The sequence below is a fragment of the Patella vulgata genome, chromosome 1, assembly GCF_932274485.2.
Source record: "Patella vulgata chromosome 1, xgPatVulg1.2, whole genome shotgun sequence".
In the NCBI taxonomy this organism is placed as follows: Eukaryota; Metazoa; Mollusca; class Gastropoda; family Patellidae; genus Patella; species Patella vulgata.
The window spans coordinates 33545726-33834083 of NC_065879.2; the positions used below are offsets into that span (position 1 = coordinate 33545726).

A 288358-nucleotide genomic window follows, 5' to 3' on the forward strand; every position below is an offset into this window, starting at 1 on the left:
AAAAACGGAAACCATTGAATGTAAATCAGTTTATATACATTCATATTACAGTATTATATGCGTTGCGGCCCACTTTTGTCAATTTCTAGGTCCCAAATGTTAGCGATTTAGCTCCTTTAAATCCAAGATTTCGGGGGCGTACAGCGGACAGCCCCTAACTCCAGGGATGTGCAACTTAACATTCCCATTCTGATCATCGGTCATGATGGTGCCCCCGTTAGGCATAGTGCCAATTTTGTCCGCGAGTTTAGGAGCAACGGTCAGCTAGCTTCCCTACTATTGGTATAGCCCAAGTCCTTCTTTTACACAATAGTCATTACTATTTCCGGGGAGAGAACTCTGTAAAATTTTCCTAGGGCTTAATTTCTGTAGGCTATTAAAATAGTTAGAAAATGGAAGAAAACCCATTCCCTGCTTTAAGAATTAGTGATTTTTCTATTTTAAATACTGCAAATGGGAGAAGCGAATGCTCTAAATGTGGGAGATCCAGAAAATTCTACTGCTATACTTGTTTTGTGCCAGTGCAAAGCTTGATTAACCACATTCCTAAAGTGAAAGTAGGTTGATCTTTAGTCCGCACAATTACTAGATCTTGGCCGATCTGGAAAATATCTTGTTAGGGTTAGGTTTACAATTTACATGTCAAACGTACAAATTGAAGAAGTAAAAACGGTGGATTGTCCATACTGATGTCGTCGCCCCGTTAGTTGTTGACAGATTATAATGAATGTAACTCACTCAGTCACTGTATGAATACCACTACACTAGACACCAGCGTTAATTCGTTTTTCGTATGAGCACGTACTGTTGTTAGCCTACTAATATAATCAGCCTACTCAATAAAATGGAAATAATGTGTATTTTAGTTTATTTCAAAAAAGTTGTCATGGGAAAAGTAGTTCAGCTCTGAGCGTAGGTCTCCTTACACTCGCCGGGTACAGGGCGCGTGTATAGCTACAATTATTATGTATCGTTTAACACAGTTCAACGCTACAATTGATAAAGTCTAAGACTCCTTACGTAAGTTTAAATAGGTTCAAACGCACAATTGTCAACACATATCATTACAGTTTGAAATAAGTAATTCTATCACAAATAGTGAAGACCACTAAAATAGTTACCGAACAGTTTTTCTTTGTGGTAATGCGTTCTACATTTCCAAAGCAATGTTTCTTATAATGTAAAAGCCGCCATGCTGGCCAGTTGAAATAAGTTCGGTAGTCGAGAAATTTCGCGTAGCAGTTAGGTTTCATATCATATAATTATGCGGTAAGGCTTCATTCAATAGGAATTGGTTTATCAATGTTAAGCTATGTGCAGTACAGTTTTGGGTCAGTTTATATGTAAATTAAGGGAGCTATAGGCCAGTAACCTTTTTGTAGTCATTTGACTAAAAAACTTGCGCAAAGGAACTCCGTAGGACGAGCCACTTCTGTGGCTGGAGTAAGGCGGAAGACATCAGTAGTGGAATCATTTCTAGGCGAGTGTTATGAGCTGAACTATTGGATAAGCCCTTGGGCCTCTGAGTCTGAGCCCCATTTGCCCAAGCAGATCAACATAGGTTACCAAAACCGTTTGAACCGTGAAGCGTTGATAATGTCATACACAATTTTAATTTTAACAGGAATTTTTATTTGAAGTCATCAAAACTGGAAAAAAAACCTTAATCTGAAATGATCATTCTGTGGATTGCATATATTCTCGTAGTTGTCCTTGACGGTGCCTACTTGAGACAAAGATTACCTTGTAGTTTCTGAATTGCTGTACATTTTTTTTTACACTTCTATAAATTGGATGAGTTGTCTTCTAACTTTGTATGCATTGTCTTATTATATTGGGATGAATTGTCTTTGGCATGGGCTGTCAGGTATTCGGTGTGATCCGGGTTGCTTACATTTATTTATGAGGAAAATTTAGGATGTTACAAGAGAAACATTTAATTTGTTGGAATATTTTTTTGTGTGGTCATTTTTGAACTAGTGTTGGGGAAAGAGTTTTACAATTGTTTATTACACAATTTTGAAGTAAATCAAAATTTATGATTTATAAAGTAGATGGCTCAGACAGTAAACACTTTCTTTAATATCTATTGTACAATAAATATTCCCCATCCATGTAAAAACAGCATGATTTCTTATATTTTTAATGTAAAAATTGGAACATGATAATTAATACATCTGTATTTCCAGCTACCAATAAAGATTGACATTATAAAGCATCCAAGTGAATGTGATGGTAAAAGTACTTCACCTCATGCAGCAGTATTGGCTCCAGATGATGTCACATTATATGAATATCCCTGTATTCCTGATTATAATCCACAGACAGTTAGTTCTCTCTATTATTACATAAAAATTACCAGCGGTTGTGCCAGGCAAGATACCCCACTTAAAAAAAACGATTTATCAGACAATCAGAACCTTAATCCAGGAACTTATGGTCTGAAGTGTGTGAATATCAAAAGAGATTGTGTTATTTTGGATATAAAGATATATTTTAAGTTTCATCAAAATCGGATAAAAATTGTGACTTCTGGTCCACAACCTTGGTATTACATATTTACTCTATTTGCATACAAGGAGCGGCCATTTTGTCAGGCAGTCTCGGTCTAATTTTACGAAATGAGAACTCAACTGTCATTAGGATGTAATGGTGATATGTTTAAACGTTTTTTAAAATCGGCTAACAATTGTGACATCTAGAGGGTCTACAAGCTAAAAACATGATTTTTTGTACAATCAGGGGCCATAATCCAGGAAGTTACGGTCCAATATGTGCAAAGATGTTTGGATTATGATCATACATTTCAAGTTTCATCAAAATCGGATGAAAATTGTGACTTCTAGAGTGTCCAAAACTTTGGTATTACATACTTTCTACACTATTTGCGTACAAGGTGTGGCCATTTTGTCCAGCAATTTGGGTCAAATTTTTACAAAATTCGAACTCAACCATTATTAGGGTCAAACGGTGATATATTCAAATGTTTTTTTTATGCCCAATTTGAAATGTGGTCATATATTGTCGTCGCCCCATGTCCATCTGGACGGCGGTCCGGTGGATGCTCTAGAGGCTAAAGTTAATATCCAAATGACTTTAAATTTATACACAGTGTTTAAGGTCATGAGATGAGGCCTATTGATTTTCAGGGATTTCCGATAATTACCGCCAGAGTTATGGACGCTCTACAGGCTAAAGTTAATATCCGACTGACTTTAAATTTATACACAGTGTTTAAGGTCATGAGACGAAGAAGCCTATTGATGTTCAACGATTTAAGATAATTACTGCCAGTGGTATGGCCCTTGATCACTTTGAAATATCTTGTTGGCGCCCCAGAGACTAAAGTCAATCATTTATACACAGTGTCTAAGGTCATGAGATGAAGAAGCCTATTGATTTTCAACAATTTCCGATAATTACTGCCAGAGTTGTGGCCTTTGCCCTCTGTCAATTTTCAACAATTTCCAATGATATAACGGAAATTGATATTATATGTTTTGTATGCTAAACGTTAGAATAGGGCAGAACTAGAAGCCAAGTGGGTTGTTACTTGTAATCAGATTTTAGTGTATTGTAAATGTTTTCATTTCTGACAAAAAAAATATATGCGTCAACCCTTGTTGATACCCCGGCCGACTTAACTGTTGTGGGCGTATGTTTTGTTGCCTGGCAAGCAATCTTTTAAATCAGATAAAAAATTTGACCTCTAGAGGGAACACAAGCTAAATACGCGATTTTTCGTACAATCAAGGGCCATAATTCAGGAAGTTACGATTCAAAATGCGCCAATATCAAAAGAAACGAAGAACTTTGGGTTATAAACATGTATTTCAAGTTTCTTTTTTTTAATCGGATAAGAATTGAGACCTCTAGAGGGACCAGAAGCTAAAAACACGATTTTTCGTACAAACAGGGGTCATAATTCAGGAAGTTAAGATCTGATGTGCGCAAATATCGAAAGCAACCAAGATCGTTGGGTTATAAAAATGCATTTCAAATTTCATCTAAATCATGTGAAAGTTGTGACCGATAAGTGTGTCCACAAGCTAAAAACGTGATTTTTCGAACAATCGGGGACCTTAATCTATGAAGTTTGGTCCGATACATACCAAGATCTTTAAAGTTTTGTCAAAATTGGATAAAAATTGTGACCTGTAGAGTGGCCACAAACAAATGTGGGCGTATAAAAATGACAAAAATGGCTGAAGTATTGTATTGACAAAACACTAAAATCAGTTCATTTACTTGACCGTACGATGATCATTTTTGTACATGATATTTCATGAATGAATGCAAAAGAAACTGACTTAAACAAGATCTTGGTTTTGATGTATTAAATCAAGCAGGTTATACAATAGTACGGTATATTAGAATACTGTTAATTTTTTATTTCAAAGAAGTATCTCCTTTAATTTTATATGCCTACAGAAAACTTTATAGTGATATTTTGTTCCCATGTGTGCTACTTCATCTTTTAGCATGAAAACGGGTTACTAGTTTAGATCATTCAGTCTTTTATAATCCTTGTAGTCTTGATTTAAATTTCTAAAATAGTAGACTTTTATCTTCTCTCGATCGGTAGCCTATTGCATGATTTCCCAGTCGTACCAAACTGGACATTGGTATTGGATATTATGGGATACTTTCATTGTTCAGATACTGTCATTCACTCCTATGCCATGACACTAATTTAGTAACAAAATAGACTTGTATTACCACAGAGTTTAATTATCATCAAAGGGAGATAATTATGGTTGTCAGACTTCAGGATTATCCCTTTAAGCATAATTTTAAGTCGCATGGCAAATTTTGTTTTATTGTGCTTTCAATGAGCTTCATTTACAATTTGGTTGACAAACAAAATCAATTTTTGATCATTTAGTAAATAACTAGCATATTGAATTGTATAAATGACTTGTAATAACATCAGACTTGAAGTATTTCTGCGTTTTTCTTTCAGACTATTCTAATATTTCCTGGACCGTCTGCAGTGTCGTTAAATAGTTTGGTCTTAAATAGAGACATAGACTTGCCAGAAATATCTGTAGTAACTGATAGTTGTGATTCAAAGTTAGAGCCTAATATAGATTCTGCAAATGATGGTAAATCACAAACTGACAAAGACAAATTCCCTGAGACTATTAATAGTGAGCAAAGTACTGATGTAAAGTATGATGGCCATATTAAATCCACTGAGAACTTGGTGAAAATCGGCACTAAAAGATGCCATGAAAGTCATGAAACATCTGAAGGCCACAAATCACAACTAGAAGAAAGTAGTGTAAAACAATCTAGATCACTTCATACACCAAAATTTGATAAAGTCATTTTCATAGATTCAACATGGAATCAAACATCAACTATAGCAAATGATGAAAGATTAAAAGGTTAGTTTCAGTTTCCAAGATTCTTGCTATTGCCTATCTATATCATAATTTAAAATTCCACACACGAAAACCTAATCAAGTCTTTAAGTAATAACATAATTAGCTTGATGTAAATATGAAACCATTCTTGGGGAACATTCGTTTAAATAGGCTCTGATTTTGGCGTACAGTTAGAAAATTATTACTGTCTGTTCCAGGTGATACCACGACTCGAGAATTGCTTGCCATTTCTTCAATTTTTATTTGAAATGGCTAAAACTTTGTTAAGTACCTGGATTGGTCATCCCATTGCTTTCTGTCTTAGAATTAAGTTCAGACCAAGCTATATAGCTTTTCTCCCTTGAAAAATCGTGGTTTGTTGACATCTTGGTACTGAAAACAGTCATGTTTGGCCTAGTTATCTGGAAGAGACTAAGCAGACAAGGGGTGCTGGGTTGGCTTTAAAGTCGTTTCGCCCTACTTGGATGTGTAGGTGGTTGTTTAAAAGAAATTCACTTACATACATGTACTAGCCATTACCGTGTAGTTTGTGGATGGTCTCTAACTGGTCAGGTCAAATTTATCTAATTTTGGTAAACAGTTTTAAACGGTCCTTAATTTGCTTTCCGGTTTTGTAGAGCCCTGTGCACAGAATTTATGTGTATATTTAGAATGTAGGCAATCTTTTCTTTAAAACTGAACAACTCCAAAGCTGTTTTAGGTGGTACAGATTTGAGCTAATCTAGCCTAGCTTTGGTCTAAATATTAGATAACTCTTGTCAGGGATACTCCATCACTTCAAATGTCTGGCAATTATATAGCTCTGTCAGGGGTACCCCACCACTAGAAATGTCTGTCAGAGTGTTTTTATACGCCCACATTTTCATAGGGACGTATATTGTCGTCCCCCCTGTCCGTCCGTCCACAATTGTTTGTGAACAGTCTACAGGTCACAATTTTTATCCAATTTCAATGAAACTTGAAATATAGGTTTATCACCCTAAGATCTTGGTTCCTTTCGATATTGGCATGTATCGGACCGTAACTTTATGGATTATGGCTCCTGATGTACGAAAAATCACGTTTTTGGCTTGTGAACACTGTAGAGGTCACAATTTGGTTTTAACTTGAAATGTATGCTTATAACCCAAAGATCTCGGTTCCTTTCGATATTCGTGCATATCAGAACATAACTTCCTGAATTATGGCCCCTGATTTTACGAAAAATCGCGTTTTTAGCTTGTGGACCCTATAGAGGTCATAATTTTTATCCGATTTAAAAAAACGTATTATTATATCACCGTTACACCCTAAGGACGACCGAGTTTGAATTTTGTGAAAATCGGCCCAAAACTGACAGACAAAATGGCCGCCCTTCATTCTCAAATAGCGTAAAAATATGGTATATCAAGGTTGTGGACCCTATAGAGGTCACAATTTTTATCCGATTTTGTTGAAACTTGAAATGTAAGTTTATAACCCAAAGATCTCGGTTCCTTTCGATAATTTTTATCCAATTTAAAGGGGAAGACCAACGATTTTCAATAAGGTTTCCATAAATAATAAATATATATTTAGAAATAATCCCTCCTATAACATATCCCAAAAATAATTTGTAAGCGAGAAATTAATTTTTATTAATACCGGAAGTAACGTAGTTGGTTCGACACGCTCACTGGTCACTATAGTAAACATACAAATTTGGAGTAAGTTTAGCGCTGTATTTTGTGATCGTTTTGCCGTTTGGCAGAAAATCTGATGAAAGGTAATCTTTATTAGGATATTAAGAACAAGAACTTACGGTGTTTTGAAGGTATAATATACAACGCGTTTGTGTAAATTAAGTTTCTAAACTGGACACTGTGACACAATTTAAGCCACATGGCTAATTGTTTACATCACGTGATAGCTGGCAAGTGACAGATATTAACCGAACACAAATTGGCGACCTATTCGGCTAGCGACCTATTCGACCGATCCAGCTGGCAACCTGATTGTACGAAAAATCGCGTTATTAGCTTGTGGACCCTATAGAGGTCATAATTTTTATCCGATTTAAAAAAACGTATTATTATATCACTGTTACACCCTAAGGACGACTAAGTTCGAATTTCGTGAAAATCGGCCCAAAACTGACAGACAAAATGGCCACCCCTTGTTCTCAAATTGCGTAAAAATATGGTATATCAAGGTTGTGGACCCTATAGAGGTCACAATTTTTATCCGATTTTGTTGATACTTGAAATGTAAGTTTATTTGGTTCCTTTCGATATTTGCGCATATCAAATTGTAATTTCCTGAATTATGGCCCTCGATTGTAGGAAAAATCACTTTTGTTTTAGCTTGTTTTCTATCCATCTCTCGAAAATATGGGCGTATCCTGCCTGGCAGCCGCTGGTTGTAATACCTGAAGATGTACGGTACACTGCTGTACGAAATTCATTCGGTACACTTTTGAGCTAATCTAGCCTAGTTGAGGGTCATGGCATTTAGGGCGTGGAATACCACACCCACCACCAGAAACCCAGCAGACTTACATTCTGATGATACTAGATATACATACATTGATACCATATAGGAGAAAATTGGTACACTTTTAAGCTAGGTTGACCCCCTGGGCTCCCGGTCAATGGATAAAGTTGGAGATTATTTTGTGATATCTGCCTGAATATATATTTGCATACAATTCATTTATTTCTCAGCAAAGGACAAAGTTAAAAATTGTTTTATGATACCATCATGGTCGTATATCAACAAACTATTAGTTAAAGGAAGTTAGTAAATAGTTTTAGTGAAGGGTAGCGAATAACAATCTTTAGAACAAATATAGTTTCTTTTTTTTGTAATCGCGTCACTTCCTGTAATACTGGAAATTTTGGATTTAATGGCGATAAAATGTCTATTAAACTATAAATAAATGTGTCGTGGGCAATAAAAATCGAAGTATCATTTATTCTTTTATCGACATAAAAACTTGAAAATTGATTACACAAAATTGCCTATTTCCTTGAAATGTCAAAAATGAATTATGGATTTTCATTTGCTCTATATGCCTTTGAAAATAGTTATGTCTCAGCCTCAGGCCCGTAGCTTACATCTTGCTCTGCCCATTTAAAAGGGCAGCTAAATTTTAACCAACAAAATTGTTCCGAAAAGGTAAAAAAAATGCACGTTTTCTCAGAATACTGTTAATTCTGAGTCAGTTGGATAGTAATTACCCAGTTTATACACAAAAGCTATATCTAGGACGGAAGATAATTTAAGTAAATTTATGTTTGATATGTATTGATAGCTGATCAGTACATACATGTTATCATGAAGTTTCAAGCAAAATTCCCAAACTTTGCTCTCAAACAGAGCTATAAAGTCTAAAAAACAAACTTCTGAATCATTTTACATAATACATTTATTCAAATTTAAATAAGACCATGCCTTTAACACCAAACTACTTATTTCGGAGAGTTTGCATGGTTCTGACATGTGCCGACTTTTCAAAATAGCTTTAATCTTTATGTCACTCCAAGTGATCGAATAAGCATTTTTCTGCAAAATAAGCAAGGCATAAACAGAAAAAAACATTTTAATCCGAACAAAAGCAATATTGTTTAACATTAGCTTCACAGTGTGAAACCCAAATAAGTATTACTGTTACGAAACAAACGGGCAAATTCTCCTTCACTAAACATTTCTAACCGAATGCACCCAATTTGTAAAATACCTGTCTACCCAAATGTGATATGCAAGTGTTCCATTTAACGCAGTCCTAGTCGTAATGTGTATGTTATGAGAAAGAGACAATGTCGAAATATGTGAAATTTGCAAGGGTATACTGGATTTTATCAGACTTCTTCTAGTGGTTTAGGCTAAGGGAAGAAATCAAAGGGGTGAAAATTCCAGGTATGTCACAAAGTTTTAGCCATTTTAATTAAAAAATGAAGAAATGACAAGCAATTTTCGAGTCGGAGTATCACCTGGAACAGACAGTAAATGGTATTAGTTGTAGCTGACAAAATGTCAGAAATCATTGAAGTTCTACCAGAAATTTAGTACTTTGTGCCACCAGTACCAGACTACCAGTATGAAGAAAACACAAAAGAAAAACAATCTATTTTTACAAATAGAAACATGATTAGAGCACAGTTGTCAGGTCGAAGACTCATAATTACTGTCAAAATGACACATTTAGTTTGAACTGAAAAGCATGGTTGCAACTTATCAATAAATGGTAAGGCCTGTGGAGCTGACAATCATATCAAAGTTGATTATTTCAATTGAGTAACACAAAATATTTTTTTGGGTGGATATGTGATTGAAAGAACTTATATATTTGATCAGATGTGAATACAAACAGAATGTAAATACATGTAAGTATCGTCTGATTATATAGTAGTTGAAGGGAATAAGTATTTTGTAATACATGTTGAATAAATTGACATTTTTTATTAAATATATATTAGATTACTATCATTAATTTCTAACCATGTAATGTGTTTTTCTCCTGCAGATATAACAAGAGTGGAGCTAAAATCTCGGAAAACTAAGTTCTGGAGGAATCATGATGGAAATCCTGAAGAATATTTATCCACTATAGAAGCTTTGTATTATTTTGTGTGTGATTATCATAACCTATGTTTGTCCTCAGTGTATGATGGACAGTATGATAATCTATTGTTTTTCTTTTGTTTCATGTATGATAAAATACGCCAGTCAAATCATGGTGGAAACCATCTTAAAGCTTATAAAAAAAGACAGAAAACTAGTTGATGGACCATTTCTTTTTTCCTGTTACAAAATTTGAAATTTGGTTTTAAAAAATACTAAAGTTAAAGTTATTGGAGTGAATAAATTTTGGTTTTTATTGATAGATATGGTGTATATGTTTTTATTTTAATCATTCCATTTTAATTTTATGACTTTGTGTCGCAAATAATTTTGAGAAATAACTGAAAAAGTTGACAGTTGGATTTTTTAAAAAGTAATTAGAAGAAATAATGGAAATGAAATGAAGGGAATATTATGAATTCTATTTTTGTTTTTTATTAAAATAAAATGGGGTTTAGTGTGCTACTTTTCTGCTCCAACCAGACTAATGAAGATGGGTATACATCATACAGTGTGGGAGAAGTTTTGCCCAGACAGCAATTGAATTCCAAATGTCAATGGTTCTTTTATGTGCACGTCAATGTGTATGCAGAACCTCGATTTAATTTTTTATATTCAAACAACTAGATGCTGTTTCTTGTCAGGCAACGGGATGGAACCCTGGACCTCCTGGGTAGCGAGCTAATGCCTTACTGAGCCACTGCGGCTCCTGTTTTATTAGACGCTAGACACTAGTTCAATAAACAATATTTAAAAGTTACCAGTACTATTTTTTTCCAAATAGAAATCAGACTTGTAATTGTTTCCCCTGAATTCTGATTTTATGATAGACAAATATTTTGGGAGGGAGTGGGGATTGGAATTTTTGTTGACTTTTTGGTATATGATCGAAGAAGAGTGTTTGAATTTATCTGCCACTAGTGCCAGGTGAAGCAGATGTTATATAGGTTATGACTTGTGCAATTAGAGAGGGAGCTGGAACAAAAATCTGGAAATATTTAGAATATTATAATATAAACAATTTAAACTGAATAGACAGAAAATGAAAGGAAAACCACCCTTAAAAATCGGTGTTTTAGTTTGTAGTATGTTATGCAGAACGCATGAAGACAAAAAAATTGGAAAAAAGAGAAAATGGTAGACTTGCTGTGTGGGCCTGATGCTTATCTACCAAGACTTTTAACAGTGACAACAGAATCAAACAAATCCGCTGTCAATGTACTTTTACCCCTGGAAAAAACATATGTATATTTTCTGCAGGTTTAGGTGAATATTCAGGTTTTTTGGGGCTAACCGATCATGAAGTAAACACATGAATTAGGGAAAAAACACCTACTAAAATGAAGTCACAGCCTACAGATTCTTTTTATTTTTTTCCATTTACGGAGGGTTAATGTGAGTTGGGTACGTGGTGCTCATGGGAAAACTGGTTCATGGAGCTTTAATATGGCTATTGCTTCCAATACCAATTATAATAATATGTCCATTGGCAGGGGGTAATTTGCCCATAAAAACATCAAAATTGATTAAATGATCAACATAATTTGCAAAATTAGCTTTATTTATATAATGTAAAATCCCTATAATTTATTAATTAGATCTAACTAAGTAAGTCACTGCGTAGTAGTACGAGTATGACAATAGTCAGTGGTACCGAAACAGCGTTCGTGTGTCTATATAGAAGTAGTAAGGCGAGCGTGGTATTTCGCCCCTGCCAATTTTGCGTGCTCGAATCCTCAGACCGGCCCGCTCCATGGACATACTAAAGTGTTATTTTTACTCTATGGACATACAGTATACACGTAATAATGTCTATGCCCAGCTCCCGTTGTTTAAGATCACGTGATCACTATGAATATCCGGTTTCTTGGTACATGCGCATTGATTAATCGTTACTGAATGTCAGTGTTCGAGAGAAAAAAAACTGGACTTTTGCAGGTTATGCAAATAATGACAGTTTTATTTTAGATTGTGAATTGTGCACGCAGCATGCTTCGTGTTACGCCAATTATTAAACAGAGGGTACCGCTGTCCTTGTTAGAAATATCTGTTAAAAGTTGTTTCCCATTGACATCGGTAAGTCCTCAATGTCAAGTAACACATGGCTTCCAAAAACCGAAAGTAGATCGGAAATATTGCACTCGTAGCGATAGTAAAATACCAACTGGCCCAAGTTTACAAGATTTTATTAATGGCAATGCTGCTATAAATAACATAAAAATAAATGATTGTTTGCAAGATGACGACTACACCAATAATCATCAACAGATACAAAGTGACGTAGATATAAAGTATTTTGATGGAAGAGGAAGAAAAGTTTATATTGAAACTTATGGATGCCAAATGAATGTCAATGACACTGAAATAGCCCTGTCTGTTCTTTTAAACAATAATTTTAAAAGAGCAGAATCAATAGGTGAAGCGGATGTTATATTGGTTATGACTTGTGCAATTAGAGAGGGGGCTGAAACAAAAATCTGGAAACGTTTAGAATATTATAAACAATTTAAACTGAATAGACAGAAAATGAAAGGAAAACCACCCTTAAAAATCGGTGTTTTAGGTTGTATGGCAGAACGCTTGAAGACAAAAATTTTGGAAAAAGAGAAAATGGTGGACTTGCTTTGTGGGCCTGATGCTTATAGAGATCTACCAAGACTTTTAACAGTAACAACAGAATCAAACCAATCCGCTGCCAATGTACTTTTATCCCTGGAAGAAACATATGCAGATATTTCCCCAGTGCGCCTAAATACTGACTCGAACTCCGCTTTTGTTTCCATTATGAGAGGATGTGACAATATGTGTACATATTGTATAGTGCCATTTACGAGAGGTAGAGAGCGCAGTCGCCCTTTATCGTCTATTAGAGATGAAGTTAAAGCTTTAGCTGAACAAGGCGTGAAGGAAGTGACGTTATTAGGTCAAAATGTCAATAGCTATAGAGATGTGTCTGCAATAAACTATAATGCAGGGGGTAGAACTAATTTAAGTGTCGGCTTTGATACAGTATACAAATCAAAACACGGAGGGTTGCGATTTGCTGATCTTTTAGATAAAGTGTCTAGTGACAATCCTGAAATGCGAATAAGGTTCACGTCGCCCCATCCAAAAGATTTTCCCGATGAAGTATTGTATTTAATTCGAGATAGACCAAACATTTGTCGTCAAATTCATTTGCCGGCACAAAGTGGTAACAGTGGAATATTAGAAAAAATGAGGCGTGGTTACACTAGGGAGGCTTATCTTGAATTAGTTTCACATATTAGAGATATTATTCCTGATGTGTCTTTATCAAGTGATTTTATAGCTGGGTTTTGTGGTGAAACAGAAGAAGCCCATAAAGATACTTTGTCTCTTATGGAAATTGTTCAATACCGGTTCTGCTACTGTTTTCCATACAGTATGAGAGAGAAAACGCGAGCTTTTCATAGACTGATGGATGATGTCCCAAAAGAAGTGAAAATACAGAGAACAAATGAATTGGTTAAAACTTTTAGAAATATACTTTTAAAGCTTCACAAAGCTTCTATTGGGGAAGAACATTTAGTGTTAGTAGAAGGCTTTAGCAAACGATCAACCGAATACCTAGCTGGTAGAAGTGATGGAAATACTAAAGTTATTTTTCCAAATATAAAGCTTCCAAGCTATGGTGAACTAAAACCAATTCTACCTGGAGATTATGTTGTTGTAAAGATTACGTCTTGTACATCTCAGGTTTTAATAGGAAGCCCTTTGTTCTATTCATCTTATCATGACCTTAACTTGGCCAAAAATACAACAGTCAATGTTTAATTTTAAAATTAGAAAGTTTGAAACCTCATTTTGTAAACATAGTTTATAGTAAAAACCCAGCATACTCTATTGATTGATGTGGATGAATAAAGATAAGTATAAATACTCTAGGACCCATGAGGGGGGGTTGGATGGCTTAGTGGTTAGCACGTGCGCGCTGTATCATTAAGTCTGTCATTGAGTTGACTGGCGTGGTTTCGAATCCCCGGTTGTATGTGACAAGGATTAGGGTCGCCTGTCCAACCTCGTGGGTTTTCTCCGGGTCCTCCGGTTTCCTCCCACTGCTAAAGACCCCTACGCGCAAGCGAATTATTGAAATAAAATTAAACCATATGTTAGTCCCGAAATGACCTTGTTTGTGTCGAGTGGACGTTAAACCCTATTTCTCTCTCTCGCTCCCTAGATAACCTGGCCCTGAGTTCACAAATTATTCTCCGACATAAGTTAAGAATTTACTCAAAATTGTTTGCCTTTTTTTTAACTAAAATGTAGCCCTTTATAGAACTTTTGTTGTTTTAATGTATCAATTTGCAAATACATCAATAAGGAACTATGTGCAATGTTTTGTATTTTATGGATCAAAAATGTTTCTGATAAACAGTGATTGAAAGTTGAGTAAATTCTTAACTTAAGTCTGAGAATGCTATGTGAACTCTCAGTCCAGATCCTGAGTTTGATCCCAGTATTAGCTAAGAAACTTCCTCGCTTTTAGTTTCCCCTTGTTAGTGGTGCAGGACAGAGTGAGCAATTGTAATTTTTGTACCTTAGTGTGCACGTTAACATGTTATCAAACCTTTGGGAGTTTTTTTTTTCATACCATCAGAATGACAGTGTTTGGTATCTGGCAACCCATCTTTTGTTACCCAGTCTGTAAGTTTTATAGACCGATATTAGAAAAGAAGAAATATAAAAATAATAAGTGTCTCTGAAAAGGAATCAAATTTTACATGTACATGTAGTTCTAAACCACTCTTACACCAGATATAGTGGGTCAGAGGCATTAAGTTTGTAAGAATATGTAATTGTACAGCTAAAAAGGTAGACAAAAAAGCCATTTTGTTACCCAATCACAATTGTGACAAAAGATGGCCAAATTATATATCTATATGACTGGGGAAAACTAGAAACCAATCAAATTATATTTGATAATTACATGTACTTCATGGGTTGTAAGTTACAACTTGTAACCCTTGATCAGTTTTTAATGTCTCGCAAATGCCCCCATAATATTGGGGGGTTGGATGGCCGAATGGTTAGCACGTGCGTGCTGTATCGTAAGGCCTGTCATTGAGTCAACTGGCATGGTTTCAAATCCCCAGTTGTACGTGACAAGGAGTAGGGTCGCCTGTCCAACCTCGTGTGTTTTTTCCGGGTCCTCCAGTTTCCTCCCACTGCTAAAGACCCCTACGCGCAAGTGAATTATTGAAATAAAATTAAACCATATGTAAGTCCCGAAATGACCTAGTTTGTGTCGAGTGGACGTTCAACCCCATTTCTCTCTCTCTCTCGCCACCATAATCTAAAATAGCATAAAGATCAGATAGCCTTTGTTCTACTTGATCACTTCAAAAAATCTTGTTGACTGTCCAGAGGATTTAGCTGCTTTGGGTGTATGTTTCGTTGCCTGGCAACCTATCTTTATTTAAAGTAGCTAAGTCTCTAACTCAATATCATCCAAAATCTTCAACATTGAAAACAGGATTTATTTGCCAAATTAAATCAACATTCGTGTTGTGATCTTTACCGGAAAAAGATGGGCTTTTGATATCCAATATTTAAGACAAAATAAACATTTTACCATTGGTACACGAATCGTGTACCATAATGCGCTTCAGCCCCAGTTGTATCAAGAGACTCGAGGGACGAGGCTAGACACATTGCACCAAATCAAACGGCGTATGTAGACTGGAATAACCAGACGCTAGAAATTTGCACTCGCTTGAGACTGCTGGCTTTTTTCGCCGAATGTAACTGATTTGAAATTGGAGTAGAAACGGAAACCATTGAATGTAAGTCAGTTTATATACATTCATACTACAGTATTATATGTGCTGCGACCTACTTTTGTCAATTTCTAGGTCCCAAATGTTAGCGATTTAGCTCCTTTAAGAGATAGATTGTTTACTGCATTTAATATCAAATTATCTAAAGTAGAATCAAATCCTAATCATTTAAAACATAAATGTAGAGTTTGCAAATCATGTTGCCAGGTAACTTAATTGATTAAAGGAGACAGAGTGATTAAAAGATTATGTAAAGGAGCTTGCAGTGAATAAAAGATTTTAATATTGCAGGCATTAATATTCTTATAAGGTTCGATGTACTCTTTACTGATTGGCAATCAAGAATTTGGGGGCTGGTTATGGGATTAGTAAACGTTTTTCCCCAGTAGATTAAGAATATAATCTGATATAGAGAAATATGTATAATTTCCATAATGTTACTAGCTTGCCATTAGCCACACCCAGCTTCAAAATAATTCATGGACCACACCCACCGTCATGAATTGTGACGTCCTGAAAATTTGATTATTCTCTAAAAAATTGTTTGGACTATATTTACAGACAAATAAATAGACAGGCGGGAGTGGTCGCAATTTGACTTTCGTCAAACTGTCTGCATTCTGGCACACATATCGCCATAAATTATAGTGATTCATATTCATTTTCCATATGGCCATGCTGTCTTTCTATTTATAACTAATTCTGAGCAGGAAGAAATTTTGGGCAACACCCAACGGTGCCTGAAATATTATTACAGTTTTGAACACCAGTCAATGATGTATTCTTAGTGCTCATCTTTGGTCATTGTCGTAGAAGCCTGCAATTTATATATTTCGCAAAGCCGATCGAGCAGTGTGAATGGTTTCTAAATATGTAGGGTGACATAGGATCCAAAGGCCAATTCTTTAATGACACTGTGCCCGACTGTTTGATCTACGACGCAGTGTGTGCAGGCTTGGATTTAATAAGACCCAAGTAAGCGCCCCTGATAGTAGACACGAGAGAATGAAATTATCGATTTTAATCGTTCTCTGTTGACGATCATCAGCATTCAACGACCTTCATTCTATGCCCCCTTTTCCGAAAATCTTGCAAACTCGATAGAGTCTGTAGTTTTTATATATAATTACGCCGACATTTTCATGGGGACATATATTTTCATGTGGTCGCCCCTGTCCGTCCTCAGTTTGTTTGTGGACACTACACAGGTCACAATTTTTATCCGATTTTGACGAAACTTGAAATATAGTTTATATCCCACAGATCTCGGTTCCTTTCGATATTGGCATTATAGCCCCTGATTGTACGAAAAATCACGTTTTTAGCTTGTGGACACTCTAGAGGTCACAATTTCGATCCGATTTTGATCAAACGTAAAATGTACGTTTATTACCCAAAGATCTCAGCTCCTTTCGATATTCGCGCATATTGGACCATAACTTCTTGGATTATGGCCCCTGATTGTACGAAAAATCGCGTTTTTAGCTTGTGGATCTTGTAGAGGCCACAATTTTTATCTGATTTTAAAAAAAAGTCCAATTATATCACCGTTACACCATAGTGATAGGTGAGTTCGAATTTCGTAAAAATCGGACCAAAACTGTCAGACAAAATGGCCGCCGCTCGTACGCAAATAATGTAAAAAAAATATGGTATATCGAGGTTGTGGACTCTCTAGAGGTCACAATTTTGATCCGATTTTGCTGAATTATAGCTCTGTATTTTTGCGAAAATCACGGTTTTAGCTTGTGGTCCGTCTAGAGGTCACAATTTTGATCCGATTTAAAAAAAAAAACACTTTTGGAGATATCACGGTTGCAGCCTAATGATCGTTAAGTTCAAATTTATTGAAAATCGGACCAAAATGGCTGCCCCTCGTAGACACATAGTGCAAATATATGGTAGAGGCCACAATTTCGACCCGATTCTGACGAAACTTTAAATTTATGTTTATATCACAAATATCTTGGTCCATGTCGATAATCGCGTATCCGAACGTAACTTCCTAGATTATGACGCCTGATTGTTCGAAAAATCGCATTTTTAGCTTGTGGGCCCACTAGAAGTCACACAATTTGTATAAAAATTTTAAAAACGTTTAAATATATCGCCGTCACACAACAATTATCTGTTCAAATTTCGTAAAAATCTGCTAGCCGAAATGGTCGCTTCTTGTAAGCAAATAGTGTAAAGTATGTAATACCAAGGTTGTGGACCTGCTATCTTTATACCCCAAAGATCTCAACCCCTTTCGATATTCGCTCATTTACGACCATAACTTCTTGGATTATGGCCCCCGATTGTACGAAAAATCGCGTTATTTTTAGCTTGTTCTCTATCCATCTCTTGCAAAATGTGGGCGTATCTTGCTTGGCAACCGCTGGTTCATCAATGCGTTTAAAAGAAGTACATTGTATTTGATCTTTTAACAAAACATGTAATGTTGTATTCGATTACTTGAATTTATATCCATAATATTATGTATAGGGAAATGTACGTGGTGGTTAATCAATAATATGTTTTCACAACAAAACCGTATAATTTTATGGGATATAATATAGTATGCAGTAAGTATGAGTCGGGACCCACAGCTCGCATCGATTTTGCTCGATTTGATGAAGTACTGCCCATAAAGATACCATTCCGAAATCTTTGCTAATGGATCTACTCTATACAGACCCTGTCGAGTTAAAAACAAATTAATAAAAGATAGATTGCAAATATTGCCTTTTACACAGATTGATTGAAGATAAGCTAGCGAAAATTATCAAAATGGGCTAATGGCATTTGAAGGGGGTGTTCATCTCTGTGTCAAGCGAACGCACAGCATAAGGTTAGGTAGTTTAGATGTCATTAGTTGGTGTAACAGATGAAGCTGTTTGGTAAATAGGTGATGATGTTTGTAATGGCATCACTAACGATGTACTCATTTGTATCCCTGTAGGGACTAGTAAATCTGACACAGTCCATGATTGTTCCAATTGCTCAGATGAGGATGCAAGTTCGTGTAGATCAGTCCATGCAGAATTCACTGATATAAATGGAGTAGTTTGCACATCAGTCACGGATATCGTTAGTGATAATAACAACTCTGGTGTTGATGATGTCATTGAACTCATTGACAACGAAGGCGACAGAAATGGTAAAGACGAGGATGGAATTTCTTGTAGATTAGTTAATGCTGATGTCACTGATATAGACGGAGGAATTTGCACACCCGTCTTGGATATCGTCAGTGATAATAACAATTCTGATTGTTCCAATCCTAGTGATTGTGGTGTTGCTAATGCCGATGAAATCATTGGTAACGAATGTGACCCAAATAGTTCAGAAGACGGATTTAGTATCTGTAGATCAGTTAATGCTACTGTACTTAATAAAGATGTGACTATTGACACATCAGCAGTGGATGATAGCAGCGTTAATGTTTCTGGCACGGTTAATGTTTCAAGCACTGTTTGGCTTGACGAAATCCACTGTGTGTCAGATGCTGCTGTTGCTGATGATTGTATGTCTGGGGAAGCAGTATGTCTAACTGACCCAGTAGATGCCTGTAAGTGAGATATAAATGAAAGTGATGTTGAAGACTGTGGGTCGGGTGTGGTTGGCGTCGTTGGGTGTATATCACCAGAAAAGACTGTCGATATTCCAGATGTTGACTGTTTAGCACTGTCAAATGAGTATGTGGATGTTTCTAAGTCAGAAAATGCTGATGTCATTGTCATTGTGGATACCAGTGATATGTCAAAAGATAATTCTGATATCGATGCCGTAGGTGTTTCGATCAAAGAAGAATCTAATGCTGTTACGTCAGATAGTGCTGTATCTGTGGACGACGGAAAAGATGTTAGTTCTGTTGTAGATATCAGTGATACGGTCATTTGCAGTTCTTCGGTGCTTACTGATGATTTAATTGTCTGTTCCTTAGATTCTATCACGATTTCAGTATATGACAGAGTTGTCGTTGTGAAAGAGGAAATATTGAATCCCACTGAATCTAGAAACGATACAGATTCTTTCTCCACAGAATTCGTCGTCTTAGATAATGAAGACGTTTCTTCTAGTACAGAAGATTGCTTTGATACTACAGACATAACTGTTGCGGTAATCACGGCTACAATTATGATACTAAAAATAATCAGAATTGTCAGGTATTTGCAACATTTTTTTCTTCGTTTTCGGACTCTTCTCATTTCTTGAACATTTTCTTCATTTTCCTCAAATGTTGGTTTCCGTACCACAGACTCATTTGTTGGTCCACGTTTGAAAGATGCTTTCAATTCCAATGATTCAAACTGTTCACTTAGTCTGTACTTGATCTTAAATAAAAGAAGGAAATAACAGCTACATAGGAATCTACAATGTCTATAAACTGTATAAAATCGCGTTGAGATACATAGTTTTGTGTCTTATACTACCCTTTCCTTTATCAATTTCCAATTACATGTATACATTATTTTTTCTGTTAGAGCCGCGGTAGCTTAGTAAGTAAGGTACTGGCTCGCTAATCTAAAGATCCCTGGTTCAATCTCGGATTTGAGCGAGAGAATTCCTCGAGATTTTCCGGCATGGTTTTCTCTTATAGGTGGTGAAGGATTGAGGGCCTGGCAAAGGACAGTGTCTTATAATTTAAACCGAGATCCCCGTGTTTCATTGACGTGCACGTAAAAGACCCCTGACCGTTGGAACTCCGTTGCTGTTTGGGCCAAATGTCCTAGATTTCATTTATTCATTGATTGTTTTCTCATGGGCAAATTCTATAGCAATTCAAATTAATAACGTCTTATTTTATGGTGCTGCATTTTACTGACGAATGCACAGGTATATTACACTCCTGTGGGATTCCTTATTTGAAAATTCAAACATGACTATAGAATCTGTCTTTTTCCTTGAAGTCAATTTCTTTTTATGTTTTGGAAAATCAACACAATTTATACTTAGATTAAATATTTACCGTGTCAACGCCTTGCTTGAGCAGGTTCGGGGGTTTTTTTTACCGTTATTTCCTCGTAAACTATATTGGAAATAACAACTAATTCCATGCTTTGAAAATTTAATACTTAATTGAGTTTCAGATGAGCGATTATATAAACTTAATCATAAATAATTTACATAGCGATATTAATATAGCTGTCAGTTTTGATGTTTTTTTGTCTATGTTGATATGTTTTATCTTAAGATAAAGATGTTGAGAAATTCCGGATAGTGTTGTCCTGACAGTGTGTTGACACTGTTAGCTAAAAAATCTAAAACTAAAATTAGTAAAAGTAAACAAAGCGAAATTCCTTGAATATTTCGAAATAAAGATGTGACCGAAACAATACATCAACCCAAGTTGGCCTAAATCTTTAATGGTTGTGGTTTCTAAGCGCCCACTGACTCTTGTGTTAATGATTAGCCTACCTAAAGTTAGATAAGATTATCTTTATATTTTAGTGATTGAACTGAATATTATACACAGGATGCAATTCTATGGAATAAACTTACTATTTTTTTTAAGCGAAACAAAGATAAGAGAATCCCATGGTCGAAAAGTGACTCAAAATGAAATAGTATTTGTATTCCATAGTACTGTGATACTGTATAATCTTACATTTCTCAGATCTCTGTGGTAGTTATCATAAGTTGGTTCATCGAAGAATGTCATCCACTTGGCAGATTGGTTTAATTCATCTTCACTCGTTGATCTGTGTTCACACTGAAACACAACAAATCATCAATGAATCAAAAAAATCCGAAGGAAAATTTATTAGCGCATATCATCCAGAGAATGATCTTCTAAACGTAATACTACTAGGAGATCACGGCTTCGATCTTGGCGTTGGCCGGGAGTTTAGATGTACAACGGGAATGGAGCTGACAAGGGGCAGCGTTTATTTGTACCGAAGAGACGAAAAGCAGAGATCAAGTGTATAGCCAACTGCATACCGTATGTCCATCTATTCTATATAATCTCGGTTGGTGCAGAAAAGTAGTACGCTAAACTCCAATTAATTTTCACTGCCCGAACATTTTCTATGGGCACCTCTGGGAAGTAACAACTTTTGTTATATATATATATTATCCCAGACAAGAACCGTTGAACATAATATTATTAATACATGTAGTGCAAAAGCTAATTAAAAATGTTATTAGATTGCAACAGTTTCCCCATTCTGTGTCATACTAAAGATGGATTAAATTAAATAATCAAAACCGAGAAAAAGTCATACTTACCATATTGATCAGCCTACTTTCTTTATATAAATGCCGGGAATCGACGAAATAATAGTTCATATAAACTTTTTGTTGTTATGGTTATCATTTTATGAGGATATTATTTACCCGAGTATAGCTAATATACGCTCAATAAACTTCCGTAATCTGAACAAACTCATATTGAAATCATGAGGAAAAACAGTGTAGATTGTTATCAGGCACTGATATTATTAGCTGGTTTAGATAAATATTTAATCCGCGATTATATGTCCCGCACACGACTTTTTGCCGCCTTTACAGTCAAATAATGAGGTTTATTAATCATTAACCCATACAGTGGTAGATTCAATGTATACAAAATCCGTAATGGTATTCATCTAAGTTCGTCGGTGATGGTTGTCTACAGTAGCGCATATCTGATCAACGTAACGTTGCGGCTAATTTACAGTTCACTTCAGACCAAATAGTATTCGTCGGTAGTTTAAAATGACAAATAGATCCTAAGGAAGAATTCTGTTCAAATTCTTCAAAATCAAATTTCAGAGTTATCTCCCTACTTACGTTGAAGCTTATCAATGTTGGGATGTTTCGCCAGGGTATATGGAAGAATGTTATATTACGATCGCGCTTTGTAGAGATTTTTCTCCGGTATTATTTGGGGGATCACGGTGGCTAAGTGGGTAAGACGCTGGCTCGTAGACAGGAGGTCGGGTATTCGATCCCTGCATTGGCCGAGAAGGTTCATCCAGATTTTCCGGCGTGGTTCCCCCTTGTCAGTGATGCAGGACGGAGGGCCTGACAAGGACAGCTGTCTAGACCCGTGTACACATTGGCGTGCACGTAAAAGACTTCTTGACAGTTGGCATTCGATATAAGAGTTGGCCGCAGTGCCGCTGTCCAGGCAAAATTTCCTTCATAGCACACTGTATGGGGGTTGGATGGCCGAATGGTTAGCACGTGCGTGCTGTATCATAAAGCCTGTCATTGAGTCAACTGGCGTGGTTTCGAATCCCCGGTTGTACGTGACAAGGAGTAGGGTCGCCTGTCCAACCTCGTGGGTTTTCTCCGGGTCCTCCGGTTTCCTCCCACTGCTAAAGACCCCTACGCGGAAGCGAATTATTGAAATAAAAAGAATAAACCGTATGTTAGTCCCGAAATGACCTAGTTTGTGTCGAGTGGACGTTAAACCCCATTTCTCTCTCTCTCTCTCACAAACTGTATGGCGTATGTCCGTCTTCATTCGCCCAGTTCGGAGCAGAACAGTAGGACGTGTAACCCTAATTCATTTCATTTCTTTTCCGGTATTATTTTCACTTTTAAAACACATGTCAACGCGATACAGAGCAAGGTTTGTGGCGAAATCTTTTAAACCATGGAGGGATTGTCCATTATGTAATCTTATGAACTCGAAACTCACTTAGATTGTTCACTTGAGCAGAGTGGAGCATAACGAAGAACCCTATTGATTTAAAAGGACATTATGGAAGATTAGATAAAGAGTTGGCAGTTCTCATTATAATAGTTAAAACTCGATAATGTAAATGAAATATGCTGAAAATTTCATTCAAATTGCTCCTCTCTCAATCGAGATATTAGCGATTGAATTTTAGACCTAGCCTCGATCATCATTACGAAAGTCTGTACGAGAAAAAACAACGTCTCGATTATCCATTTTGCGATTATTGAAAGAGCGTTGAACAGCAGATCGGATTCAAATCCAATGAAAATCGGACACATAAGATTCATTTCATTTAAAGGCATTTAATTCAGGTAAATTGCTCATTAACTAGAAGGTATCGCACTCGATTCCGACCTTGGGCGAGAAAGTGCCTCAACTGGGTGAGATAAATAGGACATTAAAACCTATTTCATTTCATTTCATTTCATTCCGTTCAAGTTACATACGATGCCAATCTGTTTCACAGAGATCTTTTAATAACTCTGTGACAGATGACTGTTTCGACACGGGGGGGGGGGGTGGCTGAATGGTTAGCGTGCGCGCGCTGTATCATAAAGTCTGTCATTGAGTCGACTGGCGTGGTTTCGAATCCCCGGTTGTACGTGGCAAGGAGTGGGGTCGACTGTCCAACCTCGTGGGTTTTCTCCGGATCCTCCGGTTTCCTCCCACCATATGTTAGTCCCGAAATGACCTAGTTAACCCCATTTCTCTCTCTCTGTTTCGACACGTGACGTCACATCAGGCGGCGTCAATCATTGGTTCAATAGCGCGTGCATTGTTTACATAAGACGTTACTGATTCGGGCTAAATGGTGAATTTTACTTATTTTAACACCCATTTACACTAAATAGAAAATGATTTTTACCCACAAATAATTCAAACGTCTTTATTTATTTTTTCTAATAAATGAAAAAAATGTTTTAGAATTTAATTTGACGGAAGAAAAAAGATAATATTTGGGACTCATTAAGTCGCATCGATGTCATCCTTATCAGTGATTGTAGCGGCATAGCAAAAATTCACTGCTGATCAGTGTGATACGATGCCTCGGCTAGTATGGCGCTGGCTCACAAAATAGGAGTTTTAGTGTTCGACCCTGGTGTTGGCTGACATATTTTTATGGGATTTTTCAGCCAGTATTTAGAGCCTGGGACAGTACTGACAACGAATTTAGAGCTAGACATATGAATTTGATGCTGGCGGGCGTATTATGGGGGCTGGCAATCCTCCGTTTGAGTTTAAAACATGATCTATATGGGATTCTCTTATTGACGCATTAGGCTTATTTCGCAATTCTGGCCATCGTCCGTCCATCTGTCCGACGTAAACAGTTTATATTTTCGCATGTTATGGTAGATTAAGTGTTGGGAACTTAGATTTATTCGCACCCCATTCTCGGTGTAAAAATTTTAAGCTTTCAAAAATGTTATTTTAAGGAACCACTGGATCTTCATATCTGCTCCGACAATTTTAATGATATCTGTGTCCTAACAGGATATAATATTAAATTAATATGCTTATTCTTCTTATTACTGTTAAATACCCCATATTTCTCTCACCGAAATTGTAAAATGTTTGAACCAGCAAACAACAATAATTACACAAGATTTATATAAAAGAGTTTGCCGTTCTTGGTATAATAGTTCAAAAATAGATAATGTGAAATTAATTTATTTAAACTTTTAACGGTTTTAAGTTTTGACAAGATTTGGGTAGATTGTTTATTTTTACATTAAATTATTAAATGGCGACCGATCCTTAAATCCGTTTAAATCCCCGCCATCCGATGCTCTAAAGAGTTATTAATTATAGGCTTTTCATGTGAATAAATGTCTAAATAATAGTTTATACAAGTATAATTTAAAGGAGCTAAATCGGTAATATTTGGGACCTAGAAATTGACACAAATGGGTCGCAACGCATATAGTAATGTAATACGAATGTATAAAAACTGCTTTACATTCAATCGTTTCTGTTTTTACTGTAATTTCTAATCAGTTATGTTCGGCGAAATTCCCCCAGAAGTCTCAATTGAATGGCAATCGTTGGCGTCTGGTTATTCCAGTCTATACCGAGGGTATTTATTGCGCATGCTCTCCAGATAAGAATATAGCGTCACCATTTGACATGACTTATGGTATATGTCTAGCGGCGTTCTTGGAGTCCTTTGTTCTAAATGGCACTGAAACGCATTGTGGTACACGATTCGACATTGAAAACACGAATTATTTGTAATTTCAAAGACAAATAATTCGTCTTTTCAATGTCGAAGATTTTTGATGATATTGTGTTAGACGATTTAGCTCGTACATAATGCATCCTTAATATATTCTTTGAATGGCATTTAGTAATTGGAACATAATCAAAAACACACTTTTATGGATAACAATTACTATGGTTTTTTTCCTTAATATACATTAAAATTATATATACACTGAATAACAAAAAATGCAGTTTTTGCCATTCAAAAATGTTTCCTTTTCTCCATTATTGTTTTGACAAATGATAAAACTAATATGGCTACCTCGGTGCCACGAAACAAAAAATGGCTAGCGTAATGTTTTTGTATTTATGTGTTATCATAGTTTTGGAGAGTCTCAAGCGCTAGATGGAGTTCACGTATTTGTCATTTTTTGTTTTTGTGGAATTAGGGTTTGTTTGCCTTTTATATCGATGGTACGATATTGTACTCTACCTTAAAAAACCGTTGTACAAGAAACAATGGAAAGATTCGTTCACATGCATAGGAATTTATCGATAAAAGATCCACACCAAAATAAATCTGACCTTAAAACAAATGGAAGAGATTTCATACACACAAAGAGGATTGCACCCTACGTAGCGCTTTTTCAAGTACTTTCCAGTTAAACACACACCCAATAGATTCATATTTATACAAAAGCCGAAGGTGTTATTGATTCTGTTGGTGTCGTATACATTGATGGTGCTTGCATCTCGAATATTGTGGATGTTAAAATTGATGTCGACGCTTTTTGTATCTGGGAGAATGATGGTGTTACTGATATTGATGTCGTTCCTTGTATTCCTGGTGACATAGATACCATAGGTGAGTAAATGGTTTCTCGTGTAACAGAAGAGGAGGCTGTCATTGATGGTGTGGCCATGTGCATCTGAGAGGATGATGGTGTTGATGATGCCGTTCCTTGCACTTCTGTAACAGAAGAAGAGACCGCCATTGGTGAAGAAGCTGTTTGTATTTGAGAAGATGAAGAGGTTATTAACGGTGATGCCATTCCTTGCCCTTCAGATGACATATCTGTCCCTGATGACCATGCGGTTTCTTGTGCTACAAAAGACGCTACCAATGATGACGGGGCCATTTGCATCTTTGAGAATAAAGGGGTGGTGGATGCTAGTAGGGTTTCTTGTAGTCGTGATGCCATAGTCGTCATTGATGATGACAAGATGTCGTGTGCTACTTTAGAAGAAACTGCCATATTTGATGACACTATTTGCATCTGATAAGATGCTGATGTAGTGTCTTGTACTTCAGATGATGTAGATGTGATAGATGATAAGATTGGTTCTTGCGATACACTAGCAGAGGCTGTCGTTGATGACGATACCATTTGCATCTGTGAGGATGACGGTGTGATTGACGCAGGCGTGGTTTCTTGTACTCCAGATGATGTAGATTTCATTGAAGACGACATGGTTTCTAGTGAGGAAACTACCATTGATGATAAGGTCAATGGCATTGAAGATGGTGCCGATGTTGTTGATGCTGAGGCGGTTGCCTGTAATCCTGATGGAATGGATGCCAGTAAAGACGGCATGGTTCCTTGAGCTAAACTAGTAATAGTAGATGCTGTCTTTTGCATTTGAGGAGATGAGGTTGTGATTGTGATTGATGTTCCTGTAGTTTCTTGTAGTCCTATTGTAATAAGTGTCAATGAAGCTATTTGCATCTCAGAGGATAATGGTGTTAATGATAATGATGCCGTTCCTTCTGTTGCTGATGACATATGCGTCATTGATGGGTAAATGGTTTCCTGTGTAACAGAAGCGGGGGTTGTCATTGATGACGAAGCTATTTTCATCTGAGAGGATGATGGTGTTACCATGGATGTCGAAACTGTTTGCAACTGAGAGGCCGATGGTGTGATTGGTGCTGGTGTTGTTTCTTGTAGTCGTGTTAGCATAAGTCTCATTGAAGACGACTTGGTTTCTTGTGCTACACTAACAAAATCTGTCATTGATGTCGAGGCGATTTGCATCTGTGCTACAGAAGACGCTAGCATCTTTGAGAATGAAGGGGTGGTGGATGCTAGTAGGGTTTCTTGTAGACGTGATGCCATAGTCGTCATTGATGATGACAAGATGTCCTGTGCTACTTTAGAAGAAACTGCCATATTTGATGACACTATTTGCATCTGATAAGATGCTGATGCAGTGTCTTGTACTTCAGATGATGTAGATGTGATAGATGACAAGATGGGTTCTTGCGATACACTAGTAGAGGCTGTCGTTGATGACGATACCATTTGCATCTGAGAGGATGACGGTGTGATTGACGCAGACGTGGTTTCTTGTACTCCTGGTGATGTAGATTTCATTGAAGACGACATGGTTTCTAGTGAAGAAACTACAATTGATGATAAGGTCAATGGCATTGAAGATGGTGCCGATGTTGTTGATGCTGAGGCGGTTGCCTGTAATCCTGATGGCATGGATGCCATTGAAGACGGCATGGTTCCTCGAGCTACACTAGTACTAGTAGATGCTGTCTTTTGCATTTGAGGAGATGAGGTTGTGATTGTGATTGATGCTCCTGTAGTTTCCTGTAGTCCCATTGGAATAAGTGTCAATGAAGCTATTTGCATCTCAGGGGATAATGGTGTTAATGATAATGATGCCGTTCCTTCTGTTGCTGATGGCATATGCGACATTGATGGGGAAATGCTTTCGTGTGTAACAGCAGCGGGGGTTGTCATTGATGACGAAGCTATTTGCATCTGAGAGGATGCTAGTGTTGTTTCTTGTAGTCCTGTTAGCTTAAGTGTCATTGAAGGCGACTTGATTTCTTGTGCTACACTAGCAAAATCTGTCATTGGTGTCGAGGCAATTTGCATCTGAGACGAACGGATGATAGATGCATATGCGGTTTGTTGTATTCCTGATGACACAACTGTCATTGAAGACGACACCTGGTCTTGTGATACAATAGAATACGTTGCCATTGATGACTTGACCTTTTGCTTTGGAGGGAATGACGGTGTGATTGATGTGTGTGCTGTTTCTTTTAGTCTTGATGACGGGGCCATTTGCATTGATGCTGATACTGTTTCGTGCAATCCTGATGTAGGTGTTGAAGACGAAATGGTTTCTTGTGCTACACTAGAAGAAACTGGCATTGATGACGATGTTATTTGCATTTGAGAGGGTGTCGATGGGCTTTCTGGTGTTACACTCGAAGCTGTAATTTGTGAATCGGCTCTTTGCATTGTAGAATATAGATGATTTGTTGAGGTTGGTGTGGTTTGTTGTACTCCTGTTGACACGGGTGTCATTGATGCCGACATGCTCTGTTGTTCTACAGACGAAAAGGCTACTGATGTTACACTAGGAGAAGCTGTACTTTGTGAATCGGCCCTTTGCATTGCAGAAGGTGGATGATTTGTTGAGGCTGGTGTGGTTTGTTGTACTCCTGTTGACAGGAGTGCCATTGATACCGACATGCTCTGTTGTTCTACAGAAGAAATAGCTACAGTTGATGACGAGGTCATTGACATCTCAGATATTGAAGGAGTGATTGATGGAGATACGACTCCTTTTACCATTGATGGCGTAATCATCATTGATGATGGTATGCTTTTTGGGGCTACACTAGAATAAATTACTACTGATGACGACATTGTTTCCATCTGAGTAGAAGGGACTGAAGAAGCTGGTGTGGTTCCTTGTTTTTCAGATGACATAGATGTCATTGAAGACGACATGGTTTCTTGTGCTAAACTAGAGGAAGCAGACATTGATGGCGAGGCTATTTGTAATTGAGAGGATAGCGATGTGATTGATACTGATGTGTTTCTTTGTACTTCAGATGACATATATACCACTGAAGACGACACGGTTTCTTGGGTTGCACTATAAGAACCCGCCGTTGGTGATGGGATTTCCATCTGAGAAGATGGTGCGATTTGTTGTGACGTGGGAATTGTAATTGGCCCTATAGTTTGTGGCGTGTGAAGTTCAGTTGAGCCTGTACTTGGCGATGTAGGAACAAAAGTTGAGCCTTTATATTTTGAGTTAGTAAATGTTTTTGGTCCTGTACTTGGTGATGTAGGGGCAAATTTGGTTGATCCTGTACCTGGTGATGTAAAAATTCTATGAATAGAGGATGTGGATTCTGTAATTCCTCGCGTACTGGAGGAATTCATTGATCCTGTATTTGGTGACGTGGGACTGAAAGTTGTTGATTCTGTAGTTGGTGATGTAGGGACTGTAGCTGATCCGGTATTTAAAAATGTATTACCCGTTCTAGTTAGTTTACTTGTTGATGTAGACATGGAGACTGATCCCATTTTTGGTGTGGATACAGAGCTTGATCCTTCATTCAGATGATTGGTAATTGTAGTTAATCCTTTAATTTGTGATGAAAAATTCGGCGACATAGAACTTGGAATTGTATTTGATATATATGATGAAGCTGATGGTTTCGATGATGCTTGATGCTCTGATGATGGAGAAGCTGGTTTCGCCAAAACATTTGTAACAATGGCTGTTGTCGCGGCGACACCAATAATGAGTGCAAGTATTACTATAAGTAAACAAATATACAGGTACAGCCTCTTCTTTCTTTTCCTGTGACTTTTCTTTGCGTTTTGTGTCCCATTGTAGTTCGCGTTTATAGGGTTATGAACAGCAGCAAATAGACTTGGCGTTATTGGGTCGTCATATGTGAAGGGACGGGGGCGAGATACAACGCTATTACCGAAGTGGGGTGAATCTGCTGGCCCATACTGGTTACTCTGCCTGGATTTAATCTAAACAAAGAGAAACAAAATGTATATTTTACAACTAACGGTAGCGTTTACATTAGTAGTTTATATCATAAAATACAGAATTGATTGTATCGCGAACACATTAATCACTTAAAAGTCTACAATCGCGTTAGTCCGAGTGGTGTCGGAGCAGCTAACCACCAAACATTTTCTATACATGTACATAATATTACCAAGGTTGTGGACACTCTAGAGGTCACAATTTTTATCCGATTTTGATGAAACTTACAATGTATGTTTATAACCGTAACTTCTTGGATTATGGCCCCCTGATTGTACACAAACTCACATTTTTAGCTTGTGAGCCCTCTAGAGGTCACAATTTTTATTGATTGTAAAAACCGTTATGGCTGAGTACAAACTCAAAGTTCAAAAGGCAGCACCCCTTTACGCAAATAATGTAAAAGCATATCATACCCAGGGCGACCTTCGAATGTAAACTGTGGTCGCGACTACAGTCTGAACCAGCACGCGAACGCAAATGGCCCGAACAATTGGCTATTCAATATGGCGGCGCCCATTGCAGTTGTTTCTCCTGCTATATGTTCTGCTATTTACTCATTTCTAAAACTACATTTTTGACAATCGAGATGCTTTTAAAACATTTTCTTACAACTCTGACTCCATCCGGGTTAACTGGTAACATGGATCATTTCACAAAGTTTTTTGTCGTGGGCCTATATATATTCGAATGAGAAGATCTTAATCTGTCAAATTCATCAAGAAAACTTGAATAAAAATCAAAGTTGTTAATATCTATACCCTAACCCCCATTCTCTAACTACCGGGTGTTACCATGGAGCCTGAAATACGGTCCATGGTGTAAACAACGCATTGGCAATCGGCCAGGGGTTCAACTAAATGTTCGACTAAAGTTCGGAAATCCATGCGACCGAAGGTCACCCTGTTGTGGACCATCTAGAAGTCACAATTTATTTCCGATTTGCGCTGATCGGGCCGTAACTTTCTGGATTATGGACCGTGATTGTACGAAAAATCACGTTTTTAACGTTTTTAGATATATCACCGTTCCTGTAAAAGTGTGTAATACCGAGGTTGTAACAATTTTTATCGATTTCGATGAAACTTAAAACAAGTGTTTGATGAGTTCAAGTTTGGTGCGCATCGGACCTTTCGTTCTAGGGTCATGCTAAATGCTTTTTTACTCAAATTGTAAAATATGAATGAAGTTTTTTGGACCTCCTAGAGGCGACAATTTTTGTCCAATTCATAAGATAAAAATTAAACTGTGTGTGGAGGATCAAAAGTTCTTGAATGAGTTTCACTTTGGTACGCATGAGACCTTCCATTGTAGAGCTTTAGCCCCTGCAATAGAATGTTAGAAAAAATCTATCCCGTCGTGTTTTAATTAGGAAATCTATCATAGATACAACGGAAATGAGATGGAATGAAATATTCGACTGTCTTCATAGCTCGGTTGGTGCGTACTGGAGCAGTAAGGCGTTCAACTCCATTTCATTTCCGGGTAAAATTTCCCAAAGACTGTGGAGGTGACCATAGAAAATAAAATTAACCATGTTCTAGCCCTTTCTTTTCTTGTCATAAGTTATTCTTGATAATATAATTACGCTCAATGACAAAACTATTTTATACGCCCACATCTTCATGTGGACGTATACTGTCTGCCCGTACATACGTCCACAATTTGTTTGTCGACACTCTAAAGGTCACAATTCTTATCCGATTTTGATGAAACTTGAAATATAGGTTGATCTCCAAAAGATCTTGGTTCCTTTTGATAGTGCCATGTATCGGATCGAAACTTCATGGATTATGACCCCTGGTTGTATGAAAAATCACATATTTAGCTTGTGGACACTCTGGGGATCACAATTTCCATCTAATTTTGATGAAACTTACAATGCATGTTTATATTCCAAAGAACTTGGTTCTTTGCGATATTTGCACAAATCGGACCGTAACTTCCTGAAATATAGTCCCTGAGTGTACGAAAAAATCACGTTTTTAGCTTGTGGTCCCTCTAGAGGTCACAATTATTGTCCGATTTCAAAACCCGTTCGAATATTTCACCGTTACACCGTAATGAGGGTTGAGTTTGAATTTTGTGAAAATTGGACCAAATCTGTCTTACAAAAAGGCCGCCCTCGTACACAAATAGTGTTAAAAAAATATGGTATATCAAGGCTCTAGAGGTCACAATTTTGATCCGATTTTAATGAAACTTAAAATACATGTTTATATGATCTTAGTTTCTTTCGATATTCACGCATCTCGGATCGTAACTTCCTGAATTATGGCCCTGGATTGTACGAAAAATCGCGTGTTTAGATTGTGGTCCCTGTAGAGGTAACAATTTTTATCCGATTTCAAACATCGTTTGAATATATCATCGTTACACCCTAATGATGGTTGAGTTCAAATTTCGTGAAAATCGGACCAACACTGCCGGACGAAATGGCCGCCACTCGTACGCAAATAATGTAAATATATGGTATACCAAGGTTCTGGACCCTCTAGAGGCCACATTTTGTATCCGATTTTGATGAAACTTGAAATATATGATTATAACCCAAGATCTTGGTTCCTTTCGATATTCGCTCATATCGGATCGTAACTTCCTTATTATGGCCCCTGATTGTACGAAAAGTCGCGTTTTTAGCTTGTGGTACCTCTAAAGTGCACAATTTATATCCAATTTAAAAACATGTTTGACTATATCACCGTCACACCCAAATGAACTGCGTGAAAATCGGACTAAAACTGCCGGACACTCTAGAGATCACAATTTTGATCCGATTTTAATGAAACTTAAAATACATGTTTATATCTCAAAGATCTTGGTTCCTGTTGATAATCGCGCATATCCGAACGTAACTTCCTGGATTATAGCCCCTGATTGTTCGAAACATCACATTTTTAGCTTGTGAACACGCTTGAAGTCACAATTTGTATTCAATTAAAAAAAACCGCTTAAATATATCACCGTTACACATCAATGAAGGTTGAATTTAAATTTCGTAAACATATGAACCAAACTGCTGGACAAAATGGCTGCTCCTTGTACGTAAATAGTGTAAAAATATGTAATACTAAGGTTGTAGACCCTCTAGAAGTCACAATTTTTATCCGATTTTGATGGAACTTGAAATGCTTGATTATAATCCAAAGATTGTGGTTCCTGTCGATATCGGACCTTAACTTCCTAGATTATGGCCCCTGATTGTACGAAAAATCATGTTTTTAGCTTTGGACCCTCTAGCTAGAAGTCACAATTTTTATCAGATTTTGATGAAACTTAACATATATCTTTATATCCCAAATAACTTAATGGGTTATGGCCCCTGATTTTACGGAAAATAGCTTTTATTTTAATTCTTGTTCTCTATCCATCTCTTGCAAAAAGTGGGCGTATCTTGCTTGGCAGCCGCTGATTATAATTATAATGATATTCGTTCAAATGGATTTCTTCAAATTTACTTACACTTCTAAGATCAGATTTATAATTCTCATACGCAGGTTCATTGAAAAAATTCACCCATTGTGGAGTTTCGTTCAATTCTAGGGGTAAATCCTGATCTCTGTTACTCCCGCGTCCTGGAAACATATTCCTGGTCTAATAAAATAATTAATGGAAGGAAACCAATGCGCCAATGAACATATCCCAATGAACAAGTCTGATAGTTTCAACGTTTGTAATTTAATAACTAAAACCCGTCTTGCGTTTCTACTTATAGTGCCATAAAAATAGATACAGCGTCACTAACGTCGGTGATACTGACAACGAAAAAATGCTATTTAAAAACCGTTAATATTTGATATGGTCTAGTGTAATAAATGACCAAGACCAAGATCTGTGATTTATCAGTACACTGTCAGTCGATAGTGTTAAAGCGAGTTCTTACTGACTGACAAAAACGGGCAATGTTTATTTTTTGCCAAAAGTATCACAAAGAGTGACGGACAATGAAAGCTATTTTTAGAATCCATATTCTACACATCATATTGATAATATAAAATACTTTATAAAATGTTGACAAATAAAGGATAATTCAGATTTCGGCAAAGCGACGTAATACTTACAAGAACAATTATGTGATTCTCTTTTCGCCATTGAGTACGATGCACTCACAAACAAGACACTGGGTAGTAAATAAATTTGGATAAATATTAATAGGGATATTTCAAAGTAAACATTGCTTCCAATGTGAAATGTATGCGGCCATCTCGGATCATCAATTTTCAGGCCCTACTAATATCACCCAAAGTATTAGAAAAATAGGTCGACAAAGAAGGGTGGGTTATAGATATGTATAGTTTCCACACAAAACTTTAAATGATTTCATAAAATATTGACAAAATTATGGATATCTGAGAGATTTGAGAATTTATATCGTTTACTTAAAATCCAGTAAATTTGAAACGTTAAACGGATCGATGTACTGAAATATGGAGAATCGGTATTTTATTGAGGGATAGAAAGATTGGACAAATGGGGGTCCCAACATGCAACCGTATGGTCAACATATAAGCTCACTAACATGCTCTGTTTGTCCGTTGATACACTTGCATTTACCCAACTCACGTGGTAAATCTTGGAACTATTAAAAGTATGGGAACATGAGCACTCCACTCCCTTACCTCCCCATAAGTTTTACATTGTGACAGAGATTGATTGAGAATGAGTCTGTGTGAGTAGGCTACGGTACCTCTAAAGAAGTTTTCGTGTAATTTGTGGTCCCGGTTTCTGATTTGGGGACCTTTTTGGGTCTTGAATTTGCATCGTTTTCGGTAAGATTGCGCAATTTGTCTTTGTTTCTAATCGTTCCTTTGTTGGTATGTGCATTGGGCGTAAAATCTTGTCACATTAGAAACAAATTCTTCAGTATTCCAATCTAAACCCACAAATCTCAGATTTATATAGTCCACTATGATCACCCAGTTCCCTATTAAGGTGTATCTATTAAAATGACACAGAACAAAAATGGTTATATTTTGTATTTTATTAGTATTTTTTATAAAAATGTTTAATTTTGTTTATTGGTAAATTTAAAATATTTTTTTTCTATTTATACATATATACATAATTCGTTTAATATTTAAAAATGTGTATAAAAAGTATTTAACATTTTGTAATACGTATAATAATATCTTTGTCTTTATATTTACACTTAAATTGTAAAATGTTTGAACCAGCAAACAGCAATAATAACATAAGAAATAATTAATATACATTAAAAATTATACACGCTGTACATATCTACACTGATAAAAAATAATATGCAATTTTTGTCATTCAAAATTATAATGTTCTCTTCTCTACCTTGAGGAAGAGACATTCGTGACATAATAGTTATTTTGACAAACGATAAAACAATAATTCGGCAACGAAACACATGTTTCTATGTGTTATCATAGTAGTGGAGAGTGTCAAGCACGAGGCAGAGCCTCTTTTCTCTTTTTCGAAACGCCAGACGCTTAGGTTTGTTCCCCTGTCGGCGTACACATATTAAACAATGGTCATTTTTTGTATTTACGGATTTTGAGTTTAATTGCCCTTTAAATCGATGGTACCATATTTTACCCAACCCGTAAAACCCTTGGGGTTGTACAAGGAAAAATAGAAAGATTCGTACACTCAAACATACAAAGAACTTTACCGCTAAAACTTCCGCACTGAAATAGGTCCAATTTACTTACAAAGAAAGGAAGAGATATCACACACACAAAGATGATTGCACTTTCTGTTCGATTACTTTCTAGACCAAACATACACTATAATACCCAAAATGTTCATAGTTATACAGTTGAGGACATAGATTCCGCTGAAGTCACAGAAGAAGAAATTGTTTCTATGGTGTCGTAGACATTGAAGATGCCATTACTGACGAGGCCGTTTGCGTCTGAGAGAAGGAAGGTGTGATTGATGCAGATGTATCTGCTTGTGCTTCTGATGAAGACATGCTTCCTTGTACAACACCAGAGGAAGCGGGCATTGATGACGAAAATGTTTGCATTAGAGATGATGACGGTGTTACTGGTGGTGATGTGGTAGCTTGTGATCCTGCCGACATATCTGCCACTGAAGACGACATGGTATGGTGTGCTACACTAGAAGAATCTGCCATTGATGACGAAACCATTTGCATTGGAGAGGATGACGGCGTCATTGACCCTGAAGCCATTAGAGAGGAAGACGGTGTGATTGATGCTGACCCGGTTGCTTGTAATCCTGACGACATGGGCGTCATTGAAGACGACATGGTCTGTTGTGCTACACTGAACGAATCTGCCATTGATGAGGAAACCGTTTGCATTGGAGAGGATGACGATGTCATTGATGCTGATGTCAATGACGACGACATGGTCTGTTGTGCTACACTAGAAGAATCTGCCATTTGCATTGGAGAGGATGACGGCGTCATTGACCCTGAAGCCATTAGAGAGGAAGACGGTGTGATTGATGCTGATCCGGTTGCTTGTAATCCTGACGACATGGGCGTCATTGAAGACGACATGGTCTGTTGTGCTACACTGAACGAATCTGCCATTGATGAGGAAACCGTTTGCATTGGAGAGGATGACGATGTCATTGATGCTGATGTCAATGACGACGACATGGTCTGTTGTGCTACACTAGAAGAATTTGCCATTTGCATTGGAGAGGATGACGGCGTCATTGACCCTGAAGCCATTAGAGAGGAAGACGGTGTGATTGATGCTGATCCGGTTGCTTGTAATCCTGACGACATGGGCGTCATTGAAGACGACGTGGTCTGTTGTGCTACACTGAACGAATCTGACATTGATGAGGAAACCATTTGCAGTGGGGAGGATGACGATGGCATGGATGCTGCTGCCATTGAAGACGACGTGGTAACTTGTGCTACACTAGAAAAATCTGCCATTGATGACGAAACCATTTGCATTTGAGGTGATGACGGTGTGATAGTTGCTTGTAATTCTGACGACATGAATGCCATTGACGACGACATGGTCTGTTGTGCTACACTAGAAGAATCTGCCAGTGGTGACGAGGCCATTTGCATTGAAGAGGATGACGGCGTCATTGATGCGGAAGCCATTGGAGACGACATGGTCTGTTGTGCTTGACTAGAAGAATCTGCTACTGATGAAGAAACCATTTGCATCTGAGAGGATGAGGGCGTGATTAATGCTGTTGAAGACGACATGGTTGCTTGTGCTACACTAAAAGAAGTTGCCGTTGATGACGATGCCATTTGGCTTGGAGAAAAGGACGGTGTGATTGACGCTGATCCGGTTGATACCATTGAAGACGACATGGTCTGTTGGGCTAAACTAGACGAATCTGCCATTGATGAGGAAACCGTTTGCATTGGAGACGATGACGATGTCATTGATGCTGATGTCATTGACGACGACATGGTCTGTTGTGCTACACTAGAAGAATCTGCCATTTGCATTGGAGAGGATGACGGCGTCATTGACCCTGAAGCCATTAGAGAGGAAGACGGTGTGATTGATGCTGATCCGGTTGCTTGTAATCCTGACGACATGGGCATCATTGAAGACGACATGGTCTGTTGGGCTAAACTAGACGAATCTGCCATTGATGAGGAAACCGTTTGCATTGGAGACGATGACGATGTCATTGATGCTGATGTCATTGACGACGACATGGTCTGTTGTGCTACACTAGAAGAATCTGCCATTAATGACGAAACCATATGCATTGAAGAGGGTGAAGGTGTCATTGATGCGGAAGCCATTGGAGACGACATGGTCTGTTGTGCTACACTAGACGGATCTTCCATTGATGACGAAACCATTTGTATTGGAGACGATGACGGTGAAATTAATCCTGGTGTGGTAGCTTGTAATCCTGTCGACAAGGATGTCATTGAAGACGTCGTGCTTTCTAATGATACACTAGAAGAAGCTGTTATCGATGACGAGGCCATTTGCATCTGAGAGGATGACGGTGCGATTGGTGCCATTGAAGACGACATGGTTGCTTGTGCTACACTAGAAGAAGCTGCCGTTGACGACGAGGCCATTTGACTTGGAGAGGAGGTCGGTGTCATTGATGCTGATCCGGTTGGCTGTAATCCTGACGACATGGGTGCCATTGAAGACGACATGGTCTGTTGTGCTACACCAGTGGAATCTGCCAGTGGTGACGAGGCCATTTGCATTGGAGAGGATGACGGCGCCATTGATGCGGAAGCCACTGGAGACGACATGGTCTGTTGTGCTACACTAGAAGAATCTGCCGTTGATGACGAGGCCATTTGGCTTGGAGAGAAGGACGGTGTGATTGATGCTGATCCGGTTAGTTGTAATCCTGACGACATAGATGCCATTGAAGACGACATGGTCTGTTGTGCTAAACTAGACGAATCTGCCATTGATGAGGAAACCATTTGTATTGGAGACGATGACGATGTCATTGATGCTGATGTCATTGACGACGACATGGTCTGTTGTGCTACACTAGAAGAATCTGCCAGTGGTGACGAGGCCATTTGCATTGAAGAGGATGACGGCGTCATTGATGCGGAAGCCATTGAAGACGACATGGTCTGTTGTGCTTGACTAGAAGAATCTGCTACTGATGAAGAAACCATTTGCATCTGAGAGGATGAGGGCGTGATTAATGCTGTTGAAGACGACATGGTTGCTTGTGCTACACTAAAAGAAGTTGCCGTTGATGACGATGCCATTTGGCTTGGAGAAAAGGACGGTGTGATTGACGCTGATCCGGTTGATACCATTGAAGACGACATGGTCTGTTGGGCTAAACTAGACGAATCTGCCATTGATGAGGAAACCGTTTGCATTGGAGACGATGACGATGTCATTGATGCTGATGTCATTGACGACGACATGGTCTGTTGTGCTACACTAGAAGAATCTGCCATTAATGACGAAACCATTTGCATTGAAGAGGGTGAAGGTGTCATTGATGCGGAAGCCATTGGAGACGACATGGTCTGTTGTGCTACACTAGACGGATCTTCCATTGATGACGAAACCATTTGTATTGGAGACGATGACGGTGAAATTAATCCTGGTGTGGTAGCTTGTAATCCTGTCGACAAGGATGTCATTGAAGACGTCGTGCTTTCTAATGATACACTAGAAGAAGCTGTTATCGATGACAAGGCCATTTGCATCTGAGAGGATGACGGTGCGATTGGTGCCATTGAAGACGACATGGTTGCTTGTGCTGCACTAGAAGAAGCTGCCGTTGACGACGAGGCCATTTGACTTGGAGAGGAGGTCGGTGTCATTGATGCTGATCCGGTTGGCTGTAATCCTGACGACATGGGTGCCATTGAAGACGACATGGTCTGTTGTGCTACACCAGAGGAATCTGCCAGTGGTGACGAGGCCATTTGCATTGGAGAGGATGACGGCGCCATTGATGCGGAAGCCATTGGAGACGACATGGTCTGTTGTGCTACACTAGAAGAATCTGCCGTTGATGACGAGGCCATTTGGCTTGGAGAGAAGGACGGTGTGATTGATGCTGATCCGGTTAGTTGTAATCCTGACGACATAGATGCCATTGAAGACGACATGGTCTGTTGTGCTAAACTAGACGAATCTGCCATTGATGAGGAAACCATTTGTATTGGAGACGATGACGGTGTCATTGATTCTGATGCCATTGGAGTCATGGTCTGTTGTGCTACACTAGAAGAATCTGTCATTGATGGCGAAACCATTTGCATTGGGGATGATGACGGTGTCATCGATGCTGATGTGGTGGCTTGTGATCCTGATCCCAAGGGTGTCATAGAAGACGCCGTGCTTTCTGGTGATACACTAGAAGAAGCTGTTATTGATGACGAGGCCATTTGTATCTGAGAGGATGACGGCGTGATTGATGCTACTGAAGACGACATGGTTGCTTGTGCTACACTAGGAGAAGCTGCCATTGATGACGAGGCCATTTGCATTCGGGAGGAGGACGATGTGATTGGTAGTGATGCGGTTGCCTGTACTCCTGACGACACGGATGCCATTAAAGACGACAGGGTTCCAGAAGAAGTTACCATTGATGACGATGGTATTTGCATAGGAGATGACGACGGTATCATTGATGATGATACCGATCCTTGTACTCCTAATGACGACACCGGTTGTACTACAGAAGAAGAGGCTATAGTGGATGACGATGCCATTGACACCTCAGATATTGAAGGAGTGATTGATGCAGATGCGGTCCCTTGTACCACTGATGACGTAGGTGCCATTGGTGAAGACATGCTTTCTTGAGCTGTTGATGTCGGGGTTGTAGATGATGGTGCTTCCACGACCGGTGATGATGGGGTTGTTTCTTGGGTAGTAGGTGGGGTTGTTGTCTTTGCAACACAAAATTGGGTATCCACGTCAGCGGACTCATCCTTTACGGTACATTCCAGGGTTGTATCTATTGTCAATGATCCAAGTTTTCCTTCCACAACACTGTTAGATAAATGGATCTCCATCTTAACCGTGAGTTCATTTTTATCAGTAACGGCATTGGCTGGAACTCTAATTTCATAAACCACTATGATACTTCCATTCCTAAAATACAAAAGTGCAAAAAATAATTCTGTTATTATAGATATCGCTATAAGAATTGATTTAGTAATTCCTCTAGAGTGAAATACCTTCAAATTTTAAAATTGGTCTGTCCCCAATTTGGGTGAAGCATCTGAAGGTTCACAGAAAATGAAAAGTAGTGTAATCTAAATTTTACTCATTGTCTCATCATCTTGATTTAAGTATTTAGATCAAGGACGTCTTACTGACGATCACACAAGGATATTGAAGCCAGTGCGGTGGCAAAGTATTAATGTTGTCTGCTTGGGTAACACTTTCGGCATTCCAATCACACAGACTGTTGGATAACCTACTGCCTGTAGTCAAAAGATGGAATGAAATAAAAATGGGGTTTAACGTCATACTGCTCTGCTCCGAACTCGGCTAATGAAGACGGAGTGAAGTCAAGAAGCCGGCGCAAGTTTTGTAAAGACATTTTAGCGGAAGGGTCATTTTCATTATTTTCTATAATGAGCCACATGCACTATGCTATATTCGCTTAACTTGTTTTAAAAATATAAGAAAGAGAGCACCTACTTGAGGCTGATAATGAAACACTCAAGCTGCTGCCCAGCCAGTGGTGATCCTGAGTTAGCATACTGGTCCTTGATCTGAAATTATTCAAATGCATAATTATAATCAATGTATATATTATCTAAGATAATACGTAAGGACTGTTATTGTACCAAGATCGTTATCAAAGTAAATGTCTACAAAAAGTATAACGTTGGGATAAAGTTCAAATAGGAATGCATCTTAGAGATCACCAATCTAAGCACAAGTATATGTTGTAAATAGACTTGAAATACAACATTGAGCTTTGAGATAGAAGCAGGCCAGAGAAGCAGTAACTTCTGGTAATTCCCCAAAACTTACATGGAATATGAGTGAATACAAAATGCTTACCTGAGTACAAAACTCTTTCTCAAAAGCTGTAAATTCTGGACTTGTTTTATCAAGCAATTCACTCGTCAAGTTCCTATCTATAATTCTTAAACTGCTTCTGAAATTTGCTGAAATTGAATAAAAAGATATAATGTGATAGGGGACATTACGTCTGGTTTGATACCCGCGGTCAGCCGATGGGACGAGCGAGTGGCAGTCTCGGGGTTTGGGGTGGCTGATTCATCACCGAGTCGCGCTCTCGAGTTTTCTGCCTGTCCGTCGCCCCTCTCGACTGGGGACTACCCAAGCGTTACGTAACTGATCTTCCCTCAAATATGCAAATAACGAAAGAAATCGGATATAGTTAATAACGTTCGAACTCGATGAGATTTCCTAAAAAGATATAGGGATGTGTGCGGCTATTATATTTGATGTCACTTCTCAGTGTATAAGAAGATGAGTTTTAGTTATTTTGATGAAATAAAATGTTATGTTATGTTTATCCCATAGGTGCCGATGTGGCCCTGGGAGTTCTGGACCCGAGGTCCAGTCCACCCTTGATAACAGTAGTAACCGTTCTTTATCATTAGAACTGCTTGCCCTGGACCAAATTACTTGAGAAAACGACGCTGGTTAATATTTTGAGGGATTTCTTTATTTTATTTCTGAATCCAACATCCAATCCATTTCCACCAGGCCAGGATTAATCCGCAATGTTAAAGGGGACCCAACTTAGTTCTAAACAAATAACATACTCAATATCAATAAGCTACGCATTACTACGAACCCACTGACATTAATTGTCACCAATAACTTAAAGTTAGGCTTAAAGTAAACTTTTCAGCCCGGTATCAAAATCTCGTTACTTCAGTTCTTAAGTGCTAATCCTCCCTCTTTAGCGAACAGAATAGAATATGACTTGACATATACCCTTTGTAAGGTATACCAGTCCCATTTGATGCTTGGTGTTCTTTACTCTTTATATTTGCCAACTATGTTCATTTTCAGGACTTAATCATAATCATTCAAAAAGTGGGAATGCATGGTATGTCATGGCTCCGATATATCAAATCGATTCTAACGTGCGCTACTAAAACTTTTACGGATCTGCCCCACCCTCTGCTAATTACATTTTGAATATGTATGAACACTATAAGCAAACAGCAACACACGCTACAAACAACAGATACATATGGGTGAGCTGATTGGTGCGGGGACAGAGTGCGGGGATATAATACCTTAAACTTTATTGTTTGTAAATAATCATATGCTTACCTGTTTCACCTGAAGATTTGTTCTTTGTTACTGAAATATAAAATGAACACCACTTAAACATTATCCACACAACTGATATATTAAAAATGAATTTGAATTACAGTATTTCCTTTGGCCAGTCATTAGATGTAAATATATTTCAGCATGAATATCCAGGTGATATAATTGCAATATGCTAGTGTCGCAACTTCTGGGGGGATAAGTACGCGTGTATTAACAATATGGGGATTTCGTGGTTAATATAACCCTTACCCTCTTGTTTCCCTGATCTGTGCACCTGAGTGCGTGCACACACGTTTTTCAACGAGCACACAACAGAAATGAGGTCATTTTAAGAAAATATCCTGGTTCTCGGATACCACCGCGTCATTCATTTTATTTACCAATCCAGTTTTGTAGAGTGTGTCAAAATTATCATGGAACAATTTCATGTATACATTTGTACGAATATCTTTCGCAAATGCTGCTGTCACGGGAATACAGTTTGCCTACCCTACGAATTTAACGCACATTGACTAGTAAACATTAAAGGGGTGGTACTAATCAGTAGGGTCCGTTCCCTTGTTTTACCAAAAGAAAGACGCCCCTGTCGATTCTTGTGTCTGATTAGTATTACCATATGGAACATATCTAGTCACCAATTTGATTTACAGCAGAATAAGTAACCAAAGGTGTAATGTCTATCAGATTTATAAACAGAGATGCGATATTGTTTATATACTTACATATAACAGCCAATACAATAGCAGCTATTGCCACGCCAATAAGTGTTAATATCAGAAAGACAAAGAGAAATACTCGGCAGGTCGCTCTCTTCTTATATTTCTCCTCTTCGGAGCTCCTCGTCTCGCTCTCGCTGTCTTTACCATACGGTGAGATGGGGTAGGGTCGACCACCGTCTTCTGGTTGATAAAAGAATTTGTAGGCACCGTACATTTTATCCGTATGAATGACATTATCGTGGGCCACCATAGGATCGGGAAACTGGCTTTCATCGTTGAGACGTGATGACGAGCCCGATGAATACAGTGTGGTAAGATGTGGCCACTGAAATAAACAACAGATATAACTAATAAAAGCATTCACTGATTTTTCTTGTCCTCTTTTCTTATACATTATTATGCCAGAGACATTTATAGAGTTTTGTGGGAGGTCTATAACTAATCAATAGGCAATATCTAATTCTCGAAACATTGCACAAGCCTTCGTTTAACGCTTCCCTCAAAAACCACGAAAATCAATCGTAGAAATGGATTGGTTTTTCTTTTACTTCCAGGCAAATCCTACTTAAATAGACAAATGTCTCGGTAAGAACGTCGTAATTACCGTTAAGTTGCACAAATACAATATACCGTGTTCAGTAAATAAAACTAAAGTTAAGATTTTACAATAACTGCTTATCTAACGTCCACTCGGCACAAACCATAAGGTCATTTCGGGACGGACTAACATATGGTTCAATTTTATTACAATAATTCGTTTGCGTGTAGGGGTCTTTAGTGGTTGGAGGGAAAACCCGCGAGGTTGGACAGGCGACCCTACTCCTTGTCACATACAACCGGGGAATGGAAACCACACCAGTTGACTCAATGATAGACCTTATCATACAACGCGTGCGTAATAACCATTCACCCCCCCCCCCACTACCCCCAATAGGTTGGAACCGGGCATAAAAAATCCCTTGACGTTCGATTAGCCTACCCTAAGCCTCTCTCAAAAGGGTCAATGTTCATAATTTGATTTAATTAGCATTCCGATATTAAAGTATTGGGAAGCCGATTTATATAAGCCGTTGGCTTGTTTCGGTATCCTGTGAATAAAATTTTGTTTTAATAAAAGTATTTGAAATATCTGAGATGTCATTAAATCGAACGATATATACATTCTTACTAAAATAATACTTATTAAGCGCTGATAGTCACAAATAAAGTACGGTTACATTCATTAATCATTCTAAAAAGCAATTGTTGTATGTAAATATGAACAGTAGGGATTTTATAAATAATTGGCCATTGTAATTGTGACAGTTTGTACGTGTGTTATATTAAACGACAAATTGTGCTTCTAGCTATTATATATCTTAATTACGTCAACTTGCAGGCGTGGTGAATTAAAGATATCTATCAGTGGAAAAAATAATCGAAATATGAAAACAATAACAAGTATGGATATGCTATGTGGTTTCATTATGTCACTAGAATTGCATACCGGTGTTTAAAGATAAAATAGATATTATGCATACTGTCCTTAAAAAAAGAATTGAAAATAAATTATTTGAGTTATAATTCATAAATAAAGATTCTATTTTAGGTTAAGTATATGATTACAATTGTCTATAAAGGTATTTATTTCCTTTCAGCTACTTTTCAGTTTGACGTGATAGCAGGTTTGGCTCCAGTTCTTGTCTGTTTGGTTCCTTATTGGGATACATATTTTATAAGAGTCGGGGACCGATTTGTTCAGTTGCTTTCTTATGTCTCCATTAATGTTGTACCGTTTGACATGCCTACTGTATACTTTGCCGTTCAGTGGTCTCGTTACGTCTCCGTTAATGATCATGATATATCTATTGTCAGTATCAACCTTTTGACATAATTGTTATATGCCTACTGTATATTAAACCTCCCACACACCCCCACACTTATTTTACTTGTTAAAAATGTTGAGATTTAGATCCCTTATTTTACGACTAAAAAGCAGTAAGATAGCGAGCAACACCGGGACGGTCTTCGGGTGGTCAGAATATTCCGAAAAGGGAGTTCGGCTTAGTATAATCGTGTAAACGGTAAGCTACGGTTTCAAAAAAATATGTACATGTACAGTGTACCTTGATTATTTCATTGTATCAAAAGATTTCGAAATTTAAAAAGACATTGCCATCGATATATTATTCATAAGGCGCAGATGCGGCCAATGAGAACACACTATATATATATATACATGGTAATAAGTCAATATTACCCTATAAAAAGGGAACAATGGGATGCTTTTTGCCCAGAAAATAGCCTACAGGGAAATCAGAATAGACGTAATGTGCCGTTACAAGCCATGAATAGACGATTCATCATCGGCGATACAATGACCGAACATTCCAAACTGAAACACCGTAGTACTGTGTTTATCATATTCCTGCTATAACTACTTATTAAAACCGCCCATCAAGCTGATTGACACTAAGGACAGTGGTCAGACAAGGTACAAATGTTCAGTCACCTTGATCGGATTACCCCGCCCGGGGGAAGAATGGGGTTATCGTTTAGATATGAGATTAATGTGGGGATTAGTTTTCAATTTTCCGTTCAAATATTTAACCTACAGTCTTCGGCGTGCCCATTATCGGCCATCTTAACCGGTCATTACCATGCCAACCTTAATTTATTTGGGATTTTAACAAAGGAAATGAAAACATGTCAATAATAGAAAATGGAATGGAATGAAGAATTAAAATGACATTAAATGTAATTCTACGGCAATCGGAGTACTCTCATGATTCAGTGTTGATCTTAGTTCTAAATCAACATAATGTTCAAGAAATAACAAATGGTGATATTCTTCGGGCACGGGCAGAAACTTTGCAAATAAAAAAAAAACAGCAACACAGTGTAGTCCACACACGGTTTTCTTTCTCCTGCTCTTTCTAGAAACCTGTTATATTTTACACCTAAAGTGGTTCCGCATTTGAATTTCAAGTAAGCGACCTCCTACTTGTCGGTAAAAAAAATATAAATTCCATATTAATTTAAAATGATATTTTAACTGAAAACGGGTTGGACCTTATCATTTCACAATGGACGTGTATAGACATTGGATTGGGATGAGAAATATTTTAAATGGTGAGCAAAAAAAAAATTAATTACATACGAAAAATTACAAGGAATAGGAAAGTAGAACAGCTCTGGGTTCCGACATTAACGTCTAATCTGTTATATTTCAAATGCGCGATCCCAAGAGTTTTTCGAAACAATAAAATGTCATATTAATTAAATTATGATATTTTAATTTGTTTTGAAGCCGGAAATCTATTTGCATTTTAAACCAAAAAAAAATTTTTGGGAATGTATACGACTTTTCTTCAAAAATTACCTGTTTAAAAATCACAGTAACAAGGTTACAATATTGACTTTTCAAGATAATCAGTACTAATGTCGCATTCCATACAATCGCCAGGGATTATAAAATCTCATCTTATTATTAAACATCATAATTTTGAATAAATTATTAAAATTTCTTTAATGTTTCTATAAATCCAAACACTGCCTACCTTATTAGACATTCTTCTATTTGGAATATACTATCCTTCTATGCATATCTTCCGTTAAAGATATTATAACAATGAATTGATATTTTATCCTGTCTATAATCGACTCTTACATGGATAAATCATTTCCCATTAAAACAATATGACAGTGTGACGTTTTTAGACATATACATAGACATATGATTTCTATTCATCTTTTTTTGACGTCTTGTATCTAAGTAGCATCTATGACATATTTTAACATGGTACGTGTGATTTGGCTTGACAGATATAACTAGTAGGTGTTGGTGTTGAACGATCATTTTAAAGGGTGGGTAGCATGTCTTTTTTCTTTGGTAGACATTGCATTAATTACGATACTTCAGTTTTGGTGACAAATTCGTACATTTTGAAAATACATATTGAATAACTTTCGATATCGGATCGTCTTTACGTAATAATTTGTTTTTACCTAACCGTTTCCGACAATCGCGGGGGGGGGGGGCATTTTGAATTCAAACTATACATTTCATCTTAGTGACTAGTCAATGCACTTAATCGTTCTAAGCATCAGATACCACTTATCCTTTAGGTATGAAGCCTATATAACTTATTTGGCTGTACAGTACTTCAGCATTAACATTTAGTATAGAGTAGTTCGGTTCCCTATTTCTACAGAAAGATGACACTCGACCTTTAAATATTAAAATAATGTGTTCGGCTAGGAATAAAGTGGGAAGTTGTTAGTTTATAAGTCAATGGCAATTTGCTTCATAGATAAAATGTCGGCGATTACTTATCGTGACAAGTAGTGGTACATCTTTTATTTGTTTTAACTAGTCCTTGTTATAACAAGAAAATGTGAAACAGTTTTTAGTGTTTAAACTGGGGTTTTTAGTCGCTTGGTATAAAGAAGTGCGATGTTACGAGCCTCGCTATGAACAGTGGCGTCTGCTATACGTTATACGCGCCATGTTGACATGGAATTACGGGATTACCTACATATAAAAAAAGATGTTGCCTACAAATATTACCCTTACTTACATTTTGTTTACTTAACTTAAATTTCTATCTGAACGGGCTTAATGGCTTCCAGAAACCCAGCAAAAAGTTGTTACTGGAATCGTTTTATTTCAGAAACTAATAAAGGTGACTATTTTACATCAACATGAACTGACATCTACATCATCACGGATGTCAATAAAATAGTATAAGTGATGGATACGTTTCTGGTCCAGCGTCCTTGATGATTATTGCAAATAAATAAATTTATTGCAGGGCATGAAGAATCGCATATTTTATGTACCGGTATTTAAGAATTAAATTATTCAAAATCCGTGATATAAAAGTAAACAAACCACATTGTCGTTGATGTATCTTTGCATATCAGATGAACATGGGTAAATCTAACATAAAGGTTCTAAAGTCACTGAAATATTACACGCGGGAAGGTCAAAGTATATATCTTAAATGGACAACACATGACTTTTGCAGCATTTAAAATGCGGTGCGTGTGATAGAAAGGTGTCTGTGTTTAAGAGCAAAGACAGGAAAGGTGTCAGTGTTTTATGAGGAAAGACTTAAAGATGGTAAGGGTGTTAGTGATCAGGTATCAAGGTGTTGATTGAAAGCATTGTTTTATTGGTCAGACAATAGCCTCGTTAACGTCAAGACCAGAGCCCCGTCAAGATCACACAATTTGCGTCCAATTAACGCGACAAATAAATTTGTAAGCAGATTATACTCTTCGCCCTCGGGTGATATCTATCGGCTTATTTGAGCTTTGTTATTGGTGAATGGCTCCGAAGTTTTAATCTGGAATTAAAGGTGTAACGCAACTTAATGTTGACGCACAGGCTTAAACACGAACATGTAGCTATAATTTGTCAACAAATTGGTCAAGCCTCATTATGTTAACAGCTAAGCTGAAGAGGCAAGATGTTAGCAGACCCCCTTGAAGACGACCTACTTTAATTTAGAGTTCTATAGGTGTTAATGAAGCCATATGTTTAAATTATCTAAATACCTGGACCTGGATACTAACTTGACAATGGTTGTACACCTAATTATGGCATGTTTAGGAAGTATTATTATGGTAAACAAAGAGTATGTGGGGTGACAAAGTGTAAAGTAATTTTATATTATCAGTAGACAGGTGGGTATCACCCGAGCAACCCATCCTAAAGTGGTAAAATATAGTTATTGCATGCGAATTATGAAATATCACATTCTTGTTCATACGAACATTCGTTATTAACCCTGAATGGTAGATGAGACTTATTACAGGTATAGAAACCACCGATATAAATTTGATAACCCAAATCTGCTTGTACTTTCACATGGGTGAGGCGAAAATTTGATCGGTTCCAAAGATGATATACGTGCTTCGTATACAGATGAGAGATTAGACATATCAATCATTCTGTTGGTTTGCTCATTTTACAATATACATGCAATATGAATCGTAATTTAAAAAAAGTGGGATTGTTTCATTAATATAATCTATACCTGACAAATATTGACTTTTTAAAATATGGTTTTAAAGAGTGTGTTTAGTCCGCTAAAAACATTCAAGAAGAGAGAGAGAGAGAGAGAGAGAGTGTGTATTTAAAGTCTACTCGACACAAACAAGGTCATTTCGCGATTAACACATAGTTCAAATTTATTTCACTAATTCGCTTGCGCGTATGGTTCTTTAGCAATGGGAGGAAACCAATGGACCCGGAGAGAGAGAGAGTGTGTGTGTGTGTTTAAAGTCTACTCGACACAAACAAGGTCATTTTGGGATTAACATATAGTTCAAATTTATTTCACTAATTCGCTTGCGCGTACGGGTCTTTAGCAATGGGAGGAAACCAATGGACCCGGAAGGTTGGACACGAGGTTGGACAGGCGACCCTACTCCTTGTCACGTACAAGCGGGGATTCGAAACCACACTACTTGACTCATTGACAGACCTTGTACTCCATTTCCCCCCCTCCCACTCCCCCTTCAAGAATGTAGAATATTGATCATTAAGTTCATGCACAGATATAATTGAACAGAGTAGGTTATATAAATAGTACATGTAAGTAGTTTGAAAAGTAAATAATTGTACATGTGGATAGGCTAAGGTTTATTAATGAAGATATAACTTCTGAAGAAACCTGCGAGGTATGTTAACGGTGCATGCAGAGCGTGTCTGTATCAATGGAATAAGAGCAGGCGTGATACTGTTCTTTAGCTTCTATTAAAATAAACTTCCTCGTATTTGATCTATTCCCCTGTTTACATAAATATTTTATTGTCAGTCAAATTATTAAGCAAATATCTAGTCATATAATGACCCTCTTAAATCATAATGTGGACTATTCTACGAACTGATACAGGTACATAAAGGATAACGGATGTAAGACAAACTAGACAAAATAAGAATCAGTAATTAGTGGTTTCGTTCCCTTGGTGGCGTGTACCAATTTCCCTATTCACATTTATGGACTTTGAATTTGAATAGGCTGGCACAGTATTTTATTCTCTATTTCAGTTCGCTTATAAAAACACCCTCGATAAGAACAGTTCATAGAAATATTAAGTCATAATTATTTACTCTGTTAGAAATTAAAAATAATAAAACCTTGCCTTTGTCTTTTCAGATTTTTCTGTTTTTTATTACGGGTTATGGGTTACTGGCCGTATCTGTTGAGGAAATACACAAATCATAATACTACACCTAAATACCTACCTACTTAATATATGTCTTCTAACAACATTTGACATGTAACATTTATTATTTGTATTTAAATGTGACAGTAAAAAGGTGTAATAACATTCTATGCTATTTTTGGAGTTGTGATGTTACTTCTATTTTACTATACTTAAACAACGTTTTCAACAGTGCTAAAATGGGCATATTATATTTTCATCCATCTTAACATTAAAAAATAACTTTGAGAGATTATCGACTACAAGTCGAAACCGTTGCATGATGAACACATGGAATTCAAACGGGGGCAGATTTTATGTCATCGAATACATTAGGTGTTTTTATTATAGGCGACATATTTACCCACAGTTTCAATTGATGACTCATTAAAGCCATTGATCGGCATTTGCATTTTGCTAAAACGTACCCCAATTGATTATATATTATTTAATTAAGAAAATCAAACCAAAATATCTCTAGTATATAAACTCCCGACTTCTAGTCAATTGAATTAAAATGCCGCGCATTTCTACATCATCTGTAGAGGAAATCTAATATTGTGAATATTTTAATTCAACACATCATTGTAAATACTGAACGGAATTTAACCGTTTCACAATATTGTAGTTACAAAGGAATTCACCCCCACACACACACAGAAAGTCTAAACTTATAATAAAAAATATAGTAAGCCATTTAAATCTGGTAAAATTATATTGTTTCAGTTCCATTACCCAAACTATAAAGGGATTCCCGTCGTGCAGATAAGCAGGGCGTTAAACCCCATTTCATATCTATAAATGGATTATTTTTTTTTAATCTTTGACGTCAATGTATAATCGTATTCTAGTGTTATAATAAATGATGTCGTGATATTGTTGGGAGCGTATCTTATTCAAATTCCAGGACATCCGTGATTCATTTCAGATGAGTAACAGATTTTCATTATGACTACTGAACCGTACCTTTAATTTTATTCAAGTATTTTATTCTGGTAGATTTTATGAAATTGACTCGGAATAAGTGAAAAGATTTATTTAATAGTCATGTCACGATAAAAATGTTCATAAATTTATAGGGTTTCCAATTGTCATCGTAGATATAAATTCCATTCTATAATAAAGATCAGCCTCTCCTTCTCGAGTACAGATCACGGTCAGGGACCGTGAAGCGGTAAATCCATTAATACCCCTGAAAAATATGCTTTTGATCAAATTTCGCCTGACCGCTTTTTAATCAAATTGGGGACTGTCAAGTGGTCGATGGGAAAGGTATATAACGCGTGAACCGTTATTTGTATGTGGTGGACAATGGATTGGTTTCTGACCTCTTCTCTGAAGGTTGTCTGGGTATGACAAGGGTTATATTGTTAAACACCTGTAATGTTCATGTATTGGTGTCGACGGTTATACAATCTAACATCAACAAACCTCGTCTTTACAATATCCCCCCATGTTCTAAACAATAGACTCTTATGGTGAGCTTGAGAGTAAACATAGCTCGATGTCTTATTGTAGTTCATTTTACAAATCAAGGCAGGGTTCTCTACCAGATCGCACACGAATTACAGTCTCTTAATACACGAGTGACTTCATAATATACCCACTGGTAGTCTAATGCATATAAAGTCAACGGGGTTACCCTTTGTAAAAGAGACCATGCTAAGTCTCAAATGTTTAAAATGTGACCAAGGTTTCTGATAGTCCATAAAAACACGATTAATTAAAAGGGGATTGAGCTGGAAATGGTAAGCCATTTAATGGTTGATAATCTAAAACGGGATTTCAAACCTCTCTTCCATCCCCTCCATGAATCTATTTTCAGACTTTTCACAGGAGTTTGATTTAATGGTAAGACTTCAAGAAAGATTCGCGTAACTATTTACCCTGTCCCATCGTTCGTAATTTTGTGTCAACCTTTTTGATGTGTAAAACAGATAATTGAACTTAGAATAAATCTGGGTGTGATCTATCTTGTATGACATGTTATCGACGTATGATGTATTGTATTTGATTTTATAATTTACCAGAGGCGATACAGTAGTACGCATAAGTTACAGTCAGTAGTTTATGCACACAATACGTTGATTGATAGTGCCTTTCTTCAATATTTTACACGACAAAATCAATTCCAATTTAGAATCAAATGTTTTAGCCGTCAATGTTTTTGGAATCCCGTTATATACCTATTGTCTACAATGTCGGGTACTTTCGCTCCCTTTTTTTTATCGGTGGTGCTTACCCCTTCTAGAACACCTGGTACTGTTTAATAGGTACAAATGAGAATGGGTAATTCGGGATTATCTGTAACATCGAGTCCCAGATCTCCTATCGGTCCTTTCAGTCATTCTCCGGAAAATGAATCTTCACAATTAAACTTCATTAACGCCGTTGTGTCATAGATAGGGGTCTATTTTGTCATTATTGTCAGGGACCTCTCGTGAATGTCATCTACTTACTTTCATTGCAGTGCAACGTGTTTATGCATTTGGCTTTTTAAAAACAATTGAAGAAAAAAGTTATCTATCTTGTTTTACATATCTTTATCGCAGGGTGTGGAATATCAGTATGCCTGATTACGCATAAACCCTCTTAAGGAACTACATTATAATCTCATTTATATAACTGGCTATAAAAATGAATGTAATGAATTTAGTCTATTTAATGCCGAAACTTATATGAGGAGTTTCTTTCATTTATTTATCGTGGTCATTCATGTGTTCATAATCTTAGTACTATGCGATCGAAACTTGTCTTGAAAGGTATTACATTTCAATCACTTACTTACAGTCCATTGATATCTATTCCACACCCATGTCACGAGAAATATATTAAGAATGTTACACATTGTAATCATATACTAAACCACATAATTTAATTCAGCTGTCAAATTTTAAAGAAAGGAAGATTTATGATTAAAAATTCCGCCGTTCGCCATGTAATGGAGACCAAGAAGCATGATCGCATATTCGCCATCGAAATTTAATTTCAAATTCGCCTGCTGGCTTATAAATGCATCAATTACTTTGCATCCAGAATTTATAAGAACTAATAGATATGCATTCTCTCGGTAGAACTCTACGATCATACCATCTTCCAGCTTTTAGGAACCAATTCTCTGAAATCATTTTTTTCCATGTTCCATAGCTCATAACTTTATGATTTTAAGACTCTAATAAAACCCCAACGATATTCAAAAAAATTTTGGATATTTAGTCCATGTACTGCTTTTGTGGCTCAATTTCAATACTGTACATCTATTGTAAATATACTAGAACAGTAGATCATATTATTTTGTTGTTATCTTGACCCTGTGGTGTTCTATGTATTTCATTGTTATATATCTTATTTTGTTTATTCTGAACACTGAACACTTACAGAAATGTTGCGATATGCAAAATCTTCGCATATCAGAACAAATTCCTGTATGTATTAGTCAATTCCTACATTTATTAGTCCCAATTAGCCCAGCCTACACGCGGTCGGTGGCCAAATTATCAATTCCAGGAATAAAAATACGTTGTGACAAACTGGTATTTTGATCTCCAAGTTCTCACAAAGATCAATATTCAAAGCTACTTATAGAATCAGTCAGTTATTAAGCATATCGGGTTGTTCAAAGAGCTATATTGATGACCCAAAATCGTTGATAACCACTGACCAGAGAATACTGAGCTAAAGACAGACTTATAAATGAATATAAATTTCAAAGGATATAAATATATTTTTCAAAGATGTCGTATTATCTCTTCTGTTCAGAACAAAACTTGTACAAAATTATCATTAACACCTAATAAAATTTATAATATGAAGTGTTTTTTGTAATAATTAGTTTAAAAAAACTGAAATAATAAAACTTACCTTATCGTGAAAACGGGTTCTCCAACTACTTGACATGTTTAACTTTTGTTTTTATATTTTCCAGAAATACGTAAAATCCGTCCGAAATACTTGAACACCTTCGTCTCTCTTGGCTACTTTATTGTCAATGAGAATATTGTGTCCGCCTGGGTGCGCGTCTATCAAAATATGCTTCAGGCGCGCCTTGTTTTCAAGGGGGTGTGATCTGGTTTATGCACAAAACAAACGGTGTACGTGATGGTCAATGATTGTAGTTCTCAGTTCAAAGTTGAATCGGTTGTTCGGTGACCTGTATGCTGGTTATTCCGTTTATGGTTAGAAATCTAACAGGGCTCGTCTTTTAAAATGTAGATTTCGCACAATACCGCGTTAATTAGCTGTTGATGAATGAACGTAAATTACTCTGTTATCGTATAGACTTTCTCTAAAGGGATTATAACTAATTTGTTATTATGTAACCGGCTCTGTTCTCATATTGGTTAAAATCTTGGTTCGCACCTGTAACTCCGCCTTAGGTTGAGTTGCCGAGAAATGTCGATTGGACAATTGTTGTGAACGCGGATTTCATAATGGGCCGCCTTAATCCGTTTATAAAATATGCAGCATTGAGGAACCTGAAAGATATTAAAACAAAAGGTGTGTTATCGAGATAAGATACGGTACGCTATCACGTGACTCACATAAGTGAAATAGACTACCGTAAGGATAATTCATAGCGTGAATTCTTTCCAGTTTATTAACTGTATAAAGCTACTGGTGATCTATCAAAAATTAAGATGAATTTAGAAATGTCTATTTTTTATAAAAATATTTAAAAAAAAATCTGAATATGTTTGAGACAATAAATTTCTCGATTCTTATTTTGATATTGGAAATGACATATCTTAATATTGATTGATCTACGATGTATGTAAATTTAGAAATTTTATCTAGCGCGAAACCTTGTCTAATTTTAATTTTGATTTTTCTTGGTGATGCGGTTTGTCACAATAACCGGTTTGATCCGGTATTTTATATACTTTTTCGCTTTATACCCAGCATGTGGGATAATATCAAATAAAGAAGAAAATTCCACAAATTATAGGTAGATAGACTATTGTCCCGACGTTACCGTCTAGCTTTGGGTTGCTCAAATCAAATTTCCCCCATATCGCTGGGTGAGATTTTTTGGCATCAGTTTTATAGCTCATAGACTTTAATACTGTTCCAGGTATAAAAGTACCGGACAGGAACGTGACTTAGATTTAGTATATATAATTGGTTCAATGGCAGGACTATTCGATATGAAATATCTGTAAGTCAGAAGAGAGTTTTCGCTGAGATTTTGATCATTGAGTGGGCAAATTCAATATAATATCTGAAGGGTTTAAAAAACAATACAGCTACTGTAATCACAAGCCCATAGAATCATCAGGTGTAATACAAAACTATGAAAATTGTTTATACTGTACCCAACAGTGAACTATTAAAAGGTCACAAAATTCAGCATAACAAATTTAAAGCCCTAAAATATCAAAATAAAGATTATAGCGTTTTGATCAAACACAACCAAAACCACTTTTAAATATTATTCGCCAACTTTATCTCTCTTAGAAAAATATAGTATTGTGTCATTGTCAACGCATTAGTAGTACAAGTTGTAGCTGGTTGTTTAACGTCTGCTTCCACACTAGTGATATCGCAGACAAGAGAAGTAGAAACTTGCTCCTGTATATGGTTAGATCTATTTCAAAAGCCATCTTCAAGTTTGGTCAAAGGTTACGAGATCTAAACTGGGCTAACGCTTACACTTTTCCTGGACCTAGCCCTAATGCTTACCCTAACCTACAATCTCGCCAACAATCACGTGCCCTAACCCTATTTTCATCTCAGCGACCTTGACGAAAATTGAGTTGGCCTTAAGAAACAGATCTAGCCCCTGTATATTACAATATAATTTTGCAATCGTTCCATTTGCGCCGTATGGTCATCGATTGCTTTAGTGGGAATGACTTCCCTTTATTTAAAAATAAAAACATAATGAGCTCAGCAAACAGGTTGCTCCAATTGATAGTGAATCATAGAGAAAGTATTTATTCTAGCATTATGGATTGATAGGTGTTTTTATTTTAGATAATGCGTTATTTCTAACCTGGATATATTTATTTTCGGGGGGTCACGGTGGCTAAGTGGGTAAGACGCTGGCTCACTAGCCTGGAGGTCGGGTGTTCGATCCCTGCATTGGACGAGAAAGTTCATCCAGATTTTCCGGCGTGCCCACCCCCCTTGTCAGTGATGAAGGACGGAGGGCATGACAAGGACAGCTGTCTAGTCGTTCGGATGGGACGAAAAACCGAGGTCCCGTGTACACATTGGCGTGCACGTAAAAGATCCCTTGACAGTTGGAATTCGATATAAGAGTAGGCCGTAGTGCCGCTGTCCGGCAAAATTTCCCTCATAGCACACTGTATGGCGTATGCTCGTCTTCATTAGCCCAGTTCGGAGCAGAGTAGGACGTTAAACCCCATTTCATTTCATTTATCTATTTTCACTCTCCAGGGTCATCGTCAGATATAAATAGCAGCAGTATTTACATTAAATTATTAGATATATTAAGAATACAATACATTCATGTACATACCTAGGTAATTTTGAATGTATCATTTTTCAAAGAGAGGTGTCAGTCATATTTTATCATGATATGCAGATATGTTAACAAATATACAATCTGAATAATAAGGGCGTCGCCAACTACGTCAGACAAATTATCATATTACCACCAATTATTAGGTTTGCTATGTGTGTGTGTGGGGGGGGGGGGGGTGCCTCGAATTTTGAATCGGTCCACCGACTACAAATTTCTCGTGTTTTGTGGACCAGCTAGTTTAGAATTTATCTACAGGAAATTGTTGTTTATTTTTTCAGTTAGTTTGGGGCTTTCCTTATAAGACAAATATGAAAAGATCTTATGGAAGCGGTAGCCTTTGGCATATTTCTGGATACAACGTTTCTTCCGGTCAATTGGGTAGTGGTGTTGCTTTAATTTGGTGAATTTAGAGTTCGATTGAGGGTCCGGAAAACATGGTTTCTATCACATTAGGAACAAAATCTTTGGTCTGAGATTAAGAACTATGTTTACCACATCCGTTAGCGCATTAACGTCATGTCGTGGATATTAGATCATGGAAAATTAGCAATGAAGAAATTGTAATATTCTGTATATTTGGCACACTATAAAGGAATGATCAACCTGATCGACAAAATAAACCACCGTTCCACGTATTATATAATTAAACAAATGTATTAATCAAAGCGACCTTAATGATTTGATAAGAACGGTAATCGGTTTTATTTGTAAATCGATTATCGGTAGTCATTAACGTGATATGTTTTAACACGTTTCTTCGTGTTGTCCACTAGAATACCAAAGTGTTTGTTTCCACTGTTTCATTAACTTTTAATAGGAGCCATTTTCACACACGAGGGATTAGGCTAAACTAAAAGCTATCTATAGCTCTGCCAGAAATTGTCCTAAAAGAAATAAGCAAGACACTGCCCACCCGAGGTTTAAATTTGACCAATAAATAATCTCAAATCCAAACTTTCTTAATATTACAATATATATTTGCTAACCACTTTTCTTAATCTTATAGCTAACCATGTTCTACATTATTGCTAATTATGATTCTGCGTTATAGCTATTTTATCTTATAGCTAATTATAGCTTACCACATTCTACCTTATTGCTAAACACGACTCTACGTGTTGCTTCCTATGATTCTACCTTATTGCTAAACTTGCCTCTACGTATTGCTTTCTATGATTCTACCGTATTATATATTATATTAAGCAAGTTTCTACCATATAGCTTACTGTGTCTACCGCGTTTCTATCGTATTGCTTACCATGTGTCTACCGTATTACTGACAATGTTTCCCCCGTATTGCTTACTATGATTCCACCGTATTGCTAACCACGTTACTGCAGTCGTGCTTACTACGATTCTACCGTATTACTAATCACATTTCTACCCCTGTACTATGTCTACCGTATTATTAACCACGTTTCTATCCCTGTACTTGCTATGATTCTACCGTATTACTAACCACGTTTCTACCGCCGTGCTTACTAAGATTCTACCGCATTATTAACCACGTTTCTCCCGTACTGCTTAGTATGTATTACCGTATTATTAACCACGTTATTTCCTACCGTGTCAAACAAAGGAAAGGAAATTATTGCCCTGTGAGAATTTTTAAGAAGTGCTAACATTAGGCATTCAAAATATGCTGATTACTTTTTGAACTTGTCATGTAGAATTCACTCATCCCACCGTCTATACTATCGCTTAATTTATCTATAATCTACGGGTGTAGTTAACGATATGAAACTGTTTCATCAAATGTTAAAGGAGCAGTCACATATGTATAAAGAAAGGTTGCCAGGCAACGAAACATACGCCCACAACGCAAAATCTTTAAGCGGTGTAATATTATCGCTGAAATTCAAGAGGCTTCTTCGTTTCACTAAACTAGATAATTTATAATAATAACATTTGGCGTTAAACAATGTTGTACAAAGTGAAACAAGGGAAATAACTCTAGAAGTAATTACCGGTAATTCTGTAGCCTTCTTGTTTCACTAATTTGAATAATGCATATAAATTTTATAGAGATCGGGTGATAACGAGAATTGATCAAATTTAATAGGCTTCTTTGTTTTAATGATTTAAACAATATACATAAATTGCATATAGCTCGGATCATACTTCTGTTGTTAAGGGTTTCCAGCCTTCTCATGGTTCTACTAAGTTGAACAAGAGTGATTAACCCAGAAAATAATGGATGGAAATTGCTGAAAATCAATAGGATTTACTAATTTAAATAATTTATATAAATGTAATACAAGTCGGATAACTTTTGTCGTTAGAACGTTTTTTTTGGGGTTCTACAAAGTGAAATATGGGACACATGGAAGTAATTTACGGACATTGCTGAAATTCAACACGTTTTCAAAAAAAAAGATTGGATGATGTAGAATGTTCACACGCAATTGGGGACGGGCAGACAGACGGGGATCACGACAATATACAACCACATTCTTTTTTAAATCTCTTAGGGATCTTCAGCAACGATCTGGTGCTCTGTCATACAAACTTTCAGATTCTATTTGATGATGGCGATAACTTGCTTAAGTCATTGTAGTAGGTCGATTTTCAAGTCAATCATTGAACATTTGAATATATTACACGTGTTATCTTACGTCGTTAAACAAATCTTGTTGGCTTGATATTTGACCTCAATTTTCAGGTAAGATATTTGGACTATCTCTGTTTTATATGCTTAAAGCCCAGTTCTATTAACGGATAAACTCTTAAATCCGCAACTTCGCCGTTAAGGCGCCGCATGACTACACCCCTATACTATATTTATTATACTAAAAGGGTCGGTATCAAATCGATCAAGTGACACACATTGTACAGTATTACATATAATGCATTTTCAATTACTTCATTTATAAAGAAGTCATAAATCAAAGTAAGGAATACTTGAAACTATTGCAAAAAAGATCGACCAAGTTTTTAAAATCGTGATAAATCTGAATGACGTAATTCGTTATTCTATACTGTATAATTTAATGACCCCAAGAAGTGGCCGTTTTGTTTGTTATAGTAAAAAATATTTTAATATACATCTACTTTAATAAATATAAAAGAATCGTGACGCCAGTGAAATTGTGTTTTAGTTATAATCTAGACACCTTACTATATGTACGGAGAAAAAATAGCGTTAAGGAGGGAGGGGGAAGAGACAAATGTGGCCCAGTGAGTAACGTGGAGGTCCCATGTTCGATCCCGGTGTTGGCTGAGAAAGTCCATCGGGATTTTTCGGCGTAGTTCTCCCTTGTTAGTGGCGCAGGACGGAGGGTCTGACAAGGGATAACGTATAGTCGTTAGGATGGGACGAAAAGCCGAGGTCTAATGCGTATACATTGACAGGCACATAAAATATTAGATGAAACTTAAAATATTTGTAAAGGATCAAAAGATTTCGGATGAGTTTGATTTTCGTGTAACAAATTGTAATAAATTGAAAACACGAGAGCATGAAATTTATGGATTTTTTTTCGTTCTCCGTTGGTCCGTCTCTGCCTCAGCGATGAATTACAGTTTGACAGTTTTCACATTCGGTTTGAATTTTCGGGGCAATGAGACGATGGGCCATATTGATTGTCACTGTTCCCCGTCCATCTCTTGCAAAATTTGGGTCTATCTTGTTTTGGAATGACTGAAATGAAACCTATCAAATTCATTAACCAGAATTTACTTCAACTGTGTTTTTCACGATTGTTCTGCAACCGTTGGACTAAATTTGCACAGTGGTAACGTTCTGACACTTTATTAATCTTGAGTCTATACAATCTGGTTAAAACAGATCCTATTTCGTTTCGTTTTTATAGTTCAAAATTTCGTTTAACTTGTCTTTACTACACTTGGATCTGGAAGAGTTGTTATGTAACTCGTGTTCTGAATGGTGTCAGGGATAAGCCAATGAAACGGTCTGTTACGGCGAGCTTTAGGCGTGTTTTGCACGGAACTGTGGGTAATCCACTAGTAACATCAATGCTGATTGGTTAATCTAATGTCTGACGTCATAGGGTCATAAGTCGGTATTTTGACCCCAGACGTGACCTATGGCTATAACTTGTCAGATCTTCATGTAGTTTATGCCATCGAAAGTATAAAAAACGAAACGAAATATAGATCTGTATTTTAATCAGATTGGAGTCTATACAAATGTTTTTAATATGTTTTCAGATATCATCGGCTGATTTTAAGCCAGGCGTGGTGATATCTTTTTACACATCCAATTTAAAGGGAGAACTAAGCATCTATGACAATGATGGGTGTTTTCTTTTTAAACAAACATAATATAATGCGATATTTTGGGGAGTTCTTTATAAAATGAAATAAAGTAAAAAAAACAAAAAACGTTTGTCCCGTCAATAAAGCGTTTGTGTCACAACGCATTATGTATCATGGTAGAAAATGGTGACGTTTTTTAAAAAGACAATATTGGTGCCAGCCATTATCACATAATAATATGTGATAGAACTGGTTAAACACATTCCAAACATAATTTTAACCAAGAGGGCATTGATACGACAGATGCGTTATGAAGATTTCAAGAAAGCGAAGTGACGAACGCAAAAGAAAAATACGAGCTATCCTTCTATATAATTGACTGAAGTGACGAGTGATAACAGATACACGAGCGAATTTCTACTCACTAATAATTCCTTCGAAGATCAAAAGTTTTTATGAGACTGTGGGAGGATATTTGAGAATTCAAACGAATAATTGTCACTAGATAAGAGAAAACAAGAAAAATAGAAAAAGTCCATGCTTTACCATATTTTTTAAGTATAAAATGAATAAAAAGAAGGGAATGTACTGACTGTTTCAGTTGGGTTGTCTTAATAAATGCATAAAACATTTGATGCATATAAATAAGTAAAATTTAATTTAAAAAAAGTATATGTAGGGTCATTTTCAAAAGAAACTAATCAAAGTTATAAAGTTCTCAATCGTGACTTTAACTGGCGTTTTTCTTTTATAAGAATTTACCAATTTTTACACATGGCTGAACAGTTATAATATGAACAGATTTACCATTTGGTCTATTTAATTTCCTAAAACGGCAACACAAAGGATAACGTTACGCGTCGACCCATTCTTTGAAAGGGCCGTTTGTATTATTATTTTCTAAAAGTCGAGAAAAATTCATTTATCTTATCAGTCACTGAATATCAGTTTAAAAAATGTATGTCATAAATTTGATCAAGCCAACATCACTGTTCATGTTCCTTGTCATAATTCGAAAAAAAATAAAATGAATTACGCATCGAGTAATCGAATTGCTTATCATTCTGCTTAACGCTACAATTTCATATTTTAAGTTATATTTTTAAAATGTATTAAAATAAAGCCTTAAAATCGATGCTATGTATAAACAATCCTATACCTTGATAAAGAATAATCCTATTAATCCTATAATTCACTATTGCCAGTTGAGAAATTGGCAAAAATATCAATTTCAACTTCAAATTCAAACGCTTGAAGATAGCTATTCCATGGTAGGGAATACAAAAACAAGGGAAGTAATTAGGACATAATTGTGTTATTATTTCAGGTGTGATACATTTTTGAGTGTGAGAATGATAACTATGATCGTATGATAGTGATTTGAAAACCTAATGAGCAAAAGACATAGAAATAATTATGTTTTGACTTTCTTAGAAAATATTAAATTCTCGCTTTAATCTGAACAGAAAATGCTAATTATCGAAAAGAATTCAAGTTATCGTGTTCCAATATATCGACAAAGCAAATTGCATATCTCTTCTTTGCCTAATCAGAAAATGTTCATCATCAAACTCCTTCACGACAATGTTGATATGTTGAAAACTATAGACTAAGCGTCGCAACTTTATCAAATTGCAATCAAAATATCATGTTCTGTGGCATCGATAAATCATATAGTATATGGTTGCTTCTCGAAGACAGAAATGCTCATCGAACTCAGTTAAGACATTCACCTAATGGGCACAAGTTTTGTCACTATCACCCAACAGTCCCTTGCTTTCTCTGAAAGGCAATGGAAATTAAAAAGCGTAAATTGAACTTGGATTACATCTGAATTTTGTCAAAGCACTGACGCTTGTATCTATAAATTTTAGTTGTTTGTACGTATGCGTCAATATTTAATATGAAATATGAAATAAAATATGTTATTCACTCTAAAACGACAAATATCCTCTATATATATAATGTATCGGGAGCGATGAATATGTAGATGTACAATAATATATTATGTTATAGTTAATGGCTGGCTGATCATTTCCATAACGCGGACACTGTCAAACTGGCGATAATGTACAATAACATGTCTACATATTTATATACTAGTCTATTTATAGAAATAGGGAATAAAATGTAGGGAAAAAATAAGGATGTTGTAAACAGAAGTCACGGCACATAGGCCGCTTCGGTAAGAGGACAATGGTGCTCTATTTCGTGTTGGTTTTTGTTGGGGGTTTTTTTTCAATGTTAAGCAATTATGTAGAAGTGTGATTTTATCTTTTTTGATGAAATATATTTTATGTACAGATTGACTTCTCTTAGGGGGACTTTTTTATTCTTTTTAATATATTATGCTGTAAACACGATTTGTACTGTAACCAATATAACCATAGTCATTGATAATACCCCTACCCCCACCCCCACAAAAAATATGACCATAAACATTGATAATAAAATACCCCCCCACCATTCCCACCACCACCACCGACACATATATACACACACACACACACACCCACACAGCCAGACACAACATGCACTACCCAAAAATAACCAAAAGAAACAAAAAGAAAACAAAAACAACAAAACAAAAAAGAAGCAAAAGTAACGAAATTTGCTCCTGAACTATATATTCTAATTTTTTTAAATATAAGTGAGTCAATACAGTTTCTTTGAGTTGTACTTCGGATAGAACCAAACTATCTGTTATCGCTGCTGGTGGATGTTGTTGCCCCTGCAATCCAAGTGCGAACGATAACTCTAATTCAATGTAGGTAATGAATCGATACAGTGGAAGAGTATAGATAAATGTTTTCCAACTTGATTTTCACTCTTTGATCCCTTGGGACATTTTACAATTAGTGGCGTTAGGACTCTTTTCGTATAATTAATGTGATTCTAATATCAGTTGTTCGGATGGGACCAAAATAACCGAGGTTCCGTGTACACATTGGCGTGCACGTAAAATATCCCTTGACAGGTGGGATTCGATATAAGAGTAGGCCGTATTGCCGCTGTCCGGGCAAAATTTCCCTTATAGCACACTGTATGGCGTATGCCCGTCTTCATTAGCCCAGTTCGGAGCAGAACAGTAGGACGTTAAATCCCAATTTCATTTAATTTTTCTTTCTCTCTCTCTCTCATCGCCAATTTTTAAAATAAAATTGCACCATGTTAGTCACTGAATAACTCTTAGTTTGTGTCGAGTGGACGTTACACCCCCCCCCCCCACACACACACACACACACACACCCCTACAGAACAATATATATTCAGCCTCTACACGCTAGTCCCATCCAAGGTTTTCCCTTTTTAACGTTTTGCATGTACAATAGGCCTATTCTTAATTGCAGGTACCGTAATCACCCAGAATCTGAATCCTCATAGAAATTTCAATTTTATTTGTAAGACATGCTTACAATCATTAGAGAATTTTGGCGGCGGTACTGAAACGTCACTATTCGACTCGTTCTTACATTTTCTACCCATGGTGATAATATAATTTGAAATAAAATAATAATATACAATCGGGAAAACCTGTATATTTTATATGCGGTATGAAACCACAGTAGGCCTAAATGAAATTCAATTATCAATGCGTGTATTCTAATGTGACCTTGAAAGTAGAGTCTACATCAACTTCCGAGGCGAAAAGTCGACAGTACGACAGCAAGCTAAAATCATAGGTCGCTAATATCGCCTTCAATACTAGACTTTATCATACAGACTATTTTGTTAACGCAAATTGCATATATTTAAATGCGACCTGGCAAATTGTGACTACAACCACTTCCGAGGCGAAACTCGAAAAGTCGCCAGTACGACAGCAAGCAAAAATGATAGGTCGCTAATAGCGCGTGTGTTTATTTCCAAATTTCTACTTTTCGAGTTGCATTTTGGCTTGGTATGCGACAGTTGTCCTTGCCAGCCCCCCTCGTCCTGCACCCCCACCCCCCACCCCCCACACCCCCCGTCCTGTATCACTGACAAGGGGAAATCCGCCGGAAAATCTGGATGAACTTTCTCGGCCAATGCAGGGATAGAACACCCGACCTCCACGTCCTGCATCACTGACAAGGGGGAATCCGCCAGAAAATCTGGATGAACTTTCTCGACCAATGCAGGGATCGAACACCCGATCTCCAGGCTGGCTTAACATCCACTCGTTGCAAACTAAATCATTCCAATAATTCGTTTGCACGTAGGTTGGACAAGCAATCCTACTCCCTTGTCATGTTTAAGTGGGGAATCGAAACCACACCATTTGAATCAATGTCAGACCTTATGATTTCACGCGCACGTGTTAAACCACTAGACCACCCAATCCTCATGTATATTGTTGTATATTGTATATATCGGTACGGGAAATTTGTTTTCTAATAGGCCTATATAATAAATTAAATTGTTGTAGCCTAAGGTGTGTTATTTTTATCATACATTTTTGGCAGATAAAATATCCCAGTTGGCGGAAAAAAATATGAACATTTTTTTATATAAAAATTATCATCCATTTTGACGGAAAAGAATGCAATACAGTGTGAGCCCTGATTGCACGTATTCAAATACGACCTGGAAAACTGAGACTTCGGAGGCGAAAAGTCGCTAATAGCGTGGTGTGTTAATTTCCTAATTTCTACTTTTCGAGTTGCATTTTGGTCATAAAAACCGAAAAAATGATGTAATTTTATATTTTCTGGATTTTGATGTGCTCCAGGACCTACAAAGAAACAAATGAAAGCGTACCAGTCTTGACTAGATTCCGAGACAATTGGTCTCGAATATGGTTTTAGACACAAGTTTTCGAAAATTTCTTCGTATTTTCGAGCCGATAGAACCCGGTAGATCAAAACCTAAAATTCTGAAACTTTGTGATTATAGTTTGTACTAATGTCTCCAACATATCTTAAAGCCATTCATGTCCCATGCCGTCTAGATATTTTTTCGATTTTTTTCAAAATCTGTGTTTTGGGTCAATCTATGTCAATTATCATATTTTCGAGCCAATTAAACCCGGTACATGAACACCTAAAAATCTGAAACATGGTGGAATTATAGTTTGTACTACTAATGTCTCTTCGATTTTATTCAAAATCTGTGTTTTGGGTCATTACATGTCAATTATCACCCAATGAGTTAAACCGTGCCCCTTTCGACTTTGCTGAAATTTGGTTTATATGTTTATTATGGCTGAAAGAGTTGATATTCCTAATTTCAGCTTGATCCGACTAACAGTTCTTGAGATATGGTCCATCCAATTTGGGGGGATTTCGGCCAAAATGGGCGTGGCCGCCATTACGCTAATGAATATAACCCAGTAACCGATAAGTCAAAATTGCTGGAATAAGAATTTCTGGGATCGGAATTCCACAAGGGTTCTAATGTAATACTATAGGGTTTATTTTAGTTCTAAGAAAGGTTACCTACATGATGTGTGACGAAAACTAGGGTAATGAAGTAGCTTGCATTATTCTACTACTATCTTAGACTAACTCGGCGACAGTTATGTCAGTATCCATTGCTGGAAGTAGGGTACTATAGTCCAGTCATCTCGTGCACGGATTAGTACAATTAACTAGAATAGTGTTGACGTAAAACGGTGCCTATACGAAACTCTTACCCAAAAATGACAATTGTTCCGCCCTAATAGATGACGCATTTTACTTTCTATATAGGAGAGAGCTGGTTTGATTTACCCCAAACATCATTCGGAGCTCGGGAACAATACATCCTAGCGTGAACCTTATGTAGAACTATCAAGAAGTATTTGGCTCTTGCCACGTTTAAGCCGTTAGGTCTGACTTAGAAAGGATATTAAACTCAGACCGTGGATATTTTAATAACTCGAAAAGTACTATCATGGATATTGCAGTTTCCTGTATTTAACCTCTGTAGTTTGCTGTATTTGATTTATAAAATCATAAACAGTAACAACATAAACAGTGTTTCAGACTTAATTGATCATTGGAAATAGTTATCACAACGTGAAGTCAAAAAAAGTCCTAGAAGATAATGTCACATCTACCCCGTAGTGCCACAGTCGTTTTTATTTGGTACCGCGACACAGAATAGTGTCACACTAAATCTACACTTATATTTGACATCCAGTCGTGTTTTAAAGAGCGAAGACTTTTTTGACTTTGAAGTTGACATTGTAGACCACGTGACCTTGAGATGAACTTCCATGAAAAATTTAGCTCAACATGTTTTCTACACAATGTCCAACAATTGGAGTTAAATATCTTTTATAAACATACAAAATCAATTTATATATTCACACTTGAGGCTGAAAATCAGTGTCTTTGCACTTAATGCAGGATTAAGTTCAAGGATAAGCTATGATGATACATAGCAACCTGCCACAGACGTTCCTAAAGACAGATAACTATGATTCAAACAGCAAAACCTCATCTTTCCCATTCCAGAAATACTTATTCCAGCAATTTTGACCTATCGGTTACTGGGTTATGGTATGTTGTATAATAGCGGCCACGTCCATTTTGGCCGAACCCCAAGATTGGATGGACCACATCTCAGGAACCGTTAGTCGGATCAAGCTAAAATTTGTAATATCAGCTTTTTCAGTCCTAATAAGCATATAAACCATGTTTCAGCAAAATCGAAGTGGGTACGGTTTGACCCATTGGGTGATAATTGACATGGAATGACCCGGACCACACATTTTGAAAAAATCGAAAAAATATTGAGATAGCATGGGGCAAGAATGGTTTTAAAATATATTAGAGACATTAGTAGTACAAACTATAATTCTACCAAGTTTCAGATTTTTAGGTGTTCATGTACCGGGTTTAATCGGCTCGAAAATATGATAATTGACATAGATTGACCCAAAACACAGATTTTGAAAAAATCGAAAAAATATCTAGACGGCATGGGAAATGAATGGCTTTAACATATGTTGGAAACATTAGTAGAAACTATAATTACACAAAGTTTCAGAATTTTAGTTGCTCATCTACCGGGTTCTTTCGGCTCGAAAATACGAGGCAATTTTCGAATATTTGTGTCTAAAACCATATTCGAGGCCAAATTTCTGGGAATCTAGTGAAGACTGATGCGTTCTCATATGTTTCATATGTAGTACTACAGGAAATCTCTGGATAGGCCAAAATATTGGTGTCCATTACCTTGTAGCTCCTGGAGCACTACAAAATCAAAAAAATATAAAATTACACCAAATTGTTTTCGCTTTTCATGGCCATGTGTAGCATGCGAACCCTATCACTCACCTGTCATCTGACAGCAGATTCGTAATCTATACACACAAAGTTCTCTAACGCTACCAAATGTGGACTGTATATCTTTACTAGAAAGGCAATAACAAGATATCTGAAACTCGAGTAAATTATTGATACATATTTTGTTTCGAAAACTTATCGGTAACTCATGAAACTCAAATGCCCGTATCTCAGTCAATGTTTTAGCTACAGATCACAAATTTTGCACAGTTTCTAGTTTTTTGGGGGTTAATGCGTGCGCGTTTGATAAGGTAGGTCATTGAGTTCAGTGGCGTGCTTTGGATTCCCCGCTCGTACGTGACAAGGAGTAGTGTCGCCTGTCCAACTTCGAGGGTTTTCACCGGATCCCCCGGTCGGTTTCCTCCTAATGCTAAAAACCACTTGCAAACGAATTTTTGAAATAAAACTGAACCGTATGTTAGTCCCTAAATGACCTAGTTTGGTTCGAGTGGACGTTAAACGCCTCCTTTCTCTCTTTCTCTCTGTTTGAAGATGTAGTGTAGATCGTTATTTTATCGTAGAAAACGGTACTTTTGAGTATCCATTTGATCGTTATTTTTTTTAATCTCGCGGGTGTTTAAATCCATTTAATTCTCGGATATCCGGTGCTTCAGGAAGTTGATATTAGGCTTGTCATTTCAATAAATGGCTAAATAAGAATTTATATAAAATTTAAAGTCAGAAGAAAAATATGCAATAATCAGATTTAGCTCTTACATAATGCATCTTTAACGCACGTATTTTTCAAAATAAACCCATTGAGGCGAAGACGAACAACCTCTTCTCCATCGTAAATATACTACGGATTAGCTGCTAACATATCGGTCCATTTACTCCCGATAAGCTTTTCCATTCTTCGGATAATGGTACACGTGCGTGGTATCTTTTATGCCTTGTACCTTTATTATATTTTCAAGTTTTTATTTCAAAGAACATATATGTTTTTTATTGCTTGCGCCGACCCTCATACTTTGTCAATCTAAATAAAAGGATAATCAAAATTTTATACATGTACTTCAAAAGATGGCGTTATGTTACATTTCTGACTCCGCCTCTTTGGCACACCCCTACCGATGAATAATTATAAAATAACTTGTATAAAGATCTATTTTATCCATTTATGTTATGATACGCAATAAAAAGAGTATTAATAAAGTAAAAAAAAAACTGCTAAAATTCTTAAATTGTTTTGTTCAAGGCGTATTAAGACTACAAATTATTTGAAACCTCCGCGTACTAATTTCTTTGGCCATTTACAGCAAATACGATGTATTTTTTTTCCAGAACTGTTTCCCTTCTTTTCCTCTTTTAAATGGTTTTAAAAAATGTTTGGATGATATCCTTTGCTAAAATATAAAGTTAATATTGCTAACCTTATTGACCCCACCCCACTTCTCCCTGTAATTGTAACAGGCTAGTGATACTTCACAATAGAGCAGTGGAATGTTTTCAACTCTACAGTATAATCAGTGCTATAAGTCAAGTTCTGGCTGGCTGACTTTACGGTGGGTAGCAAGCCATCAACTTGGCAAAACAAATGAACCAAACTAATAAATCAACATATTATTTCCAACGAAATCGAAAAATTTATGTTTGCCCCAAATTAAAGAGAGCGTTTTACACAAACCGATTTATTAACAAGAAATACTTGTTGATTAAGAATTACAGTATAAATTATTATGCGGAATTGCGTTCTGTGATCCTGAAACGGACATGTCCTATCTCCCTATTAACAAGAATTTCGTGTTGATTAAGAATTAATTACCCGGTATTATTTTCCGGGATCCCGAAACGTCAGATTCTATTTAAGTAAAAACAAATAATGTGTAATAAATATTTTTACTCTAGTAGGTATGTAGATTACCACAAAGATAACTTATCTTACATGACAATGGTGCGAATTTATCTTAAAACAAACAGAACACACCTATGAAATTTAATAGCCAAGGTATATCTAACACAGGTAAACCGTCCCTTTCAACGATCAGGATGCTATGACTTTTCATTTTATCGGTAGATTGTTGTATGAACAAACGACATGTTATTGGTGTCTACAAAATTGTCATATGTTATTGTGTTATATTAAAGGGGGGGGGGGGTACATTTAAACACTGCAGTTTTAAAAAATATATATCATGGTTAGTAGCGTGCGGTTGATTAAATCTGGTACCGAGCACATTATGACTGACAGCTCCCCCTCCCTCCCCCCAACCTCCACGAACTCTTAAATAAACATAAATTGAAATGGGGTTTCGCCACTGGACTAACGAAGATGGATATACGCCATGAGAAAAAAAGTTTATGCGGTTGCGGTGCGATTGACAACAAGTCAGGTCATTCACATATTTCAATACGTAAACAGTAATGAAATAACCTAATTGGGCATATCGGATGCGGATGGGCTGGCTTGTATGGAAAATGTGACTGGTTTTTTATTGCCTAAAGAAAGACTAGCGAGAGAGAGAGAGAGAGAGAAATGGGGTTTAACGTCCACTCGACACAAACTAGGTCATTTCGGGACTAACATATGGTTTAATTTTATTTCAATAATTCGCTTGCGCGTAGGGGTCTTTAGCAGTGGGAGGAAACTGGAGGACCCGGAGAAAACCCACGAGGTTGGACAGGCGACCCTACTCCTTGCCACTTACAACCGGGGATTCGAAACCATGCCAGTCGACTCAAGGACAGACTTTATGATACAGCGCGCACACGCTAAACATTCAGCCATCCAACCCCCCAGAAAGACCAGCAATAGGCAAATTTAGCTCTTGAATTAAATGTTATATAAATTATTATTATATATTTATTGGATGTTGGAGATTTTACCTAGATTGGAACGGTTCGGACATTTAATGATTTAATTTAAAAATGGAGTTTGAGAGGCTAAAACTCGAATATACCAGTACCGCGGTTACGATAATAAACAATCAATGCACATATCTTGTCAAAACTACAAAAAGTGATAAACTGAATCAGGCCCCGAGTTCACAAAGCATTCTCAGACTTAAGTTACGAATTTACTCAACTTTCAATCACTGTTTATCAGAAATATCTTTGATCCATAAAATACAAAACATTGCACATAGTTCCTTATTGGTGTATTTTATACATTAAAGCAACAAAAGTTTTATAAAGGGCTATATTTTAGTAAAAATAAGGTGAACAATTTTGAGTAAATCCTTAAGTTAAGTCTGAGAATGTTTTGTGAGAGACCAGAATAAAGTAATTTAAATGAAATTATATATATATATATATATATATTTTGCATTATCTATATTTGAACTATTATAGGACGAACAACCAGCTCTTTACCTAAATCTCTAATGTATATTTAAGTTAGAATTAATCGAGAGTTTAGGATAACAACAAAAACAACAATCCCCTTCTCACCCCTTGAGCTGAAAACTCATGATCGAATCGTAGGGTTAAACGTGTTGTTATATAGTTTGACCAGTAGGACGTTAAACCCCATTTCTTTTTATTTCATTTATATAGTTTGACACTAACATACAGTAATATTTATTTATGTGCTCTGCTGCTCATCACTGCTGTCGTTAATCATGTCTAATGACAATTGGGCTAGAAAATCCGGAAAGTTCTTCCTGGAACAGGAAAGTTCATTTATCTAACCATTCATCTAATGCCCGTGTAATCGAAACACTTTTAAATTCTCTAGATTGTATCATCACGCGTCCTCGGATTGTTTGGCTTGTCATTCGATACAGTTTTCTAGCAAGACGAATCCGATTTCAGAGCCACACACCTAATTTTATGTGGAGTTACTGACCGTCACGGCAACCAAGTAAAAGTCTTACATGTAGAACAGAGTTTTGGGGGAAAATTTCAATCTTTCTTGGGTTATTTAACTAGTGACACATGGGAATTTATTGCCCGTCACTAAACCCTTATAAATGCCTTTGAGGTCAGAATGTTTGAGAAAAAATGAACTTCATGGGTGTGTTCGGCAGTTGGGTCAGTAATATAAAACAAATTTTAACTCCTCGGAGAATTCTTTGTATGATTGACTCACGTTGAAATTTGATATTGAAAAATACTTTTACGAAATGTCGAATATGAATACATGTTTAGATAAATAACGGCTATTCACGACTCTGGCCTGCAAAGCCCATGGGGCAAGCACTGGGCAAAAATGTCAGAGTATCACTAACTGGCAACCCGACAGCTTATTGTAGGCCAGCTTATTGTTATTTCTTGATCGAATGGTTGGGCGTTTTTTTTTTTATTGGTTTTTTGTTTGTTTTTTTTTTTGTTTTTTTTTGGGGGGGGGGGGAGCGGATTGCGGGATGTAAACGTATAACAGATTCTGCAATTAAACGGCTGAAAAAGAAGTTGACAGAAAATAATTCAAGAATTTTCTTAGGCCTCAATATGTATGGTAAAATGGACAGGAATTAATGACAAATGCATTCTGAAAATGGACCCTCCCTCAATCAAGTTAGATGACAAACATGGCGTTTGAAAACAGATTTTTTTATAGCTTGTCTCGCCGCCAATACAATGTTTTGAGAGGGATGTGAAGCAAATTTTTGATAGATTAATTAGTTTGGATATGTTTTTAGTCCAAATGTATATAATCATCAAATCACACAGTTTGTACACGGGAAAGTATATTTATCAATTCAGCTGAGCGCAGCATGGACGTGGCGAAAAATCCAAAATAATAAAGGGAAAAGGTGCCAGGTAGTTCACATATATTTCAATAGGCAAAAAATGTACTATTGTAATAATATAAAGACTGTTGTTACTATGTAATTAAGATTGTCTGAGTATAAAAACAACCCTTCAAGCGAAAACGATAGCAGAATTATTACTATATACTTTATTTATCTAAGATATATAAAAATGACGGTGTGAAATCAATAGAAATCAGTGTAAACTTTAAAAGACCATAACTTATGTCAAAGCGTTTTGATTGTGTATGTATTTAACATTATTTTTAAAACGTCGCATATTCCTGAAGCAAAGGCCCAAGAAGTGGGACTAGGTCGAATCAAACGAAACACTGTGAGGACTTTGAAAATGTCGGGGCTTTATTACTGTCACCATCCCAGTGTGAAATTAGTATACATGTAGTAACAAGTGGTAGTAGGTGTTGAGGGAACATTCAGCATGATGTCTGCCCTGCCCTAACTCGACACTCGTCTCAGCTGGTTTCTACAGTCCAGTGGTGGGGGGGGGGGGGATCAAGTTTATCTAAAATACTCTGACCGTTCCCAAGCTGATTTTTAAACTTACTATTTTACCTCAAAGACGCCCAAATCGTTTAAGAATCCGGGGCAAAAGAAATTGTTTGACTTACCATCTAAAGTATTCTTGTTAAAAACTGTGTTGAATATATTGTGTAACTATTCAACTACATACATAAAAAGACAAATATCTACAATGAAAGGAATGCAGTAATATAATCGTAATAAAATAAATAAATCATCTTTATTATGATGATTGATTGGAATGACTTAATATGACTGTTTGTTTCGTGTTTATTCACGGGCTGTATTTTCTATTTTCGTCCTATTAAAGCCGGATTCCAAGATTCGGTGTGTGTGTGTGTGTGTGTGTGTGTGTGTCGGGGGGGGGGGTCGCCTGGGTGGGTGGGGTGTATATATGAATTCCAAAAGGCATATTTGTTGAGCGCCATAACAAACTTTGGACGATGTCAAACCATCAGCTTTCAAATATTTAGTGAGAAATAGTGTTTGTTAGAAATTATTACACTAATCCATTTTCAAAATTTATCTAATGATATAAGCTCAATATGCATATTTCAATGTATTATCCATACTCAATGCCCTGGGCTATGCATTAAAATTTTAAAATAGATAGCCACACATCAGATATGTATCGAAAAAATATAGCAACAGAGAGCAGCTTATCCAAAAGGAAAACTTCCACGTTGAATAAACATTATATGGACCTTTTTTATATGTCTTCGAGAAATCTAATCTCCATCGTGTTCACAAGCTTATAATATGTCTCTCTAACATAAAGTCTCATATAATGCTGAAAATCCTCTCCGATCCCAGTATTTCGCACCAAATATGAAAGGACAATAGGGGTCATCCGACTAATTACCATAATACATGTACATGGAGACAGTACCACATTAACAAGCGTTTAGAAAAGCTGACGAGCAAAGCTAAATAACGATCCGGTTCACCTTTTCATGGCCCAAATGCATCACATCATATTCTATATATATGTGAAAATGAACATAGGTGATGATATTACACGTCCAGGCAGTAAAAATACGGACTGAATAATGTTCTTTATACAGTAACTATGTTTACCTGTATGTTCGCCATGCGCCATTATTGTTCAGACGATTACTAAAAATAATAAAGAAAACATGCGTGAAATTAATAGAAAGTAATGTTGACTTTAGATAGTTACAATTTGCGTTAGGACCGAATGGGTCTGAAGCCCCCCCCCCTCCAGCCACACACACACCTACGTCACATTCTGTGAAATTTCCTATTCTCTTAGTTATTTTATATTTTATGCCGACCATATTGGTTCTATTTGTCGTTCACGTTTTAGCTTTCGGTATGTAGTTTATGTTATCATGCGGTCACAAGTGAATAAAACAGCAACCAGAAAATTATCCCCAACACCTTTTCATAATAATTCAGAAATTAAAAATGAAATGAAATTAAATGGGGTTTAACGTCCTACTGTTCTGCTCCGAAATTGGCTAATGAACAGACATATGCCATACAGTGTGCTATGAGGGAAATTTTGTCCGGATAGTGGCACTACAGCCTAATCTTATATCGAATTCCAACTGCCAAGGTATCTTTTACGTGCACGCCAATGTGTACACGGGACCTCGGTTTTTCTCCTATCTGAACGACTAGACGGCTGTCCTTGTTAGGCTCTGACAAGGGGGAACCACGCCGGAAAATTTGGATGAACTTTCTCGGCCAATGCAGGGGTCGAACCTCCAGGCTAGCGAACCAGCGTCTTACCCACTTAGCCACAGTGAGCCCCCAGAAATTAAAAAGATATAAACTAAAATAAATCATCAATAATTATACTTCCTGGGTCTGATAAATCATGGAACAATGTTTATGAGCATTTCCGAAAATCTTACTCGATGCCCGTTATATTGATACAGCTACTTCGGCTCGGGTTGTATAGACCGTAAATTACAAAAAGACTTAATAAATTAATGTTCGTTTCCGTGATGTCATAACATGTGTATATTTAATAGAAGCGCGACTTAAAAACATCAAATGGTGTGTAGGCCACTATGATTTAATATGGAATTGAATGAACTTCATAGATCAATGAAGACTGTCGCCAATAATTTTAAGGAACTCTGGCGGCGTCAATTCAAATCCTATGTTAAGGTGGTGTTGTGTTTAACACCAGTTAGATCAGTGTAGCACTTGTAACGCTAACTCAATCTCAGCCCCCCTCTGTATTTGAAATCAAACTGAGTTAAGGTCTATGGTGTTGAGCTTGTGTTAAATATGGATATATTTACACAACATAAACACCCAGTGTCGTATCTGTCTTACCCAAACACTAACTTATACCCGAGCCCCTCAGTTTGTCTATATTTTCAAAATCAATTTCCCGATTTAAAAAACAAATTTACATGAAAAAATAATCAGACAAGGAGCTTTGTGCATTATTATTTCTAATTACATAAAAACTTGTTGTTGTTGGCGAGCTCATGCAAAAAAAACAACTGAATACGTTAGTGTCTAAATCGCTAGGCTCAGGTTAAGGCGCTAAAAAGAACACCAGTTATATACCACCACAACACAACCTTAACACAAGCCTAACGCGGAGACTTGAATTGACCCAGTGTTATGTAACGGATAATGCTCGTTACCACTGCGAAATACGGAAATGTAGTTTAATCAGAATGCAAACCAAATAAATATTGGCTAAAGGTCTGTGAATGTGAATCTTAAATAGTTTTCGACTCGCTGCATTTTGTATGCTTTTATGTTTGTCCCCCGCTTTTTCTGATAACAAATTGTTAATGCAACCTCTGCTATATATGACTGACCAAACAATGGCAGAAGTCACGGTCAATGTCTGGAATATAAGCAGAAAAAACTATCGCAGAGAGGGGGCCAGTGGGGCGAGCCCGATCACATCGCTCCGCGATTCATGTTGTCAAGGGAGCTGGTTGAGTGAGAAACGGGGGCCCGACGGAAATATTGGACAATTAACAAGACCGCTAACTGTCAACCAGAAATAATATTTCGGGTTTCGGGTTATGGAAACATTTCTGATATCAACTTCTCCCAGCCAAAGCACCCAACGTGGAATCGTTGATGCCCCTTGGGGCCCCCCTACCTAATAATTTCAAAACTCTTCATAATTTGCCCCCGCCCTGATCCGTCACTCATGGTTATAATATAGTGAAGATATTAACACAGTTGACATAGTACCAGAACAATTTCTTTATCGTGACACTCGCCAGTGTTACAAATATGTGTCACTGACCTACGAAATATTATTTACATCTTAATCCTGTGGATAATCGTCAAGAAAGTCAACGATAATTGTGATGGTTGGATAGTATAGGTGTGGCTTTATACTTATTTAATTTGTGTACACTGACAAAGCACAGGCCACGTTATCTGTAAACGTACATGGCGAAAAGTTGTATAAAATAAATAGCAACATGATAATAATCCGACGATAAGCCGTCAAATGCGAACACGCCAACCAGGTAGCCTCCTACCCGACAGTGACCATCAAATGTTAGTGTTTGAGTTACATACTTCAACGAACATTTTTTTTCAGATCTACTGAAACCTGGAAATTCTATCATAATAAAAATATTTACAAATGGCCGTGACCCAACCCTGACCACCGCACACACAGTAATTGTTTTCCACGGAACTTTTGTATTGTTTTGTTTTTTATCCGATTGCATTATTATTACTCTTACTAGTGTTGGGGGCAGATCACCGTTAATTTCCCCATTGATTTAAATGTTAATTCTGGCCTCTTTGTCCACCTCCAACTTTTCCCCAAATTTTCGTTGGGCTGAATGGTTTTCACTACAGACAGAGGAACAAATGGCCATGTCTTTGCACTAAAATTTGTATGAGGTTGACCAAAATTTTGCGATACACAAACTTGAAGCATACTAAAAACATGTAACTAGTTGCCGTACATATCGCCGTAGCCAACCTGATAACCCCGTTATCCTTCCGCCTCAAAATCATGAATATATACCAAAACCTGGCAGAAAATGTTAATTCAAACCCTCTTCGTCCATTCTAGACCAAAAAATCAACAAAACTGGGCATGCAAAAGGGGAGAAAAGAGAGAGAGAGAATTGCTATAAATAGGTGGTCTGCCTCCTGTTAGGTGAAAAAAGGCAATGATTGAAGGGGGACTACTCTTGTTTGGCAAAGCTCTAAACTATCCTCCAGCAAGATTTTGGTGTTAATACTCGTTTCTTTTCCCTAACTTTTCGCTGGGGTGAACGGGGCTGACGACAATATACGACTATCTTTTAATGAGGGGCATACGAAAATTTACGGATGACTCGCATGCAGGCGTCTTTAGCAGTGGGAAGAAACCAGAGAAAACAGAACAGTTTTAATTTAGTAGACAACCACAAACACTTGACTCAATGACAGATCTTATGATCTAAAGCAACTTTAGACCACTCAATCACCTAACTCATTATTTTGTAAATTATAAATCCTGCATACATTACTGGTTGTTTTTAAAAATAAAATAAGACAAGACAATAAAAATAAACAGTATAATATACAGCTCTATATTACCTATAATGAATATGCATGAACATGGACAAGCATAAATACAGCAAAATTACTTAAAATTAAAGTAAATAGCATACACTCCTACAACTGTGGACCTGCATTTTGTTTTTGTTTGATCGACAAATAACACACATTATTATACATATAATTAAAACAGATGATAAACCTCTCTATATATATTTCATATAGATTAAACTTATTTGGGCACCAAATACTGGGAAAATTTGGGCACACAATTGTACTTTGTAAAAGTTGTATAAAAAAATATTGTGTTCTTGAATGTGTCCAATTTAACAGCGAATTTAAATTCAGAGTGTCTATAGTTAGGCAATTAAATAGAAATCTTAAAGACTCGAACCCTCTATTGTTTGGAGTACAGTAAGCCACGAGTTACAGTTACATAAACAACTACATTTTTTGGGCACCAACCACCACCGCCCCCCCCAGTCAAAAATTTCCTCGTACGCCTATGATCACATATGTGATAGAACTGGTTAAACACGCTCCAAATATAATTTTATCACAGAGATCATTGCTACAATAGATGGATAGATGGATAGATGCGTAATCAATGCTTCACACAACAACTTTTGGTCTTCGAAGGAATTATTAGTGAGCAGAAATTTGCCCATGTATCTGTTATCACGTCAGTTATATAGAGGGATAACTTGTGTTTTCCTTTTGCGTTCGTCACTTTCGATTGTTGAAACATTGATTACGCACCTATGTAGCAATGATCTCTGTGATAAAATAATATTTGGGACGTGTTTAACCAGTTCTATCACATATATGATAATGACTGGCACCAATATTGTCCTTTAAATATTATGTAAACTATTAAATAGACATTTATTAACATGACAAGACAATAATCATCTACGGTGCCATCTGATGGGTACGATTTTAAACAGATTTGAATCTGATGTGCGATTCAACGGCTGTTTATGATTAACCCTAAAAATGGATAATCAAGACTTTGTTTATTATCGTAACAATGGTAATAATGACAATCGAGGCTACAGTATTTTTGAAATTCATTGTTCTCAGCACAGAGTGAAGTAATTGTACTGAACCTTTCTTCATATTCTCTTTACATTATCTATTTTTTAACTATTATAGTGAGAAATGTCAGCTCTTTATCTAATCTTCCATAATGTCAATTTAAGGTGAACTAAGATTTTTATAAGATACAAAAGTTGAATTGCAGGTATTTTTAAAAACTTTTTTCATACTTTTTTTTGTTTTAAACTTGATGTAGGATTTCCCATAACTAAATCATTTTCACATAATAAACAATAACAAAATCCATAATGATCACATAATAGAAAGAAAATATCAATATGTTTGAATAATTCTATAATAAATAGACAAATAAACAAATACCATAATACTTATGTAGGTCTACCACCAACAAAATAAATAACACAGTTTAGTTAGATATACATTTTGTTTCTCTAAAATACATGAATCTGTAAAACTACAAATAGGACTTTATTTGATAAATTAAAGTAACTTCTTATTACTCAGTTTTACAATCTGTTATATTTGATATATAAAAATAAAATTCCACATAAATCTAAATACTGGTAAACTGTATTTTTATTAAATTTCTATTTTACCAAGATTCTACTATCTATATTATATCTATATTATAAAATTAATCATTGAAAGAAACATTAACAAATAAATAACATAATAATTTGTCAGTAATAGTATGTAAGAGCTAAATCTGCCTATTGCATGTCTTTCTTTTGGATTCAAATATTATATTAATTATTATTTAGACATTTATTAACATGACAAGCCTATAATCAACTCTCTAGAGCACCAGATGGCAAAGATATAAATGGATTTAATCCATGGCGAAGTTTTAAAATTAAACAATAAAATGGATAATCAGGGCGAAGTCTCATTTGCCAAGTACGGTTGCTACGATAATAAATGATCTACACTATATCATAATTGCGCTCAGAATAAAGTAATTTGAATGAAATTTTTCATTATCTATTTTGAACTATTATAGCAAGAACGTTCAGCTCTTTTATCTAAATCTTACATAATGCATCTTGAAATAGGTAACAAAGACCAGGTCATATTTATTCACAGTTTAATATTTTTGTAACTAATGCTGTTTTAATTTTTTAGATTTGCCGCTAACTTATATAGACATTTACGTGTAATATCAAACAGCCTTTCCTTTTACAGTTTGACTTGATACTAAATGAATCAAATATGTCAAACGCAAACAAATCATAAAGTATGAAGTCACTAAAACAACAATACACATAAATATATACAAGTTACAAGAGATTGATCTTTTATTGATATTTTGAATATCATACAAAACAAAACAGGATGTCATATAATACATAACATGGAATACTATTCAGTGGAATAATACTTTACATATTTATTTATAATAATATGCATTCATTATAAACAATATATTTACATTTATAAACTCACTGCAGTTGAAAACACTGAATAATACTAATTTATTTTGGGGGCTCAGTACCAGAATTTCAAGTGCTTTGAACAATGGTTTGAGAACACGTTCTGAAATCCCCCCCTCTCTTTAATCCATAATTCTAATAAAGAGCCTTTAGAATAACATACAGCAACCACAATGAATAGGTTTTATTTACTTTAAAACAATGAAAAGAAGCAATGCACTAATTTCAGGTTCTGTCAAGCTTGTGCAATATCAGATAATAAATGATATATATATATATATATATATATATATATACACATATACATAATATAGTTAGTCAGTTTTCTTAATTTAAGATAAAAGATTCTGGACAATGTCCCTCTAACCTAGGATTTTAATCAAATAAAGCTTCAATCACACACTGTGTAAAAATACAATATATACAAAACTATCAAAATATCGAATGTCATTATGAGTATTTCCCCATCACTTCATTTGAATAGGAAAGCCAAAGTATAACAGGGTTATGAAAGGTTTGCTACATTATGAATATACAAATTACCACAAACACACAACAATATAATGGTAAAAGCATTATAGTATATCATTGATCTAAATCTAGGCTCCAATTCGCCTTGTCGATACCAAAATATCAACAACAGATGAGAAGCACAGATTAAAACTATAACACAAGCAAAAAATACATTTACACCATTTGGTTTCCAATTTGGAAAGGCGAATGCACTTACAAGAGTTATTAAAACAATAATGGAAGTAACTGTTCCTACAATTAGATTTAGTACTCGATCCACTCGCCTAGGTTCACCAAATAATGGTCTTTCAATGTCCGTGTCCTCGTATGTATTTCTCATCTTCTTTGCTGATAATTAAGACAGGCTACACTTCACAATCATGAGGGTGGCCAAACAATTTGGCAATCAAAGGTAGACGACAGTTTAAGAACTGTTAAAGAACATTACAGTGTTGTAATTCTAAGTTGACTTGAGGGTCACAAACTTTACGTTTTAGAACAATTTACTAATGCTGAAAATACAATCAACCTGACAAAAAGAAAATAATTCTGAATTAAATGGACGGATCATGAGTAGACATACATGTATAAAGTTCCATCCATTGACAAATCAAATGACCATAATAACATAAAACTTTATCCATAATAATATGTGTATTAGACATGTGGCCGAGGGGAGCTGCACCACCCACAAATGTGTCCAGTGATATGGGTTTTTACGGAACAAAAATTGTTTACACAGTTCTCCAAATACGTCAGCTCAAGTTTTTTAAAGTTGTTTTGGGTAAATCTATTGACCTGTAAAATATGTGGAATATATATATATATATATATATATATATATATATATTTATATACACACAAAATTCCAATTCAAAATAGTGTTGGATTATTAAAAATTTGTGTCAGGTATGTTGAGAAATTATTCCTTTAAGCAAAAAAAAAAAAAGAATAATCACAGTAAAGAAAATAGATGGTAAAGTGTGACCAGAGCAGTATTTCCATAAATTTCATATTGCAACATAATAAGGATGGTCAGGAAGGGTCATCATAGGACTTTGTCTGTGAATAGTTCATCACAGAGGAGTCTTGAGACTTACGACTTAAATTTTTTTAAATGCCACCATTCCTGATGATTTGTTGCATACTCATGTACTGCCTACACCAACAAACCTCTAATATAGTGCGAAGCTCTACAGCATCGCACGAAGCGCGGTGCTTGAGCAAAGCTCTTTTCCGGTAACACAGGAACGTAACTGAAATTGTCACCCACAGACCGGAACCGGATACACAGAGCAAAACAGGCAATGCGCATGTCAACTTACCAAATCTCGCCCAAGCGAGATTACGCGCCTCATAGAACTATTTCTATGACGCGTCTAATCAATGACGTCACATATTTTTGACGTCAATGAAAATAATTCTCACACTTTTTTGTTCTTTTTTAAAAAACAAAATTAATGTACCGGTATACAATTTAGATCTAAATGAAAATCAATTTGGAAAAACTAAATTATTTAACATTTTTTGTATCACTTGAGAAAATTAATTATGAAGGTTTTATATTTGACAATAATCAGCTTCGCTCTACTCAGGCAATGCCTGCTACATATTATCCAGCATCAAGCCAACAAAAATAAAACATGAAACACCTGGACTAGAAGTGTCACAATCTAAGCAATAAACATTTTTGTGAAAATTTTGACGTAAGAAGTAAATAAGCACTTGTCACATTCATTCATCATAATCACATGATCGTAAAACCAGTTTTTATCTGCACCGTCAGCTAAGACCCATTTACTACCAAATTAATCCAAAGTGTCGCACCAGTAGTAATTGTATTCTGCCTCCTATTCGCAGAAAGATTCCTGGGTCTATTGAAAAACTGTTGACATCGCTGCGAACTACTATGCATAACATAAAATGTCTTAGTTGTTTGAAGTTTTTGTCACAACAAAAATATCTACCTACTTCCTGTTATCCTGGAAAATAACTTCCGGTGTACTATTTGATAAGGTCAACTTCAGGTTTGGTTAGAAATGAAATGAAATGGGATTTGAAATGAAATGAAATGGGAATTAACGTCCTACTGTTCTGCTCCGAACTGGGCTAATGAAAACGGGCATACGCCATGCAGTAGTGTGCTATGAGGGAAATTTTGCACGAACGGCGGCACTACGGCCTACTTTTATATCAAATTCAAACTGCCAAGGGATCTTTTACACGATAGGTTTTTCGTCCCATCAGAACGACTAGACAGCTGTCCGTGTCAGGCCCTCCGTCCTGCATCACTGACAACGGGGAACCACGCCGGGAAATCTGGATGAACTTTCTCGGTCAATGCAGGGATCGAACACGGCTCCAGGCTAGGAAGCCAGCGTCTTAACCCACTTAGCCACCGTGACCCCCCAGCTTTGGTTAGAGGTCACGAGATGTAAACAGGGCTAACGCTAATAACAACCTTAACCCTAACCGTTGGTCTGACCATAACGCTTACCCTTACCCTAACCTACAATCTCGCCAACATGTCACATGTCCTAACCTTATTCACATCTCAGCGACCTTGACGAAAATTGAGTTGGCCTTAATAAGTAGATCTAGCCGTCCAAACATTGGTGTTGGACCATTAGCGTTGCGGCAGTGAAAAAGAATGTTAACGTGGTTAGTTGTAATTATTGAAAATAGAATACCTTAATATTAAAAATCTAAATTATATGTCAATAAAGTATTTAACATGGTGGGTATATTACACGAACATAGATTTTGTTAGAAAAAATATAATGGGTTATTTAATTTGCCTCGACACTGTAATCTCTGCCGCTAGAACAGTGTCACGTGTTCCAAGAAACATTGAAAATATGGCACATTTTAATCCCCCTAAAATACAAGAAAACCCTAATGGATGGGGTCCCTGTTCAATTCCAGAGCAGTTCAAAGACATGCCATATCAACCTTTTTCAAAAGATGTCAGATTAGGAAAGGTTTCCGATTGGACCGGTGCAACGTATCAGGATAAAAGATACCTAGGTAAATATTACTCGGCATATGGAGGCGGTCAGCAGTATGCTTATTATCACGACGAAGACGAGAGCTCCTTCCATTTAGTTGATACTGCCAAAATACCAAAACCTTTGTATCAACGTGGTCGACGGATGTTTCAACAGAGTAAGCAAAGGAAGGAAAGAGAACGTAAACAAGCAGCTACGCAAGCTCAGCTTCGATCTATGTCGAAGACAATGAAGAACAGAGAGCGGGATCGACAGCGTCTATTGAAAAAGTGGCAGAAACAGTTTGGAAAGCAACAAATGGAGAACCGACATAAGGCTGCCCCTGCGAAAAGCCGTGATTCATCAGTTCAAGTAGAGAAGGAATGGGATGTTGTAGAAGAGATGGATTTTCCTCGTCTTACCAAACTTAGTCTACCTAATATCGACCCCCCTGTGGATCTTGTTACTTGTGGGGCTATGGAATTCTATGAGAAGAGTTATGATCGAGTAACAACAAAAAGCGAGAAGAGGTTAAAACGTGTGAATCGTATTTTTCATAAAGTTACAACAACAGATGATCCCATCATTAGGCAGTTGGTTAAGGGGAAAGCAAATGTTTTTGCCACAGATGCTATCCTTGCCACCTTGATGTGCTGTACACGATCTGTATATTCCTGGGATATCCTGGTGCAAAGGGTTGGCAATAAACTCTTTTTCGATAAACGCGACACATCAGAATTTAATTTATTAACCGTCAGTGAAACAGCTACAGAACCCCCACAAGATGAAGCTGTTAGTTTTAACTCCCCGCACAACCTGGCTTTGGAAGCAACCTTTATTAACCATAATTTCTCTCAGCAAGTCCTGAGGCAGGGTGAAGAAACATATGATTTTGAAAAACCAAATCCATTTATACAAAATGAAGAAGCCTCAACTGTTGCTTCTGTAGGATACAGGTACAGAAAATGGAAATTAGGAAATGATATTGAACTGGTTGCAAGATGTGAACACGATGCTGTCATGCATGGGCCTAATGGAGAATTACAGTTTATTAATATAAAAGCACTGAATGAATGGGATAGTAGATCTTCCGGTGGAGTGGAATGGAGATCCCGACTTGATAATCAGCGAGGTGCTGTATTGGCAACAGAATTAAAGAATAATAGCTGTAAGATGGCCAAGTGGACAGTTGGTGCTTTGTTGGCAGGTTCTGACCAAATCAAATTAGGCTACGTCTCCAGAGTTCATGTCAAAGATTCTTCTAAACATGTCATACTGGGAACTCAACAGTTTAAACCCATTGAGTTCGCTAGCCAGATGAATTTAAATATGGAAAATGCTTGGGGAGTTCTTCGATGCATTATTGATACCTGTCTAAGATTAAAAGAAGGAAAATACCTCATTATGAAAGATCCTAACCGACCCGTTATACGAATATATGACATTCCTGATAATACATTTGAATCAGATGATGAAGAATCAGGTAGTGATGAGGATAGTGAATTTGATGAGGATGATGAAAATGCTGACAATTAAACATATGAAAACTTTTATCTTATTAATCTCTTTAATGAATCTGGTAACAATGGTGTTACCGGTACTGATAACTATTTCAACTGTTGAGACTTTTATCTGAATAATCCTTTGTTGGTATAAAATATAATCACTATTTAAATTGTAGATTAAATCAAATAAATCATTGCTTGATAACCATATTAAATTTGTTAAAAGATACCAAAATAAGTTGTTGAAGAAGGTAAAAATTGTTTGCACATCATTTTAGTGCATGATTATAGAAATACAAGTGCTGTATAGTACCTGGAAAATAAAAGTTATTCAAATTTAAAATATATATTTCATTTTGTTTGTTCCTTTTTATACGTCCACATTCATAATGTGAACGTATTATGCCGTCGCCCCTGTCTGTGTGTGTGTGTGTGTGTATGTATGTATGTATGTGTGTGTGTGTGTGTGTGTGTGTGTGTGTCTGTGGTTCGCCTACAGGGCGCAATTCTTCATGGATTTTCTTCAAACTTGGTATACTTATTCCTTATACCCCAAGGAAGATCCCTATTGTTTTTGGTGCATGCCCGACCCCCCGGGGCAGAGCCACGCCCATTTCTAGTATTTGTTTGTTTGTCGTCTACAGGCCACATTTCTTAACTAATAATCTTGAAACTTTGCATACACATTCTTTGTACCCTAAGGAACATCCCTATCGTTTGGGGTGCATGCCCAACCCCCAGGGGCAGAGCCACGCCCATTTTCTTTTCGTGTGTCTTTGTGTCGCCTACAGGGCGCAATTCTTACTGGATTTTCTTCAAACTTGGTATACTTATTCCTTATACCCCAAGGAAGATCCCTATTGTTTTTGGTGCATGCCCGACCCCCAGGGGCAGAGCCACGCCCATTTTTTGTATTTCTTTGTTTGTCGTCTACAGGCCCCATTTCTAAACGTATCATATTGAAACTTTGCATACTTATTCTTTGTACCCTAAGGAACATCCCTATCGTTTGGGGTGCATGCCCAACCCCCAGGGGCAGAGCCACGCCCATTTTCGTTTTGTGTGTCTGTGTGTCGCCTACAGGCCACAATTCTTACGTTATCATCTTGAATCTTTACATACTTATTCCTTATACCCTGTTGTTTTTTATGCATGCCCGATCCCCAGGGGCAGAGCCACGCCCATTTCTTGTATTTGTTTGTTTGTCGTCTACAGGCCGCATTTCTTAACGCATTATATTGAAATTTTGCATACTTATTCTTTGTACCCTAAGGAACACCCCTATCGTTTGGGGTGAATGCCCAACCCCCAGGGGCAGAGCCACGCCCATTTCTCTTCGTGTGTCTGTGTGTTGCCTACAGGCCACAATTCTTAATGGATTGTCTTGAAAAAATTTCATATGAATTCCCCTAAGGATGATCCCTATTGTTCTTGGTGCATGCCCGACCCCCAGTGGCAGAGCCACGCCCATTTCTTGTATTCATTGTTTGTTATCTACAGACCGCATTTCGTAACGTATCACCTTGAAACTTTGCATGCTTACTCCTTCTATCCTAAGGAACATCCCTATTGTTTGTGGTGAATGCCCAGCCCCCAGGGACAGAGCCGCACCCATTTTCTTTTTGTGTGTCTGTATGTCACTTACAGCCTGCAATGTTTAATCGATCATCTTGAAAACTTTTTTATACTTATACGTTATACCCTAAGGCTGACCTCTATTTTTTTGGTGATTGCCCAACCCCCAGGAGCAGAGCCACACCTATTTTTTCTTTGTGTTTCTGTGAGTTGCCTACAGGCCACGATTCTTATTGGATTGTCTTTGAACTTGGGATATGTTTTCCTTATAGCCTAAGGACGACAACTGCATGTCACGACCCCCAGGGGCAGAGCCACGCCCAATTTTTATGTTTATCGTTTACAGGCCCGAATTCTGGATGGATCAACTTGGTATTTGGCATATATATTCCTTATAGCCTAAGGGCATCAACTATTGATTTTGGTGAATGCCCCAACGCCCAGGGGCAGAGCAACGCCCATTTTTGCCTTTAACGCCCAAAGGCCACTATTCTGAATGGATTATCTTGGAAATTGGTGTACTTATTCCTTATACCCTAAGGACGGCAACTATTGATGTTGCCATTTAAATAACAGGATGGTACCTGTTCATATTGTTTCCATATCCAACCCCCATGGGCAGAGCCACGCCCAGTTTTTGTATTTATCGTCTACAGGCTGCAATTCTGAATGGATCATCTTGGAACTTTGCATATTTATTCCTTATACCATAAAGACAGCAACTATTTATTTTGATACCTGCCCCGACCTCTTGGGGCAGTGTCACACCCACTTTATTGTTAGTATTTTGTCTGTAAATTTGGCAAAACAAACCCGACGCCTAGCCTTCTTTGCCTCTGATCATATTACAGCCATTTCATATTTCATTCTCTTCATTTTAAATAGTACCATATCAATCAAAGCTGGAATGTGGACGTATATTGCAGCGTTAGCGATGCTCTTGTTATTTTACTTCTTCACTGTTTTGCGTTCTGTTATCTTAACCCTAAGACAAACAAATGGCCAACTTCTGTTGCTTTCTGTTACCTTACCCTACACCAGCAGATATGTGCCTCAATAAATTAATGAACTGAACAGAGAAGGTAGAAAAATGTTTTTTGACGGACTGAGAATGTAACCTGATTTGGACAACACATTTATAAAATTTTTAAAAATAAAATACATATATTTTTTTTTAAGCATCATCAAATCTTACGAATGGAATACAGAGTCTTAACATTACTTTATATTGGGGTTTATATTGAATCAAGGCAAAAGTTTTTGAGGGCTTGTTATAGTGGAGATGTCTGTTATGGGAAAGCAAGGTCTTATAACATTTGTTCTACCTCACATTAACTTATATCTCTCCGCCCCCCAAAAATGTTCTGTAATTATTCAGTCAATCGTCATATTAGAGTCTGTCATTTCTCTGTTGACACTTTATTATGGTTGCCTTTCCCAAAAAAATAATTATCAGGCTTATTATTAACAAGGTAATGCGCGGTCCGGTTCCCAATGCAAAAAGGGATACTGTCCACACAACCGTTTGCCATAGGCCATAGTACGATACATGGGTCAATTCAAGTCCCAGGTTATGCTTGTAATTAAGGTTGCGGTGTATAACTGGTGTTTATTTTAGTGCCTTATATGAGCCTCGCAATCAATCTGATTAAAACTCAAATCCTATTTCGTTTCGTTTTTTATAGTTCAAAATTTCGTTTTACTTGTCTTTCCTACACTTGGGCATCAAAAGTATAAAAAAACGAAACGAAATATAGATCTGTATTTTAATCAGATTGCCTCCTAATTTAGCACTAGTGTATACACCAGTGTCTAAACTAGTTTTATACCAGTGGCAGTGTTAACACTGGTGGACAATTTTTAAAAAAATATAACACTGTGTTGTTTTTAAATGTTGAACTTTCGTTTTTGTCCCCTGTTCTAATACATTCAATTTTTTGCATGAGCTTACCAACTAAACAAAAACACCAAAAGAAAGGTAATTGGGGAAAACTAACCGCTTCCAGGAAGTTAAGTAACTAGGGTCTATGTTGAATTTTTGTTGTCTCATTTGATCATTATTCAGTCCAAATTCCCTATCTGAAATTTCTCATAAATCAGCAGGTCTGCAATCAACACTTCTTTGTCTTACGTTTTTGCCAGATATGGATAAAAATAAAAAAATCATTTTAACCCTTAACAAGATAATATTGTTTATTATCTAACAAGGTTTTATGTAATTAGAAATAATATTGCACAAAGCTCCTTGTCTGATTATTTTTTTTATGTAAATTTGTTTCGTAAATCGGGTGTCGCCTGTCCAACCTCATGGGTTTTCTCCGGTTTCATCCCACTGCTAAAGACCCAAACGCGCAAGCAAATTATTGAAATAAAATTGAACCATATGTTAGTCCCAAAATGACCCAGTTTGTGTCGAGTGGACGTTACCCGCCCCCCCCCCCCCCTTTATCTCTCGTAAATCGGGAAAATTGATAATGAAAATATAGACAAACTTAGGGGCTCAAGTATAAGTTAGTGTTGGGCAGGCCCGTAGCCAACTTGCTGGCTGCGCAGTGGCAGTGAAGTTTTTAGGGGGGGGGGGGCACACTCAGCACACTCTACAGTAGGTATTATGGAGGTATGGTCGGCAAATTGTTTTTTCGGGATGGGGGGGGGGGCAAAACATTTTTTTCAAATTGCCCCCCGCTGGCTACGGGCCTGGTGTTGGGTAACACAGATCTTGCGTTCGTGTTGTGTAAATATATCCATGTTCTAACACAACCTCAACACCACAGACATTAACTTGTGGGGGTCTGAGCTGCACGGATCTAACTGGTGTTAATCACTACACCACCTTAACCCAAGACTTGATTTAACTCATTTTTATGGAATTAAAACTAAGCTATGTAATCGTGTTTCACTTTACTTTTATATATGAAAATAACAAAGTTCAATGAACTTTGCAATTCAGTGTCTGCTGCTAAAAAGAAAACAATGGATGCCACACATAATACGCAAAATACAAATAAGAGCATTTTGCAAACATCTATAGTATTTGGGAAATATATACAATAATGTTAATGTTTGGTGTTCATCACACATACCTACAGTTACCCGTCATTACAAATGGAACCATTTAAAAGACAATCTGTGTTGGCGTGAAATAATCTGCAAGTGCTTAGAATAGGGTTATTTTCTCTTCTTTAAAAATAGAATCTTAATAGTACAAAATTATTGGGTATCATCATTCGTTTATCCATGGACTTTATAATACATGCGTGGTTTACTTGGCCGCAAAATAAATATATTATGAGAAATCTTTTGAATGTTGAAACTAACTTAACAAGGGAAATAACTCCTCCAGCATTCTCTACCTGTGTCTCAATACAATGTTTCAATGAAATCATGTCCCAACGGAAAGCTACTCGGTTTCTATACCTACGCGAAACTGTTTTGTCACCGTCGCTCAGTTCTATCATTTCACAATAAAAAAATCGATCAAATGAACCCAGTGTGAGAATGAGAACTAATAACATTTTACAAAACTCAAAGTTTTTTTTTAAAAAATAACCAGGATCTACAATCGTCGATAAAATGAACCCAGTGTGAGAATGAGAACTAATAAGAATATTTTTTTAAAAAATGTAAACCAATCCTAGACCATTAGATGATGAAATCAGTTTTATTTGTAATAGTCGACGGAAGAGTTAACAAGTCGCATAAAGAATGTTGGTTGCAGTCGAACGTAGAAAAGGAGTGTAAGCCTACACTGCTGTCAAAAAGAATTTACCGATAGTTTGAAATTATCAAACAGAAGTATCATTGAGATAAGATCTCTTTTTTAAAATTGGGCACATTTCCATTTCATAATACGCAAGTACTATGCTTTGTCATTGCCTTGTAACAAATATATTGTTTAACCGGGTTGAACGAATGGTCCATCTAATGCAAGATGTCATGTATTCTACCAAACATAACAATTTTATTAAAACATAAATCTCAACTAACTGATTCTTAAGGCTTGGGACATCGGAATTTCATAACGACTAAAAACGATATCGTAAAATCATTCCCACTTTATTCCAAAGTGAAGAACATAATGTGCATTAAAACTCAACTAATTGATTCTTAATGCTTGGAACATCGGACTTTCATAATGAGTAAAAACGATAACGTAAAATCATTCCCATTTTATTCCAAAGTGAAGGATAATGTGCATTAAATCTTCATAATAAAATCATTGACTGTATCTGAGATGTAAGAAATTATAAAAATAGCGTATCGTGGTTCTCCCATTTTAGATTTGGGGGGTTGGATGGCTTAATGGTTAGCGTGCGCGCGCTGTATCATAAAATCTGTCATTGAGTCGACTGGCGTGGTTTCGAATCCCCGGTTGTACGTGACAAGGAGTAGGGTCGCCTGTTCAACCTCGTGGGTTTTCTCCGGGTCCTCCCACTGCTAAAGACCCCTACGCGCAAGCGAATTATTGAAATAAAATTAAACCATATGTTAGTCCCGAAATGACCTAGGTTGTGTCGAGTGGCCGTTTAACCCCATTTCTCTCTCTCTCTCTCTCCCATTTTAGATTTAGAAAAGCACGCATATTCAATTCCATTCCATTTACAATCAGAGTCTGTCTGATTCCGATTTCGGGAATATACGAAATCCTAATTATTAGACCGGGTGCCCATTTCTTTGTTGATATACATTATTATTATTATTGGAAATTTTGGACCCGTTAAAACGTTCGCAGCATTTCTTCCGTACCTTTACAAAATAGTCACTCAAAGGTTTGAAGTTATGGGGATTAAAATGTATATTCTTAGTATTTAAAAAATCAGCATTTTTCGCTCATAAAACTTTATTTGATTTTTTTTATATATATTATATCATTTATTTGCATTATCATACAAATCGTATCGTTCTCTATAGACTAATATAATACATACGTAAGACATAAGACCACAACAAGCCAAGTGATTTACACAGTGGCCAATCTAAAAAATAACAGAAATGTACTGTTTCAGTAGTGTATATGTATATAATATGTAAACCTTCATGAAGACTTGGCCTCTACAAAAAATAATAAGTATTACTTTGTTCATCGAAGACATCGATGACGTATGAAATTGTAAACTTTAAACAGCCATAACGTAAGTATATAGAACCGGTCAATTTGAATACTTTTTTGAGGAAAATACATTTTCAATAAAAGTAGGCTACATCTTAAACTCATATTTACCCTGGCATTCTGGGGCTTTAAGAAAACAAGTCTGGGATTTGATTAGTGATTGACAATAATTTCGCCCGGGTCTATTGGACCTAATTTACAGTAATTAAATTTAGATGCTGGGATCGAAGCTTAAAAGACAACATTGGTGAGAAGTCGTATCAAAGAGTTCATTATCATAACAATTGATATTGGATCAAGTAAGGGTTTGATGAATTGGGTGTTTTGTCAATCTCCAATTGACACCTACACGTTGAAAGGTTTGTCATACACGCGCAAACACATTATATTTTGTTACCCGGTCCGACTTCCATAGCAGATGTTATTATAAGCCAATCAGAAATCGTCGGCTAAAACTGTGCGGAGTTTTGCATTACTCACAATCTAACACAACAGAAGCATAGTGACTTGTCGGCTTATGGCTTGAGGGAGGAATAAATGAACGACGTTTAGTGGAAATACTATATTTCTTGTTTTGTCTTCGAATTATATCATTTATAGTGGATTATACATTTAATTTGGATTTGATATATGTCTAATGTGGCCATGATGGGCGCTCTCAAATGGAATGTGTCGGTTGTCTGTGCTTTTATTTTCAGCTTTTCTTTAGTAGTTTTTCCTGCCAGTGTTCTCTCAAATATACACCACAACACATGTGCGAATGTTCAAGAGGAGTTTTTGCGATTAAAAATTGGTGTTAGAGATCTTGTCCCAGATAAACCCCACCATGGTATGTATAAATAACACACTACATGTATGTTATAAATGTTAGTGTTTCTGTTTAGCCATGGCGAACAGGAAAAAGAAAACCTCCAAAATGTTTTCGGTTTCCTCAAATTACCATCACTGCCAGTATTTTGAAACAAGAAGTAAATAGTTCTGCCAAAGACACCGTTGTTACCAAAGCTTTTAAAAGAAAGGGAAAAAAACAAGGCAGATGGCGCTAATTTGTAAAAATTTCAATTATCGTAAAACTTAGATTTATATTACTATTGATATACCGATAAATTAATAGGTATGAATAGGCCAAATGATTTCCGAGAAACCATTATATTGATCATATTTGTTTTATTTTATTCTTATTGCTACTCTTTATTTTAATGTGCTGATAAAATACTAATAATAATACACCAGTATTACACACATACTACACAGGCAATATACATAATATGTACTACCCTGCAAAACACAGCACCAATACACAATGTGGAACATTATTATACATAGTAATTATTTATAGGTAAATTATTAAATAATGCCCTATAAAACAATAGGTCCTTTTATAACCCAATATGATAGTGTATGCTTAGAAAAGGTTGTGACCAAAACATATTAATTATTTTATTTTTATTTTTGGCAATTTATTTTAATTTAACCTTTGTTTTAGATTTGTTATACTGTTTATCCAGTATTTTGTATAAATTTACAGATGTAGCCAAAATACTTAAGTATGGTAGCTTCAAATCCACACAAACTTGATAGTTAGAAAAATGACTAATCTCATAAAATATTAGACCCAACAAACATATCATGTATCTACAGATGGAATGTTTAATTTATTTCTTCTAATCTATTATGCTCAGAGTATTATAAAGTTGTCAGTTTTGTTTATATTCACATCTTATGTTACAAAATGTAAAATTTATAATCAATGACCATTATTTTCAACAATCAGCGTTGACTATTATAGTGGTTTACCCACAGTTCTGTGCATGGCACGCCAAGAAGTCGCGGTAACAAGTCCAGTAACAGATGGTTTCATTGGCTAATCCCTCACTCAATCCAGAACGCCTGTTATATAACAACTCTTCCAGATCCTAGTGTAGTACAGACAAATAAAACGAAATTTTGAACTATAAAAAACCAAAAGAAATAAGATCTGTGTTTTAATCAGATTGGTGAATATTGTCAATAAAGTAAATCAAGCGTTGTTTTTATCAAAATTGATACAGACATCCATAATTATGGTGTATTAGTCCTGTGCAACTCGGATCAAGTTGGTACTTTGATTGGCTATTGTACACGAGGCCCTGCCTTGCCCTTAATGAGGTAAAAATGTCAAACTTAAAATGTTCTGGTAAACCATCTATTATCGCTTCGATTTAATAAAGGGGATTTGTATCTATGTCAGGTAGGATTATATGCTTAATTTTTGTTGGATGTGACAGAAATGTTATAAATAACAATAAACAATAGTTGATTTGAAGCAAAAATTGTCAATTTTTCTTATTCGAAGCCCAATGTAATTAGTGTTGGGGGTTGCCAGTTGGATCTATATAGTACTATCTCTTGTCTCGAAACACGGAAGAGATGAGGTTTCTTATCTATAATAATAATAATTAATTTATATAGCAGGGACAATTCAACTCAGCGAGCTGCTCTTTGGAGCTTTACATAAGTACAACTAATATAAAATTACAACTATCACAATACATACATTAATCTATAAAAAAAGACATAAATATAAAACAGAGAACATTATTTAGTAAACATGATAAGTGTCTGACACAAACACAGCTAAAACCGTATTCAATTAGTTGTATGTTTGATTAAAAAGTTTGGTTTTGAGATACTTTTTAAAACCTTTAATAGAATTTGCGGTTTTGGTTTCGTTTGATATTGAATTCCATAACTTTGGAGCACCAACTGCAAAAGATCTATCACCGGAGTTGGTTTTCGAAAAAGGCTTTTTTTTTTAATTAAGAGGTTGTCTGATTGTGATCAAAAGGTTCTGCAAGGTTTATCTAGTACACTTTGATCTCACAATTCTGAATGTAACATCAGATCACAACAATAACACACTAGATCAATTCCCTCAAACACCCAAATTTATTATCAGAATGGGAACATTACAAATCAGGATTTTTATGGTGCAGACTAGGAAGACATGAGGTATAAAATGTGTCTTTTAGTAGAACTCGTATAATTCTATGGAAGACACAATGATATTCCAATAATGTGTATTGCAATAATTCTATTTCAAGAGGGCATGAACGATTGGAAGCAACATTGCAATAAGGGTGACACAGGGTCTCACAAAGAACCATTCAAAGGCTTATCTCCTCCATGCTATGACTTGCACATCTTCAATAGAAGGCTTGATCTCGCTTTAACTACATATATCTTATCAAGGCCTTCACGTAATACCCTGCATATTGTGGCACTAATTTCGATTGGGTACAAGCCCATCAGATTCCTCGATCGTTGCGAATACCAAGTCTCACCCTTTCAAGCTAAAATGTCTACCTGTGATAATCGAGTTGCAAAGTTCAAGGTTCATTCAATGTCAAGCTTTCCGTGGAGGTCGCGATGTCACAACCTCTGATTGGATGCTACTGCTCACGTGTCTGTAGATAACATAGCTATAAGTCCGGCAACGGCCAGATGTTGTGAAACTCACAGTGGTTGCTTCAGGAACATGTGACTTGCATGGCTTGAGTAGCTGGGCTAGTGGTGGATACAGAGTTTATGTTACTGACTTTTGTTCTTTTTTACCACTTGTGCCTACGTTTCATTGTAAAGTAAAATTGTTATGGCCTTTGTAAATTTCCTAGTCTGTAAATGTCAAGCCTACAACCATGCCACAAATCACATTTCAGCTGCATAATGTCTTGCCAGAACTTCCAGTCAAACCAGTGGATTAACTAGCGGTTGACCCAACATAACATGGGTATAGCCATGAACCGGAAGTAGCGTAAATCTGAAACCAGAAGTGGTAGCCCATTGCCACCAGGCCTATATTACTCCCCGGCCTGAGTTACCCATATACACCAAATTTCAGCCTGGGAACAACCCTAGTGTAGCCGCCAACCCAGGACATACAAACAAATGACAGTAACAAATATTAGCAGCATCACGAATCATCCACCACACAACCAATCTCTAATATGTAGTAAATGAAGACACAGTAAGCTAATAATATATAAATTGTAACATTAAGTTTACAATTGAAGATGACACATTATTACATTGATACATGTAATACTGAACATGTATGATCTCAGAAATGCCTACTTCACACTGAACAACTACCATGTATTGTACCGTATATCAATGAACCAATTGTTTTATGTGTTTCCTGAGTGTTGTTGCAAATTTCAGATACTTTTCACGCTTCACACCATGTCTAATGTGTGTCATGAATGAAAAATAGATGGTTTATTCAATGAAGTGGCATATCAAGTTTCACAAACCTCTTATAATCTAAAAACTTAATATGAATTATATATTATTTTTTCAAATATTGAATTACGTTAAGTGTTCAAATATGAATGAATTCATGATCTCAGGATCATATTTGACTTTGAGTGCAAATAACACATGTGCATGGAAATTATATCATGGTCCTAATATATCAAAATGATGTACTGAAATGTAATTTAAACTGGGTGTTTACCAGTAAGGAACATAAAATACAGGCTGAGAGTATTAACACAAACTTATTAAGAGACTTTTGACATCTACAATGACTTTTCAAACTGATCATTATTTTTATTCTTTATTGTTCGTGGCGACATTTTTAACGACATGTGAACTATGCGTGTATAAATGGTATGCACTTAATTATAATGTAAGAAAATACAGGTGCACATCTATCTACTAGGCTAAATTTAAATTGTCACGTCCTTCCAAGAATTATCTAAATAATATGTAAAGTAATTGCCTTTTAAGATATGAAATGAATGGGTTTTTCTGTGAGGTCAACTACATGTTTTCAAGGGTGTTGTTTTTTTTTTCAAGGCGTACATGTATATATTGTTTTCAGTGACTTTTGATAAATTGACTGTGTCGGTAATGTCAGAAAAAAATGAAATGGATTATACATTAATGTTTTCTGTATACAGGTGCATTCCACTTTAATAAATTTGCCTTCTGAAAATGAATAAAATTAATTACTAACAGACAAAAAAGACCTACATTTTGTTCTAGACTGAAAACTAAATGAAGTAGAAATATAAGACATTTATTTATGTTAGGTAGTTATACACATATGTAAGTTTGAATTAATCAATTTGAATAATATCTGGATCAGTATCTTATTTGATATTCGTACAATTGATTTATTATTAAGTCTGTAGGGCCTAATCTCCTTGATTACCTTGTCTAGAAAAATGCTTTGTATTACTTTATACAGTATTGTATATAACTTGTACATTGTACATGTGAGTGATACACACCTTTTGTATAATATTGACCTATTGATGTGGATTATTATGTGCAGTATTAACATATCACTAAAATACCTGTAAACATATTTATTTATCTTACAAGTAATGTAGTAAAACTCAGATTTCCAGGAATAATTGTTAATAACTTGTCAGTCTAGTTTTAAAATGAATTTCAAAAACATTACATAAATTGGCTGGAATAGTGCTGACAAAGAACATATTTTTGACAATGCCTTAAAGAACATCAAATAATCACCCAAAAAGGGCCATTTTACAGATTTTTAGTAAATATATTGTATTATTTTAGTTCCGATAAGCTGTGTCCTCCTTTGGATAACCTATTTTATTGTCAATCTTATATACATGTAACATGGTGATTTTTTATTTTTCAGTTGCCCACTTAGCTGTATGTGGGAAGGGTTTGAAACACCCTGGTCAAAGGCTGTGTTGTGCCAATGCTACCGTAGAAAAATACCATGTGGCTGCTAATAAATATTTAACCGATAGTCTTCATTCTGGAACTGCTTTTCTCAAGAAATTTCTAATGGATAAACACCAACAATATGAAGGTAATTTTCAGTGTAGCTTGTACCTTATTTGACATTGTATAAGATTCAATAGTATAATTATAGGTTTAAGATGGTATCTGATCTGTGAAAATAGGGGAGTGGGTGAAGTTAGAAACTGTTAATGTACCAGGCTAGGTTATAAATGAACCCCACCCCCACATCTGCAACCTCTAAAATAGTCTTCCCAAAAACAAATGTGAGCATTAACTACAAAACTGTTTTCTTTGTTTTCTTATAAAAACTGAAAATTCTATGATCAAAATCTGTATTAATTCATTTCTGACATACTCTCACATGTATAGATTTTTGACGGCTTTCAAATTATAACAATATTGGACAAAGATTTAATCCTCATTTTGTATAGGAAATAAATCTTAATGTTTGTAAAGTACAAAAGAGACAATGTTACATAATGTACACTTTGAAGCATTCCTGTCCAAAATGTTATTATGCAAATGACCCTTTGGGCCTTTCTGCATAGAAAGAAATGTTTAAATGACAATACAACACACAAATGTCAAACATACAGATCAGATATTACTTTACATGTATTAGTTTAATGTTGGAGCTTTTCGTAAGGCCTTTAATAATGTTTGCTTGTTTAAACTTACATCAGGTTTATTTTTATCATGAGATATGTGTGTGTCTATTACACCATGTCCAGTAAGAGATCACATGGTTGTCAAGGGCTAGAAGTCTAAGCCTTTTATCCATGACAATGTTGGTCAGTGTGGCAAAGGTTGACATCATAATACACTTAATGTATGGTAATTTTCTATTTCACATTTCACATGGAGGACAAAGATTAGTCCGTAAAGAACAAAAATATATGGATTTATGTGAATCTTTTGCCTTCGGAATATTCTTTATGACAATTGATTAATTATATAATTTTTATAGTCTTTGTTTAAAAAGACAATTTTTTTTTATGATCACTCCGGATTGTCAAGTTATTAAAATATTAATTTGTTTAAATGTTCATTTTACAATATGTAACAAAAAGACAATATGTTTTATTTTACTGCACTTGACTATTGTTGAATATATGTAAATATATCATGGTTTATAATTGGAAGAGGTAAAAGGGCACAGCCAAGGGTAATAAAATCCTTAACAGGGGTGAGCTCCTCAAATGGATGTGATGATAAAGTGTATTCAGTAGGTTGGATTTAATAGTATTGGTTTTGATCTGTGAATATAACAGGTAGTAAGCTGTCTAGTCAAGTTATTTATAGATCTATGTAAATGTTACCTGTATGGAGGTTAACATAAGTATAAAGTAGGCCATGGTATTGTTCTTAAGTTTCTTCTACTGCTTCACTTCTTTCTTACAATATCCTTTCTTTACCTTTAAATTAAGGGACATTACCTATCTTATTTCTTTTCTAAATAAAATTTGGAGTTCATGACCTATAAATTATTGGTTTAATTCAGTAATTTACCCCACATGAAATTGAAATTAGATGATCTGAAGAGAAGATCTCCCCAGCTTATTTGAAAAGGAGGGAATAAGATTTAAAATACATTAAGCTTATACTTATAACTGAAAATGCAGATATCCCTATGATTACAACTGAAAAATTGTTACCACACATTTTGATTTCTGGAAGTCCTACAGCAATTAGTTCAGATCAATCAGATCAGAATTTTGAAAAAATAAAAATAGAACCATTCAATAGCTATAATATATTATGAAACCTGGTTATGAGAAGGCCATTAGAGTAATTACACCAGCTCATTGTTAACAGACATCAAAACACTCATAAAACGAGACATGTAGATTACCTGCTCATCTTCAAAGATATTTAATTACATATTGCTGTCATTGACAACAAAGTCCAGAAAGCTATTAGCCTAAAATGCAACAGTTAATGTGCAAAAAATAACACGATTTCCGCATGGCTGAAAAAGTTTCAGGCTCTCCTAGGGGTGATTTCAATAAAGAAACAAAACACAAAATACAAAGTCAGACCATTATTGTTTGAGATTTATAAACTAAGTGCTAGTTGATCGAGATCTGAGCTCGTTGAGACTGATTAAACCAATTGTATTTTGTTATTGTTTGGAGATTGACTAAGCCTTGGGCATTACCAAGCAGTAACCCCATTATGTAAGAGCTTGTATTGTTTAGTCTTTGGATCACCTGTATAACACCTCTCTGATGAAGAAAATCACACTCCAGCCCACCTACCATGTATTTTGAGAAATCAGTAAACAGAGTGTTACAAAATTCTTTTGAAAAAAAAATCTCAAACAGACCTTGAATGAGTAAGTGACATTTCAAAATCCCAGAATGACTGACTAAACTGTACATAAAAGACAGAATGAATTATTATACTGGTGTACAAGTTTACAATTTACTGATGTTAATTATAAACTACACTCAATTATAAATTAAAGTCAATGTTTGAAATACAATTTGTTAATACACATATTGCTGTTTTGATGTCCTCAGGTACTGTACATATGTATCTCAGAATTTTACATGGCAACAACTTCAGTAGATTCAAATGATTAACCCAACATTTCTATGATATTTTCATTATTTATGAATGAAATCTGCAGGGTTTGCTGAATCAAAGAACATAAGCATCCTTTTGGAATTTTATTTGGTTTTAGAGATACACATACATGCTTAGCAATTTAGAATACCAGGGCTCAAAATAATTCCATGTTAAAAGGGTTGAAAAAGTTTATTTTTCCATTTATATAGACTTTCCTAGTTTTGAAGATTAAATTGTGAATTAAAGATCGTTGACACATGGTGTAGCCTACTGGAAAGTTATTGATGACTCAGAATAATTTAAATTACATTCAGTCAATGGCTTCATCTGTTACAATCCTAGATAACAGTAAATTTATAATTCATTATATTAATGATAGTATAATATGGTGATATATAAACTATAGTTTACATGAATATTTATCAACATGTCATTTATTGGATAAATTATTTTATTCTTAATTACTGTTGATCAGTTTTCTTGTAGTCATAGACTTTTAAGAAGAATAACTTACTGTTCTATGATGTATTGGAAAACCACATATCTTTTTTTTGCTTTGGTTTTATAATTTATAAACTGGGCAATTGAATTGAAATATTGGATGTAGATTGGATGAAGCCATTTAACACGAATCGTTTAAATATTTCTGTCTTGCTTATAAAGAAATGCCTCTCCATTTTGGCCGGCGTTTTAATATCAGATTTTATAGCCTGATTATAAATAATCTCCATATTAACAAAATATTTTAATATTAAAGTTTTCTAATACATGCACTTAATATGTCTACACAGATCATAGACAACTCTCAGTATTAAAATATTTTAGTTTTAAACATTTCCACCCTGATTATAGATAGCTGTCCATTTCAACAGAGAAATGACCCTCTTTCACCCCTAAAAATGTTCTACCTCTTCCAGGAAACATTGAACTCTAAAAGTGGTCCTTTATCAAGTTCGTTGATAGGCTCCCCTACTTACTGGCTCTGCCACAGCATGCTACTTTAGCACTACATGTACTTGTGTTTATGCCTGTGTGAGATGTTTTAATATAGCACTATAGATGATGAAGTGTATGTGTGGTGGTATAATAAAGAGTTAGATGATATTATTGATGTTCTGTACAATAATTATTGATCTACAGGTTTCTTCTATTCTATTGATTATATGAGACGACTAAGTAGACAAACTACAACTCAATAAAAAAAATATACCTCATAGCTCATTCCTTATTGTACCCTCTTACAAAGAACAATAATAAATGGTGTAAATTTCATTCATACAAAAATCCCAGGATCAGGTTTCCAGATTTCCCAATTAAGAACTACAAATGGATGGTATGCTAAAATTTTTAAGGAAATAACATGTAGGTGGAAGGAGTAACGTCAGCAAACCTCTTCAATATATTAATAAATGACAGGAAAAAGAGTTTTAAGTCGTAGGATGTTCATATTGGACTGAATGCTTAAATCAAATATTGATATGACGAAATTCAACCTTGTGAATCCCCGAAGGAAATGAAATTACGCATGAATCTTGTTCATTTAATACCATATTTGGCTATTTTCTTGCTTAAGAAAATGAAGATTTAAAAAAACTTAGGAAATGAACAAAATAACTAAATATATTACGGTACATATGTACATGTACTTAACAACATCTTCCAACTCTGAATTCATTATAAATATTTAACATCAGTATTTTCGTATATAAAATGAACAAGTATTAAATGGATTTTTTTCCTTTACTCCTAGTGGATTATCAGAAGAATTATTGCATTGCAATGGCTTCTTATCTTGTTTATAAGATTAAATACATACATCACATTATTAAAAATTCTTTATGCTCAAAATAATATTAAATATTTATTAAATTCTCCCAACAAAACACATTTACAATCTTAAACAAATTTAAACTGATATAAATTGTCACAACTTTCAAAAACCTTCAATTGCTTTTAAAAGCTGCAGTTTTTCTCATTTTCTTCTCTGCATGGCATATTTATTCTATATTCAATAACAAAAACCTGTCAACCTTTTAGATCTGGGTCACTTCAAGTTGTTGTACCCAAACAAAGTCAATATTTTCCTTGGCTAATAAACCAAGATCATTAGCTCGGAATTTAGCAAAAGGAATTAGAAGAATTTTGCTCTTGCAGTGTTAGTTCTACATGTATAAAAGTTGTCTTAAGTTTCACCCAGAGTTTGTTTAAAGGCCCATGTACATATGTACTTAAGACCGTCAAAAGTTAGCTCCTAAAGAGGAATGAATTAAGTGACTTAATAAAACTACTTAGTGCTTACAAGGCATTTCTGGATTAATTTACTGAGAGATAATTTGAAAGAGATATTCCTGTATGTGGGATATGTGTTCAGAATCAAACTTCACAAAAATGGGACTTCTCCTGCTAAGTAGTGTGTAGGAAGGTTAAAGCAAACAATGTTCTTCATCAAAGTGACCAATATGAAATTGATTGGATAATGACACATTGTGAAATGGAGCCTGTGTCGGCCATATTGGTCCAATCAACTTGTTAATGGCTTTTATTGTAAAACAATATTTACCTTCACAGACCAACACTAAGGTTCAATAATAATTTGTACCAAAGCAAATCTAATCAAATCTTATAGGTCACGGAGACAAGTTTTAATGTGATTACCATTGAGTGAGAGAAAATGGTCCTAATCTTCAACAGAAAGCATTACTCATTTTCTTTGCCTAACTTATCATATTAACACTAAATATTTAACCCGACTTAGTTTAAATAGTACATATTACACATAGACTTGATTAACTAGTAATAGTCCTGTACGTACAGTGCTCTCGAAATGGTAATTTCATTATGTTATTATTAAGTGTTAATGCCCCTATGGTTTATGCAGAACGACTGCAAGTTAGTTGCGCCTCGCTGAGAACATACGCATTATATATTTGTTGTGTGTAGTTCTTCGCTTCACTGATTTTTCGTATATATTTAGTCTGGTTTTTAAGACATCATATACGTTTTCTCATGGTAGACTGTTTTCTTGGGGTGTTTTTTAGAGAAAAGGTTTTAATGTTTTTCAGTCACTATAAGTCACGCAAGTCAATTATATATTGAAAATGCAGACCTATTCTGGGTAAATAAAAGTTCCATCTTTATGAAAGCTTGTAAAGTTTAAAAGAACAGAAATATTTTAATGTCTTTTACAAACATACCCTGAACGGCACCATTTTATTTTCAAATTTATGCTTGCATTGAGTGATTATATTCTCATTGATCGACCAATATTGCAATGCTGACTTTTAAGAAAATAACCTATTTGTGTAGTACAATGGACAAACCAGACATTGGTGTTAATTACTTTCTGATTATTATAAATTTGTACCGTGTCTAAATTTGTTATGAACCAAACAGGTCTCAGTTCTCAGAAATATGAAAATTAATAAAACCAGTAATAGTCAAGCTTGGTTCATGGACATGTATAATATCTTCAGAAACAGAACTGTTTGGACAAAATAACCGAGCCAATGCTAATTAATCCGAAAAAAAAGAGAACAGAAGCCATTTGTTATTTGATGCAAGTCAAGAATGGTTAGTGTTTCTGTTTTGGTCTTTAATTTGCACCCAGACATTTACACCGAGACAATAATTTGCATTTAATTAGGTATTATTTTCAAGAATACTTGGGATATTTTCCGTGTACACAACTTGACCGATTTAGAATATCGTGATGTCAGTGATTCAACATTTTGCAATGGCGGGCGTATTTAGCATCGAGAAAAGATTCGAAACAAAAGAAACAAAGGCGGCCGATTTGATGGGAAGAGATTGAATGTTCAAAGCTTCATTTAAGCTAATTGTCAGGACTAATAATGATTGACGTACAAGTTAAGAGTCTTGAAGGTTGTTATTCCTGACTTAAATCTCTAACAAAGGAAATTAGTCTAGTGTTGGCACTGGGGATTATTATATAGTCTCTCCCTAGTGTAAATTTGTCTGCTCTAAATATCTTGCACTCTTTACTGATATCACCATTTTCCACTTTTTCACTTCCTTTTAATGAGATATTATTACAAAAATATGGACAATGAATCAGAGCTTTATTAGTACCAGCAGTACTATCATTCTAAAGAAATTAGCTGTAACTTTTTGCTTAAAACTATATTGTAATGTGGTTGAAAATTGTCATTAGTCCAGCATTTTAAAAACACTACATTTTTAAGCACTGCACAGGAACTGCATTTTAAAAACAATCTTTTTTTTTATTATATGAATTGCATTTTAAAGAGACTGCCAGCTAAATGCATGTCACAAGTCACAATTCAGAAGATAGATTTAGCATTTTTATAGTAAATTGCCTACTAAAAGGGTAATTGTACTAACAAAAAAGTGCTCAACTGAATTTAGGCATGAAATTGTTTGAACTATTTTATACTTCAGTTTTAAGACCACACAAGTAATAGTTGAGGTGATAATTAGATGAACATGTACATGGTAGGAGTGTGGCTTTTAGCTCTACTAATGAATATAGACAGGTGTTAGCTATAGAAAAAAACACAGAGAAAATAGAGATTTTTTGGGGGGCGAAGAAAGTTTATTTTTCAAAATTCTTTAAGCACATTGATTGAGGCTTGCCATGGTATGGGGAAAAAAGTTAAATTATGTAAGGGAAGGGCTGCAACAACAAGATCCCCCATTCATAGAAAGGGGATACTTATGCATTGATAAAAACAAGGGCCACCCTCCTTCTGAATACTTGGCCGTGGGTGGGGTTTTTTTTTTTTATTATTGTTTGCATTCTAGGCAAAATAAAATCAATGTTCCATAGAATTTCTGAAAATTATGAATTCCATATTTTGAGTGTTTCATTCCATAATCGAAAAAAATTGTTCAAGTAGGACCTTACATTTATTAGATGCCTTGATGATTGTATTGTACATCTGTTTTGCTAAAGAAGCATGAATCATAATTTTTAGAGTCAAGCTGTCAAAAAAACTTTCAAGTTAGTGTGATTTTTAGATCTTTAGCTTGGATGGCTTTGATGATTCATGTGGCACATGTTTGTGAAGAGTGTGGGTATTCCTATTAGCAAAATATATGAGTTGTGTTCTAGAAAAGGTGTAAACAACCTGTCCCTTTTCATTCTGTAGCCAAATTATCTAGTAAACTATAAACGTCACCTATGACCTCATTCAAGTGAAAAGGACAGCCTAAAAGTATCTATGATGAAATGCTTGTGTTTGCGCTCCCCATGTTAAAATTGTCAAGGTAGTTAGAAATTCTAACTGTCAATTCGACACACCTGTTGTGTTTAAACTATAAAAAGTTCAAAAGGTGCATGAAGGCAGGCCATGAGGGTTAAATCTCTCCATCTGTTACTGGACTGAGCAGAAAAACTATAATACATGTATGAATGGTAGAGGTTGATGAAGTAATTAAAAATGGTGGCCAGCTGCTGTCAGTCTGTAGAGCAAGAAGCAGACGTCAGTATGGTGGGAGGGGAATATTGACCCGTTTTATCAATATGTCTGGTTTACTGGGCTACAAAACTACTTAATAAATACCTTTCTTGCTCTTTTCTTTAATCAAATATTATTTTCTGAAATAGACAGCCATCGAATGTTTTGTCTGTGGGAAGTTAAAGGCATTGAGATATAAAAAGATTTGAAAAATTGCACTGTCAATAAAAATATTGACCCTGTTCTTAAATTAAAGTGTTATAAAAAAGGAGAAAAAAATGCTTGGGCTCTATGCCCTTACAGGTAGTATTAAGTCCACTGTACCATGTTACTGTCGGCACATATAATATATCAAAGAAGTGCAAAGCTCTGACTGTTGATCCAAGTCTAAATATCATACATGTATAAACCAGTTAATACCAGTTTTTGTGTGAAGAGACTGGATCATAAAGCATTAGGTTGAATTTAACTGTATTCCTTTCCGGAGAGACCTGATTCTATGATTGAAAAAGATTTATTTTTTTATCCAAACATTTCTCAAAAAAACAATGGGTTTTTGAAATATTTTAGCAATCTTATAGCATCTCCTAGTCTTGATCACTCCAGCACAATTTGCTTCTGGTCAAATCTGTATACAGTGTCAAAGGTCACTGAGTCAACTGGCGTTTTGATCCACTGGTTGTACGTGTCAAAAAGTAGGGTCGCCTTTCCAACCTCGTGGGTTTTCCGGTTTCCTCCCAATGCTGAAGACCCCTACGCGAATGTGAATTATTGAAATGAACTGTGTTAGTCCTGAAATGACCTATTTTGTGTAGAGTAGACATTAAACCCCATTTTTCTCTCTCTCTCTCTCACCATATATACATGGATGTATACATATAGAGTCAATGCTATTTAGACCATTTAGGCTGGAGCATTGGACGAGAAAGTTCATCCAGATTTTCCGGCGTGGTTCTCCCTTGTCAGTGATGCAGGATGGAGGGGTTGACAAGGAAAGCTGTCTAGTCGTTCGGATGGGACGGAAAACCGAGGTCCCGTGTACACATTGGCATGCAAGTAAAAGATCCCTTGGCAGTTGGAATTCGATATATGAGTAGGCCGTAGTGCCGCTGTCCGGGCAAAATTTCCCTCATAGCACACTGTATGGCGTATGCCCGTCTTCATTAGCCCAGGTTAGGAGCAGAACAGTAGGACGTTAAACCCCATTTCATTTCATTTCCATTTAGGCTGGAGCGATCGAGACTGGACATCTATTATCTATACCTTACATGTGGCAGATCAGTGGGAGCAAAATTGAAAATGATATGAATTGAAACAACAGGAGAAATTATTTCTGAATTGAAAGAGCACCTTGAACAAAAATATATAAAGAATTTAATTATTTTGTACTCTTTCCTGGAAATTGTGTTCTTGTGGAATGTTTCTGTAAGCCAATATTTTAAATCCTATTATTATGTATAGCTCTATTATACATTAGCTACACGTATAGACTATTATCACAAGATTAGATTTCTTCTAGAATCCCTATATTCACATTGAGATTTTAATTTGTCCAACCCTAAGCCCCTCAAGCATTTATGTGTAACCAAACACTGAAAAGGTTTGTCCAGGCAATATATAAAGAAGATAAACAGCCTTTCAAAATGTGTTTATAACATTATCTTCTGGCAATAGAAAAGAGAGTATAAAAGTATGTTATGAATTCTTCCCTTGTATGATCAGAAAAAAAGAGGTCTTGTTTGTTCGTGTGTGTTGTTGGCCTGGTAATAAAGGACCTAGAAGTAGAATAGGGGCATTGGTATGAAGTGTGTGACACACGACTTAGGACAGTCTACACACTACCAGTAGTGTAACATAAGGCTTTGTTCAATAATCTTCATTCATAGTCCATCCACAGCCCTACTGAATTAAAGAACCAAGGTATGCGATGTATGCTATGACAACACAACTATGTTGGATCTGTTTGCCTACATTTCTATGGTAGCTTTAATTAATCTACAGGATGAATAGCACTCTATATAAAGCAATGATCATGGAATTTGCTTCAATCAACACCGCTAATAGATATGAATTTTACCTACTCCTTATTTTAATATAGTAATTATACAGAGACCATGACTCCAGAAAATATATATACATACGTGTATGGACTTATACAATGGGTGGTCTATGAGGGAATAACCTTTATTGATAACTTGGAATTGGTTTAATAAAGTGTTTAATATTTAATCAAATTAATGTTAACTTTCGTTCTGTTTAAAGTAGATAATACTAATAATTGATTTAGTAAAATTGATACTGTTCCCGTTTTACATTCTACCTTTGGAGATGGAAATTAGGATTTGGTCCATAACAATATCAGATTTCTTACTGCAACAACATTTATTTAATTTCTATGTCAAAATATCATCCCTGCTCCACTTATGTTAGATATACAGTTTAATGTACTATTGTGTAAATCTTTTAAATTGTAGACAAGGCTTATAATATAAAGTATCTATGGTAATTAACATTTTTCTTTTGATTTCCAAATAAGCAACATATCCACAACTTACATATATGTATTTTTATTTAGGATTGAAAGCTTTTTATGTGTACAAAACCTTTAATTTAATATTTAACATAGGTCCTAGAATTACCATGTTACTGAAAATGTATCACCTCCTTTAAATGAACATTTTAATGTTGTAACAACTTATGTTTAATTATTAACAAAACGTAGGGTAATGGCTTGATGTTATATTTATGTACAATGGTAGTCTTTTGTACCCGTTCGACATCAAACAGACAATGCTGTACACATACAGTTTTATTTTAAACGTGTAGTCAAGTCGGTTTTTAATGAAGGCTCTAAGATGCAAATATTCAATAGATATTTGAAATGAACTAAGTCACCTTTCCTTCATCTACATGTAGTTATTGATGAAAGCAGAATATGCAAATTGAAAACCAGGTCATTTGGATGAGTGCCATCAAGAAATGATGGAAAGAATTAAAAAGTAGTCCGAGAGTGCATGTAGTTTGAGGTCCTATACAAGAAATGTTGTTTTTGACACTGTGCAAAGTTTTCTTCTTATTGATCATGTATATAAATGGCACAGTAAGTGTACATGTTGACTGAGAAGGAACATTGTTTGAACCTGGATTTCAGATGCTGACCAACTTTTGGTCAGTTGTTTTGAACTAGATATCTTCAACCAGTCATTACAGACTTAATTCTATGAATACTATGATAGTATTTTGACACGAAGAGTGCGCCTGCCAAACCTTGGGTTTTCTCAGAGCTCTTCACTTTCATTATTGCAGAATTGGATTCTGGAAACTGAAGCTCCTGGGGAAGTTACCTTGGGGCATAAAGAGCCAGTAGGTGTATCATACACTTTCAAAAAAGCAAGATTCCTTTTCAGTATTAAAGAATCCCCAACCCATGTAGCTATATGGTTGAAATAAAAATCTGTGCATCGGTTTTGAATATTATCTAGAATGTTTATTTTTTTAGGTCAAGATTTAAACTTGTATCACCTGTTAATGAATTAAAGGAAATTTTTTATCAATAAACCTGTTTTCACTTGAAACATGTCGGTTACAAGTACATGGTGAAATATCCGTTTTTATGACTAACAGTAAAAGTATGTTTTTTAGGTAGTTATAGGCCACAAATTGAAACAAGATGGTGCCTAGGATATGTAACTTGTGCTTGTTAATAAACCCTAAACTCAATGACTTCTGGCCTTTATCGCTAGTAAACACAGCTTTCTATTTTTACCCAAAGTTTTTAAATATGAGAAGGGTGTATATTGTTTTATTTCTAACAGTATCTTTACTTAATTACTTACCTCTACCTACACACATATCCTAGTCTATTGTTGTTCTCTGTAAACAATTACAGATGCTTGTAGCGTTTAGTTCGGATTGTAAAGAATATTTTCCAGATATAATGCCATAGACATTATTTTAATCTTTCTATATCTATTTGGCATTTTCATTCATTATCTTGTACAGCTTTAAAAATGCTTGGCTAAAAGTGGGTTGAATTGAGACTTTAATGTGAAATTTGTTATAAATTTTCCTTCTGCATCACTTCATTCAATACCCCCATAAAAATTATCTGTTTATTTTATGACCAGATCTTGTGGGTTATCAAAGAAATATGTAAAACAGTTGTATGAATTACTAGCTCACTTTAAACTCAGATAAAAGTGTGAAAATGTTGGGCTCCTCATTTCTTTATAGCAGGGGAAAGCTTAATAAGATGGCTGGAAGATACATATCGCTGGTTATCTATGGAAAAAATACAAAGAATTCACATAGCGTGTGCTCCATGAATAATATAACCAGGCTTTACTTTATGGAAATGTGACATAGCTTATAAAAGGCAAACCTCTTATTTAAATTTTCTCAGCTAGTTATTTTTGACAAAGGTATCCAAGATCAGAGAATTCTTTGGTGCACTTTAATAGATAATAATCTCTGATCATAATAAAATCATTGTTATCGCCTGACTCTGGTGTTGGATGAAAGAAAGAAAAGAATAACAGGGACCAATATGAAATAAGCAGTTCAGTTTTGTGTCTCGTAAGGTTATAATAAATCACAATAAAAAGGTACATGTGTTGGTAGTTGTTAACAATACAAGGTGTCTGATAGGAGATTGATAACCTTTAACTCATGACTTCTTGCAACATGAGGTGTTCTTTCTTAGTAAAAGTGAGAACATTTTTCTGTTGAGCAACAAGGAAATCTTTAATGTGACCAACTGATAATGGTCTCTAATTAATATCCTGTCAATATTCTTCATTAACTTTTGTAGCAGCATTGTCTGAAAGTTGGTGTTGCACTGTCAGTTGAAGTACAGCTAGGTTGAATCTCATTTCCTATTTTATGATTGGCAATAATTATTATGAATGATTTAAATATTTTGAAAACAATATTCTGTTGAAACTGTTTTCCTCTAAGTTTTATTCATTTTCTCATTTGTCTTTCTGTAATAATTTAAAACACGAGTACAAAAAATATGATTAGCTATGCAAATTTTCCAAATATATGATAAGCTGTATCAGGTGTTCTAAAAAAGGTCCAACATACACAGCCTCATGCACAGTACCTTTTGTTACATATAGCTATGGTAAGAAATAATTAATGCTGACATTGATGTATTTTGTTAAACGTTTTTATGTAGGTATTCTATTTGAATGTTCTACATATTTGTTCCTTGTACAAACCGAACTCCAGACAATGTTAAATATTCATGCCATCTTATATATATAGTTGTATGTTTTACTATGATGAGTAGATTATTTAATGTGATTATTGGCTACCTTCCATACAATAAACACCACTATGATGTGTATATTTTTTGAACTGGTGTAAATGCTACTATCTGCACTGATTGATATCATAGTTTATTATCAATATTGTTTCTTAAACCAAGTGATGAACCATGGGGCGTACAGCAGAGAAATATTAAGATAACAATTTGCAAAAATGTAAATAATAACAATTAACATTATTATTAAATGTACTTGTAGTTTAATCAAATGAAGTTATTATAGTATGGAATTGTGACTATGTTAACCTACATCTATCTGAACCTTCTTGGTGTAGATTATAATTTGTTTTTTGGACTAGGAAGTAGTCCCTAAGTGCTACCCATCTGCCTCTTCTTGTTCTTCTTCATGGGGGTAATGCTCTTTAAAAAAGCGCCAAGGCTGTGCCAATTTAAGTATAATTGACATGAAACTTGGCATGACTTTTCCTTGGACAATAACATATTGATTGACAGACTTTGATTATTGATATGTCAGAATTACAAGATGGCAGGGATGACATCATGCTTGGTTCCTGGTCCATGTATTACTATCCTACTTGTTTGTTTAAAGTTTGGTAAACTAGATACCGTCTTCGGTTACAGATTTGATGTAGATGTTAACATGTTTTTTCCCTGAAAATCATCATGATAACAATAAAAGTTGAATAAAACTGTTGTTGGATTTCTTGAACAAATTATAATCCATTTTGGATTATCTACCTTATAGGTACATGTATGTAGGAGCCAATGTACAATTTACAGTACAACACTTATTGTTCATGTTCTGCATGTGAATTAGACAAACCCATACATTACCAGAACAATTTCTTAGTGTCAACCTGAAATTAGAAAGAAAATTAAAGAAAGTCATAGATTGATTATGAGTCATAGAAAACATTGATGACAAAATTTATGTTTAAATATTTTTTTAAAATTTCATTCCAAATGAAATGGATATTTTTTCTTTATAAAAACACCATAATGCATTACACTGATAATTATAATTATGTAGTGTTACAGTAATATAATTAATTTGATGCTTTGATTTGATTAAAACCATGAAAAATGGTTATGGGCCTTTCAGACTAAATGTCATCATTCAAAGTTGATTCTTGTTATAAAAAAAAGTCCCCTGTTCAATTTGATATTATCTAGGGTTGCAAAGATTTTGATGGGTTGTCTCTGCTCATCATGCAGTAACATCACAAGAAGTGATTAAAACTGGTGTTAGGGTGATAAACTAATTAATCCTGTAAGCTCATTAGATTTAATTAGCCTGCTGAAGGTAGGATGGGTTGTATCTTTATCACTTGTCATTCATAAGTTCATGAGGCTTGAGTTTGAAGAATTTTATTTCCTGTCAGCATTTGTTTCAATCATTAATCAAGGGTTTCTGCTAAGGTCATGGCAGTTATCTTTCATAACATGTAGAAATTGTATGTCTGGCAATTAAAATTTTCAATTTTGAAAATAACCAGTCATTAATCGCCTGCCAGGCAATTACAATCTGTCATTCTAGGAGGACTATATATTTAGGGTTGTTTATTGGACTGCACAGCAGAATTTGACAGGATTTTTGTTCTGTTGAGTCTTACTAACAATCCAAGTTCCGCAAAATCAAGCAAGATAAGGAATATCTAATGTTGATTGTTAGCTCTCATCAACAGTCATAAATGCTGCAATGAAATTTTAAAAATTTGCATTGTTCAGTTCCTGGCATGCCTAAAAGTTTAGGTAAAAGTTTATGATGTTACCATATCCCCCTTTTTTATTTACTACAAGAATTTCATCTTTGTGACCTTTTATAAAACAAAGTCTACAATAACATGTATGTGTTGACAACATTCTGATAACTTAACAGTGGTAATGATCTTTCTGAAACTCAATTTAAGTAAGTTACTGTGTTATACATTGTACATTTCTAGGTTTTGTATTATATAGAAATTTATGGAGGGCCAGTAAAAAAAATGACATCAAAAGGTATGACGAACAAAAGTAGAAAGTGTTAATATGATAAAGTCATTTGTTTGAATAGACTTGATAAATGTGTGCAAGAATTAAAAACTGTTGCACCCGGTTAATTTACTTGATGATTAACCTATTATGTCGGCTTTCATCTCAACAATACTCATTTATAATTCATGCCAACCGTCAGTCTGCATATATCAGTACCTGAATATTTTAACAACAAAAAACAGATAATGTCGGCATAACGTTTACTTGAACCAAACTTTGGGAGTTCAGATTTCTCGATTGGGGAACACATACAATAAAGCTACATAGAAGCTGCTGCATTATTTTATCACTTTGCTTAATCTGAAAAACTGGGGAAAAGCTTTGACAGCTGGGAAAGTAGGATCGCACATACTAAATCAATAGTGACTAGTTTAGGTCTGTTAAGGTAGTTAGCTCAGTCTAACCCCCATTTTATAGCTGGCAATTGTCATGCGCTTCACTGATTGTGGAGAAGAAATGTAAAATATTTGACATGTCGAAATGGTGCCAAGAGTTTAAAAGAGTAAATTGTTCTTCCATTTTCCTACCTCTATTGTTTGATATTTTAGTTGTACTACATGGTATTACATCATGGGGGATGTGCATCATTTATATCAGTATCAATAATAGTGGACGGGTCACTTAAAACAATTGATTATGCCCTGCCCTTAAATCAAAACCATGGAAGCACAATTTCTTTATGATTAAGTTTGCAGATGGCTAGACATTTTAACTACTCTTTTATGGTTAATAGCTTCAGGGTAAATACTGCATGATAAAGCATGATTGTATTTCAGTTGATTAGTTTTAACTAATTGTCTAGATTTGGAATTTATTTAAAGTCTTACAATAGACTTACTACTACAGCTCTACTGGTATTTTATTGTGAAGTAAAAACGAAATTGGAAAAAAAAACCCTGCAGTTCAGTATTGCCTGGAAACTAATGATGTCATGGGGACATTGAAATTAGATTTTACTAAATAAAAACTAAAAAAAAAGATACTTTGTATAATAAAGATGGGTTTTTTGCACTATTAACAAGATTAAATACTCAGTCATGAATTAAAAATAATCTTGGTACTAAATAATCTCTGAGACGTTGATGTGCCATTAACTTTTTTTTCATTTCATTTCTTATCAATCTGTCTTTTTTCTCATCTTTTAAACAAATTTTATTTCTATTGTGTTACAAGGAACTTTGTTGTCTATAAAAATGATAGTTTAAAAGTATTAGTATGGATGACTGCTGGGATGTTTTCAAACACTAGAAACAAGTCATGTTAAGCCTGTTTATTGTCTATCAGTGGTAATTTGAGTCCTGATTTTATTATTATTATAAAGTTAACAGCTAGCTATCACTGAATGTGTCTTATTAACATGGCTATTACAAGTAGATTTATTATAAACAATTTACACAGGGCTTCAAACAATTTATATCACACAAGTAATACACTAAACACAAGTTTTGTACATTATTTCTCTAAGCTTCCCTAGAAGACTATTATAGTTCAACTATCTCTGGCTTTTCTTGAGTAACTGATCATTAAAATAGACATCTAATAGACAGTGGTGCCATGCTATTCAACAAAACATAGGACAAACAGTATTACATGAGTCAACTTTAAATTTTGTTTAAAAAAATAAAGAAATGAAAATGGATTTTAATGTAACATATTGAGGGAAAAAAAAATCACTGACTCTATTTTATGAAAGGAACAAGTCGAATTGATCAGAAAAAGATATTAATAGAAAATGGTTTACTTTTCAACATGTTAAGCTGTTTATTGATGAAATAGAAAAATGTTGAGCAATTTATTTAAAGGCGGTGCTAAGAAATTCCTTCATATAAAAAGAACTGTAAGCTATTAGTTTGTTGGATTTAATTAATTGAAATAGTGCCAAGTTGAAATTGTTTGCCTAAAGTTAAAGAAAGAATTAATGCTGCCATCTTTAAAGTAAATGGTGAGAGATTGATTCTAGTTTGATAGATGTGTTTATCACTTACAGTTAAACATACATAGAGATCTGATAACTTTATATAACCTCTGATGACAGCCATAGACCACCTTACCTTTCATTGAAATAGTTGAATATCTTTTAAGCTGGTGAATTCCTGCAATGTTGGCAAATGATTTTAGAGTGATTTAAAGGCTGTTGATGTAAGTCAATCAAGTGTGATTGATATAGAAATTAACGAGTCACTTGACTGAGTCTACATGGGAAGCACTGTACAACAGTAGCAGTCTGAATATCAACGGGATGAATAACTATGTTACTGGAACTATTGAATAGCCACCGCTTCTAAAATCTGTTATCAGTAATTTAGATGGTTTCAGTCATTCCCACAGTTTAACACTATTTCTACCAAGCTTATACATGTACTTAATCAGTCAAATATACAATCAGTTGTAACACTCCTGGCTGATAATCATAATACACATCAAATAACAGACAAGTTTGACTTAAATGAATATGGTTAATTCAGAATTAGAATAACATTTCTATAAAAAGTAATTGGCTAGATACTAGAAGCTGTTCACAACTCGGGGGGAGGGGGGGTGTCACGGTGGCTAAGTGGGTAAGACGCTGGCCCTCTAGCTTGGAGGTCGTGTTTTCGATCCCTGCATTGGCCGAGAAAGTTCACCCAGATTTTCCGGTGCGGTTCCCCCCTTGTCAGATATGCAGGACATGGAGGACCTAACATGGACAGCTGTCTAGTCATTCGGATGATACGAAAAACCTAAAAGATCCCATGACAGTTGGAATTTTATATAGAATCATCCCTTTTAGTGAAAATGTAAGTGATGTTTACAGTTAAAGGTGCTTATTGGCCACTGTATATTGCCTTGATAGAATATAATGAGATAATGTGAAGATAGATAATGCTATATCTTGCTACCATTAAGATTACCAGTAATAAACTAAATTCAAGAAACTAAAATATCCCAGATTCCTGTTTATCGGTATAATTTGTTATGGGGGATATTCTAATAGATAGATACCAGCATATCTATATGTACATGAGAATGGGTTGTGGAAATATATTGCATTCACTAAATACTATTATTAAGATAATGAATTAGACAAAAGGTGTTGAATATTCATTAATCTGTACACAATAGATGGTTTTATATGTAATAAATAAACAGTAGATGGTTGGAATAAATGTAGTGTCTGGTAAGTGGAGACATTGACAGCAACAAGATAGTGATTTTATTCATATTGAAGGTGTTGGTGTCTGAGGGGTTATATGTAGTGCCAGTGATGGAAATACCGTAGGGAAATCAGTGAGTGCTTGATATATTGCTACTACAATGTACTTGCAACATACTTTAATACCTATTTTACTTGATAAGCTTCCATTGCCATCATTCTCTTGACTGACTGGCCGAGTTACTCAGTTATCAAGACACATTCATATGTTGAGTGGCTATAAAGCTGCCCTGATCAATATAAGAGGCTAATTAAAAGCACAAAAAAATTGAAAAGCATCGAAGAGATGCTAATGATAAGAGTAAAAAATACTCAGTGGGAGAGATGAAAATGGTTAAAGAGGGACATTGACCTAAAATAATTAGTTTTAATAAACATAGGTACTCAAGATTGTTATAGTTCAATTGATTTAATTATAAAACCATTATTACAATCAATAAAGATTTATGTAAGTAATTATGCACTATATATAGGTACTTTACTCTCATTTCAATCATTTTTCCATACTTGATGCGTATGCTTATAATGTACCTTTCAGACTCTTTTAAGTTTTAAAAGTCTGGCTATTGTTAAGCAAGCATTACTTTGTTTTCTGAATGCAAGAGGTGGTGGAGGCTGCAAATAATCCAGTTTAAAATACCAGCTCCATATATACCTCTCTTTGAAAAGGCTTTTCTTTCTAATTGGCTTATCTTTGTCCTATGAACAGGGAAACTTTTGTATTAAGAATGGTTTTAAGTGTCTCATATTGATAAAAGTTTAGGAACTTAACCACTGTTATTAATAAAAGTTTTAAGTGTCTCATATTGAGACGTTTTAGGTATTATGAAAGTTATTGGGAAGTTTTGAGCACTGTTATTATAAAAGTTATAAATGTCTCATATTGGGATGTTTTAACCAATCATATAATAAAAGTTATAAGTGTCTCATATCGGGATGTTTTAACCACTCGTATAATAAAAGTTATAAGTGTCTCATATTGGGATGTTTTAACCACTCATATAATAAAAGTTATAAGTGTCTCTATCATATTGGGATGTTTTAACCACTCGTATAATAAAATTTATAAGTGTCTCATATTGGGATGTTTTAACCACTCGTATAATAAAAGTTATAAGTGTCTCATATTGGGATGTTTTAACCACTCGTATAATAAAAGTTATAAGTGTCTCATATTGGGAAGTTTTAACCACTTGTATAATAAAAGTTGTCTCATATTGGGATGTTTTAACCACTCGTATAATTATAGATTTAAGTGTCTCATATTGGAAAGTTTGAAATACTCGCATTATAAAAGTTTTAAGTGTCTAGTGTGGAAATTTCAGTTATGGTATGAACTACATTATTATTGAAGTGTTAAGTCTCTCATCATAAGTTTTAACTCCTATGACAGTTTTCATTGTCTCATAATTAGAAATTTTAACAATCAGAAAAGACTCCTTTGTTTCATATTATGTGTCATATATAGAAAGTTTTAGCCTTAAAATAAATTCACCCCTCTAACATCTTGGATCAACTACGGGTATTGTAATATATGTCTGTTAGTAGACACAAATCATGGCATGTAATTTGTAATCTATAGTATTTAATGACAACTACGAGGAATTATACTTGATTTCCATTAGTTGATTAGCATTGAATGACAGTCATTTACATAGCCATTTTCTTCACGTCTGCTTCTGTACTAAGAGGAAGAATGGTGGCGCTGTAAATCATTCACATCTGCTAATAATGAAATTGAAGAAGACACTTGAAACTTTATTTGGAGAAAAAAAAGGAAATTTCTTTGCAAAGTTCTTTCATGGAGTAAAAATGACAAATATTTGGGTCAGACGGAGCTTAGTTGAGCATGTGAATGTATATCACACATAACAAATCATATGATAGAGTCTATTCAACAGTAGACACTCCCATTGCTTTGTACAGTGTGTCTGTATATACATGACACAAGGGGCAAAGGTAACATCTATTGTCAGTTTTCAAACATTGTTAAATCTTCCCCAGAAATCTGATCGGTTTGAAAAATTATGCGATTTGACCCTTGACTGAATGTAGTCAGTTGCATTATTGGCCTTTCCTCAGATTATACACAATCAGGTATGAATATAAATGATTAATAATGCCGAAGTTATTTCATTCATGCTAATCCTTTTCATAATGGCTTTTCGTAAGATGAAGTAATTAGTGTATACACTAAACCTACAGTTCATTTAATAACAAAAAATTTAAAAGCTGTTTTGTTACCAATAATAGATTCTCCTCTATTTGTTGCAGCTCGGGTAAAAGATCACTACACATTCTCAATCTGTTTTAGTTTTTTTACCCAGTTTTACGACAATAATAGACATGACATGGAAATGTTTCCAGAAAAGAATGAAGCCAGTTTCTTGTTTTCATAATGGCAATTTCACACTTATAATAAATATCTTGTCAAATATTTTGTCTTTGTAACAAAGATTATTGATCAATGTTTAGTTCTGAAACCAGATACTTCAGTGGAAAACCAAATCTTCAGTAGAGAGGTCTGGAAAAGCCACAGTAAAATCTGTTCTTTTTGCCCAGCATTTATATGGTAACATTAATGAATCTGTTAGCTGATGACTGCAGCCATATGAATATAGGATATTAACAATAACAATAGGTATATGTAGCAGGTGTTATTAATGATGTTAAACACTTGTCATATACTCTAATATATCACATAAGGCATGTCAAATATGTCATGACACTGTGACATGTCGGATGATAAGGGGGCAATATTATCAGTCCCTGAGAGCAGAGACATATGTTATGAAAATAAGGCTATAGATAATAACAGTGACATTATAACAGTAAAGATCATTTCTTGCTCTTATGAAGGAATTATCTTTAGTGGTCAAGGTGGACCTTTCCTAAAGGTGGATAATTTAATGTAATACAGATTTAATTAATGTCTTAGATTTATCCCTTTTATTTTTCCTGGTCACTGAAATTCCTATATTTTCAGATAAAAATAAGTGTGAGTTTTTGAAATTGGGGGCCTATTTAACCCCAAGGGAACATTACATTTAAATTTAAAGAGAGTTTTAAAAAAATAATTTCTGAAAATTCTAACTTCAGATCAGTATATCACCCTTATGTATTCTAACATGTAGTCAGTTTGGTGTTGCTGTGTCATAATGTACATTTCATTTCGTATCTAGATTTTAATTTCTGATATTTAATTAATCAATATTATGTAATCATAGGATATCATAACACAGGTGTTGCTCTTTGAATATTTGTACTTATTGAGTCTTCTATTGACTACCATGGCTGTGCTCAATAAATCCATTGTTCTTTTATGAAAGTAAGTCGAACCACATGCATGAACCATTATTCAAGTACTTGTAGCCTTAGTGTTGTTGATATTGTTGCACTTTCATCTAATTATGTTGTCCTTATTTTTTCAGAACGATCACAACTTTTTTTAGATGAGGCACAGAACAGAACTTCCGTTCTTTTAACTCACATGCACAATATTCCATGGACAAAACACCACGATGCAGTGAAAGACTTTTTTCTCGATTTAGAGAAATATATTACAGGACAGAACGACAATCTACATGAGAGTGTGAATACTTTCTTTAGTAAACTCTTTCCTTCAGTATTCTATTACACTTTAAATGATCCATCTTTTATACAAATGGACGACAAATACCACGATTGCCTTTCTATGCATGCTGAACAGATCCGACCCTTTGGTAAAGTGCCTCACGAGTTAAACAAGAAACTACATCATTCCTTAAAACGCTCCAGATCCTTTGTCAGTTTGTTGACCAATATTGTGGAAGCCATGAACACCACTGAAAATATCAACATAGATAAAAATTGTGTGGATGCCGTCACCCGTCTACAGTACTGCTCGCGATGTCACGGACATACAAATGTAAAGCCATGCCACGGTTTCTGTTTAAATGTAATGAGAGGCTGTCTTTCCACTCTATCTGATATCAGTCCGGTTTGGGATACCCTCATTGTTTCCATGGAGAACTTGGTTTCTGATTTAAAAGGAAAAGGTAACCTGAAAAATGCTCTCATGTCTATTGATAAAAGTGTTTTTGATGGAATATTAGAAGCTATGCAAGGTGGTCCTAGAATTCATAGTAAGGTGAGAATTATGCAGTATTTTTCCTCAATCTTCTAATAAGCAAATTTGATCTTTTCAAGTTAGGAAGAGTAATCCATCTTTCGCTACATACAGTATATGATGAATTTTTTGCAAAACCATTATTTTTCCACATTTATGACCGTTTCTATTTTTGAAACATTAACATGTATATCCCATCTTGATAACTTTTTAGTAAAAATATTTTTGTGGAGATATATGTACATAATGTAGCAATGTTTTGTGAAGATTTCTTGCTCAAATGTTAGAATTTAACGGAGACATGATTGATTCTGTAAAATCATTGCAAATCCTCTACAAATTTTGATGAAAAAAAAATATGAATTTGAAGATAAGTCTCCAACATGAAATGACATCAAAGGAGTACTAAGTCTTGCAGCTGGACATAAAATGATAGGCTAGAAGCGATAGTTCAGTTATGATTGATTTATTTTGGAAGTGATCAAGAGACAAGCGGACTGTGCGTATCAGTAATACCAGGTTATGATATTGATAGATATGAGGAATGATATCAACTCGTTTTGTGACTCCAGTAAATATTACAATAATTTGGTGATTATGATAAATGTGATCACAAGTTCATGTCCATAGAATATGCCGATCATATTCCAAGTTGCGGGTATGAAGTTGTCTCTGGGCAGATTGATTTACTAGTTAAATCTGCATGCATGCCATGTACACTGATTTATGTTAGATTATGATTTAATATTTTCTACAATCGATCAGTTCTGTTGATAATGTCAGGAACATTAAACCTCCGAAATGACTCTTCCACAGTGACAATATATTTTGTTTAGCTTACTGCATTAACTGTAGGACCTCTGATCACCCCAATTCCAAATTTTATCAGTGATCTGATATTCATTACATTTTGTCAGTTCATTTGTTGGTCATAATTGTTTGAATTAATATATATATATCTGTAAATTTACTAACAGGTTATGGAACACTGTGCCAAGACAACCAAAGCTAATACCAAACAACAAAATTACGATCAAAAGATTGACACAACATTGATGATGGCACCAACTAGAGACCTTTCACATCTATCTCTTGAAGAGGTTATAGATTCAGTATCTAAGCGACTCAAAGATTCTATGGGCATGTATAACCGCATAGCAGACGGTATTTGTCGCAGTCAGACGGCTTATGAACAGGAAATGACATCATCACAGTGCTGGAATGGAACAGATATTGGACAGTAAGTTTTAGAAATATTTTCCATTCCCAACACAAAAATGATACACAGGCATGCATTTTGATGACTCAATTTTAGAAAAGTACAATCAAAAATGTTTAATCGTTTGAAATGTTTGTATGATCTCTGTAGGAAATCTGTTGGACTGGCAAAAAAATGTTATGTTTCAGAAAATAGATTTTGGGGAACAATTTGGATCTCCAAATTCTGCACAATACTATTAATAGTTAAGCATCATTTCTTTACAAAAATATAATTGACATGCAATAACACACAGATCTGAAAAATACATTTTTTTTCACACCTACAAACAACCACTGCAGATAAAAAAAATATCATTAAATATCATTGAACCAACTGTAACAAAAGAACTTCTACAAACATTAAACTAAAGGCTAAACCATTTTTATCTGGTGTTCTCTGTAACATTGACATTAAACTCCAAAAATTAGGAGCAAAGGTCACCTTAAAAACTTGTCATTTTGATGGTGTTACAGAATGAAATGTTGATAGATATAATGATAATATTCTACAGTTTAAATATAATAAACTTAATCTGACTCAATAACACTGTTTATGGTTTGAAAGGCAATAAGACCACCTGAATAATCTATTAAGATATATCGTACTAAAATTTGAACTCGCTTTCAGCCTTTAAAACAATGTTGTTTTGAATATAAAGATCATTTAAAGACATAAACCACATCCTCCATTTATGTGAATGAACTAAAAACAGTGAAAATATTTTCAAAATCACAAAGGGTGAATAAAGCTTAGAAGCTGTGAACTGCAACACAACACTCTTATACACATCAACAGAGTTGGCTTTTGGCCGTCGGGATGTTTAATTTTCTTAGGCTTGCCGAAGATTATAGATGCAGGCTTATCATTTCAAGAATGCAGCAGAGACTAAATAGCATGTTTGTTAAAATCTGGGTATGAAATTTCATGACCTGTAAATCAAGGGTAGCTTTATATTTTTCTTAAATAACCATCTAAGTTTGATAGTAATGGAGAAGGCTGAGGATGAGCTAACATTTGGTTAGCATGGAAATTCAATCCCAATTTCCTCTCATTGAGCTACGTAATTTGATTAGTTAAATTTTCCCAGCTACATAGAGAATTATGATTTGTTACCGTGCCGAAATTCTTCCCCTCCAGTAATGTGAACTCAAAGAAGAAATTAGATGATTGTTTAGAAAACATGCAAAAGTACTTTGTACTGAGTGATAATTAGCTTATTTTTTATATTTTAAATAGTGGTGGCCATTTGCAATCTGAAACTAGAAAAATTTATAAATCTCTGGTGTATCGGTTACCTAAGCGTTCTTTAATCAAAGGGGCAACATTTGGAAAAGAGATTTATTGCCTTATAGATTTGACTAGTATCATTGCTAATCTAAGAAATTGATTAGACTGGCATCTTACATGGTTTGTAACAGTTATAGATGATGATATTGATAAATCGACAGCCATACTCATATTGACCATCCCAAGCTCAATTCATATCATTCTATAGTTATCAGGATTAGTCTTCATTTGATCATCATTTTCTGCCTGACTGCTTCTACTAAAGATTAAAGGGAATATTTTTATGGTTTTTCCACCGTGACTCATATCCATATAATATCATCTCACTCAATACGCTGTTTTATTACCTAGTGTATTGTATCCCAAGATTAACAGTTTAACTCTTGATGAATATTGACTTTTAAAATCAGTGAGATTTTAAATATTTATATGATATTAAATTTGGAATTTGAGATTTTTCATTTTAATGATTGTTAATTAAGGGAGTGGTGAAATATTGAATATGTTAAAATGTCTAACTCTTAAAGAGGCATTAACACTTTCGGTTTGATTGTATACAAAAATAAATGAAGCAAGTATGAAAAAGTGCCAGAAAACTCAGAACAGTCTACATTCAACATAAGTAATGAAATTACACAATAAGACTATATGAACTGGGAACTGTCCATGATGTCATCCCAGCCATTTTGGAATTGTGACATCATATCAAAAATCAAACTCTGTCAATGATCACAAGCATGCCAAGTTTCATGTTAGTTGTTCTTGAATTAACAGAGTCTTAGGTATTCTTTGAATGGTGTCAACACAAGACAAAGAACAAGAAGATGATTAGGCATTAATTAGGGATCATTATAAAAATCTTTAACACTAGTAGGTCAGTGCTTGGAATTTCAATAACAAGATGAATCTGGTGTTATTTTTGATCAGAAGCTATTAAAAATTTATTTATTTTCTCCATGAGAGTGATAATGGTTCTTTAACATCAGACATTAACTAATTATATTCAAAGAAAAGGAATCAATTTACAATTTGAAGTCAAACAGAAGAGGATACAACAGGATAAGAGATGTTTAGAATGCCAGAATAAATAGTATTTTTATATGGTAGATAATTAGCATTAAGAGTTGTAGTAATTAAAGCACAAGTCTGCTCTTTGTGGTTAACATTGTGAGGTGTTCTTTTGAAGTATTTCTGGGAGCAGACAGAATGAGAGTTTGAAGTTGTAATTGTTGCAATATGGTGATAAAGAACAGATGTATGTGATTATTATGTGTTGAAGTTTGTTTAATATTACCTATTTGTGTTGAAGTCTTAGATTACTCCACAACTTTTAAAACATGAAACCAGTTTTAACACCCGGTATGTACTAGACATAACTGGCATTTTTTTCCTCACAAAACCTAAGACCTGCCCCATTTTTTATGGGAGAAAATGAGTAATATAATAGAGATCAGGTTACTATCGTGGAGTGTGGAGTACCCCACTACTCTATGAATGGTTAGCTGGTGTATAGCGATAATAAATGATAAACACATATGAAAAATGTTCTTTTATTTAAATTTAACAACAGCATGAAATTATATTTTCTGTAGAATTTGTATTTACAGTTTAAAAATCATTCAGAAATATTTGGTTACATGGGGAAAGCCTTCATTAAAAGCGCAAATTTATAAGGATACATAATTGAAACAAAATTGAGGTACTTTTTGATGAATAATCTTATTTTGAATGAACATTGAATTGCAACTAAGTGAAGTTAGCTAAAGAAATGAAACTTGTCAGTTTGCCAAATCTTTTATTCTTTAATGAGAATTTTTCGCATGCTTTCAACTATCCAATTGTTCGGTATACATGTAAATGTATTAAAGTTTAATAAACTAATCTCTATTCTGTATGACCTTGCATCTAACAACATTTGTTATCCTGTAAATCTTTTTGTCAACAGAACTCGATAACCCCCAAATTCTTCCCTCTATTTATCATTTACTTCCTTTCTTTGTTGTTCAAAATTTGATATTATATCAAAAATGTGCAGATCTTGAGGTTGAAAATTGCTGTCTGCATCTATGTGTACATCTGGAAGCTGAAATGAAAGAATATTTTGATCAATCATTACATGTTTTCCCTCCCAGCTGGCTCCATTTTAGAATTGCTATCTGAGAAAATGACGGCCAATTCAGGGTTGTGTTGTAATTTATTTGGTATTAAAGATGTGCACTTCACTATCATCTTTCTACAAACTCGAAATACGCATCACGGTTTACTTGCCAAATTACCTTAACAGAAAATATTACACTTAGTGCATTTCTATTGAATTGTGCAACGTTTGTAGCCTGGGTTTTTCACATGTACTTGGTTACCTTTTAAAACAATTCTAATGCACAGTCGTCTTAATCTTTAATATACAATCTTGACATTTTCGTGGCTGAATGGTATTCAGATTCTGAACATATTTAACAAAGATATTGTGATTGTGGATTTGGGCAAGGCTTTCAACTACATGTGTAGTATGCAGAACAGTTTTTTATTCAAAACCTTTTGACTTGATTCATTTTATCTGAACATTCCTTAACGGGTAAAAATAGATCCACCTACGTATATGTCAAATTAATTTGATTGATGTGAATTCCAATAGGATTTCATTTGCATAAATAGGAATCTTATTCATAATTTTTAATATAGTATTGATGATTAAAATTAAAAATTGATTAAAGATACATTATGGGAGATAAGATAAAGAGATGGCAGTTCTCGCTATAAGTATAATAGTTAAAAACTAGATAGTGTAAAGGTAATTTGCTGAAAATTTCAGTCAAATTGATCCACTATGAGCCGAGAACGAAGCGGGTGAAATTTTCGCATAGTCTCGGTCATCATTACTAAAATCATTAATATAAACAGCATAGTCTCGATTATCCACTGCTTTGATTTAATTATCAGTGGCCGTTAAGTGGCATATAGGAATCTAATCCAGCCAACATCGAAGGCTAGCCTTGACATCAAGAGTTTATTATGGTCTGGATAAGTTAAATAATGTCTAATTGATAATTTAGATAACATTTCAGGCCTAAAGAAAGACTTATAATAAGCAGATTTTGGTCTTGCATAATGCATGTTTAACAAATTGGTATAGTATGTGAATGAGGAGTACATGTAGTCTGATTGATATGCCTCTGCCCTGGTCTGACGTACCCATAAAAAGAAGAAATTGCCATTTGTCAGTCTCAAAATTACGTAAAATGTCAGTGTAATGTTAAACCCCATTATATTTCTATTTACATAAAATTCTTGTTACAACCATATGCTTTTCAAATTGAAATAATTTAAATACAGATATCTTGTTGGCCGTGAAAAGGACAGGCTATTTGATTTCGCCAGTTCTTGATATTGTTTCAATAAATATATTAAAAAAACTATATAAACCAGTGTGATGCCTCTTTCTGATTTAAATAAAATTGTGTTTCTGAAAATTGTGCAGGATTGTGTTTAACCACCAGTAATAAATTGTGATTGAACTGTGATAAGAACAAGTATGGTACACTGTTGAAGATATTGATTATAAATGAAGATCTTAAAATAAAACAAGAACTCATTATTAATTTACAGCTAATTGGTATAGAGTATATATACATACTATCTCAACACTCCTTATACAACTACTCAGCCATACCAATCTATAGTCTACTCCTTATTGTGTTGTAGTAAATATCTTGGAAGCATCCTATGAAAACAACAGAAGCACATCTACATACTCTTATTAAGCTTTTGTTCAATAAACAATTTTCTGGCTTCCTCATCAATTAGACATGAAGTCATTCATCATAAATGACAGAAAAGTTAGGCTTCATGAACATTATAGAGAAGAAGAAGAAGTGTTTATTAAAGTGTTTATTATATTTACATATCATAATTCAGTTAAAAACTTAATTAAAAAGAACACCGCCTGACCATAATGGCCTATGGGACACTGGATATATCTATAATTCTAAAAAACAGATTAATATTAGATGAAATATCATATTATAAAATAGTTTCATATATCTTTTAAAAACCGGGATCTCCTTTGAAACATGTCAAATATAAAATTGTATATATCATACTGGGGTTGTTATCACTAGAAAAAAATACTAATAACTGTCTCTTTTATAGACATTTTATAGAAATTTACGTCTATCTTATGCATTTCTCAAAAAGTCTATAATGAAGGTCGGGTACATTTTGCATTTTATTAAAAAATGGGATTCTGTCTCAATTTCTGAGCAGAAGGGACATAATCAACAAATAGGTGGGGTTGGGGGATGACTGTATCTTAGTTTTTCGATCATTAGATCTGTTGAACTGTTGATTAAGAAATATGGGTTGCCAGGCAACAGTTAAGATCATTCAATAATCACACTTATACATCCTTTGAAGCTATGTGCTTTTGATCTAGATTTTCCACTGAAAACTTGTATCAGCTTGATATATATTTAGATGGTCTTTTTGCGGGGAATGAGTTAATTCCACTGCAAGATCTAAATGGTTGCTTATAAATGAATATAATTTCACAGGCCAGAAGCATCATAATAGGTTGATAATAATTCATTTGTTGCAGATTATCTGGTATGATCTTTATCCCTTTCATCATTATGTTTATTTTTGGAATATTGGGAATAGAAATTCTTTTCAAATGGGAATTAATATACCTTAAATAATAATAATAATAGCAAAATGAAATGTAAAGATGTTTATTCAGGTTTTGTAATGTTTGAAGTTTGACATTAAAAGATACAACAACCCACGTCTTTTACAAATTTTTTATATGAAAATAACAAATTTACAATCTTTGGCGTCAAAAAATTTCAATATTGGATGCTTTTAGTTCATGGAAAGTTCATCGTGACTGAAAATAAAATTGGTATCAATTAAACTAGTTACATAATGATTCTTGAATTACAATAATTTGATCTAATTTAGAAAAGATCAAAGAAGTTGAGTGCATTGTCTGTTTGATATTTGGGACCCGTGTCTGTAATTTATTGTTCAATATTATGATAATTATGAAAGGTGGTTCATATTTAGACTGTTCATATTAATTCATGTGTTTTCTTGTAACAAAAACTTGCTACTTTGATGAATTTTATTTTGACATTCAATTGAATAGAAGTTCAGTAATAATGGACACAGAAAGAGATTTGATTAATAGTTAACGATGGTTTACGTAGAACTTTTTAGATTTGCTTCAAAGAATGTTTTCTCCTCATTTAGATTTTACATTTAAGGGCATTGTTTACACAAATGGAACTTATAAAATACAAGAGAAGATACTTTATTGTAATGAATAACATGAAATTTTATTGGCATATAGTTATCAATAGGTATCACAGAGCATTTTAACATTTAATATATGTCATGTGAAGAAAATGTTTGCTATGAAGGAATAAATGAATCTGATAATGTTGAGTATGATATTAAAAGCCAGCCATTCAAGTCATGTGAATTCAAAAATACAATTTGTCAAATCTTTGATCTTAAGGTCACATGTTGATCTAAAGGTAATGTTCATTATTTATTAGTTACACCACTGCCTACATCTTATCAGTGTATAATTTCTTATTCAAATATTATTTCGCTTATAAAGAATTTTATGTGTTAAGATGAATGTGGGCGTTCAAGGACAGATTTGGAAGCCCCATTGGCTAAGTGAAATTTTCTAGAGTGAAAATAAGCTTTAAATCAATACTTGAAAGTAGATAATGTAAAATATATCTCATAATGTGATCCTGAAGTATTTTATTTTCGAAATAAAAATATGAAGATTAAGTTCTAGGTTGGTGTTTTAATAGGCACTTACCACCAGAAACTAGTAAATAAGGTTTGAATAGACCCAGATAGACGGTAGCAGTTAACAGCCATCAAACTGACCAAGTTTATGTTGATAAATTAGGCTGTGTTATTAAATGTTGCTCGGTGGGTAGTTATTTCAATAAGATCTATGGTATAAATGATATTAAAGTATGTGTTTAAAGATTAGAGCTATAATACCATATCTTGGCTAAAGTGTAAATATAGGTGATAAAAGAACGACACATAAATCCTAGTATGTAGTCAAGTTTACAGCTTTGTCTTACTTTAAAGGGATTTTTTCACCAAAACAATATAAAGGATTAATTTCATGATTTTTTGTATCAATTTTGAAGAACGTTTCATATTCTGAGCGAAATGTAAAAATATAAACAGTTAGTCTATAGTTGGTAGACTTATGAACGTCGTGGTTTATAACAACAGCTGTATTTCAACTCAATCATAGTATTTTTTAACTGTCAAAATAATCTAAAATATTTCATGATCATGTTGAACTGTGAATGATCTCTCTTTAAAATTAAAGTCCTGTACAGTAAACACTTGATATAAATAAAACATTATTTGTAGTTGGTCTATTGACCTGCAGTGAACAGTATTTGGGTGAATCTGTTTCATCAAGTCAAGGTTTATCTATGGTATATGCACCTGAATTGATGACTTTTGGCCAGCAGATAAAGTTGTTATTAAAATATTTGACTATTTTCATCTTATGAATTTGTTCATACAATCCGTCGAATAAAAATAAGTTATGGGTGTCATGTACAAGAAAGAGTGTTACTGTACACACACAATTCTTGAACACCCAGTATCACTCATCATTTATTGCGGAAATTCACTTAGTGATATATTATTGTAAATTTATTTGTATATTTTTTATATTGTGAGCTTTCTTTTGGTAAACCCAAGCATCCAGTTTCTCAAATGAAAGTGGGTGGTAGAAGATTGAAGCTTACTCTGTCTTGTGCAAAATCTGACAAACTTTTAAATTATGTTAAGGAGCTAATAAACTAAGTAAAAACTTTTTATGTTTAAACTAAAAATGAATATTTGACTTATTATTTAATATGAAGTAACTGCTGCCAGTAAAATTTTGTTATTATTAATCATCAAAGGGATAAAAAGTCATGTCTTTGTGTTTATGACCATATAAACTTTCATATCATATGGTCTATTAGGTAAAGAGGTATTTTAACATTGATAAATCGTAACACCTAATTCTTTCCTCAACCCGATAATATTTCTTCACTTCCAGATTTCTATATTTTCACTTACACTAAAATCTTGATGCATTGTAGGATTGAAATCATGACGATGTTCATGAACCATATCACCACCAGTTTGTCTTGTTTATATTGATAAAACTGAGTGAATGAAGCAATACAGACAGGTACCAAAAAAAAGGGGTGAAAAGGGGCGCCTTTTCTCTCTCTTACCTCTCTTTAAATACCATCTAACTCCACAAATGTAGCAATGTGTTAGGTTGAGCCGTCCTTCATTTGTAAATCCTGGGAAAAATGTTACGTATCAGCCAGTGGACAAACAAGAACTGAAAACTTGACGTTTGCTATTGAAATATCTGCAAACAGTCAACTTCTTCATCACTGCATCTTTACATCAGCTCAAACACATGAAATTCAGTGATAAGACCAGATAGGCTGCTTCTCTTTCCATACTGCACATAACTATTAAGGATTATTTTTGGCTGTAGTTTCTCTGTAATTCTTGAAATGACAGTCAATTTTACTTGAATATTATTTATTATTAATGTTTGTTTATAATTTATTTACAAGAACAATCAAAGAAAATGGTCTGTAGATGTTGATATTTGTATATCAGTGTTAAAAAGTTTTTGTCAGTATTTGTGAAGCTGTTGCTGGGAATCCATGGCCTAAGCTTATTCAAAGAATACATTTAAATCATGGTGTTATTGCACCTATCAAAAATTTGGTTAATGGTTAAAATTCTGTTTTACAATTTTGCTCAATGGTCCATAATAAGCACTGGGGCTCAGATAAAAAGAGCAACAAATTTTTTTAAATGAAAAGATGGGTAAGAAAAAATTGCTTTTACTCAGCTTGTAGTGTCTTTTTACAGTATCCTTTTCTAACCTGATTCCACAAAAGCATCCCATGTTGGTGCATTATTGGAAACCTAATTTATTACCGTTATATAAAATTGCTAGCTTTGACTACCATATTGGTGTCTTGTAAGTTGAACATGACATGAAAGCATACCAACCATTCATTGTGATGTTAAAACAATAACACTGTTTGTTTATTTGTGTAGTAGTCCAAAATAAACATAATGCTTTTTCACATACCGCTGTAACGGCATTTTTCCACTGTATACAGAATTACAGATCTATGTGATTGTTAGCTTGCCTGCTTTAAGTCCCCGATTTTCAAGAAGGGTATTCCACGGGACTGTCACTAAGTGCACATTCTGGTTGGCAGCAAATATCTCAATGTGCAATTCACACCCAGCATTCTTTGCAGAGTTTTTTTTTTGTGTTTCAATTCATGAGTGACTCAGCTCATTCATTATGTTGCAGATATTCAAGTCTGTTCATCAATGAACTAGAACTCTTGGTTATTGATATCTAAAGCCATGTTGGAAACCAGGTGAGGTCAACTGGGTCAAATAGCAGAAGTGTGGAAGTAGATCCGAGACTCAATAGTCAGATACATATCTGACATTTTCCAAGTTTAAATTGTTGTTGGATCATTATAAATAGGTTTTATTCTGTTCAAGAAGGAGAGAAGACAAGTATTAAGAAATAATGCCTCGACATTCGATTTCTACAGGGACAAAAACTAGATTTTAATTTGATTTAGAAAAAGAAATAAGAAATTTTATTCAAAAGTAATCAAATTAATTTGAGATTGATAATAAAAAACTGTCTTGAATGTTATGCTATGGGTGATTGACGAGACAGGACAAACATTGGTGACTTATTGATTTGAAGTAGGTTTTTGAGTGGCGATGAAATAGGAAGTGTACTTTGGCAAAGTTATCATTGTAACTGTTTAGAATTGTTGTAATCAAAGTGTTTTCCATGTCTACCCCGCCCACTTTGTACCCCCAAAAATGTTGGGAATGATGAAATAATCAATATTGTTGGAATTCTAGAAATTGCGTGGGACGCATACTGATAAAAAACAAAATTCCACAAAAAGTATTAAAATTGTCTCATTCCATTAATAACTTTAATTCTTCTGAAGACTTATCTGACATTTTAAAAAATGATTTTGACATATAGAACCATAGAAAATCATGCCATGAAGTTGGTGTATTCTGTTCAATGCATAACTCTTGGTCAAATCTATAGTTTCTACAGACAAACACAATAGACGTTTTTGACCAGATAAATTCTCAAATTTAAAAAAAAAAAAATGTCATCATTAGATATGCATGTTTTCCCTAGCAAATATTGGAATGATTTTAAGGACCAAATGATCAAATTATAATTTTCTTTTGTATACATAAAACCGGTAAACTAGGTTTTCATGCTCATAGTTTGGATGATTTTGCAATTTAATGGCTCTCTCGATTGCATTATGTACCAGACACATGCTTTATGCACAGCCGGAGTAAAAAATCAATAGCTAAAGTAGTAATTTTCAATGTTTTAGTTTATGCTTGATTTATCTGTGGAAAAACAGATAAATATTTAACACTGAAAAAAAAAGATATTACTTTGGGTAACATGCCATTTAGAGCGTAATGATGTTTTAACTTATATAAGTGTTATAAAAGTCTGTTATATGCAGTCTGTAGCCTAGTTTTTACTTAAATTGTTTGTAGTTTATCTTTTGTAGAAAATAGGAAATTCAGAGTGCAGGTTGTAATACAGGTTACAAAAATGGACTGGCCTTACAAAAAATGACCCACTCAGAAGTTGATAAAGACAACATTTCACATTTTATAGTCAATTTAAGCCTTTGAAAATAAGCCTTAAATTGTAGTTAATTATTTCCATTTGTTTAATAAGCTATAAATCATGTGATAATTACACATTTCCGCTAGATTTCTCCTATAATATAGTTGATAACATGGGAATTAGATCATTTAATCCTAAACTTGAGCTTTAATTTATGTTTTGAAAGGAACTGATTGGAATTCCGATCATTTATTATGATATAGAGAAAAATGTCAAAGGTCACCAGTTGACAAGACATTGTTAAGAATAGCTATGAGAGAAGGGTAGGAAGTTTGTAGAAATAGGGATTATCCTTGCATAGTCGGATTGCTCGGCCTTCAAGAGCAACCTCTCCAGTCTTTGTCTTTTTGTTTGCTGATTGGTTAGAACAACAGGTTTGGTAAGCACTAAAACCACGTAACCAAACCAAGACCATTTGGACCCAGTTTACGCGAGCATTTTAGCAAGCCTTGTGATTGTTTAGTACAGTGTTAGGCTGCAAGGAAGTTTGATCGAGGATTTGGTGTTCGTTTGACAAACATGTTTTTCCCCTCTCACACCTCGAAAACTAGGGGCTTTAGTTCACGACAATTTAGGATTAGTTGTTTTATTTGAAATAATAAAATGTAAGGGGGGAGTGTGTAGTAAAAGCTAACATGAGTAAATCTTTAAATTGTTCATACCTCAGTTAATCTGTTTTCATAACATTGTTCCACTCCTTTGATAATAAAGAGTTCTCATTCATTTTACTTCTTTGTAACAATGGAAGAGAATTTTGTTCTTAATAATTTTTTGATAATAAAAAAACAACTGGGATTGTTTGCAATACAGAAAACTTTAGTAGCATGTTTGCAGGCATGACAGTTTTGATTTTCACCCACCCAAAATTGAAACAAAATTCTACTTGATAGATATGCCAAATGTGTTAAAATTGCACCCTGCATGTTAGATTATTTATTAATGAATATTGATTACTTTCATTCTCTGCATTTTTGCTTCACCTTTGTGATATTTATTAAGCTATGATTATTATCAGTTTATGGGAATTGCAGGCACTTTTGAAAGTAGAAATATTGTTAAGAAAACAAGGTTGGTATGGCTGGTGATGTAGTGGGATGATTAGACTATAATAAATGATAATTAATATTGACAGTAAGAATCTCTACTTGTAAGATCTAATGAATGAGTAGAGAGAAGGTCAAACTTTGATGAAGAATGATATTAAATTGTTCTATGTAAATTACCAACTAATGGTACAGATGTAGTAGTTGATGTCTGGTGTCCATCTGGTCATGGTCAAGTGAGGTCAAACCATTCTAAATCTGGAAGGTCCATTATATTGTAATTGAAGAATGATAATAGCATAAATTAAATCTGTTATTCAATATACAAGCTTATCTGAAAAGGTCCACAAATAGATATTAAGGAAGAATGATAATTGTATATAAACTTTAGAAAGGGTTATGTCAGTATTGTATAAAATATGAGAATTTTGATAAAAGGGGGTGCTAGAAAATTTGAACAGTACTGGCAAGGAACAGTATCTCATTGTTCAAATGGTACATAAAACCAACTTGACATGCACATTAAAGAAACTTTGACAGTTAGAATTGAATTGCTGTTCAGGCAAAATTCCCCTTATTTCATACTGCATATAGTATATTTCCATTTTAATTATCCTGGTAAGTGCTGAAAAGTAGGACTTTAAAACATTCATTCATTCCTTCTCACAGTTATCAATGTAATTTATACACCTATTTTAAATACAGAGAGTATGCCATATATGGTAATATTCAACATTTCAACATTACCAATCTATTCTTGATGGTAAGGTTAACACTTGATGTAATAAGTTCTGTTATTTATGTTTTAAAGTAGATTTTTATGAAGCAATAAATACACTGTGGTATTTCATACCAGTGTATATCTAATATGTAAATTTATGTAGTGAATGACAGAGTTGACATACTTTCTTTTTAAATGGCTGTCTTAGTCATTCATAGCATTTCAGCTTGCAAATTCTGGTGACCTTGAGGAGTGTGTCACCATATGAATTTTATGAGCTGTTTAAAATTGACAAAAGCAACCAGATATCCTGAATCCAATAGAGACCTCTCTGTCCTGAGTTTCCTGAGTACAGTCATGCTAGTCATGAATAATTATTGAGGTAGTTACCTTATTGTAATAAACCCATCCAATGTGAACCCTACTCATCATATCATAACATAGCTTTTAATAATAAAAGACCCCCACTCCCTCTGCTAATTCCCACCATTAAACATTTGGAATAATGAGACCATAATGCACAAGATTAAAGTCCATCCTAATTTGTCCAGTTTGATATAAACAGTTTTAGATTAGATTGCCTTAAAGTTTTATTCATGGCAATTCCTTAATACACAATTTGTGTATAAGAGCTGTGTAAACATGTCATATGTTTTACTATCTTGACCTACTGAGATTGGGTACCATTATTGATAACGGTAAATTAATATAAAGTAATTAGAACAATAGAATAGTTTATGATATATGCCATGACAGCTGTTATAACACACAAACCTTATACTTCACTTACACAAAATCTATTAAATATTCTTTTTACTTGACAGCTGCTTCATTTCAATGTCTTTAAACAACCTCTATATTATCAAAAATCACTTAGAATTGACAGGTTTGTGACTGTCGAATTCATTACTAGTTATCATTATTAAAAGTAGTTAGTTTCTTGGCCATCTGGTAAATATCGCCATTTCCTATCTTAAAGGAAAACTCTAGAGTGGATTTATAGAGGTGAAAAATTAAATCTCTATTCTTTGGCACCTAGAAATGGACACATATGGGTCGCCTCGCATATACATGTAATACAAATGTATATAAACTGATTTACATTCGATTGTTTCTGTTTTTATACGCCCGCATTGAAATGTGGTCATATAATGTCGTGGGCCTGTCCATCTGCCGTCCGGCATCCACAATTGCTTGTGGGCACTCTAGACGCTAAAGTTAATATCCATTTGATTTTAAATTTATACACATCATTTAAGGTCATGAGACGAAGACGCCTATTGATTTTCACTGATTTTAGATAATTACTGCCAGAGTTATGGCCCTTGATCACTTTGAAAAATCTTGTGGGAGCTTTCAAGGCTTAAGTTAATATCCAATTGACTTGAAATTTATACACAGTGTTTAAGGTCATGAGAGGAAGAATCCTATTTATTTTCACCGATTTCCTATAATTACTGCCAGAGTTATGACCCTTGATCACTTTGAAAAATTTCGTGGACTCATTTGAGGCTAAATTTAATATCTGATTGACTTTAAGTTTATGCACCATGTTTATGCCTTGAACAGCTAAATCCATAATATTAAATGTTTTGTATACTAAACGTTAGCATGGGCCAAACAAATTTTAATCATATTCTAATAATTACTTAATGAGTTGTTACTCTTAAAGCGATAATTTCATGTTTTCTAAGAAAGTCAAAACATAATTATTTCTATGTCTTTTGCTCAATAGGTTATCAACTCACTATTATATGATCATAGGTATTATTCTCTCACTTAAAAATCCTTTGACCCCGGAAATAATAACACAATTACCTCCCTTGTTTTTTTATTCCCCCCATGGAATAGCTATCTCCAAACGTTTGAATTTGAAGTTGAAAATGATATTTTTGCCAATTTCTCAACTGGCAATAGTGAATTATAGGATTAATAGGATTATTCTTTAACAAGGTAGGACTGTTTATAGATACCATCTATTTTATGGCTTTATTTTAATAAATTTTAAAAATATAACTTAAAAATATGAAATTGCAACTTTAATCAGATTATAGTGTATTATAAATGTTTCATTACCGACAAGAGTATAACTATGCAACACCTCTTGTTGACTGTGCGGACGATTTAGCTGCTGTGGGTGTATGTTTTGTTGCCTGGAAATCTATCTTTATTGTAATTTGTAACTGAATACACGTAAATTGAATGGCAGTCTTTGGTGGCTGGTGATTCCAGTCTACACTGGTAGTAATTCCCTGTGGGGTATGTTTAGCCTCGTTCATTGAGTTGCTTCATTACAAATGACTCTAGAAAGAATTCTGGCACACAAATCATGTGCCAATTTTAAAATGTTCATTTTGTCTTAAATATTGGATAGAAAGAATTCTGGCACACCAATCATGTGCCAATTTTAAAATGTTCATTTTGTCTTAAATATTGGATATCAGAAGCCAATCTTTTTATGGTAAGATAACAACATCAGTGTTGATTTAAATTGACTGATAAGTCCTGTTTGCAATGAGGAAGACTGGATGATATTGTGTTACACTGTACAGACTTGCCACCTTTAATGAAAAGGATACCAAAAGAAATAAGTTTACTTTCATGATGAATGTTGATCAATCGGATTTACTCTAAAATAGTTAAATTTGTCAAACATTTTTTACTTATTCATTATCGATGTAAGCTTATAAGATAAGTTTAACTACAGGCTTTAATATACAGATAAGGAAATATTATTAAGAGTTAATAATTATTTCAAACTGATGTTTTGTTAATCATCCTCCTCTGTTCCGTCATCTTTAGATATTACCCTGTCACCTCACTTCATTTAGCCATCGGATATAAGTAAAGAGGAAATATATGATGGTACTTTTCCTTCTTGGTTGATTAAAAATCTATATACCGTACATATACTTGTAAATGTTAAGAAGAATATGAAAGAAATTGACAGTATATGAATTCTTTTATAATCTTGTAATCTCTGGCAAGTGATAATACATAAACAAAAACTAACAGGATTTTTTTCTCCTTAGCTATGTTTACATGGTGTAGTAATACGAAGAGTGTTTGTAAGTAATAAGATCATTTTCGTATCTGGTGTAATAATTTGCCCATGAACATTCACATATATTTTCTATCTTTTTTTTTGTTTAGTACAAATATTCAACATGTAGACGTGTATAATTTATAGGCAGTGAGTTTGATGTGGTGCCAAAAACTCGTTTCTTCAGGGAGTTCCACCATATCTAATGTATTTGATTATATCTTCTAACAGCATGCTTCATAAAACTTCAAATTATTTTTAGGGAAAAGGTTTTTAGAAAGAGTTATATGGTGTTGATATAGTATGATGGGAAATGCTCTGGTTTATCGTTTTTTTCCCTCTTGATTCGTCTATACGCAGTGTTTTAGCCTAACATAAAGAAACTATTATCAGCGAGTTGAGATCTAAGAGCCCCAGCAACCACTCACTTTAAACTAATAGTTCACTGATATATTGTCGTCAATGAAAATAATTGAGATTTGTAAGGTCTTATCATAACGTGTATTATACAGTTGGATGATAATGATAAGGAGATCTTTGATGGCTTTAAAAAACATGATTTTTACATCTGACATAGATTTTGATAGGAAGTTCTCAAGTGTTAAACAGTTTTAAAAGTTTTAAAACAACATAAAAAGTTAAAAGATTGAAAACACAAACTTTGGAATTCATACACTTAAAACAACTCTTGATTCGTGGCCAAAATCCTGAAGTATCATGAAAATGGTTTGTAAGTTTTCTATTAAGTTAATGTAATTAATGGTATTTTAATTAAAATTCTAGAAAACAATTTAATCAAGAAAGTAAATATAATGAAGACAGGATGTTAGTATAATACATTAGTGGAGTAAATTTGGTGTGCATGTAATACGTTAAAATTAATAAAGAGAATAATACTTAACCATGACAAGGATTAAGGTTCTGTTCACATAAAGGAATAGTTGAAGTAATGGTGTGGCAAATAATCCATTTTCCCAAATGTGAACATAAAGGTCAGTGTGAGCCACCTGACGCTATGAAACTCCATTGTTGTGTTATGGTTGAGACAAAAAAATCATCTCAATGATCCTGCTTAGGGAACCCTGTACTATAGCGGATGATGAATCTACACTTTGCTTAACTTTATTGTCAATTTGAAAAAAAAAATTATTATACACAATAAAAAGGTGCGGATAATCATGTTTATTGGCGTAATATTAATATGATCATGATTCACTAATCACTGGAGTAATATTAGCATTATCATGATTAACTGTATTAATGTGATCATGAATAGCTGTAATCATCAGAGTAATATTTAATCATTAATCAGATTATTACTGTAAGGCCGTGTTGAATTGATTCCTTGTTTCTCCTGCCACCACTCTGGCAATCATGTGCGGTAGTGCGGTAAACACAACACAAAGTGGGTTTCAAAACACAAAGTGGTCTGGCATAATACCTATATAGTCTGAGGGTTGTGTACCATTTTTAATAATATTATAAATAATCTAGTTATATTATTGGTTAGAATAAAAACACAGATAATATTTAATTAAATAAATTTAATAACAAACTAAAATTTGTTAACAAGTGGCTTCTTTGTTTAACTTTTTAAAAAATGAAATAACCATATTTTGATATAAATTTTCCGTATTCTTGTGTTAAAATACAATGGAAACATTCCAGTTAGACGATATTTGATTTTCTTGTTGAGTTATAGATGGTTTCGATAATATCATCGAACGTGAAAGTGCTGGGAATAACCACCGAAGTCGAGTCGAGATAAGTAAATTCGCGTACCGGTCGGCCTAATTTATTTATTGATGTTCAAGGAAATAATAGTGGTCCCGTTTGTTCGTTCGTTCGTTAAACTCCAGAAACGAACGAACGGGGCCACTATTATTTCCTTGAACATCAATAAATTAGGCCGACCGGTACGCGAATTTACCTATGTCCCGGCATAGCTCACCATTTTGTAAGGCGTGCGTTATTTATTACACAAGATATGATTGGGTAATACTTGAATAATAATGACATGTGTTATAATTTTAGCCAATGAAAAATTGATTATTCAGGTTCGCGGTTGAATATTAGCGATTGTCTTACAGTTTATAATATGCTTTCTCAATAGCCGAAATGACTGCTACACGCGCCATTTTGCGGAATTCATCCAATCATATACAGTGTAACTTATTCCATAGTATGCGGGCCCCTACATGTGTATTATCAACCGGATCCATTCACTTGATTTGATATTTGTTTATTCGGTGCAATGCCTATTTTCTGTCTTGTCCGCAGGTTTATCTTGTAGATTTTTGTTTTGCGTGTAGTGCGGCCCCCTGCACTTACTTATTTAGTTCGTAACGAGGAATAAACAACGAGAATTGACTTCTGATGTTTGGTAGAATTTTATTTAGATGTTATAAACGTAATTTTTTGAATTTTTTTTTTGTGTTAAAAACGTAAGCGCACGATTTTCGGGGTCCTCGACCTAAGCGCGCGGGCGAGGAGAAACAAGGAATCAATTCAACACGGCCTAATCATCAGAGTAATATTTAACAATGATTAAACTTAACAGTAATTGTGAATCTAATATTTTACCAAGACACAAATATGTTTTATCATGAAAGTAATATTTAACTGTGACTTCCTTGACATTGAGAGTAGTATTTAACCATCACTTATTGTAACAGAACAGTAATTACTATAACTGTAATCTTGAGACTAATATTGAACGATGGCCTGAATTGTTATCTGTGACTTGAATTAACTTTTAGTGTCAGAGCAAGAGTTAGTCATGGCTTCCAAGTAAAAAGGGTACAATTTATGTGTAGTAATAAGAAGGATAATAGTAAAATGTTTTCTTGTCTTTGGACTTGATTGACAGTTGTTAAAAAGGCCGGTGATTAACGAGAAGACATAATTTAATAATTTATACTTGAGTTACTTGAATGGTATTGATTTGTAATAAAATGAGTGAATCATAGTTGTAGTTGTTTTCACCACAGATTATATATAACATCAATATTAGTTACAACATCTAGTTCTGCTACTTTCATAAAAGTCATGTTTAATGGAGTGAAAGCCAGTCATATTTATCCAGACCACTCCGCCATCAGTAACAGAAAAAAAATCACAGTTTGACAATGGATGGTACTATTATTAGTAGTATTATCGATTGAGGTAGCGAAATACTAGAATACACTATTACTTGAACAATACTCTCGACTGATATCATCTATATTAGATTATTGTTCATGGGTCACTTTAACTAGACTGATATTCCCTTAGAGACTGAGGTGTTATAACTCTTACCGCTCTCTCAATCTCTACATTATTCTCACATTTTCTCCCTCATATTTCATTATTTTGACAAAAGTGCATCACCTAAAACAATTAAGTGTGATAAAGATGAATATTCTGTTCTATTGATGTCATATTAGAAAGATTTTTTAGGTATAGGTCAGATTGTCTGACTTTGATCATCAACTGGAGATTTGAATCTCAATTCAGATATATATCACTCATTAAAGGAATAGTTTTATATAAAAAAACTTAATATCATCAAGTCTGGAAATCACTGTTTTAGTTATACCTAAAAAATGGCTAGCACTACTGAACTATTCTCTAACATTTTTGTCTTTTTGCCGGAAAGGTACATGGATTAATAATATTAACAAAAATCAAATCTGCGCTGGACAAAATAACAGCACCAGAGGGATTGGAGCTGACAAATCCTGAATTCTTGTCTGACAATGCCTGTTTTTATACCATTAAGAGATTTGGATTGGTCATTTTGAGTATGTAAAATGTCACGTATACTGATAACCCATCTTTGTTTTAGAAAATGAAAGAATATATTCTCACTATCTTTTTTGAAAAAAATTGGTACACGCCGCCCCCCCCCCCCCCAATTCTTTGATCTGGCATTTTTACCAACAGACTGAGAAATATAGGATTGCTACACATTCATATGTTAGTAGTTTGTACTCAACATTCTAATTGAACTGTAGATTATAGACCAGTAACGTGCTGCCTTGTAATTGATTGTACCTACTGACTTAACGTAATCTTCAAGAAAATTTATCATCGGATCAAAAATCCTTTATGTGTTATGGGGGAGCTGTTGGGAGAATATCAGTAGAGATCAGCCCCTGAGGCCAGCCACATTCTATTGTATTGGTCCAAATTTATTTAAATTCAAGTGCGTAGTACCAGGTACATGTACACTTTACGAAAACATATTCCATTCCAAAATGATAACACATTTTAAATGAGATTTTGAATAGTCTTATCTTGAATTGAAATGTATACCTGAATACTGATCTATCAAATGGGTGAAATGTATTATAAATAGCTTTATGTTATGTTGATTGATATCAAAAATATATTCAGAAACTCTTCAAGGGGAGATTTATTTGTTTATTATTATTAATGTTTTGATATTGCTCTGATTAGATTAAACTTATTTAATCAATAAACTGTTTTAGGTAAATATGTCATATTGGAATTCAGTACTCTCTGTTAGTATTTCAGGCAGATGTTGCCAATGTTGGAAACTAAATTCTGAAACCATCATTTGTTTGATTCTAATTTAGATTCCTGTTTCATTCCAGACATTATCTATTTCCAATTCCAGGAATTGAACTTATAAGTCATTATCATTTTGTTTGATGCAAAATTAGACACTGTTTATGTACACAGCAATATAACTGTTCATTTGCTTGGCTTTGAGATATGTATTGAAAAGATGTACTATATCTACAACATATATTGTTGTCTACTCATGGTGATTTATTCATGTTTAGATGATTGGACAAATAAAAATATTCCTAGACATACATCATTGTGTTAAGATCTATTGTCAATATGATATACTGCTCATTGTTTTCTCATATAACTAATCAACTTGATGATAATAACATATCTCAATATACATACTTGTACTTTGGCATTGACCGGTGTAACGGTTTGGCTCAGTAAATTATTCTTTAATTACAGAAACAACAAAAAACGACTTTTGCTATGACAAAGAAAAATGTGTAAACAAACACAACACCAACTCAAAAATTTATACTTTTAGAAAAGCTGTCTAGCAGAATGTTTAATAAAGACAAAGAAGTGAAGCAACATGTTAAATCAATTCTTGGCTAATAAAAAATAGGTTCCATATGAAAACAGGGATTAAATAGATACATAACGGATGGGTTTTCACTTGAGCCCCATCCACAAGGATCTGAGCCAATCAGGGTACCATGCCAAACCATCACATGAGTTTGTTCACCTTATAGCCCGTTCAGACGCTTAAGTTGAACTGGTTTAAAAACCCCAGGGATCGTTAAACCAGTTTAACTTAAGCGTCTGAACGTACATGTGGGGCAAATAAACCAGTTTAAAAACCCCAGCTCGCGACCTGTCTTCGAGAAGGCTTTTTATTTTAAACTGGTTCATCTTAGCCGTCTGAACGGGTTGGCTTAAAAACCCCAGCTCCAGCTTGCTTTGAGCATGCGCAGTACGCAGTAAGTTACATTCCTTTGAAAATATCGGGGTCAGAATAGTTAAACTGGTTTGGCTTATAGTATGTGTGAATGCAACACGAAGCTGTCTTAAAAACCCCAGCGATTATGAACTGGTTTAAAAATAAGCGTCTGAACGGGCTATTATATTGTACAGTTATCTAGACCTACCATTTGTCTATTAATTTACTGTATGCAGAACAGCCTGTGTGACTTGCTTGGTATTCTTGTGGACAGAGCACGCCATCGGTAAAAATACCAGAGGTAAACGCCAATGATTTGGTTTGATGTTCGCAGGAAATTGGTTAGAGTATTGAGTCACAGATAACATTCACAAGACATGTACCTAATTTATATCTGTCTCTCGCTCCCTCGCTTCTACATTTTCTATCAATAACTGTAACAAACCTACGTTATCTACATGTCACTGATCACCTTCAATACATAGTCTGATATTTCTCGAGCAGGAAGAATCGGAATAGCCAGTCATTCATTTAATTTCATTCATTAAAGACTAAGGCGATATCGTCGCAGAGTATATTATGATAATACCATATTAGTAATTCTTGTAGTAAACATTATATAATAACTTTATAACTTATGGGTATAGTGGAAAGATTGCTAAATCAAAATTACTTTGATCTTCTAGCATCACTCCTGATATGACAACCCGATTTAAAAATAAAATCTTTAAAGCAATGGGTCGTCCCAATAATTGACATGTTACATGAAAATGAAGCTATTTAGGATATTTAAATCTGAAGACCGCTTTGATAACAATTAAAAAAATTTGATAATATTAACCCCTCGCCCATCACTCCTTTCAGAATTTCTGTGTTTGTCGCTGTTTTAAAGTTGTACTAAAACCAAGCCTTTTTATGAATGAATGCTATATATTGCTAATGAACACTTGACACAAAGAGATCTACATCAGTAAATTTTAATAAATGTCAATGATAAAAATATCAGTAGAAAGGTTAATGTTTTATTTTTCATAAATATTAAATGATCCATTTAAAGTAATGATTTTACACGGAATGTCAATGAAATTTTTTTTTTTTTTCATTACCCTTGTATCTAAAATTTCTATCTGTGCCATTTTGTCAGCATGAAATTCAATAATATTAGCAAAAGATTCATTACAAGTACTCTATGATCTTTTTAAAAGAGATATAACACCATGTGTGCAAGAAAGTGAAAGCATAACCTGCCTTCAGTCAGAATGCTTTGATTTTTATTTGTAATACATATCTGTTCTATTTATATACAAAGATTGATTACAGTTCATGTCTAGTGTAAAGTGAACCAATTTGAAGCTTGAGATGCAATAAAAAAACCAATTTCACGATTTTAAGTTATTACGTATAAGCCTCCAATTTCAATTATTCAGGGTAGAGAAGATACTGATTACGGATTAACACAAATTCCATGTTCGATTTCAGCCTGAGTCACACATTACAACCAATCTCTATTTATTTCACATGTTTTTTTCCCTAATTGCATTTCCAGATTGAATTTCAGGGAAACATCCAGGAGAAAGAAATTTGATCAATAGTACAACAATTTTATCTTTTACTCATTGCTACAGAACTATACCTATGATTGTCCACAGAATGTTGATGGCATACATCTGCTTTAAGCAATAGAACCATCTATACCAGTAGCATCAAAGACAGTGTCTAGCCATATATCAATTCTACACAGTCAAAATGTAAATGGGGTGTTTAAACAAGTTTAACTCTCTGTTAGTCATTTCTCTACCATGATGACCATGAAATTTATTTATACTTTTATTCGCCATTCAATAAACATCTACATAATTGTATTAAGAATTAACACAATGATGCCTAAAGCCATGACTAGCAAAACTTGATTATGTTGTCATGAGTATGAACAGTTCCCGTACTGAAGATTACACATGATATATAGTAAAGTAAAGTCAAGCAAATTAATTGAAATTAGATCTTTTGTTTAGATATAAACTTTGTGTGTTGCACAACATGAAGTCAAATTCTTCCTAACTCTTTATCTGTTTTGTTTGAAGTTTGATTTGTGTTGATTGATATATAAAAACTGTTCTTGGTTAAATTTGTCCCAGATCAGGTCAGTTCTTAAAGGTGTTAGATCTACTACCTACAGTAATTATCACCATTTGTAACCTTCAAAGCATTACCAAAACCAATGAAAAATATGTGCAATGAAGGATGAGATAGGCTTCATGGTGATAATATGATAGAAATACGGTACATATATTTCATGCAGTTCTCGGCCCTTTACTTAACACACTTTCCACAGTATGTAATGATTAATGAAGCTTTAAATGACTTTATAATTGTCAGTAATTATCTATGTTTTAATGGTTATTGGGGTACCAATGTACCATCTTTGAATTATCTTGGCAACTGTCAAAATCCTTTGTGCTGATAAAGTTATTAAGTAATTATTTGGTGCGAAAGCGAAAAGTAAATTGTATTTCTAACAAGCATTTATTTTCTAAAATTTTCAGTTAACTTATGAAACAGCTGAAACAATAGTTTAGTTTCTTCTCTTTTGAAGTCCATTAATGTCATTATACAATTACAAGCTTTGTTGTGGATTGAGAATTCTATGTTTATTATTTCAATATTGCAATAAAGTTATATTTGCTGTTATCAGAAAAGATATATACGAAATTCATAAACATAATTTAAGTTTTGAGTACAGAACCGTAAGCTCTTATAATTTTATTAGGATACTTTTATGTTCAAAATTTTTGAACCAAAAAAATTATCAATTTGAGGATGTCTATAGTTCTATTGACAGGATAAAGTGTAAGTCAGTGAAATGTATCCTTTTCATTCAACATATAAGTAAATACATACAACATATATATTTATTGTGATCAACAAGGAAATATTTAAAAATCTTCCAGCAAATTTTCATTCCCAATGAGTCATGGGTATTCTGCAATATAAATGCTCTGTGCTTCTTTACATTTGAATTTTTATAAAGTCAATGAAAATGGCATCAGATGTAAGGTGTTTGCCCCTTTAGTCTACAGATTTTTTTTATTTTTGTGTTTGGAAATGATTGTCTGGTAACCCACATTTTACCTATAATATACTGTATACCATAATGCCTGATTTAAATCACAACAGCTGTGGTCTTCAATCACTTCATGTAGCATTGAATATTTTGAGCAGGAGGCAGACGCCCTAACTCAACTTGGCAGATGTAATAGAACTAACTATTACCACACATACTTGAGATATAGAATGTACTAAAAGAGTGTCTGGAGGTACCGTTAGTAGAAATACTAATAGCATAGACAGTACACAGGTGGTTACTTAAGGGAAAACTTGCGTAAAAATGTTTCAAAGAAGAATCAGCCATATTATCTGATAGGATATTTTGTTTATCAGAATGAGTTTCCAGATAAGTTGGCTTTGGTGAAGTTGATCGACCTTTAAGCGTTAATCTCTGATGATTTACAGGAATTCAACGCCTATTGGTTGTAACATATAAACAGATCAACGTTCAAACAAATAGTTACGCAAAAAATGTACTGATGAAAATACCTAAACACAAAATTAATGGTTCAAATTCCAAAATTATTATTCAGATGTTAACAGCCAAGTGCACTTACAAAATGTGTGGAAGCTATCGAAGAGGGATCTGCATGTGTGTTTTTTTTGTTATATTTTAAATTCAACTTTATTTTTTGCTCATTATAATATAATTCAATATTGTTGTAACACAGGGGTTCATGAAATTAGATGTATTTTCCACACATTTTCTCAAATGATATTTACGTAGTCTGACAGAATGAGATACATCAGCATGTGCGGGGAAAAATTCCTCCTTTTTTTCTGGATGCAGTTTAAGATCTCGTATATCTGTTCATCGCAACAGGTGGAAGCATGAAAGCACTTCATATTTTTTTTATCTTGCGCCAAGCTTTAAAAGATTAGGCAAAAATCGAAAATATTATGGCAGGTCAACTGTTCTCTTTTTTTTTTGTTTGAGAACCTTATCTTATGTAGCGTATTGCATTCTAGCTGTTTTGTGGGAGATCTGATATTAAACACAGTACAACTTGTGAATAACCTTTCCATCAAAGAAACGTTAATTCAGCCATGTTGATGAGTGGTAGAAGTAAAACTCTAATATATATACATCCAGTTAATAATATACAATATCACATGTTAAACAGGTGAATTCCCCCCATACAAAAAGGTTATCACTAACCATATGAAAGAAATGTTGTCTTTTGTCTAGTCTGAGTGATAATTATAGTTGCTTGTCTATTGTTGGACTTTATATCAGATATTAGTTGAGTTATGATGATGGAAACATAGCATAAGTAACACATTTATAACAACTAACAAATCTGTTTATTAATACAAAAAAAACCCCAGAGTACTTGTCTGGTGAAAATTGTTTTCATCAAATTTTAAGTCATTTCCTTAAAGATATGTTCCCTCCAGGTAAATTACTGTCACTCTTTCGACTCTAGCAAATTAATTTATTTGTGACATATATAATGTTTCCTATGACCATAATATTTTAAAATAATAGATTTACGATGTACGGTATATTACTTATTTTGTAAAAAATATTTCATTTTGTCAACCAGTTAAATGGCAGCCATCAGAGATAATGCATGCATGCATGATGTAGAAAACAACAACGACTGCGTAAAATAATGTGTGGTTTAGTATCTACACTGATTTGAAACATGCAAATGGCAAATGTTTTGAAACATTTGACATGAAATCCAAATGGCAATGACAAATCTTAGCTCATAAAAAATATTTATTTGACAGTGTATATATATTACATAACTTCGTGGATAATAGCCTAACAATAAAGGAATATCATTACTACCCAAATCTATGGTGACTTGCTTCAAAACATTGTACAGTTATTTTCTTCAGATGAACTGAATGTATAGAGAAATATATTGTAAAGTGTCTTTTATATCACACAAAACAAAATTGACAATTTCATGGGATTGTATATGTTAATATGTTTTGTGGGATTGTATATGTTAATATGTTTTGTGGGATGGCAATCTGTCTTTGTTAAAACTTTCACCATCTATAGATACATCAGCCAACTTGACTTTCGCTTGATCTTTTGAAACAAAAGGAAGTTTCAAATGGGAAGGATAAATGGGGATTATGTAATTAACATTTATAATAATTCTGTATTTTTTTCTGTCATTATATAGTTACAACAGTTTATATGCTGATAATTACCTATAATAAGTATTATTATTACATATCATCTATATTTATGAATTAGTCTGAGTATGTATAAAATATTTATGTATGGTATTAGACAGAAGGTCAGCTGTGATTATCTGTCTGTATGACTAATATCGCTAGGGATGGCACAATACAATTACTATACTTGCTCACTGCTCTAACAATAATACCTCTTGTGTATTTAAATAATTTCTTGATTTATATCTCTACATTAACAACATATGCAGTAGATAGACTTATTATAGAAGGTATTTTAATGTCCTACTGATAACATTCCATAAGAAAGATAGCGTTTTATTCAGAGAATTAATGAATGGAGAGTGTTAAAGAGAGTTAATCTCCAGACTTTTCCTAATTATTTCCTTAAAACTTTAACCCACACAGACAAATTTGACTTGTGACTTATGATAGGATGATAATGAGTTTTCCGGAAGTAACTTTAATCTTGCCAGAAATCTGAATTAAAATCATCTGTAACAGATCAATGCTTTCATTTGGATCACGAAAGAATCTACTTGTTGAAACAGTTTTTGGAATGGAAATTCATGTGGTTAAAATCAAATTAAATCTTCTTTAATTATGAATAGATGCATTGTTATTAACTGTTAACTCACCCCCTCCATTTATAGTAGTAATTGTTGAAAAAAAAGGGGATGGTAAATTTGACAAGACTGTGTCATTGTCGTTAGCATTCATGTGTATAGTTACCATTGTCACTGAAAACAGCATTTGTCTGGTCAACTGTTACAAATGATATACAGCCGCAGGAAAGACATGAATATCTAATAGATCATTTAATGCTAGATTTAACTTGTCCTGTACCTCACCCTTCACTAACCATACCTACGTAAATTCAAACCAACATCCTTCCTTCAAACCAAAAGCTAGACTAAAAGAGGTTTTCTGAATATCATTTACTTCCACTTCAACTAAATATGTAATTGAAGGGAAACTCGATATACAAATTTTAAAGCTGAGACATTTGCTGAGGTTGCGTAAATTTGCAATTTTTTTTTCTTAATGATTCTATAGCTGTTGAATCCTTGAGGCAATCTGATGCTTAAGAACCAATTGCCCAATCTTAAATATTCCTTACAAAATTGCTCCATAAAACTTTAATTTGACTTTTCTGTACGTTGTTGCTTTTGAATTTAGTACTGAAGTACTTGTTACTTTCTTATCTTTTTCTTACCTTCACAAACAATTAACATAAATTTACTGAGTTACAGTTGATAATATACATTCTAATAAATAAGTAATCTAATAAAATTAACGGCATGTCCGTACAGGGGTTTATCATAGCTGTAATCTGAAGGAACAGCTGTCTCACTTATGCCTCTATTAGTATTACAGTTGAAAATTTTACAGCAGACGGGTAATAGCAGACATGCAATTTGCAGACGCACAAGTCTGCAATTAAAAACATCATAAGTACTTGGAGTTGCTATCAGCTACCTCACTGATTTTATAGTAATGTTCACAGTTTCACAATATTAGCCAAATGGTCTAAACTTATCAATCTTATATTTCAGCGCTTTGAAGAAAATGTTTTTGATATATTACATACGTCACATCAGTGCATGAACTTTTACAGGATAAATGATGTTGATCTTGATACTAAGGTGCATGAATTTCTCGTGCATGTATCCAGCAGGGGTTATAAAATGATTATCATACATTAATATCGTGATATTTGATGAAATAAACAGAAATATTTATGGTTTTATGGCAATATATTCATGCTGCACTAAATGTTTTCTTGACAGCACAAACTGTTTTCCAATATTTGCCATTGCAATTCTTGTCAGGACTCTCTGTGTTGAATTGATTTGTAATCATTTCATGCCATCAATAAATGTAACTGTACTTCAATTCCTTCATTTGTATGTCTACTACGTTAAATATAATTTCTGATGAAAAATGTCAGCCCCACAGTGTCAAAACCCAAACAAAATCTGAACTTTATATATCTATCTTGTGTACAGCTAATACATTTCTTAAGACCTTTAAACTATCCCGAATATACCCCTCAAAAAGATAGCTTTAATTAGTGATTAAGCACTCTTTCTAGAACACCTGATATCTCATCTTTTTTATTGAGTTAACATAGCCAACATATTTTTGTTATACTTTAGTACCAGTATATCATGAAATGATTTTTTGAAAGATACAGGATTACATGTGTCAAGTTGTCAATAAGATATGATAATATGATATTGATATCATCAAATTCATTGACACCTAGATGTCATTTAATGATAACTGATAGGATTTTTAAATACATACCCCAAAGACAATTTGTTATAATGGATGAGGGTCAAAAGATTAGCTTGCTCATTCTTTATCACTTGTAAATGTAACTGTGCAGCAGAATGGAAGTAAAGCAGACCGGTTATAATGAGTGGAAAGGAATAATGAATGGTTACTAGTTTCTGTGTGACAGATTTATATCTTCTTTTAGTGTCAAAGCCAGCAAAAACAATCCATCTTGATTCTCTAATTTGTCTTGATTATATTAGAGAATAGAATATTTTAACTGTTGTAATGTGTTCTCATTTTTTAATCAATATTCTTAATAAAGGTTTCACCATCTTATTATAGAGTCCTGCACTGGGGAAAAAAAATGTTATGGTTGACAGGACCGTGACTCAGTCGTCTATTTATTTAAAGAGACTGTGTCCAAATGCTAGGATGGAATAATCCTTTGTTAAGAGTTGAGTTGATGATCGACAAAATGTTACACTCTAACTTTAAGTATGATGAGTCAAGATTTTTTTTTATAAAAAATGATTTAAGCCTTGGACATGTGTGTGGGGTTAGCATCTCGATCTAGTGCAGAGAAAGGAGTGATGTAGTGGCCCACGGCTAATTGTCTAGTTATTCTTTCTTATCGATCTCACAGTGAGCCAAGCACAAAAGAGGGAGGTTCTTGCAACTGGCATTTCACAAACCGAAACTTTATCCTTAAAGCTCAGACCAAAGAGGCATTCGTCCATTACTAATTTGATGAAAAAGCTTGCTTATTTTCTAATCTCAACCATCCAAACACTCCAAACTGTGATAATAACACCCATAATAGCTTCATCTAATCCTTGAATAATATTTCATAATGAAAATTCTACAGCATTTAAAGTAACATACCAGGGGAAAAATATAACTGTATTTTATAATAAAAGAAGTTCTGATAGCTTTACATTTTAGGACTAAAGCACATGACAATACAAACCTAAGAAATTTGATAAATATATTGATGACATTTTGTTTGAAAAAGTCATAAATATGCCACCTACTTAAATATAATAAAGCTTAAATTATCATTAATAAGGTATTAAAGTAGATTATATCTGGGAACTGATTGTTGATGAACAAGGGGATGTAATCCAGGTAATACCACTCATTCATTGCCATCACCTACCACCCAATATTAAACAATAGAATGTTTTGTGTTGATGTTGTCAGGGTAGAGTGTTATCAATGATATGGTATGTCAAGTAGTAGGATGAAGTCTTGTTTAACTACCTTCACAAGGTGTCAATCGACTCATTATGCTCTCCTGTTTGTACAAATGTTGTGAATGACCTTTGGTCATTGGTGGCCTGCTGGTAGGCGGCTATGACTGACCACTTATCTTTTTGGCAGTCGCCATACTTTGATCTCTCTCATGAAAATCTCCTTAATAAAGCTTACAGATAATTATAAGGCTTGTCAGTCGAATTTTAAAATTGTAAAAGAAATAGCCTGCTCTAGAGAAGAATAAATAGGTGGGAGATATATTAATTAAATGTCTATTCACGTACATGAACCCAAGATTTTGATCATAGACCACCAAATTTGTTTATAATACCTTTTTTTTTGTATTCTTAGATTATTTTATCAGCTTGATGCATTATTCATGATTCTAATATGAATATAAAGAAGTATTTCTGAATCTGTTAGAGGGAGTTATTAATTTCTAGAAAACAATATAGTTATAACTAGATTAAGGACACATATGGTGGCAAGCTGATGTCTGACCGTAACAACAGTATGAGATATTTGTAAATTACTGTTTAGGCTTGTAGAAAAACATAAACTGTTTAAGTTTTTTTAGAAAACTTTTTGATCACAGCTTAAAAGACATATTTAGTTATTATAAGCTTACATGCTTAAATAATTATTTAGTCACACAGAATGAAATATGGTATCAGCATTAAAGTTTTCGATGGCCAGAAATAAAAATGGCATATCCACTAAATCTGGAGATTCTGAATATGGAACGGGGACACATCTCAGAAAAGAACATCCATATGTTACCTAAAAATATTGTTGTAATTTACTCACAAGGCATAAATGTCAGTGTGATATTGAAGAATTTTTTTTAAATGCAATTTCTTTGATGTTTTTGAAGCCAGATGTTTCCTTTCAGCTTAAAGCCATATTGCATAATGTCAATTACCTTGCCAGTGTTCATTGTGTAATTCAACAAATTTCATATAAACAAAATTATATTCAACAATTAGTAGCCATACTATTTATTTTCATGGTATAAAATGTCTGTGAAAGTGACCAATTTTAACCGAGTTCGAACAGTGTCATTGGGTTTTGCATGTTACATTGAAATGTGTCACGCACCTCTCATAATAAACTATGTTTACAGGAAAGAGGTGATTAAAGAATTTTAATGCGTTTTTTATAACAAAAAGCTTTTACTCTCGAAACACAGTAAACTCTTTTCCAAAATTCCAGACTTGATTCATCCAAGCTGTAGACCGCTAGCTGGTGGGTCACATTTATTTTAAATTATTACCTGACACAATAGCTGAAAAAACTATACCACAAAGCTATCTTTTGTTTTCATTATTTATGATATGTTCAACAGGGTGGATATTATATTTAAAGGTCCTTAGCAAAATGTTATGGATAATAATTGTCCTTTCAGGATATTTCACTGACCTCATAATATTTATGTGTGTTATTGCACCATGATTATATCAGAGTGGGTACAAACAGCTTTAGTAATAGTTTAAAACTCCCATGACCGACGGTGACGCCTATTCATTAAATGATTTAAACTCTCTCACTGGGAAGTAAGCTTAAAACAAGATTTCATTTCAGATTACGAATTCATATGCTCATAAATTTCAATGTCTGAGAAAAATTCCATCTGATTGGAGATGTATTTTTTGGTGCAAAATTTATCACTTTATTTAAGACAAAGTTTGTACCAGGATGTTGGTAGTTGAGTTCCTTTAAGTGATTTTCTCTCTGTATGCACTGTGCATGTGCTCAGCATTATTACATTAGATGACTTTGTAAAAACTTTGAAACAGTCTTTTGAACTTGAAATGGTTTGAGCATCTGCTAATAATTATCATAGCGTTATCTGTTTTTATGTAAAACTTGTAGTTCAAAGCTTTATTAAGCAATTTTAAACTCATTTTTGTCATGTTACAATGTTTTCTGTAGCTGTTTTTGCGATAATCCAGTGATTATATTCATGGTAAACTGTTTAGAATTTGAACAGTATAAACCAAGAGTTGTTTTTCTTATGAATGTATGTTAACAATGAATTGTGAAGCAGAAATTCAAGTTTCAAGTGAAATTAAATTAGGTGTTTTAAAAGCTGAATTTTAGCACAAATAAATTCTTTTAAGGTCTTTAAAGAAAATATTGCCTAATTTGTGAGGCAATTATGTAGGATATTGAATGTAGTCATAAAAAAAACTTTCAGTTAATAAAACATCAGTTTTTGTATTAAATTAACAATTTTACAAACAACTATTGTACTAAATTAAAGATTTACCACCAGTTTTGTTGAATTGCACATTTTACCATCATTTTTTGTATCAAATTAACAATTTTACAAACAATATTGTACTAAATAATACATTTTACCATCAGTTTTGAATTGCACATTTTAACATCAGTTTTTGCATCATTAAATTGTAACATCAGTTTGCGTATCATTATATTTTATCATCTGTTTGTAAACGTATCTATATTCATGGTGGGAATATAAGTCATTAGAGCATTATTTGTACCTATAATAATGATAAAAAGAAAGGTGTGACCTGTAGTTGACAGGTGTTTATTGAAGGTAGATATAAGGAGGAGGGGGGAGGGGTGATGTACCTTTTGTACCTTGTCCTATATTTACCCGATCTCTGGTAGCCGCTGAACATCTTACAGCTGTCACATGACCTTAACACCCACATACCACAAATATCTGTCTGTAGAAGTTCAACCATTAGTCTCTATTGTGTCTTGATATTAGACTTTATTTCTATCTTTAAACATGATGATACCGTTAAATATAGAATTCTATGTGAAGGACATTGGTCCACATTGAGTGTACCCTCAGTTCTGTCTTTAAGCATGACAGCTGCTGATATGTCTGGGCTCAAATTGAAATGACTGTATAAATATCATTAAGGAAAAAGATTGAACTTTGACTGGAGTTGATAGGAGATTTTTGTCTTTGGTTACTTTTAAGGCTTTTAGAGTCCATTTGGTAAAAAGTGACAAACTGAAATTGTTATCAATGATTACCTCCAAATCTCAGACTTTAGATTTGTATCTTTCATTCTGATCTGTTATTAGTATCTGTGATTTGTCTTTATACGCCCACATTGAAATATGTTTCTGTCGCCCTTGTTCGTCTGGTGGGATGAAAACCACTATTGAATCTGTTAATAACTTTCAGAGTTATTACCTTTGATCACTTTGTAGAATTTCAACGATTTTTCTAAATTCTACAGTTATATGACCCTTGTTTATTTTTTATATTTTTTAAAGTGCTCTATCACCTTATCTACTTGAAATTTGTAGATCAGTGAAACAAAAAATCCTATTGAATTCTTGATTATCTTATAGAATTAGAATCTTGTTAATATGCAATTGATATTATACCATGGACCTTAGGTCCATGATTAATTTTGCTAATTATCAAAATTTTCACTTCACCACAACTTTTGTGGAAAACTTATCTGCTGTGAAAGTATGCTTTGTTATCGGGAAACCTATGTTTATTTATAATGTAGAGTTTATCTCCAGTGATCACACTTGGTAACTTTACATTATGAAATATCTCTATTTAATATAATGGTATGTTTGATGGAAAATGTTAACAAAATGTCATCGTAATAACAGACAATTGAAAGGTCAATATTTAGTTAAAGGTTAAATGCAAATAAATTATTATAAAATGAAGGAATAATTGAATATATTTGTCCCACCCTTGTGTTTCACAGTGGGTGATATATTACGATTCAATTTCACCACTTGTATAAAAAAAAAATTAAAAAATAACTTCAGTTGATGCAAACTTCCCATAATTATAATGATATTTATTTGAGTATATGATGTTATAGGAGTGTCAAAGGTGATATAAAAGTTTAACATTATTTATACACATAGGCAAAAAATATATTAAGAAAATAATAGAGATCTAAAAGGTACGAGACTGCATTTAAGAATAATTTGCTTGGGCTGACGAGATAAGTATGGATATTATTTTGATAGGATGGTAAAATATCTCCTGGTAGTTGCAATTTCGGATGAAGAGTATGCTAGTTGGTAAAGAAGCTGTCCAGGCATTATTTCCCTAGCATTGCACACATAACAATAAAAATAAATTTACCAGATGTCTGTTTTAGAATGACTTAGTTTAATACATTGAAAAGACATTAAACCCAATTCCAATTAGTATATCAAGCCCTATACTAAAATTCTATTTGATTCCGCCTAATCATTTACATAAAAACATCAAGACCAGTACTGGTTTTTGATGTTGAGTTGAATATATTTTTAATAATCGATACAATGCCTTCAATACTACACACTTGATTTGCAACCAGTCGAAATATTGATTTTTAATATGAGAATGCAATTGCTTGAAAAAGAAAGTATCTGCTGCACTGAACACACGAATAAGAAATAAATTATAAATTAATCCTCACAAACAATATCTTGGTATAAAGTCAAATAAGGTTATTAGTTGAGAAAAAGGTGAATAATTTATTTTTTTGCGATTTGTATCAGGAAGACAAAATGTGGTAAACCTGCCTTTCACTTTCGTTTATAATTGACCTTTTTCTTAATGAGGGCAAGTCGCCCTAGAAAACAGACAGTGAATTATATATGAAGAAGTATAAAGATTTGTGTGTTGATGGTAAAAGATGTTTTCTTCATTAAGGTGTAAATGAGATTAGTAAGGGGCAGATAACTATGATGATAATAGATACAGGAGTTTGAGTGATGACTGATGAGGCGTTTAACTATAAGCTTAAAGACAAGATAGATTCACAAAACAGTTTACATTTTGGTTAACCATTTTCTCTATTAGATGATACATTGAATGATTTGTTACCACATTTACAGTTACTGCTTCTTGTATATTTTTTGTTGTTAGGCTATTTAAACTTTCTCCACTTTGGCACCTTCTAGAACCCCATTACATGACTTCTACACGCAATGTTGTACTTGTGCAAATTTGAATTTACGAGAACAATCTTGAATGTATTATGGAGTCTTTACTCTTCTTGATTGCTCATTTTTTTTATAAAATAAGCTTCTAAATCGAAAAGCAACCAGTTTATGGCGTAAGCTAAATGATTAGTGGACAGAAATTGAGAAAATATAACCAACACTTGAGCAGAACAGAATAATAAATTCTTCATTGACAAAACTCTCAGCATTTTGTATCTGATAGTGAACTAGTCACCCTTGTTTTATTGGAGGCAATCCCCAGCATATGTCTTATACACAGATATGTTTATCAGTAAATTAAGTGAGGATCAATATGCCTGTGGCAAGTTAAATATGTAGATGATGATAAGGATTAAATTACCTGTCTGTCCACTAGAAAAATATCCTGTATCCAATATATGATACCTTGAACAGGTCAAACTTATAGATCTGTATAAACAGCTTAGATATAACCATTTCAAAAATATAGGCTACATATGGTCTTCATTCAAAGTGGAATATCAATTGGAATCTAAGATATGAGACTTGTTGGGTGTTTTTTTTATATAAGGAAAACAAAGGAATCTCAACTTTTTTTTCTTTTTTTTTTCTTTCTTTTTTTTTGACAAAATCCAATTTTCAAGGTTCATGGTATACTAGACCAAACAAGTACTGTGGTGATTGAAAGAAATGTAAGAGAAATCGAAACAGAATTAAAATCGATTATTGTTAATATATATTAATCTATATTTGTGTTTCTAGACGGTGTCTGGGTAAAGGACAAAAGTTGAGTCTATGTTTGAGCAGACGTGAAAGTATAATAGAGTTACATTAGTACAAATACTAAGTTGTATTGTTACAGTATCAAGAAATATTTACCATGTAAACCTTAACCGCATCCAGTCATTGATAATTACAGATGGCTTGTGTTTTTTTCCATAATTTTATTGAATTGTATGCTTATATGTAATACCAGACCACTTGCGTTTAATGAAATAATCAGTAGGTTTCAACTAATTTCCAATGGTTTGGCATCGTGTCAACACCTAGCAGCAATAGTTCATATTTTGTTTCATTGATTAAGCTCTTGATTTACAGACGATGAAAAAACTTCTTTTGTATTGATTGTTTTTTGTGTTTGTCTGGCAAAATAAGCACTTATGCGAATGATCGGATGTATAGACTGTTCAATGAGATGAGAGTAATCTTTAATTATAAACGTGACTATTCTTCACACAAGCATTATTGAATTTGAAGTAATAATAAAAAGAAGGGTGGTAACTGCTGGAAGAGAGGGCTCAATATTGGATTAATATGGTGGTTATGGGAGGTGTTAGTCTTCTTGAACTCACATAATAATTATATTCATGTAGATAACAGCAATTTGAATTTTGTTAGGGTGACATCTGATGGGATCACATACCCAGGTGCTGGGTACAAATTAGTAATATATTTAAAAGATCCCTTGACAGATGGAATTCCAAGACTGCTGTTGAAATCAATTTTTCTCCTCATATTGCACATGTAACCATAGAAATAAATGTACTTATCTGGAATTGAAGTGTTGATATCACACTCAATTCCTTTCTGTCTCCTCATGGGTTTTCTCCAGGTCCTTCCTATGCCTGAAATAAAATAAAAGGAATGGAATGGTATTTAACATCTTGTCAGCATATTTCCAGAAATTCATATCACTGTCTTCATTCATTGACTTTCATTATGATTTTGAACCTAATGTAACAATGGATGTTATCAAATGTTTTTGGGGTTACTTATAATAAATATAATTGGCTTGATAAAGACTCGAGAACCCTAGATGAAATGTGACTTAGTAATCAACAGTAATTGTATTCCATAGAATTGTGTCCTGTTAATTTAATAAATCAACATTATAACAGCTGTTACTCTGAAACATTTGGATATTTAAAAAAGTCAAGATTTATTTAACAGGAGAGGACACCTTTCCTGGAATGAAGATATACTCAATGAACTTATTAATTTTTGGTTTATCACATTCAGATTCCGGTTTTTTAATCATTATTTCTATTCATATTGTCATTGATAACAATGACTTAACAATATGATTGACACATTCCCTGATGTATTTATTAAATCTTTTGTAGTATGAATTATGTAAGAATCATACAGGGTCATAAAATCGTGATTTATCACTAATTTTCTAAATAACAAATCACCACTTTCTTTTTTTTTTTTACAAAGAACGTGATCATGAGTCAATATTCCTGTTTCAACTCAACATCATTCAAACTTTATTAATTTAGGAATGAGATTAGGTCTGACACGGGTCTTTATTAAATCAGTGAATGAATAGAGCTGTTTTATTCACTTCAATACAGGCTAGTCATAATAATGTATTCCATCACTGGCTATCCTTTCTTATATAAGACAACAGACAAGGTTGGCGTATATATTAATGCTAAGACTCGCCATTCCAAGAAATCATATTGATTTTGATAGCAATGCGGTGAACTACAAAAAGAATATGAGAAAATCTGGCGCAGTTATGTCATTTCCTCTTTGTATAATTGTTAGGGAAATAACTGTTTGTCTACCAGATTAACATCTTCAATAAATTGTCTCTTTACGTCAAATTTTATCCTGGATCATACTATGTAGCGGCTTTATTTATTAATGTGTAAATAATGTAAATAAAAAGAATTAAATTATCTTATCAGATATTGTCATCAAATAGAAATATGGAATAAAATGCAGCAGAATTCTCTTTTTCATATTCCGCATGGGAAGGTGTCCTACACAGGAAATTTAACCCTCTTATACATTATTTTGGATATATAATTTTGCTTGAGGACTTCAGAGATGAGAGCAAGAGGAACTTCAAGATTACTTTATAATGAATGAGCTTTAGTTGTTCTACAATACAATCTCTATATCTGTGTTGAAATTCATTATTATAGTTCTATTAGTAACAACAATCCCAGTATCTGGTAAAAGTCATTATAGATAACCTGACCAACTGTTCACAGATCTCATTTAGATTAATTACATATAGCACCTATATTCATTACTGTTGACCATTAAGACCCCAACCTCTGTAATTGACTCATTAATCTCTTCTTGTTGCATTTACTGTTCATCTACACCTTCAATATGACAACAACGGTATCTTATTGAATGATGGTCATTGATGTCATGATTGGTCATTAATTAAAAAACATGGAAAATTGACTTGGAATAAAAGGGTGGATAAAATGGTGCTTGCTTGTAAATTTTTTATTTGAATAATGAATTCACTCACATGTTTGTAGCACTTAATTAGTATGGTGTACTTAAAATTTCTATCTTGAACTAAGGATGAAATATTAGTATCATAGTATTCTATGGATGAAATATTCCTTTTTAGCAATGCAACAAGCTTTTATTATCAAAATTTCTTCAGTGATTAAAGAAAAATAGAAAGCTGAAATGGACATAGAAAGGCCCTCCAAACATGTGATCTAGAAAACACACTAACCATGATAATTTTGAGTTGTATTAAAATAACTTCAAAATGGAGATCAATATAATTATCAATGACATATTATGAATATTTATTGGTTTTAAACAGTCTCTTCAAATCTTTAGGCATTACTGGAAGTTCTGTAAATGACTGTTGTCATCTAATTAGAATTTACTACCTTTGGAACACTTGTTTTTCGGAAGTAGAATTTTTTTTATCCCACTGAAATTGATTTTATCATGTGTAGTGATAAGGGAGATATATACTCAGTAGTTGAACTAATGCAGGTGAATGTTGTTGACAGGTTGTCCTGGAAATGATATCGTATTCTTTTATCCTCTCTATTTGTTCTGACATCTTCAGCAACAAAAAAACACACATATCTATCCAAAATAATTTTCTTTGGCAAAAACAATCAAGGGAATGAAGAGAATGTTCATATTTTGTGGAATTTTGTTTTGGGATCCTTGCTGAGGTGTTGGCTTAAAATGTAAAAATTAATTTAATGAAAATAGATTTCTTGTTAAAGACTCACATGCTTGAGTTGGCCGGTCATGTAGCATATATACAGAAAAGGAAAGGGCAAGCTTGATCAATAACGCTTGATTTAATAGGAACTGTTTTATTTAGATGAAAACATATGCGCTACTGGTATCTGTATAACTATGTTGTGTTTGGCACTGTAGAATTAAACACAAGACTGAGATTGGCAAACTTATATATTCTGTGTGTACAGATGGTGACTAGCCAGCCATATATTTATAATTCTCTATTTATCTTCAACAAAATATCAACTGTATCAACAAAATATGGTGGATGGACCAAATCATTTCATTCACAGAAAAAACATCATTTATTTCTTATAAAATATCTACATATATTTACATGTACTAAATCATCTGTGGCTATACATATTATCAACATCCTAACAAATCTTTCAGTTAAAGACAAAAAAAATCACCCAAATCTACATCACTGTCCTACAATATGTACTACCTATAAATAGCTAATGCAGGGAAACTGCACAACAAAACATAGAGAAACAAACAAATACAGAGCATAAAGTACAATTATCAAAGTGAATGCAAAGCTTTTAACCAAATTAACAAATAGCATTAACTTAGGCAAGTGGCAAAAAAGTGTTAGCGTAAGTAGCCTTGTGCATTATGCCCACCAATGTAAAAAATAAGCTAGAGTCTATAGGGGCACTAATGACATAATGACATTTATATGGATAGTAGAGTGTAAAAAATGTAGAAAACCATTAGTTGTCTATATGGTACAAATCCTGCACATAAGTACTCCATATAAGAATATCTTGTCTGTATTTAATCTTTCTCACTTTGTCATTAACTATAATTGCGAGACATGAACTAAGAGAAAAACAGTCTTGAAATGAATGGCCACTGTCTACAATCTGTGTTGAGAAAAAAATCAATAGGCCAATGGATGTATTATATTAAAAATAAACCGTTCTTTTGTACAGAAATGTAGAATCTTTAGGAAACTGTTGTATGCATATTGATTCAAAACTTGATGTCAAATTAAACAGAGTTCAATTTTGATCTATTTCAGATATATAACAGAAGTACCAGAAGCTAATTTTATCAGTCAAGCCAAGTCGAATCGAGAAGTTAAAGTAGCTGTTAATACACTACCTAGTTTACTTGCATTGAAAGATAAACTTACACAACTACGAGTTGTAAGTATTAATTATTCAAGAGAATCATTGTAGAAACATAGCTCTGATTAAAATTCAGTACCTATTTTCCAAAGAACTTTGTCATTGATTTCTAGTAATAGTATATTATTTAAAAAAAATCCCCAGTATGAAGTTACAACATTCAGTTAGTTAGTTTATATTATATTTTTTAAAAGATCCCCTGTACATGGTTACAACACCCTGTTGGTTTATATTTTCAAAAAATTCCCTGAAAAAAATCCCCTGTAAGAGGTTACAACACACTGTTAATTTATAAATATAAAAAGACTTGAAGAAGTGTGCTGTAGCTCCTCTGGTGTTTGAAAATTAGTACTAAGATCGTGATATTGATATAAATCTATGCCATATTCTCAAAATTGTACATCCAGATCAGGCACTAAATGATACATTGAAATGATAAGATCTGTAGTTTGTCATTTATATTGTAATTATATTTAATTGTGGGAAATTATATCCATGTACTGCAACTACTATACTAATATAAAACAGATTTTCTTTATGGAATATTCATTAGACTTGTTCTCAATGAACTTATTTTTCCGTAGTAGCCTAATGATCATTACAACTAAGTAGGCCTACTATTGATGATGACAAAATCACAGTTTTATTAATTAATCAATTTGTATACAATAGTTGGTTCAAGCTGATATAGGATTCATAACTTAAATCCCTTGACACTCATCGAAATATGTGCGTAAGTTACAGTTGGATAATTTTGAACAAAACTTCCAGTTTTCCATTACATGAGTATTATTAGTACAGGTAATTTAGTAAGGGTAACTGTTACTAAGGATACGTTTATATATAAAGACTGTAGAGAGATAAGAAAGAGATTACTATTAATGTGATATTGATTCTTCATGTTTTCTTTCCTTTTAAGTTATGAGTTAAACCTGTTATTACTAGACTCGATCAATCTGTTCCATCCCTGAATGGGTTACAAAAAGGGAGGGGGATGTCCTTTGGCCAAGGCTGCGAGAAATTGTTTGTAAACTGACTGTAAATGGTGCTTTGTACTGTATATCTTGAGTAACAAACCTTCAGAGGCTGCTTTGCTTACCAATTTATTAAAAATGTCATAAATCCAAGACAGAAAAGGTCTCCCAAACTATGCGAGAACATTAATTTCTTTGAGGGCCTCCGAGTCTACCATACTTTTCAGGCGCCTTTGAGACATCATTATGTAATACTGAATGATATTTTATTTTTCAGAATATAAGCAGTATGTTAAGTCGTGATATAATGCTTGGTGATGATCCTATAGATTATAAAGATATGACATATAATAGTGGAGATCATCAGACTATATTTATAACTGATGATGAAGATTTATATGGATCATCTGGCAGTGGTAGTGGTTATTCTGTTCCATCTACAGGTATACTACTTTCACTTATTATTCAGTGTTTATTTTATATAATTAAATCCTCAGGAAGATACCTTATTCAATAATATACTGAAGACCAATTGCACTAAGAGGGATGTGGTCTTGTGCTTGGTTCATGTGGATAACTGCTAAATCATTTTGGATTGTCCATATTGTATTCATTAGCCGTTTTTCCTAAGTTGATTAGTGAATGACATTGTCTGAATATTCAAAATGTAACATTAAACCCATTTACATTGGGTCCCAATAAATCCACCATACCTTGTCTGGGTCTGGCTCCGATAAAATTGAACCCCATATTATATAGTCTTGCATATTATCTGTATGTTACATCATATGACTTATTATTATTATACCATTATTGATGATCAGACAAGGGAAAGATATTGTTTATCTAGGTTCTTATCAATAATACTATTTCCTTGTGAAAGGCTGTCATAATCTAAATATTGTGTGTATATGTTCGAAAAGATCCTGATCGATGTTTTCAGAACACATAGCATGAAATCTTTAAATCTCATTAATGAATTTTTATAGAAAACATCCAATTTGATGGAAATTCTATTTATCTGAGAAATGAAAAATAATATTCTCAGTACATATAAAGCTTATTGTCCAGGAATAAGTTTACTGAAATTAAAGTTGTTAAAAGAAAAAAAAAATGATAACTATCATAATGTGACTTATCACGTTTATCCAGCCATTTAATTTGTCTAATTATCCTATTCCACTGGGTTATTATTATTAATGGTAGCCAGTGTAAACTGTCTGGTTTCTTTATTAAAGATACCCTAACAATCTATCGCAGGAAAATTAAAAATTGTTCTTGCAAACTACCTTTGTTTAATATGTAATTTTTTGAATTTGGAGTTCAAATTATATTGAATTTTTATTGGATTTTACAATCAGTTGTAGTTTTTTTTTTTTTTACTCATTCTACAAGTCATTTTGTCTTTATTTAACAGATATAGATTTGGGCTTTGATGTCATCAGGGTGACTGTCAATCACTGTTTATAAATAAGACCATGCTATAGTAGCTATTCTGTGAATATACCGAGAAAGACTATTATGACATGTGTGCTTCTTAGTTTGTTTAAAGTAGATGACAGTTACCCTCATAACAATAGTAGTCAGAACAACTGTTCTGTACTTATGTTGAGCATACTTGAAATTATATATAAATACGGTATACACACTAGACAATTAATAGAATATAATCTCTGCACCAGATCTCCTTTAAAACAGAGCACCTCTCCTTTATATGTGTTACTGTTATGATATAAACTTTTTAGGTTGGTTATATAATTCATAAACATGTTCTGTGTACCATAGAAGTTAATAATCCTCTTATCTTACATGTCTATGAATATTATTCTACTCTTCTCTATTGGCTCTCATTTGATTTGGGGGAGAAAAACTCATATTGGCTAATAATGAATTCCTGATTGAAAGACTATGTTGCAATTAGGGTGACTGAGTTCCAAGAGAAAAGATAAAATGAGGTGGTTATATGTCAAAATGTCATTACAATAGGGTATAATTTTTGTTTTGTTAACAAAAAACAGTACTTTGTAGGGTTTTTTTTCCATGCCTTATAAAACATGCATTAGTCTGTCACTTTACTAAGAAGAGAAGCAAGTTCTCATTTTAAAAGGATGCCAGTTGGACAAATTTATTTGAAGACATCAATAAAATTATCTTTCTTTGTTTTTCAGAATCGCCACCTACACCAACAATCTACAAGGATAAAGATTCGACAAAAAACAAACCAAAAAGTTCAGCTACCATTTTCTCCCCATCCCTCCTTTTACTTACAATATTGTTGTTTTTCAGCCTACATTAATAGTGATGTCGTATAGTATAAATTAAAAACTGTCCAACCTGCCTCATACCTTTATTTCATCGAATGTCTGCTGATCTTTACTACACCTTATTACAACAGCAATCCAAAAAGTTATTTTTGTCCTTTGACCATGTCACTTTAAATTGAGCTAGATGGTATGAAATGTCTGCGAAAAGTTTTACATGTGATGTTGGAAAGAAATTGAAAGTGATGTGTTTATTAGACAAAATGCCTTTAAATTGTTTTTAAGTTATTGAAAGTGCTAATTTGATGTAGTTGAAAGGTGTAGAGTTAAGCAGTCTTAGTATTTATTTTATATGAAAAAAATTAAGAATGGGGTGGCACAAATTGAAGTTCAAGGTATAGGGCTATGAAGAAAGGGTAAATATTTGTTAATAGATTGCTGGTTTTTAAAATTGTCTGGACAATATAATTAATGTACATTATCCAGTCCCTCAAGTGATGTCGCCACACTCAAAGCAGCACCTAAGTACCAGTATATTATACTCTGATCTTGATTTTAAAATGATAAAAAAATGGCTTCATGCCGAATGTCCTAGAAAGAAAAAAGTCATACCTGAATCATCTAATTGAATATTTTAAACGTATATTGTATATCTTTTTTCAAGGTGGTTTGTGTTACACAAAGCACAATATCTTAATAAGTTTTAAAGATTTAAGGTTGTATAGAATCTTCATTGTATTTTTTATAACAAGGCTACATTTTTAAATCTATCTCTTTTCGTTTTTTTGGCATCGGGGAGTTAGTTTGTGTATTTAAACTGGTATGTTTTTATTTAGTAGGGAATTCATCTATCCAAATATCTTTTAAAATCCATACATTTAGTCTTATCATTTTAGTCTTATTTTTGTTGTTTTATAACTTGATATACCTCACAGATTACAAGACGTAGAAGTAGTAAACATAGTCATTTTACCGTGCAACAATTCATCTCAGACTTTAATATTTCAACCAATACTTACATTATAATTAGCTTTCATTTGTTCAATTGATGTTTTAATTTGATTATTGCTGTAGTGTTTGATTTTTTTGACAAATCATTGCTGATTTGGTTTTTCCTTTCCTTTTTTTTTTTTTAGTTTTACTCCAACTTTGTAAACATTTTGATGAAAACAGTTCATTAATTTTTGAAGCTTTATTGTAATGATTTTCTTTTTAAAAAAAACCCAAACAAGCCAAGGTATTGATGGTGCATAGAACTTAAGATATTTTGATTTCTTCACAAAAAAAAAAAAAAAAAAAAATTCAATTTTTATGAACGAAGCCCCATGTATTGAGATATGTAGACCTATTTTTGTGAACAAAATCGTATTGAATTGATTACTTAGTGAGTTATTTGAATACTTGCAATCTTGGTGTGTTCTTAAAATCAATTCAAATGCAAGTTTACATTAAATAGGGCCACAGCATTAATAATTTCCCATTTAAAAAGATTCAAAGAAATACTATTAATGATCCATTGTGGTTTTTGTGTAGAAATCAAAGTTTTGAAGTTGTGATATAAAATATAAATAATCATTTGTAAATAGTTTTTCATTTTAAAAATGTGATCATTTTGCTTATCGACTCATTTTAGCTAGTATGTGTAAGAGCAATAGATAGCTGTTATTATTCGTAGGCTCTTTATCATCGATAATTGTAATTTTCAATCATCAATTTATTCGGGCCAAACCTAGGATAGGAAAAAATAATAAAAACTATGGAATATTTGGAAACTGTGAAGATATTTTTTTTGAACATTAAATTTTAGAAACAATTCGTATTGTATGTAAATAATTTTAAAAGTTTTTGATACTAAAGGAATTTCCTATCCCAGATTTGTCAAATTTAATAAATCAAAACAACAGAATCCTACCAGTGAACAAATTAATGGTTCAAGTTGTATTTAAGTGATGATGATGTTTTATATGTACATTATATCTAATTAATTAATTATATTGTTTTATGTTTTGAATGGGGCTTTGAGTTAACTACATTGAGCTCCATGTTATTGAATAAGGGGAGGTAACTCCAAAAGTCTTAAATTGACCTGAACTTTTATAGGGCGGTATTATTTATTGGAGCTAATTAGTGTTTATATGTTCTTTAATCCCCCAGAGTTAATTTAGTTTTAGCCTTAATACGTGTGCAGAAATAGGGCGTTCATGTCTACGAAATTGTCGTTTTTTTCAGCCCTCATTATTGTTCGGGAATAGGTTAACGCTTTCAGCAATGTCATTGTTAGTTAGCCCATATTGAAACTATGATACACTGCAAGAGTAAAATTGTACAGATTTTTGAGCTACAATTATATAATTTTGTAGATAAAGTTTTTGTACATGACTATGATTAAGACAGAATAGATTGCTTAAGATTTATCTACATTTATGAGTAATTTTATGAGTAATGGTCATGTAGATAAATGTTGCATTGTCTATTACCTTTGAAATTGAGAGCAGGATTTGATGTGATTGTGGTGCTGAAGAATTATGAGAAAAACAAGCTTTTAAAGCTTGTGTAAAAGAATTCTTAGGTACATATAGATTTTATTATTATTATTATTATTATTATATATATATATATATTTGTATAAAATGTATGGAGTCATCTTGTATAAATTAAATTGTGTGTTTACTGTGCCAAGTACTTCGACATCAAAAAAGTTAATTTGAATTCCGTAGTGTATGGCATCCTCACTTCCAAAACAGATGACAGTATTTGACATTTAATATTTGTAATTAATTGTTAAAATTAGTTTTAACTTCATGAGAATAAGATTGAAGGTGAAAGAATTATGTGAGTATTTTATCATACAGACATCAGAAAAAGAAAATTAAATATACATGTATAATTATAATAAATACAAATTGACGAGATGTTTGTGTAATAAAAACAAAACTCAGAAGAACTGCATTCTACTATTAAACCAGTTGTCTTGTTAACTTTGACCTAGGCTGGATCAGTTTTATCAAACTTTTAAATTATTCACAATATCCTGATTGAGTGAAAAGCATCTGGGTTAGTCAGAGTGTTAAAACTTTTGGTGAGGATGTTAGTGTTGTAATGGGAGGGTTGTCTTTAGAATTTAAGAAAGAGATCATTTTATACAAAGATATGACACTCTAAGACATCCTCTACTGTTCTGAGAATTTCTTTCAACAGAAATCAAACTGACTTTTTTTCTCTGTGTGTGTTTCATGTTTATATTTTGTAACTCAAAGTTATGTTTTTAATGCTGTACATTTTAAAGCCTATTGTGAATAGATTTAATAATAGTTAGACTCCCTTTAACTTGTATATGATTTTTTTTTTTCTCCAATGCATATAATTGTTCATGTATTAAATATCATTCACTGTGTAAACTATGTATAAATTGGCTTTAATTAGCGATAATAATGTCCCTATAATACTTATTAAATATAGTAATGATTACAACATTTATTACACCCAAACGATAATTTCTTACTATTAATGTCTTTATTCATAACATCATATATATATGGAAATATATAGGTTTTTAAAATTTTCTGGCAAATTAAATCCCTGGTTTTTGAAAGTTTTAGGTTTTTAATAATGATTTCCAATTGAAAAAAATAAAATGCTTATTTAAATAGCAGATTTTAATTTTTAGAGGATTATAAAAAAAAGATGACATATTTCTTTTATCCTTATTTCCATTATTAATATGTCTTTCATATGGAAATCTAAAAGATCATTTTTATTTGTTTATCTTTTTGTATAATGTATCTTAAATGATATTAAAATATTTCATTATACAAATAAATTTCCTGTTGTTTTTGTCCCCCGTTTTTCAAAGAACTTTTAGTAGATCTATGATGGAATGGTATTTTACACCCATATGTTGCTATAAGTAGTTATTTTCATGAAATACGGCTTGGTAATTTTGACAAATTTCAACTGTTACTTGCATTGGACTATTAGGACCATTTTTGGAACATTAACTGTGCCCCAAGCATTTCGTTATTCTTCTTAGGGATGACACTCTTTGAAAAATCCTATTTCTGTGACAAAAGTAGAGACTGCTTATGCATTGATTGACAGATTCCAAGATGGTGATGATGTCATGTTCAGTTCATGGTCCATATAGTACTATCATAATTGTTTTCACTAGACTTGTAACCAACATCATGCCAAAAATGCATTAGCTGACAGTTTTTTTGACTGCTTAGCCATCTTATGTCACAAGGAAAATATTGATGCAATTCTAAACTGTATATTTTACTTTGAAAACAAACATTTGAATTTTGACTCAATTAAAGTGTTGACAAAACAAAAATGTATGCATAACAATAGGCATGTTGTACACAAAAATTTGCTACAGATTAACCCTGTTTTCTGAAGCAAAATTTGCCATTAATGACATAGGTCTGGGGAATGGAAGTAACCATAACTTAAAAAAACCAGCGACTGCCAGGCAGGATACACCCACATTTTGCAAGAGATGGATAGAGAACAAGCTAACCAAAAAGCAATTTTTCGTACAACCAAGGGCCATAATTTAGGAAGTTACAATCCAATATATGCATGACAGGGGGGTCACAGTGGCTAAGTGGGTAAGACGCTGGCTCGCTAGCCTGGAGGTTGGGTGTTCGTTCCCTGCATTGGCTGAGAAAGTTAATCCAGATTTTCCGGTGTGGTTCCCCCTTGTCAGTGATGCAAAACGGAATGCCTGACAAGGACAGCTGTCTAGTCATTCGGATGATACAAAAAACAGAGGTCCCATGTACATATTGGCGTGCACATAAAAGATCCCTTGACAGTTGGAATTCGATATGGCGTATGCCCGTCTATTAGCCCAGTTCGGAGCAAAACAGGAGGACGTTAAACCCCATTTCATTTCATTTATCTGGACAGGAACCAAGATCTTTGGGTTGTAAGGATATATTTTAAGTTTCAAAAATGTGACTTCTAGATGGTCCACAACCTTGATAAACCATATATTTACACTATTTGCATACGAGGGGTGGCCATTTTGTTCAGCATTATTGGTCTGAAATTCGAGCCGTCACTAGGGTGTAACTGTGAAATATTCAAACCTTTTTAATTGTCAACTCTAGAGGGACAAGCTAAAACGTGATTTTTTGTACAATCAAGGAAGTTACGATCTGATATGCGCAAATATCAAAAGGAAGCAAATTCTGTGGATTATTGACATGTATTTCAAATTTTAATCAAAATCGGATCAAAATTGTGGCCTTAAAGGGTCCACAACCTTGATGCACCATATTTGCATACAAGGAGTGTCCATGTTGTCCATATTTTCACGAAATTCGAACTCAACCATCATTAGGGTGTAATGGTGATATATTCAAACTTTTTTTTAAATTAGATAAAATTGTGACCTCGAGGCTAAAAACACGATTTTTTGTACAATCAAGGGCCATAATTCAGGAAGTTATAATCCGATATGCATGAATATCGAGAGGAGCCAAGATCTTTAGGTTATAAATATTTATTTCAAGTTTCATCAAAATTGTGTCCTCTAGAGGGTCCACAACCTTAATATACTATTTATTTACGCTATTTGAGAACGAGGGGTGTCCATTTTATCCAGCAATTTTGGCCAGATTTTCATGAAATTTCGAACTCGGCCATCATTAGGGTGTAACGATGATATGATTTTTAATAAGATAAAAATTGTTACCTCTAGAATGACCACAAGCTAAAAGCGTGATTTTACGTACAGTCAAGTGCCATAATTCAGAAAGTTAGGATCTGATATGCGCGAATTTTGAAAGGAACCAAGATGTTTGGATTGTAAACATGTATTTCAAGTTTCATGAAGGAAATGTGGGCGTATAAAAAATGTGTATCCTTTAGTGACCTAATTCTGATTACAGAAACATTGGGAATCTTCCCAGTCCAAACCCAAAAGCAGTTTCCAAGATAATTTTTAATATGATAAACATATAGATCAAAGCTATGGGTATTTAATTTATTGAGGCGACAAGAAGGGGCGGTTCGGGGGATAAGAGTAGGCTGTATTGCTGCCGTCTTGGCAAGATTTCCCTCATAGCACACTGCATGGCATATGCCTGTCTTCATTAGCCTAGTCAGTGCAGAAAAAGTATGTGTGCCCAGCTGTGTGCCAAATCCTGTATTCCAGTTTGGGACACCTTCAGTTTCAACAAAATCTGATTTGTAGAATCCACATCAATGATACAGAAAAGATACATAACAGTCAATAAAACCATTTTAATTACATAAAAATAAAAACATGATGCATATAATACAGTTTGTCAACAAGATTAATCTTAAAATAAGGCAGTAATTGCATTTTGAACACAGAGGCTAAATGGAGACATGGAAATATGATCATGATTAAAACACCAGTTTATCAGATATAAAAATATAAATGATGAAAAGATAGCACTTAGAACAGTAGACCATTGTAAACAATCTAGAGAACAATATTGGACAATCTGTTACATAACAAATGTGTACAATGTATTTATACACAAAATAGTTTAAGAACTATCGGAACAGTTAATTTTAATAGAAAAACTAAAAATGTGCAAACAGATATCCTTGAAGTACTGTAACTTAAGAAAGCTTTTGGATAAAACACAACTTAGAAGTACAACTATGCAATAATTAAAGAAACAAACCTTGATAGAATTACACTTGTTTATCGTTGTTTTAATATAACCTAACAATTTAACATACATCTAGAAGTTCCATTATAAGATATTCTACAAGAAATCATGATTTATATTTACATATATAATAGTATATTTTGTTCTATTTACAATATTGAAAAAACACAATCTCAATCCAGTCCTTCCTCGTAGCACTGGGCATTTAGACAAATGTTAATTTGGATCGAGCCTGATTGACTTGCCATACATTTAATTCTTCATATTCTTCAATACATTCATCTACAGCATCTGGTTTATAGCCTTTAGATGTACACTGTTCCATTATATCAGCTATCTTTACTGATTTAACTCCCTTATCTGGTGCCATCTCACGTATAACAGCAAATATCTGATCTGTAATATTCTGTGGTCTGAAAAAATACAAAACATCTTAACAGTTGAAATCAAGGAAATAATAAGACTGATCATTTTAACAATAGCTAGCCTGCTTTATTAAAATATCAATTTATTGTTGGCCCCTCAAAAGGTTCAACATTAGATCAGAAATAAAATCACAATGATTATGTTGGCCTCCCATGTTTCATAAACATTGACTGTAATATGTATTCATATACCGTAATTCTATTCTTTTTTCCTAAACTTTTGAGAATATTGAAAGAGGAGATCCAAAATACTGGTAGGAAAATATACCTGTATTCAAACTACCAGGAAAAATATACTTGGCAGAACATTTTAAATAATAGAAATACTGACACAGGTTCCAAAAGTAGATAAGTGCTCCAGCATGAGATGGGTTAATAGGCAATGTGTGACAACAGCATGTGCCAATATTAAAATGGCCAAATAGTGGGATATGTAAATAGTGTATAATAATTAACTTATTTATATTTTGTGGGCCTATTATGTAATTTCCTGGTCATTAGAAATATACATTCAGATGGTTGCACAGATGACCTAATTATGTTCAGAGGAACTCTCTTTAATAAGTGACAAATATACATCTAAAACATATTACTAGATTGAAATCTAGAGATTTTTACGCTATATATCTAACCATAAAATACAACTTTACTAGGTTCAATGCCAAATTTTGATGAATGATTCCAGCACTGTAAGAAATGTCCTACCTTTTTGTTAAGTCAGTTTGTGAATTAAGTGTGTCTCGTGACATCTCCATTAATCTCATAGATTCATTAACATCTTCCTTCTCTACAGCATCTGCTAATCTCAATCTAGCCTGTAACAATCAAATATAACTTTCTGATTTTCGGGCTAATGTTTAATAAAAATTCTTGTTATCTGCATGCATGTTCAGGACATGAGAGGATACCTCAAATAAACTAAGTTTATTCTACTTATTCAAGTTATTGTGTATTGAACAGTCAGTGGTCAGGATTAATGTATGTTACTGGAATAAACTATAACACATACTTATGGAAAAACAATTACTGATTTATTTGGGTGACGTTTCGAAGAGTATTCTCTCAACATTTTCAAGCATATATGGACGACATATAAATAATTTTCAATACATCAGAGGGGCCCAATCTTTTCTTGTACATTTTGTTGGCAATTGCTGTAAACCCAAATGTATACAGAGATTGTGAACATGGCAATTATTAAGTTCTATTTTCAATGGTAAGTAAAGTAATATTATGCTTGGCTTGCACTATTTCAGGTTCAGAGCATAGACTATACATGCAGATCTGTTGATGAACAGTGAACTATCAGGCCATTCAGGAGTATAGTAGTATGGACTGCATCATTAAACCATTTATTATAGAGTAACATGGCAGTGTAATACTTACAAGAGCTGTAGAAAGACGTAATACAGCCAACAAGTTTCTAGCACTAGTGAAAGTCATATCTTTATTATTTCTAGCTTCTTTTCTCATCTCAACATAAGCACTAGTTATATATTCAGCTAACCCTTCAGGTACTGTGGGTTGTTTCTTCTTACATAGAGCAATATATCGTCTAAAATATACAGATATATATATATATCAACTATCAATATGTTACAAGCTACCGAAATATAAATTGTTTCATTAGCATTTAGTAATTGAACTGGAGTATACACGTCACAATTCTATGGAATACATTTACTGCTTATTACTGAGTGATGTTTCGACTAGGCTTACCTAGTCTTTATCAAGCGTCGCTCGGTAATAAGCAATAATTGTATTCAATAAGATTGTGACCTGTATACTACAGAAACATCTTGTTTTTATCTCCAAGCCAGTTGAAAAAAAGTTAAAATTCTAAATTATTTCTTCACAAAGTGCAATTTCCTAAAAGACCTAAATATTTTGAGATAATCAAAAATTTAAATCTGTAAGTGTCCAAAAGACAAGCGGATACAGGTGATTACAATATACAACTATAAAATTAGTACTTTTATCAGAAGGCAAACTGGGTGTTTGTTGTTAAATATTTAGTGGTTAAAAGAACATACCTCATAAGTTTCATATCAAGTGGTGTAAACTGACATGGTGGATGTACATTGTGTTGATGTACATAGGTAATATGCTGAGCCAATCTGAAATTAACAAATTTAAACTCAATATGCTGAGATCATGATTGACAAATGTGATTACTATTTAATTAATGAAAAAAAAAAATATATTATCCTAATTCTTTAAGTATAAGAGAACTGTCTATTAAAAACTAATTATCACACAACAAAACTCACCTTAAATCATTTTCTCTATCTGCTTTATCTTGGATTAACCAGAGAAGATCAAACCTAGATAACAAAGCAGCAGGTAACTGGATGTTCTGTTCTACAGTTTTTTTTGGATTATATCTACCATAAGCTGGATTAGCTGCAGCTAAGATCGATACTCTAGCATTTAAACTTGTCATAATACCAGCCTGTTTAAAAAATTAAACTCCAGATTACATATAAATGAAACACATGATAAATAATATACAATATTACTAATTCTACATTTATAATAAAATCTTATAAAATCACAATGTTTTGAATAATCTGGATATTGATGTAAACTCGTGATAAGATCTTTAAAATTAAAGTTATATGGATCTGAAGATCTGAATTAATGTTGGTTTTTGTTCAATTATTTTCTATATAAAGTATTTACCTTAGCAATAGAAATAGTCTGTTGTTCCATTACTTCATGTATAGCTGTTCTATCACCGTCCATCATTTTATCAAACTCATCAATACAACAAACACCTTGATCAGCTAATACTAATGCACCTCCCTCTAATGTCATCTCTCCTGTTAGAGGATCTTTCATTACAGCTGCTGTTAATCCTACTCCTGATGAACCTCGACCTGTTGTATACTGACCTACAATTGAAAAACATAACATTTATTTGTGTTTATATTTTTTTGCTTCCTTGTTAATTTTAACTTGATGATCAACTTTTAGGTCAACAAAGAAATAGACTTGAACAATTTCAGTTTACTTTATAGAGACAAGGAATCAACTCTGGTTTCCAACTTATTACATCTAATTTTACTAATCTAGTTACATTTAAAATCTTATCATGGTTGTTGACAAATAAAACACGAGTACTGTATACATGGCATTATGGAGGAATTGATCTGTTTTCTAGCTAGTTAGACTTTAAGGTCATCCAGAGGAAAATTCTATAGAGATAACATACAAACAAGAATTAAATGCCAATTTCATGTTTGTCATTCTTGTGTATACCGACTGGGTTAATATCACATCAAAAGATTATGCTTATTTTCTGTGAAAGAATACATGGTGTGACTTACTTCTAGGTGCTAATCTATCAATATAAGATAACAGTTGACTTTTAGCCACACCAGGATCTCCCATTAAACAGATATTAATATTCCCTGGAGAAAAATAAGAAAATACATGGATATTAATACTGTTCAGACCAACCAGTTAGATGAAAGATTTTATTTTGTCAAGTTATAAATACTTGGTGATCTATAGTTTTTTTTATTTATTAAATAAAATAACATAAACTAATGTATAGTACTTGATGAGTTTATCCCTGTAGTTTGATGACGTACCTCTTATTTTCATGCCTCTAGGTGATTTATCTACACCACCAACTAACAATAACAACAGAGCTTTCTTCACATCTTCATGTCCATAGATTTCAGGTGCTATACTACTAGCTAATTTATCATAGAAATCGTCCTCTTCAAAATAATCATTCAAATATACATCACTAATAACATCAAGAAAAGGTTATATTTACAAGTAACCATTTACATGTGAATAAATGTCTAAATAATTACATATGAAACATTTAAAGCCAAAATAAAAACCTGCAATAGGTAGATTCAGCCCTTACATAATGCATCTTTAAGAGTTATTATTTATTGTACCTGCTAACTGTTTGAGTTCTTCTTCTGTTAATTCAGCAGCTTCCAGTTCATCATCTTCAGTTTTGTTCATTTTAATCAATCTCTGTAAATATAAATTAGTTCAGATTTTTACAACTAATGTCTAATTTCAACAAAATGTTTTTAACATAAAATTCTCTGCCTAAATTAACCATGTTAAATAGTGAATAAGAATTGAATTTTACCACCAATGCCAAAAATATAAGACAGTCAGTTTATTACTTACATGTGAGTCTAGATAAGTATCAGATAAAAGTCCTTGTGCCATTCCTTGGAAGCCTGTTTTTAACATTGGCATAAAAATCTTTACTAAGTTAAGAAAAGCAAAAATATATAGCCTATAAATAGATAGTATTTAAATTAATATGTATAGTAAATAATGTTGTACAATAACAGACAGTTACCATGCAAGATATGACCATATTTTGCAAGAGATGGACAGAGAACAAGCTAAAAACATGATTTTTCGTAGAATCAAGGGCCATAATCCACAAAGTTACTGTCTGATATGCACGAATATCGAAAAGAACAGATCTTTGGGAAAGTAATATATCTTTTAAGTGTCAACAATAAAGTGGGGGACCCCTCGGGACTACATCTTATTGTTAATGCCATCCGGTGCAAATGTTCTTAAAGTGTGAATCCATTTGAATTCATTGGCTTTCCTTACGGCATCGTTTTTGCCGTTATCTAGGTCAGTCTTAAAAAGCTCTATAATTTTAATCATAACATTTCTACTCGTATGTCTATCTAAGTTGAAGTGTAGTGCGGCCGGCTTTGGCCTGTTGTGTCTAATATCTGCATAGTGTTCCTTTATTCGTTTTGAAAAGACACGTTTGCTTTCTCCTACGTACCTATTGTTTTTTGGAGGAGCATGTTAATAGGTAGACTATATTTCTACTTAAACAATTGTAGCCCGTGCGGCAGGAATATTTCTTGCCAGTTTTACCACTAATAAAGTAGATATTTTGGTCTAATTTGTAGCAGATATCACAGTCTTTCTTGATACATTTTTCGAATAGATTTTGAAACGTGACTTCGCTGGTTTACGGGTCCCGTGGTGGATGGATGAATCTTGCTTTCATCAGCGTATCCTTCAAATTAGGATTACTCCTAAATGCCGTGATTAGTTTGATGTTTGAGATGAAACGGCACATAGATGCCATTTCTCTTTTATGAGCATGCTAACTTGAACAGCAGTAGATTATAATCTGTGATAAAAACGAGCAACTTTCGTTTTTTCAAAATGGTAGCCGTAGTCGGGCTTAACAGGTCTTTTCTGGCTACAGAATTTGCCCTGTTCTTATTTTCCGACACTACTTTGTGTGGGTAGCCTCTTTTATGATAAAAATTGAGAAGATTTTGGCTATGGCTTTCATAGTCTATTTCTAAGCGACATACTGTTGTATGTAGTAAAGCCGGAGTTAATTCTCAGCCTAAACTGTCTCGGTATCATTTGTTTATCCAGACATGCCTGGTGGTAGTCTACTTGAATAACCAGGCGGCTAATTTTGCTGCTCAAGTTTCGGAGTGTTTTGTACTCCGGTATAACTGCTAAGGGCAGAACAAGCGCTTTCTGATTGGCAGACTTTGCTCCGGTTTGATTTTCGGAGCTGAAGTCTACCCTGAGTCTTTTTGGTATGGAGTGAACTTCCCCTATTGTGATGTTAGACTCGGAATCCAGGATCTCGTTTAAAATTACTGATTTTAAAAAAATTCATAGCTTGGAATAGGTTGCTCCGCAGTTGGGTTGAAGTAAAAAATCTGTAAATAGGCGAACAGCCTTCCCAGATTTCTCTCAGCTACTAGTTTCGTTCTTATTCGAAATCTTCAGGCTTAAATGAGGATGTGCGGTGGCCCTCTATATATAGTGTCGGTGGGCACCGGAGCACATGTGATGTCACAGATGGACCGGAGTCGATCTTTGGCACCGGAGTCGATTATTCCGAAAAGTGTGCAAAGATATTCGGCTAAGAATTTGCCGTCATGATTATGCTTATTTGCATTGACTCAAGGCTCCTAACCCTTTTGATCTCTAAGTTTAAAGTTTCTTAAACTAACGAGGACTTTAAAATAACTCTATTAGGTTATGGGCGTGTATGCACTATTTTTTTTATTAGCTTATGCCGTAGGGGTACCACGGCTAAATTAATTGGGAACTCGTCCTTGTTTTTGAAATTCGGCCTTGATTTAGGCTAAGGATTATGCTACTATTTCGCGTTATACTTTGAAAAGGGGCTCTAGGAAATTATTTCTTGAATTCAACAAGGAGCTCACGAGGTTGTTTTAGCGTTTCTCGATTGAAACGTTGTAAAAATACCCAGTCTTCTTTACTGATGTTTGATTCTGCCAAATCATCGGAATTCGATGTGCGACAAACTGGCCAGGCCTCTAGTTCGAGACAAAGATCAACTCCTTCACAAAAAGCCCCCCAGTTACTCATGGTTGGAAAGGTACAGGACAAGGCGATCTGCCATATTTTACCTCCGTTGTTTTGGAGACATTGTCCATAAATTTTCACAGATGTGCTTCATTTTCGAAAGTAGAAATATTAGTGGACGTCCATATTGTGACGTCACGGGGTACCTCTAAGGCTAATTGATGGCAATGTGCCAGGTATTTTGAGCGGATAAAAATTGTGACCTGTAGAGGGTCCACAAACAAAATGTGAACGGACTAACAAGAGGCAATGACAATGTAAGTCCACATGAAATATGTTCAATTTATTTTGAAAGGATACACCAGTAACACTGACATGATCACCAGGTTGGACTAGACGGGTTGTTTCACCACGACAAAATAATGTCATACTTCTTGGTATATTTCCTACCGGAACTTGATCACTCTGAAAAGTATTAAAAATATCTGTTAAATATCAAATATTGTCCGCAACATAATGGGAGTAAAAAAAAAAAAGACAGCAATACGAAATACTTTTACAACTCACTGAAAATCCAAAGACATTGGATAATTTTCTGTCTTTTTATAATTGGTACCCAAATTAAAACAGTATTAAGCTACAGGGTAGCACCATTGTAACAAGGCTTATAGAGTAGTACTTTTATATTACTTACATGTTCCTGGATTTTGATTTCCTGGAATTTGACGAACTTTGAACCTCTAGTTTGTAGATATAAACGTCCACCAGATTTATTAGTTGTACAATCTTGACTTGGACACATTATCAACGGCATGAAAGATGGTGAGTTAATCTGTAAAATAAATAACATATAAATAAACTAACAATTTTATAAATTATGTCAATGCTCTTGAAATTTGTGTAACTTACTAATATTATAGCAAGTTTGCAAATTTAAAACGAATTTCATATTATAAGTAGTGCTATCCAAATAATATCCGAACTATTGAATTGAATTGAAATATACTTTTGACTTGGTTTCAATTGCATATCCTCTTTAGTAAGATACACCTAACAGTATTGAATTCAATGGGGTTTTTTGCTTAAGAGTTCATTTAACCCCTTCAATTAAAGCAGATGTTAATATATATTGTTATCAAAGTTATGTTTATCACGTTACTTTAATATCACTTTCTATATTTCCTGCACCATAAGCAAACTCAGTAATCAATATCCTTTGTACCAATGGAAACACAAAAAAGATCAAATGACAAATTTATAATTAGTAAAAGGCACAAATACTATGATAGGTCGATGTGTGTGCAAAGTGTCAAAGATATCTGGGTCGATTTATGAGATATGGTCTGGAAACAAAACTGGGAAAGCTGGTGCCCATTTTAATATCCGTCCTGTAACTTTGAACGCCACAAGATATTTATTAAAGACTTACCGGTTGGTATGTTTCATTGCCACATATATCACAAGTATAAGTAGCAACAACCATCATAGGTTTAACTTCTGTAGCTCTGGTAACAATACCCTTAACACAACATAATTCACCAATATTCTCAGCTTTTACATCTCGTATAGCTACATGTTTCTGATTAGATACAGCTTTAAAATACACTTCACTGCAAAACATAATAATCATCATCTACAGGGGTTTCATAATAGTCAATTATCTATCTTTCATATCCTCAAAATAAATGTCAAGAGAATTATCTCCGACTGGGTTTTAGGCTAATTCAGACAACAGCTAACAAAATATATATATGGTATTTTCATTTGTCACTGACAACAATCTTATCACAAGACCGTATGTGAAATATACAAAACATTAATATTTGAATTTCCCTCAAAGTTCATTAAAGTGCCACAATATATCTAAGATAAATTTATGACCTTTTTACCTTCTTTCATTCGGGGCCTTGCAGACAGATTTACCCAATTAGTCAAAGTTAAGCTTTATAGACTGACAATCAAGGACCTATCAGGAAACCCCTATGTAGTGCTTTGACATTTCTTTTTTTTTCAAACTATAATCCGTTACATGAAACCAGTAAAATTTTTAGAAAATGTCTCTTGGCAACAATTCTACAACTGGAAAGGGCATTATCACAAGTAGTTAAAATAATACTTCTGTCTTTACAGTAAGAAATGGTGGTATGATATAGAAAATATAAATCAAAACAATTAGTGGAAGATTGCTACGGTAGATACAAAATATATTCTCTGATATTTTACTTACTATCGTCTCATTAATTCTGAGGGATATTTATTTTTGGGATCTCTAGTTATTTCTGGTCCATCAGGGTGATTTCTTGTCTCCATCAACAATCTATGCTCAATATATACATCTAGTGAATCTTTATAAACAACCTAAAACACAGTTACAATACCGTAAATAATTCAGAGTAAATATACCTAACCTTTTTCCTCAATCCATTAGTATATTGTCCATAAAAGAAAAATGAAAATAAGTGTGCATGGCCTCCCAATAGATCAGTGAATAAGACACTAATTTGCTGATCAGATCTTAGGTTCACTCCTGATGTTGTTCGTAAGAGTTCCTCAGGATTTGCTGATAATGGTTTCCCCCTTGTGAGTGATGTGAAACAGGGGACTGCACAGTATTTAGTAGTTCAGATGGGATGAGAAACCAAGGTCCTTTGTACATATTGATTGATTGTTCAATAAGATTTGGATATTTACCTCCCTTTCTTTATAATCTGGTAAAATATCAGAAACAGAATCAGCAAAAAGGGTTACATATCGCCGAGCATTTTCTACAACTGCCTCTGCTAAATCTGGATCATGTTCAAATACATGGTCAAGATCAATAGTTAATGCAACTTGTTCTCTGTGGGCAATTTTTGTCTAAAATTAAAAAAACCAAGACACGGTTACTTATAACATTCAAATAAGTTAACAATTTAGAACACTACAGAATCACATGCTTGAAAAAATTAGTAATTGTTCTTCCATAAGTATGTGTTACAGTCTACTACAGCACAGGAGCCTGACCTATTCTTATGCATACACCCTAATCAACTAGAAAATATAATAAAAATAAGAACAGGAATGCAATGCCTGTTGAAGCCTCTATTTTCCTTAGATATGTTTCTTCCTCATTCTAGTCATTTGGATTTGCATAAATACTCCCCACAAAACAATATCATAGCACTTGTCAGGGTGACAAAGACTGCAGGTTAACAGACAAAATTAATGTAAAAGTTGGAAATAAGTGGCAATGACATCATTTTGTGTGGGATGCAAAACAAAACGACTAGATTGAAGAAAAATCATACCTGGGTGAATCAGCTGAGGTTAGATTGCCTGACATTACGAATTGAGCCAAAGAGAGAACAGGTAAAATCATGGCTTCAACGGGCATTGCATTCCTGTTTTTTTCTAGTTGGGGATGGTGTATACGGTTAGAAGGTCAGACTCATGTGACTACAGAATCATAAGTGATCTGGTACTGCACACCCTATTGCTACATGTATTTAACAATCCGGAATGAGAAACAAAACTGATAAGGAATGCTATGCTATTGTACAAACTGACAAATCATGACATTTTTAAGGGTCGAGAATGAGAATGGAAATATTTCTTTCTATGGTGATTGTACATTGCAAGAAAAATCCATGGAGATTGGCTTTTTATTATCTTACCAATTGTTGACCATACACAAAGTCTTTTCCTCCATCTTTGCTGTCTGTGTAAAATTCTCTCAAAAAAGTACTAATTTTGTCTGCAAAAGAAATACCGGTACAGATTACAAATTACAGTTCAAATAAATTTCTTTATAAAACTATACTTTGCCTAGCTACTTTGATAACAATTGGGTCTTTACTGTTCATGGTTTAAGCTGTTTGCTATGAATATACCAAATAATATGCCACTTTTTTATTGGAAATAACTACCCGGTAGCAGTACCCTAAATTATGGCTTTGGACTTTCACTTTGGTGTGATTGTATCTTTAAATTAATTCCTCCAGAAAAAAGAGCACAAAGCCTGCGAATCAACCTTGATCTACATGGACACAAAAGTCATCTAAGGGTAAAACTATCTGCATATAGCCAATAACGTGTTTGTAAGCTTGGTTTTGGTTTGTTTCTGTTGATTTGTTAATTTGTGCTTGTTTTGAGAACTGGTAACAAGATTTGTTAAGGGCCGGTGAGTGCTGTTGTGTTGGCCTACTTTGCTCGCAGATCTAAAATATAGTTTGGATTTGATTGAAATAAACATAAGGATTGTAGAATATGTAGAAAAATAAAAGATTACTTACTCTTTTCTTCGGTATAATCTCGGGGAGGCATCTTGTAAAATGTACTTATAAATTTAGAGTTGAAAAATTGGAATGAAAGCCTGTTGTGTACAATGAGGTTTTAAAACGGCGGGAAATTAAGTCACGTGACCAACAAGGGTCAGGAGGTCATACGGGTTTTCGGTTTTTAACTTTGATTGGTGAATGGCGTATTTACATTTTATTGACCAATCAGATACCCGATTAACTCAATTATTTAGAAAACACCTGCTTGTCATTTCCGCTTTAGCTTAAATGACAATAAAATCTTATATTACGTAACTTGTAATTTTGTGCATTATTCCAAATAATCCTACCATAATTTTACCTATATTTACCCTCATGTAACTTGATTAGATATTATTTATCAAACATCGAGCTATCAAATTGAAAACAAAAATCATCCAATATTTAACAGCGCATGTGTAAACGGAAGTGTCGTTAGACATCTGAAAACATGGTGGGTAGATTGTTATGATTTAGACACCTTACCGAATTAACAATTCATTATGAACACTGTATACACTAAAATACCTTTGTTTTATATTCTAGCACAAGTTAAAGAGTTCACAAAAGGACAAGGTCCGTCAGTTTATTGCATTTACTCAAACTGTAGAAAAAACAGCAATAAATTGTTTAGGGGTACACGACTGGAAATTAGACGTCGCAGTTGATAATTACTTCTCAAATCCAGAAAGATACAACAGCAGTGGCGAATCAAGGACAGCGGTAGATCGAAGGAGACTAGATGTACTATGGAATAAATATAAAGGTTTGCATGCTGATATCAGATTCTATTGTGCCTCAACATCCATTTCATACTTCATAAATTCACTTAATAACATGTTACATTGGACATTCAACATTGTCATATTGTTTAGCCTAAAAAAAGCCTAAAACAAACTGAAATGCACACATACGTAGATGTACAGCCTCTTATTATAAGATTATTATACATAATGTACAAGTTTCATGTAATAAGCCATTCATATAGGCTTATTTATATGTATATGTTACAATATGTACTATAATGTAGATTTTGATATATGTCGTAACTAACAGCTATAAACAAAAACGACAATTATTAACTTTTGTCAAAATAAACAGCCAAAACTTCAGTCAGAAGGGTCACATTTTGTCCAAAACAGGCTATAAAATATTAACATTTTGCAAAAACATTAATTTTTCTTTGATAGAAATAACAATTGACTCTTAAATCATTTTGAAAATGGTTTCAACTAATCACCATAATCCCATTTGGTTTATAGCCATTACTGTATGTCTATAACCCCAAAATTATTATGTATCGTACATATGCAAAAAACATAAACATAACTTGCTATATGTGGATTATTAAGATAATAATGCACATGAAAATTAAAGGATAATCCTCTGTTTTACAAGACAAGGATAATCCGCTGAACACTATGACTACATGTATGGTACCAATTATGAATGTGAGATATGCAATCTATCACTGTATCTCCTTATATTGCAGTCTGAGACCATCGCTTTGAGCATGTACATGTATTTGTAATCTTAAAGCATATTGTAATACATCCAAGTGTACTGCTACAAGTTGATATATACATGTATACACTACAATATATTGTAAAATCCATTTTCAGGAGAAATGATATATTTAGTTTGAATATATTTATGGAATTTTTATAATGAAATTAGAATATCCGAATTCACCAATAATTTACACAAACTTGTTGAGTTCTTGATTTCATGGTTTTTAATGAATTATATGATAGAAAGTGTGTTTTGGTACAAATAAACTTGGAGAAAAACCATTGTTGGTAATTCTTTTCACAATCAAAATGGAAGGAGAGTGAAAATATTAAAATGCCAAATTTCATATTACAATATAAATTTATTGTGGGGCATCCTTGATTGCAATTTGTTGGTATATCGGTCCTATATTCATGTAAATTTTATGTAAGAATTAGGTTTTATGTGGTACATGTTGGCTTTGCTTAACAATTAATGTCAGGTAGAGAAAAACTGTATATTTTTTATACTTCTCTTGTTTCAGACCCACATGAAGAAGATAAAATGACGGTCGATGGTGTTATGAAATTTTTAGAAGATTTAAGTTTAAACCCAGAATCTAGAACTGTTCTTATATTAGCCTGGAGATTTAAAGCAGCCACACAATGTGAATTTACTAAAGATGAATTTATAAATGGAATGTTGGAATTAGGGTATGTAACATACCTGAAACAGGCCTATACATTATCAGAGGGTTTAATTTAGACCTCTGAAACGAATTTGACCACTTGTGATATTTGTTAAAGGTATTAGATCGGAAGACATTTTGCAGAGAGGGAGATTTGGGGGAGAGAAACTGTTAACTGTTTTTGACTTCACAATCCATTATTTTCAATTTGGGCAATTCTTAGTTAAAGATACATTATGTAAGATTTAGATAATGTAAAATGAATAATTTGAAAATTTCATTCAAATTACTCTATTGCGAGCGAAGTTATTAGCCTTTGAAGGTTTGACAAGATTTGTGCAATAATTTCAACCACCGTACTGGTTGTTCGAAGTGAAGTCTCGCTCCTCCATTTTTAGCTTAAATCAAAACATGGCTGAACTGTTCTAATCTATTTAATATCGGAGAAATCCGATGCCATCGAGAGTTGATTATGGCCTGGATAAGTTAATTAATGTCTAATAATTTAGAAAACATTTCAGGCCTAAAGAAAGACCTGCAATAGGAAGATTTAGCTCTTGCATAATGTATGTTTAATTAAAAGCAATTTAATTACAAAAATGAATTTGATTAATCTGAAATTTGGGTACTGGTTTTCATTTACAGCATCAAAATATACATAAAACAACCTCTGAAATTAAAGGCTGAACTAAACACTGTAAATGGCAACGTTCGTTCGTTCGTTCTTGGTGTTTAACGTCTGCTTCCACATAAGTGATATCGCAGACAAGACATAGGAGAGCCGAAGCTGATTCCTGTTTTTTAGAATATGATTTTGCAATCTTTCCATTTGGTCTTAGGCCATGGATTTGGTTTAGTGGGAAGTTCTTCCCTTTATTTAATATAAAACATATCGTTTGGTGGATGATCTCGTCTGCTTCTGGATTGGTAGATGTCATCGTTTGGGGTTAGTGTTTAGGTGCCAGACCCGTCTTATCGTGGCCTCCCCTTACTCCACTATCCCACTCTCTGGGTTTGGTATCAGTTTTTTTTGCAGAATAGTGTTTAGGTGCCAAGTTCGTCTGACCGTAACTCCCCCATACTCCACTATCCTGCTAGTTTGGTAGATGTCATCTTTGTGGGGTTTGTGTTTAGGTGCCAGGCCCGTCTTATCGTGACCTCCCCTTACTCCACTATCCCACTCTGTAGGTTTGGTGTCTGTTTTTGGTGGAATAGTGTTTAGATGCCGAGTCCGTCTGATCGTAACCTCCCTTACTCCACTATCCTGCCAGTTTGGTATAAATCCCCTATGTAGTTTAGTGTTTAGATGCCGGGCCCGTCTAACCGTGACCCCCTCTTACTTCACTATTCTACTTAGTCCAACTGTGTCCATTAGGGCGTGGATTTGTTTGAAGATTTGCAGTTTCAGATCTGGTCTCGAGAAGAGTAGGTTCTTAGTGTTGAATGGTATGTTGTTGGTCTCCATTGTTCTCACTAGTTCCCTTCTCTCCTCCTCGTATACCTCGCAGTCTACCAGGACATGGTTGGCGGTACATTCTTCTCCGCACTCACAGATGATGACTTGGTGTTTGTAGTCTCGCAGCCGCTCTTTCACCCTTAGCTTCAATATAAGTCTACAAATATCTCTTCTAGGGTGATTGAGTGTTGTCTTTGTGTAGCTCTTGTCATCCAGCCGGAATCTGTATGTGTCAAGTTCAACGAGATTTAATTCCCAGATTGAATTGACATGTCTTTTGACCATACTGTAGATTTCCGTGGTGCTGTAGTCTATGGTGCGGAGTGGTGCTGTGTCCTTGAGACCTTCATTGGCGAGTCGATCTGCCTCCTCGTTTCCTCTAATGTTGACATGTGATGGAATCCACACGAGTTCTACTTTGCTTCCCTTCTCTAAAACCCTCTGGTACAGCTGCCTGATTTCCAAAATGACTTCTGGTCTTGAGTCCGAGTTGTCATTTTGGATTGAAATCAGACTGCTCAGAGAGTCGCTTGGAATGACGAACTTAATAGTCTTTTGATGGGAAATCCATGATATAGCGTCACGAATGGCCACAAGCTCTGCAGTGTACACCGAACAGTTATTGGGCAGTTTCCTGCTTATTCCCTGTTCCCCGTTTGGCAGGTATATTCCAAACATAGCTGGTGCCCCTTTCAGGATTGCGTGAGCCATCCGTGTACACATGGTCCCAGTCATCAGACGGCCAGTTGTCTTCCAGGTGTTCTAGAGAGAAAGCACGTGCAGCAGTGGGGTTGTTTTTCTTGTCGGTTTTCTGTAGTAGATCTAGATTAACCGGCGGTTTAGGGAGCGTCCAAGGGGCGATCACTGGGGGGTCGTGTTCATTTATCACGAGCTCCCCCAGTCGCAGTTCCTTGATTGTTTCCCTGATACCCTGGCCGAAGCTTTTCTTTCTAGGATCTCTCACATATCTTGTATTTTGTAGACTGACAAAGGTTGGGGATCTTTCGCCCAGTTGCGAGATCTTAGCCCAGTACCTTGTCGCTAGTTCTTTTCTTCTTAGGGATAGGGGCAACTCCCCGACTTCCTGCAGTAGTGCCTCTCTCCCAGTCCCTTGCCCTACGCCAGTCGCAATACACAGAGATTTGTATTGGATGGTGTCAAGCTTCCTTAAGAGTAATGGCGCGCAGTTCATGAAGGCCAGAGAGCCGTAATCTAATACAGATCGTATTAGAGCATGATACACCATCATTAGTGTGACTCTGTTGGCCCCCCAAGTGCTGCCCGTTATTTTCCTCAGTAAGTTTAGGATTTTGGTGCATCTATCTACAGTCTATGTGCAGTTTCCAGGTCAGCCTTCTGCAACTGCAAACATTGCATTATATCCAAATAAATGTTATTTACCAAATACTCTTTGACCCTTTTATCCCCTTAAATCCTTGAACAATTGGATTGTGTAATGGATCATTGATATAATAATTAAAGCAATATACATATAGACAAAAGGAATACCAGTATGTTAATTTATGCCAATGCCTTCATTGTGAAAGTATACACACTTAAGACACTGCCCAGTTAGCAATATGGGTAGACTGCTGGCTAATTGCTAAAAGTATACACAAAAAGGTTTATGACTAACTCTTAGACAACATAAGGGGAGTCTTGATGGTTTGCATATTTGCATAAAATGAATGTAAATTAATTATTCTATGCAATATTTGCACATGGTTAAATCTTATATGTATCTGTTGCATACATGATTCATCTTGTTTTCCAGACTATAAACAATAACTATTCTGTAGGTATTTTATAGCTTTATTGTCCTATGATAAAAAGTTGATACCCAACTTATTTCAAGCAAAAGCCTAAAGTAAAAAATTTATTTCATAGAACTATTCTAACCTTGTAGATTGTTGGATGATCACACCAGGGTTATCCAATATATCCAACCTCAATGGGGTTTTCTCCAGGTCCTCAGGTTTCCTCCCACTGGCAAATACCTCCAATTGTAACTTTTGAATGGGAAATAGACTCCCCTACTTTCTGGTTTAACCATTTTCCCAGCATGACATTCAAGTTTAAATTCAGACATTTTGAAAAGACCAGAATTTACTGAGAAATAGTGATTGACAAAGGTACATTATTTTATTCACCTTTTACTATGTTTTGTATAGGTGTGATTCTGTTGAAAAATTAAGAGTGAAATGTTCAACGATGGAATTTGACATAAGAGACCCTGTGAGGTTTAAAGATTTTTACCAGTTCACTTTTAACTATGCCAAGAATCCAGGACAGAAAGGTCTAGGTAAGATAATTATTGTATAGATGTTAGTAATTCTATGAGAATGGTATGTACATCCTCATATTATTCATATAATTTCTAACTACCTGACTAAGATATGACTATTTGGTCTATAGTACATTGATAATGTTCCATGAGCCATTGACAGCAAGCATTCATGTAATTATCCTTTTATGTATTTGTAAATAGCATGAGTGGTGACAAGTACATAAAACAAATATATTATTTATTATAATTATTATATAATTTTAACAGTCCTAATATTGAACCATCTTGACACTTTTGTTAATTATTTAAACTATTTATGTGTATTGAAAGACTTAACAGATATATGTGAGTGTATTAAAACCAGATCTTTAGGATAGCATATCAGTAGTTACAATACCAGATGTAATTAATGATGGACTAATTACTATGTTATTTGGCCATTTTATGGCATTAAAATGTTAACTTCAGGTGGAAAACTTCTCTATACAGAACTCCCAATTTAATGCTTTTGTTTTATTTATTTAGATTTGGAGATGGCCTTAGCATACTGGAATATAGTTTTGGCAGGGAGGTTTAAATTTTTGGATTTATGGGTATCATTTTTACAAGTAAGATTTCTGATATTTTCACTATTTTCAAGTAGTATTGTTGACTGGATTCTTGCGTTTCATAAACAAAGTCACTGGTTATCAGTCACAAGAACTGATAAGATACAAAATTATACACTAGGAATATATTGTGCCAGTAATTGTCACATGCAGCAATCCAGTTCTTTGTTTATCTCAAGTGGACCCTGTAAACTAAAAACGATCTGCGTCTCAGGATAGTGGTGTGATGGCAAACAAACCTTCCAACAATGGCTCTGGTTGTAATGCCTGTTTGAATTAATGAAATGGTGTGTCAACCAGGGTTCTTCATCTATTTTGAAACGAATCGGCCAGTAGAAACTGGACTTTAAAATTTTAAGCTTCCATTCCCTTTAATATATGTAATTACCACAAATAGCCTATAACGTCAAACAGGTACACCATTTGGAAAATTGTCCATATTTAATTCATGCCAGTAATATTCCTGAATAAATTACTGTAATCGTTTTTATCGATGGATATAAGTTGATACGGCACCATGGTATTTCTTCATAACACAATTTGTAGGGTTTTTCTCTAGGTAACTTGCAAATGTTTTTATTCATTGGTCCATGATAGACACATGTCACAGTGATCAAGTGACAACCATAATTGAAATGGCTTTAAAATTAAATTCTATACGACTATGCCATACAGCTTTCAATAATAATAAGGACAATATTTTAAAAATCAAGCCTCTGTTAGCATGTGTATAAAATAAAAAATCATAACAGTAAACGCTATTTAAAGCTAAAACTAGCATTGCTGGTTTACTGACCTAATTCTAACCAATGTCACATGTCATATTCCGCATTGGAGATTCATAATTATATATTATTAATGACGGTTTCCCAGTGTATTCGGTGTTCTATCCAAGGATTATATTCAACTAAGATTTAAATTTAACTAACAACTGGTCAGTGAAACCATTAAATTATGATCCAATTATTATTTTAATATCTACCGGTACACCTGAAATTCATACTGACCGTGGTAGGCTCGGGATAGATGCACAATCCATTTCAAGATCGTATTGTCTTCCTTCGATTGCCAAGTGACCTATTTCCTCAAGGCAACTTACTGGACCTGTTTGGAATAATCAGCAGGCGTGTTGTTTTTTTTTTACCGGATTATCAAAATAACCGGTACTTAATTAATCAGATTATGAACCACATGGCCGATTCTTACTAAGGTATGATTGTTATTGTAGCCGACAAGCAAGTTGATTGACTTCTTAATTAACAAGTAATAATTAACCCGTTGTAATTTAGCCGAAAGCAGATTGATTTATGATACCATTGTGGCCGGTTCATTGTTTTACCAATCGGCTTGATTGAACTTCAAGCGGCTAAAGCCAACAAAAAACAGCCGATTAAGATTCCTGGTGTCAACCTTGTTACATTTTCCAGAGAATTGTAGGAATTGAATTGATCCAAGCTTTCTTAAAAGCCACATTTTATGTTGTACCATAAACTAGTCATTTGTAATCTGATGGGAGGGGGGAGATGGATGGCCGAATGGTTAGTGTGTGCGCGTTGTATCATAAGATCCGTCATTGAGTCAACTGCCATTGTTTCGATTCCTTGGTTGTACGTGACAAGAAGAGGGTCACCCGTTCAACCTTGTGGCGTTTTTTCCGGTTCCTCCGGTTCCTTCCCACTGCTAAAGAGCCCTACGCACAAGCAAATTATTCAAATAAAATTGAACCATGTTAGTCCCAAAATGACCTGGTTTGTGTCTAGTTGACGTTAAACCCAATTTCTCTCTCTTTAGCGTAATCTGATGTTGTTAAGTTCAGAATTGCAGGATTAAAGTGTATCTTTCAATACAATCATCTATTAATTTATAAAGATGGTGCATTTTTATTGCATCTCAGTATACAATTATGTCAGAAGTCAAAAGGAAAATGTTACAGCTTGGACATCTTTGATGACCATACGTTTTATTTGATTTAATTTTAGGAACATCATAAAAGATCTATACCTAAAGATACCTGGAACTTGTTATTAGATTTCTGTAATATGATAAATGATGATATGACAAATTATGATGAAGAAGGTAAGTGAGGTGGTGTTAATATGGCGACATTATTATTCATTTATGTATTTATTCATTAAGTGTTTTACAGAAGTTAGTTTTATACTGAGAAGGTCAAAGTAATAGTTTATAATAGTTTATAATGAAAAATAGGTGTTATGTTTGGCAAAATAAGTCTAAGGGGCTCCTGATCCCCTTCTCTGTACCTAGAGCTGGGTGATATCCCTGGAAACAGATATCGCAGTATTTTTTGAAAATGTTGCGATATAATCACTATATTCCCCCCACCCCCCACCCAATGACACGTCCAACGCTGAATGATAATCAGTCTACCGGAATTCTCAATATAGTTAGCATTATTTATATTTCTGCTTTATTATAATTTATTTCAAACTGAAAATCAATGATTCCTTTGGAAAATCAAAGCATCTGTATAAAAAAGTTGTCAAGATGCATAGAAATTGAATAGGAGCAGGGATAATTCTAACGTGACATCATATTCCTGAAGCAATGGCCCGAGAAATCCCTCTCTAGCCATTGCTATATTTAGACTGAAAACTTGAGTTTTGGACAGTGTGTGTCCATTCTCTGCTGGGTACAGTAAAATGAAGGATATTTTCATAATGTCGCTTAACGGGGTGACCTCTTTTTAAAAAAAATTACAGTGTTTGTTAGTGCTGATTTCAAGAAAATCTTTACCCTGACCTTGAATGCATCAGGAGCAAACATGGATACTTGCATAGTTAAAGTTGGGCGTCGCTGAAACTTGCTATTGGAACCGAAAATTCTTTGACAATTACCCAATGTTTACATTGTAGCTATTTTGGATAGCCTTCTTTATCACACAATTAGTTTTTTTGCAATATTCTGTTATGCACTGGCTAAATGTATTTGTTAAGGCCAGCTCAATTTTTGTTAAAGTCGCTGAGATGTAAATAAAATTAGGGCACGTGATAGTTGGCGAGATTGGAGGTTAGGGTAAGCATTAGGGCTAGGTCTAGCGTTATGTTAGGGTTAGGGTTGGGATAAGCACTAGCCCTGTTTACATCTCGTGATTTTTGACCAAACTTGAATTTAGCCTTATCAAATAGATCTAACCGTTAATGCACTACTTAATTGAGCCTAATACATTTCACGCGTTATGACGTAATGTAGCCGCGATTATCACCAGGCACTTTGGTAACATATTTAGAACTGGTTAATCACGATTGATTTTGTTACATAGTAAAATGTTATTACAATCACGGTTTTTGTCTATCTACAGCAGATATAAATCACTTCTTTAAATTCTGTGGTATACCAGTATACAAAAGAATGTATTTTGCAAAAGATGTACCACCAGTATTTTACTACCTATCTGAAACTCATATAGAGTTAGATGGCAAGCATATTAGTGAAAACAGTATTCTTATTATGGAATGGGATGGGGTTTAACCTTGCATCAACACATGCTTTGGTTATTTTGAGACCATCATGGTTATGTGTGCAGTGCAAGGGAGAGAATTTTTCCCAGATTGTTACATTAACACTTCCTCTTCTTTCAATACCAATGTATCTGCCATACTTGATTATGTCATGATTCTACTCAAGACATGTACTGATGGGCTATTACAGAAATCGATATGTGTTGAAACACTTATGCTAATTAATTGTATATATAATTTATTTTCTAGGAGCCTGGCCTGTGTTAATAGATGACTTTGTAGAATATGCTAAACCTTTAATTCTAACTGGAGGATCTCGTAGTACAACCGTTTAAAAATATTATAAACATATACAGATAGTTTTTATTCTTAACAACAGCTATGTTTACCCTAGCAACGTCTGGATAAAACAGCTTTTGAACTATTAAGCTAAAAGACAATGTAGATATTTTGTATTTATAAACATTGAGTGATATAATTAATGAAGAGGAATGTTGATGTTGTGAAAAGATCAAATAATTTTTTTACTTTTCATCTGATAAAATCAAGATGTGGAATGTTACTACAGAAAGAGGTGTCATGTTCAAGAACAACAAGTGATTAATCCTATGAGTATTTAAGTAGTTGTTAAATAATCCATTCAGTTGTTCACTTAGTTATGTTTTGCACAATGACATTCTGTTAACCCTTTAGGAAAACATTTTACACATTAACCAATGTCATTATATCTTGTTTGATTGTTGACCGTTCTTAGGAAAGTTTAAAATGACACAATCTCTCTAATTTGATGGAGATGCTATGGTTAAACCTGATATGTTAATGGTGAAGTCCTAGTTTTAAATGGCTCTCTGAACTAAGACTGTTTAAGGATGTTAATCAATGCCAAATGTGAAGAAATAGCTTGTTAACCCCTTAAGAAACAAGAAATTTTCTTAGTACAAGTCTGAGTAATAGTTTATGCAGTCACAAGGTATGGTAAATGCCAGTAAAAGAATGTCATCTCCAACTCCACCTGACTACTGGAAGTTTGTATTTCTATTTACAATTTCTGAAATTTTTCTTTTTGTTTTCTCAAAAAAATTCAAGTGATTAATCTCCACCCTGAATAATCAAAATATCAGATTAGCCAAACTGCCTTAAATGAAAGCAGTCATGCTCCTATTAAATTAGAAGATGAAAATCTGAAATATTGTGAAATGAATCAACTGTAATGACATTGGTATTGTGAACAATATTGAATACATGATTAGAATTAATGACAGATAGCTTATCCTACATTTCTTAATTATATACTATGTTTACAGAATTTTATTTAGTTTGATGTTTCATCAATTTCATATCCTCTTGTATATTTCTATACAACAGATTGTTTTTATTGATAAATTTAATACTACTTTGAATAGTAATAGAACCTTCCACTTGAAAATTATGCCATCAAACATTTTTAATTAATTAATTGTTTTGCTTAACTAGCTTTCTTCAATCAGTAGGACTTCATCGAAAGCTTAGGGGAACTAAAAAACCATGTGCCCCATGGTTCCAGTGAAGAATTCTAAGTTTGTACACTACCTGTTATCACTCACCCATTTTTCCTTCAGTTATTTTTTTGCTTTTAAGACATAAAATCTATCATTTTTTCAGAAAAGACTACCGCTTGGATTGTTTATTTCATTTCATTTTTAAAAGTAAATCCTAATTTAAGTGTAATTTTTGGGTGTTTAAAGTGACTAACATAGATGCTTAAAATAGAGTGTCCTGAGGATGACGAAAGTTTATAATTCAGGTAAACTTGTTGGTTGTGTCCCTTTCATTTGTGTTATCTTACTCTGATTAAAGCTGATGAATTATTAAAACTAATACATTTATGTTTCAATATTCTTCGATAGATATTAGTTTGTGTGAAGAGGAAATAGAAAAAAACAATTGTAACATTGTTTGCTATGGAAGAACTTTACTAATACTACACATATAAATATGTGTACAGAGAATTGGAGATTTATTATTTAAGAGCACTGCTAAAATTCTATTTTGTAAACATTCTGGCTGAGTCAGTTGCATTGTACCCATTTATCTTACATACAAGTTTATCAGTTTATTTAAAGGTTTTCTACAGATTTATTCTGAAACTGTAATACTTTATACTAAATTTGCTCAGTAATAACTCAAGTAATTGTTAAAAATAGACTAATATTTTTGTACTTCTAAATTCTTGAACAATTTATTACTGTTAAAGGGACTAAATGAGAAGGACAATAAGAGCTGTTGGTGCCATTTATATTTGTTTAATCCATACAGTCTCATATATTTGTCAAATGAATTATATTTAAAAAGTAAAACTGGGACTATGTTCTCTTATTTTATAAGTAGTTACCCGATATTAAATAATTATATGTACATTCAGTGCATATAGTAATATAGATTACCGGTGAGAATTTATTATTGAATCATGGTAAATAATACAGTACACAAATTACACCATTCTATCTTATAGCGTGGTTAACTAGATTTGATTTCATATTAAAGGTTATAACTTTGAACCTATGAATCTCAGTCCTTAGAAATATATAAAAATTCTACTCACTGTGTCTCACTAGTCTGGTTTGAGCGCCTTTTCTTTTATCATTTTCGATTCATGTTTGAAGTTCTTAGCTTTGCATTCAAATAGTTCCATGAAAACATTCTTTTTACAATAAGAACAATTTTTATTTTTCTGTCAGTGTTTTAAAAATGTAAAATAAAGTTACCTTTTCCAATTCAAAGCTTTGGTTGTGTGAGAAATCTTGTTTGTAAACAATTAAAAAACACTGACAAAGATTACAAGAATTGATGAAAGGATGTGATCGTAGTTTAGTATTTTATTCATGATATGCAAAATTTGTCAAGAGAAGTGAAGACAGCTTTTCATAGTCCTTAGTTGTAGGGTCAAAATAAAGAGATGGCTATGAGTATGGTGAATAAGGTGTTCTATTTAAAGTTAAAATGCATTATTAAATGTAATATAACAAAATTGTATGCTGTTATCAAATGAATATGCCTTCATTAAAGCTTTTGTTAGAATATTAGTAAGACTCAAGTCAAAGAGGAATAATGTAAGAAATTGCTTTAATATAAAGAGCACAACAAACTGCTGATCAAGAGGCTTCAATATTATTAATGCTAAATATGTAGATTAATCTTGATCACATTAATTCTAGATGATTTTAAGTTTAATTGAGTCAATGCTGGCCATAATGCCAATTAGAATCTGTCCAATGTTTTTTTTTGTTTTTTTTAACACTATATATCTTACTTAAGGTGACCCAGATGTTCACTGTACATGAAATATGACTAGTCGTAAGTGGTAGACAAGATTCTAAAGCATAGCTTTTATTTGAAATTTTTTCATGTCAAGAAGAGGCTTTGCCATATAAAATCTCTCATAAAGATGACTATAAAATGAAAATAAAGAAATGATGGAAAATAATTTATATAAAATAATAGGTATATGATATTTTCTGGTATATCTATATTATTGTACCATCTTGTGTTGAAACCTGTAGATAAGTTGTTCATCTGTCAATTACTGTTTAAACCCTATTTATCAGTACATTGCACTATTATGGATAACTTCACATTGTAAAAATAATCATTAAGAAATTTATAAATCTCAGCTACAGATTCATAATTTTTAGTTGGAGCCGCTGATTGTCATATTTGTATTTTTCAAACAATATCTAATGGTTCACAGCTTTATCCACGGTAAAATGTACTCAAATAATTATTTAACATGTTATAAAGTAAACAAAACCAAAATGTCAACCCTAGACAATCTTACGGTTTGGATTAAAAAGAAGTCCCATCAAAAGATTTTACCCAATATTTAAGAATTATTGTGTTCTTGGAGTATATTATATAGAAAGATATTTGTGCTAAAATGTTTTAAGCCATTGATTAGAAAACACTTCCAGCAGATCTCCATGCTGAAGTCTGTTCTTATCTTTACTGATTTAATTAAATTGATTGCATTGAATACAGTAAATCTGAGGGCCATGCTTTTGTCATAAGTTCAACAGAGCCTGCCAAATCTAACCTTAATGGGTTTTTTTTAAGTCTTTGTCTATAATTTTAAATTCAGCTCTGCACCAGTCTAATGTTTAAAACAGACTTTTTTTTTCCGGAGATGAAAGGAAAACAAAACTCTTATGTAGTTATAGTCTAGGTCAACAAGCTGTCTGTTTTGTGTTGTTACAAAAGGTATGATGACCTAGACTACTTAAGTTGTTTTTACTTCAAAGGTTGTTAACCTTTATCTCTACTTTATTTCCTATGATTTGACTGTTTTTTTTCACTTGTTTATTATGAAATAATGAATGAATCATTAAAATAATAATATTGTTAACAATGACTGTCGGTTTGTTTGTTTGTTCAATCATGAATTCATTATTTGTTAAAATCATATTTTGCATTAAAGAGATATTACTATTGCCTAGAAAATAAAAGTAAATAATTTTGAATAATAAAACAAAAAAAACTTAGAACGTCTAATTATTGAAAATCCAAACATTTATCTGCTCCCAGTAAGATATTTTTTCTACAATGGATTGTTCATGAAACTCCTTAAGATGACAATCAAATTTGAACATGCACAACTGTAAAGGCACTGTAACGTAACTGTATAAGCAAATCATGTCAAATTTTAAAGCGCTACTGTCTCTTTGATAGGGTTTCTGTGGTCACATGTCGGTGTGGAGTCAAAAGGTCGTATCTGGCATATTTTGCGAGATTCACTTTTTTGCTTCTTCAGAATGAGAATTTTTTTGCACATCTTTTCATCTGGTTGTCATATTTCTAAGCCAATAAAAAGAGGTTTTATAGATACTGTTTCAAAATGTTGTATATGGGGTGTTCCAAAAAAGAAAAATATATCAAGAGCGAAAATGTTGTATTTTCTTGAAAAAATCAACTTTGTGCCTATATAACCAAAGCATTACAATCAAACGAAATATAGCCAGTATTGTTTTATGGTTAAATAGGTATTATTGAAATTATTATTGAGCCTCTACTGTGTGAAACCTATGACATTGAAGCAGGTAAAGGTTAATTTTTACCCTGAGATATGTCTTTGCTGTATACAATTGCAAATAACTAGCTTTCACTCCTTATTTCTGCACTAAGGGGGGTTGGATGGCTGAATGGTCATGTAATAGGTTGCCATTCCAAACTGTTTATCATGAAATGAAAAAAAATTTTAAACACTATCCTGTGAAAAAATAAGACTGCCTTCAGTAACCCGGTCCGTGCAGAAAACTAGGACGTTAAACCCCATTCCAGTTAATTTCAAAGAAAGACTCCACTAATTATCAAAAATCCAAACACTGATTTTCTCCAATGCAATGATTTTGCATATGTCCCCTGAACTTGAAAACAGCTACAGGCTTGCTGCCAAATAAATTTTTAGGTATTGTCCAATAGACCTTTCCGGGGTAAAGAGAGAGAGAGGAGAGAGAAATGAGGTTTAACGTCCACACGATACAAACAAGGTCATTTCGGGACTAACATATGGTTCAATTTTATTTCCATAATTCGCTTGCGCGTATGGTTCTTTAGCAGTGGGAGGAAACCGGAGGGCCCGGAGAAAACCCACGAGGTTGGACAGGCGACCCTACTCCTTGTCACGTACAACCGGAGAATGAAGGTAATTTGCATAAATTGGTAAAATGGCAGTGTAAAAAAATCGTGCTGTGTAATTTGACAGACCCAATGTAATTATACCCATAGGCGTACGAGCTGGGGGGGGGGGGGGGCACTAAATGCTGGGAAAATTTGGGCACACAATTGTACTTTGTAAAAGTTGTATAAAATAATATTGCGTTCTTGAATGTGTCCAATTTAACAGCAAATTTATTATTATTATGTAACATACTAAGAACCTAACTACTTTTTTGGGCACCAACCGCCACCGACCCCCCCCCCCCCCCCAGTCAAAAATTTCCCCGTACACCTATGATTATACCTCATTACAAATGACACTATTTCTGCAAGTAAATTTACCATTTGCATAATATGTAATTTGCAGAGAAAAATTTACAAGGAGGGGGGGGGGGGTGTCTGTCCCCTTTTAGATAAGTAGTTTTTGGTTCAATCCTACGATCACAGACAATTCTGGGGACCTTTCAGCCGTGCATGTAAAATGGAAAGAATAGGTTGGATTACACTTAGATCAGAAACTAATACACCATAATTATGAATGTACATATCAATTCTGATAAAAACAACGCTTGATTTACTTTATTGACAATATTTGCTGATAAACGAAAGTTGTTTCACTAGATTGGGTTGCGTATGTTTAATAAGTTCTAATAGGATAAAAATAACTTATTTTTAAGATTTTACATGCATTAGTAAAGAAATTAAGTTTGCCAGATGAAACTAAAGACACCCAGTCATAGCTAAAAACAAGCTCATCATTATATCTCAACGTGTTTAGCTACATTCTCGTAGCTAGGATGACATTCTCCAAGAAATTTAATGTCCCACACAACACAATGTATTATGTATGACCCATGCCTATCTTCATTAGCCAGTTAGGGGCATTCGAGTTTGAGTAACCAATTTCCCTAAAATAGAATAAAATGACTGACATAATAGTAAATGTGTGGTCAAAGGGGGGATAACCGATGTAACCACTATTTGACAGTTAATTTACAGTTTGCTGTAAATATAATATTTCAAATGGCCTTTCTGTATACAGCTCGCATTTTGTAAAATGACATGATTGTATTTCTACATTACTTTTGGTGTAATCTTACATAAGCTTTGTATTCCTATGAATTTACATCGTTTTAAATTGACAAATCCGACACTGTGTTTTTACTATACTTATAATTGTAAATATAATTTAAAAGTGCATGTATCGGTTAGAATACATGAAAAATGGTACGATGAAGAGTTATCAGACCAGACTCGCCTGAAATTGGAGACGGGCAGAATACAAAACTCGAGGAAAGTTGGTTACGAGGACGAGTACAGGCCCGTAGCTAGTCCAAAAATGTTGTGGGGGGCAGGGGCTTCTGGGGTCACCGATGGGGCTTTTGGAGGCGCCTATGTATCTACACGTGAGGGTCGACGGCTAAGGGTCTAGGGTGCTCTCCCCCAAGAAAAATTAGGAAAATATTCCCCTGAGGACAGGAACTATGTAAATGAGGGAAAATTTCAATTCGCGATATTGGCGTATTATGATATGAACATTATAAGAATTTGAAGGAAGGATACGACTTTAGTGTACCTATAATACTTTATGAGAATTGAGAAGAACGAAAAGTTTGGAATCGGGATAGAGTGCGAATTATGCAGATTATCACGCCTGTTGCGGGCTTGAATCAATCTCATCCCCATGGTGAATTTGACCTGGAAAATGTTCTACAATCTCCAGTTGGCTTTCTTATATGGTAGATTTCTTCGGGCGTCGGTATGCGGTCGGTTTCTTGCTTGGGTGCCCACGATTTCGTCGTGGGCGGCCCATCAATCTTGACATGAGCGCCCCTCCGGGATGAGGCACCCCACCAATCATGCCGTGTTGGGCGCCCCATTGATCAAGTCGTGGGCGCCCAACCAATCTCACTCGGCATTATGCATTATGTGTTCACCGACAATCATGTACTGTCATTATAAGGTGCCCCACGAATCATGTCATTATGGGCGCCCGTCCAGGATAAGGCACCCCACAGATCACGCCGTTTTGGGGCGCCCCATCTATCAAGTTTTGGTGATAATCGTGTGATTCATTTATGAGGTGATATTGGTTGGGCACCCCGCCAATCTCGTCGTGGGCGTCCAACCAATATCACTCGGCTTTATGGAGCGCCCATATTGTTATCGGCACGTTGATCGTTGGCTTCGAATTGCGTACAATGGAAAGGGCGCCTTCGGCCGCCGATTTTTTCCAGGAGGGGTTAGCTGAATCCCCCCCCCCCCCACCACTAGCTACGGACCTGTGAGTACCTGTTTTGACTCAATTGCTTATACAGGTGACTCAATTAAAAAGAAATGCCGGTTGTATAACTATGTTATAACCTTCGTTTTTTTCTGTTTTCATACATAACATTTTTTTTGATGGAATGAAATGGGGTTTAACGTCCTACTGTTCTGCTTCGACTGACGGTGCACCTAATGAAGACAGGCTTACGCCATACAGGAAATTTTGCACGAACAGCGGCAAGGAATCTTTTACATGCACGCCAATGTGTACACGGTACCGCGGTTTCTCGTCCCATTCGAACGAGTAGACAGCTATCCTTGGCAGACCTTCCGGCCAGCACCACTGACAAGAGGATACCACGCAAGAAAAAAAATCTCGATGAACTCTCTCATCCAACACCGGGATCGAACTCGCGACCCCAGGCTAGCGATCCAGCGTCTTATCACGGTCTTTAAACTCATTGTATTGTTGGGGAAAATAACAGGTAACAATTTTGTTTGTTACACTTGACACCTATATAGGTCGCTTATGTGAAGTGAAATAGAAACCATTTTTTCACTAGAAAAGACTAGACAGGGGATGTAGTCATATCCTATATTAATCCTCATGAATCATTACAAAACAGTATTTTTTACAAATGTTGTCAGACGTGAATTAATTTTGTAGGAAAGCAACAGTAGACTACACCTGTAAATCTAAATCATTGGTGAGTAGAACATTACTTACAGATATATCATAATCAATGTTAAATAACACATGAACATTAATCTAATATATGAATATCAATTTATGCATATGAATGAATCTATGTGTATCAGTTTAATACAATAAAACAATATCAATTTAATGTATGAATATCAATTTATTATATGAATGAATATCAATTTATGCATATCAATTTAATACGATATATGCACATCAATTTAATATAATATCTAAATATTAATTTTTAATCCTTATTTCATGGAAAGTAATTTGTAAATTATTGTTTATTTTGAAAAACTACATTATAAAGAATAAACATTGGTCATTATCACTATCACCAAGAATTAAATTCTGAATAATACAATACTCAAAACGAGCATTTTGAGCGCACTGCTAAATTAACTACAAATTATACAATTCAAGAGGAATGTATCATAAGGTCTGTCATTAATTCAACTAGCTTGGTTTCGATTTCCCGTTTGTACGTGACAAGAAGTATGATCGCCTGTCCTATCTCGTGGGTTTTCTCCGGGTCCCCCGGTTCCCTCCCACTGCTAAAGACACCTACGCGCAAGCGAATTTTTGAAATAAAATTGAACCACGTGTTAGTTCCAAAATGACCTAGTTTGTGTCGAGTGGACGAGTGGACGTTAAACCCCATCTCTCTCTCTCTCTCTCTCTGGTCTGTTATGTACAACAGTGTACTACTCTAAAATTACCAACTGTTTAACCTGAAACAATTTTTTATTGATTTTAAAACAATACAGGGCCATAATCCATTTTTCAAAAATCAAGCCCCACACCCTCACACACCCACAACCCCACTATATTGGCAAAGTCTATGGTTAGGCAAAGTCAAGAATTTCCCAGAAATAATAATAGAATAAATTGAAATGAAAAGAAGATTAGAATGAAGAATTGAAAACGATTTTGTAATACATGTACTTTCATTAGATACATGATTCAGACAAGCCATGATTGTCCAGATCCACATTTTGAAACATAATAAGCTGTAATGCGTTAATACACAGGGCCGAAGTAACCTTGCATGGGGTCCTAGCTGAAAATGTCACTGGGGCCCTTGGATCAACAGTCACGAAAAGGGGACTCATTCTGGTCATTGTCCATCATACTCACACACACGTCAGTATAATAGATCGATAGATTTATTGGGCACAACATTATAAATAAAATCATAAAGTTATGAGCTTTATTATTTATAATTTTACAGAGAATTTTTTGTTGGAGCGGGTGTTAAACACAGTGACTAATCAATCTCGGCCTGGGGATTTGTTATTGGCTGATTCACACCATCATAGAAATAGTTAAACCGAAACGTTTACCCAAATATAACATTGTGATGTTATGTTTAATATCGGGAAAGTATAAATAAATATGATTCAGAGTGTGAAATACCTTTTTTTAACGTCCGCTTCCACATAAGTCATTCAGTGTGTGAAATAGCTTTATTTAACGTCCGCTTCCATCGAGGTGATATCGCAGACAAGATCCAGTACGTTTCCTTTATGTTTTTTATACCAATGAAAGACTGCTGTATTTGTGGTATTAAAAGGACGGTTCCCCCATTCCGGAAATAAGTATCTATTTTATAGGCTATGGTCAAAGGTTATAGTTGCCTTTTGAGACACGTTGTCGAGATCATCTATGACTCATCTTTGCCAAGGGTTTATGTTAATTTCTTTCATGAATAAATTAGATTAGACGTTTATATCGAACAGGAAGGAGCTTTAAGAGATACGCTTATTAGGCTATTTCCAAGTAGGGCAGTATGTGTTCATGTTTAGCGATATATAGGTTAATCATGAAAAATTATTACAATATAGTTCGGTAACCCAAAAAATTAATTTAAAGGAGTTAATAAACCACTTTGATTTGGGTCAAAATATAGCTTTAAAATGGCTTATCAAAGAAAATAAATGGGGGATGCCCAACTTCAGATTTTGTCATTTATACCGTGTGGTTGAAAGGCTTATCTTATAATCCAATGAAGTTCTACGGTGAGTCTATTGGTAGTAGATTTTGGAATGGTACCTACTGTCTGAACCGTCTTAAATTTTAAACTGATTTCTTCGATTGGGAACAAACTACTCAAACATACATTATGCATTATGGGCGGTATGATTTGTTGATAATAATTTTTGGTATTTATTAAAATAATTTGGACTCTAGATAACGTTATATATGGTATTCAATGATTCAATGGCTTCGGCTATTTATTTTGCCGGGGAAAATGTAAAATACATAGGAACTTTCGGATTTACCTCGGCTGCACCAGATTACCGAGGTTAATTGACAGGTCTGTTTAAGTTCATCAGGAAATATTCAAGGGTGAGATTCAAGGCTCGTGAAACGAATGTCGTTCTTTTTGTTCTGCACCTGTGTTCAAAAGAAATAATCCGCCTAAAACTCATTACTGTGTTCGAGAGATTGCTTTTTCATACACAAAATTTGAATTGTCATAAAAAGCCGACACCGTTACGATAGGCAAGCCTTAATTGCTGCCATGGACCGCCTTGTACAAAATGATCTATCGCGATAAGTGACCCAATTAGCTTCCATTTTTGTATTTCTCGATGTCCAAGTTTGTGATGAGTTCAATTTTACAGTATGCTCTGAACGATTAAGTTTTTATTACTTAATAACTTTAGTTTCATTTTTATACGCCCACATTGTCGTCATTCCCGTCCGTCCGTCCGTCGGTCCCTCGTCCCCAATTTCTTTTGTACAATCTACAGACTACATTTATTATCTATTTGTTTTGAAATTTATATATATTGTTTACATTAGTGAGATGAAGAAACATATTTAATTTCCGTTAATTTCTTCTGGAGTAGTGGCCCTTGTTTCACTTTATTGCAACCTGTGAACGCTCTAACGACAAAAATGATCATCCGATCTACATGGAATCTATGTGCATCCTGTAAATTAGTGAAACGAAGAATCCTATTGAATTTCTGCAATTTCTGTTAATTATGTCTAGAGTTATGGCCCTTGTTTCACTTTGTTTAACGCTGTAACAACAAAAGTTATTATCCCATCTGTTTGAGATTTATATGCATTATTTCAATTAGTGAGACAAAGAAGCCTTTTGAATTTCAGCAATATCCGTTAATTATGTCTAGAGTTATGGCCCCTGTCGAATTTCAACAATATTTGTATATTACTTTCAGAGTTATGGTCATTGTTTCAGATTGTAGCACACTGTGAACCCTCAAAGGTGTAGCACCATGGGCCTTTCTGTCTGACGTGGAAAGCGGGGATTCCAAAAACCGGTCGCCACATCCTACGTACGACCCATGCATCTTTTCTTACTAGATATTTCTGTAGCCTTGTGATCGTCTAGAATTTGTCTCTAACTGTCTTTACTTCTGCTTCACGTTGTGTATTTACATCTTACTGTTTTCTTAAGACGTTTGTCTTACCAGGAATAGGCCTAACTGCAACAGTTCGCTTCTACATTTTATATACCATAGCCGAATACATGTATACAAGCACAGATTACAATACTAGCTAAAATCATTTCTCCACCCTAGCCAGCCTCGCGGCTGTCTAGGAACTCAGATGGAACCTCTCCGGAATCTAATGGAAGTCTGACTTAAAAGTTTACTATGATTTCTTTTATAAGACTTATGGATATCATGCACAATCAAGTGTGATCATGGCCCTGAACCTGTGCAATTAACGATATGATTGGTTAAATAAGGCCAAATGATGCAATGGTAAAATTTCCATGCACATGATATCTCGTGGTATTTTATAGACACATGTTTTGGCTAAATAACCCTTTTTATGTGTCAACTACAGACTAAGTTGATTTAGTACACACTATATATAATATATATGTGAATATGTGTGAAACTATTAATTTGCTAAATATATTAATTAATGAAATATAAAGTCATCTTATTTCTCTATTCTTTGTCTATAAATTTAAAACAATGTCGCCACGACTATATTGCTACAAAAGATGAAAACTATTAATCTGATCTGTATGAAATTGTCTTGTAAATGCCCCCCAATACCTACAAAAGACTAAATATACGACAACCCTAATTGACCGCCGGACGATTTAGCTGCTGTGGGCGTATGTTTCCTTGCCTGGCAACCTATTTTGTACTCACTGTGTCGGCAGTGAAACACAAACTGGACTATTTATAGTAATTAACAAATCGACAGATAAAATCTAATGGAATCGACAATTTCATTTTTGACCAAAATCAAGCAAGTCAAGTCTAGTCTTTTCTATTTAAATTTATTTATTGTGAGATAACACTCAGTGTTTGAGGTTAGTTTGATTTCTAGCAATTTACATGCATGAAACGATTTAAATTCTGTAATTGCAGATATGTTTTCATTGTGTGGTAGTGGAAATGTTGAAGACGGTAACTCGATAACGTTAAGTCATCATGAAGCAGGGCGCTATGCTCATTTAATGGATGGAGGTATAAGACGTGGCAGTACTGACTCGTGTACTCATTTGATACCTCTAAGAAACAGAAGTTCCAATACAGATAGCATTTCTTCGGAAGCAAAACAATCATGTGGATCATTTCGAGGAAAATTTACAGGTTGGAATGGACGTGTCTGCTTCGCCATATTTATTGGAATGGTTTTGTTGGCTTCGACCGGTGTTATTGTAATGGCAATGATGTCACCTGTAAATCAAGATTATGGACTAATGTGTCTGAAGAAGTCTGATTTGGAAGACATACAATTTTCCGACGATGACAATCGAAAAGAAAAGTTAAATAAAGTAGTAAAGGATGGACAATTTATGTATTGTACTAAGTCTCCGAATCAAATGGAAATATTTTTGAATGCGGTAAGTTCATAGATAAATCTCTAGTTTTGCTCAGTCAGTAATCCAGTTTATGACATTTGTAATAATCGACAATATTCTCAAATACGAAAATCAGAAGGTAAATATGTACGTAAATATGTAACAGAGATGTCGGGATATATAATGCCATAGAGAGAGAGAGAGAGAGAGAGAGAGAGAGAGAGAGAGAGAAATGGAGTTTAACGTCCACTCGACACAAACTAGGTCATTTCGGGACTAACATATGGTTTAATTTTATTTCAATAATTAGCTTGCGCGTAGGGTCTTTAGCAGTGGGAGGAAACCGGAGCACCCGGAGAAAACCCACGAGGTTGGACAGGCGACCCTACTCCTTGCCACGTACAACCGGGGATTCGAAACCACGCCAGCTGACTCAATGACAGGCTTTATGATACAGCGTGCACACGCTAACCATTCAGCCATCCAACCCCCATAATGCCATAGGAACTACTTAAAATTAAAATTACCGTAATAAGAAAGAAAGGTGTCTCTGGTTGGTCAGCATTGACCAAGTATTGTATATTTGCCTAGATATATTTTACATTTTATCATTGCTTGATAATTACAATTTCCCGGTTGTACGTGACAAGAAGTAGGGTCGCATGTCCAACCTCGTGGGTTTTCTCCCGGTCCTCCGGTTTCCTCCCACAGCTAAAGACCCCTACGCGCAAGCGAATAATTTAAATAAAATGGAACCATATGTTAGTCTCGAAATGACCTAGTTTGTGTCGAGTGGACGTTAAATCTCATTTCTCTCTCTCTCTCTCTCTCTCTCTCTCTGATAATTACTACAGAAGCCCAGACGAAACGTCGATCAGTATTAACTGATTGACATGTTTAAATACACGCCTGTTCTTATATTTTACCTTAATTGTATACATGTTGATTTTCCAGGTTATTAATAAGACAAAAACATTTGGATATGAAGGTAAGTAAATTAAAAGTGGTTAAGAAACTGGGTTTAACTCATTACTTGCATACAGCCCGAGCGCCCAACATCACGGCAAATATGGGACGCCTAATTATTTTTTTTAATTCGTTTGATTTTATTTTCAGATATGAATGACTTGCCAAGCAAGCTGTTTAATGATAAAGTTGTTAGCGCACATGTTTTAATTTCTGGTTTCAAGACACCGATAAACACAGCTATACCTAATCTAGGTAAGAACCCGTGTATAATTTAAGTGTATTCAGTTTCAGATGATACAAGGCCATGCAGTGTGCAGCAGAGCCCACTTTACCTAGACAACAAACCTCATCTCTCAACCCTCCGTGTTCCGAGATAAGAGATAGTGCTATATAGTTTCACGTAGCAAAGCCCAACGCAAATCACATCGGGCCTCAGTAAGCAAAATTGACAATATTTTTCATCAAAACAACGATTGATTACTGTTATTTATAATATTTCTGCGTGCTAACGATTCGGCCATCCCCCCCACCCCCACCCCCAAAAGACAAGGGGCCTTACAAGTTATCTTACTAAACATGAAGACGCCAGTCATATTTAATGGGTAAACAAGACTTCAAGCTCAAGAAAAGGTGCGCCGAACTATTTCTTTCTATGTTTAAACACAATCAACACTGATTTAGTTTACCAATGATTTATAATGTTCCATACTTTCTATTTTAGTCAAACTGTCAACCGAGAACTCATTAACCCACCTAAATGGCGTAGGACTGGGACCTTATCGACTGATCATCAGAACCAAGGGGACTTATTTTGTATATAGCAAGATCAAGTTTGAGATTAACCGCAGAATCAATTATCACGCGACAGATGACCAAGTTAAAATGTACCATAAGGTTGTGTGGAATAGACGAACACCCAAAGATGACGGCAAAGACGAACTTCTTTTAAACGAACATACAGACATTTTGGACCATAAAAAGCTTGACTTTTCCAGTTATGTATCTGGAATTTTTCAGCTGGACGAAGGTGATGAAATTGGAGTGACAGTGACAAATCTCGATTATATATCTCGCATTAAAAAGAAAAATTTTGTTGGACTGTTTATACTTGGTAAAACTCAATGAACGAAATAATTCATACCATAGGAGTATTATATTTGATTGTACGGACTAAGATATTAATTTTATTTTCATAATAAATGATATTACCACTTTTCTTAGTCTATTGTATTAACTCTATTGTAAGAACTCCTTCAGTTGGAAAACAAAAATGTTATTAAATTGTCCCAGAACTGATTGTTTCAAAGTTTTATAAGATGTTTTCGAATAATTTTACATAAATTATTTTGAGTTATTTTATTTTTTATCGTAACTTTCATTATTTCCTTATTATATTAAATAAATCATAATTAGTCTGGACCGTTTGTTGATCACGTAGAAATATAATCTTTTTTGAGCAGAGTATACCATCAATATGTAATTTTTTGTGTGCTCAGTTTGTACAATAAGCATAATAATAATGTATTATATAATTATTAAAATACAATATGTACAATATAACTGTTTATTAATATGTGGGTGGGTCTCAGTCTGACCCTATTTTATAGATCAAAATATCTTTATTTGTCTTTACTACAATAGGAGCTGGAAGAGTTGTTATATAACCCGCATTCTGGTTGATGTGAGGCATTAGCATATGAAACGATCTGTTGCGACCAGTGCAGTGCACGGAACTGTGGGTATCCCACTAGAAACATCAACGCCGATTGGTTAATCAAATGCCTGACGTCATATGGTCAAACGCCTCTCGTTTAACCCTTGACGTGACCTCCCACTACAACCGGTCAGATCTTCATGTAGTGGAGGCCATCGAAAGTATAAACCAGCGGTTGCCAGGCAAGATACGCCCTCATTTTGCAAGAGATGGACAGGGAACAAGTTAAACAAAAAGGCAACTTTTTTACAATCTGGGGCCATATCAAGTTACGGTCCGATATGCATGAATATAGACAGGATTTGAGATCTTTTGGATATAAACATATAGTTTAAGTTTCATCAAGATCGGATAAAAACTGTGACTTCTAGAGGGCCCACAACCTTGGTATTACATACTTTTACACTATTTGCGTACAAGTAACAGCCATTTATTAAGCAGTTGGTCCGATTTTTACGAAATTTGAACTCAACCTTCACTGAGGTGTAACCGTGATATGTTTAAAAGGTTTTTTTTTTTTTTAAATTGAATGCAAATTATGACGTCTAGAGGGTCCGCAAGCTATAAACGTGATTTTTCGAACAATCAGGGGCCATAATCCAGAAAGTTACGTTCCGATATGCCTTTCGATCGAAAGGAACCGAATTTTTTGTGATGTAAACATACATTTAAAGTTTCGTCAAAATCGGATAAAAATTGTAACCTCTATATACTTTTACACTATTTGCATTCGAGGAGCGGCCATTTCGTCTGGCAGTTTCGGTCCGATTTTCAAGAAATTCGAACTCGACCCTCATTATGGTGTAACGGTGATATATGTAAACGGATTTTTAAATCGGATATAAATTGTGACCTCTAGACGGACCACAAGCTAAAAACGCGATTTTTCGTAAAGTCAGGGGCCATAATCAAGAAAAGGAACTGAGATCTGTGGGTTATAAACATACATTTTAAGTTTCATCAAAATTGGATAAAAATTGGGACCTCTTGAGTGTCCACAAGCTAAAAATAAGACTTTAAATTAATTTGTTTTACACGGAATGGTGTGGCGAAATAAAAGAAATAAGCCCACCATTCAGGGGCCATAATCCATGATGTTACGGTCCGATACATTTTCGACAGGAACATAGATAATTGGGAGATATATCTATATTTTAAGTTTCGTTAAATTCGGATTAAAATTGTGACCTTGAGAGTGTCCACAAACAAATGCGAACTGACGGACGGGCGGACGGGCGGCGGCAATACACGTCGACATGATACTGTGGGTGTATAAAAAACGAAACAAAATGTAGATCATATTTTAATCAGATTGAGTCGATCTAGCTTGTAACCGTTTACTAATCAAACAAAACTATATCGACGGGATTTGATCATGACGGTCATAAACCATAACGGCCAAAAACCATAACGGTCAAAAGGGGCCCAAAAATATTAATACATTGCAAAAGCAAAATTTACATGCAAGGGCGTGGATTTGTCATAAATTTTTTTTTTTTTTTTTTGGGGGGGGGGGAGGACGAACCCTGGAACCTGGAACATTTCATTACCAAACGAAATAAATAACTAGAACTGCGACGCAGTAATGACGGGTTTCACCGGTGCACCGTTACCCTTGAACATATTTCACTTCCGGTACCGATGAAACCATTCAACAGGTTTTCATATAAGCATTGCACACATCAAATAAAATGTACACAGAATCAACCAAATCCAGCAATATCAATTCATTGTATACATTTGTTACATGTAAGTGATACTGACAAAATTACATTACTTCCGTTGATAATGAAAATGTTAAATTAGTTTTATGAAATCAGAAATGGCATAAGGCATCACATGGAGAAAATTTTATGTAAATCGAACAATAATTGCCACTTTTATAGACCAAAAATCTTGAAAAGGGACTTGTAGAAAATCGTCTATTTCTCTGCAACCGTACAAGTTAGAAACCATTTTTTGGTATCTGTATGATCGTATGGGTTCAATCTATTTGTTGATTGGAATCAAATATCATAATTTTAAAAACATTACAAATTAGACTCATTTGAATAAAATATCTGTTTTGAAGGCTAAAAATATAGTTTTTGCCAAAATGACATTACTTCCGGTGATAATGAAAATCTTAAATTACTTGTATGAAATCGTAAATGGCATTAGGTATCACACGGTGAAAATTTTATGAAAATCGAATAATAATTGACACTTTTATGGACCAGAAACCTTGAAAAGTTACCTGTTGAAAATCGTCCATTTCTCCGCAACTGAACGAGTTAGAAACCATTTTGTGATACCTATATGATCGCATGGGTTCATTCTATTGGTTGATTGGGACCAAATATCAAAATTTATAACACATAACAAATACGACTCATTTGAATAAAATACTGGTTTTGAAGGCTATAAATACAATTTTTGCCCAAATTACGTCATTTCCGGTGACATTGGAAATGTTAAATTAGTTTGACCTTGTTAAAATTGACATTACGCATCAAATGGTGTCACTTTTATGAAAATCGAATAATAATTGACTCCTTTACAGGCAAACTAGCGTAAAGGGTGACTCATGCAAAATTGCCCATTTCTCGGCAACTGCTCATATTACAAACTAATTTTCACATACATTCTCTTCGTTTGGATTATTGTTACTAGTTTATGAAAGTTTCGAAAAAATATATTAAAATATGAAAAGCCTGAATGGGTTGTGAATAGCTCATTTTTTCACCTTTTTTCGCCTTTAAATCGAAATGATCCGAAAACGAAATAAAAATTAAAAAAACTGAGCGCGATGATTTCTGCGCCTTAACAGGGCACACCCTTTCAGTCATACCAGATTTGAAAAAAATAATATTTGCTTTTAAAAAGTGGTACTGAACTGTCAAAATTGCAGTTTTTGCTAAATTTACGTCACTTCCGTTGCCGAAAGGAAAATGTACCGGTAACAAAAAAAATGACATTTTGGACCGCGGAACATATGAACTTTGTTTTATACAAATCGAACAATAAATAATTAATCCAGGACTGAAAAACTGAATTAGCCAATGGGGGCCATGGAAAAATACCGTGACAAAAATGTGGCGCCTAATATCTCCGAAGATTCGTCGAAAATAAAAAATCCAAAGAACCTTGGCCATGTGCCTTGTCTCTGGCTATGTCAAAATGTATAAAATATTACAATCCGACAATCATTGATAACATTACGGCGAAATATCGAAAAACGACAACTTCGGTGATTTCGGACATTTCACATTGTCGCAGAACGTTGGAAATAGCTTTAAAATTTAAGTCAAACCCACTTTCCCAGGAAAACCGAAGACATCGAATCGATCCGACAAGTAGTTTCTGAGATATGCTCAAATGGAAAAATAATAATAATAACTAGATCTGCATAGCAGATATCAAAGCTTTCATATAAACTTCAAAAGGGGTTATTAGAATCTATGAATCAACAACCACTCTGACGGAAGATATTCTCTGGGCTAAAAAATCATTTTTCTCTCAGCTACGAGAGATACGTAGAATTAAACCGGCCCAGAGCCGACCGTGTTGATACGAAGCCGCTTATTTGACATTGACACATAACTGAAGGTGAATAGGCCTACCCGTCCAGTTAATACAATGGGCAATCTCACATCGGTCCACTAAAGAGAGGCACATGCTAGTCGCCCCCTACTTCCCCAAGACATTTAGTCCAAACCTTGACTCTCATACATATAAACCATTTGGTACTACATGTACATGTATTTCGTACTTATATCATATTAAACCCCTCGGCCGCCATGTTGAATCACACAGTATTTAACGTTCTGTATCCTAACATCTTTATGAAATCAACGACAAATCTAAACTTGGGCACTCCAACCATTTTTATTTTTACATCATTCAGTTTTTTTTAAATAAGTAATTCTATCACAAATTATAGTGAAGACTGGACCACTAAACTAGTTACCCATCAGTTTTTCTTTGTGTTAATGCGTTCTACATTTTCAAAGCAATGATTCTTATAATGTGCGAGCCGCCATGACACCGGCGGATATTATAACTTCGATAGGCGAGAAACTTCAGGTAGCAGTTGGGTTTCATCAAATCATATAATTATGCGGTACGGCTTCACCTTTATTTCAATGGGAATTGGTTTATTATATGTGCAGTGCAGTTTTAGGTCAGTTTATGTGTAAATTAAGGGAGCTATACATAGGCCAGTAACCTTTTTGTAGTCATTTGACTAAAAAAAACTTGCGGAAAGGAACTCCGTAGGACAAGCCACTACTGTGGCAGGAGTAAGGCGGAAGACATCAGTAGTGGAACCATTTCTAAGTTAATCCCGAAGTGCGTTGCTATTGTAAGAATATATAAAATCGGGTTTCCGTTCCGCTTTTTTTTTGCTGTAGTTTGAGTAATGAGTTAGAGCGTATATTTTGTAGTCAAAAAATCATTGCAAATAGAAGACCTCATCCCCACCACCACCAACCTGTAATACACTAGCTAGCTTGTGTATTTCCATATTCCATTTCCGAGAGATAGATAGAGAACACGCGAAATATAAAGTGATTTTTCTTACAATCAGGGACCATAATTCATGAAGTTACGATTCGATATGCGCAAATATCGAAAGGAACCATATCTTTGGGTTATAAACATGCATGTTAAGTTTCATCAAAATCTTTCACTGTGAAAAACCGGGGCTAAGTCATCTGAAATCAAACAAATTTTACAATGTAAGTAGTGAAAACAAAATGTTATGTTAAGCGTTGTTCGAGGGTGGGGTGGGTGCATAAAATTCCAAATGCAAAAGGTTATTTTTCGTGCACGCCAATATGCACACAGGATTTCGATTTTTCGTCCTACCTAAAAAAACTGCACGCAAAGTTAGTTGTCGGGCCTTCGGTCAAGAACCACAGACAAAGGGAGAGAACGGGGACCTCTGTTTTGCATACCATCCAAGCGACTAGGCACTAATCCTTGTACCATGGACGAGGGGACGGGCGTTTTTCGTCCCATCGAAACGACTAGACACAGATCCTTGCTAGGCCTTCCATACTTCACCACTGCCAACGGGGAACCACTTTGACCTCGGGTTTTCGTACCATCCAAACGACTAGACACTAATCCTTGCAAGGCCTTCCGTTCTGCAGCAAATGAGCCACGCTGGCCTCGTTTTGTCGTAACATACAAACGACTAGACAATGTTTCATAATTTAGTCATATTCGCGTGGGTGGGTTGGCAGCAGAATTGATATGTACATGATAGTGACACGAGGAGGGGGGGGGGAGCGGGGTGTACACAAATCACACAAATCAGAGCTTTGTAATACACGCATATACTTGATATACTAAATACACAAATGGCTGAATTTCGAGACATTTCTGGCACTCTTTTATCACATAATGAGAACACTGCATTAATTTCTATATATCAATAAAATATGCTTCAGACCCATTGTTTATTTTTAAATTTGAATTAGACTCGTAACAAAATATATTTTCTGGCAACAAATAGCATATAAATAAAACTAGATTTACTTTCTGATTATTTTTTTTAAATGAAATCATTCCAGGGCTTTTATTGACATTTCAGAAAATGTAGAGTTGGTCCCATGCACTTGAGGCCAAGGTCCTTGAAGTTGTACAGCTGCACCCGGTGACCGATATTTATTTAACGGGGAATAAGTGATAATTCATATTATAACAGTAAATAATTAAAATATCCCATAGGGATTATAATAATATGTATATCATGTAGGTGTGCATGTAGGTTAAAATTGTGACCTCTGTAAATAGGCCCGTTCCTTGCATTTAGTTTTAGAGTTAGGAGTGCTAAAATTGAGAGAGCGAAATGGGGTTGATCGACCACTCGACACAAACTAGGTCATTTCGGGACTAACGTATGGTTCAATTTTATTTCAATAATTCGCTTGCGCGTAGGGGTCTAGCAGTGGGGGGAAACCGGGTGATCCTGAAAAAATACACAGGTTGGACGGGCGACCTACTCCTTGTCACGTACGGAAAGATACCCCAGCAGTCAAAATAGGTCAAAATAGGCGATTTCGGTTTCTAGTGTCGATGCATCGTTACGGTCAGTTTAAAAAATTGTCTTTTAAGGATAATGTGTATAGTACCAATACCTATCACATACGGAAGAGGCGATAAAATCTCTTTGCATTTCCAATTTCAAAATTAATTAAAACCAATATTAAATTCCGAAAATCGTTTTTTTGCTAAAACTCTTTTCTTTTTAATGTGATCAAAATGGGGGTAAAGCACAGAGTCAGGGGTGGTAATGGGCGTATTGTGTCCTAATTTCATGGTTTTCGGACAATCGGTGCCGGTGTCACGGCGAAATTCCACTTTTTTCCCCTCATGGAAGCCGTAAATTGACTTAACAAAAAAAAACGACGAAAGGCAGGTGACAAGAACAAACGACTTGAACGAATGCAGGTATCACCTTGAAATTTTCAGGGTGCCTAGGTACCAACGTGAAAAGTTGCTCGCCGGAATTTAGTACTCATGGTACCGTTGGTTCCTGTGTAGCGCATGCGCGAAATCAAAACCAGCTAAACTCGAAAACAACCTTGTCGACACGGAAAACATCAAAGGAGAAATTCGAATTTTTGAAATATTCAAATACCAAACATTCGACCATGATCCAGGCTATCCTCAAATGTATTAATTTCGGTAATAGGAGACAGATTCTCTAAGCCACGACCAATTGTGTATGTTTTCAAGCCCATAAATGTGGATTTTTCACTAATTTTCATTTTCATTTCAAAATGGCGTCCATCAGTTGACCTAAATCAAAATTCTAAACCGATAGATTTTTAGGCTTTCCTTCAAGCATTCAGAAAATGTAACTCTTATGTCTTTAAGTAAAATATTGCAAAAGCCGTATGGACTTTTCACATTTTGAGATGGTGGCACTTCCGGTTTGCTCGACAAACTCCATATTTTGTGTACTCATCAGTACTGTCTTAGCTAGGACAGAAAAAAAATTTCAAGGCAATCTGATCTATATTTCGTCGATTTTTTTGAAAAATTTGATCCTTAATTTCACCAAGGGGAGATAATTTAGAAAATTTCCAAGGACATCATTGAAGTCGCATTGGCAAGATCTACTAACATTTTAAATTTCACGAAAATCGCACAACTATTAAAGAAGTTGTCAAATTGGTAATAACTTCCGGTTCGAAATGACAGCGACGAATTTTCGAAATGCCAAAATCCGAAATTGCAGATTTGAAGTAAATGTTTCAAGATACTCAAAGAAAAAAGAATTAGTAAAATAGGTCAAATAGTCACAGAGTTACAGCATTGTAGGTCAAATGCATTCCTTCGTAAAATTCGGTGATTTCGGATTCGTAAAACGTTTTGAAAATATATTTAATCAACAGCCACCACCCATTTTTGGGGGGATAGGTAAAAGTTTCAGAACGATCCTATGGTTAGATTCTGAGAAATCCGATTTGTGGACAAAACACAAAAAAAAAATAACAATAACTAGATCTGCATAGCAGATATGAAAGCTTTCATATTAACTGCAAAGGGGGTTATTAGAATCTATTGAAACAATAAGTATAAATGTCATCAGGTATCTGAAAAATTACATTTACCTTATGAACAAAATGGGAAAAATACAAAACAAAAATTGTCGACTTGTGGCTACCATCCAAGGCATATTTAGAAAACCGTATATTATATTTATAGAGTACGCAGGACAGGAATTAGTTGTGCTTCAATGTAAACCGGCCCGTTTCTTGCCTTTAGTTTTAGAGTTAGGTGTGATTTTCAAAAGATTCAATCGGAAATCGCTGAAAATCAATTGGCTTCTTCATCTCATGACCTTAAACACTGTATAAATTTAAGGTCAATCGGATATTGAATTTAGCTTCTAGAGCGTCCACAAGATTTTTTAAAGTGATCAAGGGCAATAACTCTCACGGTAATTATCGGAAATGGCAGTAAATATCAGATATCGCTGAAAATCAATACTGTAGGCATCTTCGTGTCATGACCATAAATTTAGAGTCAATCGGATATTAACTTTGGCCTCTAGAGCGTCCACAAGATATTTTGAAGTGATCAGGGGCCACAACACTGCGCATAAATTTAAAGTCAATCGGATATTAACTTTGGCCTCTAGAGCGTCCACAAGATATTTTGAAGTGATCAGGGGCCACAACTCTGGCAGTAAATATCAGATATCGCTGAAAATCAATCGCCTACTTCGTCTCATGACCTTAAGCACTGTGTATAAATTTAAAGTCAATCGGACATTAACTTTGGCCTCTAGAGCATCCACAAGAATTTTTTTAAGTGATGAAGGGCCATAATTCTGACAGTAATTATCGGAAATCGCTGAAATTCAATTTCAATGTGGGCGTATAAAAATTAACCGATGGCATATAATATTTAATGTATGATAAAGACAAAATAGTCGATTTCGGTTTTTGGTGTTGCGCTCATTTAAAAAAAAAATGTCTTTTACGGATAATGTGTATAGTACTAATAGCAATCACATACGGAAGAGGCGATAAGATCCCTTTGCATTTGGAATTTCAAAATTAATTAAAACCAAATTTAAATTCCGAAAATCGGTTGTTTATTTTTTGCTGAAACTCCTTTTTTTAATCTGATCAAAATGGGAGTAAGTCACAGAGTGGTAATTGGCATATTGTGTCCAAATTTCATGGTTTTGGGACAATCGGTGCCGGTTTCGTGGCGAAATTCCACTTTTTTCGCCCTTACAGAAGCCGTAAATGGCGGAAAAAAACGAACGGCAGGAACCGTGTCAAGAACAAACGATCTGAAAGAATGCAGGTATCGCCTTGAAGTTTTCAGTGCACCTAGGTACCAACGTGAAAAGTTCCTCGCCGGAATTTGGTAGTCAACGTACCTTTGGTTCCAGCGTGGCACATGCGCGAAGCAAAAAGAAATTACGGTCGATTTTGGGATTTTGGCTATATTTCGGAGTGGTTTGGTAGATGACGGTGGATCAGGGACTCAGATTGATCTAAAATGGCGATCATAACACAACATGATAATCACTTTGAAGTATAGGTAAATTTTCGCGACCGGGTTGTTTTGCTCTACCCAGGCAACGTTCCTGTGCTCCGATTGCCTTCAAATTTGCACAGAATGTACCTTGGGATTCTAGCTATCACATATTAAAAATAGAAGAGTGTTGGATTCCGATGGGATTCTAGCTATCACATATTAAAAATAGAAGAGTGTTGGATTCCGAGAACGTTCAAAATAAATTCAAAACCCACCCCCAACAATCAAAGGTTTTTTGCTTAAAAAATTGCCGTATTTTATCGAATTTTTATTGTTCTTGATATCTGATGATTTTCTCAATTTAATATGTGATAAATATCATCGCGGCGCAGCCAACCGCTAGAAATTCCAGAGATTTGGACCACCGGAAGGATGCCTCAGCAGTCAAAAAAGGTCAAAATAGGCGATTTCGGTTTCTAGTGTTGATACATCGTTACGGTCATTTTAAAAAATTGTCTTTTAAGGATAATGTGTATAGTACCAATACCTATCACATAAGGAAGAGGCGATAAAATCTCTTTGCATTTGCAATTTCAAAATTAATTAAAACCAATATTAAATTCCGAAAATCGGTTTTTTGCTAAAACTCTTTTTTTTTAATCGGATCAAAATGGGAGTAAGGCACAGAGTCCGGGGTGGTAATGGGCGTATTGTGTCCAAATTTCATGGTTTTCGGACAATCGGTGCCGGTGTCACGGCGAAATTCCACTTTTTTCCCCTCATGGAAGCCGTAAATTGACTTGAAGCCAGGGTCCTTGAAGTTGTACAGCTGCACCCGGTGACCGATATTTATTTAACGGGGAATAAGTGATAATTCATATTATAGCAGTAAATAATTAAAATATTTCATAGGGATTATAATAATATGTATATCTTGTCTGGGTACAGGGTTAAAACCAATATTAAATTCCGAAAATCGTTTTTTTGCTAAAACTCTTTTTTTTTTAATGGGATCGAAATGGGGGTAAGGCACAGAGTCCGGGGTGGTAATGGGCGTATTGTGTCCAAATTTCATGGTTTTCGGACAATCGGTGCCGGTGTCACGGCGAAATTCCACTTTTTTCCCCTCATGGAAGCCGTAAATTGACAGAAAAAAAACGACGAAAGGCAGGTGACAAGAACAAACGACTTGAACGAATGCAGGTATCACCTTGAAATTTTCAGGGTACCTAGGTACCAACGTGAAAAGTTGCTCGCCGGAATTTAGTACTCATGGTACCTTTGGTTCTAGCGTAGCGCATGCGCGAAGTCAAATCCAGCTAAACTCGAAAACAACCTTGTCGGCACGGAAAACATCAAAGGAGAAATTCGAATTTTTGAAATATTCAAATACCAAACGTTCGACCATGATCCAGGCTATCCTGGAGACATATTCTCTAGGTCACGACCAATTGTATATGTTTTCAAGCCCATAAATGTGGATTTTTCACTAATTGTCATTTTCAATTCAAAATGGCGTCCATCATTTGCCGGAAATCAAAATTGTGTTCTCTACCGTTTTTCGGCTTTCCTTCAAGGATTCGGAAAATATAATTGCCTTGTCTGTAAGTAAAATATCAAAAAAGCCTTATGTAATTTTCACATTTCAAGATGGTGGCATTTCCGGTTTGAGCTACAAACTCAATTTTTTGTGTACGAATCAGTAGTGTCGTAGCTAGTAAAGAAAAAAAAATCAAGGCAATCTGACCTATATTTCGTCGATTTTTTTGAAAACTTTGATCCTTAATTTCATCAAGGGGAGATAATTTAGAAAATTTCTAATGATATTTTTGAAGTCGCATTGATAAGATCTACTTACATTCTAAATTTCATGAAAATCGTGCAACTATTAAAAAAGTTTTCAAATTGATCTCAACTTCCGGTTCAAAATCACAGCGACGAATTTTCGAAATTCTAAATTGCAGATTTTAAGTAAATGTTTCAAGGCACCCCTCAAAAAAAGAATTAGTAAAATAGGTCAAATAGTTACAAAGTTACAGTAATGTAGGTCAAATGAATTTGTTCGTAAAATTCGGTGATTTCGGATTCGAAAAACGATTTGAAAATATATTTAATCAACATTCGCACCCCATTTTTGGGGGGGGGGGGGTAGGTCAAAGTTTCAGATTAATCCTATGGTTAGATTCTGAGAAATCCGATTTGTAGAAATGACACAAAAAAAAAAAAATAATAATAGGAACAAGTGGTATCAGATGCCTCAGAGAGAATATTCAAATGCTCCTTGTGATACGTTTGTAACACAATTATAACCTAATGTATTACACGGGAGTGGAGTGGGTGGGTCGGGGGGCTTTTCGATTGGCAGGGGACTATTAAAATGGGTAAGCAGAGATAAGCAATTTGATGAAACTTTGTGTATAGTTTCATTACATTAGTACCTTGACCATATTACCTTGACCAAGTTCGACAATGAGCATTCTCTTAGTCAGGATAAGCAAAGCAACTTGATTGGCCGGGACTTTGAATTGGTTGATGCTTTGGGGTATGATAACTTTGGTTATAATGAAGTACTGGAACATAACAACCCAGCTTTTAATTGAGCTAGAATGTTTAAACTTGGTGTAGATGTTCATCAGGTCTTGACTGAACATTTTGAGCTACAGCTTGGCAATTTCATTGGTCGATGCTTTGGGACAAGATAACCTTGATTTCTATCTGACAGAGAGTGATGAAATTTACAGTATAGTTTGATTGCTCGATACTTTTGAAAAAAATATGAAAGTGCGATTAATTAATGTGTCATCTTTTACTTTGGGGTTTTGGCGGGAGACATCAGCCATACTGTTTGCTTGTTTAATATCCCCTATACAATATACGCTCGACCTCATTACCCGAACTGGGGTAGAAAAGTGGGATCTTTGACAATGAGGCAATGAACTTGTACATTCTTTTGCAGCTGCACAAGAGGGAACATCAACGCCGGATTAACCATGGTGGTGGGGAGGGGGGCTGATACCGACCGTGAAGCCCCGCAAGGGGGTCGGGTCAGGGGGTTCTCCCGCTAAGAAATTTTAATTGGAGGCCGAAAACGTGATTTCATGGCATTTCAGGCACTTGTGTCGGAGCCATTTAGAAATACCTCCCCCAGAAAAATAAAATTCTGCCACAAAATTAGCCACAATCCATGCGGGTGCTGTGAAATTTCTAGAGGAGGGAGCTGGAACCCATGAGCCCGTTAAATTCGCCACTGTAAATGAGCAGAGCTACATCAAACCTAATTTTGAGTCCCTCAGTGATAAATAACTTGATTCAAAATCGTATTATAGCCCCAACGACGATTTGATGAATGGAGACCGTAACGTTACGACAAAGTCTAACACTGTAAGTACCAAATAGTCATACGAGATATGTGCATCTCATCAAATTCAGCTTATACCATACCCACAATAATGTTACGGAGTCAGTGAGTTCAAGTTAGACAATACGCTGACCTTCCACTGACCATGCTTATAATATAAAATCTGTCAATGACAGCTGATTCATTGTTTAGTTTTTTATATGATATATTTAATATCAATAATATATGTATATGCATGCTTTATTTTACTTTACACGACCTCTAAAAATGCCCCAAATCGTAAAAATACGACTTTTTGGATTTCGATCTCCTTTTTTCGGCTACCCCGGACATTTTCAAAAAATGATACAATGATTTCACACAACAGGCCAGCTATTAGCCTCTCGATTGACAAGAGTTTCATCGCCCTCCATTCATTATAACCAATGTCATCGTGCCCTAAAGAATCAACAAATCAGCTTGCTTATCTCTGCTTACCCTAGGCAAAAAATGCTCATCTTTGAACTCAATCATGACATTGACCTAGTGAACGCCTACACCAAGTTTTAACATTCTAGCTTAATTAGAAGGAGAGTTCTTGTGTTCCAAAGTCCCGGCCCTTCAAATTGCTTCTATTTTTCATTTTCAATTCAAAATGGTGACCATCACGTGACCGAAATCAAAATTCTGATCCGATAGATTTTTAGGCATTCCTTCCAGGATTCCGAAAATATGACGCCCGTGTCTGTAAGTAAAATAGCAAAAAAGCCTTTTTGATTTTTCACGTTTAAAGATGGTGGCACTTCCGGTTCGATCGACAAACTCCATATTTTGTGTACGAATCAGTAATTACTTGTCTAGTATCGAATTTTTTTTTAGGTCATTCTGACCTATATTTCGACGATTTTTTTGAAAACTTTGATCCTTAATTTCACCAAGGGGAGATAATTTAGAAAATTTCCAAGGACATCATTGAAGTCGCATTGGCAAGATCTACTAACATTCTAAATTTCACGAAAAACGCACAACTATTAAAGAAGTTGTCAAATTGGTAATAACTTCCGGTTCGAAATGACAGCGACGAATTTTCGAAATGCCAAAATCCGAAATTGCAGATTTGAAGTAAATGTTTCAAGATACTCAAAGAAAAAAGAATTAGTAAAATAGGTCAAATAGTCACAAAGTTACAGCATTGTAGGTCAAATGCATTCCTTCGTAAAATTCGGTGATTTCGGATTCGTAAAACGTTTTGAAAATATATTTAATCAACAGCCACCACCCATTTTTGGGGGGATAGGTAAAAGTTTCAGAACGATCCTATGGTTAGATTCTGAGAAATCCGATTTGTGGACAAAACACAAAAAAAAAATAACAATAATAATCTTAACAGAAACAATAAGCTTTCATATGTAATATGAAAGCTTAACTAGATCTGCATAGCAGATATCAAAGCTTTCATATAAACTTCAAAAGGGGTTATTAGAATCTATGAATCATCAACCACTCTGACGGATGTAGAAAGGAATATATTGTTACTAAATCTGTTGTACTGTTTCTTGTTATGGTAAAGAAAACATGAATACAACTATGAGATTTGTATAGAATTGGCATTAATCAATATATTTATTGTTTAATACTACATGTATATTATAGATACAAAGTGAATTAAATGAACCCAATTACATGTACTTTATATAAGAAATGTTTTTTTTTTCATCGTTACTTTGAAATCACATTATTTTCATTGATGATAAAAAGGTTGTATTTGTACCGAATCCAAAAAGTATGTTGTATGACATTGCATTATCTGTACCAATTATTTATTTGCAAACCAATATACAATGTTTATTTCTACTCCAATATATTTGTTTCAACCCATGATAGTTTATTCACTCTTCTCACTTAAATACAAGAATAACACACGATTAAATTACTGAAACAAGTAATGCTGGTAGATTATAATTTGATATTGTATACCATTTACTCTCTGTTAGATAAGGCGACGTGGTAATCTGTTAGATAAACATACATGGAAGTATATGTTAGATAACTACAATTTATGATATATTTTAAACCAAGGAAGTGGCCTTTCTAAAAATAAAAAAAAATAAAGGAAAATATATTTCATACAATTGTTATACTGTTACTGTTATCGTGAAGAAACATGATTGTTTATTTAATGTTGTTTATGACAAACATGTAATCATGTACATTTTTTAAATAAGAACAATTATGCTACATGTATGAATAACTCTCAAAAATTATGTTTTCATCAATCCAAGTATTTTTTTATTTGTATTACTTGATTTATACTGAATAAAGATTACACAAACATACAAAATGGTGTTGGCTGTGTGACTGAATTCCTCGTTGAGAAGTGGTATCGGGTGTCCCATAGAGAAGAAGCAAACCCTCCTTGTGATACACTTGTGAACATTTTAAAAGACCCATTTCGCTGTGTTCCAGAAAAATCCCCATTATAGCTAGTGCATTACATGGTTGTTGTTGGGGGAAAGGTGGGTCTTTTCTATTGGCAATGATTTACTTTTTATAGGCCCACATTGAAATGTGGTCGTATATTGTCGTCGCCCCCCTTTTGCTGTTAATATCCGATTGACTTTAAATTTATACGCAGTGTTTAAGGTCATAAGACGAAGAAGCCTTTGATTTGCTCTGCCCAGGCAACGTTCCTGTGCTCCGATTGCCTTCAAATATGCACAGAATGTACCTTGGGATTCTAGCTATCACATATTAAAAATAGAAGAGTGTTGGATTCCGAGAACGTTCAAAATAAATTCAAAACCCGCCCCCAACAATCAAAGGTTTTTTGCTTAAAAAATTGCCGTATTTTATCGAATTTTTATTGTTCTTGATATCTGAGGATTTTTCTCAATTTAGTATGTGATAAATATCATCGCGGCGCAGCCAACCGCTAGAAATTCCAGAGATTTGGATGCCTCAGCAGTCAAAAAAGGTCAAAATAGGCGATTTCGGTTTCTAGTGTCGATACATCGTTACGGTCATTTTAAAAAATTGTCTTTTAAGGATAATGTGTATAGTACCAGTACCTATCACATACGGAAGAGGCGATAAAATCTCTTTGCATTTGCAATTTCAAAATTAATTAAAACCAATATTAAATTCCGAAAATCGTTTTTTTGCTAAAACTTTTTTTTTTTTAATCGGATCAAAATGGGAGTAAGGCACAGAGTCCGGGGTGGTAATGGGCGTATTGTGTCCAAATTTCATGGTTTTCGGACAATCGGTGCCGGTGTCACGGCGAAATTCCACTTTTTTCCCCTCATGGAAGCCGTAAATTGACTTGAAGCCAGGGTCCTTGAAGTTGTACAGCTGCACCCGGTGACCGATATTTATTTAACGGGGAATAAGTGATAATTCATATTATAGCAGTAAATATACTATTCAAAAAAAGTAGGGGATATTTGATTTTTAAGTGTTATTAAAGTCACCTAATGAAACTGACGAAGAAACAAATGACAAAATGAAATGAAGTTCACATTCATCGATTTATTCCAAATGATCGTTAGACTAAGTAAGGCACAGACTGACCATTATAAGGGTAAAATGATACCCGGGGTCAAACAGCAAAGTTACCACAGCATCACAACCAAGTCAGTAACGGGTAAATCCTCCTCTGTTTGCCAAACAAGCATTGATCCGACGTGGCATACTCCTAACGAGACGTCTAAGGTCATTTTGGTCCAGATTGTCCCATTACTGTTGCAACGCAGCAGCAAGTTCTTGGACATTGGCAGGACGTTGTTGACGTTGACGTAACCTCTGTCCAAGCATGTCCCAGACATGCTCGATGGGGGAGAGGTCGGGACTCAGTGCTGGCCAAGGTAATGTGGTGATGTTCTGTTGTTGGAGGTAACCTGTAACGATCCTGGCCCTGTGACATCTTGCGTTGTCACCCTGGAAGATGAAACGGCGGCCATGACGTCGTGCGAACGGCACAACATGGACTGCCAAGATGTTGTCCCGGTAGTACTGGCCTGTAACACGCCCTGCAACAACATGTAAAGCCGTTCTTCCAGCAACAGTGATGCCTCCCCACACCATAACAAAACCACCCCCAAATCGATCATGTCTGATGACGTTAACGTCTTGGAAGCGCTCGTTTCGACGACGCCACACCCCCCTACGTCTGTCCAAAAAATCAACAGTGAACCTTGACTCATCTGAAAACATCACATTGCTCCAGCGTCGATTATCCCAGTGTTGACGATCCCTACACCAACGACGTCTTGCCTGAATGCGATGATCTCTCAAACAAGGGATCACGCGAGGACGTCGGGCGCGAAGGTGACCCCTATGCAGTCGATTCCGAATCGTCTGGCCACTCACTCTCACACCAGTGTCTGTTTGAAGACGAGCGCTGATCTGATTTGCTGTGATGACACGATTTCTCAAGGCCAAGGTACGGATAAATCGATCCTGGGCTTGAGTTGTCGCCCTTGGTCGACCTGAGCGTGGTCTGTCCTGTACAGATTGTGTATCACGGTATCTGGACCATAGCCTGCTTATGACAGACTGAGAAACATTCATCGTCCGCGCCACAACCGCCTGTGTTGTGCCGATCTGTAGCATGCCAAGGGCACGTAACCTTTCATTTTGGGTAAGCCGACGCATATCAAAATTTGTTTTCTGGTCACTAAAACAATTAAACTGATGTTTCCACCCTGGAATTCAATGCCACAATGACTGTAACATTCAAAGTCAGAGTCGTGCAAATCTTGGGTTGGACCCCCATGATGATCCCAAGCATCACATGCATTCCATGCGGTAGCTATTGGTGCGTTTGGGCGTCACATGTAACTGGAAATGTTTCTTCTGTTAGGTTCTATAGTGACTTTTTTCGTAGTCATTTGCATATTTTAGTATTATGCCCCCAAAATCAAATATCCCCTACTTTTTTTGAATAGTATAATTAAAATATTTCATAGGGATTATAATAATATCTATATCTTGTCTGGGTACAGGGTTAAAACCAATATTAAATTCCGAAAATCGTTTTTTTGCTAAAACTCTTTTTTTTTAATGGGATCAAAATGGGGGTAAGGCACAGAGTCCGGGGTGGTAATGGACGTATTGTGTCCAAATTTCATGGTTTTCGGACAATCGGTGCCGGTGTCACGGCGAAATTCCACTTTTTTCCCCTCATGGAAGCCGTAAATTGACTTAGAAAAAAAACGACGAAAGGCAGGTGACAAGAAAAAACGACATGAACGAATGCAGGTATCACCTTGAAATTTTCAGGGTACCTAGGTACCAACGTGAAAAGTTGCTCGCCGGAATTTAGTACTCATGGTACCTTTGGTTCCAGCGTAGCGCATGCGCGAAGTCAAATCCAGCTTAACTCGAAAACAACCTTGTCGGCACGGAAAACATCAAAGGAGAAATTCGAATAAAAAATGATACAATGATTTCACACAACAGGCCAGCTATTAGCCTCTCGATTGACAAGAGTTTCATCGCCCTCCATTCATTATAACCAATGTCATCGTGCCCTAAAGAATCAACAAATCAGCTTGCTTATCTCTGCTTACCCTAGGCAAAAAATGCTCATCTTTGAACTCAATCATGACATTGACCTAGTGAACGCCTACACCAAGTTTGAACATTCTAGCTTAATTAGAAGGAGAGTTCTTGTGTTCCAAAGTCCCGGCCCTTCAAATTGCTTCTATTTTTCATTTTCAATTCAAAATGGTGACCATCACGTGACCGAAATCAAAATTCTGATCCGATAGATTTTTAGGTATTCCTTCCAGGATTCCGAAAATATGACGCCCGAGTCTGTAAGTAAAATAGCAAAAAAGCCTTTTTGATTTTTCACGTTTAAAGATGGTGGCACTTCCGGTTCGATCGACAAACTCCATATTTTGTGTACGAATCAGTAATTACTTGTCTAGTATCAAATTTTTTTTTTAGGTCATTCTGACCTATATTTCGACGATTTTTTTTAAAACTTTGATCCTTAATTTCACCAAGGGGAGATAATTCAGAAAATTTCCAAGGACATCATTGAAGTCGCATTGGCAAGATCTACTAACATTCTAAATTTCACGAAAATCGCACAACTATTAAAGAAGTTGTCAAATTGGTAATAACTTCCGGTTCGAAATGACAGCGACGAATTTTCGAAATGCCAAAATCCGAAATTGCAGATTTGAAGTAAATGTTTCAAGATACTCAAAGAAAAAAGAATTAGTAAAATAGGTCAAATAGTCACAGAGTTACAGCATTGTAGGTCAAATGCATTCCTTCGTAAAATTCGGTGATTTCGGATTCGTAAAACGTTTTGAAAATATATTTAATCAACAGCCACCACCCATTTTTGGGGGGATAGGTAAAAGTTTCAGAACGATCCTATGGTTAGATTCTGAGAAATCCGATTTGTGGACAAAACACAAAAAAAAAATAACAATAACTAGATCTGCATAGCAGATATCAAAGCTTTCATATAAACTTCAAAAGGGGTTATTAGAATCTATGAATCATCAACCACTCTGACGGATGTAGAAAGGAATATATTGTTACTAAATCTGTTGTACTGTTTCTTGTTATGGTAAAGAAAACATGAATACAACTATGAGATTTGTATAGAATTGGCATTAATCAATATATTTATTGTTTAATACTACATGTATATTATAGATACAAAGTGAATTAAATGAACCCAATTACATGTACTTTATATAAGCAATGTTTTTTTATTCATCGTTACTTTGAAATCACATTATTTTCATTGATGATAAAAAGGTTGTATTTGTACCGAATCCAAAAAGTATGTTGTATGACATTGCATTATCTGTACCAATTATTTATTTGCAAACCAATATACAATGTTTATTTCTACTCCAATATATTTGTTTCAACCCATGATAGTTTATTCACTCTTCTCACTTAAATACAAGAATAACACACGATTAAATTACTGAAACAAGTAATGCTGGTAGATTATAATTTGATATTGTATACCATTTACTCTCTGTTAGATAAGGCGACGTGGTAATCTGTTAGATAAACATACATGGAAGTATATGTTAGATAACTACAATTTATGATATATTTTAAACCAAGGAAGTGGCCTTTCTAAAAATAAAAAAAAATAAAGGAAAATATATTTCATACAATTGTTATACTGTTACTGTTATCGTGAAGAAACATGATTGTTTATTTAATGTTGTTTATGACAAACATGTAATCATGTACATTTTTTAAATAAGAACAATTATGCTACATGTATGAATAACTCTCAAAAATTATGTTTTCATCAATCCAAGTATTTTTTTATTTGTATTACTTGATTTATACTGAATAAAGATTACACAAACATACAAAATGGTGTTGGCTGTGTGACGGAATTCCTCGTTGAGAAGTGGTATCGGGTGTCCCATAGAGAAGAAGCAAACCCTCCTTGTGATACACTTGTGAACATTTTAAAAGACCCATTTCGCTGTGTTCCAGAAAAATCCCCATTATAGCTAGTGCATTACATGGTTGTTGTTGGGGGAAAGGTGGGTCTTTTCTATTGGCAATGATTTACTTTTTATAGGCCCACATTGAAATGTGGTCGTATATTGTCGTCGCCCCCCTTTTGCTGTTAATATCCGATTGACTTTAAATTTATACGCAGTGTTTAAGGTCATAAGACGAAGAAGCCTTTGATTTGCTCTGCCCAGGCAACGTTCCTGTGCTCCGATTGCCTTCAAATATGCACAGAATGTACCTTGGGATTCTAGCTATCACATATTAAAAATAGAAGAGTGTTGGATTCCGAGAACGTTCAAAATAAATTCAAAACCCGCCCCCAACAATCAAAGGTTTTTTGCTTAAAAAATTGCCGTATTTTATCGAATTTTTATTGTTCTTGATATCTGAGGATTTTTCTCAATTTAGTATGTGATAAATATCATCGCGGCGCAGCCAACCGCTAGAAATTCCAGAGATTTGGATGCCTCAGCAGTCAAAAAAGGTCAAAATAGGCGATTTCGGTTTCTAGTGTCGATACATCGTTACGGTCATTTTAAAAAATTGTCTTTTAAGGATAATGTGTATAGTACCAGTACCTATCACATACGGAAGAGGCGATAAAATCTCTTTGCATTTGCAATTTCAAAATTAATTAAAACCAATATTAAATTCCGAAAATCGTTTTTTTGCTAAAACTTTTTTTTTTTTAATCGGATCAAAATGGGAGTAAGGCACAGGGTCCGGGGTGGTAATGGGCGTATTGTGTCCAAATTTCATGGTTTTCGGACAATCGGTGCCGGTGTCACGGCGAAATTCCACTTTTTTCCCCTCATGGAAGCCGTAAATTGACTTGAAGCCAGGGTCCTTGAAGTTGTACAGCTGCTCCCGGTGACCGATATTTATTTAACGGGGAATAAGTGATAATTCATATTATAGCAGTAAATAATTAAAATATTTCATAGGGATTATAATAATATCTATATCTTGTCTGGGTACAGGGTTAAAACCAATATTAAATTCCGAAAATCGTTTTTTTGCTAAAACTCTTTTTTTTTAATGGGATCAAAATGGGGGTAAGGCACAGAGTCCGGGGTGGTAATGGACGTATTGTGTCCAAATTTCATGGTTTTCGGACAATCGGTGCCGGTGTCACGGCGAAATTCCACTTTTTTCCCCTCATGGAAGCCGTAAATTGACTTGAAGCCAGGGTCCTTGAAGTTGTACAGCTGCTCCCGGTGACCGATATTTATTTAACGGGGAATAAGTGATAATTCATATTATAGCAGTAAATAATTAAAATATTTCATAGGGATTATAATAATATCTATATCTTGTCTGGGTACAGGGTTAAAACCAATATTAAATTCCGAAAATCGTTTTTTTGCTAAAACTCTTTTTTTTAATGGGATCAAAATGGGGGTAAGGCACAGAGTCCGGGGTGGTAATGGACGTATTGTGTCAAAATTTCATGGTTTTCGGACAATCGGTGCCGGTGTCACGGCGAAATTCCACTTTTTTCCCCTCATGGAAGCCGTAAGAAAAAAAACGACGAAAGGCAGGTGACAAGAACAAACGACATGAACGAATGCAGGTATCACCTTGAAATTTTCAGGGTACCTAGGTACCAACGTGAAAAGTTGCTCGCCGGAATTTAGTACTCATGGTACCTTTGGTTCCAGCGTAGCGCATGCGCGAAGTCAAATCCAGCTAAACTCGAAAACAACCTTGTCGGCACGGAAAACATCAAAGGAGAAATTCGAATAAAAAATGATACAATGATTTCACACAACAGGCCAGCTATTAGCCTCTCGATTGACAAGAGTTTCATCGCCCTCCATTCATTATAACCAATGTCATCGTGCCCTAAAGAATCAACAAATCAGCTTGCTTATCTCTGCTTACCCTAGGCAAAAAATGCTCATCTTTGAACTCAATCATGACATTGACCTAGTGAACGCCTACACTAAGTTTGAACATTCTAGCTTAATTAGAAGGAGAGTTCTTGTGTTCCAAAGTCCCGGCCCTTCAAATTGCTTCTATTTTTCATTTTCAATTCAAAATGGTGACCATCACGTGACCGAAATCAAAATTCTGATCCGATAAATTTTTAGGTATTCCTTCCAGGATTCCGAAAATATGACGCCCGAGTCTGTAAGTAAAATAGCAAAAAAGCCTTTTTGATTTTTCACGTTTAAAGATGGTGGCACTTCCGGTTCGATCGACAAACTCCATATTTTGTGTACGAATCAGTAATTACTTGTCTAGTATCGAATTTTTTTTTTAGGTCATTCTGACCTATATTTCGACGATTTTTTTGAAAACTTTGATCCTTAATTTCACCAAGGGGAGATAATTTAGAAAATTTCCAAGGACATCATTGAAGTCGCATTGGCAAGATCTACTAACATTCTAAATTTCACGAAAATCGCACAACTATTAAAGAAGTTGTCAAATTGGTAATAACTTCCGGTTCGAAATGACAGCGACGAATTTTCGAAATGCCAAAATCCGAAATTGCAGATTTGAAGTAAAGGTTTCAAGATACTCAAAGAAAAAAGAATTAGTAAAATAGGTCAAATAGTCACAGAGTTACAGCATTGTAGGTCAAATGCATTCCTTCGTAAAATTCGGTGATTTCGGATTCGTAAAACGTTTTGAAAATATATTTAATCAACAGCCACCACCCATTTTTGGGGGGATAGGTAAAAGTTTCAGAACGATCCTATGGTTAGATTCTGAGAAATCCGATTTGTGGACAAAACACAAAAAAAAAATAACAATAATAATCTTAACAGAAACAATAAGCTTTCATATGTAATATGAAAGCTTAATAATCTTAACAGAAACAATAAGCTTTCATATGTAATATGAAAGCTTAATAATCTTAACAGAATCAATAAGCTTTCATATGTAATATGAAAGCTTAATAATAATAAGAAGAAGAATAATCCGAACAAAAACAATAGTGTTTCACACTGGCTACGCAGTGTGAAACCCTAATTACGAGCAGACGTTTACTGTACCAGTGTTACTTCAATGAAGGCTGTAACTAGGGGTAATATGATGACAATATGGAAAAATTGACTACCTACATCAAAGCTGCATAAATATTAATTGTTCATGAAGTTAAGTAAATGGTCCAAAGACGTACGTTCTACGATCAGGACTGTTCTCTTTGAATATCTTGGCGACATGAGGGGGGTCATTATGCACCGCACACGCCATCAAGTGGTTCAGTCGGTTTTGCGTCATAGAGTTGCGCAGCCAAGTTTTGATACGGCGCAGGGTGCTGAAGGATCGCTCGGCTGAGCACGAACTAGAAGGGTTCAACAGTGTGAGATGAGAAGAGCTTCGACAGAAGGGAACATCTGCCTCACTTCAACGCTTCGTGCACAAGTGATATAGATTTGGCCGAAAACTCGCGCTTGAAGAATGGCAATTCTTGTTCCAAGTCCGGATTCAGTTCCAGATACGTAGAAACAAGCTCACCATCATGTGGAGACCTATTCCCCCCCCCCCTTAGAATCGGAAGGGGGGACGCGTCCCCCCCCCCCTTAAATCCATGCCCATATTTACATGTATATGTATTTTACAAAACATTGATTTTGCTTTATCACAAATATCTAGATATATTGACTATTTATTAAATATGAAATAATTTAAATTTTGGATATGATGTGAAGAATATGCATATTTGTGTAAATCTTTCCTTCTTGGTCACTTTTTGCAATACTTTGGGCGATATTGACAAAAACCGCTCTTGTCGGTTCTTTTGTCGGTGATAGTTGGCTAATTTAGGGAAATTTACCGTTTCCATTGATTATATGTAAAAAGTACAATGTACAAAGTCCTAATACCGATAATGATAAAGTCAAAATACCTCTAAGGCAAGAGTTAAATATAAAACGTCAAATGTTAAGTGTTAAATGACAAATGTTTTGTGGGAAAATGCTTTTTTTGACGTGTCTACATGTACATTTTACCTTTCTCTTATTACATTTTACATTTGCGCTCGGCCACATCCCATTTGTCCCTAATGTTTTCTACATAGCAACTTTCGCAAAGCATCAACTTCCATATGCAATATCACGTCACTCATAACATATACGGAAACCCGGCACATTATAAACCAGCACACTATAAGGATATAGTAAATCAAGCTGGCACACCATAAGAAACGAAACTATCTAGACGACCGTGCGTAATCATGAATGTGCCAGGAAATAATTGATAGATTCAAACAGCAAAGAAGCACACCTTCCAGTAATTTATAACACAATAACTGGAATTTCGTATTAACACCCGTATTTTGATACTTTAAACACCCCCACTCTTTCCGGTCGCTCTATATACCACTGTAAGCATTGTGCCCAACAGATAAATAATATATTTAAAGAGAGGAATGACTACACATTTTTTAGTATGGACATAGAGAATTTTTGATTAAGCCCCGTATCTTTATTTTAGTTTAGTTTAGCCCCCCCCCCTTCCTTCACTTCAACTTTAATCTTATTTTGTAAAGTTAAGCAAATATGAATGTGCCAGAAAATTATTTGCATATTTGAAAAGAGCAATCAGTGATACGTAACATGGTATCTGGAATTTTGTATTTAGACCAGTATTTTTACTTGAATATCCCTTTAATAGTGTGATATTTATTGGATTTGAATTATGAAATTACGATTGTACCAGAAAACTATTTACATATTTACAAACAGAAATGAACCTGCTTTTCACTAATATGGAACATGATACCTGGAATTTCGTATTTGGACATTGCACAGCCCCCCCCCCCCGCCCGAAATCATGGTAAAGTACCACCCAAAGCGTCAAGGTAAGTAAATTTTTATTGTGTGATAGGCTGATTTCCTGTTGTAGTGTCGTGAATATCCTTGTTCTGGCTTATAGTGTGCCAGGTTTCCGTATATGTTAATAAGTCACGTGATATCCTACATTTGCATATGAAAGTTGATGCTGTGCGAAACATGCTATGTAGAATGTGTGAAGGACAAATGGGATGTGACAGAGAGCAAATGAAAAATGTAATGAGATAAATGTAAAATGAAGACACGTCCAAAAGTCAGAAAAAGCATTTTCCCACAAAACATTTGTCATTTAACACTTCACATTTGACTTTTACATTTAACTCTTGCCTTAGATTTATTTTGACTTTATCATTACCGGTATTAGGACTTTGTACATTGTACTTTTTACATATAATCAATGGAAAAGACATTGGCGCAGAGTATTTAATGTTGGCAGCGATACCCTTCCATATATTTTACATCCTACATCGGGATTCGAATGCTTCATAACTAATAATAGCTTTATTGTATGCACATAATGAAAGGGGGATCATTACTTTTGGGGTCACTACTATCGTCTGATCATAAATGATGTCGAACAGGGGAAACTAGGGGCGAATTAATCGGTGAGTAAAACTGGATATGTATTCTAATTATTCTCTAAATACCGTTATATAGGCCCTTATTTTTTACCTAGTCGGTATAAAGCAGGCGTTAAATCCCATTTCATTATGTAGACGAAAGCTATTCATGTTATACACCTTGTGACGTTTCGTATCCTTTCGACACGGCAGAATTTCTTAAAAGAAATACTGAACAATCATTAAAATATATAGAGTAAATTAAGTTTATCATATCTCCCGTTTACAAACTCAGTCTTTAGTTTAATGGACTGTCAAAATCCAACTGAATAATGTATAGAAATTCACTATCAACAAACGATCGGCTTATGTGTTTACACTCAGTACGTATATAGGTTAAAGGCAGATAGAACTATCCCGAATGAGTCCTGTACACAGAGCATGAAATTTTGCGAGGATTGCGAGGCCCAATGTAATCCAGGAGCACCCTGTAGGTCTTTATCGCACATCTCGAGTACATCCACGAAACATGTGTCAAAATGGTCCTGAGAATTCCCCGAAACAACAAGATTCCTTAAGAGTTGTCAATTGTGGGGATTTATCCACTTATGGGAAAGTCAAAGGTCACTATTGGCCTGCACCGCTCAATCCACGTTTAATGCACATTTCCCGTACAATCACAAAATATGTGTCAAACTGTTCATTCGGAAACTCTGTGAACATATAAATCGTTCTGATTTGGGAACTAAGGGGACTAAACCACTTCCATAGCAACGGTTGCTCGGCCCAGATTTATTCTCCTTTAATGCACATCTCCCGTACATGCACAGAATTGGTGTCTAACTGTTCCGTGGGATCCTCTGTGATAATAATAATATTATTCCTTCTGAGTTTGGTACTGATGTGGTATGACATGTCATTCCATAGGATTTGTATGCTAAAATTGATTTTTTTGTTATTTTGGGCTGATTTGGGACTAAACTATCCAAAAATGTTGGGATTCAAATTTTTCATTCCATAGGATTTGTATGCTAAAATTGATTTTTTTGTTATTTTGGATTGATTTGGGACCAAACTATCCAAAAATGTCGGGATTCAAATTTTCCGGGTCTTTTTGAAACCGGAACCCCTCTGACCGAGTCCATGGATATCTCCGCCAATAATGGTTAGATTTTCGTGATCTAAAGTTCATTCTGTTTTTTGTTTATCATGCCGCCCCGCATCTATATTACTCTTAAAGCGATTGAAAGTAGTTTTCATTGATTTCCGGTGGGTAATACTAATTTCCGGTGTCCCCGAACGTCCAACTTGGAACAATTCAGTTCAGAGAAATCTATCACACAGTACCACTTTTTGTGGATTTTGAAGCATGGTAAAATGTTTCATACAGTCACCTGGTGACTTGAATGTTCTGTCATCAGATTCAAGACAAATTTTACATTTGTAACAAGCAGAGAAGTTTAATACCAAAAAGAAAGAAACCATAACAAGAGACGTCGCCAGAAACGAAAACAACCAGTTATTCATTATCCTCGTCCTCCTGCACATCCTTGATTACATTGGTACAGTCCCTACCAAAGCACTTGCATACCATTTTTGTGGCAACGTCACCGCACTGTGCAGTCGGTTTTACTACCACATTTTGTGAGTTCAATTACAGCAGCAGGACAGGCATAGCAAGATTATACACAGGAACATAAATACCTTTGTCCCAACTGCCAGCCATTTTGCTCAGTGGCAGGACGTTTCTAGGATCTGGTCACGCACGACTTGTAATATGGGGCAACAATGCAGCACGAGTCGCGGCATCATCTCTCCGTCCAAGAATTTTGATGTGAACAATTGCCATCTGAGTGCTTGAAGGGTTAATGGAACAGATGAAGAGTAAACTTGGCAGACAAATCTCTCCAATCCCTTGACCTGTTGCTCAGTTGTGATGGCGCCTTCGCAAAGCTCCCTGAAACTGTTGATAACATGGTTATCGCCATCAAGCTTCGTGTATGCACGAACCATTGTTTTCTTTGTGATACCCACACTTTTACTTCCCCAGTAAGCAACAGAGAAGTTGTGAAGTCCAATCAGACCTTGACAATGACACTTGTGACTTTCAATGACACGCACCCGCTTGGTCACACCCATCTCTCTGTATTTTAACCCAATCAACTTTTAATGTACATCTCCCACACATGCACAACAGGGGTGTCCAGCCCCCCCCCCCGCGCCAAATGTATATTTTATGCTCCCGAGAATGACGTTTGATATATTTTGAAAAAGAAAACACAAGACACTATGAGTTCATTGTATGTTATTGAGAGAAAACAAACAAGACCAGGATCGCCAACATCGAGGGCTTTTAATAATTGAGAGAAAAAAATCTAAATGATAAGTGGTAGTATCATTTGCCGAAATGAATTCCCTGATGAAATAATTGTTGATCCGTAAAAATACTAAATGTTTTCAATCGTCCTCATGAACTGGTTCTATTGTTTCGTCGGAGTCCGCCTCATCTAAATCGCTATCTTCGTCTGGAACAAGGCTCGTTGGCAGCATTTCCCCTTGAAACCATACATGTACATACGCGCCCTCGACCAGGTGTCAGCCGACTTACTCAGAAGTGGGTAATCCCCATAATTAACAACTTAGAAGGAATCGTATTATCGCAGAAGATACTAATGAACAGTTTGACACCTATTATTTGCTTGTACTGGAGATGTGCATTAAACGTGGATTGGGCAGTGCAGGCCAATGGTGACTTACTTAGAAGTGGGTTAATCCCCATAATTGACAACTCTTTAGGAATCATAATATTGGCTCAGAAAATCCCAAGGAACATTTTGACGCATGTTTCGTGGATGTACTCGAGATGTGCGTTAAAAGTCTAAAGCGGGTCCCCTATAGGTCTCTCGGAAATGGACTAGTCTCCACAACGGGCACTTAAGAGTTCTTCGATTTGATTCGGACGCTAATAAAGAAGCATTTGACATTGTTTTGGTTGTTGTACTCATACATGTGTTACAAACCAAATTTGGGGGTAATGTGACCGGCACATATCTACTAATTCCTGATCTCAAATCTTTCGTGCTCGAGATGCTAATTAAATCTTTCCTGGACTGTCTTACAGAAAGCTCAAATTCATAGATAGAGACGCATTGAGCAACTGGAGTGGTTTCGATTTCCCAGTTGTACGTGACGGGGAGTATGGTCGCCTGTCCAACCTCGTGGGTTTTCTTCGGTCCTCCGGTTTCCTCCCACTGCTAAAGACCCCTACGCGCAAGCGAATTATTGAAATAAAATTGAACCATATGTTAGTCCCCATATGACCTAGTTTGTGGCGAGTGGATTTTAAACCCCATTTTCTCTCTCTCTCTCTCTCTGTTTACATCTTGTGACCTTTGACCAAACCTGAAAATCACCTTATCAATTAGATATGTTAAAAACCGGAGCTTCTGTTAAAGGGGGCATAACTCCAGAAAATACAATAGATGCTGTTAAACAATATTCATTTCAATTGTTTTTTCAGCTATGTCGCATCACCAAAGTCAGAATTCAATTACTTTATGTCCAGGTCGACAAGGACGCTTTGCTCACTTGGAGCCAGACATAAGGCGATCTACAGTCGAGAGAAGAGAATGTACACGCTGTGTACTATTAGGAGTTACTGGCTTGGCCATACTTCTGAGTATGTTTGCATGTGTAGTTTTAATAATCGTTAATATCAACCTACCCGAAAATCAAGATGATTGAAAAATTTGTTTTAACACCACTGACCTGAAACTCTCCCCATTTCGAGACCAAGAAAGTGACATTGAAAAGTTAAGTAAAGAGGTGAGAGATGACCAATTTTTGTATTGTGCCAGCACTCCACAACAAATGCAGATAATACTGAAGTGGGTAGGTATTTTACATCAATTTAATTAAGCAAAAAGATTTTGTTACCCACTTCAACCATTTCACATGTAGACCTTTTGAGCCAGATGGCTCAGTAAGTAACCAGGCGGTCCCGGGTTGAATCCCGGTCTTGGTCGAAATAGTTCCTACGGATTTTCCTGTGTGGTTTCCCCTTGTCAGTGATGTATGGCAAGGGCAGTATCTAGCCGTTCTGTTGCACGGAAAACCCACATCCCGTGTACACGTTGGCGCGCACAAAAAAGGACACTTGACAGTTGGATTTCAATATAAGGGTCGGCCGTTGCTCCGCTGTCCAGTCGAAATTTCCCTCATTGTACGCTGTATGGCGTATATGCCAGTCTGAATGTAGCAAAACAGTAGGACGTTGAACCCCATTTCATTTCACGAAGACCGAATGGGAAAAAAAAGACCTAGATTATTCGTATATACAGAATAAAAATATTGTGGGTTCAGTCGCGCTTAATACGATCGAGGTGCTTAAATATCTGATTCTAGAATATGCAGGTTTCCTAAAACCGAAAAATAATTTTGTAATATTAGCTACATGCAGATGTATTCTGATTTTCACTGCCCTCCATGTTTAACTGAAAGATCGTATGATGCTACGTTAAAAAAAAGCTTGAGGCGTTTAATAAAATTAAAGTTTCATTTCTAGGTTATTGATAACAAGACAAAAACTTATGTGGATAAATGTAAGTAAAAAGAAAATTAGCTTTATATTAACACCATACATAAGTTAAGTTCGACCAATATACGAACTAACGTTGTAAATATCCTATGATGCCAAATGTCAAACCTAAACATATGGGACACTTTTTAAGGCAACAATTAATTCTTGAGGCTTATTTTTGTTCGATTTTTCCATAATTCCTTATTTATTATCTAGCTTTGGCGTATTTTGTATCTCGTATCCTAATGGATATTTGTAGTCAACGATGAATAGAAAAAGAGTTGCCGAGATTGAAGCTATACTGACATAGTTTTATATGAAGTAAAGTCTACATCTACATGTATATAAGCTTATGTGTTTAATATGGCTTTTAAAGGTCATGAAAGGATATTAAGCTGTGCTTGTTGTATTTTAAAATAATAGAGAACAAATATTTATATTTTACAGATTATGACAAATTGACGGACACTTTATTGGAGGGGAATGCTGTCAGTGCGCATGTGTTAATAGCTTCTGGTAATTCACCAGCATACAACAACAATACAACAGGTATTCTCAACTAATCGGATCTATAAACTTCAAACATAACCGATTCTTAGTAAAAGCATATTTATTATTGACTGTTTTCCGTTCAGTGAAATTAACTACTTTATACTCAGTTTTATTTGACATAGGAGGCTACAATATATGGCAGATTAAGAGATTCATCATTTTGAACGATTATGTAATAGCCCAGTATGATCACACCGAACATCTAATGCAGCGTTGGTTACTACGCTCAACAAAATTCGGAAATTACAAAGACGCTTGCAATTGGCGGAAAATATAATCCTAGAAATGTAAATTGTTTTAAACTATATGGACGCACATATCAATGCTCGTAACCATTACTTTATGAATATAAGAGTTATTGGTGGATTTTGTAAATAGTTTGTACACTGGGATGTAGGCTAATGAAGAAGCCGATATTAATTATTCATAATCGTGAAGTTATCTCCCCATTTGTTGACTCGGTAATAATCAGTATTGCGTCCTGTGTATTTCCACTAAATGTCACTGAAACATTTCAATATATTTTAAAAGTCGGTTTGTTTCGTGTTCATTGAAAAAATTACGCCCATCAATATTACCTCCGTTTCGCAATAGAAAGCCAAAAATTGAAATTAAAATTAGCAAACAACCAACTTCTCCTAAAAGCCGGTGGTCGTCTTTTGCATTTTCGGACAATATATCTAATTTTTCAAGTCTTAAAGCATGCACTCAGATTGATTATTTAACATTTAATTAAGAGAACAAAATCAAAATATAAACCCCCAAATTGTATTCAATGGATTAAAAAGAGGTCCATAAAGAATTGTAGCGAAGATAATAGATGGCGCTAGCTTGCTTTTACCATTAACGTCTACACAGAACGTTGACAGATTTTCAATTCATCACATCTTTGTAATTATTGGTCGGAATTTAACCATTTCTGGACTGATAATCCTTTTAGAGATTCAACGTACAATATTCTGACCCCTATGACCCCTATTTACATCTCGCGACCTATGATCATATCTGCAGTGGGCCTTATATTTTAGACTTTACCGGTCGTAAGCATGACTACAATGCTTCACACCAATTTTTTTTTTAAAAAAAAAACCAGCCAACAATCGTAGCTTCCATCGCGTTCGCAAGAAGATTGTTAATGGACAAGGTTACGACTGAAATTTTAATGTGGGCGTATAAAAATGAAAATCAAATCGAGCCAATGAAGACAGACATAAGGGCAGCGGCCTATTCATATTTAGAATTCCAATTGTCAAGGCTTATCTTTGTGTGTAAACGAGCGTGTAGGCCTGTGGCCTCGATTTTTCGTCACAACGAACCACTAGAAGTTGTTCTTTGTCAGTCTCTCTGTTCACCATCACTGACAAGGGAACTTCTCTGGCAATGTCGAAATCGAATCCGGCTCCCCCAAACGAATGGACCTTGTTCCATCTCTCATCGAAACAACACATTCCAATACTTTATTATTGATTAACTACTTGTGAGATCACTTATTTTATCAAGGATTGATTATTGTAATAGTTTACTCTATGGAATCCCACAAGCACTTCTAGCCAAGATCCAAAAGGTTCTTAATACTGCAGCCCGAATAGTAACAAGGACACATAAGTTTGATCACATCCAGAATGTGCTGGCTTCTTTACATTGGTTACCTGCTGAGGCGCGAGTCAAATACAAAATACTAACATTAGTGTATAAATATCGCAATAATGCAGCTCCTCAATACTTATCTGAACTCTTATATGACTACAACCCTATTAGATCACTTCGCTTTCAAAATAAACAGTCACTAGTTGTTCCAAGATATAATTTTAAGTCATATGGGTATAGGTCTTTCAGTTCAGCTGGTCCTAGATTATGGAACGAACTTCCACAACAGATCAAGAATCAACAAACTTTTAATCAATTTAAATCCGCACTAAAGACTTTCCTGTTTCGACAGTTTTACCAGTAGAGCCATTACAAAAAGCGTTTTGAGCATGTGTTAACATGGAGAAGACGCTATATAAAACTTCATTATTATTATTATTAAAGCAGTTTATCCTCTTTATATATTTAATAAATAGTTATCTATTTAGTTACATATCATGTATTCTAATTTGTTTTTCAGCACAACTGATGCAAAAGAAGTCACTATCTCACTCTAATGGAATTAACATTGGTCCACATAGAGTTGTCATCAAAACTAAGGGGACCTACTTTTTGTATAGTCAAATTTATTTCCAACTTATTCATGATTTTCATTACCATATGAACAAAAGCGTTACATTATCCCATAAAGTCGTCCGATTTCGACAACGGTCTCCGGAACATAACGCTCAAAAGGAACTTCTTCAGAACTACCAACAAACATTCATCAAGCATAATGAAACGTACAGGCGAAGCAGCTTCGTTTCCGGTACTTTTGAAATGATTGCAGGAGATGAGATTGGCGTCACGGTGACCAATCTGAGTTACATAGCGCGTATACCCGTAACAAATTTCATAGGCCTCTTTTTACTCGGAAACGGTGCGTGAATACAATCAAAATGCATTACAAATGTTCCTGGATTCTATTCCAGTAGATAGGAGCATATTCCCAAAATATTCCTGGAATTCCATTCTAAAACATAAATGGATATTTCCCAAATTTCTTAATATACTTCCCACATGTTGGTTATCCTTTTGATCTTCTCTTTTTTTTATTTCCTACTGGAAAAGTTGTTTCAATTTGATGATACATTTTTTTTATCTGTCTATGTAAAATTAAAGTGTATCCCATAATTGTTAATATGTATCAAGAAATGACCAGAACATCATCTAACCACATTATTCATCTTCTAACCATATTGTTGATCTTACTGAATTTCACCACATTACATAATATGCTAATATAGGTAAGTAGATCAAATGCCCACATAGACGAGGGGGTGTCAGTCGACATAATGTCTCCACCTGCAGCAAAATCGTCCGTGCTAGCTCTAAAATCAATGTCAACAAATCCCACTGGATGGGTTTTTAAAACAAAACAACACCCTGAATTAAATATCCGTCATGACATGACGAAGGTGTTGGTGGGCTTATGTTACTTTGTCTGGGAAACCAAACTGTTTGTATTAATTTTTGGGGTACAGCTTTGGTGGCTGGGAGTTGGGAAGGGTAAGGGTGTAAATGCTGGAAAACCCCAGCGTCAAAATTGTGTTTGATAATATTGAGTCGCTATAAATTCTGTATCAACCTGAGCAGAATGCATCCTCGGTATCACCAGTGGTCTCATTCCGTTCTACTCCACTATACCCTGAGTTATTCCATAGGGTTTCCACGATTTCAAATTATCTGCGCTGGCCTTGATTGTAGCTAAAGTCTGCGAACCAATCAAAATACAGTTTACAAACCAGTCGTTTCGCGTTCGTTTTTATAAGGGTAGATAACCATATTCATGTCCATTTACTGACTGATTTATGTAAATAATGTATATATTTTTAATTCATTTATATTTAATTAATATACTAATATACTACAATTATACTTTGTTGTTAATAAATACGCATTTAGTATAATTTCGAATTCTCTCATTGAGGCTACCTTCTGGCTAACTCCTAACCCTTTCTCTTAAAGGAGAGCCATTGAGTTTTGCTTACTTTACCCAATAAGAGTTACTTCCCTTTGGCAACTTCCTTTGCAATTAACGAATTATGGGATTGGTCGATAAAAATAGCACAATCATCACGGGCGGATAACTTGAAAACGTGCCCTTCCACCCGATTAACCCAAGGGTTAGTGGAGTGAAACGGGATGAGACCACTGGGGATACAAAGGATGAGCAGAATGGTAAGGGTTATGGAAAACCCCAGCGTTAAAACTGACGTTGCGAAGTCTCCAGAGTAGCATACATATAGTAACCTTATTAATATTTTAATATCGAATTATTGTGTATTGACAAGGTTTTATCTAACATGAAAACAGGGTTATTGAAATGTTACCACAATTATTACCTTAAATTATATTGTATGTTAAATTTATAGTGTCATACATTATATTATAATAATACAAGCAAATAATTTATGTCATCACCAGTTGCAGATTACTATGTCGGACCTGCGCCAGGGCGCCTCAGAAACTTAATTTAAATTTAATTATATAAATTATATTAAAAAGAAATTGAACTAAAATATATTAAACTAAAATTATTTATCTTATAACTATTATTTTTATTTTTATTTATATTATATATTGATTTGAATAATATTGTGATTGTATTTGGGCTTGTTATGCCATTTGATACGAATTTTAAACAAGTGACTGAATTGAATTATAGCTAAAACCAAAGATGGTCACGCAAACCGTGGAAATACGTCCACACAGCAGCAATGTCTCTACACCAGCTTATCCGAAAGGAAAACTTGAATTTTAACCAGGGTTTATCCTCTAATGGCCTCTATCGCGTTCACATTGTTTGGATACCAATATGTTCGTCCTCTCATAACCACAATGCTTCACATCAAATTTAAGAGCAATCGTCCTGTATCCTCTATTGCGATCACAAGGTTTTAGACAAAGAGGGTAACTCCGGAAAAGAAAGTTGCAAAACTCTTAATATTGATTAGGTCCATCCTCCGATACACCTAATACTTCACGCCAAATATTTAAAAAACAAACACGTTAAAACATATAGCCTGTATCCAGTATTTGTGATATATTTCGATAATCAATACCTTCTACAATGATTGAATCCCACATTCCCACTCAGTGATAAACTTTCATGTTGGTGTTCGAGTGATTTCTTACCGAACGCATCCTCAAAGTTTTTGGACATGGGTTCAACGCGGCAAGAATATTCATTAACTTTGATTTACTCACTCCTTTCATTTGACACACCCCTCTCTGTTCGGATAAGATAGTGATTTGGCACCAGCCAGTACCTGGTCAGCTCTATTTATCTCGACGACCAGTGTCTGAAATACTGCCAGGCTGCATTTCCGGCAGTCTATTTCACAAATTATCGTGACGAAAATATTCATTCACTCCGTTCGTTTGATACTTTCCTCTCTGGTCTGATAAACTAGTGATTTGGCGACAGGTGGTATCTGGTGAGCTCTATTTATCCCGACGATCTGTGCATGACATACTGCTGTTCCAGCAGTCTATTTTTCAAATTTTCGGGTGCTTCGTTGATGTTCGCAAGTTGGCGGTATTTGACCAACTCTATGTATCTCGAGAATCGGTGTCTAAATACTGTAAGACTGCATTTCCGGCTGTTTATTTTTCAAAATGTTCTGCTTGCTACTTTGGCGCTCATGAGGTGGCTTCGTTGAGGTTTGCTAGTCCGTTCGTTGACACTTTCCACTCTGATCAGATAAACTAGTGGTCAGGCGACAGGTGGTATCTGGTCAGATCTATTTATGCCTGAAATACTGTCAGACTGCATTTGCGGCAGTCTGTTTTCAAATATTTCTGGGACAGACCCCCCCCCCCCATACCTCTAGTTGAAGCTCGTTCTTTTGCACCCTTAACATTGCACTTTGCCCCTCAAACCACCGGCCAAGAAGGAGTTCCCGTGATAAGTGAAGTATGACATGATTCCAAACTCGAACACTTTAGTAATATTAAAGCCGGAGTTTTCACACTGTCATAAGCCTTTCCCACATCCCTGCCTTTGCTCAATTGTGTTTAAAACACACTTTCACATTCCTCTAGTGAGGGTGAGTAGATTGCGAGGGGTCCCATAAAGTGTTATAGCCTATGGCCTCTCTTTAATTAAATCTAGCATCGATGCTGACATAATAATTCGTCCTTGGCATGGACTTGACTTCATCTTTTATATTCAGGGATACTTTAATCGCATTACCCATTAATTCCAATATCTAGTATCGATGTCACTGAAATTGGCCAAATAAATGAAAACGCGTTAACGGGCTTACAGCGATTACAGACCCGTCTCCCCCTTTCTCGAATGCCTATCTTCCCCCACCACAACTGATTTCGACGCGGCGGGGCTAAGTTGTGATCGGACCTAGGGCTAGGGGGAGCTAACTGACCTAAAACGTCACAAAACAATACTTAATCATCTTTAGGATTAGTAATTGCTTAAACAGGTATTATGCAAGAACTATATCTGCCTATTGCAATGTAGGTCTTAATTCTTTCGGCCTTAAATGTTATATAAATCATTAATTAGACATTTATTAACATGACAAGACAATAATCAACTCTTGATGCCATTTAATGATTTAATTCAAAAATAGATAATCGAGCCTTTTGTTTAGTATATCTTAACAAGGTAGCGATGGCGATCGAGGCTATGTTGTTCTTCTAACGGCGATATCTCTTCTCAGGGTGAGTCAGAGTGAAGTAATTTGATTGAAATTATCAACACATTTCTTCTTCATTATCTATTTTTAACTTTTATAGCCAGGGGTGAAGAATACGCCAATTAAACGTTACAATCAGTGCACACATCCTGTCAACCTTCAAAGGCTAATTCGAATTAAAGTTTCAATATATTCATTTTGCTTTATCTATTTTTGAACTAAATCTTATATAATGTATCTTTAAGGATTCGTTGTTATGGGAAAATCCTATTTTCCAAATTTAGGTCAAATTACATCATATATCGTGTCTCAGATAACGTTTGCACATTATAAAGTGGAGTCCATTACTTTTGAAGTCACGATAACTGTATATATGTCACTAATGCCGTTTAATCATAAATGATGTAAAACAAGTAAAACTTGGGGAGGATTAATCGGTGAGTAACACTGGGAATCAATCAATAATGATTTGTTGATGCTATATATCCTAGTTATTTTCTAAATAATTATATTATATGGGCTAGTAAAACTACATGTCACATGACACTATGATGTGCAGTTTCGATATGGAAGAATTTCAAAAGTATTAAACAAACATCAAGAAATATGGAGAAAAGTTTAATATCATAATTATGCCAATCCCCCCACCCCGTTTACACTAACTTATAAATTATTAACTATTAAACTTGGTCTTTAGTTTAATGGCCTGTCAAAATCTCAAAGTATAGAAATATCATTAACAATAAACGACAATATATCTAGGTCAAAGGCAGACGAAACTAAACTATCGCGTGAATTGCCCGTAAGTAGCGAGTATTGTGTTCAGAATCAGTCGAAGACCTGTATCCAGAGCCTAAAAGTTTGTGATGCCCCTGCGGATCGTTCGATAATTATTGTACCTGAAACAGTAATATCAATTTGTTCCTTAAAAAATTTCTATGGGCGTACATATCGATTTTTTTATATTTTTTTTAAAATTTTTTTTTTGTTTTTTTGGGGGGGGGGGGGGGTGGTAGGAGAAATGAGACCAGCTGATGCACAGGCCCCTAATACCAGTGACGCAGCCACGAGTGCGAGCTTTCTTGGGGGTTCCCCGCAGAAATTTGTCTATCTAGGTCCCTGAAATGCCATTTCCTGATATGGGGGGGGGGGAGATGTTTGCAGAATTCTGATGGTCAGAAAACACTTATAACATGAGTAAAACTGAGTACTACGGGTGGGAACCGCAGAATGCTGAATATCGATAGGAGTCGTCCTCAATGTCCAAAATGCTTCAATCCAGTCCTGAAAAGAATCCGGTAAAAACTGTAGCCTCTATAGCGTTTAAAAGGTTTCCGCAAAGGAGGATAACTCGGAAACTCCAGATGAAAAAGTCGCGGAACGAGGAATATCTCTTGACCAAATAAATGCCTTCTATATCCCGCCTCCCCCTCCCCCCCCCCACCCTAAAAAAAAAATATAACCCTTTCTTCTGGAAATTAAATTCTAAAGCATTTTTTTTTAATTACTAAGCAAAAACTGATATTTGAGGTATATTTCCTGTTTAAGGAATATGGGTGCGTAAAATATTATCGATATGACGTCAGACGTGACTATACTAAGCGTGACCATAAAGGTCTGTCATCGTGTAAATGTTTAAAGACGGCTTTCGCATTACTGCTATGAAACAGTTTGAATACAGATACATATGAAAACACAACAAATTCCCCGAAATTTGGAACTAATTTACACATATATTTACAAAAACACATGGCAAAGACATGCAAACGGAAAATGAAACTAGAAATTATATAGCTTCAATTTCCGAGAACTCGCAATATGGCTGACTAAAATTTGCCTATATTTAATCTAGCAAAGCAGGTAGTTTATTTAGGGCTGTTAAATTGGTATATACTTTAGTTTATATTATATCTTCTTCGCATTAATACTACACTAAATTGATTGAATAGACTCTTACTCTTAGTATTACTCAACACGTATTCACACAGGCATGGGGGAACAATAATAAAATATTTGTAACATGGGCGGAAAATCTTCCTTTGTTCTTTTTGTTGAATAAGCAGATTGTTTTCCCTCTAGTAGATTGGGTGGAGCTTAACCGTGCAATAGCTAGACATGTTCAATGTTATTGCACACTTTTGCTGGTTTACACTAGTTTTAGTAGAAATCATATAGAGAAGTGGGGTGGGTTTTCTGTGCAATAACAATAAGCATGTTGAGCAGTTGTCAATGTTACAAGTCATTTATAGCACGCTTCATTCGTTAACGGTTTTAACCCCTCGGCCTTCGGCCTCTGGTTAAACCTGTTAACTCATGAAAGCCGTGCTATAAATATAACATCAACCATACAATGGACATTCATACAAGTTAAAACATTATTCTTTTCATTTTTCTTTCAGTTATGTCGCATTACCATGATCAGAATTCGATAACTTTGGATTTACATCGACAGGGACGCTTTGCTTACTTGGAGCCAGGCGCAAGGTTATCTACTGCCGAGAGAGGAAAATTCAGATGTCATAACACACACTGTGTACTATTGGGAGTGACCATACTTCTGAGTATTTCTGCATCTGTAATGTCTGGAGTAGTTTTTATAAAGCTTAATTTCAGCCTACCCGAAAATCAAGATAATGGAAAAATTTGTTTTACAACCACCGAACTGAAACTGTCTCCATTTCGAGACGAAGAAAGTGAAATTGAAAAGTTAAGTAAAGAGGTAAACAATGATCAATTTGTGTATTGTGCCAGCACTCCAGAACAAATGCAGATTATACTAAATTGGGTAGGTATTTTACATCAAAGTTAAAAGAATTTGTAACCACACTTCAATCATTTCACACGAAGACCTATAGTAGTTTATGAAAGGAGCCACAGTGGTCCAGTAACTAAGGCGTTGGCTCACTAAGCCGGATCCAGGGTTTGGTCATAGTGATTTTCCAGCGCTGTTTCCTCTTGCCAGTGGTGTGTGACGAAAGTCCTGGCAAATGGAAAGAAACACCGATGCCCCATGTATACTTTGGCTGCATGTAATATAACCCTATAGTTGGAATTTGAAATAAAAGTAAGCCATGTAGTAATACATGTAGATGAGCTGGGGTGAGATCAAATGTCCTCTAATTTTCGCTGCCCTACAACTTTAACTGAAACATCGTATGATGCCACGTACATACTTTATGCAAGGGCTAAATCTGCCTATTGCAGGTCTTTCTTTAGGCCCGAAATGTTATCTAAACTATTAATTAGACGTTAATTAACCTATCCAAACCATAACCAACTTAAGTGTCGGATTTTCATTTGACCTGAATCCGATCTACTGCTCAACGCTCATTAATGGAGCAATGTGACTGAAATTTTCAACATATTCTATTTATTTTATCTATTTTTTAACTTTTATAGCGAGAACAGTCAACTCTTTATCTAATCTCTCATAATGTATCTTTATGGCGTTTAATAATATTAAAGTTTCATTTCTAGGTTATTGATAACAAGACAAAAGCTTATGTGGATAAATGTAAGTAAAAACAAAATTAGCTTTATATTAATATTTTGCCTTCTTTCGAATTTAAACACACTAGACAATAATGTTAAAATTTCGACCAATGTACGAAGAATTTACATGACTATATCGATGTAAAAAATAAACTATGATACCAAATTTCAAATCTAAAAATGAATATTAAAGATTTTAGTTGATATGTTGAAATAAATGATGAAGATGCCTTTCCGCTTGCAAACTGTGTGATTTGATGATATATTTGGCCTATAGTCATATACAAAGCAATTCATCTATCTATCAAAAGCTTGCTTAAAAACTCTATATAAACATTTTAAACTCGATAAAACTACCCCATGCCGCGAAAATCTATTTTGCGCAGCCTTGTTGTCACCTCGTGACTTGATAGAAGGAGAGTCCACTTTCTGCTTATATTTTTGGGTAGTCGCTGTCCATTTATCATAAATATCGAAGCCTAAGTAAATTTAGCAGTTAGTGACATCCTTACATTTTTGTCTTGTGGGCGCCTTTTTCACTGACATGGAATCCTATATTTTCTGGTAAGATTGAGTGCATACTTTCAATATATACCAAATATGACATACTTTTACTGGAAATAATTACCCTATAAATATGTATCTTTCAGGGAACAATTTATTCTTAACTCTACTTCAATCTTTGTCTTATTTTGTATCTCAGATTATCTAATGTCAATCTAATTAAAATACAGATCTATATTTCGTTTCGTTTTTTTTTTAATACTTTCGATGGCCTCTACTACATGAAGATCTGACCAGTTGTGATGGGAGGTAGCGTCAGGGTCATACGAGCGACTTTTGACCCCATGACATCAGACATTTGACTAACAAATCAGCGTTGATGTTTCTAGTAGGATACCCACAGTTCCGTGTAGAACTCGCTGCAACAGATCGTTTCATTGGCTAATATCTTTCATCAAGCAGAACGCGGATTATATACTATTCAAAAAAAGTAGGGGATATTTGATTTTTAAGTGTTATTAAAGTCACCTAATGAAACTGACGAAGAAACAAATGACAAAATGAAATGAAGTTCACATTCATCAAATTAATCCAAATGATCGTTAGACTAAATAAGGCACAGACTGACCATTATAAGGGTAAAATGATACCCGGGGTCAAACAGCAAATTTACCACAGCATCACAACCAAGTCAGTAACGGGTAAATCCTCCTCTGTTTGCCAAACAAGCATTGATCCGACGTGGCATACTCCTAATGAGACGTCTAAGGTCATTTTGGTCCAGATTGTCCCATTCTTATTGCAACGCAGCAGCAAGTTCTTGGACATTGGCAGGACGTTGTTGACGTTGACGTAACCTCTGTCCAAGCATGTCCCAGACATGCTCGATGGGGGAGAGGTCGAGACTCAGTGCTGGCCAAGGTAATGTGGTGATGTTCTGTTGTTGGAGGTAACCTGTAACGATCCTGGCCCTGTGACATCTTGCGTTGTCATCCTGGAAGATGAAACGGCGGCCATGACGTCGTGCGAACGGCACAACATGGACTGCCAAGATGTTGTCCCGGTAGTACTGGCCTGTAACACGCCCTGCAACAACATGTAAAGCCGTTCTTCCAGCAACAGTGATGCCTCCCCACACCATAACAGAACCACCCCCAAATCGATCATGTCTGATGACGTTAAAGTCTTGGAAGCGCTCGTTTCGACGACGCCACACCCTCCTACGTCTGTCCAAAAAATCAACAGTGAACCTTGACTCATCTGAAAACATCACATTGCTCCAGCGTCGATTATCCCAGTGTTGACGATCCCTACACCAACGACGTCTTGCCTGAATGTGATGATCTCTCAAACAAGGGATCACGCGAGGACGTCGGGCGCGAAGGTGACCCCTATGCAGTCGATTCCGAATCCTCTGGCCACTCACTCTCACACCAGTGTCTGTTTGAAGACGAGCGCTGATCTGATTTGCTGTGATGACACGATTTCTCAAGGCCAAGGTACGGATAAATCGATCCTCGGCTTGAGTTGTCGCCCTTGGTCGACCTGAGCGTGGTCTGTCCTGTACAGATTGTGTATCACGGTATCTGGACCATAGCCTGCTTATGACAGACTGAGAAACATTCATCGTCCGCGCCACAACCGCCTGTGTTGTGCCGATCTGTAGCATGCCAAGGGCACGTAACCTTTCATTTTGGGTAAGCCGACGCATATCAAAATTTGTTTTCTGGTCACTAAAACAATTAAACTGATGTTTCCACCCTGGAATTCAATGCCACAATGACTGTAACATTCAAAGTCAGAGTCGTGCAAATCTGGGGTTGGACCCCCATGATGATCCCAAGCATCACCTGCATTCCATGCGGTAGCTATTGGTGCGTTTGGGCGTCATATGTAACTGGAAATGTTTCTTCTGTTAGGTTCTATAGTGACTTTTTTCGTAGTCATTTGCATATTTTAGTATTATGCCCCCAAAATCAAATATCCCCTACTTTTTTTGAATAGTATATAACAAAACTTCCAGATCCTAGTGTAATAAAGGCAAGTAAAACGACATTTGGAACTATAAATAACGAAACAAAATAGGATCTGTGTTTTAACCTGAGTGTCTTAATGTCTATGGTGAATAGAAAAATAACAGCGAAATAATATTGATATTTTACAGACTATGACAATGTGACGAATAATTTGTTGGAGGGAAATGCTGTCTGTGCTCATGTGTTAATTCATGGTAGTGATGTATTAGGAGTCAACAAAAATGCAGGTATTGTCAACTAATCGGATCTGTCCTTCCTCTCTATAAACTTCAAACACAACTTAAACAATAATGCGAAGTCGAGTTGGCAACATCGAGTAACTTCAACTGCAAAACGAGGATAAACCCATTTCAAATTCAGAGCCCTCCAGTTAGAAATCCCAGACTTTTATAACCCCGAAAACAATTAAAGAATGACACAGTTCACAATAAATATCCCAGAAATTGTTTTGAGCTTGCCCCATCTTTTATCCCAAGATTGTCGTCCAATACTTATTTTGACTTAGATGAAAGCGGTTTCGCCTCTTTGTAATTTTTTTATCTATTTATTCTTTTTTCTTCTTTCAGTGAAACTGTTGAAATCGAGGTCGTTATCTCACTATGATGGGATTAACATAGGTCCACATAAACTCGTTATCAAAACTAAGGGGACCTACTTTTTGTATAGTCAAATTTATTTCAAACTTATTCCCGGTGTTAATTACCATCAGCCAATCAACACAAGTTTGGAATTATTCCATCAAGTCGTCCGATTTCGACAATCGTCTCCGACACAGAACGGTCAAGAGGAACTTCTTCGGAACGAGCATCAAACACGCGTCAAGAAAGGTGAGGTCGACTTCCGAAGCAGCTTCGTTTCCGGTACTTTTGAAATGGTTGCCGGGGATCAGATTGGCGTCATGGTGACTAATCTGGATTACATTTCGCGTAAACCCGAAACAAATTTCATTGGTCTCTTTTTACTCGGAAACGATGCGTAAATACAATTAAAATACACTACAATTATTCCTGTAATTCTATTCCAGAAGATAAGAGCATATTCCCAAATTGCTCCTGTAATTCTATTCGAATGATAAAAGCTTAGTATTAAAATAATTATATAATAATATTTGACAATATGTTAAATTGTACATAAGAAACAGATATTTAAATACAGAATATGATATGGACAAAGCAAGAACTCGTGTTAACTATTATTACGTAATATATATCGTTACATTAAGTATAACCCCAAACAGTTAAAAAAAACCTGACAGATTAGTGAGATATCAATTGTGACATTGGTCAATTGCTGTTTTGACTAAAACTAAATAGTAATAAAATATATACAAAGATATACTTTAACAATTCTATTTTAAAAGATAAAAGCATATTTCCCGAATTTCTTAATATACTGCAACCGAGTTGGTTTTCCTTTTTTTTCATTTGCTGCCTGAAAAGTTGTTTCAGTTTGATAATACGGGACTATGAGCATTTCAGATTTATACACAATCATCTGTCTACCTAAATTTGAATTGTATCTCATAATTGATGACATGTAGCAAGAAATGAAAAGAACATACAAGACGAAAATGTTGGCGGGCTTATGTCACCTTGCCTGGCAAACTATGTTTGTATTAATTTTTTGGGTTTGGTGCGTGGCGGTTGGAGAGGGTAAGTTCGTAAATGGTATGAAAACCCCCAGCGTCAAAATTAGTTTTGAGTTGCTATGAAGTCTGTATCAACCTGAACAAAATGGAAACCACCAGCGTCAAAACTAACGTTCTGAAGTCTGGAGAGTCGTATACATAATCTTATTCATATTTTAATATCTAATTATTGTATATTGACAGGGTTATTGAAATGTTACTACGTTTATTATGTTAAATTCTATTGAAATTTAAATTTACAGTATCACACATTTCACAAATTCTATTATAATAATAATAAATTCAAGTAACTTTTGTTATCACCAGTGGCAGGTTAGCCATGCAGGAAGACAGACAAACAGCTACATAAATTATATGTAAATTTTATTAAAAAGAAATTTACCTAAAATATATATTATACTTAATTTATTCATTTTAACATGTATTATGCAAGAGTATTTAAATTATTAATTAAAACATTAATTAACTTATTAAGACCATAATCAACTGTCGATGCCATCGTTAGCCTGTGCTATTTAGTGGACCTGAATACGTTCTGTGATGGATAAAATAACCGTAAACATTGATAATAGATACTTTTTTTTTTAATCGCTAATATCTCGGTTCAGAGTGAAGAACTTTGACTGAAATTTTCATCATATTATCTTTTCATTAATTATTATTTCGCAAACTGGCTGCTCTTTATCTAATCTTACCCAATGCCCCTTTAATAGCCTCTATTTTTATTTTATATATATAAAAATATATTTTCAGCATTGTAACGGTTTTTTAAATCGGATAATAATTGTGACCTCTACGGGGTCCACAAGCTAAAAAAAATAACAGGAAGTTGTGGTCTGATATGCGTGAATATCGAAAGGAAACGAGATCCGTGGGTTATAAACATACATGTCAAGTTTAAACCAAATCGGATAAAAATTATGACCGCTACAGTGTTCACAAGGTAAAAACGTGATTTTTCGTACAATCAGGGGCCATAATCCATGAAGTTTCAGTCCCATACATGCCAATATCGAAAGGAACCAAGATCTTAGGGTGATAAACCTATATTTCAAGTTTCATTGACATCGAATATCGAAGAACGATGGATATCGAAAGGCTTTGTCCCCTCATGGTCCCAGTTCTTTCTACTTCCACCCCTATTATGACTTTAGATGGACAGTTGTGGACCGATATTGTGCGACCTCTCATGACCACAATGCTTCGCGCCAAATTTGAGAAGAATCCGTTAAACCTATGAACTCCGAGAAGAGTTTCGGGGCGGGGGCGGGGGGATAACTCTGGAATGACATCGACAATCGATAGGCCTGTAGACACACGGGCGGACAGGGGCGACGGCATAATACGTCCACATCAAGATATGGGTGTTTGAAAACTCTTGAAAACACATTTGTCTATACTACCCTATGTTGACAAATCAGTGTATATGTACCTTTGCAGTCCTGTCAAATATTATTAATATAAATTTATTGATTCCAAATTTATAGGCATGCATAGAAACATTAAAAAATATAAGAGGGGGTGGGTGGTGACAATTACCCTGGAACCCCTCCATGGGAGCATAGTATGGAACTGTTAAAGCGTGTTCACAATGAAGGACTATACTAATTTTAAATTCGTTTGGGCTTTATCCAGTTAGTTATGATACCAAAGAGAACAATAAGAGCTGCGAACTTTTCGCCCAATCCCCAAAGTGTCCCTTCAACTTCAAGTCTTCTAAGTCGGTCGAGTGTTGATGTGGACTGCGCAATCGCAGCAAGTAGCAAAAGATGGCGCGGACCCTACAACCCTTTGCCCCCTCCCCCCTGCTCCTCGAGAACAATAAGAGCGGCGAATCGTTCGCCCAATCCCCAAAGCGTCCCCTTACCTCCTCACACAAAACCGGTGATTTGGAAATGAAATGAAATAGAGCTTAACGTCCTGCAGTTCTGCACCGACTGGGCTAATGAAGACAGGCATACGCCAAGAATTAGTGTGCAATCTGAGGGGATTTTGCACGGACGATGGTGCTACGGTCTACGCTATTTCAAATTCCAACTGCCAAGGGTTCATTTACGTGCATGACATTAGTTTATCGTCCCACGAGAACGACTAGACAGTGTTCCTTATCAGGTACTCCGCCCTGCACCACTGACAAGGGGGAACTAACACCAAAAAACCCGAGGAACTTTCTTTCCAACTCCGGGAGCGAACTCAAAACCTCCTGGTTGCCGGGCCAGTAGCTTACTCACCGAGCCACCGCGACTCACGATGATTTGGAAGCTTGACCCGATATAAAGCCAGTATACTTCAATGATATCAAAAATAATTTGCTTGTGTGCTTAAAATATTGCATAAAAGATTTCACGCCAATGTATACATTGGCGTGCATGTAAAAGATCCCTTCGCAGTTGGAATTCGATATAAGAGTAGGCCATAGTGCCGTTGCCCGGGCAAAATTTCCCTCATGGCACACTGTATGTCGTATGCCCGTCTTCATTATCCCAGTCGGAGCAGTAGGACGTTAAACCCCATTTCATTTCATTTCATTTATCTCACTCCCACGCATGGCGTAATAAGTTCTTACTATATATTTTATTATTCTTTTCGAAAAAATATAGGCCAAATCAATCGATATGGCAATATTAGGGCAAATGCACGACAAAATAACTTATTTATTTATTTAAAAATTATCTAGATTAATTTGCTTTTATACGTAAAATATTTTATAATATTTGACAGAAAAATGTCGCCATGTCAGTCGGGTTATATAAAAGGCAAGATTTTATATTCCCAATCAGACGCCACAATTGTAAATAGCGCCATCTGTTACCAAAATGAGCGTTAAAATTATGCCGCCTTTATCACCTAACATCTGTGAAATGTCAAAATGTTAAACGAAACTAAACTGACTACAATAAATTAGACCCTTTTTTGGGATGGGGGGGGGGTCAAGGGTGAAGCGGATCATTTATAAATACTTATTTATTCCCCCTTTTTTTCTGTTTATCTTTACAGTATCATACATTTCACAAATTCTATTAAAATGATAATAATACAAGCAAATAACTTATGTCACCACTTATCGGTCCCTTTTTGCAATACTTTGGGCGATATTGACAAAAAACGCGCTTGTCGGTTCTTTTGTCGGTGATAGTTGGACAATAAATTTAGGGGAATTTATCACATTTTTTTACACTCTATATCGGGAAGCGGATGCGTCATAACTTGTAAAAGCTTTATTGTATGCACATAGTAAAATTGTGCCCATTTTTGGGGTCATTTAATAACTGTGAATACGTCACTACGGTCGTCTTGGGGAGAATTAATAGGTGAGTAAAATTGATATTATATCGTTCGTTCGTTCCTGGGGTTTAAAGTCCACTTCCACCTAGGGTGACATAGCAGACAAATTCTAATTTGTCGCTAAATTTAATTATATAGGCTAGTACAGGTAGAACTACGTGTAACACAGCTCTAATGTGCAGTTTCATATAGTTTCGATACGGAAGAATTTAAGAAATACTGAACTAACATTAAAATTATGCGGAGAAAAATGTATCACCAGAGTCGTTCTGGTGTCTCTAATGGAGTGTAGGAAAACTAAACATAAGGCACTTTGGGATGGGGGCGGTGACTGGTATTCAGGGGCGCCGGAACGGCGGGGCTATTGGTACAAATGCCCCCATACTTTTTTTGCTGACTGTCTTTTCAAATGCTTTACGTACACCATTCTTATCACGTCAACTCTTTTAACAATTTATATGTGTTCGAGCATTGGTTGCTTAGGTAAGTGGGGGATCCCATCTCGTGCTCGTCCCCCCGTTAGCCCTGTTTATATCACGTGACCAATGACGTAATCTGCAGGTGGGCATGTAAAAAGATCTAACCGATTGGTCTCCGTGCTTCAAACCGAAAGTGAAAGTGAGTAAAGTTTCGTTTTCCCAAAGGTTATTTTTGAAGATTTTCGAGGAACAACGAGAAATAACCAGAAACTGAAGTGTCCCTTCAACTTCAAGTCTTCTAAGCAGGTCGAGTGATGCTGCGGAGCAATCGCAGCAAGTAGCAAAATGTGGCGTGCAAAAAGAGCTGCGAATCGTTCGCCCAATCCCCAAAGGGTCCTCCTACCTCCTAACACAAAACCGGTGAAATGGAAATGAAATGAAAGGAAATGAAATAAAGCTTAACGTCCTACCATTCTGCACCAATAGGGCTAATGTAGACGGGCATTACGTCATGAAGTGTGCAATTTGGGGGAATTTTGCACGGACGGTGGCGCTATACGGCCTACTTTTATTTCAAATTCCAACTGCCACGGATTTACGTGAACGCCATTAGTTTGTCGTCCCATGAGAACGACTAGACAGTGTTCCTTGTCAGGTACTCCGTCCTGCACCACTGGCAAGGGGAAACAACACTAGAAAACCCGAGGAACTTTCTTTCCAACCCCGGGAGCGAACCCAAGACCTGGTTACCGATCCAGTGGCTTACTCACGACGATTTGGAAGCTTGACCCGGTATAAAGCTAGTATACTTCAATGATATCAAAAAATACTTTACTTGTGTGCCTAAAATATTTCATAATTTTGAGGGGAAAGATACGTTAAACTAATCATTACCTATTGGCTTTTTATACTTATAATTTATTAACTTTCATGCTCTGACGTGGTTTCCTCTTGTCTGTGTGCAGTATGTAGGGTATGACAAGGACAGCTGTCTAGTCGTTAGGATGGGACGAAAAACCGAGGAAAAAGATCGATTGGCGGTTGGAATTCGATATAAGAGTAGGCAAAATTTCCCTCATAGCACACTGTATGGCGTATGCCCGTCTTCATTATCCCAGTCGGAGCAGAGAGTAGGACGTTAAACCCCATTTCATTTCATTTAATTTATTTCCCTTCCATGCATGCATGACGTAATAAGTTCTTACTATATTGAGCGCCATGGAAAACGCATCACTTGTTTTCCCAAATATTTTATTACTAGGTGGTTTTGTATGTATAATATTATGCAATACTATGAACTATTGTTTCACACAATGCTCCCAAACGCAAAAAATATCGGCCCGTGTGCACAAAAAAAAAATTGCACGAGATGCACATGAAAACCCCAATATTCACGTGCAGCATTGTGTGTGAGCCCTTTAAAAGCATGTTTTCAACTTAATGTGCAGTACATGAACTGTGAAACGTCAGTCTGTCGTAATTTGTTGTTGGACGTGTGAAGGAATCGAGCTAGAGATGCCGAGACTTACTGAAAATCAACGGAATGAAGCCATGGGAATGTCCAAGGCTGGCATGTCTACACGTGCTATTGCCAGACACTTCAATTGTCATCAGTCCACTATTGTAAGGTTGGTGGAACGTGTTCGAGTTACTGGATCAACACGTGACCGTCAACGTCCTGGTCCACAACGCGTTACAAACCAGGCTCAAGACCGCTACATCCGGGTCACTCATCTGCGTGACAGATTCCGCCTAACGACTCGAACAGGTGCAGCAGTCGTCGGAAGACAAGGACCAGTAAGTGCCAACACCGTAAGATGTCGTCTAAGAGAAGTAGGACTCCGTGCACGACGACCTTATGTTGGAGCTATCCTCAGGGATCATCACCGTCAGCGGCGTTTGGTATGGGCTCAAGGACACCAGACACGGAGAAGAGTAGACTGGCGAAGTGTGCTCTTCAGTGATGAGAGTCGCTTTCATCTTTATCACGCTGATGGCCGTCAACGTGTGTGGAGACGTCTTGGGGAACGTCTTGCAGAATCGATGGGGTGGGGGAAGTGTAATGGTGTGGAGAAGCTTCACATTTCATCACCGGACCGCCCTACACATTTGCAGGGGTTGCGTTAATGCTGTAGCCTACCGTGATGATGTCTTGCAACCAATTGTTATTCCGATGTTTCGAGCGCACCCACAACTTCAGCACTTCCAACAGGATAATGCACGTCCGCATACCGCCCGTTTTAGTATGGACTACCTGGCTGCTAACATGGCACCGATAGAACATGTCTAGGATGAGATTGGACGCCGTCTGTATCGGAGACCACAGATGCACACCATTGCTGCTTTAGAAGCTGCTCTTGTCCAAGAATGCATCAATTTGCCCCAGGCCTTCTTTCAAACATTGGTAAATTCCATGCGACGTCGCTGCACAGCGTGCGCAAGAGCCCGTGGAGGACACACGCGCTACTGACATCTGTGTCGTACTTTTGGTTTTGACCCCTCTGACTTTGTACCGTTGATTACAGATTAAACATCCATAAGTGTACAAATGTGTTGTTATTGATGTGTTCCCATTTGAATATTGTTCACAATAAGAAGTAAAATAAATAACATATGTTTACAGGATCATTTTGTTATACGAAAAACTAAGTGATGCGTTTTCCATGGCGCTTAGTATATATGTTTTATTATTCTTTCAGAAACAAATAATAGGCCAAATCAATCTATATGGCAGTATTAGGGCAATTGGACGACACAATAGCCTATCTATATATTTAAAGAATATCTAGAATAATTTGCTTTTATACGTAAAATATTTTATTATTTTTGACAGAAAAATGTTGCCATGTTAGTCGAGTTATGTAACAGGCAAAATTTTAATATGTTTCCAATCAGCCACCATATAATTGTAAACTGCGTTAAAATTATGACGCCTTTACCACGTAAATGTCAAAATGTTAACTAAACGAAACTGACTACAATAAATTAATAGTAATAATGGAAATAGAACAAAATACAAATTCTAACTGCAATATTTAAGAAATAAGTCATAAAAACTAGCATTTTTTACATATGTAAGCATAGAAGTAAGCATTTTAAGATACGCACTACAAGGTTGGGAGTTAAAAATAATGACCGAAATTACGCTGCATAGATATATATAGACAAATGAGGTGATTATGAAGCTATGTTTGTTGAATGATCTCTATAGTTAAAGGAGCTAAATCGCTAATATTTGAGAATTAGAAATTGACACAAATAATGTAATATGAATGAATATAAACGGATTTACATTCAATTGTTTCCGTTTTTACTCTAATTTCAAATCAGTTATGTTCCTCTAAATACGCCAGAGGTCTCAATTGAATGGCAATCTCTAGCGTCTGGTTATTCCAGTCTACACCGATAGTATTTATTGCGCATGCTCTCCAGATAAGAACATTCCGTCACCGTTTGACATGACTTGTGGAATATATCAAGCCTCGTTCTTCGAATCTCGTGTACCAATTTTAAAATGTTTATTTTGTCTTAAATATTGGATATCAGAAGCCCATCTTTTCCCGGTAAGATCAGAACATCAATGTTGATTTAAATTGACAAATGCATAAAAGAACTTAGCATATTAGAACATATACCTTATATGGGATCTACGACGAAGCTCATTTTCAGTCCGGATAGTTCGGACTAGGACGGAAATTAATAATTTACGCGATCGATCTACAAGGTCTATTAAGCATCTGTCTATTATGCAAAATGCAGAATGGAGAAGTGTAATGTGCAATGCAAATTGTAAAACTAAAATACGTATTTTGAACTGCTGACATATGTAGTTTGCACCGTGAACATTGAAATAATACTGACAACGTTATGCTTCCATAATTTGGGGGGTCATTTAATAACTGTGAATATGTCACTACTGTCGACTAATCATAAATTTGTCGAACAGGTGAAACCAGGGGAGAATTAATCGGTGAGTAAAACTGATACTAGTTCGTTCGTTCGTTCCTGGGGTTTAACGTCCACTTACACCTAGCGTGACATCGCAGACAAATTCTAATTTTAGTCGCTAAATTTAATTATATAGGCTAGTATAGGTAGAACTACATGTCACACAGCTCTAATGTGCAGTTTTGTATAGTTTCGATACGGAAGAGTTTAATAAATACTGAACTAACATTAAAATTATGCGGAGAAAGGTTTATCATCAGAGTCGTGCGGGTGTCCCGGGTGTCTCCAAAGAAGGGTAGGCAAACCAAACTTAAGACACTTTGGGACGGGGGCGGTGAACGGTGCCAAGAAATTTTTGGTTTTGTGGCACATGCTAGAGTCGATTTTACGTATATCTGAGAAATGGCATATCATACCTTGACATTTGGTGTGTGTGGGTGTGTGTGGGTGTGTGTGTGTGTGTGAGAGAGAGAGAGAGAGAGAGAGAGAGAGAGAGGGTGTTAACGTCCACTCGACACATAACTAGGTCATTTCTGGAGTAACACACGGTTCAATTTTTTTTCAATAATTCGCTTGCGCGTAGGGGTCTTTAGCAGTGGGAGGAAACCGGAAGACCCGGAGAAAACCCGTAAGTGATATGTACCTACGACTATACAATTGCGATGCGGCACCGGTTTACTTATTAGGAAAACTTGCCGCTTTTAAAAAGGAGTTATCAAAATTACGTCGTTCGAAGCGTGTGTAGAATTTTCAGTGCAAAGTTGTCCTTGTTTGAAGAAAATCGGATATACTTGAAAGAAAAACAGCTTTAGACTTTGAAATATTTGTATGATAAAATATCTTCCAAAGGCGTCGTCATGGGAAACGCCGTTGGTAATACGGGAACTTGAAAGTAGTTCCAATGGCGTACTTCGTCATACAGCCGAGGCTAGATGTAGGGTACTTGAATCTGCTGAGGTTTGCCGAGTGAGAAGACACATCTTTAATAAATGCAAAGAGTATTTCATTTCGTTGTAAATTCTCCGACAATTCTATAGTTTAGCACAGAATAAAAAATACGTGGAAATAAAGTAATCTCGATGATCAAGTCGTATTATTCCTATTTTTTGGCGTTCGTCATTCGCCATTTTAGAGAGAATCATAGACACCGTCCTGCAGAACTATAAGCGCCGTAAGCGGACTACGAGTCAAAAGTGACTGGTTCAGGGGCACCGGAATGGCGGGGCTATTGGTGCAAATGCCCCGATACTTAAATTTGCTGACTGTCCTTTAAAATGTTTTTCGTACACCATTCCTATCGCTTCAACTCTTTTGACAATTGATATGTGTTCGAGAATTGGTTGCTTAGGTAAGGTGGAGATCCCAGCACGTGCTCGTCTCCGGTTAGCCCTGTTTACATCTCCTGACCAATGACGAAATCTGCAGGTGGGCATGTGAAATAGCAATCTGAACGACAGACTCACCCTACCTGCAGAGAAGCGAAAAAAAGCCAGCTACCATTGAATTTCCGTACGTTAGTTACGTACGGTGAAATACCCGAACAGTCCAAATTGAACCATTGTCGTTTACGCCTGCTTAGTCAATTCTACACGTTTAATTATTATTATTTCGTCGTTTGTGAATCAGGAATTACTTATTACTTGTGGATAAGTGGGTGAGACGCTGGCTCGCTAGCCTGGAGGTCGGATGTTCGATCCCTGCATTAGCCAAGAAAGTTCACCCAGATTTTCCGGCGTGGTTCCCCCTTGTCAGTGATGCAGGACGGAGGGCCTGACAAGGGCAGCTGTCTAGTTATTCGGTTGAGACGAAAAACCGAGGTCCCGTGTACACATTGGCGTGCACGTAAAAGATCCCTTGACAGTTTGAATTCGATATAAGAGTAGGCCGTAATGTCGCTGTCCGGGCAAAATTTCCCTCTTAGCACACTGTATGGCGTATGCCCGTCTTCATTAGCCCAATTCAGAGCAGAACAGTACGACGTTAAACCCCATTTCATTTCATTTCACTTAGGGCGAGTGTTATGAGACCTACGACCAGAGCTGAACTAGCAGACAATAAGCCGTCAGTTAGTGATACCTTGACATTTTTGCCCACTGCCTGACTCCAGATAGACAGTCGCGGAACGCTTAATATCGATAGGGTGCATCCTCTCGAATTTGGGAAGAATCCGTTCAAACTATGGCCTCTATTGCGTTGATACGGGTTTCAGTAGGGGGTGAGGGTAACCCTGGAATGGCATATCGAAGAACGCTGACAATCGATAGGGTTCGTCCTTTTATGAACCTAATACCAAATCGGAACAAGAATCCGCCAAAAATATGCCAATATCGAAAGGAACAGAGATCTTTGGGATATAAACCTATATTTCAAATTCGTCAAAATTGGAAAAACAAATTATGACCTGTAGGCTAGAAGGTCTACAAACAAAATGTGAACGGACATGGACGGACGCACGGATACACGGACAGACACACTCGGCAAACCTCGACAGATTCTACACATCTAATCTCGGCTGTATGACGAAATCCGCCATATTGGAACTATTTTAAAGGTCCCGGATGAAAAATGGCTGCGCCCATGGAGACTTCTGTGGAGAGTGTATTATATCAACAAACGTCAAGTTTGGCATTGGGTTTGGGGAATTACCAGGGAATTATATCAAACCAGCAGCCTTGAGACAATATCTCTGCTCGTTTAGTTATATACCTTCGACAAAAGACGACATTTTTTAACTTTTTTGTAAAAGCGGCACGTTTTCCTGTTAAAGTAAACCGGTAACCGCATCGCAAATGTATGGGCGTAGGTACATATCAATTACTATCATACAGCCGAGGTTAGATGTAGGGTACCGGAATCTGCCGAGGTTTGCCGAGTGGGACAGACAAGGGCGACAACATAATACAGGATGTTAAAATATCATTCATTTCATTTTCGTTTCGTTTTCAGTTATGTCGCACTACCGTGATCAGAATTCGATAACTTTAGGTTCAGATCGAGAGAGACGCTTGACTGTCGAGAGAAGAGAGTGTTGCAGATGTCATAACACATGCTGTGTACTATTGGGAGTCACCATACTTCTGAGTATTTCTGCATCTATACTGTCTGCAGTACTTTGTATAAAGCTTGATATCAGTCTATCCGAAAATCAAGATGATGGAAAAATTTGTTTTACAACCACTGACCTGAAACTCTCCCCATTTCCAGACCAAGAAAGTGAAATTGAAAAGTTAAGTAAAGAGGTGAATGATGATCAATTTATGTATTGTGCTAGCACTCCACAACAAATGCAGATAATACTAAATTGGGTAGGTACTGTATTTTACAGCAAACTAATTAAGTTAAAAGAATTTGTGACCACATTTCAGCTATTTCACACGAAGACCTAATAGTAGTTTATGCAAGGAGCCACGGTGGGTCAGTAACTAAGGGATCCGGGTTTAATCATAGAGATCTTCCAGCGCTGTTTCCTCTTGTCAGTGATGTGTGACGGAGGGCCTGGCTGGCAAATGACAGCGTCTGATCGTTCAAGTGGGAGAGAGAGAGAAATGGGGCATTTTAACGTTCACTCGACACAAACCAGGTCATTTCGGGACTAAAACATGGTTTAATTTTATTTCAATAATTCGCTTGCGCGTAGGGGTCTTTAGCAATCGATGGAAACCGGAGGACCCGGAGAAAACCCATGAGGATGGACAGACGACCCTACTCCTTGTCACGTACAACCGGGGAATCGAAACCACGCCAGTTGACTCAATGACAGAGCCTATGATACAGCGCGCACGTGCTAACCATTCGGCCATCCACCCCACCCCCCCCCTCGTTCAAGGGGGAAGAAACAACACAAAGGTTCCTTGTATACTTTGGCATGGATATAAAAGAACCATAAGTGGTTGGAAGAATTCTAAATAAGAGTTGCTATGTAGGCCGCAAAAGCATATAGACGATCGAGGTGGGATGAGATTAAATGTGTTCCAATTTTCACTGAACTCCCAACTTTAACTGAAACTTAAAAAAAAGCTTGAGGCGTTTTATATTAAAATTTCATTTTCTAGGTTATTGATAACAAGACAAAAACTTATGTGGATAAATGTAAGTAAAAAGAAAATTAGTTTTCTATTAATATTTTTTGCCTTCTTTCGCATCAAAAAACACCATACATAAGTTAAAATTTCGACCAATATACGAACTAACTTTGTAAATATCTTGTGATGCCAGATGTAAAATCTAGAAATAAATATTAAAGGTTTTAATTGATATATTGAACTAATGTATTTAGTGTCAGTCGCACTCCATTTTCCATGAATATCGATGCCTTAGTAAATTCTTGGTGTCCTCTGCCAATTTCTTTCCCGTTGTTTAATGGCAGAGCCTACTGGATGTTTAAGTCTTTCAATGTTCTCACTGTCGTTAGTAAGTAGCTAAACTCATACATTTTTGTCTTGTGGACGCGTCATGCGTGTTTTTCATGTACATCGAAACCATTAGTTATCTAGTAGATTTAGTGTCTCTAGTTTCAATATATACCAAATTTGACATATTTTTATTGGAAATAACTGCGCTATAAAACCTTACATATTTATATTTTACAGATTATGACAATCTCACGAATAATTTATTGGAGGGAAATGCGGTCAGTGCGCATGTATTAATAGATGCTCGTGATGTATCAATAGCCAATACAGGTATTGCCTACTAATCGGGTCTGTCTTCCCGCTCTCCGATTCTTAGTAAAAAAATGGGGTTGAACCCTGATTCAAATTCTGAATCTTCCAGTCACAAATCCCAGACTTTAATAGCCCCCAAAATAATAAGTAGAACAGTTCAAAATAAAAAGGGAGCCACGGTGGTTCGCTAACCTAGAGGTTCCACGTTCGATCTCTGTGTTGACTGAGAAAGGTCATCGGGATTTTACGGCATGGTTTCCCCCTGTTAGTGGTGCAGGACGGAGTGCCTGGCAAGGAACAGCGTATAGTCGTTCGAATTGGACGAAAACCCGAGGTCCCTTGTACACATGACCGTGCACGTAAAAGAACGCTTGACATTTGGATTCGATATAAGAGTATAGGCCATAGTGCCGCCGTCCGGAGCAGAACAGTCGGGCGTTAAACTCCATTTCATTTTAATACAAAAACCCTGACTCTGAGAACGATTACATGGTTTTGATGACACGGGAAACAACTCTGCATTTAAATGATGTATGAGTGTACATTCGATAGCGTCCATCTATATATATATTTGTGACTGTCGTTTGTCTGTCTGTCTGTCTGTCTGTTCGGGGTTGGCGGCTACACTAGGTCTGCCCCGAGTCTGAAATTTGGGGTATAGGGTTAGCTCGGACCGGGGAGTAACATAGGCCAGGTGGCGTTAGTCTACCACTTCCGGTTTCGGAGTTATGACTCCCGAGCGAAGCCGGTCTGTTCGGGGTTGGCGGCTACACTAGGTCTGCCCCGAGTCTGAAATTTGGGGTATAGGGGTAGCTCGGACCGAGGAGTAGTATAGGCCAGTAGGCGTTAGTCTACCACTTCCGGTTTCGGAGTTATGACCCCCGAGCGAAGTCTGTCTGTTCGGGGTTGACGGCTACATCTGCCCCGAGTCTGAAATTTGGGGTATAGGGGTAGCTCGGACCGGGGAGTAACATGGGCCAGGTGGCGTTAGTCTACCACTTCTGGTTTCGGAGTTATGACCCCCGAGCGAAGCCGGTCTGTTCGGGGTTGGCGGCTACACTAGGTCTGCCCCGAGTCTGAAATTTGGGGTATAGGGGTAGCTCGGACCGGGGAGTAACATGGGCCAGGTGGCGTTAGTCTACCACTTCTGGTTTCGGAGTTATGACCCCCGAGCGAAGCCGGTCTGTTCGGGGTTGGCGGCTACACTAGGTCTGACCCGAGTCTGAAATTTGGGGTATAGGGGTAGCTCGGACCGGGGAGTAACATAGGCCAGGTGGCGTTAGTCTACCACTTGCGGTTCCGGAGTTATGACCCCCGAGCGAAGTCTGTCTGTTCGGGGTTGGCGGCTACACTAGGTCTGCCCCGAGTCTGAAATTTGGGGTATAGGGGGAGCTCGGATTGGGAGTAACATAGGCCAGGTGGCGTTAGTCTACCACTTCCGGTTTCGGAGTTATGACCCCCGAGCGAAGCGGTCTGTTCGGGGTTGGCGGCTACACTAGGTCTGCCCCGAGTCTGAAATTTGGGGTATAGGGGTAGCTCGGACCGGGGAGTAACATAGTCCAGGTGGCGTTAGTCTACCACTTCCGGTTTCGGAGTTATGACCCCCGAGCGAAGCCGGGTATCCTGCTAGTCCTTAATAAATAAGCTTAATTGAAATAGTCCCAGCAGCAAAGTCTGAAAAAAAATCCTGACCTTTGGAGTTCGAAGGAAAAACGGGCATGGGATATGATCATCGACTACATAAACTTATCGGCATATTACCACAGTTCAATGGAATTGGGCTTCCCCACCTCGTAGTACTTAATTTGTCATAGATGAAAGCGGTTTCGCCTCTTTGTAACTTTTTATAATATTTATTTTATTTTATTTTTTCAGCGAAACTGTTTAAATCGAGGTCGCTGTCTCACTATGATGGAATTAACATAGGTCCACATAAACTCGTTATCAAAACTAAGGGGACCTACTTTTTGTATAGTCAAATTTATTTCAAGCTTATTCCCGGTACAAATTACCATCAGCCAATGAACACAAATTTTAAATTATCCCACCAAGTCGTCCGATTTCGACAATCGTGTCCGAAACAGACCGGTCAAGAGGAACTTCTTCGGAACGAGCATCAAACACGCGTCAAGAAAGGTGAGGTCTACTTCAGCAGCAGCTTCGTTTCCGGTACTTTTGAAATGATTGCAGGAGATGAGATTGGCGTCATGGTGACTAATCTGAATTACATTGCGCGTACACCCGAAACAAATTTCATTGGCCTCTTTTTACTGGGAAATAATTCGTAAATACAATCAAAATACATTACAAATTAATATGTGACCTATGTAAGAATCGTACAGGTTAAGTTGAAATATTTCTTTATGCGTTTTATAGATATTTGTATCGGCCGAAATGGAATATATTAATATACTGCCCGAGTTGTTTTTCCCTTTGTTCTTCTTTCTTTATTTGCTACTGGACAAAAATCATGTTCGATTTATATGCCTCGCACCCCCTAAATTCGAGTCTAAGAGTGGCTTAGCCCCCCCCCCCCTCCTCTTCCTCACTGTATATAATTTACAAAGTGTATATCATTGATTAATAAACCCACTGTAATGTCAGTATATGTATACTTATTTACAGATGTTATATTTATATTGGAACAGTACCCCACCCTACCCTACTCAAGAATAGGGATTCTTATTCTCAAGTTTCGAGTTAATATTTGGAACAGTAACTGGGGATAGTATAATGTCTATAGTTTTCTCAAAGCAATTTAATTTGAAAAATTTGCGTAACTTTATCGTAAGGTAAACTTGCGAAAATCGTACTTTTTTCCGTGAAGTCTACGATAAGTCTCAGCCTGTCGTAAATCGGAATTCTTTACGTATCTTTGACAAAATGTCCCTGCACCTTTTTTTTTTGCCAACAGCACACCTTAATGGGACACTTGAAAAAATAGCGACACGCCTGGCTAAATATATATGAAAAATATATGAATTTTGCGAAATAAAAACATGGCAAGTCTCATAGACGGCACACAGCATCAACGTAATATCCTACATTTGCATAAAAAGTTGATGCTGCGCGAAAGTTGCTATAGAAACCGTGAAGGACAAATGGGATGTGGCAGAGCGCAATTGTAAAATGTAATGAGAGAAATGTTAAATGTAGACACGTCAAAAAAGCATTTTCCCTACAAAACATTTGTCATTTAACACTTAACATTTGACGTTTTACATTTAATTCTTGCCTTAGAGGTATTTTGACATTATCATTATCGGTATTAGGACTTTGTACATTGTACTTTTTACATATAATCAATGGAAAATACATTGTCGCAGAGCATTTAATATTGCCAGCGATACACTTCCATATGTACATGCCTAGATTGCATTACAAACAAATTTATAAATGGTATATATAGCCTAAATAGTTGAATACTGTTGAATGGCCGCCATATCAAAAAATAAGTATTGTATTGTAATGTGGTTCTACATGTACTCCGTTTCAAATCTGCCATACACAAAGCCTAAATAAACTTTTTCAATTCCATTAAATGAAAGCAGAATAATAACTTCTCAAAATTCTAGAAGTACATGTATACTTAGTATTTTCGACAAAAATCGTCGATTTAGGACTTAAAATGTCGGTCAACTAGCTTAGTGTCTGTTCTCAAACGGAGCTATTTGTAGACAGACGGCGTAAGGTTAGTATGCTATATCATATATATGTTACGCATTATGAAGTAGTACACAAAAATAATTAAACAAATGGCATGATAATAGCATTTTCTTCATCAACTTAGCCTATATAGAAGAAAGGTAAAAATAAAATCAACCATAACGGCTATAAATGCGGACATTTTATTGTCAGAATGTTTACAGAAGTATGAATGAGGGAGTAGATGCCGCAAGTATAAACCATTCGTAACGAAATTAAGAAAAAAATTATGTCGGCCTTTGTGAAACCGGTGTAATTAATTCTATTCTTTTTCTTAAGGTAGGTTTTTCTCGCAAAGTTACGAACTTGTGTGAAACTGCCCCCAAGTCTCCAAGCGCTACCCATTTCTTCTTGTTGTTCTGTTACCCTAATGATACGAGCACTGTAGTGGATCTAGAAGCTGTGAATAGGGGATGGGGCGGTTCCAAATCTAGGGCGCCATGTACAATTCCACCCCACAATGAATGTCAACAAAATACTGGCTATAACACTGTCTGAGCGCCCCGGTAGAACATAGATCGTATAATTGCCGATATAGCTTTTCGCCGATCGTTATCTCACCGAAAAGCAGTTTTATTCAAGTTGACATAAAGTTCATGTCATATTACGATTGTTATTGATTTTTGTCAAACTTAGGGAAGGGGGGGGGGGGGGATTTGAGTCAAATCCTGGCTTTTGAGGTCAGAAATAAGAGTCCATGGTACAGAATCTTGAGATCTGCCTGTTAATTCCGCTTTTTTTGTAAGAGTTAAGAGAAAGTGTGTACAGTCTGTCACCCAACGAACTAGAGCTAAATCTGATTATTGCAAGTCTTTATTTAGGCTTCAGATGTCATATAAATTATAAATTAGATCTTTATTTACACAACAAGCACAAAATCAACTCTGTAGACCCACTTGCGTTTACAGAAAAATTATGGAAATTGATAAACATCGCAGCTAACATCACCCCAGTTGAATTGCAGCCCCATTGGATCACTGTTTCCTATTTGTCTACTTCGGGAGTTACGTAGGCCTACCAGTTACAGTACAAGAGTACACGCAGGCTAACAAGAAGTCGGCTATAATTATGCCTCATTGATTTGGTCCATTCCTTTCAAACTTTCGCTTCTTATCTATATATTAAAAGTCTTATTTTTAATTTGTAGTAAAAATAAATGTGATACGAATTGAATTGCAACCCCGTCTCAAACCGAATAGGCTAACGTTACCACAACCATTGAAAACGTTACTTGATAATCGAGATTATGTAGGTGGAGTTAACGCCTGTCAATCAAACGATCGGCCATTCTCGGAGACGGTGAAGAGAGAGTTGACTCCTATTTTTAGTCAAAAATTACAATGGTGATAACTTTGTTCAGAATAAAGTAATTTGACTAAAATTTTCAATATATTCTTCTTTCATCATCTTTTTCTTAACTGTTATAGCAAGAATAGTCAACCCTCTATTAAAATCTCCCATAATGTATCTTTAACTGGCCGGTTCACTATAACCATGATGGTGATTAGATAGTAGAAGACCACAGAGGAGCGGAGGAAGAATGATGCTACGAGGGGTGATTGATAAGTAGTGAGCCTCGATTTGGAAACCGTGCAACACAATGATACCACGTTTTGCACGTGCACTATTATGTTCCTCGGGCTCTGTCACAAACTTTCATCACATTCGGTTAAACTGTTTGGTTGTGACAGGTCATAACAATCAAGTAGGGTCTGTTGTTATCAGAAAATGGAACATATCGAGGCGAGAGCTGTGATTAAGTATCTGCATAAAAAGGGTCTAACACCGAAAGCCATACATGATGATATGGTTGAGACATAAGAAGATGATGCTCCTTCATATGCCACAATTAAAAGGTGGTCAGCTGAATTCAAGCGTGGCCGAGACAGCATTGAAGACGAACCACGCCCTGGTCGACCAAAAACTGTGTCAACACCTGAAATGGTACAAAAAATCCATGATCTGATAATGAATGACCGGCGAGTTACTGAACGATTCATAGCTGGGGTAGTTGTTATTAGCCAGGAGAGAGTTCATTCTATTATCACTGAAACTTTGGATATTACAAAGGTTTCAGCACGATGGGTGCCAAAGCTTTTGACGCCTGATCAAAAGCGCTCAAGACACATCATGTCAGAAGAGAATCTAGCCTTATTTGAAACCGATCCTGACCGCTTCCTAAAACAAATTGTTACTATGGATGAAACTTGGGTCCACCACTTTCAGCCAGAAACAAAAGAGCAGTCAAAACAGTGGAAACACGTGACGTCGCCGACCCCAAAGAAGGCAAAGATTGTTTCATCGGCAGGAAATGTGATGGCCTCAGTATTCTGGGATTCTGAGGGTGTTCTCATGGTGGATTACCTCCAAAAGGGTAAAACAATTAACGGTAGATACTATGCAGCACTTATAAGGCAGTTGAGGCAAGAAATTAAGACCAAAAGACGAGAAAAGCTGACCAAAGGTGTGATTTTCCACCAGGACAATGCGCCAGTGTACAAATCAGCTGTTGTCATGTCAGAAATCCATGACTGTGGTTTGCAACTTCTTCAGCATCCACCCTACTCTCCTGATTTAGCTCCCTCGGACTTCTATCTGTTTCCTGCTCTGAAGAAATGTCTTTCCGGTAGGAATTTCCCGTCTGACGATGACTTCATTGCCGCTGTGGATGATTTTCTACACACCCAAGACAAAGACTTCTACAGAACTGGAATAAAGGCTCTGCAACACCGATGGCAGAAGTGTATTACATTGAAGGGGGGCTATGTTGAAAAATAAATGCATTTGATTTGAATTTCTTGTTCTTTCTGTGTTAGACTTACTAGGCTACTTATCAATCACCCCTTCTCGTATGATAGAATCGAGCGCCGTTATAGGCGCGAACAAATTTCAGATAACGTGTAATATATAATTAAGCTTTTAATTTTTTAGGACTGGGCCTAAACTTCATGGCTTTTGAGTCCATTGATAGGAGCAAATTCTCGTGAACAAGAGGATAAGAAATGGGACATAATCTTGAGGCTTGCATGTTAATCCCGCCTGTTTTGTGAGAGTTGACAGAAAAAAAAATCAGATAATATTATGTAATTTGGGACTGGATCTGAGTGATCTTTTTTCACGTTTGCGCTTACTCGCCCCCCCCCCCCCTCGCCCCCCTCCCCTCGCCCCCTCTATATCTGTGCCTGTGCGAGCAAGTAACTTATAATGTACGACCAACATAAGACTTGGTATGCGTTTTGCTTGGACAATTGCGGGTCGATTTGTGACGTCATATTCAGTTCCTGCTCTAAAGTAGCCTACGTCAAAACTTGTTTGAGCTACGAGTCCAGTTTGTCGAGTCTTTAATTATGTTTGATAGTTTGAGTCGCTATGAACTATTTATTGAGCTTTAACAGCTATACAACAAAATGGTAAGCGCGTAAAAGGTGGAAAACCCCAGCTTCAAAATTGCTGTTCTGAAGAGTAGCATTGTGATTTTATTCATCTTTTGATATATTGAATTATTGTATAATATTGACAATGTTTTGCTATCTAACATGGAAACAAAATTATTGAAATGATACCGATATACGACATCCGAACAGGTTAAGGGTAGCAATATCTGAGAACTGGAGTAAGAAACAATTATTATGATCAACTTGTATAAATTGTATTAATTTACAGTATCACACATTCTATTACCCAAATGATACAAGCAAGTAACTTAAAATGCATATAGAAATTGTATCATTAATATGGTTGGATTAACAAAAGATTCCTTTTCTAGCCAGGATATATTGGGATATTCAGAACTTACCTGTCGTTTATCAATGAATTGGCAGAGCGGTTAAGATGTGAACAATCTCGGAGTAGTCGTCTTACATTCATTCGGATAAGACTCCAGTTTTGCACTTTTTAGTTGTAGATTATAGACAGACCAGTTCATTAACATTCACTGGTAGAAGGAAGATGTTGTATCACATATGTGTCTGTGAGTAAACAGATTAGAATCCACCGAATGTTCAAAAACGTAAGACACTTGCAGACCGAGGAAGACAAAGACTAAATTTTAATATACTAGTAGAACTGTTTAAAACTAGTTATTTCCCTTTAATCCGTCCTGCACCACTGACAAGGGGGAACCTTGCCGGAAGATTCAGTTGAACTTTCTCGGCCAATACCGGGATCGAGGTTAGCAAGACAAACGTCTTATTCACTGGGCCACCGTACCAGACGTTGATTTTAAAACGAATCCCGATTTACTTCAATAAAACACGCCGTTTGTATAATACGACAACTAAAAGTTACCTGAATATAAATAATGCTATGCGCGCAACTTGATGGTAGGTATCAAGAAGGCCATATTCATTGCCAATATACTGCAATATGTGCTTGACAACATGATTGCATTAATATACTATCGTAAATCATTTTTTAAAGTTTTAAATTTACGAGAAGGATCATAGTAGATAATTGTGCGGTTTGCCTAGAGAAAATACAACCGTTGCTAAATCCGTGCTTGTATACAGTCGTGCACACTAGCAGTGACAGTTATTGCTCAGACGACACAAGTTCCGATGTAAGACGGTGGTATATCTGGACGTATTGAATGACATCTGGCATCACACGTCATAGTGCTCACTTTTATGAAAGACTATCCGCAATCACCATTGTCATATAGTATTGCCATCGGCACAATTTCACGTTCCAATTCCCAAATCATACGGCTGTGATTACACTGCCATCGGTTAGCTTTCAGTATACAAAAAAGTCGGCTAATGCAGTCAGGGTGTCAAAGGTTTCATAGATCCTTGATAGGCTATTGGATACATCATAATAATGTATTAGATTTTGTCAAATAAACATCAAAGGTGAGGGGGGGGGGGGGGGCAGCTGGGATGCGTGTCTTGGGGCCCTGGGCCAAGAAAGGTCGGGAGGTATGCCGTGTTATGTTGGGGGTTTTTTTTGAAAAAAATTGTTGGTATATAAATTATTGAAAAACAAATTCACTGCTACTCACATTCTGTTTTGGAAAAAATTGGTGAATTAAAAACTATAAGCCACCTTCCCGGGCATTCGCGCCGTTGGGCCCCGGTCGGTTCTCGTTCCGCTTGAGGCTCTCGTGACTGTCAGGGTATCCGGGCCCCCTTTGAATCCAGTTCAACATGATTTTGGGTATTGAAAAAATTAAACGAATAGTTTATGTGATAAAAAAAGAATTTTCTTTTGATATTTTGGCGCATGATGATCACGGTTTTTGTTTTCTATCTGTTTGCTTGGTCAAAATCATGCACATCTGATTATTATTATTTCATACTACATTTGGTATGTCATGTGTTAAATCTCAGTTTCTGTGTTTTAGCAAAGTGACCCCCAGTTACTCAGATATACGCCAAAATGACGCTATAGAGAATATGTAACTTTCAAAAATGTTCGAGCCCGAGGTAGAGAACCCCTCCCACCGACCCATCCCCTCGCCGAGTTGCTTGTCGGGCCCTGTCGCGAGCTCTGGTATCTACAAATGGTCTAAAAGAACGCGCGTAGCAGCCTTTAAAAACTAAATTATTGTGATCACGGGACGCTTTGACGTATAGTTAACCACTCTTTCCGTCGCCGTCGGCCCGTCCACACTTCTTGTCAGGTGTAATAGAGGCTACAGATTTTATCGGATTTTTCTGAAACTTTCAGGATACTTTCTTTTCGGTAAAATCGGAATAACCTTTTTTGAGTTATGCCCCGCTTTTGCCGAAAACTGTCCCCACCGCGCTTGTAATGCTTATAAACTAATGCGAATAGCCTACTATGATAACGTACTGATTTAATCGATTTTTGTCTCTTTTTGATATAGATTAAAAAATCATGTCTTATATAAATGGTGGGTCAAAAGTCGCCCAACTCTCCCCTTTTAGCTTAGTCAATACGCGGCAAGAATGACTTCGCTCCTGGATAGACTAGTTATCTAATGTAGATACATAGACAGCGTGGAGGAGGTGGTCAGATTTAGTAATGGGATTATATTATAGTGGAAAACCTGTCGAGTCCGACAGCATTTCTAGGACAGAGCCCTGCTGGTTTCCCATTTTTTTTTAAATGCAAGAACAGTTTAAAATTGTATCCGCTGCAAATTATCGGAGAGGGATCTCGTGATAATGCAAATTGATTTGATGGATTTCAAAGACTGGATATACAAAATTTGATGTTTTTACTTAGACCTTAATTTTTAAAACAAATTAATATTTTATTTTAAAAAAATTTGCTCCCTCATCTTCTCAGTCATTCATAGGCGGTGAGACTGACGCAACCTATATGGAATTACTAGTTATCTCATTATTTAGGGACATAGACAGCTAAACAAGTTGGTGGGGTGGGGTGGGGCAGATTTCAGAACGGGATATTGCCCGGGTAATGGAAAACCCTAGATCGGAAGTAAGGCAGTTGAGGGTCCCCACTACCAAAGCCTCCAGTTTGTTTTTGGACAAGTTAAATTATGCAAGAGATGCTTAAAATATTAACCATGCACTTGCAAATTATTGTGGAGGAAGTCGCAGCTGAGGTGGGGTGCAGGGATCTCATGATAATGTAGGCCTATAGCCCATAGGCCTACTGATTTGAGCGGTTTACCCTATCTTCTTTTTTAAATAGAAGGAATCTATAAATTGCTCGAAATCCGCCTTGCACCCCCCCCCCCCCTGCACCCAGCCTTCATAAAAAAGGGAAGAAACGTTTATAACGAACGAGTTCATTATATAGGCCTATAAATATATGTATACAGGCTACTGAGTTCTAAAAACATAGGCGTTTTATTTTTAAATTTGTTCTACTTGTGCGCCATATAGTAGGCTATAGCGCTTTGCCCACTCTATTATAATCTTTGCATTTGTTTTTTTTTTCAAAAATGGAACACTCCAGTCTAATTAAAATGTCAACAGGAAAAGCAAACAAGTAGGCCCACAATAACTGTATTGGTCCGACTAACCTACTTATTAACCCAAAATATAAATGGGCGTTCAGTTTTATGGAGTAGTCAACAACATAATGTAAACCAAACTATATTTTGTGAATCGGTGGTGGATAGGCCGAACGCTTATTAATTCTACCCTGAGAACATCGTAAAAATACAATTCTCGACTATAATTTAGGCGAATGCTTTAGTCTGTGTTCTAGACTGCCTGCTACAAAACGGAGAGTGGGAGGAACGCAATAAACCTGTATGGGTAAACACCGACTGTATACGACAAAAATTCGGTAAGTGGTTGTTTTTGATGTTCACTATTGGCGGATATGGTATACCATAATTAAAACCAGACATTCGTTATACGTGGCTCACACTACTGCTGTCAAAACTGTATGGCAATTCCCATAATTCTTCGCTGTATTTCCTTCCAATTATTCATCATGGCGGCATAGTGAATTAAGGTAAAGCAAAATATACCAGATTTTTCCCTATTTCTGACGTTTTTGTCATCAGCTGTCCAATCGTGCATTTGGATTCTTTTACTCGTGATTAAAACATTATGATTCTGCATTTGTGTGACTGTATTGTGAACCGATTTGAAACTAGAACGGCTTGGTTTTTCATTCTCTCAACAAGTTTTGGTATTATGATTGCACTTATTATAAACTGACAGCAAGTGGGCCTAATAAATCTAGACACCCCTTTTCTCTAACACAACCAAATACGGTTACGTTTGCGCTGTAAAAAATATATATTATGTGCTGTCAAGTGGTGATGTATGTCTAGATATTATTTATTTTGGTATATGTTAACATACGTTTTTATTTATTGCATCACTGATAACTCGGTCTCGGCCTCAGGTCCCAAAATTTTGACAGGGACACAACAATGAAATGTTTTTGTTATTGTATGTGTGAGGTTACCTCCCCTCTGATCTGACCCCCTTTATTTAGGGATTTTCATATTTTTAATTTATTTAAAATAAATAACTTATGGAATTAATATATTCAGTCTGTGGGTGTAGAATAAACAGCTGTCAAAATGTCTGAAGTATTTGTGAGATTTTCAGCTACAGTAGGACTACAGCTATTGTTAAACCATTTTATTTCAGACAGTTAGTTAATGAGTTATCTTGTAAATTGTTTGACTTGATGCTTCAGACAACAGGATTTGTTTTTATTTCACAGGAAAATCAGTAGATAAACTAATAGAATAGTTTTGATTAATGTGATTTTATGAAATGGAAGAAAATCTGTGTTGTCATAATTGATTGCATGGAAAGTGAACATATGTTATTTTGCAATTGCCTGTAAACAAAATAATGAACTTAATAATAAAAAAAGGTAAATAAAATGGGTAAGTCTGTCAGTCTGCCCTGGATTTTACTCTTATTATCTTTCAACAATTTCCTTTCAAGATAGTTTTACTGCAACTTAAAAACCTTAGAATTGCTGACACAGCATTAATCATTGTGGAACAATTTTCAGTAACAACAGTTTTGAAATTCCACAGTTAAACTTATTTAGGCCTAGTCAATTTAGTGTATTTTTTAAATCGTGGTACATGTTCTTTTTGAAAAGAAATTTGGCTGGTTGTTTTGTTGTGGTATATACAGTATTGCATTGGACTAATATACATTGTAACACCATACTGTTAATATATTGCTTTATATTACGATGTCGCGTTTTAAAGGAGCTAAATCACTAAATATTTGGGACCTAGACATTGACACAAATGGGTCGCAACACATATAATAATGTAATATGAATGTATATAAATTGATTTGGGTGATTCTTGCGTTACGTATGTTACATTCAGAGCCGATTGAACACAATCAAAGTTTAATAATTTTATTATAATGTGTTGCAGAAAGTCACTGTTTATGGCTCTAGCTAAAACTGTATATCTAATATAGAAAGTAGAACAATTTTTCCATTGTCATTGTCTCTTGAAGACGAAAATTTTGCTGTTACGTACGTTACATAACAAAAGACAAAATTTTATACCACTAAATTTCAAGTCCAAAAGTCTGTGATTTGAACTTTGTGACTGTGGTGCCATTTTACCATTTTGTTGTGCATACACAATAGTATATATTTTGGTGTGCTAACAGATGATTCAGGCCCAATTCTCCCATTGACACAGCATTATTTGGTATTATGTACGTTACAGAAATATGTTACGTACGTTACACATGTGAAATTTGTGCCATAGAATGGATCAAAGCACGCTTATATTTATCTCTGTTAATGTTCTGATTTAACAAGTGAATTAAATATGTATATGAATTTCAGATAATTTATTTCATTAAATTTGACATAAAATTCTAGATCTTTGAAAACCCTTGTGGTAAACATAAGCAATCTACATGTAACTCCGACACAACTAATAATAAATTTAAGACATAGCTAATAATTTATTTTTTAGACATAGCTAATTATGAAATTTAGAAAACTCAACTTATGACTCGTTTATGAGTTTATTATGTACAATAACTAGGCCTATGACCTGTAATATTTTTGATGACTATTTTAAGACCCTTCCAGGAAGTTAGAAATTATGACTATGGAGTTGATCATTTACCTGGTAGATTCTAGTAGATTATAAGCTTATTTAAAATACAGATGTGACGTCATCCTTTGATGTTAGATAATGGTACGGGCAGTGTGACAGGTAGGGTTGCAAAATTCCCGGGAATTTTGGGAATTTTCCGGGAATTTTGGGAATTTTCAATTTGGTTTCATAAATTGAAACCTGTGTCGCTATTAATGAATTGCAAGTGACAGTAATATTTTAATAACTAAAAGATACAACATTATCTGATATGTCATTTATACTAAAATCTAATAACTAATAATGAGATAGTTCTGTTAAATTGTTCATACACAGGTTACACATTCTATAATTAATGCTCAAAGTTAGGTAACTCTGCCATTTCATCATTATCTTCAAAATCATTATCTACATCATCATCGGTGGATAAAAGGGAGATTTCAGGTTCAGATGAATCCTCAAGAATATCTGAAATTTCTGTGCTGGAAGGATCGTTGTCAGCTTCAAAGAGTTTCAAATTAGATCTTATACAGACCAACTTTTCAACACATTCATTTGTTAATCTGTTTCTAACTTTTGTATGAGTTGTACCAAACAGAGACCAAATGCGTTCTGATGCTGCTGATGAAGGTTGTATTGCAAGAATTAATGAAGCTATACTCGAAACAGCTTCTGATGCACACAGTCCCATCCACCAAGTTGATGCAGAAATATATTTTGATGATGCCCAAATACTTTCTCCTTTCCACAATCTATCTTTTGACTGATATTTAGCCAAACTAGCCATTACTTTGCCTTCATTAAGTTTGTAGTGTGATGCAAGGGAACTAATGAATCCATATGCTTCATCAATTTCCATATCACCAAGAGGTAAAGCATTTCGGTAACAATTGGGATCTAGCATATAGGCAGCGGCAAAATTGCTTTCTTTTTTTGTAAAAATCTAAGTACGGACTTCTCTAAATCAAAGAGAAAATAGGAAATTCCAGTAATTAATTATAATTTTAGTACTTTCCAGTTCTAAAAAATGTGATTTGAAAATTCCCAACACTGGCATTTTTTTGTATACCTTGTAGAGCAGAATTTACGTAAATTTATCTCTTTAGTTTTACCATTTGGAACACAACTAACTTGGTTAAATAAGTTTTAATAGTTTATATAGATGAAAGTAAAAGAGAAAGGGGAAATTCCAGTAAATAATTATAATTTTAGTATTTTTCAGTTCTAAAAATAGATTTGAAAATTCCTGAAAATTCCCAACACTGTAAATTCCCGGAAACTTTCCCTGGAAACTTTCCAAAATTCCCGGAAAGTTTCCCACCCTTTGCAACCCCAGTGACAGGCGTACATTATTTATACTAGTTGCAATATTCCATCGTTTCCATTTTTAGTCTTAATTTCGAAACAGTTGTATGTGTGGCGGAATACTTAGTGTATTAATAAAACTATCATACTATGCTTCATTGACTTTACAATACTGTAAAAAAAACAGTCTATTGCTATACTAGAGGGGTGATTACTTTACACAATAGGCTTCCTACAGGTACTCATTATTTATACATAGTAGAATAACAAAACCTATTGATTTCAAAAAATTCTTTTAATACAGTTTTTGTTTCACTTTGTAAAATCTTTTGAGTGTTGTTGTGACAAAAGGTATCTGCTGTCATCTGATCTGCTGGAAATTGATAATCGTTATTCAAATGAAACAAAAATAGAAACCCATCAAATTTCAACAATTTCTGTTAATTACTTACGGTTATTGTAAAATCTTGTGAACGTTGTACAAATGTAGTGACAAAAAATATCATCCAAGCTTCTTGGAATTTATATATGCAAGGTTTATACTAGTGACATGAAAAATCCTATCATCAATTTCTGAAAATTGCACCTATGATAGTATACAGAATAAAGCTTTTCTTGCGACATCCATTGTTGACTGCTTGGAAGAAAGAGCTGCTGTTGGTGTATGCTTTGTTGCCTTACAACCTATCATTATTTGCTGCCAGTAAGATTCTAAAACTATTTTGAAATTATTTAGTTGATAAATGAATCATTTTAGACTTAAAGTAGTTATGTAAACGGTGAAACAATTTAGTTAATAATATTGATACACCTGTTTAAAGAAACCAATTTATGCAAGTTTATTTCTACCTATTGTGACCTATGAGAATCAATACTTTTAAACAGTTTGAAGTAAGTTAAATAGTGATATTATCAGACCCACCTTGAGGTCATGATGTCATCTTTCACAGTGTTATAAGAAGGCTTTCACGTTTCATCAGTGTCGTATTCTTTTATATGCCCATATATTCATGTGGAGGTATATTGTTGTCACCCCTGTCTGTCCGGACACTTTGTTTGTTGACACTCTACAGGTCACAATTCTTATTCGGTTTTGACGAAACTTGAAATATACGTTTGTCAAAAAGATCTCGGGCCCTTTCGATATTGACAAGTATTGGATCGAAACTTCATGGATTATGGCCCCTGATTGTACAAAAAATCACTTTTTTAGCTTGTGGACAGTCTAGAGGTCACAATTTTCATCCGATTTTGATGAAACTTGATATACATGTTTATAACCCAAAGATCTTGGTTCCTGTCGATATATTTGCGCATATCGGATTGCAGTTTCCTGAATTATGGCCCTTGATTGTACGGAAAATCACAATTTTTGGCTTGTGGTTCCTCTAGAGGTCACAATTTTTATCCGATTTAAGAAAACATTTGAATATATCCCCGTCACACTCTTATGGTGATTGAGTTCTCTAATTTCATGAAAATTTGACCAAAACTGCCGGATAAAATGGCCGTCGGTCCTTCGTACGCAAATAGTGTAAATATATATTATATCAATCTTATGGAATGGACCCTCTAGAGCAGTGATTCTCAACCAATGTGCCACAGCACACAGGTGTGCCACGAGATTTTCCCAAGTGTGCCGCGAAATTTGAACGGCACACCTAAGAAAATATGAAAAACCATGTGATCCCAATTGAGTATTCACTGGTGTCTACTCGCAAGTTCATAGCTGTGTTTTTCTTTATTTATATATAGTTTGAGTCATTCTGTGTGTCTACGACTTGCAATGTTTTTATTTTGCCAAATTCAAATATATTTCATATATTTAGCCAGGTGTGCCGCTATTTTTCATGTGTTCCAATGTGTGCCGTTGGCAAAAAAAGGTTAGACAACCACTGCTCTAGAGGCCACAATTTTGATCCAATTTTGATGAAACTTAAAGTTATGTTTATATCACAAAGATCTTGGTTCCTATCGATAATCGCCCATATCCGAAGTAACTTCCTGGATTATGGCCTCTGATTGTTTGAAAAATCACATTTTTAGCTTGTGGACACGCTAGAAGTCACAATTTTTATTCAATTTTAAAAAAAACATTTAAATATATCACTGGTACACATCAATGAAGGTTGAGTTTGAATTTCGTAAAAATCTGACCCAAACTGTTGGACAAAATGGCCTCTCCTTATAAGCAAATGGTGTAAAAGTATGCAATACCAAGGTTGTGGACACTCTAGAAGTCATAATTTTTATCCGAATTTGATGTGGACGTATATTGTCGTCATCCCTGTCAGTCCGTTCGTTCGTTCACAATTATTTGTGAACACTCTACAGACAGGTCACAATTTTTATCCGATTTCAATGAAACTTGAAATATAGGTTTATCACCCTAAAATCTCGATTCCTTTCGGTATTCGCGCATATTGGATCGTAACTTCCTGAATTATCACCCCTGATTGTATGAAAAATCACCTTTTTAGCTTGTGAACACTGTAGAGATCACAATTTTTATCCGATTTGATTTAAACTTGAAATGTATGATTATAACCCACTGATCTCGGTTCCTTTCGATATTCGCACATATCGGACCATAACTTCCGGAATTTTGGCCCCTGATTATTCGGTAAATCGCGTTTTTTTGCTAGTGAACCCTATAGAGGTCAAAATTTTTATCTGCTTTAAAAGAAAACGTATTATTATATGACCGTTACACCCTAAGGACGGCTGAGTTCGAAGTTCGTGAAAATCAGCCTAAAACTGACAGACAAAATGGCCACCCTTGGTTCTCAAATAGCGTAAAAAATATGGTATATCAAGGTTGTTGACCCTATAGAGGCAATCTGGTTAAAACACAGATCCTATTTCGTTTCGTTTTTATAGTTCAAAATTTCGTTTTACTTGTCTTTACTACACTTGGATCTGGAAGAGTTGTTATTTAACTCGTGTTCTGAATGGTGTCAGGGATAAGCCAATGAAATGGTCTGTTACGGTGAGCTTTAGGCGTGTTTTTCACGGAACTGTGGGTAATCCACTAGGAACATCAAAGCTGATTGGTTAAATGTCTGACGTCATAGGGTCATAAGTCGGTCTTTTGACCCCTGACGTGACCTATCGCTATAACTTGTCAGACCTTCATGTAGTGTAGGCCATCGAAAGTATAAAAAACTGAAACGAAATATAGATCTGAAATTTTAATCAGATTGCTATAGAGGTCACAATTTTATCCTATTTTGATGAAACTTGAAATGTAAGTTTATAGCACAAAGATCTCGGTTCCTTTCAATATTTGCGCATATCGAATAGTAATTTCCTGAATTGTGGGCCTTGATTGTAGGAAAAATCGCATTTTTAGCGTGTGGACCCTGTAGAGGTCATGATTTTTATCCGATTTAAAAAAACGTTTTAGTGTATCACCATTACACTCTAAGGACGGCTGAGTTCGAATTTCGTGAAAATCGGCCCAAAACTGACACTCAAAATGGCCGCCCCTCGTTCTCAAATAGCGTAAAAATATGGTATATCAAGATTGTGGACCCTATAGAGGTCACAATTTTTTCCCGATTTTGTTGAAACTTGACATGTATGTTTATAACCCAAGGATCTCGGTTCCTTTCGATATTTGCGCATATCGAATCGTAATTTCCTGAATTATGGCCCTTGATTGTAGGAAAAATCACTTTCTTTTTAGCTTGTTCTCTATCCATCTCTCCAAAATGTGGGCGTATTCTGCCTGGCAGCCGCTGGTTAGCTTGTGGATTCTCTTGAGATCACAATCTTTTTTCCGATTTTAAAAACCGCTTAGATATGGAAAAATCGAAATGCAAATTGTGTATAAGTAGGTAATACAAAGGTTATGGATCCTCTAGAGGTCACAGTTTTTATCTGATTTTGATGAAACTTAAAATATATCTTTATATCCCAAATATCTCAGTCCATTGCAATATTTGTGAGTTGCAGACCATAACTTCCCGGATTATGGCCCCTGATTGTACGAAAAATCGCTTTTTTTTTTAGCTTGTTCTCTATCCATCTCTTGCAAAATGTGGGCGTATCTTGCCTGGCAACCGCTGGTTATACATGTAGTTGTAGCAGATTGGAAAAATTTGCCATTAAAAAACATGTCCTTGTATCATTGCCTATCAAATATCTATAATAATGTGGTAACAGATTGCAGAATCCTGACCAATTAAGATATATAATCATTTAAATGGGAGTTACATGTACTACTATGAATTGTTCTTCAGTTCAATTATGTATCATTTTATTTTATGATCTAGAAGAGTGATGTATTGCTAGGAAGAATTGAAATGTCTTGTCATATATTATTGCCATAGGTAGTTTCTGTGTAAATTGCTGTTGGTCCGTCCTCCACATTTTCTTGTGAACATTCTACAGACTGTATTTTATTTATGATCTGATTGTTTTGAAATTGATATTAAATATGTTGTTTACATTACTGAGATTTCAATAATTTCCGTTAATTTCTACTGAGATTTCAATAATTTTCATTAATTTCACTTTATTGCACCGATCTGTGTGAAATTTATAATATGCATCCTTTGAATTACGTGTATTGAATTTACAATAATTACTTTTAGAGTTATGGCCCTTGTTTCACTTTGTTCAACCTTGTTAATGCCCGATTGATGAAATTTATATGCATCATTTAAATTTGTGAAACGGATGTCTATTGAATTTCAGCAATTACTGTCAATTATTTCTAGAGTTATGGCCCTTGTTTTACTTTGTAAACCTTGTGAACATTCAAATGACGAAAGTTATCATCCGATCAGTACGAAATTTATATGCATTATTTAAATTAGTGAAATTGAATTTCAGCACTTTCCGATGATTACATCTGTAGTTACATGTATGGCCCTTGTTGAACCTTGTGAATGCTCTAATGGCAAAAGTTATCATCCTATCTATGCGTTATTTAAATTAATGAAACAAAGAGGCCTATTGAATTTCAGCTATTTCCGTTAATTACATGTAGAGTTATAGCCCTTGTTTCACTTTGTTGAACCTTGTGAATGCTTGAATGACAAAAGTTGTCATCCAATCTTTATGAAATTTATATGCATTATTTAAATTAGTAAAACGAAAAAGGCTGCCAAACTTCAACAATTTTTGTATATTACTTAGAGAGTTAAGGCCCTTGTTTCATTTTGTAGCACCTTGTGAACCCTCAAAGGAAGAAAATTATAATCTGATCTGTATGAAATTGTCTTGTAAATTACCCCCATTACCTTCAAAAGATTGAATATGCGACAACCCTTGTCGACCGCCCGTATGATTTAGCAGCTGTCAGCGTATATTTTGTTGCCTGGCAACCTATCTTTCTATTAATTGAAATCGCTAGACCTCTTTGACCTGGGTTAGAAGTAAAATAGTGCATTTCATTGGCTGAATTTTATGTGTTGATATGTATTGTGTGGCATGACAACCTGTCTGGATTGAAAATTTTATGTCTATATAAAGATAATAAAGCTAGTGATGAGATATAAGAGATATTGTGTTCCACTGTGGACACAGTAAGCCAGAATTTAAACTAAATTTAACAAACAAGTAGAATTCTGTTTTATCTTTCGAAACTAAAATTTAATTGTCTAGAGATGGCCCCATCACAAAATTGGAATAGCACGTTGGATCAACCCTTTTCAATGTTTAATTTTGACCTTCGGCTAAATCATTTAAGCATGTCAGCTACTCTTATATTGTCAAGAATTTGTTTTTTTTTGTACCAAGACTTCAATTTTTAGATATCACACCATAATTCCAAGATGGAATTCGACAACGTCCTGCTTGTTTCAAGGTCAATAGTAGGCACATACTTGTTTTTTTAAAAAAAAAGTTAAGGTTTGAATCAAATGATTTTGTTTAGAAGAGAGTTTCTCTAAACATGACTCGAATTGCAACAGTTTCCTTTTCCTGTCAATATAATTGAGCTTATTCATAATTGATGTATATATAGATCTAAATTGCTATTTCTATTTATAAATTGTTGTAAGAATTATATTCTATTATTATTATTTATTTCAGAAAAATATAATTGCAAGGAAAGTGCTAGGGTTATTGGAAAATAAAAATGTCAGACACTAAAGACAGAAATTCAAATTGTAGCTCACAAATTCAACAATCAGAATCAAATGGTTTCGAGACATCTGAAGATGCCTTGCCTTTGAAAAATGGAAAAGGACAGAGTCAGGGTCAGGACAATACAAATAGTGTGCATGTTACATTAACAAACGGCACATCGTTACAACAGAATGGTAATGTTGGTAACGAGACTCCGCCATCTTTACAATCTTCAACAAACCATACGCCAAACGGGAATTCTGCACAAATAGGAGCAAATATAACAGATACTGGACAGCCAAATAATTCTGCCTCAACTAATCAACATGTTGTACATGTGCATGTTAATCCAGGGGAAACATTTTCTGTACGACTTGGTGATCAGATTCAACATATTCAAGGTATAGTATGATTTATAAAGGGGCATAACTTGGTCTTTTAAGATAGAGTGATTTTATTTTTACCAGGAAGTGGTCCCTAAGCACTACTCATCTTCTTGTTGTTATTTGGGGGCGACCGGACGAGGCTCTTTGAAAAAAGTCTAACCTCATAATACTTGGGAAACTGGTTCCTTGGACAATTACGCTTTGACAGACTTTGATTTTTGTTACGAAGTCAAAATTCCAAGATGACTACGGTGATATTGTCAGTTGCTGGTCAGGGCTTCATTTTTATACGCCCACATTTTCATGTGGACGTATTATGCCGTCGCCTTTGTCCGTCCGTCCGTCCACAATTGTTTGTGGACTCTCTACAGGTCACAATTCTTATCCGATTTCGACGAAACTTGAAATATAGGTTTATCCCCAAAAGATCTCAGCTGCTTTCGATATTGGCATGTATCGGATCGAAACTTCATGGATTATGGCCCCTGTTTGTACGAAAAATCACGTTTTTAGCTTGTGGACCCTATAGAGGTCACAATTTTTATCCGATTTTGTTGAAACTTGAAATATAAGTTTATAATCCAAAGATCTCAGTTCCTTTCGATATTTGCGCATATCGGACAGTAACTTCCTGAATTATGGCCCCTGATTGTACGAAAAATCTAGTTTTTAGCTTGTGGACCCTATAGAAGTCATAATTTTTATCCGATTTATAAAACCGTTCTTTTATATCACCGTTACACCTTAAGGATAACTGAGTTCGAATTTCGTGGAAATCGGCCCAAAATTGACAGACAAAATGGCCGCCGTTCGTTCCCAAATAGCGTAAGA

At 35.2% G+C, this 288358-nt stretch overlaps 10 protein-coding genes and 3 long non-coding RNA genes across 15 annotated transcripts; 9 read left to right on the forward strand and 4 right to left on the reverse strand.

Annotated features, from left to right (window-relative positions):
• Window positions 1-337: 337 nt before the first annotated feature.
• On the forward strand, window positions 338-10233 carry LOC126819368 (tRNA-uridine aminocarboxypropyltransferase 1). The gene is made up of 4 exons (XM_050547380.2): window positions 338-557; window positions 2190-2327; window positions 4964-5390; window positions 9874-10233. Exons 1-4 carry the CDS (start codon window positions 393-395, stop codon window positions 10131-10133), a joined length of 990 nt encoding a protein of 329 aa, XP_050403337.1. The 5' UTR covers window positions 338-392; the 3' UTR covers window positions 10134-10233.
• Window positions 10234-11703: 1470 nt separating this feature from the next.
• Window positions 11704-16052, forward strand: LOC126819309 (mitochondrial tRNA methylthiotransferase CDK5RAP1). Its single transcript, XM_050547296.2, has one exon. It carries the CDS (start codon window positions 11961-11963, stop codon window positions 13764-13766), a length of 1806 nt encoding a protein of 601 aa, XP_050403253.1. The 5' UTR covers window positions 11704-11960; the 3' UTR covers window positions 13767-16052.
• A 2273-nt stretch (window positions 16053-18325) lies between these two features.
• On the reverse strand, window positions 18326-22254 carry LOC126819351 (mucin-5AC). The gene is made up of 3 exons (XM_050547345.2): window positions 21986-22254; window positions 21363-21467; window positions 18326-20088 (listed from the first exon to the last, which is right to left on the reverse strand). Exons 1-3 carry the CDS (start codon window positions 22043-22045, stop codon window positions 18613-18615), a joined length of 1641 nt encoding a protein of 546 aa, XP_050403302.1. The 5' UTR covers window positions 22046-22254; the 3' UTR covers window positions 18326-18612.
• Window positions 22255-35449: 13195 nt separating this feature from the next.
• On the reverse strand, window positions 35450-55309 carry LOC126819280 (pneumococcal serine-rich repeat protein). Its single transcript, XM_050547252.2, has 6 exons — window positions 54946-55309; window positions 43891-44212; window positions 43166-43195; window positions 41912-42018; window positions 41543-41616; window positions 35450-40987 (listed from the first exon to the last, which is right to left on the reverse strand). The coding sequence occupies exons 1-6, from the start codon at window positions 54979-54981 to the stop codon at window positions 36283-36285; spliced, it is 5274 nt and encodes a 1757-aa protein (XP_050403209.1). The 5' UTR covers window positions 54982-55309; the 3' UTR covers window positions 35450-36282.
• A 29292-nt stretch (window positions 55310-84601) lies between these two features.
• LOC126819331 (eukaryotic translation initiation factor 3 subunit D) lies at window positions 84602-86629 on the forward strand. The gene has a single exon (XM_050547310.1). It carries the CDS (start codon window positions 84649-84651, stop codon window positions 86311-86313), a length of 1665 nt encoding a protein of 554 aa, XP_050403267.1. The 5' UTR covers window positions 84602-84648; the 3' UTR covers window positions 86314-86629.
• A 6821-nt stretch (window positions 86630-93450) lies between these two features.
• On the forward strand, window positions 93451-169804 carry LOC126819317 (glypican-5). The gene is made up of 7 exons (XM_050547307.2): window positions 93451-93796; window positions 98627-98803; window positions 120694-121391; window positions 122348-122610; window positions 162755-162881; window positions 164115-164280; window positions 166006-169804. Exons 1-7 carry the CDS (start codon window positions 93598-93600, stop codon window positions 166131-166133), a joined length of 1758 nt encoding a protein of 585 aa, XP_050403264.1. The 5' UTR covers window positions 93451-93597; the 3' UTR covers window positions 166134-169804.
• LOC126819410 (uncharacterized) lies at window positions 125563-131400 on the reverse strand. The gene is made up of 3 exons (XR_007679614.1): window positions 131196-131400; window positions 127553-127639; window positions 125563-126001 (listed from the first exon to the last, which is right to left on the reverse strand). It is a non-coding gene; the product is annotated as an uncharacterized LOC126819410 (long non-coding RNA).
• Window positions 169805-172335: 2531 nt separating the features above from the next.
• Window positions 172336-184071, reverse strand: LOC126819300 (DNA replication licensing factor mcm7). The gene is made up of 17 exons (XM_050547284.2): window positions 183763-184071; window positions 183145-183224; window positions 182183-182347; window positions 181719-181849; window positions 180921-181101; window positions 180186-180323; window positions 179852-179956; window positions 177338-177415; window positions 177094-177175; window positions 176773-176904; window positions 176506-176589; window positions 175859-176070; window positions 175447-175628; window positions 175210-175293; window positions 174563-174731; window positions 173882-173991; window positions 172336-173164 (listed from the first exon to the last, which is right to left on the reverse strand). The coding sequence occupies exons 1-17, from the start codon at window positions 183791-183793 to the stop codon at window positions 172957-172959; spliced, it is 2172 nt and encodes a 723-aa protein (XP_050403241.1). The 5' UTR covers window positions 183794-184071; the 3' UTR covers window positions 172336-172956.
• A 60-nt stretch (window positions 184072-184131) lies between these two features.
• LOC126819382 (DCN1-like protein 1) lies at window positions 184132-198650 on the forward strand. The gene is made up of 7 exons (XM_050547405.2): window positions 184132-184240; window positions 184333-184552; window positions 185822-185990; window positions 189593-189723; window positions 190234-190316; window positions 192296-192392; window positions 194045-198650. The coding sequence occupies exons 1-7, from the start codon at window positions 184238-184240 to the stop codon at window positions 194128-194130; spliced, it is 789 nt and encodes a 262-aa protein (XP_050403362.1). The 5' UTR covers window positions 184132-184237; the 3' UTR covers window positions 194131-198650.
• A 3473-nt stretch (window positions 198651-202123) lies between these two features.
• Window positions 202124-209732, forward strand: LOC126819356 (uncharacterized). Of its 2 annotated transcripts, none has more exons than XM_050547359.2 (5): window positions 202124-202236; window positions 206822-207300; window positions 208213-208246; window positions 208375-208479; window positions 208949-209732. In XM_050547359.2, the coding sequence occupies exons 1-5, from the start codon at window positions 202131-202133 to the stop codon at window positions 209350-209352; spliced, it is 1128 nt and encodes a 375-aa protein (XP_050403316.1). In that variant the 5' UTR covers window positions 202124-202130; the 3' UTR covers window positions 209353-209732. The 2 variants fall into 2 exon arrangements, with proteins under 2 accessions (XP_050403316.1, XP_050403325.1); XM_050547368.2 differs by lacking the exon at window positions 202124-202236 and adding an exon at window positions 202328-202458.
• Window positions 209733-235076: 25344 nt separating this feature from the next.
• On the forward strand, window positions 235077-244461 carry LOC126819405 (uncharacterized). Its single transcript, XR_007679613.2, has 5 exons — window positions 235077-235197; window positions 238673-239043; window positions 239717-239753; window positions 240179-240280; window positions 242391-244461. It is a non-coding gene; the product is annotated as an uncharacterized LOC126819405 (long non-coding RNA).
• A 2391-nt stretch (window positions 244462-246852) lies between these two features.
• Window positions 246853-254720, forward strand: LOC126819376 (uncharacterized). Its single transcript, XM_050547391.1, has 5 exons — window positions 246853-247007; window positions 248970-249355; window positions 250048-250084; window positions 252731-252829; window positions 253169-254720. Exons 2-5 carry the CDS (start codon window positions 248972-248974, stop codon window positions 253579-253581), a joined length of 933 nt encoding a protein of 310 aa, XP_050403348.1. The 5' UTR covers window positions 246853-247007; window positions 248970-248971; the 3' UTR covers window positions 253582-254720.
• A 2727-nt stretch (window positions 254721-257447) lies between these two features.
• Window positions 257448-268983, forward strand: LOC126819390 (uncharacterized). Of its 2 annotated transcripts, none has more exons than XR_007679601.2 (5): window positions 257448-257561; window positions 264849-265207; window positions 265955-265991; window positions 266492-266584; window positions 268442-268983. It is a non-coding gene; the product is annotated as an uncharacterized LOC126819390 (long non-coding RNA). The 2 variants fall into 2 exon arrangements; XR_007679607.2 differs by lacking the exon at window positions 257448-257561 and adding an exon at window positions 261856-261924.
• The last annotated feature ends 19375 nt before the right edge of the window (window positions 268984-288358 follow it).

What these genes read in the sequence shown, in the direction of transcription:
- LOC126819317 (XM_050547307.2), top strand. Translation starts at nt 93,598, where the DNA reads ATGTCTAATGTGGCCATGATGGGCGCTCTCAAATGGAATGTGTCGGTT. An exon ending in AATGGAACAGATATTGGACA is followed by an intron (nt 122,611 to 162,754) that starts GTAAGTTTTAGA and finishes GATCTATTTCAG; the next exon opens with ATATATAACAGAAGTACCAG. An exon ending in TTATTCTGTTCCATCTACAG is followed by an intron (nt 164,281 to 166,005) that starts GTATACTACTTT and finishes TTTGTTTTTCAG; the next exon opens with AATCGCCACCTACACCAACA.
- LOC126819300 (XM_050547284.2), bottom strand. Translation starts at nt 183,793, where the DNA reads ATGCCTCCCCGAGATTATACCGAAGAAAAGA. An exon ending in CAGATTATAAAGAAAGGGAG is followed by an intron (nt 181,850 to 182,182) that starts GTAAATATCCAA and finishes ACTGTGTTTTAG; the next exon opens with GTTGTTTATAAAGATTCACT. An exon ending in TAGAGGCATGAAAATAAGAG is followed by an intron (nt 176,590 to 176,772) that starts GTACGTCATCAA and finishes ATTTTTCTCCAG; the next exon opens with GGAATATTAATATCTGTTTA.
- LOC126819382 (XM_050547405.2), top strand. An exon ending in AATGGAATGTTGGAATTAGG is followed by an intron (nt 185,991 to 189,592) that starts GTATGTAACATA and finishes TGTTTTGTATAG; the next exon opens with GTGTGATTCTGTTGAAAAAT. An exon ending in TATGGGTATCATTTTTACAA is followed by an intron (nt 190,317 to 192,295) that starts GTAAGATTTCTG and finishes ATTTAATTTTAG; the next exon opens with GAACATCATAAAAGATCTAT.
- LOC126819280 (XM_050547252.2), bottom strand. Translation starts at nt 54,981, where the DNA reads ATGTCAAGTAGTTGGAGAACCCGTTTTCACGATAAG. An exon ending in TATTGTATTGGCTGTTATAT is followed by an intron (nt 43,196 to 43,890) that starts GTAAGTATATAA and finishes TTTATATTTCAG; the next exon opens with TAACAAAGAACAAATCTTCA. An exon ending in AGAAAGAGTTTTGTACTCAG is followed by an intron (nt 41,617 to 41,911) that starts GTAAGCATTTTG and finishes GAATAATTTCAG; the next exon opens with ATCAAGGACCAGTATGCTAA.
- LOC126819356 (XM_050547359.2), top strand. Translation starts at nt 202,131, where the DNA reads ATGAACTCTCTCATCCAACACCGGGATCGAACTCGCGACCCCAGGCTA. An exon ending in ATTGTTGGGGAAAATAACAG is followed by an intron (nt 202,237 to 206,821) that starts GTAACAATTTTG and finishes CTGTAATTGCAG; the next exon opens with ATATGTTTTCATTGTGTGGT. An exon ending in TGGAAATATTTTTGAATGCG is followed by an intron (nt 207,301 to 208,212) that starts GTAAGTTCATAG and finishes TTGATTTTCCAG; the next exon opens with GTTATTAATAAGACAAAAAC.
- LOC126819376 (XM_050547391.1), top strand. Translation starts at nt 248,972, where the DNA reads ATGTCGCATTACCATGATCAGAATTCGATAACTTTGGATTTACATCGA. An exon ending in TGCAGATTATACTAAATTGG is followed by an intron (nt 249,356 to 250,047) that starts GTAGGTATTTTA and finishes TTTCATTTCTAG; the next exon opens with GTTATTGATAACAAGACAAA. An exon ending in AAAAGCTTATGTGGATAAAT is followed by an intron (nt 250,085 to 252,730) that starts GTAAGTAAAAAC and finishes GATATTTTACAG; the next exon opens with ACTATGACAATGTGACGAAT.
- LOC126819309 (XM_050547296.2), top strand. Translation starts at nt 11,961, where the DNA reads ATGCTTCGTGTTACGCCAATTATTAAACAGAGGGTACCGCTGTCCTTG.
- LOC126819351 (XM_050547345.2), bottom strand. Translation starts at nt 22,045, where the DNA reads ATGAACTATTATTTCGTCGATTCCCGGCATTTATATAAAGAAAGTAGG. An exon ending in AAAGTAGGCTGATCAATATG is followed by an intron (nt 21,468 to 21,985) that starts GTAAGTATGACT and finishes GTTGTGTTTCAG; the next exon opens with TGTGAACACAGATCAACGAG. An exon ending in ACCACAGAGATCTGAGAAAT is followed by an intron (nt 20,089 to 21,362) that starts GTAAGATTATAC and finishes CTTTTATTTAAG; the next exon opens with ATCAAGTACAGACTAAGTGA.
- LOC126819331 (XM_050547310.1), top strand. Translation starts at nt 84,649, where the DNA reads ATGGCACATTTTAATCCCCCTAAAATACAAGAAAACCCTAATGGATGG.
- LOC126819368 (XM_050547380.2), top strand. Translation starts at nt 393, where the DNA reads ATGGAAGAAAACCCATTCCCTGCTTTAAGAATTAGTGATTTTTCTATT. An exon ending in ACCACATTCCTAAAGTGAAA is followed by an intron (nt 558 to 2,189) that starts GTAGGTTGATCT and finishes CTGTATTTCCAG; the next exon opens with CTACCAATAAAGATTGACAT. An exon ending in CTGATTATAATCCACAGACA is followed by an intron (nt 2,328 to 4,963) that starts GTTAGTTCTCTC and finishes TTTTTCTTTCAG; the next exon opens with ACTATTCTAATATTTCCTGG.